This window comes from Macrotis lagotis, chromosome 1 (assembly GCF_037893015.1).
Source record: "Macrotis lagotis isolate mMagLag1 chromosome 1, bilby.v1.9.chrom.fasta, whole genome shotgun sequence".
Classification (NCBI taxonomy): Eukaryota; Metazoa; Chordata; class Mammalia; order Peramelemorphia; family Peramelidae; genus Macrotis; species Macrotis lagotis.
The window spans coordinates 873284579-873572526 of record NC_133658.1 but is presented as its reverse complement, the minus strand read 5'-3'; the positions used below and the strand labels follow the sequence as shown (position 1 = coordinate 873572526).

The 287948-nt window shown below is 40.8% G+C and overlaps 1 protein-coding gene, 1 long non-coding RNA gene and 1 pseudogene across 4 annotated transcripts; all 3 read right to left on the bottom strand.

The window, feature by feature from the left end:
• Positions 1–43113: 43113 nt before the first annotated feature.
• Positions 43114–44047, bottom strand: LOC141491208 (small ribosomal subunit protein uS2 pseudogene; annotated as a pseudogene).
• Positions 44048–73423: 29376 nt separating this feature from the next.
• Positions 73424–115859, bottom strand: LOC141491200 (uncharacterized). 3 transcript variants are annotated; one of them, XR_012469522.1, is made up of 3 exons: positions 115302–115859; positions 77675–78129; positions 73424–73594 (listed from the first exon to the last, which is right to left on the bottom strand). It is a non-coding gene; the product is annotated as an uncharacterized LOC141491200 (long non-coding RNA). The 3 variants fall into 3 exon arrangements; XR_012469523.1 differs by lacking the exon at positions 115302–115859 and adding an exon at positions 80304–80460; XR_012469524.1 differs by lacking the exon at positions 115302–115859 and adding an exon at positions 79176–79347.
• A 4260-nt stretch (positions 115860–120119) lies between these two features.
• On the bottom strand, positions 120120–280937 carry UBR4 (ubiquitin protein ligase E3 component n-recognin 4). The gene is made up of 106 exons (XM_074218273.1): positions 280651–280937; positions 273267–273364; positions 272112–272215; positions 271731–271860; positions 271481–271620; positions 271025–271127; positions 270722–270863; positions 270454–270578; positions 269053–269177; positions 268665–268724; positions 268384–268574; positions 262167–262266; positions 261912–262049; positions 261261–261378; positions 260152–260339; positions 257964–258123; positions 257766–257851; positions 253109–253278; positions 250927–251209; positions 247413–247545; positions 246411–246490; positions 245779–245907; positions 244736–244918; positions 244497–244619; positions 243986–244215; positions 241776–241900; positions 239158–239255; positions 237841–237998; positions 236608–236817; positions 235820–235921; positions 235445–235545; positions 234988–235186; positions 234397–234585; positions 233176–233239; positions 231702–231893; positions 231061–231131; positions 230824–230971; positions 228455–228685; positions 227811–227981; positions 225020–225202; positions 221678–221836; positions 220724–220876; positions 219886–220113; positions 219159–219316; positions 218111–218282; positions 217721–217922; positions 216749–216912; positions 215887–216103; positions 214304–214520; positions 212345–212408; positions 211852–211986; positions 211297–211471; positions 208574–208714; positions 208004–208125; positions 207090–207201; positions 206556–206686; positions 206276–206453; positions 205719–205823; positions 203782–203919; positions 202312–202486; positions 201411–201507; positions 199900–200007; positions 199415–199531; positions 198000–198209; positions 196814–196963; positions 194382–194609; positions 193160–193238; positions 192626–192889; positions 191354–191522; positions 188749–188893; positions 188055–188140; positions 187029–187116; positions 186355–186548; positions 184447–184686; positions 183741–183879; positions 177335–177460; positions 177072–177200; positions 174917–175260; positions 173437–173527; positions 172593–172677; positions 172316–172443; positions 169872–170001; positions 169232–169389; positions 164823–164932; positions 164388–164529; positions 163665–163746; positions 163286–163459; positions 162680–162801; positions 159851–160048; positions 159256–159336; positions 156811–156898; positions 155432–155559; positions 153450–153557; positions 152466–152585; positions 151444–151634; positions 150952–151125; positions 150326–150425; positions 147324–147542; positions 145711–145824; positions 144656–144798; positions 142957–143082; positions 141652–141846; positions 139425–139649; positions 133668–133758; positions 131951–132113; positions 120120–125223 (listed from the first exon to the last, which is right to left on the bottom strand). Exons 1-106 carry the CDS (start codon positions 280935–280937, stop codon positions 125159–125161), a joined length of 15678 nt encoding a protein of 5225 aa, XP_074074374.1. The 3' UTR covers positions 120120–125158.
• Positions 280938–287948: the final 7011 nt, after the last annotated feature.

The window sequence follows — 287948 nt, the reverse complement described above, 5'->3', positions numbered from 1 at the left end:
TTCGCGCGGCCCCGCCCCTCCGCAGCGGCCCCGCCCTCCGCAGAGCCCCGCCCCTCCGCGGCGGCCACGCCCCCTCTGCGGAGCCGGGCCCCGCCCCCGCGCGCAGGCCCCGCCCCGGCCTCCCGCTGCGGCCCCTCCGCGCCGCCGGGCCCCGCAGTCCAGGCCCCGCCCCCGCCGCGGCGCTCCGCAGAGCCGGCCCCGCCCCCGCCGGACCCTCTTAAAGGGGCCGCCCCGATCCGGGCCGTCCCGTGGCCCTTCCCCCCCCCCCGAGGCCGCGCCCCGCCGAGCCTCGCACGTGCGCCCGGGCTGGCTCTACCAGGGCGGGGGCCGCGCCCCCACCGCGCCTTCGGCCGTCCCCCCGGCTGCCTCGGGGCAGGGGGCTGGGCGGGGCCGGGAGACCCCCAGCGGATCCCTGAGCCCGGAGAGGCCCCAGAGGGCGGGACCGAGGGGCTGGCGAAGAGCTAGTGTGCAGATGGGGAAACTGAGGCCTCCGCCCGTCCGAGAGCCCCCCTGAGGCAGCTGGCTTCTGCCTCTTCTCGTGCCCCCCACCTCCCACAGGTGATGCTCCTCCTCTCCTGAGACCACCTGGCCCGGTTCTCCCAGCCCCCCTCCCTCCGGTGGCCACGCGCTCCCCAAGGCCCGGGGATTCCTCCTTCTCGCTTTCTAGTTGCTGTCCGCTCTTCGTCTTTGACCGTGACATTGGAAGTGATGCCCTGACAAGCACGTGAAGGGGGGGGCTGTGCAGTGTCACCCGCCTCACTTTCTCCTCCAGAACCATCGGGGTCCAGCGGCCAGGTATGAGTCAGGATGGCTGGAGATGACCCTGCATGGGAGGCAGTGAGGCCGCAGAGGCTAGCCCGAGGTGACCCAGCTAGAGTATCAAGAGTCCGAGGCTGCATTCAAACTCCTTTCCTCCTGCCTCCCAGGCCGGCGGTCTGCCCACTGCGCCATGGAGCCTAAACGGGCAGCTAGGTGGTGCAGTGGACAGAGCACTGATGAGAGTTGAAACCCAGCCTCAAACATTCCCCTGACTAGCTGTGATTTCAGAGCTACAAAAGGATGTAAAACTTAGAATGTAAGAAATGGCAGCGAGGTTAGAACACACAGTGCCCGAACCAGAGTGGACCTTAGAACATAGAAGGTCAGACCTGGAAAGACCCTTAGAACTTGGAATGTCAGATGGGCTTTGGAATACAAAGTGGCAGAGCTGGGAAGGACCCTAGAACATGGAATCCTGCAGCTAGCAGGGTGTGACCCCTTAGTTGAGATACCCTGAGAGTCCTACCCTCCCATCAGTTTTTTTCCTCCTCTTTTTTGGAAGTGGTCATTCCTGGCCTCTCTTACCTGACCTAACCTTAATGACTGAAAGGGTGTTGGTTACTCCAATCAAACTGTGACCTGGGAAAGACCTAACTAAAAAGTCAAGGTCTCAGGGTGGCTAGGTAGTGCAGTGGATAGAGCGCCAGCCCTGCAGTCAGGAGTACCTGAGTTCAAATTGGACCTCAGACACTTAATAATTACCTAGCTGTCTGGCCTTGGGCAAGTCACTTTAACCCCATTGCCTTACAAAAACCTAAAAAAAAAAAAAAAAAGTTAAGGTCTCCCACTGCATTCAGGGCCTTTGGACCCAGATAGCTCTGGAGGAAAAAGTGAGGCTGACAATTTTGCACAGAATTCCCTCACTTAAATCAAACTCAATTTCATCACCTCCCTGATGTCATGGTCTTCTTTGAAAATAAAGGACACAGGGGCAGCTAGGTGGCACAGTGGATAAGAGTACCAGCCCTGGAGTCAGGAATACCTGAGTTCAAATCCGGCCTCAGACACTTAATAATTACCCAGCTGTGTAGCCTTGGGCAAGCCACTTAGCCCTATTTGTCTTGAAGAAATCCTTAAGAAAAAGAAAAAGAAAAGAAAAAAGAAAAGAAAGGATACACAGCCATAGAGAGAACATTGTCTGCTCTAAGAGGATTTACACATACAAAAACTCAAAAGCCATTCTAAGGCCATCAAGACCATTTGATCATGGTTTCATCCAGATCGTATCCATCTAAAAGAATCATGTAAAGGGAATCAGGAGATTACAATCTGACCCTAACATTTCTACCCTAGCTTCCTAGCTTTGGTGCCCTTGGGCAAGCCTTCCCCTCTCTAAATCTTTGTCTCCTCATCTACAAAATGAGCATCAGACCAGTTACACCCGCGTCTAAAGCCACCCATCATTTGAACCAACTCACATAAGACTGGCTACCTTTCCCAGGAACCCGAGGCTTCAGAAACACTCCTTGTTCTTTACTCCCAGGTTCAACTCAATTCAACTCACTGTATTAATTAGGTGGAAGAAAGAGTAACTGAACAAGCCAGGCCAGAGGTAATGGGTGATATGTCAAGCACAGGGCTGGAGGTGAAAATCTGAGCAACCAGGCCGGGACAGATGCTTCATCCTTCCTTTGCCTTCTTACCTCCACCACCCCCCCCCCCCCAAAAAAAAAGAGTTTGGCAAGTGGATGGCTTCACTCCATTCAGTAAGGAACACATTGTTTGGCCTCGTGCTCTCAAGGAAGCCCCAAGCAAAAAGCCTGGGTGATTAACTTCAAGCCTGCTTGCTTAAACAATTATTCTGGGTGGATTCACCATTCCTTGACATAGGCGTATGTTCCCTGGAATCCTGGGCGGGGGAGTGGCCCATTCTCCCCACAAATTCAGTGGCAAGCTACTAAACAAGGGACTCAGTACCTCCAGATCTGAGTTCGTCTCCCACCTTGGATGGACACTGACTATAGATGTGTGACCCACCTTGTTCAGGTCATTTCATATACCTGTCTGAGGTTCAGTTTGCTCATCTATGGTGAAATGGCAGCTTATTGTCAGGGAGATGTTTCTAAAAATTAAATGTTTAAAAAAACAGGAGGGACCTGTGATTTCATGATTCCCTACCCTGGAAAAGCTCAACATTAGTCCATAGCTTAGTACATAATGAAATTGCCTAAGACACAAAGAGATTAAATGAATAGCCGGTGGCACTGGCAAATTTGAACCCAGATCTTCCTAATGCCCAATTCATCATCTATCCAACACTGCTGTCTTCCCAAATATATGGAGAAAGGGGCATACTAGTGATTTCATTAGGATAAGAAAGTCCCAGTAAGGATGTTTCTTCTCTAGATGCAGATTTCACTTTAGAGAGAAGCCTAAGTTGCCCAGGATCACGTCACCTGTATAAGAGAGGATCAGACCTCCATGATCTCTTCTATACCATTCAGAAAGGGTGGAGGATATTTAGGAAAGACTGATACCTCTAGTGGGAGGGTTGCTGATCCCTTTTCAGGGCTGCTAAATCCACTTTTGGTGTCCACCTTTCACCCAACCTGGGATTCCAAGAAGCCGTAGTATACACTGCAGACACACCCTAGTAAATCATTTTGGCAGACAAGTTACCTCTGTTTGAGAATAACTGAAGGGTCTCAAAACCCTTGGTGTGTTGGGGAAGGGGTCTTTCCCCTGGTGGAATGAGCAGATAGATGATAACACTTTGTTCCAAAGGTCATGAAGACAGATGAAACGGATGCTGGGGGAGAGAGTCTGCCCCAAACATAGTAAACCTTCCCCTGGTGGAAGGGGCAGATAGATAACACTTTGTTCCAAAGGTCATGAAGACGGCTGAAGCAGACTCTGGGGAGCACTTAGAGCTTGGTCAGACACTGAAGATGCCAAGGTCATGCCGGACATCCTGGGCCATCACCAGTCATATTGATTTTTGTCTTACCACTGGACTTTGATGACCCTGAAAAAGAGAGTGAGGCTAATGATTTTGTGTAACTGTCTCACTTAAATCCAATTCATATGCTAGTCAAGACATGAAAGCATGATGTCACTGATCTTCAAAAAACCAAGGATGAACAACAAAAACTCACTCACCGTGCATATAGATTCTTGATCAGTAAATGAATGAATATGTCAGGTTTTAGCAAAAAATACCTAAGTAGTATTACTATCTGGACTGCCTCTTCTGTAAAAGCCTTTAAGCCTCAAAACTGCCGCAATGGACTGGGACAGGATCCGACTAGTTGGTCCTAGGATTTTGTGAGTTTTTTAAGTGTAGAATTCCAGGAAATGAAGGAAAACTGAGCTAGGAATCCATGCTTTCTTTAAAATAAATGCCAACAGATTCCAGGTCCCAGGGAGAGCAGGAAGTCCAACTTGTCCATTTTGACAGATGAGAACAATGAGGCCTGGAAAAGGGTCATGACTTCTCCAGGGTCAAACAGCAGAGCCCCTAACAGCAAGCTGTCCTGGCAGAGCCAGATTTTGAAATGAGGTATCGTGACTCCAGGTCCCTTCCTCTTTCTACTGGCCTCTTTTCTCAGTCTGAGAGCCGAGTTGCCTCATTACCATAATCAGTGTTCATTAATTCCTATATGGAGAAGACCATCCCCTCCCTCTGGGAGTTTACAGCCAAAAAGAAACACAGGGGCACAGTCATGTTCTTTTTTCACTTCTTCATAGCAGAATAGAGAAACAAACTGGTGTGAGAGGATGGTCAAGACAAATTTGGGGGGGGGCACATTTCATCAATAGAGGACCTCTAAAGGAGGCATGAATGTGGTAGAAGATCAGGGAAATTATTAATGGGAGTAAAATGTTCAGAGAGGGGCCCACGCTCTAATAGAGCATTCCTTTCTCTCCTCCCTACCTATACCCCATATACTCTTCCCAAGTCACTGGCCCAACTCTCAGGGACAAAGCCAGGATTCTGAATCCTGTTTACAAATAGTTTAGCAGTGGACTTGTAAAAGCTCAGAGAAAAAACAAGCAAGGACTTCCCTGTTCCATCTCCCTCCCAGGAGCAGGAGTTCCAATAGTCTGGGAGAAGATAGTCTCCTGGGAGGTAACCCCACTAAGAACATGAGTCAAAGGGATTTCCTGTCTAGAGGATTGTCCCTTTCAGCACAGTGACAGGGAGGAATCTGCCTGAGGTGAACCCCATTTCTAATGATGGGGTATACCCTGAAATTGTTACTGACACAACTTTAAACTGACTAGGCCAGCAGAAGCACCTAGATCAAGTCGGGTGACTTTCTTGCTTTTTATCTTGTAAGTGGTGAGGTTTCAAACAGAAATTATAAAACATTAAAATTGGGAGAAACCTCATGATATGAGATGTTATAGCTGTGAGGGGCATTAGAACACAGTGTCTGAACTGGAAGGCCTAAGAAGCCAAGATATCAGAGCTGGGAAGGTCCTTAGAACAAGGATGTCAGAGCTCTGAGGGACCTTAGAACACAATGTCTGAACTGGGAGACCCTAAGAACACAGAATGTCATAGCTGGGAGGGCCTTAGAATATGGAATGACAAACTAGGAAGAACTTTACAACATAGATTGTCAGAAGCCCTAGAACATAACGTGTCAGAGCTGGGAGGGTTCTTAGAACACCACGTCTGAGCTGGGAGGACCCTTAGAATACAGGATGTAAGAACTGGAAAGGACCTTTGGAAAGAGAATGTCAGAGCTAAGAAGAAGCTTAGTACACCCAATATTAAGGGGAAGGACACTTGGAAACTAAAATGACAGTTGGGGAAGACTTGAAAACACATAGATAGGATCATAGAAGATAGAGTCTAAATCTGGCTGTTCTTAACACTAGAATGACCAGAACTTAAGAATACCTTGAAAGACTAAGCTGTCAATTTGATACAGTGCCTTTTTTCCCATCCCTAAAGCAGATAGAGGCAAAAGATGAAAATATTTATAACAAAATAAAAATGTTGCATCAGTTGACAGGCCTGTCCTGTGTACCTCTGCACAGCAGTATAAGGTGAGTTTGATTGGGTTTGCTTCAAAATTTTATATCAACTATTCCACATAAAAGACAAATTATAAATAATGTTACTCTAAAATTTACTTCCCTGGCATTCCTAGCATAATACTTACAATATTTGCAAAATAAACAAAACCTGCCTGTAACATGTATGCACTAACCTCAAAGCATGTCAGACCTTGAACTTGACAAACCTCTGCTCTTATGAAAAGGAATTTGTGGATACGTGAGTCTCTTGATGATCTTGCCAACTCAAACACTCAGTGTACCTTGATTCCTCCCAGTAAAGAATAATTCAGCACAGACCAGAATGGTCGGCATTAATACAACTCCTTTCTCAAGGCCTTTCCACCAAAGGAAAATAAACCAATGTTTACTGATATGCAGGTCAGTCAAGGCCCCTAGATCCTTCTTCCCTCAATCTATGATAATCATTGGACAGGCCCTTTTGGGAGTTTTGTCGTCAAGTATCAGGACTACATTTTATTTTTTGAATGTTATTTTATTTTTTTAATTTTTTGATTTTATTTTTTCCAATAACAAGAAAAGGTAGTTTTCAACATTCATTTTTTTGAAAGCTTTTGAGTTCTACATTTTTCTACCATCCTTTTCTTCCCTCCTCCCTCCCCATGACAGCAAGTAATCTGATATAGGTTATGCAATCGTGTTTAACATATTTCCATATTAGTCATGTTGTGAAAGAAGAATCTGGACTAATGGGGAAAAAACACAAGAAAGAAAGAAAAAAATATAAAACAAGTTTGAAAAAGTGAAAGTAGTATGCTTGTGTTTGTATTCAGACTCCATAGTTTTTTCCCTCTGGATGTGGATGGCATTTTCCATCACAAGTCTTTTGAATGGTCTTTGATCACTGAACTTCTGAAAGGAGCTAAGTCCATCAGAGTTGATCATCATATAGTGTTGCTGTTAATGTGTACAATGTTTTCCTGGTTTTGCTCACTCCACTCAGCATCAGTTCATGCAAGTCTTTCCAAGTTTTTCTGAAATTTGCCTGCTCATGATTTCTTTTCTTTTTTAATTTTTTGCAAGGTAATGGGCTTAAGTGATTTGCCCAAGGTCACACAGCTAGATAATTATGAAGTGTCTGAGGCCAGATTTGAACTCAGGTACTCCTGACTCCAGGGTCAGTGCTCTATTCACTGTACCACCTAGCTGCCCTCGTGATTTCTTATAGAACCACATTCATATACCACAGTTTGTTCAGTCATTCCCCAATTGTTGGACATCCCCTCAATTTCCAATTCTTTGCCACTAAAAAAGAGCCGCTATAAATATTTTTGTACATCTGGTCCTTTTTCCCTTTCTCTTTGGAAAAGAGACCTACCACTGTATTGATGGATCAAAGGGTATGCACAGTTTTATTGAGCCTAGTTTCAAATTGTTCTCCAGAACGATTGGATCAGGTCACAACTCTATTAACAATGCATTAGTAGGGGGACAAAATTTTAAAAGAGGGATTGGCAAATAGGAACTCACCCAAAAGAGAGCTCTGGGATATGAAAAATGTGCTTTCTTCAATCCCCTAAAAGGTTATCATGAGGAGATTTCATCTTGTTCTGTTCACCCCAGAGGATGCATAGATGGCCCCATTTGTTCCAAACTTTCTCTTCTCTCCACAGCTCTCTCAAACCACACCTTCAGCAGAGGACCTTCCCTCGGGAGAAAATGCAGATTAGTCACCGCAGAGTTCTCTCTTCCCTTATCGACATCCTCAAACCCATCATCTTTCCCAGTTTCTCCTCTTTCACTCCAATGTCTGTTGAGGGGGGTGGTTTTTCTCATCTCCAAGGAACCTTGATCCTATCCCTTTCCGTCTTCTTTAGCAGATTGCACCCATGATCATCTCTCTCTTCCTCTAATCTTCAATCTCTCCTTGTCACTGTTTCCTTCTCTGCTGTCTACAACTCTTACTCATCCTTTAAAAACACTTACTTGAACCAATCACCCCCTCAAACTATCATCCTCCAATTTTTCTTCCCCTTCACTGGCACACTTCTAGAAAAAGCTGTTTATACTCAGTGCTTCCGTTTTCTCGCTTCCCACTGGCTGTCTACCCATTCCAATCTGAATTCTCAACTCATCAAGCAACCAAAATTTTTCTCTCCAAAGTTACTGATAAGCTCTCTCTCTCTCTTTTTTGATTTTTTGCAAGGCAATGCGGTTAAGTGGCTTGCCCAAGACCACACAGCTAGGTAATTATTGTGTCTGAGGTCAGATTTAAACTCAGGTCCTCCTGACTCTAGGGCCAGTGCTCTATCCACTGCGCCACCTAGTCGCCCCTCTGATGATCTCTTAATTACCAAATCAGACAGTTTTTTTTAACCAGTCCTTATTCTGCTTGATCTTTCTGCAGCATTTGACCCTGTTGATCAATTATTCGTCCTGGATACTCTCTTCTCTCTAACTTTTTGTGATACTCTTTTCCCATGGTTGGGCAGCTAGGTAACAAAATGGACAGAGCATTAGGCTTCAAATCAGAAAGACTTGTCTTCATGAGTTCAAATCCAGCCTCAGTCACTAACTGTATGACCTTGGGCAAGTCATTTGACCTATTGATTTCAATTGCCTCATCTGTCAAATGAGCTGGAGAAGGAAATGACATTCTAGTATCTTTGTCAAGAAAACTCCCCAACATTATGAAGAGTTGAAATGACTGAACAATGGTATTAAAGATTAGAGCACTAGGCCTGAATTCAAATCTAACCTCAGACACTATCTGTGTGACCCTGGGCAATTTATTTCACCCTGTTTGCCTCAGTTCCTCTTTGGTTAAAGGAGCTGGAGAAGGAAATGGCAAACCACTCCAGTACTGCTGCCAAGAAAACCCCAAGTAGGATCAAGAGAGTTAGACATGATTGAAAAACAACTGAACAATGATTTCCTTCTAAGGACCATTCTTCTTAGTTTCCTTTGCTGAATCATCATGCAAATTCTGCTCCTCTGATTGTGGTGGTAACCCAGGATTCTGTCCTGTACCCTTTTCTCTTATTTCTCTACATTTTCTATCTCAGTGACCTTATCTTTGATGGGTTTAATTCTGATTTCTATGCAGATGACTTCCTGATAGAGCCTCCTGAACTCTAGTCCAGCATCATCAGTCGTCTACTGGACATTTCAGATTGGATGTTCTATAGACATTTTAAAATCAATATATCTAAAATTGTGTTACAATTCCTGTGCTTTACCTACCACATCACATAGTCACCTAGGCAATCTCTAAGGTCCTTTCCATTTCTAAATCCTATATACTCTGATTCCTAGGCAGGTGACACCCACAAGTCCAAGATTCTAGGTCAGACAAGAGAAAGGCAGAGTCCTCGGCATCAGGCTTGAACTCGCCTTTGTGGGAGTTCTGGTTTCCCTCTGGTGATGTGCACTGATTGTCAAAAGAAGGGAGAGATATCTCCTCCCTCCCATGTGAGGTAGGGAACTCCAAGCTATAGCTGGAACCACTTCCTCTTGGTCAATCTTGTGGTACTAATAGGAGAAGGATCAGAGGACTTGGTGAAGCCCAACTGGTTCAGTGTCATCATGCCTATATGTCAGTTAAGGATGAAATCATCTTGATTCACTTTTGGAATTGGGAAGTCTTCCTGGTTGCTAAGGGGACTCCATTGTGGATGGATGCTCGTCACCTGTGATCTGACTATTGGTCACCAGGACATTGGTGGGGAGGGATAAATTAGCACTTAGTGGACAGATTCTTCCAGTTCTGAGTACCGCATTTAAAAAAGAACTTTGATGAGCTACATTGGACCCACATTGGGCAGCTTGGCAATGGTGGGTAGTAAGTGAGCTTTGAGTCATAAAATCCTGAGCTCAAACCACTTCCTTAGACATTATTATCTGGGTGTTCTTGGATAAATCACTTAACTTCAGTTTCTTCATCTGTAAAATGAAGAGGTTGGAACTGATAGTTTATAAAATCCTCTTCCAGTTCTAATTTTATGCTCCTGTCAGTCAAAAAAAACTTTTATTAAGAGCTCACTATGTGCTAAACCATAGGGAAACAAAGAAAGGCAAAAGAAGTCCTGTCCTGGAGGAGCTTGCAATCCAATGGGTGGGGAGCGGGGAGAGAAAACATGCAAAAAAAATTTACATAGACAAGATATTAAAAGGATAAATTGGAGATGATTAGTAAAGAGAATAGGGATTGGGAAAAGCTTCCTGCAGAGCATGGGATGTAGCTGTTACTGTTGTTTATCCTTGGTACTTGAAGAGATGATGCCCTTATATGCAGTGAATTGGATATAAGTGAAGGGGGGTTGTGCAAAGTCATCAACCTCACATTCTCCTCCAGAGCCATCTGGATCCAGTGACAAGATAGAGTTCAGGCCTGGAGATGGCCCTAGATACAGTGCGAGACCTTGGTCTTTTTAAGCTAAAGTCTTTCCCAACCATTCAATGATTAAGAATGCTACCTGGGATTTGAAGAGGAAGAAGTCAAGATTCATCAGTAGTAGGGTCAGGAAGATCTGAATTTGAATCCAGCCTCAGGCATTAGAGTTGGTGGGTGACTGAGCCACTCATTCAACATCTTTCAGCAAGTTTGCTCAGCTGTGAGATGAGGATTTAATAGCACCTTTCTCACAGGCTTGTTGAGAGGATCAAACTCTCATTTGTAAAGTGCTCTGCAAAACTTGAAGTACTATAGAAATGTTAGGTGCTATTAATCCCTAGAGATGTTCTCATCCACAAAAAAGGGAACCAAGATGATGACAGGGAGAGGCCTGTTCCATAGAAGAAACCTTCTCTGAAGAGAGAAGATTTAGAAGGGCTGGAGTAGCTGCCTGAAAATAATGGAAGACATATTATGTGGGGAAGGAATAAAATTTGATCCTCTTGTCCCCAGAGGTGAAAGTAGGAACCTTGGGGAAAGAGAGGGAAAAATAGATTTACATTCACTGTAAAGAAAACCATCTTATTGATCATGATGGTTTCAAAGTGGCATGGGCTGCCATAGTAACCAATGACATTCCTTTCCCTATACATCTTCTAGCAAATGACCCTAAATGACCAAAAGAACAGATTCTTCTTCATGTATGATTTGCACTCTTAAGAGACTTTCAGTGCTGAGACATTTTTTGATTCTAGGAAGGGAATTAGGTTCAATAAGGTAGCTCTGGGGGAGGGGAGAAAATAGAAAGGAGTCTGATACTTAGCTTTCCTGGGATAAAGATCAGGGCCTAAGGTGGAGAATCAGAAGACCTGACTTTGAATTCCAGCTCTGCCATTAATTACTCACATGACTCTCCTGAACAAATCTTGCAATCCAATCTGGGTCTTAGTTTCCTAATCTGCAAAATGAGGAGCTTGGTCAGAATCTCTTAGATGTTCTCTTAACTCTCAAATCTTCTGATCCTATCATCCCATTCTATAACCTTGTTCTGACCATTTTTGCTTACAACCATCTCAATATATAAAGTCAGGCAACTAGTAATTTTTAAAGCTCCTACTATGGTCTAGGTGAGGATAAAAAAAGGCAAAAGACAACACCTCTCAAGGAGCTCATAATCTCATGAGAAGACTCTCATTCTGTTCAAAAGAGTTTATGAATTCCTGGGGGAAAGATGTCATAAGTTACAACATGAATATGAAAACTGTAGAATTTTGAAATTGGAACTTCGAAAGTCAGAGCTGAATAATTCAATACAACAACCACTTATTAAACACCTACTATATGCCAATATAATAGAGTAACTAGGACTAGAGCTCTGGACCTGGAATCAGGATGATGTTGCTGTTGATAGTTTTTGTCCTTCATTCTCAAAGAAGACCATGACATCAGGGAGGTGATGCCATGACACACAAGTGAGTCGGATTTAAGTGAGGGAGGGCTGTGCAAAGCTATCAGCCTCACTTTCTCCTCTAAATCCATCTGAATTTAGTGGCCAGATATGGATCAGCACAACTGGAGTTGGCCCTGGATGTGAGGCAATCAGGGTTAAGTGACTTGCCCAAGGTCACATAGCTAATAAGTATCAAGACTCCAGGGCTGGTGCTTTATCCACTTAGAAAGACCTGAGTTCAAATTCTTAGCTATAAAATGTTAGTAATAATAGGACTTATCTCCTGGGGCAGTTGTGAGGATCAAAGGAGATAATATTTGTAAGGTACTTACATAGTGTCTGGTACATAATAGGTGGCTAATAAATGCCTAGGTTAATTAGGTGACATAGTAGATAGAGCATCAAGCCTGGAGTCAGGAAGACCTGAGTTCAAATCTGGGCTCAGACATGATCTGTGTGACTCTGGACAAATCACTTCACACTGTTTGCTTCAATTTTCTCATCTATAAAATGAGTTGGAAAAGGAAATGTCAAACCACACCAGCATCTTTGCTAAGAAAACTCCCCATGAAGAGTTGGACATGACTAAAATGACTGAACAAAAATAATATTATATGCCAAGCTCTGGGTTGGGTGCTAGGTATAGAAAGATAAAAACAAAGCTGTCCTGCTTTCAGTAAGTTTCTGTTCTACAGATGGGAATCAATGTGTACCCAGATAAGTAAATATGAAAGTAATTTCAGAGTTGTTAGAAGGACAGCCCTAAAAATTAGGGGAAATCAAGAAAGGCATCTTGTAGAAGGTGGTATTTGTATAAGGTGAACTAGGAATTCCATGAGGCAGAGGAGGGAAAGGAGGGAGAAAATTCCAGGCATGGGGTAATAGATGGAATATGGTATATGTTGAATATAAACAGTTTTGGTTTGACTATAAAATGTACAAGGGGAATGATGTGAAGTCAGTCTGGAGCCAGAAGATGCAGAATTTTAAGGGTCAAATGTAGGAGTTGACATTTTAGCCTTCATTCACTAAAGAATCATTGAAGTTTTTGAACAGAGGAATAACTTCATCAGGTCTATACTTTAGGAATATCAATTTGACAGCATTTTAGAAGATGGAAAGAAAAGGGTAGAAACTGAAGTCTGGAAATCTAATTATGAAAATATTATAGTCCAGATGAGAGATGGTGAAACTTCAACTGGGACGGTGGCTGAATGAATCGAGAGAATAGGACAGATGCATGAGATGTCATGGAGATGGAATGAGGGAGAGTTGGCAACTGATTGAATGTGTGAAATAAGGGAAAGTGAAGAATAAGGTTGATTGAGCAAACCCAGGTAACTGAGGAATGATGATTCCCTTGAAAGAACTGAAAAATTATGTTTAAGGAGAAAGAGAGTAAACTCTATTTTGCTCATATTAACCTAGAGATTGCTGGTGATGGGGGACTAGAATTTAGAAAAGAATCAGAACTAAATATGTAGATTTGTGAGTCATCTGCCTAAAGAAAATTATTGAATTGGTAGAGCAAAAAGAGAATATTTGAAAGCCAAGAGTTGCCAGCCCTGGCCAGAACCTTAGCATATACACAAAGAGACATAGATGATTATCTACTACCAAAGGAGACTGAGATTGATCAGAAAGGAAGGTGGAGAACCAGCAGGATCACAAAAACTCAGAGAGGAGAAACCATCCAAGAGGAAGGGAGACCAACTGTGCACAAAGCAAAGAGCTCTAAAAGTCTGGGAACTGAAAAAAAAATGCTGGTAGTAAATTTAATTATCATGAGATAATTCTTAAGCCTGGGGAGAGGTGTTTCAGTATATAATAGCAGAATCTGTAGTCAGAGGCCAAGGAGTGGAATGTAAAGAAGTGGAAGCAATAAGAATAGATGGGAGTTTCTTGGGGTCTATCTGTGAAAGTGAGGCAAAACAAAGCATGATAGCTTGAGGAAATGGTTGCATTTGGGGGGAGTTTCACAGGTTCAATCAATCTGATAGATCATCCCACAAGTTTTTATAAATGTCTGCTCCATGCAATGCACTAGGAAATAAAGGGTAAAAAAATGAAAAAGACCCTGCTCTCAGAGAGTTTACAATTTATCCCAGAAGGGCAGCATATAGAGTTAGATAGAGAGAATGTCCCCTGGGAGCAAAAAGAGGACCAGATTGGCCATAATGCTTAGTCTTTATATCAACAAAAACTGTTCTATTTAACAGTAAGAACTTCATCTATAAGAACTGACTCCAGCACAACCCTGAGTATAAGCTATCCCTGTGTTTGGCTTCCCCAGAGTGATGGGGGGTAGGGGGATATAGAGAACTGGAAAGCCTGAAGATGCTATTGGATTGCTACAATCCCCTAAAGAAATTAATTGCTGTAAGGACAGTACTAAATAAATGTTCTTTCAATCGTTCATTCATTCAAATTCCTCAACTGAAAGGAAGGAGTTTAATGTAGAAAGGAAGACTATGAACCAGCCACTTGTTGAGGAAGAAGAAAAAAGGACTTGTCGGGTCAACAGATCACTACCACCTGGATTTGGATAGGGTGATCTATCTGGATGAAGTGAACCCCAAAGGAGTGATGGTGGGCAGAGGGAGAGGATGGGAATGGCCATGAGGAATGAGGAGTAAGTCTGATCTTTTTTCCTGGGTCTGGGTATTGGAGCCATGGGCAAAGATACACTGTCCTGAATAGGACTAAGGACATGAAATCTTCTGGGGGAAAGGGTCTCCAGGTCTTCATAAGTGGAATCATCATAATCACTACGATCATCCTCATCATCCTCAGAGCTAGCATTTATATACTGTTTTAAGGTTTGCAAAGTGCTTTATATTATCTCAAAATTGAAAGAGTATGAGAGGTAATTGGGTAACAATAAAAATAGTTGGTATAATCAATTATGTACTGGAGAGAGAGATCTGGGTTCAAATCTTGCCTCAGATGCCTAATAGCTATGTGACAGTGGGTAACTTCTCCAGACCTCAGGTTCCTTCTCTGAAAACTGAGACCCATGGACATGATTCTTTCCATCCCTAAATCTGGGATCTTGGAATCTGAGGCTCAATGGACACATGGAAAAGGAAGGATAGAACCCAAAATTACACGATCACAGGAAGGATAAGACTGAAGTAGATAGGGATGAAGGATCAGGGAGTGGTAGCAGGGGAAGGCAGCCCTCCTCTATGAATCACAGGGATTAAGAGAGGAGAAAAAGAGTTTGCAATACGTGCTGAGCTGTGTTGGTAAATGTTTAACAACTGTCTTAGGGGGAAAATGTACACCCTGCACACTTTTAAGATTAATCTGTATTAGTGACACTTTCTTAAGTCTAAGTGTTTGACAGAACAATACATCAAGCCCTGACTTGTGGTCTTTGCTGATTTTTTGAGGTTTATTTGCTATCATTAAAATTTTTTAAATCAGTCCATCCTTCTCAGAAATAAAGATGTGATTAAGGTCTTAGCTAGGATTTTTATTTGAATTTTATTCTCTGAGGCAGATTTGGGGCAAAAGTGGGGAGAGAAAAGACTGGGAACCTGAGGCCTCCTAACCAGAACCAGGTGGACAGGGGTCAATCTGGGTGACCTGACCACTATAATCTTAGTGTCTTAGCCTGTGTTGGTCAGGGGACAGTTGATTTTTCATTCTCCTTCCTCAATTAGTTTATCAAAATTACTATTTGATTATTCTCCACTAGGCTGGAGGGGGTATGGACCTAATTTTAGAATCTCTAGTCCTGGAGGCCTGGTGGCCTGGTGGTAGTAGTAGAGACCTTGGGGATATTCCATTGTAGAGATCTTGGAAATTGAGACCTAGAAAGTAAATGACTAAGGTAACACTGTTAGTTGGAAGCAAAAAAGCAAGGCTTGAAGCTAAGTCTTCTGACTCCTAGTCCAATGCTCATTCTACCACCCCAAGCTGCTAATAAATGAAGGTGAATCAGGAGCTAAAGTACATTTGGCCATATGTTTGAAATACATCTTGTCACAGTGATTAAACTATACTTATAACTTATCTATAACACACAAATATATATTCCAGTCTACTCATTAAGGCATTTGTAATGGATATATTGTGGGCATATATTATGTGTGAAAAATTTAAATGATATCAAATCACAGGATTTATTCTCCATCTAAGGAGTTAATGTTAAGTGAGGCAGAGGAACAAGTATAGGGTTTAAGGCAATCACAGAATCATATCTTTTAAGGTCATAAGGAATTCAAGAGATTATCTGGTCCGTGCCCTGTCTTCAGACATGTGACATTATTGTTGGTTTTTTAATCCCCGCTTTACAGATAATGCAACTGTGGTCTAGAGAGGTCAATTGTCTTGCTCAAAAATCGCAAAGTAGATTAAAGAATCGATGTTTCTGCATCAAAAGATCTTGACATTATAAGATTCTTTCCCTTTCCTGTTAACTAAGATTCTTAATTTTATCCCAGGGAATGCTGCATTCCCAGGGCTAGAAAAGATGAGGTGGAAAGTAGGAAGGGTCACCTCAGGAGGATTCTTTACCAGGATCAACCTGTCTTAGCCACCCACTCACCTCGTTGCCACGTTAATTATTATTTTAGTGGTGCTTCTAAAAGATGAGCAGAGACCTTCAGGCACAGGTGGCTCATAAACCTGGGTTCATCATTATTATTATCATTGGTATTTTATTAACAGTAATAATCTTCTGTTCCACCTTCTACTTGTTATTAAAGGATCTCAAAGCACTTAATAAACACTGACTCACTAACCATGACCTGGGCACTATTATTCTGTAGTTTAACAGATAAAGAAACAAAAGACAAAGAAGTGAACTGAGTTATGCAATACTGGTCGTCTCTACATGGTTATTCCTTCATTGCCTTCAATTCAGTATGTCTAAAAATGAATTTGTCATATTTCCCACTCCCCCACATACTTCCATCTGAAACTTCCCTATTTCTACTCAGGGCACCACCATCTTCCCAGTGATGGGGGATCAAAACTTCTGAGTCATGTTCAACTTTTCCCTCTTTCTTACCTCACTAGTTCCTAAGTCCTTTTGACATTCAAAAATCTCTCTCAAATAATGCCCACTACTCAACTGGACTATTGGAATGACCTCCTAGATGACCCTTCTCCTCCTAGTCTATTCCTTTTCCCTTCTAATCCACATCCTGACATGGGATCCAAGAGCATATCTCTACCTTGCAGAATACCTTTTGAGCTTACCTTGCCTCACAATAGGTCAGGATGAGGTGATGGTCTGACAACTACCAACATGAAATTCTTGTCAGAGAGACCCAACTACCAGTTTTTTACTGTCCCAGATGCCTGGACAGAGTTCCCTGATGCATCCTCTTGCTCTTCACTTTCTCTAGTATTGAGGTTGTGATCAGTCATAAAAGAGTCTTGGAGAGTTGGAAGCCTGACCGCTCTACCAAGAAAAATAAATTATGTTTCATCATCTGTTCTTCAGGACCAAGATTGGTCATGACAGTTTATTTAAATTCAGTAGATTTTTAGTGATGATGTCATTTACATATTGAAATGATTACTCTTTTGTTTCTATTTTTTAAAATAGAATTTCTTTTGTTTCTGTTTATTTTGCAGCAGTTCATACAAATTTTCACCTTTCTCTGAATCTTGATTGTTTTTATAGTTTCTTATAGTGTCATAAGATGTTCCTATTTTACAATTTATACAACTATTCCCCAAACAATGGGTACTCACTTTTCCTCCAGTTTTTTGTTACAATTAAAAAATGCTTTTATGACTATTTTGACTACTTCTGCATTCAGCCTCCTTTGGCTAATGTTCAGTAGAGACAACAATAGTTGAAAAAGTATGAATATTTTAATGACTTTTCTTGAAAATTTTAAACTATTTCTCATAATAGTTGGAGTAATTCAGTTCCCTTAATGATGTAGTAGTACAGTTAATCCTCAACCTTCATGGAGACAACATTCTTAGAAAATGGCACAGGAGGAGGCTAGGTGGCATAGTGGATAAAGCACCAGCCCTGGAGTCAGGAGTACCTGGGTTCAAATACAACCTCAGACACTTAATAATTACCTAGCCGTGTGGCCTCGGGCAAGCCACTTAACCCCATTGCCTTGCAAAAAACCTTAAAAAAAATGGCACAAAAGTAAAGAAGCTGAATGTTGATTAGACTACACCTATGAAAAATAAAGAATTATCTCCTACAACCATAAAAAATTATAATCTTTTGTTAGAGATTACTGAAAATATGCCTTTCTTCATATAATTCTTTGTAATAAAACATCAATTCTGATAATGTGTTCTTTTCCTAATATTAATCATGAAATAACTCAGAAAATGTAGTAGACACAATAAAGTTAGTAAACATGCAAAACATTTTTTCTCAGTAGTATTTCCCTAGGATCTGTGACCTTTTGTACTACATCTCAATTAAAAAAAACTTTGATTTCAGACAATATTCACTTTTCATAACATTTAAAACCTATAGTACCATACTACAAATAAAATTCTTAAAACTAAAACATTTTGGGGGCAGCTAGGTGGTGCAGTGGATAGAGCACCAGCCCTGGATTCAGGAGTACCTGAGTTCAAATGCAACCTCAGACACTTAATGATTACCTAGCTGTGTGGCCTTGGGCAAGTCACTTAACCCCATTTGCCTTGCCAAAAAAAAAAACTAAAACATTTTTTAAATTGAATCTTATTTTCTACTGTGTCAAATGGTGGCTTGAGGGTGTACTATACGCTATACTACCATAACTCTCTCTACCTTGGCTGCCTCCTGAAAACCAAGAAGGGGGTGGCTGAGGCAATAGTTACTGCTGTCAGAAGATGTTAAAACTGATGAGGTCTCAAGAGCACCTCTGACATTTTGTCCTTTGTGACTGGTGGATGGCGTTGGACATCGTGAAGGCCGCACTGTGCTTTGGAAGCTTTATTGCAACATGCAACTTGAGTTTTTAAGGCAAACAAAGAAAATAGACAGGGAATGCACAGGAATTCCTTACTCTGTAATGGCAGGCTGTAGAAGACCAGTGAAGCATCTAATAGGATAGTAGCTGTTTCACAAACTTGCATGCATCATGCCTTTCATTTTCTTCTCTACTGTGCACAGCTCAAATGGCTACAGTTGTCAATGCAAAAATGAAAATGAGGAGGGAAGTGGATAGAGCGCTGGCCCTGGAGTCAGGAAGACCTGAGTTCAAATCCAACCTTAATAATGACCTAGCTGTGTGATCTTAGGCAAGTCACTTAACCCCATTGCCTTGCAAAAACCAAAAATAAGAAAAAAGAAAAGAAAAAAAATGAAAATGTGGTTACTAATGAAATCAAAAGTTTGAAGGTTACTAATAAAATCAAAAGTTTGAAGTAGCAAAAGTTAAATGTGGGAATACTGGAGATCAAGTGTGTATCTGACTTTCAATTTGGACTATTGTTTACCATCTTCCTAATTAAATGGATAAAAAAATGAAACATCAGAATTGTTTTAATGAGCATTTTTCTTATAATTAATGATCTGTAATATTTTATAAGGTTGTTGACAGTTTGAATTTCTTCTTTTTAATGTCATAGACATTTCCCTTGCCTCTGCTCCTCCCCACATTGAGTCTTCTCTCCTAACAAAGAAAACTAGGTAAGCAAAACCAATCAACACTATGACCACATCCAATGCAACATTCCATAGAAAGAGTCTCCCACCTCTCCACTGAAAGGAGGGTGGTGCATTTCCTCATTTTTTTCTTCAAGAACAAATATTGGTCATTATAATCATAGAGCATTTGGGTTGTTTTATCATTGTTTTCATTTGTATTCTTGGAGTCATCATGAACATTGTTCTCCTGAATCTACTTCTTTTGCTATGAATCTGAAATTCTTATATTTGTCATTTTTTTTTTCTAGCCAGAATTCAATTTACTTGATGCAAGGAACTCAAGGTAAGGGACTTCCTCTACCATTTGAAGACCATCATCTTCTCTGCAACTCATAATGTTTACCTATCTGGATATTAAGAGATGAATGCCTAAAGTCATATAACTATTTTGTGGAAGAGGACAGTGAAAGGAGATATCTTCCACAACTGTGGCTAGGAGATTTATCCTTTTTTTTTCCTTTTTTCTTCTCATTTCCAGGTTCTTCTTTCTCCCTCTAACTCTTCCATTATATATTTAGCAGGCTAAAAATATAATACCCATTATGTGTGTGTATATATATATATATATATAGAGAGAGAGAGAGAGAGAGAGAGAGTAAAAAAATATATTTCTGTATTAGCCATGCCCCCCCCCCAAAAAAAGACAAAAAAAATAAAGGGAATAAAATTATGCTTCAATCTGTATTCAGAATTCATCAGTTCTCTCTCTGGAAGTGGATACTATTTTTTAACATGAGTCCAGAATTGTAATGGATCATTGCATTAATCGGAGTTCCTCAAATTATCAGAGTTGATCGTGTTTACAATAGTACTATTACTGTTAGAATATTCTCCTGATTCTGCTCACTTCTGAAACCATCCTCATCATCATTTCTTAAAGCATAATAGATACTTCCATTTTCCTATATCATAATTTGTTCAGCCATTCCCCAATCAAAGAGCATGGGGAAATAATTTATAATTAAAGAGGGATAGAAACTACCATAAAAGATAAAATAGTTAATTTCAATTTCATAAACTTTTGAAGGTTTGGCATAAATAAAATCATTTCATCTAGAAAAAAAAGCCATGAGTATTGAGTAAAATCAGAACTGGAACCCATATCTTCCTATCCTCAAAGCCACCTTTATATCCAGTAAGTTACACTGCAATGAATATTTTGGCATATATGGGATATTTCCTTCTGTCCTTATCTCTTTGTGGTATATACCAAGGAATGGGATCTTTGGAACTCAGGCACTTTTCTCACATATCTCCAGAATGATAGGAACAATGCTTCCCCCCAAAATGAATCTCACCAATATTAACTTCTTTTTTTTTTAGTGTGAAGTGAAATGCCAGAGTAGTTTCCATTGTTGTATCAGTTGTGATTAGTGATTTGGAGCAATATCTCATATGGTTTGTTAATGATGTAAAATTACTCTGCTGAGAACTTTCTTATATTCTTTGACCACTTTTCTATTGGTGAATGGTTTTTTGTCTTATACATTTGCATAAATTCCCTATTTACCTTGAAGATAGACTTTTATAAAAGATAATTAACATTAAAAGTTTTTTTTCCAATTTATAGTTTTTATTCATTTTCTAAAGACATTGATTTGGTTTGTACCAAAGCATTTTAATGTCATGAAATCAAAATTTTCTGTTTCATATTCAATGATGACCTCTTGCTATAAAAGTTATAAAAAGTGTTTCCTTCCCTTGTCCTCTAATTTTTTATGACTTAAAGATGTTTGTCCATTAAGATGATATGTAGTATAAGAAGCCTTCCTAAACTGATTTTCTGACAATGTATCTATAATTTTCCCCACAGTTCTTAACAGATAGCCCTTTCCCCGGCAGCTTTTGTTTTTGTTATTTTTAAACACTAAGCTACTGTGTTTTTGAGTGTTGTTTATCTTACTAGATCTAAGGTTATACTTTTTTCTAACTTTTGATCAGTATCAAATAGATTTACGAAGAAGAATAATGTTAAATGACTATCTGATCAAAATAAAAGATGGGTTGATCACAAGGGATAATTAGTAGACAGTACATATGCTTCATTGGTATCCTGACAACAAGGATGAAGACTAGAAACTGTTATTTCATTGCTATAAGAAATTCCTAGATGAAGAAACTCAGTCTATTAAGGCATATCAGTACCATCTCTGCAATCTGTGATCTTAGAGAATTGCCTTGAACCATGAGAGGTTAAGTGAATTGTCCAGGTTCACACATAACCAATTATCATTCTCCATTTTGATCCTCATTGGATCATGAAAAAAATAGGCCAGGCCCCCAGTATGTTAACTGATTTCCCTTTGGTAAACTTATGAGAGAACATGAACAAGAGACACAAAATGAGCACACTTGGGCGAGTTGAATTTTGAACTGCTGGAGGAAATAAATACTATGAAGAGCCACAGATCTATTTGAGTTGAGATCAGATTTGTAAAGCACTTAACCACAGTGCCTGGCAAAACGTAGGCACTTAATAAATGCTTATTTCTTCTTTTCTACCTCCCATCTCCATTTGAGTACCATATCCTGCCAATGAATACTACTTTATAATAGTCTGAGATCTGTGGAGATTATATTCCAATCATTCATCTATTCCCCTTGAGATTCCTCCAAATGTATTTTATTCCTCTAAATGAATTTACTATTATTAGGTCTAATTCTATAATTTCTCAGCAATTTCATTAGTAAAATACTAATATAAATTAATCTTAAATGAAATTATTAAGCATTTACCAAACTAATATATTGTTTATATTATGTTATATATTAATATGTAGGCTAATATGGATTGATTGTTATAATTTATTATTTACTAATAAGTTATTAAATTCATTAAAATTAATTCTGATAGCATTATTTTATTATATTATCTCAGTCATAAACAATGAATGTTTCTTCATTTATAATTCTTTATTTCTGGAAAGAGGGTTTTGGAGTTGTATTTATATGAGTCTTGAATCTATCTTGGTAGACTAACACAAAAATATTTTTTTCATCTTGTAAGTTATTTTACATGGAATTTCTCTTGGTTTTCTTGATACTATGTGGAAATGCTAATTATTTTAATGGATTTATTTCACTACTTTACTGAAGCTATTAAATATATATTAGCTTCTTCACTAATTCTCTAAGGTTTTCTGAGTAAGCATTCTATTTGGTCAAATAGGGAAAATTTTGTCTTTTCCTTCATGAGACTTGGTCCTTTTATTTCTGTCTATTGTCTTATTGCTACAGCTAGAATGTCTATAACTGTCAAATAACAATGAGGAAAAGACCATCCTTTCTTTCCTCCTTTACTTATTGAGGAAACTACCAGCATTCCTAAATATAATTATAACTCTTCATCTTAGATATAGCTTTCTGATCCTACTAAACAAGATCTCTACCATGCCTATGATAGAGTCACATAATTTTGCTTATTTGTTTATGTTATATTATAGTTTTTATGTTTTTTGTCCTTCATTCTCAAAGAAGACCATGATATCAGGGAATTAATATCATGACAAGTACATGAATTGGATTTGAGTGAGGGGGGAGTAGCTGTGCTAAGTCACCAGCTTCATTTTCTCCTCCAGAGTCGTCTGAGTCCAGTGGCCAAACATGAATCAGGATGACTGGATGCCAGGCAATTAGAGATAAGTGACTCTCCCAGGGTCACACAGCTTGTGTTAAGTGTCTAAGGTAGAATTCAAACTCCTGTCCTGCAGACCCCAAGGCCAGGGCTCTATCCACTGCACTCAGTAAACATTGTGACCATCCCTGTGCTAGAATTGGAAAGACCAAAATAAAACAAGAGATTTCAAGATTATGTTCTATCAGGAAAGATGACAAGTACGAATTTAAGTATATACAAAATAAATAAATTCTAAGTAAGGCATACTAGGAAATGAGTGTTATATTTTGTTGGAACTTTTTCTCATTTACTCCAATAACCATGTCTTTTTATTATCTGGTTGTGTTAATTGCTTTTCTTTTTTTCTTTTTGTCGATCATTTAAAGCAAGTAATTTAATGAATTAACAGTAATCATTTTAACCATTTTATACAATTTGCATAAACTAATTGTTACATATTAAGGCACAATAAACATATGCCATACAAGGTTTGGACAAGGGTCTGCCTGATCATGATGAAGATAATAAAAAAGACAGCTCTGGACATTTCATATCTTAACATCAAAAACTAACAGATACATAATTTAAAAATCATAGTTAGAGAGCTAGCTTTAGTCAATAGGGCAAACACTTGAGTAGTTATAATATAAAGTTTAAGTTTAGGGTATAGGAAAAATTGGAGGGGGTAGATGAAAAGTAGAAATGACTAGAAGTAAATGTTTAGGTAGATTTGTTGGCATTTTAGAAGAAATCACTACCCTACAATCAGGACAAAATGGAAAATTTATTTTTTGAAAGCCAGAAATTGTTTAATATAAATGCTAACTGCTTTTCTGTGTTTGTTTGCTTGCTTTTTGTTTTTGCAAGGCAATGGGTTAAGTGACTTGCCCAAGGTCACACAGCTAGGTAATTATTAAATGTCTGAGGTTGGATTTGAACTCAGGTACTCCTGACACCAGGGCTGGTTCTCTATCCATTACACCACCTAGCTGCTCCGCTAACTGCTTTTCTAATGTTAAAATACTCTTGTGTGCTCAGTTAATATCCAATTTAGTTAATAATTATTAAAGAATAATTATTCTTTACATATGTTATTTTATAAGATTTTATTTTAAGTGTTTTTATAAGTTTCCATTTATGAAAATGATTTATAATTCTCTTTTTCTGTTTTAGTCCTTCTTGGTTTAAAAAACAAGACCAAATTTGTCTCTTAAAAGGAATTTGGTAGAATACACTTCTTTCTCATTTTTTTAAACCATAAGTATTAATTATTTTTAAGGTGTTTGAAAAAATTCATTATAAATCCATCTTCAGATGGTTCCCTACCCCCACCCCAGCTTTTGAGCGCTCCTTTATAGGTTACTTGATTCTCTTCCTCAATCAGCATTGTTTAATTGTTCTAATTTGCTAATTTGGATATTTTATATTTTTATTGCTAGAATCCATTTATGCACTGTAGTTTCTGATAATTCCTTTTATTTACTCTATGTTCATTATGAATTCAATATGTTTTTCAGTCATTTGATTTCCTTCTATCTTTTTTGCCAAGTTACCTAAAGTTTTATTGTTTTTATTCATTCAGCTCTTAGTTTCATTGATCATTTTTGACATCTTTTGGTTTGCAATTTTCTATGCTCAAATTTTCAAGATTTCTTATTTTATGCTTGTTTTGAGGCAGCTATTTCTTGATTTTCTATTTTTTAATTGTATTTTCAGTTTATTGATTCTTTTTTCTGTGCTGTTAATATGTTTTTAGATAATACTTTTTTTTCTCTGAGCATTGCCTTAATTGCACCCCCAAGATGTTGCTTCCTTATCATTTTCTTTTGCAGAGTTGTTTCTTGTTTACATAGTTTATTCCTTGACTCACACATTATTCAAGATATAATGATATTGTCTTCATTTTGTTTTAGATCTTTTACTATGTTCCCTATGTTTATTGTCATTTATTTTATTATGGTCTTGAAATGTATTCAAAAGGATGGGCATAATCAATGTTGGAGATGTTATAGAAAAACAGGCATTAACAATGGGCATTGTTGGCTGGACTATGAACTGATACAACCATTCTGGAAAAGAATTTGAAGCTACACTAAGAATGTGTTTATAACCTTTGGTCCAGAGTTTCCACTGCTAGATATATATACCTCAAAGAGATCAATGACAAAAAGAAAGACTCCAAATATATCCAATGTGTTATATTTTTTATGGGTTTTGTCCTTCATTCTCGAAGAAGACCATGATATTAGGGAATTGATATTTTAACAAGCACATGAATTGGATTTGAGTGATGGGTGTTGCAAATGGGGTTCATACTTACAAGGAACTCATTTGCCAGCTTGGAGGAGTCCAGCACTGTTTGGCTAGAGGACAGAGGATTAGTGGGTGGAGGGGGAGGAAAGAACTTGGCACAGCTTTCATTTCCTATACCATTGACTCATGGGGCAGCCCCCTTAATCTGAGCCAAAATGCCTTCACTTCTGAAGGTCATAGGGTCATTTCTTTACACAGGATACTCCATCAGGGGAGCAGGAAAGTCATGTCAAAAGTGATGCTTGAGTTCAGACTTGAAGGAAGAGAGGTATCCCATGACGGAGGCACTCCAAGTCAAAGAAACAGTAGGTGCAAAGGCCTGGAGATAGGAGATGGAGATTAATTGCAATAGAGAAGCAGATTAAGGGGGAGTAGATTAAGGGGGCTGTCCCATAAATCAATGGTATAGGAAATGAAGGCTGTCCCAGGTTCTTTCCTCTCCCTCCACCCCACTAATCCTCTTTCCAAACAGTGCTAGCTAGACTCCTCCAGGCTGGTTAATGAGTTCCTTGTAGGCATGAACCAATAAGAAAAAAAAGATGGCCAGACCAGGCAAATGCATAAGTGGTGTTTCTTACAGCTGGGACCTGAGCCAAAGTCAACAGGAAGTCAGAAGAGAGCAGACCATTCCCAGAAAAACTGAACCATTTTCAAAAGCAAGGAGAGGGGGGATGGATTGGTCATGGTGAATACATTGGACTGAGACTTAGGAAAACAGGTTTCTCTCACAAGTTTCCTCCTGGCCCCATGAGTGCCCATTTCATTTGTCTGTTTTATTCTTTGACCCAGACCTCTGATTTCATTCATGTAGGACTCTCCTGTTGAGGAAACTCCTTCTCCCAATGATGATTGCCAATGCTTATTAACTTGTAGTTATAGGGAACTAGCTGACAAAGACCCTTAGATGGGACCTGACTTGGGTAGGGTCACAAAGGAAGTAGATGTCAGAGGTTTAATCGTGGGTCTTTTGAAGTCAGAGACCAGCTCTTTCTATTACGGTAAACCGAGTCAAATGAACTTGATGCTGTGGCCAGATCATTTGCCTGGTCATTAGGAGATTCACATTTAGACCCTAGACATGTAACCATAGGGAAGTAATCGTCCTTCATTCTTAGTTTCTCCTTTGCAAAATACTCCTTGTCTCACATGGAGCTCTCACCTTGTCCTCACATATTAGGAGGAAAGGGTGTTAGGGAATGGAGCCTGGACTTTGGATTTCAATGATCAGGGGAATTCTTAGATGAGGAAAATACTCTCTACCAATGCAGACTAGTATCTCCTCTGCACAGTACAGAGAACTGAACTGAGAAGGCAAGCAACTTGTCCAGGGTCACACTACCAGTAAGAGTAAGACTTTAACCCAGTTTTTTCTAGTTATGAGACTAGTTCTCTATTCACTCCACCACACTACCTCTCATGTAATGAGAAGTCATTGGAAACTTTAAATTGTTTTCAAAATATGGACTCTTAAGATGTGATTCCTTCGCTGGATTTGTTTGCTCAATTGTAACAAAGGGATTAATCATTCTTGTTTCTGTAAAACCTTTCAAGAATATACAGCTCTTAAAATAAAACAGCAGAACTGGAAGATGTATTAGAGGAGAGAATGCCAAAGCTGGGAGGGTCCTTAGAACCCAGAATGTCAGAACTGGGAGAAGCCTGAGAACATAGAATGTCAGAACTGGGAGGGCCCTTAGAACATATTATGTCAGAGCTGGGAGGGTCCTTAGAACACAGGATGTCAGAGCTGGGAGGGTCTTTGGAACAGAGAATTTCAAAGGTTAGAGATGCCTTAGAACAGACTCTTATAACTAGAAGAGTCTTTAGAACACACACTGTGTCACAGTCTACTTTGATTATGAAGAACAACAATCAATCAATCAGTCATCATGCTGCAAGAAAAGAGTCTTAGAAATTGTTTAGTATAGCCCAGATAACACAACCTGTTTCCTGCCCCGCCCCCAGTTAGGGAAGTGATTTGTCTCTGGTCACACAAAGAGTAACAAGGTTCCCAAGTACAGTGGTCTCAAGGAAAGAGTGCTGAGTTACAAAGAAAAACTGGGCTACGATTGTGACTTTCTCTTCCAGTGTCAAGTTTCTGTACCTGTCCAGTCCTCACTGTACTGTCTTGGGACATATCACTTCACTTCTCTTAGCCTCATTTTCTTCACTTGTAAATGAGGGATGAGGTTATTTATAGTTCTAAATCTACAGTACTATGTACCTCTGACTCCATCCTTCTTAGCATCCCACTAATCGCCATTTCTTAAATTTAAATTTTTTTATTATGAATTTAATAATTATTGACAAACATGGACATTTTCATATGTTCCATAGGAACAAAAGGGGGATCTGTATATGAAATTATGAACTTTTATTACTTATAGGTGACTTTTTAAAAAATTTGTATATGTAAGGGAAGTTATCAGGGCACCCCTTGATCCACTGACCTGAGGAACCTCTCATGGAACTATGAATATATCCAGTTCTGCATGAGCACTGATCTATTATCTGACAGAAGGCAGAAAGCAGAATAAGGCAACCGAGGACTCATTTCATTGAGGTAGGCAGAGACTCAACTGGAGGGAGAGACAGGAGGTAAGCTAGGCTAGCTGGGCCAACCCTCCTCTACCACCACCATCTTGAATCATTATCTCCCCTCAAATTTGAGTGGCAAAAGTCCAGGAGCAGCAGAACCCTCCAGACCAGCACCTTCAAACCTTCAGCAGGCATCTCAAAAGGGGATCATCCCTTACGAGGAAGGGAATTGCCTTCTGTACTACTAGCCAACCAATCATCACTGACAGGCAAGTAAATTCAAGAATCCTAAGGATAGCAACACCCTCCAAACCACCTTCCCTGCTTCTAGCCTGGCCCCAATAGTTTCATGTTAGTGTGGACATGTGACCTATCAACTACCATTTTGGATACTCCTGTCTTTTCAGCAGTCACAGCTACTCAAGACCAAGAAAAGAAAGTTGTCATCCTCAAAATCCTTGTTCCTGACAAAGGACTAAACCTTAGAAATAGATATGGTTTTATTAATGGAAATGATATTGAAAAGGATGTATTACCGTTTGGTACCCTCAGGATTGTGGGACTATTCCTTCTGACTTACTGATGAAACCAACTATATAAGTTGCCTCTCTCATTAGAATGGGATCTCTTTTTGGAGTAGGGTCTCTTTAATTTGTATCCTGAGCTCTTAGCATAACACTGGACCAGAAAAGTGATAAATAAACCTTTTTTTCATTCATTTGTTCTTGGCATAGGTCCATACCAGTTTCTAGCCTCCATCGGTATGATGGGAAACCAGAATTCCCCTTCCCTCCTTGCTAGAAGGCCAAGGGAAAGGATGAAGCAAGAGAGCAAGTTATTCCTCCCAAGTTCTTCTTATGGCCCACTGAGTGGGTAGCTGCTTCTGACTCTAGTGTCAATCATCTTCAATGATATCATCTCAGCAAGGCTCACATCCTTCAACAAGGGGACAGAGCCTGTGTTCCACTGAGAAGTAGCAGGACATGTCAGCTCTACTAGAAGTGCCCCAGTCCAAAAGAGCAAAGAGTTTCCTTGATCATCTATCATATATATTACATTTGACATAGTCGTTCTGAGCATTTCATTATCCCATTTAAACATTTGAATGATGTTCTTTTCTTTATCTTTCTTTTGCCTGTCACCATCCATTAACTTACTCCTCTCCCTTTCCAAATAGAAGCCCTCTCTCATTAAAAAAAATAAATAAATAAACAAAAACAACACCTTTTTAAGCCACTAGCCATGTCTGAAAATCCATATTTCACTATGTCTAGTCTAGTCCACATCTAGTCCACCATTTTCTCCACTCAGAGGAGACAGCATGCTTGGTTACCAATCTTTTCAAGTCATGATTGGTCAATGCATTCATCAGAGTCCTTTGTCTTAATTCACAGTTGGTTTCCTTGGCATTGTGGTAGCCATCATATAAATTGTTCTCTTGCAAGACAACATTCCTTGAACTCCAAACTTCTGACTTCTCTTTTACTACACCCACAGTACTAGGTGGCTCAGTGGATAGAATTCTGGAAGAAGAAAGGAAGACCTAAATTCAAATCTAACCTCAAAGACTTACTGACTGGGTAACCCTGGGCAAGATATTTAACCCTCCACTTGTCTTAATCCATTGGGGGGGGAAATGGAAAACATACCAATATCTTTGGTAAGAAAATCCTGTGGACAAAATAGCCCATGAAGTCATGAAAAGTCTAATGTAACCAAACAACAATACCCCCAGGTTATCATTTCTCATTGATTCTTAACTCTTCCCAATTCAACCTGTTCCTTTCCTAGTTTTCGCCATACCTGATTCTGGCTTTTTGTCTCTTCTATTATCCACACTAAATTATCTAGTAAACTCCTCCCAGCTCAGTTGGTTGGTTCTTGTCCTTTGTTATCAAACTCCAAAATGATATCACTACGTTTGAGACAAATGGCAGTGTGTCCTACCATGGCTAATCAGATGATCAATATGAGCTCAGAATGCTCTACCACAGATTGGGCACAGATAGTTCATATGAATACCCAGTGTGGATACCCTAAACTACAGATCTTGCATTTGCCTCAATTCTGCCTTCCTCATAGAGTGCAGCTCCCTCACTCCCATCGTGCAGGGCAATTCTGTGCCAGTGTCTCCCATGCTGTACAATCAATTCTAAAGGTCTCCAATAAGACCTTCAGGGTGTCTCGGCATCACTTCTTCTGTCTGAGTTCTCCGTAAAATAGTATGTTTGGCAAGCATGTGTCTGGTATTCTAACAACGTGTCCAGCCCATCGTAGTTGCACTCTCTCTGTTAATGTTGGAATGTTTGGCAGTTTAGCATGAGAAAGAACCTCAGTGTCTGGTATCTTCTCCTGTCAGGTGATCTTCAGAATCTTCTTAAGACAATTTAAATGGAAGGGATTCAGTTTCCTGATGTGGTGTTGGTAGACTGTCCAGGTTTCATAGGCATATAGATTGAGGTCAGCACAATAGCTCTGTAGTCTTTCAGTTTAGTAGTCAGTCTAATACTTCTTCTCTCCCACACTTTCTTTCAGCATTTCCCAAATAATGTGAGTGTCCTTGTCAATGTGTACCTCCTTGGGAAGAACACTGCCAAGTTAAGTGGACTTGTCCACAGTATTCAAAACTTCTCCATTTTCTGTAATCGACGATTCCACATAAGGATTGTTAGGTGCTGGCTATTGGAGCACCTGTATTTTCTTGGTATTGATTGTTAGACCAAAATGAACACAAGCAGCAGAGAATCCATCCATACTTTGCTGCATCTAAGCTTCAGAAGCTTTATTGGGTGCACAATTATCTGCAAATAGAAGGTCATGCACCAACACTCCCTCTACTTTGGTCTTGTCTTGTAGTCTTTTCAAGTTAAATGCTTTGCTATCAGTGTGATAGCTGACCTTGAAATCATGTTCATCCTCAGTGAAGGTATTTGATAACGGCTGAAAATATCATGCTAAAAAGTATGGGAGTAAGGATACATCCTTGTTTTACTCCATTGGTGACTGGGAAATCTTGATAGCATCATCCACTATTCAGAACCTGGGCACGTATGCTGTCATGAAATTTATGTACAATACTGATGAACTCCTCTGGGCAACTTTTAACATAATTTTCCATCAAAGGCCTTGGTCAGATCTACATATGTTGTTTAGAGATCTCTGTTCTGTTCCTGGTAATTTTCCTGGAGATGTTGGACAGCAAACACTGTATTGCTGTTCCTTGAACCTTTCTGAAGCCACAGTGGCTCTCAGGGAGGTGACCATCTTCCAGGTGAAGGATCATTCTATTGAGAAGGACTCTGGCAGCAATGACTAAAAGAGAAATACCCCTGTTGTCACCTTTATAGAGATGGATGATGGAAGCAATCTTGAATTCTTAGGGGATAACTTCTTCATGCTATATAACCTGGAAATTTTCAGTCAGCTTTTAGATGAGCAATGGACCCCTCACCTTATAGAGCTCAACTGGAATAGAATGAGCACCAAGTACTTTACCACTTGAAAGGAACCTAATGGCATTCAAAACCTCTTCTTCAGTTGGAATTTCAGCTAGGGACTGATTGATTTCAATTTGAGGTAAATGGTCAATGGTTTCTGCATGGTTAAGAACACTATGAAAGTGTTCAGCCCATCTCTCTAGGATCAAGCCCCTATCATTAATCAATGTGGATCCATCAGTAATGAGTAGTTGAGATGTACCATATGTCTTTGGTCTATAAGTAACCTTCAGGGCATCATTAAAGCATTTTGATTTGTTATGTCTGCAAAAACTTGAATTTCATCTGCCTTTTTACTGAACCAAGAGTCCTGTATCTTTCTAAGCTTTGCTTGAACTCAACTTTTGATGGAATTAAACAATGCCTTCTTAGAAATGGATGAACTATCCTGGTGGTAAACCCTGTGGAGTTCTCATTTTTCATTTAGCAGCTTCTGAATTTCCCCATCATTTTCATCAAACCAATCTTGATAATGCAGTGCTGTCCATCAGAGCTCTGAAAGCTGCCAATTCCTTTTTTTGCTCCACTGTTACCAACTGTGTGTTGGCTCAATTTTCCCTCCAAGTTAGCAACAAACTGTTCTCAGAGAGACACTCTAATCTCTTGACATTAATTCTTCTAGTATTTATTTTGCCTTGGGGCCACTGCTTTGATTGAATATGACTATTTAACTTAGAGAGGATGAGTCTGTGATCAGTCTAACATTCTGGACCACACATTACCTTTGTCACTCTCACATCCTGTCAGTATCTTCTCCTTACAATCATATATTCTAACAGATGCCTATGATTGCTATGAGAGTGTATTCAGGAAGTTTTATTATGTTTAGGTAAATGGAAGACAGTGTTTGTGATGAGAAGGTCATGAGATGCTGGAAACAGCAGCACCAATGGTCACCTTTTACTAAAGACTTGTGCATCTCAACTCAGCTATACCAGTTCTGGAAGCAAGGGAAGAAGATGACCTAGTGCAGCTGTTTATCCCTTCTAGTTTTATTTTTTCATGACCAGTTTGAGTTTGAAGAAAGAATAAGATCCCAGAGATCAAGGCTCTGGTCCCATCATGAAGAGAATTTCCCCATAAGGATAATGTAAAGATTGGATACCTCATTGTTAAAGGATTACAGAGATGGAGGTACCTTCCCAGAAAGGCATGTGACTCAATATCAGTTGAATAGGGGAAGAAAGGAAAAAATGCCCAATGCATAGGTCATTCAGGTGGATGTAGAAGGAAAACTTAAATATGATGCAATTGTTTGACAGGGAAAAAGGAAGGACAAGGTCCTTTATAGCAAGTACACTGACCTGGTTCCCAAAGAAGTTACAAATGCAGATAAGTCAGATTGGTAAAGACCTGAGGAGGAAGCTATTAAAGAGATTACAGGAAAAAACATGGGTGGTGCTGGTCTCAGAAAGTTGTTGCAGCTTTAAACTGCAGATAAATTAATTCTAGTTCCATACATCCAGCACCTACCATCTCTACGAGGAGTTGAGCTGAACAAAGAGTTATTTGTTTGGTAGAAATATAAAAAATACCCAGTGGAGTCACCAAAATTCAAAATTAACATAAAATTTGGCATCTGCCAAACCACCTCATTGTAGCCAACCGCTTCCAAGAAGCCCTCCCTGATAAAGTTAATTTGATCTTTGAAAACCTCCAGGTAGATCTAGTCTATCACTTATTATGGGAGTGAGAAGGAATGACTTGCACCTATGTTTGTTCAATCATTATTCAATGGTGAAAAGTTTCCAGATAACCACCCCACAGTCCAGAGCCAACCCCCACATTCCAAGACACAGCAACTTTGGCTAACAATACCCCCTCACTGTTGTAAACAACCGCTCCCAACCTGCAGGGCTCCAACTAAACACCCCCACAATCCTCATTGGCCTCTCCCCAAACTCCCAATTAATTAAAGACAGTGGTCTCCACTAGGACTCTCCCAAGAGCCTATCCCAAGTGTGGGAACTAATAAAGAATCTCAGGAGAGCATTTGCATGTGATTGACAAATGATAAGCATGAAACCTGCAAGTATCTATAAGGATTCTACCATCAATTTGCCTAATATTTTTCATTTAAGATTTTTATATATCTCTTCAAGTTGTCATTGTTGCTTTGGAACTATGCCCAATGGCATATAAAACTGTGCATATCCTTTGATCTAGCAAAATCTCTACTAGGTCTTTTTCCAAAAGAGATCATTAAAAAAGGAGAAAGAATTCACACGTACAAGAATATTTATAGCAGCTCTTTTTGTGGTGGCAAAGAATTCAAAATTGAGGGGATGCCCATCAATTGTGGTATCGCTGAACAAGTTGTGGTATATGAATGCAAAGGAACACATCATTTTTATAAGAAAAGATGAGTAGGCAGATTTCAGAAAAATCTGGAAAGACTTCCCACGAACTGATGTTTAGTGAAGTGAGCAGAACCAGGAGAATATTGCACACAGTAACAGCAACACTGTGTGATGATCAACTGTGTTAGACTTAGCTCTTCTCACAATACAGTGATCTAAGACAATTCTAAGACTTGTGATAGAAAATGTTATTCACATCCAAAGAAAGAATTATGGAATCTGAATACAGATCGAAGAATACTATTATCACTTTTTATTTATTTTTGTTATTTCTCTGTATTTTCTCTTTTCTTCTTTCATAATATGGCTAATATGGAAATGTTTAACCTGATTGTACATGTATAACCTATATCAGATTACCCACTGTCTTGGGGAGAGGGAATGGAAAAGTGGGAGAGAAAAATTTGGAAATCAAAATCTTAACAAAAATGAATTGTTGAACTCTATCTTTACATTTAATTGGAAAAAATAAAATACTATTAAGTACATAAAAAAGTTGAAAGTCATAGTGTAGGAATGAAAATTGCAAAGATGAAAATTTAATTTTGATTTAAAGTTAAAAAGAAATCTAAACTTTCCCATTATTGGGTCAATCACAACTGGAGAGAGGTGACTCAAAGAAGCTGAGCATAGGCTGGCTGAACACTTGAAGGTTATGTTGAGGAAGTTATACACATTTAAATATAGTTTGGAAGAGATGGCCTCTAGGGTCCCTTCCAAATCTGAGATAGTATAAATCTGTGAAATGAATGACGAAAGAGGAAAAAAACTTAAGTTATGGAATGTTAAAACTGGAAAGGAAGTTAGAACATGCACTAACAGACTTGGGGGGAAAAACAACTTTAGGATGAACAAGGTTAGAAATAAAAATAAATGTTCAAACTGAGAGGAACGTAGTTTTTTTTTTAGTTTTTGCAAGGCAATGGGGTTAAGTGGCTTGCCCAAGGCCACACAGCTAGGTAATTATTAAGTGTCTGAGATCAGATTTGAACTCAGGTCCTCCTGACTCCAGGGCCAGTGATCTATCCACTGTGTCACCTAGCCGCTCCTGAGAGGAACTTTCAATTCAATTTGAGCATCTTGGAACAAAAAAAAAAAATTAAAGCTGGGAAGGATTGTGGGACATAGAGTGATAAAACTAGAAAGAACCTTAAAAATTATCTAGTTCTAATTCCCTCCTTTTATAAAGAAGGAAACAGCCTGTGTAGTTGTTCTTTATTAACTCCTTGGTATTGTTGATATAGATCTTTTCTTTCAGAGGAATGGCTGAGTGTAAAAGAAGGAAATAAACAGATCAAAGGAGAGGGTGATGTGGTTTCCTTTAATTCTCTGATTATTATTTTCTACCAGGGAGCTCTCATGGTCTGCTCCTCCAGCTACTAGTGTCCCCCATACCATGTATTTATTTTGTATATGTGATTCGTGCCAATATATATGAATTCAGCTCCTTCTGGTTCCGAGTTCAGTATTCTATCCTCTGGACCATCTAGCTGCTTCAAGTGATGAGTTTGTCCTTCATTTTCAAAGAAGACTATGACATCAGAGAGGTGATACCATGACAAACACATATAAGTATATGTGTATATTTGTATGTACAAATATGTATATATAATATATGTCTATTAATATAAATACATATTTGTGTACATATTATCTCTCCTATTAGAATTAAGCTTATTAAAGACAGAAAATATTTCTCATCCCCAGTGTCTAGCACAGTCGTTGGCCCATAGAAAGTGGCTGTTTAAGAGGCAGCTAGGTGATCCACTAGATAGAGCAGTGGACCTGGAATCAGGGAGAACCGAGTTTGCTTAAATTCAGTCTCAAGACCTACTCAATACTTGCTTCAGTGGATAGAGTGCTAGGCTAGGCGTCAGAAAGACTCATCTTTCTGAGTTCATTTACTGTGTGACCCTGGGCAAGTCACTTAACCTTGTTTGCCTTGGAGGCAGCTAGGTGGTTCAGTGGTTACAGCACTGGGTCTGGGGTCAGGTAGTTGTGCAACTGCTTTTTAGTTATGTTTGACTCTTCATGATCCCATTTGGGGTTTTCTTGGCAAAGATACTAGAGAGGTTTGCCATTTTATTCTCCAGCTCATTTTTACAGATTAGGAAACTGAGGTAAACAGGGTAAAGTGACTTGCCCAGGGTCACACAGTTAGTAAATGTCTAAGGTCAGATCTGAACTCAGAAAGATGAGTCTTTCTGACTCCTAGCCTAGCACTTTATCCATTGCAGCAGGAAAACCTGAGTTCAAATGTGAGCCCAGACACTTAGTAATTGTGTGACCATTGGCAAGTCACTTAATCACTGTTTGTCTAATCCACTAGAGAAGGAAATAGCCAACTCCTCCAGTATCTTTGCCAAAAAAAAAAAGCCCATGGATAGTATGGTCCATGGATCATGAAGAATCAGACATGATTGAATAAAAATAAACATTTGCTAATTAGTTGATTGATTGACTACCTTAATTTCTTTAAGAATTCATCACCAAATGATTAGCTTGCTAACTATGAGCCATCTGTCCATAATAGAACTGAGCATTATAAAGTATAATCAATTTATTACATAAACTATGCTTGAAATAGCTAGGAAGCACAGTGAATAGACATTGTTCTTGGAGTCAGGAGGATGGGAGTTTGAATCCAGCCTCAGATACTTGATACTTATAGCTGTGTGATCTTGGGCAAGTCACTTAACCCTGATTGCCTCATATCCAGGGTCATCTCTAGTCATCCTGATTCATATCTGGCAACTTGACCCAGATGGCTCTGGAGGAGAAAATGAACTGATTACTTAGCACAGCTCCCCTCACTCAAATTCAGTTCATGTGTTTGTCATAGTATCACCTCTCTGGTGTCATAGTCTTCTTTGAAAATGAAGGACAAACTTATCACTTGAAGCAGCTAGATGGTCCAGAGGATAGAGTACTGAACTTGGAAACAGAAAGAGCTGAATTCAAATTTTGACTTAGCTTGTATGACTCAGGGCAAGTTATTTGACCTCTGCTTCTGTTTCTTCATCTTTAAAATGAAGAGAGTAATAGCTATTTCTCATGGTTATTGAAAGGATCAAATGATATAACTTCTAAAGAATTTTGCAAAGTGTTAATTATTATTATTATGGAATTTCTTGCAACATATAACTTTCCAGAACCTAAGCTTCATACCAGAGAATTACAATCTAACACATGGGAGGTACTGAATAAATGCTCATTGATTGAATAGCCTTAGAAATCCTGCACTACATCCATGCCATAATCAAAGTAGGACATTGGGGAGAATTTCAATCACTATTAGAAGAAAAGCTCCAGTGACTCCAGAAAGTTAGGAAGTCAACAAAAAAGAAATGAATACAATTCCATGAAATGCCAACATTTGACTCTGGGTAGGAGGTGAACTCCTTTGCAATGTTGTAATACTTGCTAAATGTTGCCCTTTTATACAAGGAACTCTGCTCAATACTAGAGAAACAAAAATAAAAATGACATGGACCTTGCCTTCAGGCAACTTACCTTCTACCAACTCGTTAGTCATTCAGACACAAATCAGACACAAACCTTCACCTAGTCTGAAGAAACCCATACTGTCTACAATCTCTGTAAACCCCAGTATTTAGCCTAGGTATCCAAAGGGATCTGGGAAAATCAAGGGATAGCATGATACTGTGGGTAGAGAATAGTAGCTCTCTGAGGAGGTCGGGGTTAGTAGAAACTCAGGTTAATAGTTCTAGCCTTGTTACCAGCTGTGTGATTTTAATCAAGAAATTGCCTTTCCTTGGACCTCTGTTAATTCCTTTATAAAAAGGAGAAAGTTTCATAAGATCAGGGGCTAGGAATATCAGCTGGTCTGGTGCTGCCAAGGCAATCGCAGGAGGGACTTGAAATTCAGTAAATCTAGGAGTTTTTTAGAAGCAAATTAATTAATGTTTGACCAAATATAGCAGACTAATTTTTAAGTTGATAATTTGTATAGGCCTTGAATGATGTTATAACTATCCAAATGAACTTTGACAAAGAAAAAGGTTCCCCACCCCTGCATTAAATGATCCTTTAAGTCACATTCATCTCTAAGATTCTAAGGGGCTCTTCCAATTCTGATAGCTTGCTTCTTTTTTGTTTTGGTTTGGTTTTTTGCAAGGCAAAGGGTTAAATGATTTGATCAAAGTCACACAGCTAGGTAATTATTAAGTATCTAAAGTTGGATTTGAATTCAGGTCCTCCTGACACCAGGGTCGGAGCTCTATCCACTTTACCACCTAGCTGAACTGAGATTGATTCTTAATTCTAACTGTCTCTATTGCTCCATGGTCCCTTTCAGCTCTAATAGTCTTTGCTCTAGGTTTCCCACTTTCTATATTCTATATTCTAAGGTGCCCCCACTGGACTTAATTCTCTGTGTTCTAAGGATCCTCTCAGCTCTGACATTCTGTGTTCTTAGGTCCTAAACTAGCTCTGACATTCTGTGTTCTCAATTCCATTATAGCTCTAACATTCCATCTTCTGAAGTACTTCCCAGATCTAACAGTATAGGAATCTAGGGTTTCCACTGATTATATCTATAGTTAGTCAATAGGGAAAGCTGGGATCAAGGGATGTCATTATCCCTAATCCTTATTCTGCTCCTAAATTTGAGGTTCAATTGGGGAATTAGATGAAAAGAAATTCAAAGAAAATGCCTGCAAGAATGACTTTTGAACTTAGTTTCTGAAACAGTAAGAATATAATAATTCCATACGGTGAATAGTTTTACAGTTGAGGAAACTGAGGCAGACAGAGGCTAAATGATTTGCCCAGAATCACTCAATTGGTAGTTTGTCTAATTTCCCACAAAAAGGAACTCAAGGCCTGGGGCTACTTTTCCTAAGGAAAGTGGACAGATTTTTCAAAGGAATACTACATAAGGTCTGCTCTCTTAGAGTCATATGTCTATCATAAGATTTGGTGGGATGGAACTCTAGGAGATCAGACCTTATAGAAAGAAAGGAAGAAAGAAAGAAAGAAAGAAACAAACAAACAAACAAACAAAGAAACAAAGAAAGAAAGAGAGAGAGAAAGAGGGAGAGAGAGAGAGAGAGAGAGAGAGAGAGAGAGAGAGAGAGAGAGAGAGAAAGGAAGGAAGGGAAAGAAAAAAGAATAAGTAGGAAGTAGCAGTAGTTAAGTGTGGCATATCAAGGTACAAGAAGAGGCAGTCCAATGTGGTAAAGTGAGAATGTGTGTGGCATAGAACATTCTCCCTAAACAGTACATCGGATTTCCCCCGTACACCCAAGCTCTCTGGGGAGAGTGGGCTCAAAATGAAAATTCTAAGGGTAAATTCTCAAATACGGTTACTCGAAGTATTATCTTCCTTTGTGGAGTCCTAATGACGTTTCCCTTAGGTACTGAGCCCCTCCAGTTAGTGCCTCTGCACATGTATCATTATTAGTCCTTCATCACCTCCCTGCTCTTGTGGTTACCGTTACCAGCTTGGATTCACTCTTTTTTCCAGTTCTGGTCACCCATCGAACCTTTGATAAGGCTGTAGGTTCTCCTGAACTCCCACAGTTTGGAGGAGGGTGACAGAAAGGAAAAAGAGATGAAGAAGAAAGAGAAAAGGAAAGAGAAAAACTCTTCCTCTATCCATTCCCTCTCAAGTTCTTTAAAGGAGTTTCTCAACCACCAAATTTGATCTGATACATCTGTTTCTTTGAAATTAGTAAAAAAATTTAAAGTTACTAAGCCAGTTGAATTAGTTGCTATTCAGTTTTAATTTGTTTCCCATCCTGGTGATCTTTTCTTGGTGGGTTATTGTTGCCTTTTGTTTTTACAACAAAGTATTTCCCCCTTAAGGTCTCCCTACCAAAGATCCTTTCCTCCCATGTACAAAGAAAAGTATTTCAGCTAGCTCTTCCTGCCCACTGACAAAAGCAACTGGTCTGATGGCCAATAAGACATTCCATTCTGCATCCTCTCTAGGGAGAGGAAGGGAGGAGGGTTTCATCATCTATCCGTACTTACAATTAATCAGCATTCTACTGCGTTTTATTGTGTGGTCCTTTATATCATTCAGTCACTATGTATCATGTTCTCTTGGTTCTGCTTATTTTAATCTGCATCAATTCATACAATGAACTGCTTCTCTGTTCATATTTAGACAAAGCCAAAGCAGATCTCGGAATTAGTCATCTCCATCATTTCAAATGGTGTAATAATTTCCATTACATTTATATAACACAATTCTTTGAGCCATTCCCTAGTTGAAGGACATCACTTTGTTTCCAATTTTTTGTTCTTTCAGTCTCAAAAACAATAAAATGATGGTATAAATATTTTGGAATGTATGGGACCTTTCTTTCTTTCTATTTTTGAACTCCTTGGGGCCTGTGCCCAGTGCTCCTAGGTCAAAGGATATGAACATTTGAATGACTCTACTCACATAATTCTAAATTGTTTCCCGAAATGACTGAACCAATTTGTGCTTGTGTGTCTCTCTTCCTAGAATCCTCCAGGATTGGCTAGTCCTATCATTTATCATCTTTGCATTTTTAGGGTCAGTTGCTTTGTTTTGTTTTCCTCTTATTATTGGTAATTCAGATCAGTATATCATATAGTTTTAAAGTGCTTGCAATTCTTTTAAAACCATACATACCCATCTGTGCATTTATTTCTTTGGATATGCAACTCTTGGATATTCAAGAGGCAGTAAGACCTGGGTTCATATCCCACTTTTACCACAAGCTGTAGACAAGTCAGTATCTCTCAGTGCCCCTAGACAACAAAGAATCTAAACCTTGAGCAGGTAACAAATGGAATTGACAAAAGAAGCTTCCTTGCCAGAACTTTCTTAAGCCAATAAAATTGGATTCTAGACCAAAGCAAGAATTTGACTCTTTTTTTAAATTAAAGAATTTACTCATTTTGAGTTTTACAATTTTTTCCCCCAATCTTATTTCCCTCCCCCCACCCCCACAGAAAGCAATTTGTCAGTCTTTACATTGTTTCCATTGTATACATTGATCCAAATGAGAGTAGTGAGAGAGAAATCATATCCTTAAAGAAGAAACATAGATTATAAGAGATAATAAGATCAGAAAATAAGATATCAGTTTTTTGAATTTGACTCTTTTTAAAAATAAAATTTTATTTTTTCAATTACATGTAAAGTCATCTTTTAAGACTAATTTTAAAAAATTGAGCTCCAAATGTTCTTCCTTCCTTCTTCTCGCCCATCCCTAAGATGGTAAGCAATTTGATATAAGAATCTGACTCTTAACAGAAATATTTGATGTCAAGATTTTTTTCCTACTGAAGTATTTTCTCCTTATTCTAGCTGCATCAGTTTTATTCAAGTTAAAGCTTTTTAATTTTATTGAAGCAAAACCATCTATTTTATTTTTTGATTGATATTTTATTTTATTTTTTCAAATGCATGTTATGAATGCTTTTCAATTTCCATTCGCTTACATATTTCTAAGTTACACATATTTCTAGCACCCTCTCAGCAGCAGTCTGGTAAAAGTTGTACATATATATTTGTGTTTAACATGTTTGTTTACTAGTTATTTTGTGTATAAAGAATTTGAACTAAGAGAAAGAAAGAAAATCATGGGATAGGAAGGAAAAACATAAGAGAAGTTTTTTTTAAAAAGTGAACTTTTCTGTGTTATTTTTTGTTTGTTTTTTCCCCCAGACGTGTATGGAATTGTCTGTAGCCAGTATCCCAGGGTTGTCCTAGCTCTGAATTGCTTAGAGGAGCTGCATCCAACATAGTTGATCAACTCACAATGTGGTTGTGAATGTATACAATGTTCTTTTGATTCTGCTCCTTTCACTCAGCAGCAGTTCATGTAATTCTTTCCAGGTTTCTCTAAAGTTCAACCACTCACGGTTCTTATGGAACAGTAGTACTCCATAACATTCATATACTTTAACTTGTTCAGCCATTCCCCAGCTGACAAGCATTCTCTCAGTTTCCAATTGAGCTGCTAGAAATATTTTTGAACATGTGAGACTTTTCCCAGTTTTTTGTGATTTCTTTTGGATATAGGCTTAATATTAGTATTGGTGAGTCAAAGAGTGTGATCAGTTTTATTGCTCTTTGGGCATGGTTCCATATTGCTCTCCAGAATGGTGGAAATTCCTTCAACAAACTATCTATTTTATAATAATAAATTGCGATAGGGTCGAAAAACCATGATTCCATAAGTATAGAGGGAAATCCACTGTTCTGCAATTTTATAGTATAGAGAGTAACCTAGAACACAATGAGAAATGACTTAAACAAGGTCATACAGGAAAAGGATTTTAATACAAATTTTCCTGCCTTCCAAGCAAGCTTTCTAACCACCCCACTAACTCTTCCTTCCAGGTTTTTAATGCATCATTCAATAAAACAAATAAGGGGAAAAGCAACAAGGGGATAAAAGAATCCAGTAGCCCCTTGAACAATTGTTATTTTTAATATTAAAAATACTCAAATAGAATACAAAAAATCTATGAAGCAAGATGCCATACACAGTAAGAGAAAGAACTAAGAAACAGAAGTATACCTACCATGGTTTTACATATATGTGTGTGTATCTTTATCTAATGGCAGTCTCCTCTAGAGTGTAGAGGGAGGGAGAAAAAAGAAAACTTCATAGCAGAGAATAAAAGAAAACTTAGAAGGAAACACAGAAAAACAGGGTAGCTTTGAAAATGATGTGTAACATTAACTATGATGGATGCAGCTCCTCTCAACAATTCAGAGATCTAGACATCCATGGAGACCTCTTATGGACAAAATCAGTCACATTCAGAGAAAAAAACAAAACTAAACAAAAAACCAAACCTCTAATGTTTTTCCTTTCTCCTTAGCCCTAATTCTTCATACACAAAATGGCTAATATTTAAACATGTTAAACACAAATGCACATATACAACTTTTGCCAGACTGTTCATCACTAGGGGAGGGGGAGGGGAGGAAAAGAGGGTGGCAGAAAAATGTGTAACATGAGTATGCAAGTGGATGCATGTTGAAAAACTTTCATAACATGTAATTAGAAAATGAAAATAAAATAAAAAACATGAAAAAAAGAAAAGATGTGTAACAGAGGGGTAGGATAGAATGGAGAGAAATACAGAATTAATAATCTTAACTATGAATATGAATGGAATGAGCTCTAATAAAAACTATAAATCCTACAATGTGTTGTTTACAAGAAACATATCTGAAGCAGAGAGATACACACACAGGGTAAAGGTAAAAGACTGGAACAAGCAATATTATGCTTCAGCTGAAGTAAAAAAAAAAAGCAGGGATAGTAATCCTGATACAAGACAAAAGTAAAAATAGATCTAATTAAAAGAGATAAGGAAGAAGACAGACATTAGTTAAGGCTAATCAATAGGTGTATTTGTGAATTTTTGTGAAATATTTCTATTTTGTCCATCAATTTGGGAGTGGCTGAACAAACTGATATATGAATGTTATGGAGTACTATTATTCTTTTTTTTTAAGAAACCAATGTTTATTTTCCATCCCCCGCATTTTTCCAACACTATTAGAGCATCTGGGTAAAACTTAGGACCACTCTGTGGTAGTTCCTACCCATTCAGTGGCCTGAGCAGTAGGAGCTGCAGAGCAGTCCTCAGTAGCCGGCTGAGCACTCCAATCTTCAGTAGGGAACTGCTGAATGGGCACAGATGGCACCTGGACGCCCTCAGACCAATCAGCCACCTCTGGCTGAGCAGCAGTGAATTCTGGGTCAGGTGCAGTCCATTCACCCTGAAATTCCTCCTTTGTCACTCACTGTCTTCTCAGCTGCGGCCTGCTCTTCCTTTTCAATCTCCTCTGGATCTCTGTAGAAGTAAAGATCAGGCATGACCTCCCATGGGTGCTCACAGGAGATTGTACCACGCATCCGCAGGACTTCTCGGGCCAGCATCTACCACATCAGACCCACTGAGTGAGCTCCCTTGTTGTTACATGGAATGGCAATGTCCACATAGCGAAGTGGGGAGTCTGTGTTGCACAGTGCAATGGTTGGAAGGTTAACATATGATGCTTCAGTCAAAGGCTGATGATCTGCACGAGGATCAGTGACCACCAAGAGGGGAGGCTCCCTGAAAGCTGCCTGGATCTGGTTAGTGAAGGTGCCCGGGGTGAAGTATCCAGCAACAGGTGTGGCACCAGTGGCAGCAGCAAATTTCAGAACAGCTCTCTGGCCAGTGTTCCTGGATGAGATGACACTAACATCAGCTGGATTTTCAATGGCAACAATGGCACGAGCTGCCAGCAGAAGCTTTTCCCAAGTTCTCTTCAAATTAATGATATAGATGCCGTCACTCTTCCTTTTGTAGATATACTGTTCCATCTGGAAGTCCAAATTGGTGCCACCCAAATGGGTGCCCGCAGCGAGGAATTTGAGGACATCCTCCTCCTTCATCTGCAAGACATCCAGGGCTCTGGACATTGTGAAAGTTACTACAGAAACCGTGAACAGCGCCGTATGGACCCCTCTTCTGGGCAGCACGGAAAGCGAGTACTATTATTCTATAAGAAATCATGAGCTGCCTACCTTCAGAAAAGCCTAAAAAGACTTGCATGAACTGATGCTGAGTGAAGTGAGCAGAACCAAGAGAACCTTGTACACATTTACAACATTGTGAGATGATACAATGGAAACAACTTCTCTCAGCAGTTCAGCAATCAAGGACAATCCTGAGACATCTATTAAGGAAAATGCCGTCCACATCTAAAGAAGGAACTATGGATTCTGAATATAGAACAAAGCATATATGTTCACTTTTAAAATTTTTTCTTATGTTTTTTCTTTCTTTTTCATGGTTTTTTCTCCTTAGTTCTAATTCTTCTTTCACAACATGACTAATATGGAAATATGTTAAAACAATTGTTCATGTTTGTTGCCATGGAGAAGGGGGAGGGAAGGGGCAGTAGAAAAATGTGGAAATCAAAAGCTTGCAAAACAATGAATGTTGAAAAACTATCTTTATAAGTAATTGGAAAATAAATAGTATATTCAAAAAGGAAAGAAAATGATGTGTAGTATTTATTACATAATTTTTTTAAAAAGAATTAAATGATGTGAAATGGAAATCCAAGGTTTTATATGAATGCTAATTTTACATTGTGCTATGTATATAGAAATGTTCTTTCTTTTTTTGTCTTTTTATATTTCAATTCAAAGTGGATTTTTTTAAAAATTCAGAAGCCTCCTTAAACAGCAAACACAATCTCCTTTCCAGATAGAGAATAAAGGCAGCCAAGAGCCACACAGTTTTTGAATATGAACTCATTTGCAGAACACTCAAGAGAAGTATTGTGAAAGAATATGATCAGTGATGCCTTTTAAAACAGAAAAAGACAGTGAATGTAAAAACATGTCTATAGAAAGTTTGGCATGAGACCTAAATAAGCCTTATCATTACAAAAGCACCCATACTTGCAAATGATGAGAAAACAGGTAGATGTAAAATGGAACAAATTTGTTAAGTTTTCCATAACCATCTATTGGAATTATTTGCAATGGAAGAACTCCCACATTTGGGCTATAATACCTCAGTCCCCATGCGATCTGTTAAGAAGTAGGAAGGTAAAGTTATGCAAGAGCATAATGAGAAAATCTATGCTGGGATCTCAAAAGCAGGAAAGAACAATTGACAAGCTATCTCAAGAAGGGGGGAAATACCAAAAGAGAGTGTATGGTAGGGGGGAGGTAGAGGGGGGAATCACTGATGCTATTAAATATCCACCAAATAAAAGGAATCTGAGAGAATACCAGTAATTACCAAACTGCTTTCTCATCTTTATAAAACATTTTAAGGAGATGGTGCTGCATGATTAATACAATATCTGAACTTGGGAAGACCTGACTACAAAACTTATCTCTGACACCATCAGCTGTGAGACTGGCTAATTCACTTCACTGTTTTGTGCCTCTATTTCCTCATCTGTAAAATGAGATGGTTGGACTCAGTGCTTCTCTAATGTTCCTGCCATTTCTAAATCTATGAACCCATGATGTCCAAGTAAGGCATTTGACGTTCTTATCTGCCCCTAGCAACTCTTTAAGACTTTTCTACTAATTAGTTCACAAGCAGATTGCAACTCAGAAGAGAGAATTCTCATTCTAGGAGTCCCTCACAATGATAAATTCTCAGGTCCCTTGTGTGACCATATGCAAAATCTTTATAAAATTGATCTTCATGGAGGGTATCCTTCATATTGATTTTAAAATGAAATAGGCAGTCTTTTTCAAATAGTTCTCTGGAATAGAGCATATGGACTTAACATCCTAACTGTGCATGTGCTCTTCCCACCTGACTGTAAGCACCATGAGGGCAGGAACTAGGTTTTATTTAAGCATTGTGGATTAGACTAATAATAACCTTAAGACCTATTAATTATTTCCCTTGTAACAGAATTATGGAGTGGGTAGGACTATTTTTTAAAATAATTTTTTATTGATAAATGATTGAAAAATCACTTGTTAATTGTTTAGGTAGCTAAGTAGTATAGTGGAGAAAGGGCAGGGCCTGGAGACAGAAGATCTAAGATAAGTTCAAACCCTACCTTAGACACTAGTCATGTGCCCTTGAGCAAGTTACTTAACTAATTTGTGCCTCAGTTTCCTCTCTAGAAAAGGGGGATAATAATATCACCTTCCTCCTAGATTAAATGTTGCCCTTCATTCTTGAAAAGGACAAAAATGCCATCACTATGTTAGAGGGAAGTTACAGTGTGTTTGATTGTGGTTGATCAGACCAATATGAGCTCAGAATGCTCTACCACAGGTTGGGCACAAAGAGGCCATGAGAACATTTGAAGTAGATTCTCTAAATTCTCACATCTCAAATTTCTTTTGAGCTACTATTAATTCTGCTTTGCTCATAGGGAAAAACGCCCTCTCTGATGAGGGCATGCCATGCTGGGCAGTCCTGGGCCAGGGTCTTCCATGTCACATAACTTTCTCCTGAAACTGGTCTAAGAAACAAATGAATGAGCATTTGCAAAACACTATAGAAAAGGGGGCAGCTAGGTGGTGGCTAGGTGGCGTAGTGGAAGTCAGGCGTACCTGGATTCAAATCCAGTATCAGACACTTAATAATGACCTAGCTGTGTGGCCTTGGGCAAGCCACTTAACCCCATTTGCCTTGCAAAAACCTAAAAAAAAAAAAACACTATAGAAATGCTAGTTCTTACTATTAGTAAGGGTCAAACAAGATGTCAAGCTCTTGGGATACAAATGCAGGCAAAGCTATTCCTGTTCTCATAAAACTTACATTCTAATAAGTAATAATTATACATAGAGGAATGGAGGTCAGAGAAAAGTGTATTGACTGGGGAAATCAGAGATAATGGAGATGGGAATTATGGGACAATTGAGGATTATGTCCTTGATTGTCTTGTAGAGTTGATTTGATTTATTCTGAGAATCTTCACAATTAAAATTGAGTGAAAACTTGATTCTAGGTAGGGGAAAGAGGCAGGAAAGTAAGCATATCAATAGTGGGGAAGTGGTCGCCTCCTCCATCTATATAGTCTTTGCATTTCCTGCTTTCTACTTTTCTCCTTCTTGTGGAGCTTCATCCCTTATAATGGGGGATAGGAACTGAACCCATACTTTTGGGTTTGTGGATTCAGGTGAATAATCTAAGTTATTCAAAAATAATTGGGGCAGGAAAAAGACTGCTGGGCCAGCTTCCTATCCAGGAGATCAACAGAGAAAGAAGAGAAAGAGGAGGAGGATGAAGAAGAGGAAGAAATTGCCTCTAGTAAGCAAGCTGAACCTTCTTTTGCAGCTTTTTAGTCTTAGAGAATGTCCTAAATCAATGAGCAAGCTCAAATAGAACAAATCCCAGAGGGTTGCAATTGACTTAGAAAGCCTCTAGTTAACATTATTTACTGTATTATATTTTTATTATTTTTAAAATAATTTTATTTATTTTAAAAATTTTTTCCCAATTATATTTCAACTACTTCTGTTTCCACTCAGGAGTTGCTGACTGCCTACAGCTGTGACTGAGTTTGCTACTTCTGATTCGACTGAACCCAGAAAGGGTGAGTAACTAACTCCTCTAGGTTCACAAAGTTAGGATGCTTCAGAAGTGAGATCTAGCACTAATTCAAATTCCTTAAATAACAGACCATGCCTTCTTGACTACAAGAATGACTCCCGGGGCGGCTAGGTGGTACAGTGGATAGAGCACCAGCCCTGGAGTCAGGAGTACCTGAGTTCAAATCCGGCCTCAGACACTTAATAATTACCTAGCCGTGTGGCCTTGGGCAAGCCACTTAACCCCATTTGCCTTGCAAAAACCTAAAAAAAATGACTCCCTATCCATTAAGCAACACAACTTGTCATTTCCCCTTCTTTCTTATTTTATATACAATAAACATTAAATATTTATTGCATTGAACTGAATCCAAACACAGATCCTTTTCCTACTGACTTCCATGGGTCCCTGCAATGTCCTCTCTATGATGCATGCACAAGGTCCTAAGGTTTGATGGGGAGGACTTTGAAGCTTGGAGAAAAAGTAGATGCAGGGCTAGATACAGCCTTGGCTTTTGACAGATAGAACTGGGAAATCCTTTCATTATTATTGGGCCTCACATCACTGGCTCTATTAAATATTATCTCATTCTTCTCTTATCAGTACATCTCTGGACCATCCAAGACTAAGCCTACTCCTTGTCCCTATCATCAACTTCCCTTTCTTCCTCTTCCTTCTTCCTTTTGTCCTCCTGTTTTTCCTCCTCCTCTTCATCCTCCTCCTCTTCTTCTTCATACTCCTTTTTCTCTTTTTTTCCCCTGTTGATCTCCTGGCCCAGCAATCTCTTTCCTGCCCCCCAGTTATTGTGAACAACCCAGATTTTTCACCTGAAGTCAATGCAAACCTATAACAGGGCCAACCCCATGGAAACTCTAACAACAAGCTACCCAAACAAAGGCCAAACCCTTCCAGGAAATTCTGCGGGGAGGGGGAAGGAAAGAAGGGAGCCTCCTTCACTCTGGTGACTTAGGAATCTGGAAATTCCGGTGAGGCTGTTGGGGTGCAGGTGTAGGGTGCCGAGCTTGCTTCCATATAAAGAAATCCCAAGCTCTAATGTGTTTTCATATTGTAATCAATTCCCTGACATCACCATCATAGTAGTTCATTTCTATAAGGCTTTGATGGCTTACAATAGCCTCATGACATATGTGGTGGGTATATGATCATTCTTATCTTATATGGGGAAACTGAGGCTCAGAGAAATAATGAAATCCTAGCTATAGCACTAGAAGGGACATCAGAGAATATCTTGTCCTCCATCATTATTATTATATAATAGTGCTAGTTTATGACTTTATTGTTTTAATCAGTAAAAATTTAAACATAATAATTGTAATGAATATTATAAATAATAACAAATATAATTAAATAAATATTTAATAAAGTAATCATTGCATTTTTAATTAGACTATCAACCCATTAATACATATTGATGAATTATTAATATACAATATATTAATAAAATCAATAAATATTGCTGTTCTAAATTAAATCATGCTATATGACAAATTATTAATAAAATTAATAAGGGTTAATTAATTTAATCAAATAAGAGTAATAACAGCTAGCATTTTGTATAACCCTTAAGATTTACAAAGCATTTTACAAACATTATCTCATTTGATCCTTGTAATAACCTTCCACATTTCTCAGAAAGGAAACTGAAGCACAGAGTGGTTAAGAGACTTGTTTCAAGGTCATGTAGCTGCTAAGCGTGTAGTCAAATTTGAACTCAAACTTGAGTCTTCCTGACTTCCAAACCCAACACTATGCACTATGGTACCATCTAGCTGCAGTGGAGTTGAGGATGACACTGAGATTGGGAGGTAGGGTTTTATGAATACTGGTATCCTTGATGGTAAGAGTGTTGGGGGGATGAAATAATATGAGGTGTCAATTGGTCATCCTGTTTGAAAGGCACAAAAAAAGTTATTTGATGATTCAAGACAAAAGGTCAGGAAAGAGGTTACAAGTGGATATATAGACCTAGGAATCATTTGAATAGAAAGGATAACTGAACTTTGGGGGGCCAGTGAGGTCACCAAGCAAGCTAGATGAAGAAGAGAAGGCCCAGGTAGATCCTTGGGGACAGGGACAGTTAATAAACCTGAGCTGGAAGGGACCTCAGAAGCCAGTCCCCTTGTTTTATAGATGAGGAATCTGAGGTTCATAAAAGTTAAATGACAAGGTCACAGCAGAAGCAAGTGGCTAAGGTGGGATTTGAACCAAGAAAATGTTAGAGCTGGGAGGGAACATAGAACACAGAAAGTTCATACTGGAAAGAACCTTGAAACAGCATACATAAAACCTTAGTTCTGGAAGGCCCTTAGGGACCATCTAATTCAGTTGCCTCATTTTATAGAAGTGAAAAAATCAAGTCCTAAAGAGAGGAAGGACTAAGACCCTACAACAATCTAAGTTTCCTCACTCATTTTAATTTTGGACACATAAAAATTATTCACATGGAGACACTTCTCATGATTAAATAGCATGAGAAGTAACTTCCAGCTAAGCCTCAGATATCCCCACTGAACTCAGAGCCATATAGATATAGATATAGAACTATCCCAAGATCATGTCAAGACCATGTCAAGGGAAGCCCATGTAAGTGACCAGATATCAGAGAGATGGTGGACGTCCCACCCATTAAGCATTGTAGAAGGGAGCAGGCAGCTACATGAGTCCTTATTCCCCTGCCCTCTTCCTGCTGACAGCAATCTGCCACCTGGTAGGCTGACGCCTAGGTCTAGGTCCATCAGGAGTGGTGCCGGATGCTGAACAATGGGCCAAAAGGATGGACAGGACATCTCCCTAAAAGAGCTGTGAGGACTGGCCCCCATGGCCAGACAAGCCTGTCTCTGACTACATTGAATACAAAGGCCCTCTCATGCCAGAAGACAATCCAGCCCATTCACACTGTTCACTGTTTTCTTCTGACATTCCCAGAGCCACTGTTTTCTTTGCAGCTTCTGTGAGTGAATCATTCAGAATTAATGACCCTGGGAACAATTAATTAGGAGCAGGTTCAACTCCCTCTTGCACCAGCAGACAAAATGAATTTGTGCCACCAAGACTGAAGGAAGCTGGTGGCACAGAATTTACAGGATCATGGGATTTTAGAGATGAGAGAGACCTTAGATAGAACAGAGAATGTCAGAGCTGGAAGGGTCCTTAGAATACAGAATATCAGAGTAGGAAGAACCTTAGAACATAGAATGTCATAATTGGGAGAACCCTTAGATCATAGAAGGTCTGAGCTAGGAGGAACCTTAGAACATGGAATTCAGAGTAAGGAAGGGCTTTAGAAGAGAGACTGTCTGAGGACTTAGAGATTATTTGGTCCAATACCTCATTTTATTATTGAGGAAAAGAAGCCTCAGAGAGGGGGGAAATATGAAACCAGAGGTCACATGGGTCACATGGAATAGAAGAAGTCAAACCCCAGGCATTCAGATTTTCAGTTCAATACTCTTTTGATTATACGATGTTGATTTCTGTGTCAACAGCCTCCATTTGCTTTGAATCATTCTGAAGGGCTCTGGGGACAGAAAAATGATTCACTACCCAAATAATAATAGCAATAATAATTGTAGTGATAACAGTACTAATTTTACAATGCTTTTTGGTTACAAAGTCCTTTCACAAAAATGTTCTCACTTGGTCCTGGGGGGGGGGACCCAGGATTATTATCCCCAATTAAAAAAAAGGAAATGGTTCATGGAGATCATTTGACTCACTTGATCAAGGTGGTTTCACTAATGCCAAAGCCAGGACTTGCCTTCCAACTTTTCAGACTTCAAATTCAGCGTTCATTCCACTAAACCTATGCTTCTTCTGAATCTATCATCTATGTGTGGAATAGAAGTAGGGAGAAATTGCTTCCGGGTGCCCCATAAGTCCATTGGTTCACCAGCCTCTGGTTTAACCTCTTCTCTTCTGTATCAATAAGGAAGGGGAAGCCAGGACCCTGGAAATTTTAGGGACTCTGGAAATTTAACTCAAGCGGATTGTTCTAATGAGAATTCGCCTGGAAGTAGTCATTTTAACTCTGCTCTGGGCAATGCCAAATCAAACTTTTTTTAATCACATGAAGAACTGGACAGAACAAGTCCCAGGATCTATTTGGCAAGCCAGAGCTGTCCATGGTTCATTTACTTGTGCCATTAACCCAATAAGGAAGAAACTTGAACAAAAGGCACCAGAGCAAAAGTCCCGTATCTGTGGGTGATTCACAAAGGGAAAAGAACCAAGGATGCTTAAGCTTAACTCCATTCTCCCTCATTGCCTCCCTTGGGTCACTTGAGGAGATCCTTAGGAGAAAATTGATCTTTATAAAAAACACATAATGCTTTTCTTATTACTGGTTTATTATAGTTCCTTTCCACCCTATATTCTATGTTCTAAAGTTCTTTCTGGTTATGACACTGTGTTCCAAAGGCCTTCCCAGGTCTGACATTCTGTGTTCTAAGGACCCTTCAACTCTGACATTCTGTGTTCTAAGCACCCTCCTGACTCTGGCATTCTGTGTTCTAAGAGCCTTCCCAACTCTGACATCCTGTGTTCTAAAGGTTTTCAAACTGTAAAGTCTTTCCCAGCTCTTATATTTCATGTCTGAAGTGCCATTTCTGACATTCAATTATCAAAGGTCCTCTCCAGTTTCAATATACTCACAGAAATTCTAGAAGGGCTCATTGTTCTCTCCTCCTCTTCTCATTCACTCAGACATTTTCTCCACTAACTCCTACTTCTCTTCCATCTCTGATGAAGAGTTGGCCCTTTTTTGTCAATGTCTACCTCATTACATGTACCCTTGATTCCATCACTTTCTATCTTCTCCAGCAGATTTTCTCCTATATCATCCACACCTTTTATAACCTCCAATGTCTCCTTATTGGCTCTCTTTTTGCTGCCAACAAACATGCAAATGTCTCCCCATCCAATGTCTCTTGAACTTGCTTTGACTAATCCTGTTAGCTATCGATTCCCCCCATTTTCTGCTAAATTTCTAAAGAAAGCCATTTACCATAGGTATTTCCATTTCCTCTCCTTAAACTTCCATTAAACTCTTCACAATCTGACTTCCAACCTCATGATTCAATTGAAACCACTGTCTCCAAAGTTGCCAATGTTTTCTTACTTGCCCAGTTTAATGACCTCCTCTCAGTTCTCATCCTTCTTCACCTCTCTGTGGTCTCTGACACTATGGATCACATTTGTTCCTAGGTATTCTCTCTTCTCTAGGTTTTTATAACACTGTTCTATCCTGCTTCTCTTTGATCCTCTCCAGATCTCTCTAACCACAAGTCTCTTTCAGATTGTCCTGAGCCTTCTTTTCTTCTCCCTCTATACTGAATTCAATGAATGTCTCCATAAGGATGGTTTCTATAAATATATACATATATATATATATATATATATATATATATATATATATACAGAGAGAGAAACAGAGAAAGTATAAATATGTTCTCATATTACCAATGTCCTTTTTGATATGTCCAATTGGATGCCCAAAGACATCTCAAACTGAAGTCATTCATTATCTTCTGGTTCCCTTTCCCAAATCTTTCCATTTCCCAGCTTCTCTATTGCTGTCCAAGGCACCACTATCCTTTGGGTCTCCCAAAGTCACAACCTCATTCTGTCATCCTCCAATCTTCACTTTTACTTGTACCCTGCAGTCAGTGTTACTCTCTTCACAATATCTTTCCAAGCCTCTGCTGCTCTCCATTCACACTTGGTTCAAGCTCTCATCATCTCACATCTACTAAATAGCCTTCTGATTGGTTTCCTTGCCTCAAGTCTCTTTCTGTTCAATTTCCATCCTCCATGAAGCTGCCAAAGGTATTTTTCTTAAAGTATGGATTTGGTCTTGTCACTTCCACTGCTCAATCAACAGAAGTGGCTCTCTTTTATGTTTAAAGCCTTTCACAACCCAGTCCTTTCTTACCTTTCTAATGTTTCACTTAGGTCCTCACTATATATTCATTCTACAATTTAATCATTCTGGCCCACTTGCTTTTCCTGGAATGCAATATCCCATCTTCAAACTCCTGTCTTTGGCAATGGTCATCCCCTTTCACCTAGAATACCCTTCCTCTTCACATCTGCCTCTTAGTTTTCTTGACATCATTCAAGATTCAGCTCAAATCCCACCTTCTGCAGGAGGCCTCCTGGTTTCCCTCCAAGATTACTTTCCAATTATTTTTGTCCATTTCTTTTATGTATTCAGAGATTTGCTTATTGGCCTGTCTCCTGTTCCCCTCCCCCCAAGATAGCTCCAGGAAGGCAGGGAGAATGTTTACCTTTCTTTGTATCATCAGAAATGAGAACAGTACCCAACATATGGCAAATACTTAATAAATTCTGCACTTTAAATGCCCTTCCTTCTTCTGACATTCCAAGTTCTAAGCTGAACCCCTTCCTCCCACTCCCCTCACTCCCCACCAACACACCCATACTCATACTAACTCTAATATTCTCCACTCTAAGATCCCTTTCAGTTTTAATGTCTAAAGACATTGGAAGCAAGAGAGATCCTATGGTAAAATGGGAATTCAACTAGCATACATTACACAAATACTGCCTACAAGAACATTTTGCTCAGGGTTGGAGGAAACATGAAGTTTAAGATATAGACTCTATTTTCCTAAGATATAGTCTAACAGGGGTAAATATAGAGAACATTCAGAAGAAGCTAGATTCCAATCCTATCTTGACACTTACTACCTGTGTGATAGGAAACAAATGATTTAATGTTCCTGAATCTCAATTTCCTCTTCTATAAAATGAAGGTGTTTATTTATGGCCTCTGTGGCAGCTGAGGCCCTTTCCAGCTCTATAATTCTATGAAGAACAAAAGACAGTTTTAGTTCTTCCTGTTGAATTAGACATCATTCCAAGATCTATTTTTATTAGGATATGAAAAAAGTGTGGGAATAAGACAGGTGAAAATTTGTCCCTGGTCAGACACTACCAACGCTAGGTTTCCTCCCAGCTAAAAGGGTAAATCAATAACCTGAAGCTATAGCTAAATATGCCAATAAGTTAGTAGGATCAGTGAGCAACCTGGTAGGCAGAAGAGAGGGGAGCACCTGTGCGGGTGGGGAGTCCAAAGTTCAGGTCAGTTGTGGGTCAAGAATGATAAGCTTCTTTGGAAGTTCAAGTCTTTCTTCAGAGTTATGCCAGGGCAGAGAAGGGAAAGCAAAATAGAAAACTGTTTATATTTTTATTCTTTTATCACCAGGAGGAGTCTTATCTACCATGATGACATCTCTGATATCTACTTCTATCTTTAACTAATTCTGGTTGCATGCCATAAGATTAAAGTCTAGTATTCCCAGCCAAAAAAAAAATGTTGTAATGGAATTATCTGAGTTTTTGTTTACTGGAAAATAAACAAATGGCATAAACTTGAGCAAACTACCTCTCTGGACTTCACCATATTGGATTCAATAAGAATTTATTAATAAAATGATATTTTATTTTTTTTAGAAAATGATAGAGTTTTTAGAATTTTCATCTGATCTCCACATCACTCTGAAGTTAATGGAATGATTCACCTAGGTATAGTTATACCTATTTAATATGGCTGGTTTGCTTTGCCTGCTTAAATTGACATTGGTATATGAAAATTATATGATTTTTTGAGTTTAGGGTTTTTTAAATGGATTCATTGTCTTAATACTAAAACCATAAAATATGTATGTATATATGAAAGGTTTATAAATGAATATATAAAACCACTATATGCAGAAGTATTCTTTATTGCCAAAAAAATTAATTTATTAACTACTTCCTTTATTCATTGCATTGGGCTAGAAACTAAGAAGATGAAGAAAAAAAATGATCAACAGACTGCTCTCCAGCAATTTATATTCTCCTGGGACTCATAAGCTCAAAATTTGTAACAGATGGACTAGAATTGAATGGGATAAGGATATCCCTGTCTCACTTTGGTGTAGGGGCTGCGGTTGTGCTATTTGTCCATTGATTTATGCCATTTTCGCTGCTTTATCACTGGATACTAGTTCTCAATTGTATAAATGATGTCTCCAGTTAATCTTGGTGACATAATCATTGTTGTTTTGCTGTTGTTCTTGTTGTTATTGGAGACAATTCATTGTTGGCCCCAAAAAAAGATTATTGGGGCTCGGAGCCAGAAAACTTGGGTTCTAGTTTGGTGACATACTAGGTGTTTAGCCATGGGCAAATTACTTTCGCTCTAATCTTTGGTTTCCTCATCCATAGAATGGATGAAATCATACGTGTCCTACTTAACTCTGCAAAACATAAAACATTATATGTGCTATCAGGGTATGCTGGTAGTAAATGTTTAACAATCAGCTCTCCAGGGGGAAATATGTGGAAGATGCATATTTAATTTAATCTTCATAATTGTCATTTTCTCCATCACTTTCTCAAGTGTACTCAATCAATGAAACAATAAATCAAGCATGAATTTTTAGTATTTACTGGTTTTCAAGGTTGTGCCATAGTGCATAGAATTCTGGGTTTGGAATCAGAAAGATTCATCTTCCCGAGTTCAAATCCAGCCCCAGAGACTTATGAGCAATATGATCCTAGTCAAGTAACTTTAGCCTGTTTGCCTCAGTTTTCTCATCTGTAAAATGAGCTGAGGAAAGAAATGGCAAACCATTTCAGTATCTTTGCCAAGAAATTCTCAAATGGGTTCAGGAAGAGGCAGACATGACTCTCAAAACTAAAAAAATGACTGAACAACAACAAAATTATAAATGCTTACAATGGAAATTTAATAATCAGTTTATTAACTGGTTAGAGCTATCTTTGTTCATCATCATCACAATAGCAACAATAACAAATTTAATAAATAATATAGAGTAATAGGTAAACAGTAGTTAAGTAAATAGCTGTGCAACCTCGGCCAAGTAACTCTGGACCTCAGTTTCTCTATCTGACAAAATTGCAGTTACTACATATGTTGCATATGTAATAGTGCTTTTTAAGGTTTATTAAGCACTTTGTACCTTAATCTGAAATAACGATCTAAATCTTGTATCTTAATCTTAAAATTAATCTAATAGAAATACAAAAATAATCAGTTGATTCTTTTTTAATTTAAATTAATCATTTGATTATTAAGAGAGGCATGGTGGGGTAGCTAGGTGGTGCATTGGCCCTGGAGTCAGGAGGACCTGAGTTCCAATCTGACCTCAGACACTTAATAAATACTTAGCTGTGTGACCCTGGGCAAGTCACTTAACCCATTGCCTCAGTAAACTAAAATTAAAAAAAGAGAGAGAGAAGCATGGCTCTTCAGGAATAAGAAAGTGTTAGGCCCGCTGTCCTTTGTCTTGGTCTGATCCCATATGCAGTACTACATTCAATTTTTAGTGGCAAAGTTTAGGAAGGACATTGATAAGATGGGTAGAATTCAATGGAGGAATTCAGGATGTCAATGTCTGTAATATGGAGGTTGGTTGAGGAAACCAAAAATGTTTCACCTAAATAAGAGAAAACTCAGCAGGGACATAAGGGATATCTTGAATTATCACATAGAAGAGAATTTAGTCTTGGGTTGCTGAATCTTAGAGATTAGAGCTTCTGGGAACAATGGGACAGTGCCAAAGAAGTAAATGTAGACACTGCATAACTCCTAACCAAGAGAAATATCTACAAACAGAAAAGGCTAATGGGGGGGGGGGGCAGTGGTTTGCCCTTCACTGGAAGTCTTCATGATGATGGCCATATGATAGAATGAATTTCTACTCTATTAAGGGTAGACTAGTAGAATGTGCACCATCTTTTCCTCTGCTGATCAAAGACCCACCATCCTTCAAGGCTCAACCCCAGTTTTCACTTTGTGAAAGCCTTCTCTGATCACTCTAACCCACAATGAGTTTGTATTCAGGCATACACTAGAGCCAGTTCCCACCCAGCCCAATTGTTCAGTGTTCAATGAGAGCATTTATGCCTCAGAAATTGGCAAACTTCCCAAATGGGGACTTGATTTGTTGTTCTGTGAATTGTCTAGATTAAAGAATGTGGTGAAGAAAATGCTAATAATGCAAACTGAAGTTAAAAGTATACTATGGATACTTTTTTTTTAAGGAGATCCATTTTTTAAAAGGTAATCAGGGTTCAGTGACTTGGCCAGAGTCACCCAGTTAGGTCTTCCTGACTTCAGGATGGTACTCTATCCACTAGAGTCCATGGTTAAATACTTGCCAGCACACCCTTCCTCTGGATTCCCATAGTGCTGTTAGAACCACACAGATTAGCACTGACATATTCTGATTGCTCTTTGGGCCATAGTCCCCATACCGCTTGCTGAAATAACGAATTCTGTTAAGACAAGGGCTATATTTTCTATTTCTCCCAGCAGTACTCAATGTCTGTTGATTAATTTATTGGTTAGAGGCAGCTAGAAAGGGTAGTGAATAGAATTCTGGATCTGGATTCTGGAAGACCTGAGTTCAAATCCTACCTCAGACATTTACTACCTCAGATAACTACAGTTACATAACTTCTATATGTCTTAATTTCCTTATCTGTAATATGGGGATCCGGATACTACCTCGCTCCCAAAGTCATTGTGAGGATCAAATGATACAAACCTTAAGGCACAACATAAATGCTTTTGTTCAATTTTGTTTGAATCTTCATGAGCCTGTATGTGGTTTTCTTGGCAAAGTTACTGGAGGGATTTGCCATATCCTTCTCCAAGGAGTTAAGGCAAAGGGAGAAGTGATTTCCCCAGGGTCCTACAGCTAGTGAGTGTAGGAGGCTGAATTTGAATTCAGTTCTTCCTGACTCCAGAGCTCTAGCCACTGAGCCACCTAGACAGCCTCCATAGAAATGTTAGCTACCATTGATTAATTGTTGAATCACATTGTTTTGGAGAGCACCTCTATTCCAAACACTTCTAACAAGTTAATTCATGTTCCTCTTTCCTAGTTATGACCTCAATGTAGAAATCACAGAATGAAGAATGTCAAGAATTGGATGGGACCTTAGAACAAAGAATATCAGAGATGGAAGGCAATTCAGAGCAGAGAAAGTTAGAGCTGAGAGGGACCCTAAAATTAGCTTGCTAATTTGAAATCACACCCAAAGGGCAATAAAACTTTGAATTCTCTTTGTCCCAATAATACTACTCTTGGATCTATATCCCAGAGATTGCAATAAAGAATAAAAAACATACATGTGCAAAAATATTTATAGCAGCTCTTTTTGCAGTGGCAAAGAATTGGAAATTAAAGGAATTTTCATCAATTGGGGAATGACTGAACAAATTGTGGCACATAAATTGATGGAATACTATTATTCTAGAATAAATAATAAGGGATGGGACTTCAGAAAAGCCTGGAAAGACTTGTATGAACTGATACTAAGTGAGCAGAACCAGAAGAACAATGTACACTATCAGCAACATGAGGTGATGATCGATTATGATGGACTTGCTCATTTCAGTAGTACAAATGTAAACCAAAGTTTATAATCTTTAATTTTTATAAGTTATCTTTTGTATTGTTTTTATCTCTCTAATATTTTATTTCCATTTTGATTTGCTTCTTCTTTCACAATATGAACCTATATTTAGTATGATTGTGCACATATAATCGATGTTAGATTGCTAATCTAATCAGCAGAGGGGAGGGAAGGGAGGGAGGGAGAAAAATGTGAAACTCAAAATCTTACCAAAAAATGATAGTTGAACACTATTTTTGCATGTAGTTGGAAAAATAAATAAAAATAGAATATAGCATTACTAGAACATAGAATGTCAGAGAAGAAAAAGCCTCTTAAAGACCATGTAATCAGACGTTCTTCCCCTCCCATTTTACAGATGAAGAAACCAAGTTTCAGAGAAAGGAAGAGACCTGGTCAAGATAATGTAGCAAAACTCATATCCCTGAGAAGAGAATACTTCATAATCAGAGAAACGAAGGCGCAGACAGAGTACCCCCCCACTCCCCGCGTGCCAGATCGTATAGTAGAGAAAATAGGGTGGGAGTAACTGGTAGTGGGGATGACTTGTTTAATTCCCAGAAGTCAAGTGAGGAGCTTTGAGAAAAGGTGGGACAGAAGCTTTAGGAAATGAATGGTGAGTTCCCCAGTGGCCCTGATATATCCTTATAAAGTGAAAAGATTTCCCATGAGTCAGCTAGACTTGATCCCCTGCTCTTTCATTTGGGTGCGTTTTTTTCTCCCTCATCTGTTCTTACAGAGCCTTTCACTGCTCCTAGGATGAAGTCATACTAGTCAGCATGCTGCTCTGTGGTAACTTTCCTCTGAATTGTCGGTTCACAAATATGCCACCCTTGGACACAACTGGCAGGTTTCTGAAAAGGAGAGGCCATCGGGCTGCAAGTCAGGAGACCTGGCTCCTAATCCCTGCCCCATCACTGAGTCAGAATTGGTGAAATTGCTGATCTGGGCTGCAGTTTCTCCATATTTGAAATGGGGCCTGTCCTATAAACCTCACAGTTTGCTCTGAGAACCCAATAAAAATCTCAGCGTAAAAGTGCTTTGTAGGAAAAAAAAAAAAAAAGAAAATACTACACAAGGGCAAGACATTTGAGGGTTGGGTTGGGGTAGGGTGGGGTTTTTTGATCTGTACCTGGGATTTGATCACATTTGATATAGCCCTGGTATAGGTTGGGGAAGTTAAAAGAGGGATAGGAATAAGGTTGCCTCTCTATCCCCACCCTCGCTTCTCAAAGGGAGAAAGATAGCTTTGAAACTTCAATTTTAAATTTATCATATACACTTAAAAATCAAAGCAAATTCCCTGTAATATAAAGTCACAGTTTCATACATAAGAAATTCCTTTTATTCTACAAGGCTTACAGAAATGTTCATTTTGGTTTTTTTTATTAAAGGAAAATATGAGTAAAATATAACAATTATCTCTGCATTAAAAATTAAAATTTCCTTTACTCGTGCACTTGCCTATAATTTAGTGTTAGAAAATGTCTTGAAACCCTAAAGGTTATGTGACTTATCCAGGATCACACAGTCAGCACATGTAAATGGGAGGGCAATGAACCTTAGCATTCCTGACTTTAAGGTCAACTCACCCATTGCTCCACTTTGCCTTGCCAAGTAGCAGTAATATTAAAAAGAATGGGAGGAAGACTTTGTCGACCTTTTTTCTATTCATAAGGTCCAAGATTCAAAGCTAAATCCTCTATAACTAGCCTCTCATTTTATTTTTATTTTTCATTATTAATAAACACCAATATGAACAAAGATCCCAAAAAAGATTGTATGTGAAATTTTGATTCTATTTTATTTATATATGTTTATATCTATGTCTATCTTTTACCTTCCTATCCCCTTTATTTATCTTCTTATCTCTATCTCCCTCCCAGCTTCTATCTACCTTCTTCATCCATCTATCTTCTCTCTCTAACTTATAATATAAATATAAAATCAAATAATAAAATTGAATATATAAGTTCTTTTTAAATCCTTTTTTATTTTTTAAAAAATTTTATTTTGCCTAATTAAATGTTTTTTTCACTTTACAGTATTTTTCTAATTATATGCAACAATAATTTTCATCATTCATTTCTGTAAGATTTTGATTTCCAAATCTTTCTCCCTCCTTGCTTTTCTTCTCCCATCTCTAAGACAGCAAATAACCTGATATAGGTTATACATGTAGAATTCATGTTAAACATATTTCCATATTAGTCATGCTGTGAAAGAAGACTCAAAACAAAAAGGGAAACAAATTTTAAAAAGTGAAATTTTGTATGATTTGATCTGCATTCAGACTTCATAATTCTTTCTTGGAATATGGATGGTACTTGCCATCACAAGTCTTTGGTAATTGTCTTTGATCACCATATTACTGAGAAAAGATAAGTCTATCACAGTTGATAATCATACAATGTTGCTGTTAAGGTATATAATGTTCTGGTTCTATTCACTTCCTCAGCATCAATTTGTGTAAGTCTCTCCAGGTTTTTCTGAAATCTGCCCGTTCATCATTTCTTATAAAACAATTTTCTTATAAAACAATAGTATTTCTATTATATCCCCTAATTACATAGTAAAACAATTTTTTACCATTTGTTTTGCTTTTTGAGATCTAAATTCTATCCTTCCCTTTCCCCCTCACCTTTCTCATGTGTAGTAAGGCAATACAAGAATTCTAAAGTTTTCCTATTTATCTAGGAATTATTTATCTCTGCATTCTCCTATTATTTTGACAAAAGTAATATTTCTCTCCCTGACCCCTTCAGAGTAGCCAGCCAGCTGCTCGGTCCCTTTATTGAGTGCTGTCATAAAGTTAAGCTCAAAGAAAACGAGAATATTTCTGTATTTCCATTCCACTCAACAACTCAATTCAACATTTACTAAGTATCTAAAATCAATTAATCATGAAAAATTTATTTTTATGTTTTTTTGCTATTTTTTAAATTAGTGGACATTTAAAAATTTTCTGTTCTTCATTTTCTCTCACATCCCCCCCTTCCATTGACCAAATATTTTTAAATGAAAAAAATCCATAACTGCATCTTCCAGCAAAACAAATTCCCACATTAGCCAAGTCTGGACATCTCTTTCTTCATTTTAAATTTATCACTTCTCTGTCGGGGTGAACAACATGATTCATCTTCATTCTTTTAGACTGGTGATTTTTCATTGTGTTGGTAAGAGTCCTAAAGTCTTTCAAAGTTGTTTTTCACTGTAATGTAGTTATCATTGCATAAATTGTTCTCCTAGGACTGCTAGCTCCTCTCTGTATCATATAGAGTTCTTTCCAGTTTCCTTTGAAACTATTCCCCTTGTCCTATTTCATGGCACAATAGTATTTTATTACATTTATTTAACATAATCTGGTTACTCATTCTCTAATAGAAAGTTACCCCCTTAATTTCCCATTGTGGCTACTGCAAAAAGAGCTATAAATTTTTGTACATATAAATCTTTCCTTTCTTTGATTTCTTCAGGGTTTAGGTCTAATAATAGAATAGCTGGGTCAAAAGTTATGCACGGTTTGGTCAATTTATGGGCATCCTTCCCAATTGCTTTTCAGAACGACCGGAAGCATCTCTACCCTAGGGTATCAGTTTTTCCACAGTCCCTCAACATTTATCTTTTTCCTCTTTTCAGTCCCAACAGCATTCATTAGACACCTACTATATGCTAGTCACCTTACTTACAAAGTCAAAAATGATTAAGTCCTGTCCTTAAGGAGCTTTTATTCTATTCAAAAAGAATGTGTGCAGATCAGAATACAAGCCTCTGGTATAGATACCAGAGTTTAGCTGGAACAAATTAGACAACAAAAGAGATCATTCATATACATATATATTAATTCTATAAAGACTTTAGAGAGATATAGAAAAATATTTAAGGGAGACTCTGGGCTGACCTTCAGAGATGTCATTTGATTTGAACTTGAAGGTCAAACAAAGGAGAGGGAATATATCTCAGATTTAAGGAATAAATTTTCTTTTAGAAAACAAAGGCTTTCAAAATTCTCCCATGGACTTTATTTATTTATTAATTTGGTTTCTGCAAGGTGATGAGGTTAAGTGATTTGCCCAAGGTCACACAGCTAGGCAATTATTAAGCATTTGAATTCAGATTTGAACTCAGGTCCTCCTGACTCCAGGGCCAGAGTGCCCTGTGCCACCTCACTGCCCCTTGTCACCTAGCTGCTCTACCATGGAATTTAATGATTTGTTAACCTCCTTTACTACTGTAGCAGCAGTATACACATACCAGTTGTACATCCACACATTATATAATGTCTATATTATATATAATATAATACATAATATATATGCAATGAATGTCTATATCAGAAATCAATAAATTTTACAGATGGGAGAAACTTTAGGACATAGAATCCCAGCCTCAGAATCTAAAAGTTTAAAGCTAGGAGGAAATTTAAAAGATAAAATGTCAGGCTTGGAAGGGATTTTGGAAAATAGAGCTTAGAACTAAAAGGGGACCTTAGAACACAATTGGGAAGGCCTTTAAAACACTGAATGTTAGTGTTAGAAAAGACCTTGAAGCATAGAACGACTGAGTTGGGAGAGGCACTTCCAAAAGTCAAGGCAGACCCAATATCCTCTCCTCTACACTTTCTCTTTACTCAATTTACTCAAAACCTTATATGTATTGTCAGATTAAAGACCATAGGAAATAATAAATGACTTCAACAGCTATAAAAACCACTTTGGGACTATTAGGGATTTTTTTGGTGATGATTTATTATACTTAATACTAAACATCCATAAAAACAAGTAATCTCACTTTATGTGTGTTTACATTTGAGTTAATGACTGTTAGAGCATTTTATCTCCCAGACTCAGGGAGAGAGTTGATAGAAGCTGTCTGGCCCCATGTTTGTAATGGTCTGGGCAGCAGTTGGTATCAATTAACTGTGTGACGACCATAAGCAAGTCACTCAAACTCTGGACCTCAGTTTTCACACTTATTAAATGGGGATACTGATCAGCTCATCAGCCAAAACAAGCCAGGGGCCAACTATACTAAGTGCTAGGGATAATAACTGCAAAAACTGAAGTCAATCTCTATCTCCAGGAACAATGATAAACATCATAGAATTTCCCTTCCTGATCTTCCTTCTGATTCTGAACTCTACCATCTTGCCTCAGCTATCTCTATCTCCAGAACTTCCTTCAGGGCATGGGACCTCTTCAACCTGGAATAAACATTTTTTTCCCTGAAGTCTTCTCATTCTGAAACAGCCTTCCACCATGTCAGCCCCCTTCTTCCACTGGTGAGTTCCTGAGTGGGAGCTTTGGTGAGGAGTTCAGGGTCATAGCCTTGCCCCTTCTGAATTTGCTTCTGACTTTCTGGGCTTCAACACCAAACCCCTCAGCCTTCCCACTTCTCCACATAAACGCGTGTCACCTTCCTTTACTTGTTGTCTTCCCCCTACTAGAATGTAAGCATTTTGAGTGAAGCAAGTAGAACCAAAGGAATATTGTACGCACTTACAATAATTTTGGGTGATGACCAACTATGGTGTCCTTGATCATTTCAGTAGATAATAATCAAAGACAATTCCAAAAGACTTGTGATGGGGAAAAAAAAATTTATATCCAGACTATGAAGTTTAAATGCAGACCAAAGCTTACTATCTTCAATTTTAAAAAGTTATCTTGGGTATTATGTTTTTTCCCAATTTTGATTTGATTCTTTTTTGATAACATGTTTGATATAGATCTATACTTAGCATGGTTGTACATATAGAGGCTATGTTAGATTGTCTTTTATTGGGGGGGAAGTGAAACTCAAAACTTCTTTAAAAAATTATTGTTGCTAATTACCATTGCATGTAGTTGGAAAAATAAATAAATGAAATATTAAAAAAAAGAATGCAAGTATCTGGATGGCAGGACCCAACATTTATCACCATATCTGGCACACAGTAAGAGCTTAATAAATTATTGTTGCCTAAGTGTCTAGATACTTCCCAGGACTAGAAAGTTATAAGGCTCAAATGAGATTAATATATAAGAAATATTTTGTAAAAGTCAGCATACATATAAATATCAACTATTATGACCTAAGGACCATACTGCAATGTCTAGAGAATCAGGTCTGGAGTCAGGAAGACCTGTGTTCAAATCCAGTCTCAGACACTTATGAACTGGGAGATAATGGGCAAAGTTATTTAACCCTGTTGACTCAGTTTCCTTATCTGTGAAATGAGCTGGAGAAGGAAATGGCAAATGGCAAATCATTCTGGAATCTTTACCAAGAAAACTCCCAAATAAGGTCATGAAGAGTCATGAACATGACTGACACATTTGGACCACACAACAAAAAAGGATCATTCAAAATAAAAAGAAGAAGCATTCCAGCTAAGTTGCAGCATCATAAAATCACTGAATTTCAGAATAAAAGGGACCTTAGCAGCCATCAATTCAGCTCATGCTCCAAAGGAATCCCCAATATAATATATTCAACAAGGGGTCTTTCAACCTCTATGTTGTGATGAATGATTGATATTGATTAGAATAAAATAGGGTCTGGGGCAGCTAGGTGGAGCAGTGAATAGAGCACTGGCCCTGGAGTCAGGAGGACCTGGAGTTCAAATCCTGCCTCAGACACTTAATAATTACCTAGCTGTGTGGCCTTGGACAAGCCACTTAACCCCATTGCCTTGCAAAAACCTAAAAAATAAAAAAATAAAAATAATAAATAAATATTTGTTCACTATTTTTTGAACAAAAGTTTATTGATTAATTGATTGACCCAAATATCCCCCAAATGGCTTTAAACTAAGGACTTAAGACCCCAATTACAGTGTTATTTCTACTACTTCCCTCCTACTAATACATATTTTTATCTTAGTACAACTTTTTCTGCGATTCCCCACTGCAGCTCAGATTATGGAGAAGCTAAATCACCCAACTGGGTCATTGTAATCCATTAATAAATAAAGACATGTCCCCTTGGAAATGTTTCAATCTACTGCCAATGTCATAACCAAGGACTCAAGTGAGTGGCAGGAAGGACCAGATAATACAATGGGACCCAGATAAGAACAATTCATATTTCTTTTTTTAATATTTAATTTTTATTTTATTTTTTTCTCAATTACAAATAAACAAAAACAATATAACTGTTACTGTATACAACATTCTCTTGGTTCTGCTCATTTCAATTTGTTTCAATTCATATAAGTCTTTCGAGATTTTTCTGAAAGCTTTCTGCTCCTCATTTCTTATAGCACAATAGTATTCTCACAATCATATATCATAAATTATTTAACCATTCCCCAATTGATGGACATCTTTTCCATTTCCAATTTTTTGCTGCCATGAAAAAAATCAAAAACTTCCATAAATAGTTTTTATAAATATAAGTTCTTTTTTTAATCTCTTTGAAATATAGACCTAGTGGTATTATTCTTGGGTCACAGGGTAGGCACATAATACCAAATTGCCCTCCAGAATGATTGGACAAGTTCACAGTTCCACCAATAATGCAATGGTGTCCCAGTTTTCTCATATCCCCTCCAACTTTTGTCATTTTCCTTTTCCTAGCAAACTAACCAATCTGATAGATTAAGAGGTGGTCCCTAAGAGATGTTTTCATTTGTATTTCTCTACTCAATAGGGACTTAAAGCATTTCCCCACAAAACTACAAATAACCTTGATTTCTTTTTCTGTAAACTACATATTTTCTGATTTTTCAATTGGGGAATGACTTGTATTTTTATAAATTTGATTCGATTTTCTATATATTTAAGAAATTCTATATATTTGAGAATGAGGCTTTCAATAGTAGTTCACATTTCTTAAGATTTACTAAACACTCTCTTCCAATAATCCCATGAAGTAATATAAAATCAGATGAAATAATTCATGTCAAATGTTTTTCAAATCTTAAATCACTGTAAAAATACTAGCAATCATTTCAGAGGCAGCATACTTCAGGGATAAAGAGCTGCCTTGAAGTTGGAAAGACCCAAATCCAAATTCTGATTCCACCATTAATGACAGTGTTGTGCCCACAGGTACACTGCAAGGCTAAGCAGGTACAGACCGCTAGTCAATGACATCAGTTCCACACCATTCTCTACACTTAGGAAATCATGGGTACACACAACAAGAAGTTATTTCAAGGATTATTAATCTCATTTTACAGTTGAAGAAACAAGTCATCTTATCAACTTGCCCATGGTTACCTAGAGAGTAATCATCAGAGCTGGAATTTGATCCTGAATCCAGTTCTCTGTTTTCTGTCTCCATGACCGGGTTAATGAAAATATTTGGGGGGGGGGGGGGGTCTTTCCCTTGCTAACAATTTGTCCTCAAGCAAGAAGATCAAAGGGATCTTCTGGTCATTCATTCGCTAAGTAAACCGTTGTTAATTGCCTATATATGTATATACCAGTCACTGTGCTAAGCACAGTGTCAAAAGGGTCAAAAATTAGTCCCTGCCCTCAAGGAACTTTCAATTTACAGTAAACTCATCATTGCCACCTCATCAACAAACCTCCATGAATACCTACCATGTGTCTTGCTCCACTCTGCTTTGTTGGCAAAGAAAAAAAAGCAGAGACTGCCGTGGTCTCTGCCAAAGACTTCTCTGAGAGAATTGGGAAGAAATCAGAAAGTATTGTCAAAGACACAACCATTGCAGATCCTGTAACATGAATTCATTTGCATGAATTCCTTTGGGTTCTCTGCCCTATACCTCAGGCAGTTCATCAACACAGCCCAATCCATAAAAATTCCCAAGAGTACATAGAGGGTGCCAAAAGAACATAACATGGACACACAAGGCCATACACAGGGATACAAATGGCCCCAGGGTGGGGGAGTGATTCATACTCTCCTCACAGTTAATGTAGCAACTACTACCTTCCTCCCCTCTCAGTTCAGCTGCCCATGTTTTCTTGGCTATGTTCATGGGAAATAGGGTACAACATAGGGACCTATTTCCTGAGCCTTGGATTGTCATCACAAAATACAAGGCAACTAGAATCCTCCAATTATTTTTTTAATGGTACATGAAGTCATATTAGAATTAGAAGGCAGGATGACTTGATGTTGGGCCACCATAACATTATAGGTTCAAGGGTTATCTAATCCCCCTCTTCACCTTTCCCTATCTACCTAAGAACAAAATTCATTCTAGGACATAACTAACATTACCTGCTAAAAGGGAGATTGGGACCCAACCATCTCACACACCAACATGGTAGAATGATGTAGAGACCAACCAACCAACTAGGTGGACCAAATCCAAAGGTGACCTCCCCCAGGACCATCACTGAGATTGCTTTTCACTGAAGAATTACTGCACTGGAGGCCCTGCACCCCTTCTCTGGTGATTGTAGTTGCCCTCCCTCCTCCAATACAGCCCAGGTTTTTAACTTTCCTTTCCTAGAGTAACTGAATAAAGATTCACTGTTTTATGCGGCAGAGGACTTGTTGGTTCTTATGTGGCTTCACTTCTACATCTAAAACAACTGGGAAAGACTAGGAGAGGCATATTTTGATATCCTTTAGCATTCATATGCCAAAAGATAGGGCCTGATTTGTTAGTAAAGAGAATTCCTGTGCTAGGAAATTTCTTTCACTGCAGTTTGGCACCTTCTCTGTCATTTACATAGTCTTAGAGGATGACTTAGGACTCCAGTTGCCTAGGGCCCAAACTGTGCTCAAAACCAACCCCTGGAAGATAATTATGGAAAAAACAAGCTCCTAGGGAGCTGAATCAGTAACCTTACTCTGTTTGGTTTAGCCAAGTAGACCAGACATATCAACGTAATGTTGGTTGATCTACAATGTTTTAACATTGACGAAGGTGAGCTTGGATCTGTAGTTTCAAAGCTGGGAGAGATATGGTCAGTTGGCAGGGAGAAAAGCAGGAAATCTTTCTCAAACGTGTGAAACCATGGAGCCCAGAAATAGGGTGTATGTCATTGGCATGTCAGGATGAGAAACTGGGGTTCTGAGTCTGACATTCTTTGTTCTGAGATCCCTCCCAGATCTGGCATTCTATTCTCCAAGATCCCTCACAACTCTGACATTTTCTGTTCTGAGAGCCCTCCCAGTTCTGACATTCTTAGTTCCAAGGTCTTTTTCGATTCTTCTATTAGATCCTTCTTTCATCAAATAAACTTGTTTGGACTCAGATGGTAAAGTCATTCCCTTCTGCCCCTGCAACTGAGCTAAGTCACCCAGCCCAAACCTTAGCCATTTCTTGGCCATGGTTTCCTTGACAATAACATGAGGAATGATCAACATAAATATGACTAAGAATTGAAAAATTGCATTGAAAGTTAGATGTAGTGACTAAGAAAAAGGAAGGAGGTGTCCCTCTGTCCCTCCCCAGCCCGGCATGCTTATATGTTTCTCAATTGTCTCTGCAAATGTTTGGTAAAGCTGAAGGAACATAGGTGTGGATGAACAGAAGGTGTTTCCAGAAAGCTGGCTGAGGACAGCATTGCAGCAATCTCCTCACTGCTCCCAGTGACTCCTATAATCACTTCCACACTAGTTGATTCTCTAGTGCCAGATTAGTTTTTATGTATGTCTGTGCCTGACTGTAGTTATTACCTTGCTCAAAGATCTTCTCTGGCTCCCTATCACCTACCAAATAAGGTAGATATTATTTTGGCTCACATTCAAGGCCCTTCACAACCTGGAGCCATACTACTCTTTTGAAATTTTTTTTTTTAATTTAAGTCATCTCAGGGATGGCTAGGTGGTGCAGTAGATAGAGCACTGGCCCTGGAGTCAGGAGTACCTGAGTTCAAGTCTGACCTCAGACACTCAATAATTACCTAGCTGTGTGGCCTTGGGCAAGCCACTTACTCCACTGCCTTGCAAAAATAAATGAATGAATGAATGAATTGATGAATGAATAAATGAATGAATAAACAAACAAAAAACAAGCAAATGAATGAATAAATGAATGAATGAATAAATAAATATATAAAATAAAAAATAAAATTTAAGTCATCTCATATTAACCCTCTCTATATCCCTAAGGTTCTATCCAAAATGGAGGGCTTTGCCACCAGGATGGGCTATGCACTCATGCCCATCTAGTAATCTTTTTCTGGAAGACTCCTGCCTCCTCTTCCCCTGTTGAATTCTTATTGGTTTTTTAAAGCCCAACTCTAATAGCATCTGCTCCAGGAAATTACCTTTTCCCTAGATCCTCTGACTAGCTGACCTTTGCCCTCAAACATCATCTTACACTTTCTTTTTGTGTTTCTATAATGACCAGACCATGTCATATGAATCCTCAATCTCTATGTTTGTGTTTGATGCTGTCACCAGATTGGGAACACCATAAGGGTAGGGATCATGTCTTAGTTTAATTTTGTCTAGCACAGGTTTAATTGAATAAATAAATTCTACAGATAAGGAAACTGATAGAACCTGCCCAGGGTCCCACAGGGAGCCAGTGGCTCCTGTGAGCCTCCCAAAGCACTGCATTATACCGTCTCTATAACACCCAACACTACTGGCCCAGCCCTGAAAGTGCCCCAAAAGGAAATCAAATTGGGACCAACCCTGGCACTCTGCCGGGGACCACCTGTCCCTGGGGGCCTAGCCCAGCCACTAGAGTGGAGCCAACCTGCTGGTGGGAACATGGCAGGCTGGGCAAGAACTCGCTTGCCTGAGAACAGAGCCAAGAGGGTGAGCTCATCCCTGATTCAGCCTCCCAAGCATGTAGGGTGGAGCACAAGGGGGTGGGGTCTCTGTCCAGGGAGAGGTGGGGCCTAAGACAGTTTTAACAGGTAAGGTGCGTGCTGAAGACCCAAAAGCCAGGTGTGTGAGTCAGTTGGAGAGGTGACGCCTTTCCCTTAAAAGGGGAACAGCTTAGCTCTTTCCATGGTCCCCTGCCCATCACATCATCCTTATTAAAAAAAAAAAGAGCAAATCTAAGAGTTGGCACAATTTTTTAACTGAGGTAATTCTCCATGATCTTTTAGCAATAAAAGATGACAGCAACTACAAACAGAATCAAAATGAACAAGAGGTCCAGGTGTGTGAGGGCAGGACAGAAATGGGGCCTCTGAGATGGAGAACCATGCAAGGGTGGTTTTCCCAATCAATTAATTCCTAAAGACTCCTCAATGTGTTCTATTTCTGCCCTATTCCCCTAAACAATTTGGGTCTCATAGGTCTCCATGGAACCCCAGCTTTCCTACCAGGATGATAGTAATAAAATCTTTCTTGAAGAAGGGGACTTACCAGCTATTGATACCTATCCAGAGAAACTTTGATTTATCAGAGCTGGAGAGGACCTTTAGATCAAAGAACATCAAAGCTAAGAGGGTCCTTAGAACACAGAATGTCAGAGTTGGGAGGGACCTTAGGACATAGACCATCAAAACTGGGAGGGCCCTTAGAATATAGAATGTCAGAGCTGGAAAAGCCCTTAGGACATAGACTGGAAGGGCCCTTAGGACTAAGAATGTCAGATTCGAAAGGGATCTTAGAACAAGAAACTTTTACAATCGGAAGGGACCTTTTAACAGAGAATCTCAGAAGAACCTCTAGAAAACAGACTGTCAGAGCTCAAAATATTTATTCATTTCATTCACATTGTTTCATTGCATTCAGTGTGTCTGGCACATGGTAAGTATTTAATTAATAATAATTGAATGACTGTAGTATTACTGGCACCTAACATAGGGGTCTAACAATTAACTGTAGACACAATAAATTGTTGTTGGATTGAACTGAATTGAATGGAGGTTGGTTCCTTCCTTTAAAGGCAATTTCCCCTCAGTACAACTTTGCTGCCCTTGCCCTCACCCGTTTTCAAACTCCTTTGCTCATCCTTGAGACAGAACAAAGAGCCTCTATTCCTACCCCAGAGCAGAGAGCACAGGATTTGGAGTCAGAAGATTTGAGTTGGAATCCTGGCTCTCTTATGCTTGAATAAATTCCTTGTACCCCATGGCTATGCCTTTCCTTCTTTGTAAAATAAAAGGTGTATTGGAAATAGGCTTGGCCTTTCCCTTCTCTCCTGGACCCCTTGGGTTCTATCTAGGTCTCTCTAACAAACTGAACATGGGTGGGGGGGCAGTTACGTGGCACCATGGATACAGCAATGGACCTGGAGTCAGGAGGACCTGAGTTCAAATCCAGTCTCAGACACTTAATACTAACTTAGCTGTGTGACCTTGGGCAAGTCACTTAACACTATTGCCTTGCTAAACAAAGCAAAACAAAGCAAAAAACATAATACACTGAGCAACAATGCACCGGATGGCCTCTAAGGTCAACTGTAATTTCTATGATCCTCCCATCAGTAGCCAGATCTCCCCCGCACCCCCACCTCACCCCACCACACCTCTACCACCAGAAATTTTTTCCCAACAAAGAAACCTCCTTGAGGTCAAAGAGTGCTTCCAAGACTCAATGGACTCAAGGAATCGGAATGAGCCAGTGTGCTACAGGTCAGAGAAATGGGGCAGGTCGACAATAATGAGGACCCAGGGTATTCAAACATCTGGCACTGGGCAGTAGGCCCAGGTATGGATCGGTCATAACTTAGTGATATGAAAGACTCCTAGCTGTCACACACACCTGAGCAACAGAATTGGGATCCAAACTTCAAAAGCCTTCTCAGGTTGGATAGTTGATCCTCTAAGGAGCAACTTGACATCAGTCCAATGGCGAAAGCATGCAAGAGCTCATAAAAACATCAGTGAAGTGGAAAAGAGTAATGGTTCTAAAGTCAGAGGATATGACTATGACGACTTCCCTTGATCTTAGTTTCCTTATCTATAAAATAGGCTGAAATGGATGATCTAGTTCTAGAGATTATTCTAGAGCTATGATCCTACCATTTATATAAATAGATACAGAGCAAAGAAAATAGATAAGAATGAACTCAGTGACCACAGAAATGTAAAGAAAAACAATATTTAAAGAATAACAATTCTGAGTCAGGGGTTCTTAAACTTTTGGTGACCTGGAACTCTTTGGCAGAAGCTCACTGAAACTATGGACCCTTTATTGAAAAAATGTTTTAAAATATATATAAGATAAAATACATAGGATTTCCAAGAAAGCCAATGAGAAGTTGTCCCAGAGGTCTCAATTCAGTTTTAGTCGCTCTTAATTAAATGAGTAGTTTAAAACCACACTAAGACTTTTGGGACAGTCTGCCATTGGCTTCCTTGATAATCCCATGTATTTTATGATATGCATTTAGCTGATAGAACTTAAAACAGTTTGAAAACATTTTGAAGCCCCCTATATAAAAACCAAAATATTAAAATTGTTATTAAAATAATAAGTTCATGCTTTTCCAGTTAAGCATTCCTGCTTCAGGTTTTATTAAAAGGCAATCTTGACCCCAGATACTTGATGATAAATCAGATTTCCCTCCTCTTAGTGAAGAGGTGGCAGGCTATAGGGGGAGAATACTCATTTTACTGCTAGTCCCAGTGGATGTGACCGTTTGTTCGGCTCAGCCACTTCTGTTCCAATCATGGATCCTATGGAGATAACATTGGGAAGTCAGAGTTACATTAGAAAATGCAAAAAACATTAATAATTTATTTAAAAGACAAATAACCCAGGACGTGCAGCATATCTAAAAAAGTAACAGAGTACAGTAAATGAACTTGGGTTTCCCTGATCTCTTTTCTGGTTTTCCTCCAATGTCCCATTCTGTTCTGCATCTCTCTAATACACTGATCTTGTAATTTTATGCATTATAGGTCTCTGTATTCTTATCCACTGCTCCACTAAACTATAAGCTTCATGAGGATAAGGATAGTCTTAGTGAAACTATGTATTGCCTAGAGGCAACTCATGATCAACAAAACACTGCTTCTAGAGGCCAGAAAACCTGAGTTCAAAGCTGGTCTTGGATACCTATTAGCTGTGTGACCCTGGGCAAGTCATTTCAGCTCTGCCTCAGTTCCCATGTGTAAAATAGGGATAATAGCAACACCTGCCTTCCAGAGTTGCTGTGAAGATCAAATGAGAGAATATTTATATGCATACATAGTGCCTGCTGCGGAGTAGGTGTCTAATAAATGCTTGGGTGAGCTAGATGACACAGTGGATAGAATGCCAGCCTGACTGAAGTCTTCTTGAATTCAAATCTGGCTTCAGGCACTTATTAGGTGTGTGACATTGGACAAGGAACTTAATCCTGTTTGCCTCAGTTTCCTCATCTGAAAAAATGAGGAGAAGGAAATGGCAAACCAGTCCAATATCTCTGCCAAGAAAACCCCGAATGAGGTCATGAAAAGTTGGATAACACTGAAACAACACAACAACAACAATAAATAATTATTTCCTTTCCCCACACCCAGAAATGTGGTACTCTCCAGCAGGACCTTAGTATATGTTTTCTATTGTTGACTTGTCCCTGGGTGGCACTGAGCAAATCGCTTGGCCTCTGAGCTCAGGCTTTCTCAAATGTGGAACAGGGATAATAATATGCTTTCTACTTCTCAATGGGGTTTTGAGGCTGAAATGAGATAATGTACATTTATATGGGCTTTGTAAATTATAAAGCTAGCTTAAATGGGAGGTAATTATAAAAAACAAGCTCTCACAAAAGAGATGAATAAGATTCCATCATTATCAACCGCAGTGTGAAGCACCTAGGGGTACAGGTGACCCTGAGTTTCTGAAGGTAATGCCAGAGTGTACCAACTCCAGTATGACCCTAACAAGCCTGCAAAGAGGCCCACTTAGGGTCTCAGCTGCCATCACAGAGGGCTGAGCCACTCCCTGATGAATTCCTGGACTGTGGCAGAGCCCCCCAAGATAAAGAATAGACAAGAGAGGATCTTGTGTTTAAGGGGGTGAAGCTGGGTGAGATTAGGGAGAGTGGAAGAGATTCCAAAAGAGGAGTTCTAGGAAGTCCTGCTGACTAACAACTCTTTCTTTACAACTTTGTCCAGGGTCAGCCTTGGAAAAATAATAAAAATAGGGGGCGGCTAGGTGGTGCAGTAGTTAGAGCACCAGTCCTGGAGTCAGGAGTCCCTGAGTTCAAATCTGACCTCAGACACTTAATAATTACCTAGCTGTGTGGCCTTGGCCAAGCCACTAAACCCCATTGCCTTGCAAAAACCTAAAAAAAATAATAAAAATATTAAGAATAGCAGACATTTAATTGGATTATCAAGCAAATTGCTTCACATTTGAACAACCTTGTGAGGCAGATATTATGGGTATTATTGGCTCAGTTTACTGATGAGGAAACTGAGGCACAAAGTGGTTGACTTACTAATGTTCACACAACAAAGAAATATCAGAGGCATTTGAACCTAGGGCTTCCCAATTCCCAAATCACTGTGGTGGTGGTCAGCCTCATCTCACCCTACTCCTACATGTTTTTGTCTCAGATGAAAATACTTCTAGTGAGACTTTGGTTCTTTTGATTAGAGAGAAAAAAAAGAAAAGTTCAAATAACAGAGACTACTGGTTATGAAATCTGCAGAAAATGTGTAAGTCTTAATGTTAGCTGTGAGGCAGTCAGGTACACTAGACAGAGTTCTAGAGTCAGGAGGCCTGGTTCAAATATCAGATATCCTGAGTGATCATGATTACTTCAGTGAGAAGTAGATCAGATTTGGAGTTGTAGGAGCAAAGAGTGCACTGCAGTTCTGACATTCACTTTTTGATCCTGGGCAAATCACTTTAATCCCTTATCAGTAAAATGAGGGGAAGGGTTACACTGGCTGACCTCCAAGTCCTCTTGCATCTGAAAATCTATAAGCTTAAATGATTTAATGATAAGGGGTCTCAGTCTCCTCATCTATAAAATGGGATTAATGATACTTCCATTTGTCTTCTGTGATTGTTTGATAACAACTAGTTACCATGTACCCACCATCAATTGACAGTATGTCTTAAGCACCCATTCACTGCCAGGGTCGGACACTTTTTACACCTGTTAGTAAGATGTTAGCATCTCACACAGCCCAGACTTTTAACTGAGATGGTACCAAGCCTTTATATTGGCTTATTTGAATTTTCTTTCTTTTCTCTAACCAAAAAGACCCACATCTCACTGGAAGTATTTGCACCTGGGATAAAACCATGTGGGAGTAAGGGTGGGATGGGGTGGGACTGGCTACCACCATAAAGCTCCCAATTCTGTATCCCCTGACCTGGGAGCTGTAATGAGATACCTGGTATCTGGTCACATTTTTACAAGATGGGCAGAAGAGCCACTATCGGAACTCTATATCTAAATATCTTCTTGTCTTCCTGCCTGTTTTGCCACTGGACTCAGATGATTTTGACCGGCAGCTCTGCCTCACTCAAAGTCAATTCACAAGCAAGTCAAGACATCATGCTTGTGATGTCATTGATCCTCTTTGGAACGTCGAAAAACAACTTCCCACCTAGCTGCCAATGATTGCAGACACTCCTTCTATGTTCTTGACCTCCCAGTAGGGGCAGCCCTGTCAGTGGCTCACATCACTGATGTAGGAGGCTGTTGTGGGGGGCAGGAAGAGGGTATCTTCTCTAATACCTTTCTTGGTTTGATTGGTCGCTTGGTTGGTTCTTGTCCTTCGTTATCGAAAAAGACCAAAATGACATTACTAAGTTTGAGACAAACTGAAGTACGTCCTACTGTGACTGATCAGAATATCGTTTTCTATGTTTACTTGATGCCTGAAATCCCTCTAATAGGGGAATGGCCCCAAAGAGAATAGAGTGAGCCAGGAAGGATTAGTTCCCTTTAAGCAATATCTGGATGTTTCTTCAGATTCCCAGCACCTTGGAACTATCAGGGGACCTGAGAAGCCTTCCATTTGAATAAGGATCTCTTCTATCTCTCATCAAGTAAAGTGATTTAGAAAGCAGAGAACCTATCACTTTTTGGGGGGGAGGTGTCAGGGTTAAGTGACTTGCCCAGGGTCACAGAACTAGTAAGTGTCTGAGGTTGGATTTGAACTCAGGTTCTCCTAACGGTACTAGTTGCCCTACAGAGAACCCATAACATCTAGATACACCCATTTTAGTTTCAGACAGTTCTAATGTTTGGGAAATCTTTCCTAATGTCAAGTCTCAATCGATGGTCTTCTCTGCAACTTCTCACCCCCATCTCACCATGGCCCCTAGTTCTGGGCCAAGCTGAACAGATCCGATTACTCTTCTCCCTGACAAGATTGCCAGCATTTGAACACATCTATTGTGCCCCCCTATGCCCTGAATCTTCTCCAGACTACTACTATTACTACTGCTAATGATGATGATGACAATAACTAACATTTATACAATGTCTATTGTGTCTACATACTATGCTAAACATGTTATTTCATTTGATCTCTACAATTACCCTGGTAGGCAGTTACTGTTATTATCCCCATTTTACAGATGCAAAAACTGAAGCATTCAGAGGTTGTGACTTGCCCAGTCATACAACTAGTAATTGTCTTCCACCATCCTCATATGGCAAAGCCTTGAGACCTTTCAGTATCCTCATCATCTTCTTCTGGCTAATCTCCAAGTTGTCAGTGCCCCCTCCTAAACTATGGCACCCAGAGCTGAAGAAAATGCTTTAGCTCTGTTCCTCAATGGGCAAAAGAAAGTAAAATGATTACCTCCTTATTTTAGGATACTTGGCTTCTAATAATGCAGATTGAACCAGCTTTCTTGACTGTTGACTTCCAGTTGAGTTGGCCATCCATTCAAGCCCCAAGAAGAGATGGCTGATAACCAAGTGCCTCTTGAGAGTGGGTATTTCAAGGAGAGAGAGCAAGATCCCACTGGGTGCCCACTCAGGAAAGGGCATCCAAAAACAGAGAAGGCAAAGTTCATTTGTCTTGTGATCATACCCAAGCCTGGCTTTTGAGTCCAAAGTCTCTGAGTGGGCATCAGTGCCCAAGGGCAACCTGGGAGCAGCTGGGGAAGGGAGAGCTTATCTGACCCCCACACAGACTTGTCTTCCAAATTCACCCACTCTCCTTTCTGTCTGCCAGATTTTTACTTTTTTGTTTAGTATGGATGTGAGTCAGAGACAGGCCAGAGTCTTTCCTTATGGTTCATCATTCAGCACCTGAGGATTAAGATAGTTGATAGAAAATTTGTAAGGGGGGGGAGAGGAAAAAGGAGTGCTTGGGGCCAATTTGCCAGGCTCAGTCATGCATGGGGTGGGGGTGGGCTTGTTTCTGCAAATGGTATGTAGCTGTGGAACATCTGCTGGGTGGTTGGCCTCACCACTACACAAAGGCTCCCAATTTTTTGGAAGCATTTAGTCTAATTCAACTCAACCCTCAATTAAAGATAACTAAATTTTCTATATCAGATTATTTGCTGTTTTGGAGAAGGGAGAGGGAAAAAAGGGAGGGAGAAAAAAATGGAACTCAAAAATCTTATAAAAATAAATTTTACAAACTATCTTTATATTTAATTGGATTAAACAGAAAATACTGTTACCTGAAAAAAAAATAGCTTTTTGATAGATTTTGTTTTTATGTCACCTAGATTCACCCTAATGTCTCTTCCCCTGATCCATTCCAAAAAGCAATCCTCCATGACAAAGAATTTGAGAAGAAAATATTTTTTTATAAAAAAAAGGAAGAAAAAGGGCAGCTAAGTGGAACTGCCCTGGAATCAAGAGAGCCTAAGTTCAAATCCAACCTCAGATACTTGATACTTACTAGCTGTGTGACTTTGGGTAAGTCATCAACCCCTTAGCCAGTAGAGTCAGGAAAAAGTAATAGAAAGAACAATAGATTTGAAATGGAAGAATATGGATTTTTTCCCTTTCTTTTCCTGTCATTAATAGAGTGCTTTAATGTTTGCTAAGCATTTTAGAAAAAGAAAGAAAACAAATCAGAAAACTGATTTGAAAAAACAATCTAAGTTGCCATTATCTATGTTATAATTTTCCTTATATTTTATAAATTTTGAGGAGGGGAGTAATTATAGTCAGTATTTATTTACATTGTGCTTGAAAGTTTGCAAAGTACTTTAGACAAATTATTATCACTTTATTCTCATTGATAACCCCAGGAGGAAAGTGCTAATAAAGATTGTCTAGTTTACTTCGAAATTGCTTCAGTCTCTAGCAGAGTGATACTGTATAGGGCTTGTCTGTACCGTGACCGTGATCTCCATCTCCCAAGTTTGAACATTGTTACATCATCCTAGAATAGACTTCCTTTTCATCTTCACCTTGTCTTCCTCAAAGGCTCAGCAAAGGTGCCACCTCCCTCATGAAGTCTCCCCTGATCCCCGTGGGTGCTCTCTCTCTCTCTCTCCATTTTTCTTATTTATTCCTATTTGAGAACATGTCATGTCATTTCAGTAGAATGTAAGCTCCTTGACAACAAGAATTGTTTCAGTATTTTTTTATCTGCATTGACAATACCCTAAATAAGTTCTCCATCTTTTAAAAGCTGAAATAGGAAGACAACCAAAAAGAGGAACTCATCCAGAAGAAAATAACCTGGAGGGTGGGAAAGGACTGTAAATTAGCAAATAAGGATCAGTTGGAAGAACTGGGATGTTTAACCTGGAGTAGAGAAGGCTTGGGAGGAGTCAGCCAACTAATCAATCAAGGATTATGATGCATATATTATTACTAAGCCATGCCTCTCTTCATTCCTAACTTATCATCTTCCTTAGCCTTCCATTAGATTCCATTCCTTCAATATGAGTATTCTTTTTTCCACTTCCCCATACAGTTCTGGAACTATTAACTACGATCAAATCAGTTCCACGTTGTACCTGGATAGGATGCATCAATCTACATCCCTGTGGCCCCATTACCACCCCTCTAACTTTCTCAAGATCAAAGTGTCCTTCTCTGACCATAATTTCCCTTTGACTGTTTCCCCTAGAATGTAAACTCTTTATTGGCAGAGAGTGATTTTGTTTTTAGTATTTATATCTCTGACACTTAGCGTGCTAGGTCCTGGACTTAGTAAGTAACTAATAAATGTTTTTTTCAATCACTCATTTATATGCCAAGACCTTTGCTAGATTCAAAAGATATTAAGCTAAAAATACAATAGTCCCTGCCCTCCAGGAGAGGCATGGATCTCCTAGACTGACAAGGTTCAAATAGGCTAGTCAGTTCCCAGGCTAGCCCACTATCATTCAATCAATATGGGCTAGGCACTGGGTTCCGCCACTAAGGAAACAAATACCTAAGTGAAATAGTCCCTGCCCTCATTGAGGACAAGATAGTGAAAGGGCTCTTGTAAGAGAGAGGGTGTAGCCTACCTTTACTGGGTCCCAGACAATGAGAGGACAGATGGTGGGGGGGAAGAGCAGAGGCAGATTTGGGCTTCTGAGGAGAGATCATTTCTCAACTCAGTCATTCCAAAATGAAATGGGTTTCATTTAGCTGTCATCATCACTGGAGGTGGATGACTTGAAGTTGAACCTGTCATGGACATTGTAAAGGGGATTTATTCAGGGTTCTTAATTAATCTGGATGATCTCTAAGGTCTCTATCCTCCCCCACTCTCAATTTCTGTCTCTTTCTTTCTCCCCTTCCCTTTCCTAATCCTTCTCTCTGTCTCCATCTCTATCTCTTTTTCTCTTTCTCTTTCTCTCTCTGCCACCCTCTATTTCTCTGTATCTTTTTTTGCTGTCTCTTTGTCTATTGCTCTTTTTCCCTTTCTTTTTCCCTCTCTTTCTGTTTCTTTCTGAAACTCTCTGTCTGCTTCTCTCTGGTTCTCTTGTCTCTGTCTCTCTGACTCTGTCTCTCTGTTTCTCTCTCTCTCTCTCTCTCTCTCTCTCTCTCTCTCTCTCTCTCTCTCTCTCTCTCTCTCTCTCTCTCCCCCAAACTCTCTTTCTCTTTCTCTGTATTTTTCTTAGTTTTTCTCCATTGCTATTTCTTTCTCTCTCCCTTTCTTTTTCTCTTTCTTGCTCTGTCTCTCTTTCTCTCTCCCCTTCTTTATCTCTATCTCTCTGTATATATCTCTCTGTATGTGTCTCTATTTTTCTCACCATCTCTCTTTTTCTATTACTCTTTCTTTCTCTTTGCCTCTCTTTCTCTCATGTCTCTATTTCTCTCTGTCTCTCTGTCTCTTTCTACTACCTCTTTTTCTATCTCTATTTTTCTGTCTCTCCTGTCTCTCTTTCTGTCTCTGTTTCTCTCTGTCTCTCTTTCCTCTTTCTCTATCTCCTTCTCTCAGTCTGTGTGTATGTTGCGGCTATATATGTGTAACTGTAATAGATTTAATAGTGGAATTGGGGAATAGATAGAAGGGGGGAGACATTTTAATTCTTATCTCATTTTAATTAGTACTTCAGAATCCCACACAGAGGTGACTGACCCATCCTCCAACCCACAAGATCAGACCTGAACACAAAGAAAAGGAAAAAAGTAATAGAAAGAACAATAAATTTAAAATGGAAGAATATGGATTTTTTCCCTTTTCTTTTCCTAGCATTAACAGAGTGCTTTAATGTTTGCTAAGCATTTTAGAAATATTGCCTCATTCTACTCCTTTCAACAATGCGGAAACTGAGACTCAAGGAGGTTAAATGACTTAGCCAAGGTTGCATAGTTGGACAGAATCTGAGGCTGAATTTGAATCCGAGTTTTCCTCACTTCATATCCAGCACTCTATTCATTTGCTAACTTACTATCTATAAGACCTTGATCAAGTCACTTCCTTTCTCTGGACTTACTTTCATCATGTGTGAAATGAAATGCTTAGATTACATGGTGTTTAAAGTCCCTTTCAGCTCCAACTCCTTTGACACTATGATTCAAAGCCTAGAACAGCTTCCCTGCAGTTGAGAGAGGATTTGGGAGAAGTTGAGAAATTTGGTCAACCTGACCCTTAATACTCTGCCCAGGGACACTTGGCTTAGTACCAACTCAGGAGACAATGTTCCCAGCTGTATTTGTCCCTCTTGGGTCTCTGGCTTCTCACCAGTAGCTTGATGGGTGATGCTGGTTTTACTTTGTGGCCTAGGATAAGAGCAGCCAACTGTGAGAGCTTCTGGGAATAGATGATTGGGAGTCTTGGTAGCTGGAGTTTATAGATATTGGGATGCCAGTAATCCAGGATCATATACTTAAGAACTGAAAGGAAACTTGGAGGTTATTCTAGCCTCTTTGCATTACAAAGGGATAAACTGAGGCCCAGGGAAATGAAATAACTTTTCCATAGTCATACAGTCAATGAATAATGGGAATGTAAGCAGGCAGCAAGAATTTATTGAGCTTTTACTGTGGTGCTAAGCCCTGGTGAGACAAACACAAAGAAAAGCATGTCAGTCCTTTCCCCTAAGGTGCTTTCAATCAAATGGAGAAAGACAACCTTAAAAGGGGTTGGGGGAAGAAATCTCTCTTGAGGCATGATGGCAAAGGCCATAGAGTCAGAAGCACAATCAGGAAGGGAATGAAGCATGGTTATCCTAGACCAATGATAAAAATAGAGACCCTGGAAGATCAAAATGGAAGGCTAATGGGAGAAGAGAACCCATATGAGAGAGATCAGAGGGCATCTAGCATGATGTCGTGTTAGTGTCAGAAGCACAGTAAGGAGGAGAAAAGAGTCAGGATTTGAACTTGGGACATCTGAGTTCAGAGACCTAGAGGCAACATGCCTACCAGATTTGATGCTCCTCTCCCCTGCTTCTCAGCTGTATGTGTAGTAGAAGTGTGTAGTAAATAGTATGTAGTAGAAAAACCATTGAGTTGGTTCAAAGTCCAATGAAGTCACTTGCTAATTGCATGACCTTGGGTAAGTCATATTCTCAGATCTTAGTTTCCTCACCTGTAAAATTAGGGGATTCTCCAGATGATCTGTTAGATTCCTTCCTATAAGAATCAGCTCCTGTGAGATCATAGAATTTTAGAGTTGGAAGAAATTATCTAGTCTAATCCTAACCCAAAGAGAATCTCCACTATATCATACCAAATAAGAGATCATTCAGTCTCTGCTTGAAGACCATCAAAGAAGGGGAGAAGATCACCTCCTGAGGAAGCCTGTTTGAGTCCACAATAGCTCTTAGTATTAGAAAGTCTCTCTGAATGTCAACCCTAAATTAGTCCTTATATAACCTTTCACTGCTCCTGGTTCTGCCCTTTGAACTCAAGGGAACCAAACCAATTTTCTCTTTCATCTGTCTGCCTCTCAAATAGTTAAAGATAATTTTCATATTTCTCTGACATTTTCTCTTCTCCAGGCTCAACCAATCCTTACATGGCATGGTTCTTGATCTTTCCAGTTGCCCATCTCTGGATATATTCCAGTTTATCATTGTCCTTTCTAATATGTGGCACCCAGGACTGAATACAATATACAGTTGTGTCTTGACCAGGGTAGAGCCCAGAATACAGCCAAGTGACACAATGGAAAGAGCACTGGACTTCAAGTCAAGAAGGCCTGAGTTCAAATCCCACTTCAGTTACTTCCTAGCTGTGTAACCCTGGGAAAGTCACCTAACCTTGTTTGCCTTTAGAACCTCATCTGTAAAATGAGCTGGAGGAGGAAATGGCAAACAACTCCAGCATCTTTGCTATGGAAACTCCCAATGGGGTCACCAAGAGTCAGACATGACTGAAACCATTAAACAATTGTTGTTGTAGAATAACAATCTACCTTATCAAGATCTTTTTGGATACTGATTCTGACAACCAGTATGTTGGTTGCACCTCCCCATGTTGTGTCATCTACAGATTTGATAAAGCATGCCATTTATGCCCTTATCCAAGGCACTGATGAAATTGTTAAATAGCACAGGGCCAAGTCTAGGTCCTGGAGGTACACCAATGGGGACCTCATACCAACTTGACATGAAACCATTACCATATATTCCTTAAGTCTGGTTATCAATTAGTTACAAATCTATCTAATCATATCATCTAGCCCACATCTCACCGTCTTTTCTCGAATAATGACTAGAATCTAGGTAAACTATGTCCATAGCATTGCCTTAACCAACAAGTTTTATAAACCTGGCTCTTGGTGATCACTGCTTCCTTTTTTAAATGTTCACTAAGCATTCTTTTAAAAGTACATCTAGAACCTTTCCAAAAATCAACGTCAAGCTCACTGATTTGAGGACTCTTATTATCTTTCTCTCTGGGTCCCTTTCCCAGCTTGTACTTGAATTCCCAGGTTCAGTCCCCAAAGGGCAGTTGTCACTCTCATGTTCTAGGATACCTCTGGGTCTGCACTCTTAGAACTCGAGCTAATGAGACTCCTCGAGTTTGCTTCTGCTTAATCCAGTAGACACAACTAATCTATAGCAAAGGTATTTACTAAGAAGGTGTTCTAAGAAAAGCAATTACAAAACATTCCCGTGAATCTGCGGCACACTCTCCCACAAGTTGGATCAGGCCCAGAGACAATACAATGATGATGAGCTTCACATGTCAGAAATACACGTGACTAAGACAACTCATTCCTCCAGATCTATAGGATTTCAATATTCCTTTCTCATAACAGTTCCTCTCATAGCTCAATTCTTGGTTGCCAGTTCTCTCTTGAATTTACAACTGAGTCATTTCTCTGTTGCCAGATGGAGTCACACTCCTTGAAGCTGTTATCTCTCTTCAAAAGATTGCCTCATTGGACCAGAAGGACAGGGTGTGTCTCTGCTCCTTCCTGGATACATCTAAACTGTTTTTCAAATATTCTAAAATTAATTCTTGAATTGCTAACTGAAGGCCGAAATATTGGGACATTTGCCCTTCCCCATCATGAAGTATTTCTCCTGCTCTCCACAATTTCAAAAATCACTGAAAGCTGATCATCAATCGTATCTTCTGCTTCTTTCCATACATGAGATTCATCAGGGCCAAGGGATACAAATTCATCAAGGACAGCTGGACTCTTATTAGGTCATTATCCTTGACCAAGAAAAAACAGAGAGAGAGAGAAAGAGAGAGAGAAGAGTAGTTAATGGAACATCATTATCCCATCCACATCTACATCAGGGTCTTATCATTCTGTTGCTCCTGCACTTGCCCTCAGTAGAACTTTAAAAGTCCTTTTGTTGACTCTTGCTTTCCTCACCAGCCTCAGTTCATTCTCAGCATCATCCTCTGCTATCTGTCCTTGCTTCCATCTTCTTTCCATATAGTAGTTGTTCACAGAGGTCTCCTGGGGGCCAGGAGACCTCTTTGAACAAGTACTATTTTTTCCTTCTCATTAAAAGTTTTTCTCTTTCAACAGGTCAGCAGGCCCAGCTCATGGTTTTCCAATGATTTCCAGAAGCAGTTCCCCATCTTTCAGAGCTAAAGCTAGGAGCTATTATAAGGGGGGAGTCTGTGTATCAGACTTAATTGTTTTTATCTTTCTCTTTTGCCAACAAAAAAATGCAGCATTAAGTCAGCATAATAATCAAACATACTTTCTGTAGACTGTATAAATTATAAGCCTTATAGACATTACACTTTTCCCAATGTTTCTAGATGTCATTGTGTGAAATAAAATATAAGCTTATTTAAAAAGTGGAAAAAAGAATTTTATTTTCTCTTTGTATCTTCAGGTCTGGATTTAAGGTGCAGCTCTACCACTAACTTGTATAAACTTAGGAAAATAATTTTATAAACTTAGGAAAGTAATTTTCCTTCGTTCAACCTCAGAGTTCTACTTTATAAAATGAATGGGACAGAATAGATGATTTTAAGGTCCCTTAAAGAGGGAACATTCTGTTGTTCTAAGGTCCTTTCCAGAGCTGATGTTTAGTGTTCTAAGTTCCTTCCTAGTTCTATGGGTCTGTCTATGTTCTAAAGGTCCTCCCAGATCTGACATTCTGTGTTCTAAGGGCCCTCCTAGCTCTGACATTCTAGATTTTAAGAGCTCTCCCACTTCTGATATTCTAGGTTCTAAGTTCCTTCCCAGATTTGATGTGTCCTAAGGGTCCTCCTAGTTCTTATATTTTCTGTTCTAAGAGCTCCTCCGTCTCTGAAATTCCATGTTATAGTTTTCTCAGTATTTCTCAGTTGATTGAGTTTCTGACTCCATGACAATGGGTGAGATGCACCATGCATCAAAGTCCTTGCCACTACTATAAAAACAAGCCAAAGCCTTTTATGAAGAACATCTTCAACAGGAGACTGAGCATATTATTCCAGTATCCCAGAGATCATAGATGTAGAGCTGGCACATGCCTCAGTGGTCATTCTAGGGGAGGTGGGTGGATTAGGTAGAGATTTGAACCCAGGTATTTGAATATCTTCCTAAACTATGTTTCCTCATTACTAGACCATAGCTCTTAGAGAAAAGAGGCTGTCTTATCTAAATTCTCTATGTCCCCAAACCCTGGGCACATTGTTTTGTATACAGTAGGAACTCAACCTATGCAGAATGAATTGAACTGAAAATGAAGTGTTTTCAATTACAGGCTTCCCCAGCAAGCAACCACACACTTAAGAAAGAGGACAAGCAGGATGGTCCAATGTCTGGGAAGCGCTCTGTAAACTATAGAGCTTTAGACATGAGTAGGACTGTTATTATACCCTCTGAAATGTTATTATTATGAAATGATGACCTTTGCCCAAACCTAGGCCCCATATAAGCCCCATAAGTTGGCAGCTAAGCACATTAGTCTTCCCCTAAGGAAAGTACAAAGCCAGCAAGAATCAAAAGGATGGAGGAAGCCTTCATTACCAGGTGAGCCAGGATGCTGTAATGATTAGCTCAGACATTGTTCTCAGAAAAGTCGCTAATTGTTCTGGTAGAACCCCAGGCCACATACCTAGAGAATGAGCCTTGCCCTTCTCCCCAAACATTCCTGCTCCCACATATCAGCCAGTCCCTGGCTCTTCCCACCTTTAAGATGAAGCCTGAGTCCTGTTTGCTCCTTGAGAGGAGGGATTGGTCCATTCTTTGTCTTCGAAACTGCAGCCCCTAGCAGAACTTCTGGCACAAGGCAGGAGTTTAATAAACACTTGTTGATTGATAGGAACGAGTAGAAACCCCAAACTAGGCCAGCCCACTATGGGCACAGTAATCTGGGCTGGAGCAACTGTCGTGGAAAAAAAGACCTGGGTAGGTAAGAACCTTCCCTCCTTAAATCCTCCTTCCAAGTCAGGGCTTCTTAAGCTTTTTTGGTGTCATGGGCCCCGATGGGGCCAGTCTGGTGAAACCTATGAACCTGTTCTCCGAATAACATTTTTAAATGCATGAAGTAAACAGGATTTCCAAAGAAACCTACAACACTGAAATAAAGATTCAATTTTTTTTTCCCATCCAAGTTTACAGACCCCTTGAAATCTACCCAAAGGGCTTCTTTGTTTATTCTTTTTTTATGTATTTGTTTTTTGCAAGGCAAAGGAGTTGAGTGACTTACCCAAGGTTACACAGCTAGTTAATTATTAAGTGTCTGAGGTCGAATCTGACCTCAGGTCCTCCTGAGCTCAGAGCAGGTGCTCTATCCACTGCACCACCTAGCTGCTTCAAATTTCACCTTCCTTCCTTCCTTCCTTCCTTCCTTCCTTCCTTCCTTCCTTCCTTCCTTCCTTCCTTCCTTCCTTCCTTCTTTCCTTCCTTCCTTTTTCTCTCTTTCTTTCTTTCTTTCTTTCTTTCTTTCTTTCTTTCTTTCTTTCTTTCTTTCTTGGTTTTTGCAAGGCAATGGGGTTAAGTGACTTGCCCAAAGTCACACAGCTAGGTAATTATTGTGTCTGAGGCAGGATTTGGATTCAGGCTCTCCTGGCTCCAGGACAGCTACTCTATCCACTGGGCCACCTAGCTGACCTAAAGAGCTTCTTTATGGACCAGTCAGGTCATCTAGATCCTTTTACAGATGAGAGGACTGAGGAAAATGAATTATTCTTGAAACACCTGCTCCATCAATTTACTGTGGATCATAAACCTTAGTGGGTCATAGACATGCTATGGAAAATTAGAGTCAGAGAAAAGGGATTGGAAAACTCCAGGACAAATGGAACTGAGGAAGGGAAGAAATGGGAGAAATCATTATATTTACTCCCATCTGAGATGATGTAGAGAAGGGAGGGAGAATTCCAAAAAATCTGAATTTCAATTGGAAGAGCCATTGCATGGTCCAAATGGTAACTAGATAAGATTCTTCTCTACAATCCACCTACAAGGTGTCAGCTAGTTCCTTCCTGAAAGTCTCCAGTGAGGAGGATCCCCTTTTGCCCTTCATTTCAATTTGAGAAAGGTAGTAAACTGTGCATGCCTTGGAATAAGGAAGAGGTGGATTGGAATCCTGACTCTGACATTTACTACCTGAATGACCCTGGCCAAGTCACTTCCCTATGCCTCAGTTTCCTCACCTATAAAATGAAGAGAGTTAGATTATATGGACTTCTAGGATCTCATGAAGTTTTAGAACTGGATTATAGGGTCTAAATTAAGACTAAGGGGGGGCAGCTAGGTGGCGCAGTGGATAAAGCACCGGCCTTGGAGTCAGGAGTACCTGGGTTCAAATCCGGTCTCAGACACTTAATAATGACCTAGCTGTATGGCCTTGGGCAAGCCACTTAACCCCATTGCCTTGCAAAAAAAAAAAAAAAAAACCTAAAAAAATAAATAAATTAAGACTAAGGGGATTAGGAAAGGTTTCTTCTCCCACTAACTAAACCAACCCTGAAGGACAGTGATAGTGAAATCTTCGTGATACAGTGGGTGAGAGAGGAGGCCCTATCCCTGCCTCTTAAGTAGTCAGTCATCTAGATCATAGCAGCAACACAGCCTTCCTACAAGGCTGGGCCATCCCTTATCCTTCTAAGCTATGACCAGTGAAAAGTGAGAACTAATGTTTTTGCTTTCCATTCTTTCCCCCCAGACAACCTCTCTTTCTCTCCCCCCCCCCCACATGTGTGTATGTGTATATATTTATAAATATAATTAAATTGAGAATGAGAATCATGGAGTTTAGAGCTAGATGACCCCTTTGAATGGCAAAATTGGAAAAGGTCTTCAGAGTTGAGATCTTGGAGAACAATCAGTCCATACTCTCATGTAGATGAAGAAAATGAGGTCCTTAAAAGGGAAGTGATTTGTCCAAGGCCACACTGGAGCCAGAAGTTGAACTGAGTGCCCTTCCCAGGACTCTAAGCTATCTTCAGATGAGTAGGTCATCTCTAATTCTCTGCTGGGGTGCTCCAAGGACTCTATCCCCAGTTAAATCCCTCAGTCTGAAGTCTTCAACACCCAAGCTCTGCCAAGTCAGGGTGGCTCTTTCTCAACTTCACACTTGTTTCAGAGCAGAGGCATCTCTAGGTGGAGAAGTGTGACCCGCCCTGACTGACAGCCCTGGGCCAGTCGGGCATCTTCATTACCATCACCAAGTGGGAGGTCACAGTCACCAGCTCCTTTGTGGGAGCTTTCAGGAAGCTAGGGTTACTTTAGGGCAATAGAGAGGACAGTCACTGAAGAGGCGGAGATGAAGACGAGCTGAGTTAGGGGTGGAGACTTGTCTCTCGGTTTGGGGATGAAGAAAACTAGAGCCACCCTCTTCAAGGAAAATCATAGGCTCAGAAGGTAGCATGGGAAACAATCCCCTCTAAGAAAGCTGGAAATATTGAAAATAGAGTGGAAAGAGTATTGGGCTTGGAATCTGAGAACCTAGATTGAAATTCTTCTAGTAGAATGACCCTGTAAAAGGGAGAAATACTTTAACTCCTCCATATCTCAGCTTTTTAATTGTAAAACATGGATAATGAGATCATAGATTTAGAAGTGGAGGGACTTTAAAGGTTATCTAGTCACAGTACTACAGAATCCTAAATAGAAGGGACCTCAAAGGGGTGGGGTTTTTTGCCCATTTTACAGATAAGAAAATTGAGGCCTGAATGAGAAAGGATATCTTTGAAATAATCTGACTCAAAAGCTTGCTGTAATTAGTATTTTATAAATTTTAACAGGCCATTGACATTTGTCCCTTCTAGCTAGCATATTCTAACTTCTAAGACCTCTTCCAGCTAAGACATTCTATGTTTTAAGGTCCCATCCAGCTCTAACTTTCTGTGTTCTAACTCTGACATTCTTATGTTCTAAACTCTTTCATTTCTGATACTTTATGTTGTTCTAAGAACCCTTCCACTTCTGCCATTTCAGCATTCCATACTTTCTAGCTTGGACATTCTATATCCTAAACTCACATCTAGCTTCATCCTTCTCTGTTCTAAGGGACCTTCCATCTCTGACATTATACATTTTAAGATTCTCCCTCAGGGTAGCTAGGTGGCACAGTGGATAGATCATGGGCCCCAGAGTCAGACCTGAGTTCAAATCCAACCTCAAATGCTTAATAACCACCCAGCTATGTGACTTTGGGCAACTCAATTCCATTGCCTTGCAAAAAACAAGCAAAAAAAGAGACTTGCTGGCAATGACTCCATAATTCTATGACATCTCATGCAGAGCTAGTGCTAGCCTAATCTTCTTCATTTTCTCCTTAATCCCAGAACTCTGGATCCCTCTACAAAACAAGATGACGATAATCATACTCTTCCCTTTACCTTGTCTCTGACTCTGGAAAAAAATACATAGGCTGCTCTGTGCCAGAGCCTCTCTAGAACTGGGGACCAGAACGGTACCTTTACCATTCTATTCTAACGGAAAGAGATGGAAGCACCTAGGAATGGAAACTTTTGCTCCTATTCAAAGTCCCTCCCAGATCTAAAGGTCTTCAACTTTCGGTCTTCCTGGGGGAGATCAACCAAGCCTGGGATTTCAGCCTTTTCTATTAGGGAAACCTTCAGAATGGAGACCTGTCTGGAGCTCTTCAGATCTTCTGTCAGAAGGCTGGGTCCTGACCAAGGTCCTGACCCTGGGCTACTGGTGCCAATCCTATTTTGACAATGGGTCCTTCAACTTCTGGAAAGCTCAACCAAGAAAGAATGAAGTCAGCGGGGTGGGGAGAGTGGGCTCAAGGGTGCCCTTCTGACCCTGGGTAAAAAAAAACTTGGGGAAAAGATGTGTCAGAGGCTTATGTAACTTTCTTCACCTGGGCCTCTTCCCTTACCAGTCTCTGGAGGAAATGAAGACTCTGCAACACTATAAGTCAGCAGTGTGGTATGGTGGAAATCAGAGGACTTGAGTCCAAAATTCTGGCTTGGCCATGACTGCCTAGGAGATATTGAGCAAGTCATTTCCCCTCTCTGGGCCTTAATTTCCATATCTACAAAAGGAGGTTATTATACTAGATGAGGCCTCTTCTGGCTCTAAGACCCCTGACAAGACTTCCCAGGTAGGAAGGCCAAACAGGCCAAACAGGCTGATTCAGCCCCATGGAGAGGGCCTGAGAGACACTTGGAATATTATGTCATATTCCCAACTGCCCTTGTGGTCCTTAGGTGTTCATGTTACCCTGTCTTTCCTGGAAGTTCTCTGAACCACAGCAAAGGAGAAGGGGGGGGGGGAAGGGAGAAAATGAGGAGGGGGCAGAAGAAAAGGAAGGGAAAGAAGAAGAGGAGAGGAAGGGAGGAGGAGAGGAAGAGGGAGAGGAGGAGGAGGAGGAGGAGTAAGCAGTGGCGAGTTGGAGCTGGAGGTGATATGAAATCATCTACTGAGCCTGTGCCAGGAGGAGGCTGAGGAGGAGAAGCAAAAAGTTTTACAAGGCTGAGTAACAGGGAAACAGAGCACACAGAGATGTCAGAGGAGACAGCTGGAGCTGTCACTGGGATGGTCTGTTCCCAACCCAGGGAAAGTATAGCTGCAGGATGGAGGAGGAGGAGGAGGGACCTAAAGTGAGGAGTAATGCTCAGCTTATAGATTCACCTGCGGGGGGGTCAGAGTGAGAGAGGGCTGGATGGGGTCCTTTGTACCCACTATCTTCCATCAACAAATTTATAAGGAAGAATCTGGTAAGAGGGAATGGATTTGGAGTCTGAATTGAAATCCTAATTCTGCTACTTACTACCTACCTATGTGACCTTGGACAAAAGTCACTTCACTTTTCTGGGTCTTATTTTCTTCATCTGTGAAAATGAAGTGTTTAGATCAGGTGACCTCTAAAACCTACTGCATTTCAAGATCTCTGAGTTTGTGATATTATATTTTCTCTTGAGTACCTTCTTAGCCAAATTTTCAGGGTCCTCAGTATCCTTTTGACCAAACAAACCAGAACCTACAGGAATGAGCTTAGGAGCCACTGTTTAAGGGTTCTGAATCACTTTGTTAATAATAGTAATAACTCTGTATACAGAATGAGGTCAAACCCAAGCTCTGCCACTTAATATTTTTGTGACCTTGGCTAAATTATTTCCCCTTGGTTTCCTAATCTGAAAAACAGAGATTGGGAGTAGGATGGAGTATATTGCTATGAAATTATAATGACCAAACTTGTCCCCAAAGAAGAGGCTTGAGAAGGTATCTACCTGCCTTCTTTGCAGAGGTGGAAGACCGTGGGTGCGGAAAACTGATGTAGTGGGGTAGCATGGCTAGGCCTCTTCCAATTCAAAATTGATGTTTCTGGGATTCATAGAATCCTTCATATGGAACAAATTCTTTGGGGTGGGGCATAGGAAGAAGAGAGATGGTAGTGTTGGTATAGAGGAGAGTCCAAGGACCAAAAGAGGAGTAAGAGAAGAAAGTCAAGACAAAGAGAAAGACAAAGAAAGAGTCAGAGTAGGGGGTCATAGGGGGGAGGACAGAAAGAGGGAGAGACAGAGAGCCATAAATGGAGAGACAGAGACAGAGAGAATAAGAGAGAGGAGTAGATAGAGATGGAGGGAAGGAGAGAAGAGAGGAGAGGAGAGGAGAGGAGAGGAGAGGAGAGGAGAGGAGAGGAGAGGAGAGGAGAGGAGAGGAGAGGAGAGGAGAGGAGAGGAGAGAAGAGGGGAGAAGAGGAAAGAAGAGAGGGAGAAGAGGAAAGAAAAGGAGAGGAAAGGGGGAGGGGGGAATAAAAGGGGGGAGAGAGAAAGACAGAGAGAGAGGTCTATCCCTTAGTAGTCCACATAGGATCTGGTATTGGGACCCTGGAGGTGGCAGTAGCTGGAGGTAGTTGTGTGCAGATGGGTGAAGTAATTCAAGACAAGATGAAATGGTGACGGTCATCATGGGGAGGAAGCAAATGTATCACACTCATCCCCTGTACCAGCCTTGGGACAAAGACCTGGTAGCCCTAGGTTAGTCGCCCCTCTATCACTAGGGAGAAACACTAAGAGGGTCTATGTTGTACAAAGATGATCAAAAATAGCATAGACTAGTAGAAAGAAGTAAAAGATTCAAATTCTGATTCAATTACTGTCTGTGTGATCAGAGGGTTTCAGTGTCCTCTGCAAAATGACGTAGAGCAGCTGTGTCAAATTCAAATAGAGACCACTGAACTGTACATAAGCATCCCTGCAGATGCGTAATGACTTAGAAAACTGCACACTAACATTATCTGTGTCTTTGCTGTAGTTTTACTTATTTTGCTAAGTATTTCCCAATTACATTTTAATATTGTTTTAGAGAATTGTTAAGCATTGTTTGACACTTCTGAAATAGATGAATTGAAATAGCCATAGGTCTCTGTCCTTTTTTTTTTTTTGCCCAAGGTCACACAGCTAGGTAATTATTAAGTGTCTGAGGTTAGACTTGAATTCAGGTTGTCCTGACAGTGTTCTATCCACTGTGCCACCAAGCTGTCCCTCTCTCTTAGTTCTAACATTCTGTGTTCTAAGGGCCCTCCTCTAACAATCTGTTCCAGGAGTCTGTGTTTCAAAAACCTCTCCAGGAAGCGGTACAACTGGTTTTGGAGTCTGAAATGCCCAACTTCCCTCACTTAAAACATTCTCTGATCTCTAAGGCTGCTTATAGCTCCAAATCCTAAATAAATGATGTTAGGAATCTGAAGAGGGAGGCAATATCATTCCTTAATCTCTTAGTACTAAAGACTTAGTCCATGGGGTAAATGTCCCTTAGTTCGTTAGAAGGGGTTGGTCTCTTGGGGCCATGAGGGGCAGACTGATTAGTGAACAAGCCTATAGCATTTCTTGGAGAGGGTGGGAGGGAGCAATAGTGGCCTGACTCCCTGGTCATTCTGATCCATATACTTGGGAATAAGCCCAGCCTGTCACATGGGGCTGGGAAGAAAGGGCATCAGGAAATTTCCTCAAATATAAAGAGAAGAGGAGCCAGGAGAGATAGTCAGGCAGGAGCCATCTAGGTCTACAGGAGCTAGAGCAGAAAATGATCCCAGGGATAGTTTAGTCTGATCTGCTCATATGGCAGAGATCCAGACATGGGAAATTATTAGTCCAAGGTCACATAGCTAATAAGTGACAGAAACAGAAGTGATGCCCAGGTCTTTGGAATGCAAAGCCAGAGTCCAGTGTTCTCTTTAAATATCAAAGATAATACTGGCATTAAATAAAGACCATTCCATGATCCCATCTCTGAAAACTGATTGGGATTAAGGAGTCCTGGGTTCCCAGTTCAGCCCTCCCCAGATGCAATTTTTTGCAAATCTGTCCCATTCCAGAAAACTCTCCCTGGAGGTTCTCATGACTAGACCTAGCATCTCTCTGAGGGGCTGGAAGAGTCCCCTCTTACTCCAAAAATCTCCTATATGGGCAAAGAAAAGATCTTAGCCACTTTTCATAATGACCAAGAACTTGAAATAAAACAGATATTCATGATAGGAGAATGGCTAACGAGGCTTTATAAAGTGCATTAAATGAATGGGATAATATTGAGCCATAAACAACAATTGATAGGGGCAGCTAGGTGGATAGAGCACCAGCCCTCAAGGAGGACTTGAGTTCAAATGCGACCTCAGACACTTAATAATTACCTAGCTGTGTGGTCTAAGGCAAGTCACTTAACCCCATTGACCTGCAAATAAAATAAAATAAAAACAATGGAAATGAAGAAGTCAGAAGAGCCTATGTCATACAATGATAATAATAACTAATAATGTTTTGTCCTATATTTTCAAAGACAATCATGACATCAGGGAAGTGATGAATTGAATTTGAGTGGGGGGGGCACTGTATTAGGTCACCAGCCTCACTTTTTCCTCCAGAGTCATCTGGCTCCAGTAGCCAGATATGAATTGGGATTCCTGGAGATGGCCCAGATGTGAGACAATCAGGGCTAAGTGACTTACCCAAAGTCACACAGCTAATTATTAAGTATCTGAGGCCAGATTTGAACTTCCATCCTCCTGACTCCAAGGCTAGTGTTCTATCCATGCAGCACCTACCTGCCCTATATAAGCCTAAAGTATTAGCCAATAAGATCAATGCCTTCATTTTTACAGATAAGTAAACTGAAGCACAAAGAGGTTATAGTGACTTTCCATATTGCTAATAAGTGCCTGAGGGGGATTTGAACACAGGTTTTCCCAATTCTAGATCTAGTACTCTATCTACTCTACTATCCTATCTCTCAGATGGAGGTACTGATGCCAAATAAGCAGGACTACCATGATATAAATAGAAAGTATAACAATAATATCGTAGTGAAAACTCACAAAATTAGAATGACCAGGTCTGGCCCCAAAGAAGAGATAAGAGAAGGCACTTCCCTCCACCCTTGGTTCTTGGAAGAGGTGGGGGACTGTGGGTGTGGAGCAGCACATGTTACAGCAGGCTTTTTTGATTATTTAGATAGTACTGTTGAACAGCAAAACTCTATTTTGTGCTTTGTTGTAAGGGATGACTGTCTAGGAGGAAACTAGGAGATAAATGTGCTATTGTTCAGTCATTTTTCAGTTGTGTCCAACTCCTGGTTGACCCCATTTGGGGTTTTTTTGGCAAAGATATTGGAGTGGTTTGCCATTTCCTTCTCCAGCTTATTTTACAGATGGGGAAACTGAGGCAAACAGGGTTAAGTCATTTTTCTAGGATAATCTAGCTAGTAAGGGTCTAGGGCCAGATTTGATTGCAGGTCATCCTGATATGTTTTCTATTACTTCACCTAACAGTAAGTAATGTAAAAACAAAATGCATCAATTAAAACAATCAAATGAAAATAATATTTGTAAAGTGCATAGCACAGTGCTGCCACAAAGGAAGAGCTATGGAAATAGTGAGTAATACCATGTTAGCTATTAACTACATTTTTTTAAAGAAAGATCCCACCAGGACACTCAGTAGGCAGCAGCCCATGTAAGGTATTGCAACAATAGTCAAAATGTTAGAACAAGTGAAGGGCTCCAGGGGAAATAACCACAATGGGAAACTGAGCAAAAAGAGCTCCACACTGTTGTGGGCCAGGCAGGTAGGACACCTGATTGCCAGGGCTTTCTGCCTTTCTCCTTCTTCCTTCTCCTCCTCCATTACTGCAGGGTGATCAGATGGAGGGAGTTCTGGTCACTCATTTGGGGGTCAGTCATGGGGTGGGGGGGAACAGTTGGTGGGGGGAGTCATTCTTTTTTTTAAATTTATTTTTTATTCTCATTTTGTACAAATGTTTTTTTTTGCATTAATAAAATATTCTTGTTTACAAGTAAACAAAATACCCCTCCCCCATGAATATAGATAGACTTGTTTGAGCGAAAAAAGTAAAGGGGAGAGAAAAAAATTAAAATAAAAAAATAATAATAGTAATAATTGTAGGTATGGCCAGGTGGCGCAATGGATGAAGCACCAGCCCTGGAGCCATGAGCACCCGAGTCCATATCCAGCCTCGTAAACCCAACAATCACCCAGCTGTGTGACATGCAAGCCACCCGATCCCCACTGCCCTGCAAAAACCAAAAAAAAGAAAGAAAAAAAGACCCAAAATGAAATAGTAATAATAGTAGGGGTGGCTGGGTGGCAGACAGAGCATTGGCCCTTGAGCCAGGAGCACCTGGGTCCAAATCCGGCCCCAGACATCCAAAGATCACCCGGCTATGTGGCCCCAGGCAGGCCATCCAGCCCTACTTGCCCTGCACCCTCCCCCAAATAATCATAACAAAAAATGTGCTTGAGTCTTTGTTCCAACACCAACAACTCTGTCATGGGTGGATCTCATTCTTTATGATAAGTCCATCACAAAAGTTATTTCAATATTTTTCCACCTTTGCCATTGCTTATTGCAACTCCCTCCTTTCTTATTTCTCCACTACCATGTACTCTATTTTCTCTCTCCTTTCACTATGACTCTGCTGTAGGGTCGCTGAGTGGCACAGCAGACAGATCCCTGGTCCTGGGGCCAAGAAGCCCTGAGCCCCCATACCAACCCTTAGGCCCAGAATCCACCTGGCCCCGTGGTCCTGGGCAGGCCTTCCAATCCCAGCCCCTTGCAAGAAGTAAGAAAGAAAATGTGTTATATCTGGCCACTCTCCCCCCATGGTCCATCCTCTCCTCCTTTATTCACATCCCCACCCCTTCCCCCTGCTCCCCCCTCCTTCTTACTCCAGATGTCTATACCCCATTGAGTATATTTACTGTTCTCTCCTAGCCATCTCTGATGAGAGCAAAGGTTCCCTCATTCCCCCTTGCCTCCCCCCTTCCATATCATTGCAATAGCTCATTGTAATAAAAAAAAATTCTTATGTGAAATATCTTGGACTGGAAATTCCCCCTCTCCTTTTTCTTTCTCCCATTCCATTTCCTGTTTTTTCTATTGACTCCATTTTTACACCATATTTTATCTTCAAATTCAGCTTTCTCCTGTGCTTCAACTATAAAAGCTCTCTCTACCTGCTCTATTAACTGAGAAGGTTCATATGAGTATTATCAATGTCATTTTTCTATGCAGGAATGCATGCAGTTCATCCTCATTAAGTCCTCATATTTCCCCCCTCTCCTCCAATCATGCTTCACCTGAGTCCTGTATCTGAAGATCAAACCTTCTGTTCAGCTCTGGCCATTCCAAAAGGAACCTTTCAAATTCCCCTGGTTCATTGAAAGTCCATCTTTTTCCCTGGAAGAGGACATTCAGCCTTGCTGGGTAGTTCATTCTTGGCTGCATTCTAAGCTCTCTTGCCTTCCGGTATATTGTATTCCAAGCCCTACAAACTTCCAGTGTAGCTGCTGCTAAGTCCTGTGTGATCCTGACTGCAGCTTCATGATATTTGAACTGTGCTCTTCTGGCTGCTTGTAATATTTTCTCTTTGACTTGCGAGTTCTGGATCTTGGCTATAATATTCCTAGGGGTTGGTTTTTTGGGATCTCGTTCTCTGGGGGATCGATGGATTCTCTCCATTTCTATTTGCCCTCTGCTTCTAGAATATCAGGGCAATTTTCCTGTAGTAATTTTTTGAAAATGATGTCAAGGCTCTTTTCCTGATCATGACTTTCAGGTATTCCAATAATTTTTAAATTATCTTTCCTAAGTCTGTTTTCCATATCAGTTGTTTTTTCAATGAGATATTTCATATTTTCTTCTAATTTTTCATTTTTTTGGTTTTGAAGTATTGGTTCCTGATTTCTGTTAAATTCATCAATCTCCCTGAATTCTATTCTTTGTCTGAAGGATTTGTTCTCCTCAGAGAGTTTTCTGATCTCTTTTTCCATCTGGCCAATTTTGCTTTTTAAAGCATTCTCCTCCTCAATAACTTTTTGAACTGTTTTATCCATTTGACCTAAGCTGGTTTTTAGCATGCTATTTTCTTCAGCATTTTTTTGGAGTTCCTTGACTAAGCTGCTGACTTCATTTTCATGTTTTTCCTCCATCTCTCTCCTTTCTTTTGCCAGTTTTTCTTCCAACTCCCTCATTTGATTTTCAAAGTCTTTTTTGAGCTCTATCATAGCCTGAGCCTAATTTCTGTTTTTCTTGGAGTCTTTAGATGCAGGAGCTTGTGCTTCCTCATCTTCAGACTGAGTATTTTGGTCCTTCTTGGGCTCATTTGCAAAATATTTCTCAATAGTCTTCTTTGTGTTTCTCTGCTTGCTCATTTTCCCAGCCTGGGCCTGGTTTGGGGTGTTTCTTGAGCTTTTGGGACACTCCCACAAGGGTCTCAGTGTGTGCAGCTCTGTCCTCCCTCCTGGTCTGTGAATGACCATAAGCGCCCCCTCTGCCAAGGGGCCGAGGTGGGGGGGGGACTGCTGTTCTATGGGGGACCTGGACTGTGATCAGGATCTGAATGTGGTCAGAGCCCCAGAGTCCTGTTTCAGGGGCAGAGGACAGAGCTAGGCAGTCTCTCTTCACTCCCCTCCCTCAGCTCAATGGGCTCATCCCCTGGGGGCTCCTGCTTACTGGCTCCACCTGCTTCTGTTTCCTGGATCAGGGCTGGGGAAAGACATGCTGTTTGCTGTGTGCCCTGAGGGCTGGGCTCCACTTGCTCTCTCTGGCAGAGGTCCCCCGCTGTTCCCCCACTTTGTGCCCGGTGCTCCTTGGGGTACAGCTCAGGAGACTCCCCCGCTGCTGTGAGCTGAGATTCCCAGCACCCTGGGGCTGCCTCCGGGAGGCTGAGGTTCTTTGGCTCTGGCCACCCCTCTGGCAGGCTGCCTCTCTGATCCCGAGGAGCAGAGCCTTTCTGCTCTTTCCCAGTTACCTTGAGTAGGAGAACTGCCTCACTGGGTCCCTTTGTGGGTTCTGTCTCTCGAAAGTTTAGTTAGAGTCCTTAGCTGATGAATTTTATCAGAGAGCTCCTAAGACTCGATCCCTTCTTGTCGCCATCTTGGCTCCGCCCCCGGGGGGAGTCATTCTTGAAGAAGTTCATTATTGAAGGTGACATGTAGAATCAAAGAGAAATAGAACCCATGGAGGAGCTTGTCTCATCAGCTATCAGACTTACTGTAAGCTCCTTGAGGGCAGGGGAGTGTCTTAATCTAAACTTGGTGATCTACACCCAGGAGGTGCCTAATTAATATCTGTTGTGTCATCTGATTGGAAGAACTCCTGCTTATAGCAGGAAGACTAAGAAAGTAGAATGAATTTAATTACTGCATCTTACAGATGAGGAAGCTGAGTGCCAGAGAGGGACTCATGCTTACAGTCAGTGAGAGTCCTGGCTCTCCTCTTCCAGCTCCTTCTCTCTTGCATATTTAGTTATTCAAGTTTCACAACACTTTTCTTGGACTTGAGGACACTGGTGACATGAGAGGTTCTTGTTGAGTACAATAGTTGGGTGAGGGTGCCAGAGCTCAGAGGAACGAAGGAATCTGTTTGGAGTCACATAGGTCATAGGAGGTGACTGCTGTGGAATCTGAACCCATATCCTCTGAATTGGAGTCCAGTATTCTTTCCACTGCACCAGGAAACTGAGGCAAAAAAATAGGGACTACTTTTCCCAGAATCATCCAGATAGTATTAGGGTCAGGACTTCTGACTTAAAAGTATGTGCTCTCTTCATTGTGGAGGCCGGGTATCAAGAGGTAACACAGATAGACTGAAAAGAGTCTGAGGTGGTCCAGAGCTCTGGCCTTCAGGTGACCTGGGTTTAAGCCACCAACAAGGATCAGCCCTGGCATTTTTTAAAGGAAGGGGGGATCAGAGAAAATAAGGATTAGACTGAGTGTGTGTGTGTGTGTGTGTGTGTGTGTGTGTGTGTGTGTGTGTGTTAGGGGAGGGAGAATGTAGCAAATCACATGACAAAGAGATTATGATTCCTTAGATGGAGCCAAGAGAGGTAGTAACATGGATGAATGAATGAATGAATGAATGAATGAAAGAAAGCATTTATTTAGTGCTTACTTTGTGTCAGATGTACTAAGTGCTGGGAATACCAAACCAAGGCTAGTCCCTGACCTCAAGGAGCTTACATTCTATGGGGAGGCAACACAACACATAAAAGGGAATGTTGACCTAGGAAGGGTATTTCTAGGAATGGTGAGGGGAACCATCAAACAGTAGGTTGGCACAGCCTTTTCCAGTCACCATGGTAAAATTATTTGGATTGTAGTTCCCAAACTGGAAGGAATTGGAGGTGGGGAGGGTGTATAATAGAGGGTGTGACAGAAAAAACAGCTGATGAGGTGACCTGAGTAAACAATGGGAGACAGCTGAACTGACAGAATGGGCCATTCACCAGTCTTCAGGTCCTTGAAGTGGCATCAGTCACTTTAGAACTATTGTGAGGAAGCATTTCATTTTCCCAAGGAGTAATTCATTTTCCACCCCAGGTTCATCTTTGTGATTGTGTGAATGGGAAGCAGTATCTCTAGGCCTTGACTTATCCAGAAATAATAGCAGTTTTCTTCCATCTGCCCTTCCAGGGGAGCATAGAGAGCTGGCAGAGGACAGTAGAAATGGACTTGGAAGCCAGAGGACCTGGGTTCAAATTCCACAACTTACAGTATGGCTGTGGGCAAGTCATTTCCTCTCTCTAGGTCTCAGTTTCCCCATATATAAAAGAAGAGGGTTGGAGCTCATGGTTTAGCTGTAGAACCTATGATGTTCCCAACTGATCCATTAGAGTGGTTTCTGATATTAAGGGACAAAAGGAAGAAGACAGACACATTTCCTAGGGACCCACATCTTCATCTGAAATCTTAACTCAGAGAAGAATGAGGTTGAACTCTATTCCTATTTTAGGTGGGACCCACTAATATGGCTCCTACTGAAGCTACCTCACATGCCACCATCCTAGACACAGCCTTCCTGGGGGCCCCCACCTCCACTGCTTCTCACATTCCTGGAACAGCTCATAGCATTCTTTGTCCCTCTGGGGCTCTTCCAGGTATTTATTACCCCCTTTGTTGTGGCTTGAGGGAATTTCTTCCTTTGCACCTTCCAAAGCTGGTGATACTATTACAGCAGACCTCCTGTTGGATCTGCCTCTTCTGTTTATTCCAAAATGCTTGTGTTGTGCATTGTGCTGTCTGTTTTTGTTTGTTTTTTGCTACTTGGTCTATTTTGTTTCATCTTCCTTGTAGTATTTCTGACAAATCTGCTTTGGGGATAGGTAGAGTGGCAATTCTATTGCTGTTATTAACTGAGGAAACTGGAGAGCTTGGATGAGAGAAGCTCTGGATTTGGAGTCAGAGGTGAGGAATTGAAATCCAATTCTGCTGATAAACTACCTGTGTGATCTTGGGTAGAGCCCTTTCCATCTCTGGGACTCAGTTTCTTCATTTGTAAAATAATCACCTTGAAGATCTCTCCCAGCTCTGACATTCTGTGTTCTAAGGGGCCCTCACTGCTCTGACAACCTCTTTTCTAAGGACCCACCCTACATGAACATTCTGTGTTCTAAGGGCCCCCCCCTCCAGCTCTGACATTCTATGTTCTAAGGATCCTTCCAGTTTGGACATTCTGTATTCTAAAGGTTCTCTCATCTTGGACATTCTATGTTCTAAGGGCCCTCCCAGCTTGGACATTCCATGTTCTATAATCTCTTTTAAACTTTATTCTATGATCCTAGATAGGATCCATTGTGAACTCCCACTCTTACTTCTTCCCCAAAGATCCTTGAATACAGTTTCTCAGTTTATTATATAACTATATTGTCTCCTTACTAGACTATGTGTTTCCAAAGAGCAGGTACTAAGTTTTAGTCATTCGTCTCCCTAGAGTAGGAACGGAGACAGAGATAGAGAAATAAGGAGAGAAAGGAAAAGAGAGATAAAGTTAGAGAGAGAAAAGGAGAGGAAGAGAAGAGGGAGATCTTGAAGGAAAAAGGGGAGGAAGAGAAAGAACAAAAAGAAAGACATATTTACCACCAAGGAGCTTCCATTCTAATGAGGGGAAACAACACATACAAGAAAGTTAAACACAGGAGATGGGTCATGGAATCTGATGACAAGTGGAAAAGGTGACCTGCAGAATCATGGGCTGCTATAGGTTTGAATGATGGCTGCCATAGAGGCTTCCTCAAATGGACTAGCTACCAATGTGCCACAAGGATGGAGACATGGTTCTCCTTGCCCCAATTCTCAGGTTCCCTGGGGCTCCCATCTGCCTTCCATACCTTATGCTTTCCACCCTGGACTGATTTCTCATGATTGCACTATCCAGCTACTGCAAGTTTAAGGCTTACAAAAGGCCAGTGGCTCAGCAATGGTTCATAAATGGCCTTTGGCTATGACCACAGCTTGGGGTCACTTTCCTAGAAGGTGGAGTCCCAGTCTCCAACTCAGGGCTCCAGTGTTCTATTCTCAACAATTTCAAGTTAAGCAACTTTAATTACTCTCTTCTCTATCAGAAAAAAATGGGGCAACTTCTCTTCTGGATCCAATGTCCACAGAATTTTGTGTTTATCATGTCTGTTAGTTCTACCTGGACTAGGAATCTGGTCACCAGAATCCCACTGTTTACCAAAGTTCTTTCTCTGCCCAGTCTCCCTCATTTCCCTAGACTCCTACTCCTGGCTCCTCCACCCTTCCCAAGCTATCTTTCTCTTGAAGGTTCCTTTGGCCTCTACCTGTCTCTGTCTTCTCCCACACCTCACCACAGCTGTGGTTGCATTGTCAGATCCTCCCTACCTTCACTGCATGACCTCTCACCCACCAAACCTGCCCAAGTCCTTTCAAAGGAGGCCAGATGACAGGAAGTTTCCTCCTGGCTACTCCAAACCCTTTACTTTGAGTGAGGAGGTGCTGTGCTAAATCACCAGCCTCACTTTTTCCTCTGGAGTGATCAGATAAGAAGCAGGATGACTAGAGATGCCCCTGGATGTGAGGCAATCAGGATCAAATGACTTGCCTTTTACTTTAAAGATTGTGAAGGGTTGGGGTGTTGGGGCTCTCTTCTAGGAGAATAGGAAGCAAGAGGGACCTAAGCTCCTGGACTTGTATAGACTCAACTGGTTGGAAAGACTTGCTACACTATTTTGAATCATGAAATTTTAGCCATTCATGGAGTCTTAGAACAGAGAATGTCAGAGTTGGAAGAAACATTAGAAACTGAATATCAGAGCTGAAAAGCATCTTAGAACAGAGAATGTCAGAGGCAGGAGGGACCTTAGAACAGAGAATGCCAGAGTTGTGAGGGGTCTTGGAAAAGAAAATGTCATAGCTGGGACACTAGAACACCAAATGTCACCAGAACACTAAATGTCAGAGTTGAGAGATCATAGAATGGTTAGATCTGAAAAGTAGCCTAGAATACAAAACATGGGGGGCAAAGGGGACCTTAGAATAGAAGCAGAAGCCTGTATTTTGAGGCAGAAGACCAGGGCTCCCCAATTCTTTCATTTATTGAGTTTTTGACTCAGAACAGATTCCTTCACCTCACTGAGTCTCATCTATAAAATCCAAGGATTGGACCAGATGACCCCTGATCTCCCCTTGCTCTTAATCTTTGATAGAAAAATGATTTCATAGCCCCAACTCTTTTTTTTTACAGATAAAGAATGTGGATTCCAGGGAGAAGAAATGACTTGGATAAAGCAATGAATTAATGTTGGAAATGGGCTTTCAATTCTAGAGTCAGCCCTTGCCCCCACCTGCCCTTTCTTTTTCTTTGAGATACCTCCATGTTATTCTGGAGGCTAGGGTTCAGAGCAGAATAGAGAAGTCACTGAAGACAACCTGGGGAGGGGATATAGCAGAGTGTCTAGCCACATGCCCACCAGTTACCTCATCTTCCCCATTAGAGGCTAAAAGGGGTGACTCTAACCTCAGATTACAGTCACTCTGGACAACCCAGAATCTCTGGTTTCACAAGTACAATCCACTTATCCTTCCTTGATGGTTCTTCTTGTACCACACCTTCTCAGGGCAAGAGAAGACTTATGGTCAGTGGGAGAGATGAGTGCCATTCTTCCTACATTTCTTGTCTGTTCTCTGCTGTTGGAGAGAAAGCCTAGGTTGTATTCTAGGGAAATTCTAAGGACCTGGCTTTCCTCATAGGGAGTCTCACCTAACATGTCTGAAACTTCTCTATTTGAGGAGAGGAGCAGCATGACTTGGAGCTAGGCTATGCAGATACTTCCTGAATTACCAGGGAGAATTCTTCCACTGATGCCTGCTTTTGATCCTGACTGTGGTCACCTAAGGACAACATGACCCTTGAAGGTTCTTCTTATGCCCTACTCCTAAAAGGCTTTCAGCCATTCAACAAACCTTTATTAGTTTTGAACAACTTAGGGGCAGTTAGGTGATACAGTTAATAGAGCATCAGTCCTAAAGTCAGGAGAACCTCAGATATTTAACATTTACTAGCTGTGTGACCTTGAGCAAGTCATTTGATCCTTATTGTCTGGCATCCAAGGTCATCTCCAGTCATCTTGCTTCATATCTGAGCACTCTGGAAGAGAAAGTGAGGCTGGTAACTTGGCACAGAACCTCTTCATTCAAATCCAATTCACTGGTTTATCATGGTATTACTTCCCTGATGTCATGGCCTTCTTTGAGAACAAAGGACAGCATTACCATCACCATCATCATCATCTAGACAACCCAGGGTCTCTGGTTCCATCATCATTATCATCATCATCATCATCATCATCATCATCAACTTTGAATCAATGGAATGACCAGTTCCAGTTTCAGAGGACCTATAATGAAGCCTGTTCCCCCACCTCCTGACTGAGATGATGATCTCAATGAGCAAAATGAGGCATACATTTTTGAATATGGTCAGCTCAGGAATTTGTTTAGATTGATTGTGTATATTTGCTACCAATATTTTCAGTTTTATTTTTTTATTTGTTAATGGGGTGGGGAGAGTTGGGAGAAAGAGAAAATAGATTTTGTTATTTGAAGAAAATCACATTAAAAAACCATCCAGTATAAATTAGGTTTATGAATTATTCCAGTTCCTAAAGAATACAAAAAAAAGGCAAAACCCAACTCTGTCCTCAAGGATGGTTCATTCTAGTGAGAGATAACATGAATATAACTAGGTTCTGAAAAGATATATACAGAATAAGAAGGAAGAAAGGGGAAGGAACAACTGGGAGGTTGGGGTAGTGGTGGGAAAAAGCCTCCTGCAGAAGGTAGAAGTTGAATTGAATCTTGAAGAAAATCAGTGAAATTAAAAGACAGAAATGAGAGAAAGCATTCTGGGCTGGGAGACAGATATCGACAAAAGAGAGAGACAGAAGAAAGAGAGTCATATGTAAGGAACTGCAAGTAGTCTCATGTGACTAGTTCATAGATTGAGGAAGAAGAGCAGTAATGCAGGGTGTGAAGAAAAGTTTTCAAAGCCAGAGGACTTTATATTTGATCTGGAGGTGAGATTTGAAAACCATTGAATGAGAGGTGGGGGGGAGGGGAGGGTATAATAGACGTACATTTTAGGAAAAACAATTTGGCAGCTTCTTGGAGAATAGATTCTAGTGAGGCAGGGAGGCCTGTCCAAAGGCTATTGCAAAACAAAAAAAAAAGTTATTGCAGGGGCAGCTAGGTGGTGCAGTGGATAAAGCACTGGCCCTAGAGTCAGGAGAATCAGAGTTCGAATCCAGCCTCGGGCATTTAATAATTGCCTGGCTTTGTGACCTTGGGCAACTCACTTAACCCCATTGCCACATATATGTATATATGTGTGTGTGTGTGTGTGTGCATGTATTTAAAAAACTATTGCAATAATCTAGGGAAAGATGATAAGAGCCTGAATTAGGGTGGTAGTTGTTTGTGTGTGAATAGAGAGAATCAAGTGTAGACACAAGATATTATGAAACTACAAATGATAAAATCTGGCCACAAATAAGATATGTGCAGTAAATGAAAGTGAGGAATCAAGGATGATGCCAAGATGGCAATCCCAAGTGACTCAATGGTCATGCCCTCAATAGCATTAGGGGAAATTTAGAAGAAGAGAATATTTAGGGAGAATGAGAATGAGTTCTGATTTGGACATGATGAGTTTGAAATGTCTCCAGAACATCTGATTAGAGATATTTGAAAAGCAGGTGTTGATATGGGACTTTTGGAAAGAGATTAGGGTTAGTTATTTAGTCCTGAGGAGTATCTGAGTAGAAAGAAGAGTTCAATTCATGGAGCTGATGAGATCATCAAGGCCAAGATTATAAGAGGGAAAAGAGAAGAGGACCCAGAATAGAGCCTTGGGGGATACCCATTGTTAGTAGGCATGACATAGATGAACACCCAACAAAGGATTCTAAGAAGGAGTGATCAGATAGGAAGGAGGAGGATCATGAAAGAGCAGAAACATGAAGACCTAGAGATGAGGCTACCAAAAGGAAGACTGAGAAAAGGCCATTTGATTTGGCATTTAAGAGATCCTTGGTGACCTTAGGAAGAGCAATTTCCACGGAATGATGAGTTCTCCAGCCAGGTTGTTGTTGGATTTAGAAGCTGGACTATGAAGAGAGGAGTGGGAGGCATCTAGTGTTGACAGCTTCCTCAGAAGGAAGAGGAAATTATCAAACAACAGCTAATAAGTTGGTAAAATCAAGCCAGGGTTTTTTGTTCTGTTTTGTTTTAATGATAGAGGAGACAAAGGCTTGTTTGTAGGCAATATGGAAAAAGTCAATACACAGGGAGATTAGAGAATGGAAAAAGAGTGGAATGATAATGGGAACAATCTACTGAAAAAATTAGGAGGGGGTTATATGGAGGGTATGTATAGAGACAAAGGAGAATTACTACTACTGATTCCTTCAGTGTGCTGGGACCAAAATAACCCATCAACAAGAGAATTATTAGCATTATAGGGCCAGAGAAGAAGCAATGGATGGGCTTGGTCTCAGAAGTGGGATCAAATGTTGGCTCAAATACTTAACTAATTGTGGATAATTAACTTTTCCTTAGAGAACCTTAGGGTAGCTAGGTGGTAGAGAGGATAGAGCACTGCCCTTGGAGTCAGGAGGACAGGAGTTCCAATCCAGCCTCAGACACTTGATCCTTACCAGTTGTGTGACCTTGGGCAAGTCTGACTGACTCACATCCAGGGCCATCTCCAGTCATCCTGATTCATATCTGGTCACTGGATCCAGATGGCTCTGGAGGAGAAAGTGAGGTTGGTGACTTAGGCAGCCCCCCTCACTCAAATCCAATTCACTTGCTTGTCATGGCATCATCACCCTGATGTCATGGCCTTCTTCAAGAAGGGAGGACAAACATCATCAGTGAGTCTTATCAGAATTTGAACCCAAGTCCAGTCCTCTTACCACTGCTTCAGGATACCTCACAGGATTATTAGGATAGAAGCCTCTAAAGAACTGTATAGTGTGAGCAACATGGGAAATCATTTGTAAGAGCCACACGACTCTGGTCTGAGTAATGCTTCCATGAGTTAACAACGTCAGACAGGCTGAACCCCTCTGCCTTTGCTGCAGAGGGAAAGAAGATTTGAAGACTGAGATGAAAGAAACAAGCCCAAGTCCAATGGCCACTTCTGGAACTGGGGGCATAAACATAGAGTGCCATTGTCTTGTTACCCAGGATGTAACCCTCTCCTCATGAATGAGTGTGGATTCCTGCCAGACCAATGCTGCCCCATCCCTGGGACTCAGAACTTGGAGAGGGCCCCTAGGGACTGGCCAATGGTCCTTCTCCAGGCCCATGGCCTGGGGCCTGGGCCCCAGCACGTGTTCCTCATGGAACAAAAGCTATCTCCTAATTGTGCTGTTTGTGCTGGCACTTGCCCCGTTGTTTTTGTAATTTTTCATTAGCGCCTGAAGCTTTTTCCCAGGTCCTTTCATCTCATTTATTTTAGGGCTGTAACTGTTGCAAAGAACCCTGAGCAGGGAGTCTTTTTCTAAGATGGCACACCCATAGGTGATGCTAGGCCAGGGCTGTCACGTCTTCATGGGGTCCATTCAAACTTCAGCCAAAGAAGAGATGCTCTTTTTTCTAAAAACCAAGGTGCATAGACCAACAGAGCTAGAGGTGAGAACGGGGAAGGGGAAAGATCTAGGAACCAAAAGTGTCAGAGTTAGAAGGGCCCTTAGAACACAGAATGTCAGATTGCTCTTAGAAAACAGAATGTCAGACCTGGAAGGGCTCTTAGAATTCAGAATGTCAGTCCTTAGAACAGAGTATGTCAGAATTAAAGGGAATCTTAGATACCACCTAGTCTGATAATCTCTTTTACAGAGGAGGAACTAAGACTCAGGAAAGTTAATTATTTCCTCAGGATCTTAAAGAGAAAAAGTAGCTAACATTTAAATAGGACTTAATGGTTTGCAAAGTATTTTTACATATATTCTCTCATTTTATCCTCACATCAACCTTGGAAGGTAGATACTATCATTATCACAAATTGAAGATGAAGAAACAGGGGTTGCATCTTGTCCAGGACCAAATAGCTTACAAGGGTCCAGGGAAGAAATTAAACTCAAGTGTTCCTGACTTGAGATCTAGCACTTATTCATTAAACCTCCTCACTGCCTCTAAACCAATCCAAAGATGGGAACAGGTAAGAATCAGACCCAGGGGTTGAGGGGATGAAGATGTTTCTTTCCACCCAAGGGTATAATAGGACTCAGAAAAGCAGAGAGGCTATTAAAGAGAGGAAGGAAGGGAAGAAGAAAGCCAGAAAGGTTTTTAAAGTGAGGGAGATGCCATTTATGAGGCACCTACTGCAAGCCAGACCCAAGCAGCATTAGATTTAAAATTCCAGATGTTCCAAGGACTAGTGTAGCAATAGAGTATTTTGAGGGAGTTCAGGTTCTCCCCAAATTCCATCATCTGGCCATAGGCTTCCTCAGGACAGAAGTGGAAAATCTTCATTTGATGACACAGAACTTCACAGTTAGATGGGGGTCAAAGCTATCAGTGACAAGAAAAATTTGAAGAAAACTACAACTTGTTTTCTGTGACATTCTGTGTTCTAAGGAACTTCCCAATTCCAACATTTTAAATTCTAAGAGCCCTTCCAGTTCTGGCATTCTAAGTTCTAAGGTCCCTCCCAGATCTGACATTCTATGTTCTATGGTCCCTTCTTAATTTATTACTCTGACTTCTAAGTGAGGAAAGAGTTAGTGTTGACTATTTGGAGATGTTAGGTTTGTAGCTCAGTCAGGACAGTGATGCTAATTTGGGGTTTCTGGCAGGATGGGATAATCACAACAATAACAATACTTTCAAGGAACTGGGAAATCGGCAGTATGGGTGACATCCATCTACTGAGATACGTATGGCAAACCCTCCATGCTTTTCATAGACAATTCCATGAGTTGCCTTGATGATTAATCTTTTAGTTAGACTGGAACATAAAAGACTCAACAAACATTTATAAAGCAACTACTATGCTTCAAATACAGTGCTAAATGGTTTGAAAATATTTCATTTAATTCTCACAACTCTTCTGAAAAGGTGATGTTACAAATCTCATTTTAATTGTTGAGGAAAATAAGGAAACTTCCAAAGGTTGTGACTTACCTAGGGTCACACAGCTAGTACCTGGAGGTGGATTTTAACCCAGGTTTGCCTGACTCCAGGGCTAGTGCTCCATCCACTGTGTCACTGTCTGCCTCAATCTATTGATGGATTGAATGATTTAAGCAAAATTAATGACTACTTATCCAATTTCTTTCAAAGGGAATTTCTCTTCAAATAGAGGTTTGGACTAACTTCTTGAATCCCTTCTAACTCTAGATTCTAGGTTTCATAACACTTTAAAGATTTCCTTTGTTCCCCAAAATCCTACAAGGTCAGTACTGCAAGTACCATGTCATCCTTCTAAGAGCCAAAATTGAGAGATGGGAAGGTGTTGGTTTAGGAGTTCAAAGCTGGGTGGGGGCTTGAGCACATGTCCTCCATCCTCCTAGTTGGGGGCTGCATGAAGATCAATCATCCCTACCCTGAGGGCTGCTTCCGAGAGGATGTGTGCACATTTTCTACTGCCAAGTTTGCTCTAAGCTCTCCAAGAGGCAGACACCCAGATGAGATCAGGCCAAAAGACGTGTTGGTGCTTTGCCCTCCATTTCTGCAACACCTGCTCCTGTGAGCTCATCTCTGCCCTGGGCAGTCCTATGTACTACACTGAGCTCTGGCACAACGGGCACTGGCAGTTTGAGGCTCCTCTGAGAAGAGAGCTCAGCTTGCCAGAAGCCGAAGGGGTGGACCATAGATGTCCAAAAACACAACTATTCTCCTAGCAAAGAGATCATACCTGGGAAATGGAAGGGAATCTAGATCTGAAACTGGGTGTGGAATAGAGATTTTAAGATGAAAAGTCTAGGCAGAGACTCTTCCACTGATCAATAAGCTATAACAAATACAAAGGAGTACCCAGCCTGGAGGAAGAAGGGAGGGTGGGGAGCATGAGAAAAGTTAGTCTATTGAAAAGAGAAAAGACTCCCGCCCCTCCCCCAATCCTCAAATAGACAGAATAGCTTATTCCTCATTCTGGACTAGAACAACACAGTTGAGGGGGTTCTGAGAACAACCCAGGATGTCAGAGCTGGGAGGGCCCCTTAGAACCCAGGATGTCAGAGCTAGGAGGGCCCTTAGAACATATGATGGCAGAAATGAGAAGGGTCTTAGAACACAGAATGTCAGAACCCAGAGGGCCCTTAGAACACAGGTTATCAGCTGGGAGGATCCTTAGAACACAGCATGTCAGAACCAGAGGGTCCTTAGAACATGGGATGTCAGAGCTGGGAGGACCCTTAGAATCTAGGATATCGATAGCGGAGCCAAGATGGCGACAAGAACGGATCGTGTCTTAGACGCTCTCATAAAATTTATAAGCTAAGGACTCTAAATTTTCCAGAGACAGAACCCACAGAGGGACCCAATGAGGCAGTTCTCCTACTCAAGGTAACCTGGAAAAGAGCTGAAAGGCTCTGCTCCCTGGGGTTAGAGGGGTGGCCTGCCAGAGGGGCAGCCCACCAGAGCGAAAGAACTTCAGCCTCCCGGAGGCAGCCCCAGGCGCTGGGAGCCACGGCTCACAGCAGTGGGGGAGTTTCCTGAGCTACACTCTGGGGAGCATCAGGCACAAATTGGGGGAACAGAGGGGGACCTCTGCCAGAGTGAGCACATGAAGCCCAGCCCTCAGGGCACACAGAGAGCAGCGTGGCCACCACAGCCCAGATCCAGGAAACAGAAGCAGGTAAGCAGGAGCCCCCAGGGCATGAAACCATTGAACCTAGGGAGGGTAGTGAAGAGAGAAACTGCTAAGCTCTGTCCTCGGTCCCTGGAACAGGACTCTGACCACATTCAGATCCTGATCCCAGTCTAGGCCCCCCATAGAACAGCAGGCCCCCCCCACCTCAGCCCCGTGGCAGAGGTGGGGCACATATGGTCATTCACAGACCAGGAGGGAGAACAGAGCCTCACACACTGAGATCCTTGTGGGAGTGTCCCAAAAGTTCAGGAGGAACCCCAAAACCAGGCTCAGGCTGGGAAAATGAGCAAGCAGAGAAACAAGAGGAAGACCAATGAGAAATATTTTGCAAATGAACCCAAGAAGGATCAAAATACTCAGTCTGAAGATGAGGAAGCACAAGCTCCTGCATCTAAAGACTCCAAGAAAAACAGAAATTGGGCTCAGGCTATGACAGAGCTCAAAAAAGACTTTGAAAATCAAATGAGGGGGTTGGAAGAAAAACTGGGAAAAGAAAGGAGAGAGATGCAGGAAAAACATGAAAATGAAGTCAGCAGCTTAGTCAAGGAACTCCAAAAAAATACTGAAGAAAATAGCATGCTAAAAACCAGCTTAGGTCAAATGTATAAAACAGTTCAAAAAGTTATTGAGGAGAAGAATTCTTTAAAAAGCAAAATTGGCCAGATGGAAAAAAAAAATAAGAAAACTCTGAGGAGAACAAATCCTTCAGACAAAGAATAGAACTCAGGGAGATTGATGAATTTACAAGAAACCAAGACTCAATATTTCAAAACCAAAAAAAATGAAAAATTAGAAGAAAATGTGAAACATCTCATTGAAAAAACAACTGATATGGAAAACAGACTTAGGAAAGATAATTTAAAAATTATTGGAATACCTGAAAGTCATGATCAGGAAAAGAGCCTTGCCATCATTTTCAAAGAATTACTACAGGAAAATTGCCCTGATATGCTAGAAGCAGAGGGCAAAATAGAAATGGAGAGAATCCACCGATCTCCCCGAGAAAGAGATCCCAAAAAACCAACCCCTAGGAATATTATAGCCAAATTCCAGAACTCCCAAGTCAAAGAGAAAATATTACAAGCAGCCAGAAGGACACAGTTCAAATATCATGGAGCTGCAGTCAGGATCACACAGGACTTAGCAGCAGCTACATTGGAAGTTTGTAGGGCTTGGAATACAATATACTGGAAGGCAAGAGAGCTTAGAATGCAGCCAAGAATGAACTACCCAGCAAGGCTGAATGTCCTCTTCCAGGGAAAAAGATGGACTTTCAATGAACCAGGGGAATTTCAAATGTTCCTTTTGGAATGGCCAGAGCTGAACAGAGGGTTTGATCTTCAGATACAGGACTCAGGTGAAGCATGGAGATTGGGGGAGAGGGGGGAAATATGAGGGACTTAATGAGGATGAACTGCATGCATTCCTGCAAAGAAAAATGACACTGATAATACTCATATGAACCTTTTCAGTTAATAGAGCAGGTAGAGAGAGCTTTTATAGTTGAAGCACAGGAGAAAAAGTTGAATTTGAAGATAAAATATGGTATAAAAATGGAGGCAATAGAAAAAAGGGAAATGTAATGGGAGAAAGAAAAAGGAGAGGGGGAATAGGCCAAGATATTTCATATAATAAGATTTTTCTTTATTACAATGAGCTATTGCAATGATATGGAAGAGGGGAAGGCAAGGGGGAATGAGAGAATCTTCGCTCTCATCGGAAGTGACTAGGAGAGGAAACAGCATATATACTCAATGGGGTATAGACATCTGGAGTAAGAAGGGGGGGACAGGGGGAAGGGGGGGATGTGAGTGATGGAGGAGTGGATGGACTATGGGGGGGGGGGAGAGTGGTCAGATATAACACATTTTCTTTTTTACTTCTTGCAAGGGGCTGGGATTGGATGGCCTGTCCGGGACCATAGAGCCAAGTGGATTCTGGGCCTAAGGGGTGGTATGGGGGCTCAGGGCCTCTTGGCCCCAGGACCAGGGATCTTGTCTGCTTCGCCACTCAGCTACCCTACAGCAGAGTCAGAGTGAAAGGAGAGAGAAAATATAGTACATGGTAGTGGAGAAATAAGAAAGGAGGGAGTTGCGATCAGCGATGGCAAAGGTGGAAAAATATGGAAGTAGCTTTTGTGATGGAGTTATCATAAAGAATGAGATCCACCCATGACAGAGTTGTTGGTGTTGGAACAAAGACTCAGGCACATTTTTTATTATTATTATTTTTTGGGGGGTGCAGGGCAAATGGGGCTGGGTGGCCTGCCTGGGGCTGCATAGCAGGGTGATCATTGGGTGTCTGAGGCCAGATTTGGACCTGGGTGCTCCTGGCTCAAGGGCCAATGCTCCATCTGCCACCCAGCCACCCCTACTATTATTATTATTTTATTTTATTTTGGGTCTTTTTTTCTTTTTTTGGTTTTTGCAAGGCAGTGGGGTTCAGGTGGCTTGCATGTCACACTGGGTGATTGTTGGGTGTACGGGGCCAGATATGGGCTTGGGTGCTCCTGGCTCCAGGGCTGGTGCTCCATCCATTGCGCGACCTGACCATACCTACAATTATTACTGTTATTTTTTTTATTTTAATTTTTTTCTCTCCCCTTTACTTTATTGCTCAAGTGAGCCTATATTTTTTTGGGGGAGGGGGTATTTCATTTCCTCTTAAACAAGAATATTTTATTAATGTATAAAAAACATTATTTGTACAAAATAAGAATAAATATTAAATAAAGATTGAAAAAAAAAAGAATCCAGGATATCAGAGCTGGGAGGGCCCTTAGAACACAGAAAGTCAGAACTGGGAGGACCCTTAGAACATATAATGGCAGAAGTGAGAAGGGTCTCAGAACATAGAATGTCAGAATTAGGAGGGCCCTTAGAACCCAGGATGTCAAAGCTGGGAGGGCCCTTAGAACATATGATGTCAGATGAGAAGAGTCTTAAAACACAAAATGTCGGAACTAGGAAAGAATCTAGAATGCATAATGTCAGAACTGAGAAGGGTCTTAGAACACAGAATTTCAGAACTGGGAGGAACTTTAGAAAGAAAATGTCATGGTGCTCCATCCACTGTGCCACCTGGCCATACCTACAATTATTACTATTATTTTTTTAATTTTAATTTTTTTCTCTCCCCTTTATCGCTCAAACGAGTCTATTTTTTGGGGGGAGGGGGTATTTTGTTTACTCTTAAACAAGAATATTTTATTAATGTATAAAAATACTAGTACAAAATGAGAATATTAAATTTAAAAAATTTAAAAAATTAAAAAAGAAAATGTCAGAGTTGAGGAATGGGAGGAATCACCCTTTCCACAAATGAATATAATATCATGCCTTTTGTCTCTTTCCTTTCTCTATCAGACACAAGGTCTCTTTTTCATTATTTTTCTCCTTGCACTTCCAAAGCCTTGACTAAATTATCTGATTTACTCTGTATTTTCTAACCCAGGTAGCATCCTCACCCCTTTTCCTACTCTTATCGCTTGTCCCATCTCCCTTCATCCAGCCAAGCCTGGCTCTGCCAGCCGCCTTTCTCAACATCTTACCTGACTTCCTTCCTTCCCTCAGGGCTCTGGGGTGCCAGACTGGGCCAGGTCTCTTCCAATCCACTTTTCCACCTGTCTCTGCTCTGAGTGACTGTCCGACACTCCCAGCTTTCCCTGTTTTGCTTCAATGTTTGGTGTCTGTCACCTCTCTCCCAGGCCTGCCAAGCATTTCTATTCCCATCTACAATTCAAATTTGTTATATTCTGCCAGTAAAACAGCACCCCGGGTTCCAGGAGATTGAAGAGAAGGTACCAATTTTCAGCAGTAGTAGATTCCATGAAGCCCCTGCATGGTAGGAAGTGCTTGGGTCCTGGAATCAACAAACTTCAGTTTCCAGTCTCAGTGATATAACCAGTTCACTCTGAGACCCCAGGAAAGTCATTTCATCCTCTTAGGCCCCAGGTCCGGCTTTTTTTCCTTTGTGAAATATGGGGGTGGCAGAAGGGGGGAGCTGAACTCAGTGATCCTTATGGTCCCTTTGAGCTTTCAAATTTCATTTCAAAAGTCCTGTCCAACTATGACCTTCTCTGTTCTAAGGATCCTCCCAGTTCTGACATTCTGTGTTCTAAGGGTCCTCCCAGCGCTGACATTCTATGTTCTAAGAGACCTCCCAGCTCTGACATCCTGGGTTCTAAGGACCCTCCTAGCTCTGACACCGTATGTTCTAAGATCCTTCCAATTCTTACATTCCATGTTCTAAGGTTCTTTAACAGCTCTGAATCTTCTTTGTGTTAAGGAATTTTCCAAATGTGATATTCTTTATGCTAAAAGTCCTTCCAGTTTTAAAATTATATGCTAATTTCTTAAATTTCCCCCAGTCTTTGTAACATTTAAAACCCTATATATTAGGTTTGATATTACTTTACTCCACTCCATGGCTTTTCTAGAGTATTTTGTCCATATTACCACCACCCCCATTTTATGGAGATCCAGTGAACAGGAGACATGCCAACATGTAGAACCTAGATCCTATTGTTGGTCTCCTCCCATGATTCCACCATAACTCATAGACCCTGGCCTGGCTAAGAGGCACTGTGTACTCCTCCTTGTGGCCAGCCCTATCTATCATTCACAGACCTAAGATGTTGAATAGACCAGCCTATGTGGGCTACGTTAGGCAGTATTCCTGGACCCAATCAGACAAGAAGATAAAACCCAACATCTTACCCTAAGCCCCAGTGAACCTGAGGAACCTCAGGGGCTGCTCAACAATTCTCTGCTTCCGAAGCCCTGTGGGCTATCCTATCTCCCTAAATAACCAGGAAACAGTAGTAACCCAAGGAGGTGGGAAAGATCCCCTGGTTGAGGGAGGGTGAAAAGTACCTCCTCCTCCAGGTAGGAGCTCACATCGGCTCCTACTCTCTTGCTGAGCTCAATCATATGGGCTTAAAAGCTGCTACAGAGGTATCAAGTGTGGCACATGCCAATATATCTGGCTGGAGAGCTAATTCTCTTTTATTGAGACTGTCTTAGAGGAAAGAAGGTTTGCAAACTGGACCTGGTGTAACAAGGGATAGCTCAGAGTCCATCTCCATTCTGACAGAGTGGCCTTGGATTCTCATCATCTGAAGTCAATCCCAGTTCTAATATCCTATCCCCAAGCTCCACCATAAGCATGGGACCAAGGGTTCACACAGCCCTGAGCCTCCATTTCCTCTTAACCTTCCTCAGACTACTAGAAAGTCACCTTGTAATTTCTCCAGTATTTTAGGGAAGGGAGGTGGCTTCAGGCAATGGAAAGGACCCCAGAGTTGAACTCTTGTCCAACTGTTTTTACATTCCCTACCTCATCTCCATCCTATGAGGAGCACAGGGGATAGAGTGTTGATTAGAACTCAGGAAAACCTGAGTTCAAATCCAGCCTTAGATACTATGTGTGTGACCTGATTGCCTCACATGAGCCCCCACTCCAATCATCCTGATTTATATCTGATCTCTGGACCCAGATGATTGTGACTTAGCACAGCACCCCTCACTCAAATTCAATTCACTTGCATGTCATGGCATCACCTCTCTGATGTCATGGTCTTCAGAAAGAAGGACAAACATCATCATCATTGGGAGCAACCATTTTAATAACAAGCTCTATCACTTATGCCCTGAATGATCTTTAATAAGATGTCTTGCCTTTCTGAACCCCAGTTTGCCCACCTGTAAAGTGGAAATAAAAAGGGTTACTAAGGAAAAAGTTTTATATAATATAAATAAATAATAAAAACAAGTTTAAGACTTACATTCAGGATGGATCTTAAAGGCCTTTGGTTCTAACCTCTAACTAAAAAAAAAAAATCTTTTGCTTTTCCCCCCCAGAACACAACATTTAAAAAATCAATTTATATTGCTACTTTTTGGGTTTACATCTCAATTATTTCCTCTCCCTTCCCCCTCCAGAAACTAACTCTTTTTAACAAAACAAAAAGGGGAAAAACACAACTCAGCAAAAACTAACCAAAACACAGGTAAATAACTAATAACAATAGCTAAGAGTTAAATAGAGCACTTACCCTGGCACTGAGCTAAGAGTTTTTCCATTATCATCTCATTTAATTCTTACAATTATCCGGGGAGGTAGGCATTATTATCAACATTTTACAGATGAAAAAATCTTGAGGCAGAGAAAGGTCAAGGGCATTTGTCCAGAATCATATAACTAAGAAGTGTTTGAGGAAGGACTTGAATTCAGACCTTTTCAATTCCAAATCCGACATTCTATCCATACCCACAATCTCTTGCCTGTGCAAAGAAGGTTGGGAATTGCTTTCTAAAATCTCTTCTGAGGTCAAATGTAGTCTATAATTTTACCAGACTCCAGTTTTGATTGTTTTACAATGATTCCCTTTCCCCCTGGATTTACATATCAGGAAATTGAGGAAGAGAAATGACTTGACCAAGGTCACACAGGTATTAATCGACAGAGCTGAGATTTGAACTCAGGACTTCCAACTCCCCATCCATAGTTATTAACCTATCTTTTAACAAATGATGCTACAAGGAAGCCAAAGTTAAAAAAAAAAAAAAGCCTAACAGATACCTCTCAGTTCATGCTGTAAGCTATAGTTTGCACTCTCCAGGGGGCTTTGAGGACCCTGGCAGTCAGACTTGGAAGGTACCTGAGCAATGATACAGTAGGAGCACAGGTTTGTAGATTAAGAGCTAGAAGGAACCTCAGAGGTCATCTACCCTGGCCCCTTCTTTTTTCTAGATTAGGAATCTGAAGCTTTAAAAGGTGAGGGGACCTGTCCAGAGACATACAAGGAGCAAAGAACAGAAACAATATTTGATTTGAACCTTTGATTTCAAATTAGGTTCCTTCCCTCTCTACCTCCCCACCCCCCCATCACACATCAACATTAGACAAAGTGTGGTTCACAAGGGTTCCTCCTGCTCCCCAGTCTGTGGGAAGGCCCATAACATCTATGCCATTCACAACCTGTCTCAAACTTGCTGGGCTACCAAGTCAGCAGTTTGGCTGGTGACCTGAACAGAACCTGATGGAGAACATCAGGCTCCTTGTGCTTGGCCTTGGGCCAGGATGTCTGCAACGCCTCTCTTGGTCCCCACCTTGAGCATGTGACCTTGAGCGTCAGGGACTCCAGGTGTGTCGGCCAAAAAAGCCTCTCTGTTAAATTGCACAGGTAACAAGCCCACGACAGGCTACTGTGGGGTGTTGACCCTGGCAGATTTGTCCAGTTTCAGGCAACCCAACCACATGAAACACTTCCAGAGCACGCCTTAGTCTCCCAAGGCCTTGTGTAACTGCTATAACTGCTACTGAACCTGAGAGCCCTGAATCTAGCATCTAAAGACCTGGCCTGGAATCCTAGGCTCTAGCTACGTGATTGCTGGTAAATCAGTGAATCTTTTTGAGTCAAGCAGCCTTCTCTATCAAATGAGGGCACTGGACCAAGGGCTCTTCTGGTCAACCACCACTTGTTAAGCACCTACTACAATACATGCCAGGCACTGGACTAGCTCTGGAGAAACAAAAAAAGGGCAAAAACCAGTCCCGGCTCTCAGGGAGTTCATAGTCCAAAGCCAACAGCTAGATACGGACAGGTCAACTGTAATAGTGAACCCAGGAAGGAACTGAGATGAAGGGGAATAAAGAAATGTCTCCTGGAGAGAGATTTGAGCTGGGACTTCTAGCTCAAATCCCATGATGGTGTACCCTTAGTTCACAAAATCCAAAAGACAAAAGAGTAGGTAGTTAGACCCCAAGGGTGAGCACCAAAGGTCCCAGCTAAAGGCGGCTATAGGACCCACAAGCTGGAAGGCACCTTACAGGCTATATCATCCAAATTCTTTTTAAAGATGCTGCCTAAAGCCAGGAGATCTGGGCTCCAATCATGCCTCTCTTATGTCGAACTATTTGACCATGAGCTTACTTCCCCTTTCTGGGTCTGTTTTCTCATCTTTACAATGAGGGAATTGGCCTAGGATTACTCCATAATTGGAATTTGATTGGAGGGAGGGGTCCTCCTTCCTTATGGTTGTCTAGAATTTAGAGCCAGAAGGGACCTCAAAATCAGATGGTTCCTAAGTCTGACCCCCCTCCTTTTCTAGAGAGGAGCCCAAAAGGGCTGGAAGGACAGATCCTAAATAGACTGACCATGAGAGAAAGAAATCCAGTCAATCCTGAGAAATGTTTGGAGCAAGATTACAGTGGGGATTCTCCTCTCTGCACCCCCACCCCCACCCTCCCCAAACCACACACACACACACACACACACACACACACACACACACACACACACACACCTACCGTGTGGTCATACCCACACCTGGAATCTCCAAACAAGCTACCTTTGTTTTCTTCTCTGTTCTCATGAGAACTTGCAAGCATCCATGTGGGTCAGTGGCTGCTCCCTCAGGGTGGTGATGTTTTCTCCCATGAAATAACATGAAGAGCTGGCTGAGGAAGGTCCCTAGAGGTACCCAGAGGTTTGGGGGAGACAGGTCCTTGCCCGGGGATAATTCCTTTAACTGTGAAATGGGGATAATAGCTCCTATCTCTCCCAGAATTGTGAAAACCAAATGAAAGAGTATTTGTAAAGCTTTCAGCATATTGACTGTCACATACTAGGTTTCTGAGTATTTTAAGTGAAAGAATTAGACAAAAAGTTCTTTCTACTTCTGATGGTCTATAGTGCTTTGCAGTTTTAACCTTTATTGCAAGGGTTTCTCTCAGCTATAACACCCCCCCACACACACAGTCTCATCTGGTTCTGGTAGCTGAAGGCCTTTCCCGAGTGACATTCTAGGTTCTATAAGAGCTCTTCGTCTCTGAGGGTCTAAATTCAAGAGCCTTTCAAAAGCTAACATTGGTCAGCAATAAGCCTTTATTAATAGACTGTGTCAGCCACTAAGTTCTGATGCTACAAGGAAACACAGAAAACAAAATAAGCTCCCTGTCCACAAGGAGCTCACATTGTAATAAGAAAAAAAATGGGGGAAAAAATGGTCATAACAAGACATAGGCAGAATGAAGGAAGATAATCTTAGAAGGAAGGCACGCACTAGCTAGACTTTCAAGAAAGCTGGAGGTGAAAAGTATAGAAAGGTGAGGGAGAGCATTCCAAGGATGGGGATTGGGGATCAAGAGATGTCACGTGAGGAACATCACACAAGGCAGTTAATCAGATCACAAATCATGTGGAGGCTGAGTTGAGAAGGGCTTTAAATGCCAAAAGGAGAAGTTAATATTTAACCTTGGGACTCTTGTCATCTGGACCGAAGAGCTTACCTTTATCCAGAGAAAATAACCCAGTCTGGTAGTGAAGGAATAGAGGACAACACTGACCCCAGTTCATTCCCCCATCCTTGTTACCCTTTTTCCTTTTATGAAACAACTTTGGGGTTTTACCTGTTTCTGAGTTCCAAGGGAATTTTGAGAGGGGCAGAGTTTTCTGGGAAGAGTGAAGGAGGAAGGGATTTTATCGGCTCTTGGGTCTGTTAGGCCTTCTCAAACAGGGGAGCCCTTTAGATGGGTCCTCAATGGGTGAATAGGGAGTCACGTTGGAAAACTCTTCAATGTCTCCTCACCATCTTTGCCGAGTCCCGTTAGAAATGTCAAAATCATGATTCTAGCCCCCTCATAGTAGCTCTCATGTCTGAATCTGCCAATTTTACTGTAGTGTGCGTAGGATTTCACTACCACCCGAGACTATTGCCATAGCCTTGAGACTTCTTTGCCTTCATTTTCTCTCTGCCAACCATATTTTGTATATCTGTTCCCTTCTGTGATTTTAGTTGTGGGTTCTTGGGCAGGTTAAGTGTCTCTGCTTATCCACTGCCAGGCTTCAGTTTCCTTTCCTACAAAAGGTTGGACTAGATAGCCTGAGTTTCCTTCCAGCTCTAGGATCCTATGCCACAACAAAAACTTCCAATGGCACTTTTTGTCTACTCAATCGATTTCAAGTTTTTTCAGCTTTTAAGGTTCTGAGGTCCCCCTCCCCTTTAAGTTTTATTGATGTTTCTTTTTGTTGCCCTTAAAAATCATTTCCCACCAACTCCCTCCTTGCAACAGTATCCAAAATTATATATTCACCATCTAAAGCAGCTTCACTAGACTGTAAGCTTGGTCACTGTGCTGACCAAAATTCTGAAGTCTTTCAATGCTGCTTTTCTTTACACCATTGGAATAGTCACACAAATTGTTCTGATTCTGCACACTTTACTTTCTTCCTCAAGCTTTTGACTTTTTCCTATCCATTCATGGAACAATAAATATGCCATCACATTCACATGCCACAGTACTGAGCTGCTCCTCAACTGAGAGGCACCTGCTTTTTGTTTTCAGTTCTACTACGAAAAATGCTGTTATAAAATTTTTTGTATTCATGGCATCTTTTTTCTACCTTTGACCTCCTTGGGGTACCTGACTTGTAGTGGAATTCCTGGGTCAGAGTTTAGTACTTTAGGACAAAGGTGTAAGATTCAGTTGTGAATTGTTTTCCAGAACTGTTGGGACTAACTCATGGTTCCACCAAGAGTATATGAGCATGTCTTAACTCTTCACAGCCTCTTCCAACATTTGCTACTTTTATCATTTGCTTATCTCTGTCAGTCTGATGTGTGAGGAGAAACCAGTTATTTTCATTTGCATTTCTCTTATTAATGATTTAGAAAAATTGCTGATAAAATTGCCTAATCATTTCCTCTGTCCACTTACCTGTTGGTGAATGACTCTTGGTCTTAATCAGTTGTATTAATTGCCTATATATCTTGGTTATTAGACCTTTAAAATTTCCCCCAAATACTCTTTTCTTCCAGTAAGAACTGCCCTGATTTTGTGCATGCAAAAATAGTTTTTCAGTTTTATGCAATTGAAATTGTTTTCGCTTCTGTGATCACTCCTGCCCCCGAATTCTCTCCTTCGGAATTTCTAACTGACCTTCCCCCCTCCTTTTTTACTTTTATCTTAGTATTCCCCTCCTTGAACTTGATTTTCTAACCAAATTTGCTTGTCTTAAACATGCCTGACATTCTCTGACCTCTGCCTTCCTTTCCTGCTCCCTATGTCATTCCCACTGTCATTCTTCCCTCTGTACATCTACATATCTATCCTCTAGTGTCCAGTTGAAATGGCATCTCCCCTGTGTGAAGTATTCCCTATTACCTTTCCTTTTTGATATGAGATCCAGATCACTCTCATGTACTTATTGTGTAATACCAGGAAATATCATGATCTTCTAAAACCTTTTTTAAGATAAGCAATTTAGAATTGAAACTTAAGAGATCAGTCATCTGGTTGTTTCATATTTCCTCATTACACTGCAAGCTTTAAAAAGGAGTATGGAACAGCTATAAATCTTGCATCTCCCCCCCTCCCCAACAGACAATCAGACTCCCAGTTCCATGTCTCTCCCACATTCAATGGCTTGGGAGAGGGAAAAAGGAGGCTATGGATATTGCTATTAGTGTTCTAACCAACATCCTCCTGGACTATGGACCTTCTCATGATGTCATTGTTATAGGAACAGGAAGGCTTTGGTGAAATGATTTTAGATTTTCAGAAGCTGGGGAAATAGGGAAGGGCGACCTTAGTGATTTCCCCAAAAGAATGTGAGAGGAAAAAAAGTACTGTTTCTCCTGTGGGACTTCTTTCCTCTCAGGACAGGGGTAACTGCAATCAATTATGATATTCCCTCAAAAATTAGTTAATGTTCCCCTCTTCCCTACACCTATCGTATATCCTTCAAAAGGATGAAAGTTCCCTAAGGCAAGAACTATTTCTGCTTTTGTATCTGCAACGTCAAGTACACATAATATGTGCTTATTAAATGTGTGCTGTTTGCAGAACCAAACTACAAAAGGCAAAGTGAGTCACATATAGCCTTCCTGCTAAAAAATATTCAATCATTTCATTGGTAGGAATAGCATCACAGACAAACTCCCTATCAACATTCCTGCCTCTAGTTTGGGGCTATTAAGACATGTACAACTGGTCACCATATTCAAGGAGAGATCCAGCTGATGTCACATATCTTGGTCTTTGGGAATTAAAATTAAGAATTTTTCATAATTCTGTACAAAGGCCATCTTTTTTCCCTTAGATTATATTGCCTTGGTAAAGGAGAAAATCAGCTATGGTAGACAAAAGCAGGAGCTAAATCAATAAATTACACTAGGGGGAAGAAGGAGGGAAGAATTTTCCATGGAAGAAATAATAATTCAGAGAACCAAGGAGATCATTTGGGTCTAGGAAGATTCCATGAGAAAGGACCTTGATCCCTATTCCCCCAGTAGCCAGTGGAAGATTATATAGGCTCTAGTTAGAGCCAGGCAGGTCAGATTGCACCCCTGAACCTCTCATTTGCAGTAACTCTCTCTGTATGGAAGCATAATTAGCTCCTCCCCCTCCCTTGCAGGAACAAGGTTTTTGCATTATACCCAGTTCTTAGCATCTAGCCTCTCTATAAATGCTAATAAGCTGACTATCTCCAATCTGAGAGCAGCTCTAGACAAAAATCCAGGATGCCAGTAAACCTGCATGGTTCGGCAAACAGCAAACAGGCTAAGCAGCCTTGAGAATTTGGCCATAGGGTTCAAATGCATGTGGTTCACTGAGGTCAGCACAAAACCTTAGACTGTAGGATCAAGCCAAAGTCCCAGATACTTCCCCCACAGTTTGTCAGTGGTTTCTCAGTCACCAAGCTGCCTCACCTAGTCATCTTCCAGATAAGAACTCAGTAGCCAGACATTCTATTTTTAAGCCCTCTTTTGTTTTCCCTAAAAGAAAGAATCAAGCCTTGTGTGTTCTTGAGATCCAGATTGTCAAAGTTGAGATACTAAGAGAAAAGGGTGGGCTTTGACTTCAGGAAGAGAGGAATGCTGCTCCAACTGGTGGGCTCCAGACCAGCCAGGACACGCTGACATTCTCCTAGCCTGCTCCACCAAGGGGCTCCAAGAAAAAGGATCCTGATGCCTCCACTGGTCTCTGCTGAACTTCTCAAATTGCTGGGTTTGCTCAAGAAAAAGTTTGCCACCAGCGAGAGTGACAGGCGTAAGCACCAACCAAATGTCCTTTTCAATGGGTATTTATTCATTCACTTATTTCTCAAGATGTGCACACTCAAGTATTAAGTTTGGCCAGGACAACTCATGGCCCCTTAGTATGTACAGGGTCCTCCAATTGCTTGGGGTACGTACGTATAACTTCATAGCTAATGCACCACACACAAGATAAAACAGGAAAGTCTAAACCCCCCAAGCCACTCCCACACAAACCGTGGGGGAGGGGGACGCTAACGGTAGCACCCCTCAGAAAGAAACCAAAGCACGAGGAGAGGAGAAACACAGGGGCGGAAGGCAGGCTGGGATCCGTCTTGGCCAGTCACTCTCCCAGGCTGGGTGGTCAGGGGATAGAGTTCAAAAGATCCTTCAGGAAGTTGTCAGCTAAACTGATTTCTGAGAGAAGTCCTGAAAAACAGCATAGGAACATTTGTTAGGATCAGAGGAGGCCAGCAGCTGGGGGTGGGGGGTGCCAACAGGGGGAGTAGGAAGCTGTTCTGTGGATTATGAGGCCCTTCCCCCGCCCTCCCTGCCCCCCCAATCTGTCTGCCCTCCCTTCCCTCAGGACCCAGTCTTGACTGCAAGGAAAACCTTGAGTGTGGGCACAGAACCAGAGGCTCTGGGCTGAAAACATCACTCAGACTGGAGGGGACGGAGGGAGGACCAGCCCAATCTTGGTCTACACAGGAAGAAGCTAAACCCAAAGAGAGTAAGCAACTTGCTCAAAGTCACCCAGTCAAGAAGTTGACAAACCAGGATTCAAAGTCACCTGATTCCAGCACTTTGGGACAACACTGCTATCAGAGCTGATGGTCAGCCACAAATTCCACTCAAAGCCCTTCTGTGAAGGCAACCCCAAGGCCCAGGAGGCCACCCCTATCATCTGACTCTCCTTAATGAAGGAGTGGGGCCTCGCCCCCCATGCTGATCAAAGCCCTGGTGCTCTGGTCCCCTATCTCCAGTGTTCTTTCACTCCCCTCCCCTCCCCTGGACAAAGTGGCCTGTTCCCAAGATCTGGAATGAACCTGTATGTAGGCTGCCCCTGCCTTTCAGCTTCAATGTTTGCCAACATCCTCATCACCCATTCCCATTGATACAATCCTAGACAGTATTCAAAGCCCAGCTAAAGAAGTTTTCCTTAATGTCCCCTGGGAGAAGTCATTTGAATTGTAGCTCTTTTGTGAGAGTGACAATTTTCTGTCTTGCTTTGTAATTATCTGCCTTGCTCTCATGCCAGGCCCTAAGCTGTGACAGGCCCCGTAAGAGCAATGACCATCTTTTCTGCCCATCATAGATATTCAATAAATATTTATTAGAAGATGGTCAACATTGGAACTATAACCAACTCTCATTGATAAATAAGTGGTAGAAATCGGCTCTATTTGAATTTGAAGAAAATATTTAAACTTACAATTGAAAATAGGTATGAGGGGCAGCTAGGTGGCATAGTACATAAAAGCACCGGCCTTGGAGTCAGGAGTACCTGGGTTCAAATCCAGTCTCAGACACTTAATAATTACCTAGCTGTGTGGCCTTGGGCAAGCCACTTAACCCCATTTGCCTTGCAAAAACTTAAAAAAAAAAACTTTTAAAAAAAAAGAAAAGAAAATAGGTATGTCAGTGTGTTCTGGAAATTCAAAACAACTCAGGAAGAATATTGAAGTTATAGCAGAGAGTCCTGACTTAGGAGAAGTCTAAGTGCCATTCAGCCACCCCAATTAGCCCTCTCCGGGCCAACCTGAACTGATCCTTCCTCTGGAAGCCCTAAACTGAAGCCAGTTTTGTCTCCATTTCACTTTCTGTGAAGGGTAGGAAAGGAAGCTGAGAGTCTAAAAGCGTGAAGGCCCATCTGCCTTCCCTCCCTCCTCTGCTCAGAGCTCCCCCTGGCTTGCAAATTTCTTTGCAACTGATGGTGAGATGTTAATGGTGGAGAGGCCCAAGGAGATGGAGAAATCAGAGAGCAAATTTCTGGATTGAATAATTTTTAAAGTTATTATTATTTCTGCAAAATTAGCTTGGTAATATGTTCTTCACTATGGTACAAGTACTGTAAAACATCCATCTTTTTATTTAGATTAGGTGGTTTACAGGCTAGGGCTGCATCTTGAGTTCTACTACTCTTTGGAACACATTACTCCATGTTCCCCTGCATTTTCTGGTGAGTATAGAATAGTGTTGAGTAATTAGAATTTCCTTTCCTTTGATCCCCTACAAAATTTGTAACAGAATCATTAACTTTAAGGGTTTTTTTTTTTTAGGTTTTTGCAAGGCAAATGGGGTTAAGTGGCTTGCCCAAGGCCACACAGCTAGGTAATTATTAAGTGTCTTCGACTGGATTTGAACCCAGGTACTCCTGACTCCAGGGCCAGTACTTTATTCACTGCGCCACCTAGCTGCCCCTACAGACTTATTTCTTTTAGGTTTTTGCAAGGCAAATGGGGTTAAGTGGCTTGCCCAAGGGCACACAGCTAGGTAATTATTAAGTGTCTGAGATGGGATTTGAACTCAGGTACTTCTGACTCCAAGGCCCGTGCTTTATCCACTATGCCACCTAGCCACCCCCCAGAATCATTAAACTTTAACAACCACATGTCCTTGGAGTTTGTTATCTTGGGTTTTCTGCAGACTGACTATGGATCCTTCAATTAGTACTTTGTTTTCTGTGTTAAGTTCCAAGCAGTTTCCTTGCATTATTTCTCTTGTAATAAGGTGTTCAGGTTTTTTGATCTGCTGTGCTCTGCTGGAAAACCTATAATCCTTAAGTATCTCTATGCAGTCTCTGATATGGAGGGCATACTTTAATGTTATTGTTTTATGCTTCTCTTCCAGATTATCCTTTCATTTCATTCTGGAGGAGAGTGTGAAGCTGATGACTCTGCCCAACCCTGCCTCACTTAAATCCTATTCACTTACAAGTCAAGACATCATCCTCCTGATGTCATTGGTCCTCTCTGAAAACAATAACAATACTTCCCATGTATTTGCATTCCCAGTTCTCTTTTGTTTCCTTGGGGAGACTAGCCACTGAAAGTGAAGTTTTTCAATTTTGCTAATTATTTTTGCTGTGCAGGGCCAAATTTCTTCTCTCTCAATTCTTATTCCCTTTCAAATCATTCAGAAACAGTATACTGTGGTACCATGCTCTCTCCAGAATCCATAGGATCCTCTATCTCATCCGGCATTGAATCAATTTCCTTTGTTCTGTGGTATTCATTCAGAGATGCCTGAACTCTTGTGCTAAATTTGGAAAACATTATTTCCATCTGCTGTTAATATTTTTCCTGTTGGTTTATCTGCTTATGTTCAAGGTCCTTGAATTTTCATCCTCCTGACTATCTTTAGCAATTTCATTTATTTTACCCTATTGCTCCCTTTCACACTCCCTCTTCCCTGATGATGGTTTCCCTGGAGACTGAATCTCAAAGTTCCAATCTCCTCCCATGCCAGACAATTCACAGTTCACCAGGTCTCTGTCCCAACTCACTTCTGGGGAGAGGGGGCAGAACTGGTCCTGTTTGGATGCTGGACTTTTCCTTCAGGTTTAGTGGAGAGCTGTACAGTGTGCACCCCCCCCCACCTTGCATTCCTCATTCTCTGGTCCATTGGGCACCAACTGCTGCTTGGTTTCTACCACCTGAGAGCAGATTTCTGCAGTATGGATTATGAAGCTCAGAGACATTTTAGAGTTAAACCTTATTCATAAGCCCATGTGGGTGGCTTGGGTAGTTTTGCTGCTGGAAGCTTGGCAAAAGGTGGGAGAGCAAGGAGTGAGTACTTGTTAGGGGTTATCCTAGTTTGGAATCCTGGGTTTCCTAGACTGGAGAGACAACTCAAAACTATTACCTTTGGCCATAATTTCTATTTTGGAGATGTTTGAGAGGTTTGAGAGGCTGTGATGACCAGAACACATGTCTAGAGCACCATTTTGTCAGGTGAGCTTCATACAAACACTATCATCCACGTTTTCTATTTTAGACCACTGAGGCTCAACAAGATGATGATTGGACAGGACTGCTCAGTTCTGAAATACTGAAACAGCAGGAAGATGTTTCTGAGGCTCCCTTAGTGCTAGGAGAAAGCATAGGCACCCCTCGATGGATCGAAGAAGATGCTTCATTCCAGCTTGATCTCTTAAAGTCCTAGGTCATTTCTGCTTTCTCTTGGTCACTTAGTGTAGTGTTAAGAGTGTGCACACTAGTTCTCCTGTGTTCTTAATTAGGAAAGCTAGTGTGTTGTGAACAGTACCAGTACAGTGAGCAGAGGCAGTCTAGGAGTCAGGAGATTTGATCTAGTCTAAGGCCTGGTCTGAGGATGCCTCCTGTGAAATCAGCTACCAAATATTATCTGCTCTGATTTTCTTGTGTTTTGATCTTTACACTGTCAACAAATGGAACAGAGTCAGAAGATTTGGCCTGAAGTCTTGGTTCTATCAAATATTAACTGGGTTAACTGGGGAAAGAAGTCATTTGTTCTCTGTGGGCTTATGCTTCCTCCTCTATAAAATGGGAATAATACTTAGAATAACAGACTTTTATAAGATTGGAAGAAATGAATTAAAGTACCATAAAAAACCTTCATTAAAATATGTGTAATCTGTGTGATCATGAACTTATATGATGCTGAGAAAACCACTCAAAATCTCTGGGCCTCAGCTTCCTCAACTGGTATGAGGAATTAAGAGAGGATGCTGGCTATAGTCTCGTCCAGCTCTAACTTAGTGGGTCACACTGCACAGTAGCAAAACCATTGGATTTTGAGATAGAGGCCTTGTGTGGAAACTCTAGTTTGCTAAATGCTGCCTGGGTGACAGGCAAGTTGCTAAAGGTTTCTCTGGATCTATAAGGATCTATAAAGGAAGGGGTCAAATTAGAAGGCCTTTTTCTATTTCTTTCCAGCTCTAACTCTGTGATCAATTGTAACAGCAACTTCCTAAATCGGGAAGAGTGCTTAAAATAATCCCATAAGGGAATGCAAGGATTATCATTCCTATTTGTAAAAAAGACAATGAAACCCACAGAGGAGACATAACTTGCCACATAGTCAGGGCTATTCAAAGACCTATGCATTTGGATTGCAGACTCTCACTAGAAAGTACTAGTCACTTTCTTAGCATCATTTTTTTCTATGCTCTATAAATCCTACAAAAGCCTCTATACAAAAACAATGATGCTTGCTCTGAATTAATTAAGAGTGACTTTAGGCAAGTATTCTCATTGGGTCTCAAATTTCCCCATCTATTAAAAAAAGGAAAAAAAATGACCCCAATGATGTCCAGAGACTCTTCTAGCTTTACCATTCTCTCTAAAAATCCTGACTCAGGTGATCCATTTGTAGGATCCCATTATCAACCATGAAGGATGAACAGAAGCAGCAGCATCACTGATTTATGGTAAAGTTTATTCTCCATTTTGCATTCTCTTGCCTAGCAGAATGCTAAAAACCTAGTTTAGTAGCTCCTGAGAAGGCTGTGGGTCTCGTAGTAGGAGCATCTGGTTTCCAGAATGAGTTTTATCACTATCTCTTTCTAAGCCCCAGTTTCTTCAGCTGTGGAATGGGAATAATCCTGCTCTTTCTCTACTTGCATCAGAAGGGAGTTGTCAAGATGGAAGATCATCTGTAGAAGAGTGCTTTGTAACCTCAAAAGGACTATCCAAATAGGAGTGACTGTTCTCCTAGGGTTCAGCAGCTCAGTAAAGAGATAGAGTTCATCACCTTCCCCCATTAAGTGGAGATTCGTCACAAAACAGCAGAGACAGAGGAGCTCCTGCTCCAGGGAGAGTAAATAAAGCAGGAAGATGGGATTGCTTAGCCCCAGAAAGCAGCTTCCATTCATATGCTAATTTTCCAATTCATTACAAAAGCAGGACTGGGCCCAGAAAGGGGGTGGCATCTCCACAAATCTTCCAGAGTCAGCCAGGGAAAGCTGGGGACAACAGGAACCCAGAGACTCCTTCCTATGTCTCCTTAAACAAGTGTCTTTGAATATATGACTCCCACTTCTGGCCTGGTAATTTGAAAGCTTAGGTGATGACCTTTAAAAGGGAATTCAAATTAAGCATTCTGAAACAGATTATAATTGTTCTCCCTAAACCTGATCATCCTTCTAATCTTACTATTTCTGACTATGACACTGCATCTTTCACTTTTCCCTCCTCCTCACCTTTCATTCATTTGTAAACACACACACACACACACACACACACACACACAAACACACACACAGACAGCTATTAATACTACTGTGATAATATCAATGAATGATGTTCATTTCCCTTCTTTCTATTCTCATGGTCATCACTCATTACTATCCACCTGAATTAATGTAACAGCTTCCTAATAGATCTTCCTATCTCCTCCAACTTTTAAACCTTCAAAGTCTACCAGATTCATATTCCTTATTTAGGAAGACCTGGGTTCAAATCCTGCTTCTTAGCAATGATTTCCCATGTGATCCTGGGCAATTTAATTAATCTGTATCTCAGACAACTTCCAAGGACACATCTACTATGTGACTGGATAAATCATAAACTCAAAATATTTATAGATTCCTCAGTGAAAAACTGATCACGTTACTTTTTTCTCTGTTCCAAAATATTGAATGGTCCCTTACTACTCCTGAATACATTTTTAAACTTTTTGGTCTTGATGCTCAAGGACCTCTACACTTTGGGGTCCTTTTATCTCTCCAGCTTCAACACATTAATCTTCTGCTGGAGCCTTTGACTATTCTTCATCCCTTTAATGTGGCTTAGCCCCTGAAGTTCATTCTCCCCCCCAGCATCCTGGTATGTTCTCCCTTTCCCTCTCAACCTAATGAATTTCTACCCATCCATGCAGGTCCCTCCTTCTATGCCATCTCCTCCAGGAAGTACCTCCCATCCCCTGTAAGACTCCCTCCTGGACCTTACCAGCACTTCGTTCTGGATCTCTTGAATGCACTTACGATATAATATTGGTGTGTCCCAGAGTCTATAACTTATCCAAGTTCCATGAGGGTAGGTGCCCTGATCACCAGTATACAGGAAAGATCTTGAGAAACAGCAGTACTGGTCATGGTACTACTGGTCATGTACTACCTTAGTTTGTTGAGGGACTTACAAATGAATGAATAAAAGGAAAACAGAGTGACACTGACCAGCCACATCCACGAACTCTGAGAATGTTTCCACAGGCATGAACTCCTCCTGGAACATTTTCAGGGCCTTGTCTGCAGCTTCATAGATGGGCATGTCATTGTGACGGATAAACTCAGCTAGAGAGCAGGACCAGCCTCCCTCTGTATTACTGGTAGGCACCTTCTGCAAGAACAAACAGGAGACAGGGTCAGGGACAAGCATTACTCCTCAAGGTCAATTTGATTTTTCCTTAAGAGGATCCAATTATTTCAGTCTCTTGGAAAAATACACCACCTGCTATAAACATCAAAGTTATAGCTGGAGGACATTTTTTTGCTTCCAAGAACAACAAAACCCCAATTCATTCTGTTCCTAATAACCCGTTATTAGGCGCTGTCTCACCTTAACCAGTATTCTTCACCTAGCTGAGGTGAGGGGGTAAGAAGGGAGGTGGGACTGGCAGGCAGGTCACGACAAGTGACCGAATCCCTCCTTCTCTAGCATATTTCATATATGACTTCCAAATGAATTGCTTCATTCAATCTAGGAAAACAAAGTGCTTGAAAAGCAGAGGTGGGTCATGGTCTTAGCTGACCTAATCTCACAGATCTCACATGGTGGAGACCCTAGGGGCTCCAGTTGTATCTCTTGAGCTGTATAACATTCAGACTCTCAGGGCCACTGTTATGACAGCCTAGCTTACACTGATCATCTATTTCCCCAGCTATTTATAATGAGGAAGCACTAAGTATGAGTTAATATTCATCTAATTTAAACACTAAAAGGGACTTTAGAAGTCTTTTTATGGATAGTAAACTGAGGATGAGACAAGAGAAAAATCAGCTGTCTATAACATGCCCTCCTCATCCCATGTGCTTTGAGGGAGCTTATGCTCTAAAAAGTTTAATGTCATTAATCCTATATTTCTGATCAAAAACTGGTTTCTCAACTTCTAATTAAAGTTTATAAATCTGAATGATTTCTTAGTGTGTAAAAATGTAAATCTGCCATGTCAAGGCCTGCTCTTCTCCATCTCAAGATTGACTTGGTCTGTGTCAATACTACCTGGTCAGCTTTGCAATAGCATCAATAAAGTCCTTTACCTGGGTTAAGAAATCGCAAGTTAAAAAAGTCTTAGAAGAGGAAATAATAATCCTGTTTATTTATAAATATACCTTCTTCAGTCTAAGTGGGATTCTCATCGGTAGGAATGTGAAGCAAATATAACCCACGAGAGGATCATAATGTATAACTATGTCATATATATGAAATCTCATTGGTTGCCTAATTCAGTTTTATGGCTCTTTGTTTCTTCTGAATAAAAATTCCCCCCAAACTTTGTATAAAGGTTGATATTTTAAATAAATGATGCCATTCCACCCATGGGTTTCTAGGTAAGATCTTAGAAAATAAAACTTCATGAATAAACTAACCTTTTGTCATTTCATTTTTAGCCTAAAATAATTAAGGTTAACAGCTCTGTCTAGAAATACAAAACCTCCAAGTATAAAAAAAGCCTTAAGAATTCCTCACTTGCATCACAAAATACTAGGCTATCCCAAAACATGAAAGCATGAGCAATGTGAAAGTAACAAAGAAATGATAAGACAGGATTCTTCCCCTGTTTAAATCACCTTGGGTTGCTGGGAATAGAATGTGAATAGAAGTTGCCTGGCTCGCTGAAGGCTGCCCACCATGTGCTTAGACCAGAGTGGAAATGCAAGCAGTTTTCCTTACCTTAAACATGTTGTAAATGAGATCAACTAGGGCCCAAAAGAGAAGTGCAGAGCGATAAACTGAGTAGTCCTTCACCGACTTATCAGTCAGTCTAGGAGGAGACAGAAAAGTAAGTTGTCAGCAACCCCAGAAATGCCCCAGAACAGGCTGCTCATAGGCCCAAGGTGGCTAGTCTCAGACTTTTAGAGGGAAAATGTTAGCTGAATTAGCTAACTTTCCCAAAGTCAGGGTGAATGGAGTGTGACTTGAACACAAATGGCCTACCAGATCAGAAAAAGAGGAGGGTCATCCGAGCCTAGTGATGTGCACTGGTACCCAACAAAATGGAACAAATCTTACAAGAAGGTCTTGAGCACAACAGGGTGACATATTGGTTTAAAGACACAACCATTGTATTGAAGTAGAAAACTGCCAAAGATGAACTCCAGGGCCAGTATATCATACTTAACAAATTGAAATTTCTGATTGTGGTCAAATACTGGGCAATATTTTGGTTCACATGTTTCTAAGAGTATGTTTTCTTACATGAAACAATTTAAAATGAAAGCAGGAGTCATCATTGGTTAGGTATGGAGTTTGTAAATAGTAATTAAATAGTAATTTTTCTCAATGACTTTATCAAAAACTAATACTTTTATATAAAAAGAAGTAAATTGGGTTTGGGAAAAGGACTGCATCTGTATTATTATTTTTAGGGGACTGATTTGTGATTTCACTAACATCCTCAAGCTCCTTTTGTGAAAACTGCCTCCACTGATAAACATCAGCACCTGGATTTTTTTAATCTCTTAAGAAATTTACCTGAAGGCAATATGTTAAAGTACTTGCCCAAAGTCAGAAAATTAATATCAGTAGCAACAGAGCTTCAAGTCAGGTCTTTCTGGATTCCAAGATCAGCCCTCTCTCCATATGATGCCACAATGGCTCTCCTCTTATCACTGTTTTTATTTCTCATTTAAACTTCTTTATTATTACAATTACATGCAAAAATAGTTTTCAACATTTGTCTTTTTTGTAAGATTTTGAGTTCCACATTTTTCTCCCTCCCTCCTTTAGGCAGAGAACAATCTGATATATAGTTTATGTATAATGTATACATGTATAACTACATATATATATATATATATATATATATATATATATATAACTATCCATCTATCTATCTATTTATGAAAATACCTATATACCTATGTATAGGTATAACTACCTACCATTGTATTGTGCTAAAAATGTGGATTTTCCCCCCAGCTTTAATTTTTCTCTGATATACTCTTACACACAAATCACTTAACAATTTCCCTACCTAAAAAAGTACTACATGAAAGAGTTAAAAATCTGTATTTTTGAGTGACTGTTGGCTTCAATTAAAAATTACTGGAAACTATACACATGGATTTCTGATTTGACCAGTAATTAAACATAATAATATAAAACCTAATATATCTTCTCTAAGAGCACATTTTTTTATGAGGTATACAAAAAGCTTATCGTGGTATATGGAAACAGTTCCACCCTAGTTTTAGAGAAGTGCTTCCATTGCCTAACTGTAAGCAGATATGGTCAAGGTTAAGGGTCTGCTTAGGAATCATTCCCAAACAATCTAGAAGGAAGCTCATGTCAGTTCTACCAGTCACTTATCAATGTGACATTGGGTTAATGATCCCCCCCCTAGACCTTGATTTCCTTGTCTGCAAAAGGAGGTGACTGGATTAGAGCATAATAAATTTAGAGTTAGAAGGGAATTCAATCTTAGTGCAATCCTCTCATTTTACAGATGAAGAAACTGTGATCCAAGTAAACTAAAATGATTAACATTATTTCATCCCTTCCCAGTTTTGGCCCATTCCCCCTCCCCTACTTTTCTGAAGGGCAAAGAGAGTGGGGATGGCAGGGTTAGGGAGAAAGGGAATTTTTAACAAAGAGCCAAATAAATAAAATTCAACCAAATAAAAAACAGAAGGGAAAATCTGCATTGACAAATAGCAAGGTAGGGTCCACTGGCACCACCCTAACACCTTTTAAATCCTGGGATAATCCTGGTACTCTTTGTGACACCCCTTGGTCTCCAACTAGCTTCATCCTCAGCTAATCTAAATGATTCAATTCAGTCTCTTCCTTGGACAAAAAAGACTCAGTTCCTGAAAACCCCTGTAACCTTCTCTATTCTAGAATGAACTCTTGTTCTAGAAAGCCAAGATCACTGTGGAATTGTTACGGTGAAGAATCTCACCAGGTCAGAACCCAAAGTTCTTGATCTGTAGACAAAAGCGTCTGGGTAGGGCTCCAATGGAAGATTTGAAGACAATATTGACACCTGAACCAATCCAAATCTCAGAGGGACAGCATCAAGGGCATGCCTTCATGCTATGGAAGGGAATTGAATTGTCTTAAGGGTCTTCTTGGATCCTTCTGTAGCCTATAATTCTCAATTTTTTTGATTTCTAAAGATGACATTTAATTTAAAAAAAATGCAAGTTTATGGTTTAATTTTTTTAAGTTTTTCTCATTTTTTAAAAATAAAAATGGTTTTCTTCCCATTTAGTATTTTATTTTTCCCCAGTTACATATAAAAACAATTTTTAACATTTGTTTTTAAAGCTTCCTCAATTAATTTCTAAATAAGGTAAGAACAGAAAAGATGAAGCCCATTTAGCTGCAGGGGGATGGTGAGCTCCTTGCTTCTTCTAATGCCACCAATTCCCCACTGAGCTTTCATAACCTTCCTTTCTCCCAGTGGGAAGCCTTTCCTGCTGTTTTCTAAGGCAAAACTCATGGAGAAGCAGGTGCCCTGTATGATAATGATAATCTACTTTGGCAACTCCCTGGATGTTTCACTTGCTCTGATGTGTGGCTAGCCACAGATATCTGCAAAGTCTTTGAAATTTTAGCAATGAGAATACTTGTATTTGTACAGTGAGGGGAAGAGAAAGGAATCAGTTTTTCTCTAGCAGCTCTTATGTGTCAGGTGGGCACTGGCCAAAGCAGGTAAGGAGAAGGAAAGAGGCAGAAATACCAGAATAGGCCAGGCCACATCACTAAGAAGTTTTGGTTGATTTCTGAATCTCCCTTGCACACATGTTAACAGTCAATAACAGACATCTAATACAACTATAGCTCTCTCCATTTATTGTGCAGGGACCTATGACAATGGCACCTACAAAAATGATGGGTCTCCCCACCTCAGCCCTCCTCTAGCATAGTTCCTTCCTTGCAGGGGTTTCTGTTACCCATACAGACCCAATCTTTGCCAGGAATAATTCTGCCCATTTCTCCCAGACCATGTACAGCCTTGTGTAGTTCTCCTTGGCTGTCTTGCTTTAGTAAGCAAAAATCTTGGGTGGCTCTACCCAACTTAATTATTTAAAGCCAATTAGTAAAGGTGACTAAATTGCTACAGAGAGATGGCAACTCAGAGTGTGGCTAATGCAGGATTTCCTAATTGGGCTGCAACCAAATCATCTTTTCTCTAACTAGTTTGGATGGTAATGGACTCTAACTCCTTAATTGAATTCAAACAGGCCCTTGTGGACTAAGATCACATGCTTGCTTTCCAGAGCCAGAACCAAATAAACAATCACCGCATTTTCCATTAATGCAAGTAGAGTTTTATCAGTAGCTCAGTTATCTTTAACTTAACTTTATTCCAGGTTTCAGGAAGCAAACTATTAATAATTTGGGTCTTAGCCTCTTGGGAACCAGTGAAAAAATGGGAGAGATTCAATGTCCTAAGATCACAGAATTTTAGATCTGGAAGAAAGCATAGGGTGTTATAGCTTATTTATTTGGAGTTCATTCTTCCCAAACAGTGTTTCTGGGGAACTTTTCATTAGGTCCAAATCATGGAAGCTTGGCAGCAATTGGCCTATTTCTGCCTGAAATATTCCTTGAGGTTACCAGAAAGAGCCTTGGAATGGGTGTTTCAAGAACTGAATTTCAGCCAAGGCTCTGCCACTCCTTCCCTGTGTGATCTGGACTAAAGTACTTCACCAATCTGATCTCAGTTTCTTAATCTGTAAATTGAGATTAGTCCAGATGGTCTCTAAAGTCAAGCTATTTTTAAGAACAAAGGCAAGGGGATGAGGTAGAACATAGAGTGAACTCTGGTTTTTTGACAGGGACAGGACAGTCTCAGGAGAAAAGGGTGACAGAATTTGGACATCTTACAAGCTTACTCTGGTTCAATTATCACCTTCATTCAGATGATTCCAGGAGCTATCAATCTAATCACTCTCCCAAGTTACAAATTCATGCCCCCAACTCCCTCCAAGGCTTGTAAGCAAGCCCCTCAAACTTAAGTTTTTTCATAATAGAGCTCATTATCATTCTGCTAAGAACACCACTCTTCCCAGTCACCCAGGTTTGCATCCTGACTCACTTCTCATGTTGCTAAATCTTACTCTCTACTTTCATGACTCTCCAATATATCCCTTTATCCCCACTCACACAGCTGCCATCTAGTTCAGGCCCTACATCACTTCTCAATAACCTCCTCATTGGTGTCTCTGCCTCAAGTCTCTCCCCACTGCAAATTCCTCCTATACTCAATGCCAAAGTAATTTTTCTTAAGAGAAAGTCTAACCATATATATCTCTCCTCCCACTTCCCTTTTACTCCCTCATATTACCTCCAAGATCACAGATAAAGTACTCTTCGGCATTTGAAGCTCTCTGTTCCTGGTTCCTTCCCACATCTGCCTACACTGAACTCTGCTCCACACACTCTAGGTTCTGTCATACTGTTCCTTTCACAAAACACTCCATATCTCGTTTCTCTCTCTATGTCTCTGCATGAATTTTGGGTTCCTTCTGCCTGAAAAGCTCTCCCTCCCAACATCTGACTCTTTGGACTCCCTGGTTTAAGACTCAGTTTAAGAGCTACCTTCTCTAGGAGGCCTTTATGGTTCCCCCTAGCTATTAGGACTTTTCTATCTACTCTATATAAGTACTGATTTACACATGTTACCTTCTCTCTCCCAATATTAAAATATAAGACCATGAGGAACTTTTTTTTTCTATTTTGCTGTGCATTTTTTTCATTTTTGCAAGGCAGTGGGGTTAAGTGACTTGCCCAAGGTCACACAGCTGGGTAATTAGTAAGTATCTGAGTTCACATTTGAACTCAGGTCCTCCTGACTCCAGGGCTGCTGCTCTATCCAGTGCACTACCTAGCTGCCCCTTGCTGTGTGTTTTTTAATCCCCACAACTTAGCACTGTGCTTAGATATGTAATAGGCACCTAAAAAATCGCCTTATATATCAAAATGATTCTACCCCAGGATGCTTAATTTACTGCTCTATTTCAAATAAGAAAAGAAAGTTTCAAGGTCCTTCGATTCCAAATTCTGCCTGTTTTATGTGTCAAGTTGAATGAATTCTACTAAAACTTTCATCAGGACTCCTTGCCCTTCCCCACACATGTCTATCTTGTGATACCTACTTGGTTGGCTTGAATTTCAGAACTTTCACATAGTAAGTGACTTTTCAAACACTTATAAACAACAACACAGGAAGAAATAAACTGAGACTGTCAGTGGTAAAAGCCAACTGTCATGAATAGATGTTAGCTTCCCTGTGAATGAATTTGGCTGACAGGACAAGAAAGGGTTAACATCAGCTACTGAGTCAAATAAACATTCCTTCACTTAGTACATACATGTTGCTAAGCAACTCTTAAATACAGGGAGACTACACTAGTGAAGTCCACAGGGCAGTCACTTTCTAAAGGAACAAAGGAGAGAGGTGAGGCTGAGAAGACTGACCTGCTGGCTCCCCCTGGCGACACCGCTCGGGCCTGGGAGATCACCAAGAGCCTCCGTAGAATCTCCACTCGGATGGCTCTCCATCTCTCTGGGGGCAAGATGTGCAGGGCCAGAACAGTGTAGTAGTGGGGCCCATCCACCTCAAAGGCACTCTCTACCCACTTTTCCTTGGGCTGTTCTAAAAAGCTCTGCAAGTTTTTCTCTTCTCGGGAAGTTGCCCTGGTTCTGTAAGAAAGAACAACCCCCCCCAAAATGTGTGAACCCAGGGTTGCCCAAAGTCTCCTTCTTCTTACCCTTGCCCTTCTCTTTGAAGTTTGCCCAGATCAGCTGACACTGCCCCCACCCTGCCCACCCATCCTCCAGGCCTTTACATGACCTACACCCAAAGCTTAGTCTACATTTGTATCTTTAGAGTGAAGTGTTTTCTTTTCTCTTTATGACAAGTCAAGGCCTTGGCTCTGCTCTGCCCCACACTGCTCCTACCTGCCTACTCTGCCCTTCTACATCAGGTGTGCACCTTGGAATCAGGTGTGCAGAAAGATGGCAGGCAGCCGGGAACTGAGCCTGAGACAGTGATCTGGGGGAAACTGGAGGAGGGAATGCAAGAGAAACACTGTTTCCTTCCCCTACTTTTCAAACAATGGCCAAGGATATAATTATAGAATGTGGGAGTTGGAAGGGCCCTGAGAACAATATGTTGTTAGAATGTCAGAGCTGAACAAAACTCTTAACACAGATGTATTGGTGCCGAAGAGGGTCTCAGAACCAAGAATTCTAGAGATCTTGAAGTTGAAATGCCACATTTTTCACAAGGAGAAATGCCTGTGGGGCACCAGGCTGGTTTAACTATACAGCTTAGTGTGGAGTCAAGAGCTTTTGCTTCCCTGGAAAAGAGGATGAATCCTAGCCCTCATCCACCTCACTGATAATCCACCATCCAGGGATGGTTTTACACTGATTTATCCAGACCCTAAGTGTGCCCTACTGCTATCAAGGAACAAGTTTGAGAAATATCTGGATAGAGTTGCATTCTGGTACAATGAAAGGGTTTTTCCTCAGTGACAAAAGGCATAGTATGTGTGGCAGATAAGAGAGCAGAATTCATTGCTGACACACATGACCTAATCATGTGACCCTGAGCCAGGTACTTCCTCTCTCAGTGGTCTGGGCCAGAGGCGGCAAACAAAAGTGCAGCAGGAGCCAGGACCAGATTAAACTGTAACTGGGAAACATTTAAATAAATAAATAAAAAAACAACAGAGTAAACTAATGGTAATTGGTGGTTCTTCATGTCAATATGTGGTCATCAATGTCCATCTCTATTTGACTAGTCTACTTTAAGCCTCAGGGCAGAGAAGTGCTGCTCCCCAGGAGTTCAGGCACACATCTGGGCTCCAAGGGGATCAAACCCAGTCATCTGGACCCCAACTGAGCCCTTCTCCTTAAATCCACAGTTGGGTGAGTGGCTGAGGCTCTTAAATTGAATCCTTCTTAAGCCTCAGTGTTTCTCCTTACAAAATGGAAGCCATGAGGAGAGAAATGATGTAAAGATTTTTGCCAAACCAAAGGCAGAACAGAAGTATCAAATGGGCCCTGGTTGAGTCCTCAAGTGCAGTCTGAAGAAATGGGAGTTCACCATTGCCCTGATGCCCATATTGACATAGCAGACTAATTATTTTAGCAAATAATGCATTTGAATAGGGCCCTGCTTGAGTGTTTTTTATTTCTAAATGAAGAATGGGTGACAAGACTAGAATTTTCTCTTACAAGAAAATGGGAGAGAGAACTACAGTGTGAGGCAGAACTGGAAAGACTGTCCTCTTACTTAAACTGAACTTTGGGGCCTGGTCAAGTCTTTGGACACACTGACTCCTGGAAGAAGTGGGCTGGGACAGGCAGGGAGGTATTCCTTCTCTCTGTCCTCCTAAGGGCTTCTTATAGCATTTTGAGATCTGCTCTAGTCTCCAGGTCTAAATTAACTTAACTGTTTTCCTGGTTGCTTGCCCATTCAGATGACATTTTCAGGTGATATAGAGCCCTGTTCTGCCTCTAGTAGCAACTTATACACTCTCTCTCTCTCTCTCTCTCTCTCTCTCTCTCGGATGTCAGTCCCCATCTTTCCCTAGTGTGGGTAGTCTCTCTCAGAGGTGAATGGCCTCCTGTACTTTAGCAACAAGCCTGGGAACAGAGAAGGAGAGGAGCAGGGTGGGCAAGAAGGAATACTGACGTGTTGAGGACATAAAGCACGGTGTGAATGATGTACGGGATGAGGTGGATGTTGCTCTCTCTGCCGCCACCTCCTGTGTCTACACTGAATGACTGTTCCATGGCAAAACGGAGGAAGAGTAACTTGATGTCATGGACATTAAGTTGATAAGTGGGTTCTCGTTGTCCTGTGCACTCCTGGAGGTATGTGTTATGTCTGGGGAAAGAAGGAGGAAAGATAAGGATAAAAAATGGAAACATGAAAACATGAACTTTAAAATGCTACCACCCTTACTCTGCAGACCCAACTCCAACAGAGGACTCCTTTCCTGCCACCTCCGACAGGCCAGGTCGGGTCACTTTAGGCTACAGGACACAAAAGAGATTCATACGGATCCAATCAACAACAGATTTGCAGGTAAAAGGGGAGTGAGAAAATGTACAAAGTGTATGATAGATAGATAAAGCTATGCCAGAAAAAGCCATTTTCTCATCTCGAAGTACATAACCTAGAAAATGAGGGTTCTGGATCAGATAACAGCCAAGGTCCCTTCCAGCTCCATATCCTACTATCCCATAAAAGGAAATGGGTCAAACTCCTCTTTCTGCCCTTCTACCCCAAGAGAAATCCAGAATCCTTTTATCATCCTCCTTATTTCTATCCCAACAATTGTTACTAGTCTGTTAGGACAGGAATTCCACTTTATCCCTTTGTCTTCTGAAATAAAGCAGGAGATCCATTTCAGAGACTCCCACCTGGCTCCTTGGGGCAACAAAGGCTAAAGACTTAAAAGAGATGAAATAATAAAAATCACAGTAATAATTAATGTTTATATAATACTCTAAAGATTGCAAAGTGCTTTATGAACAATATTCTACAACCCCATATCGTTCAAGCTATTCATCTTCACTTTACCTGTGACATTGGTAACACTGGACAACTGAGCTCTGGACTTTCTCTGAGCATGAGCATCTGTCCCTCAAGGGTATGGGCACAGGCAGGCAAAGGAATGATAAATACCATATACAATAAGAACTAAGCCTACTCCCTTACACAGGCTCGATTCACTGAATTTGTTGGGCCATATATCAAGTAACAATACTGCTGATCCCAAAGTCACCTCCTTAAAGGAGCCCAAGACACCAAAAAAATGACCAGATGTGATTTCATCACCTTTGGCAAAGCAGGCAGAAGAATCTGGTTTGCTTCTGATCCAAGTGATAGGTAATGCCTAAATTGTCAGCTTTCATCATCCAGGCTCCTAGCTGATACCCTCCTTTACTATCTAGGAAACCCAGATCAGGTAACAAAGAGCTCAACACTCACCTTGCCAAGCAAGTAGCAAAAGCTGACTCTGGGACATGGGGTCCCCAGACCGGGAGGAGGCCGTTACACTTGGTATTGGCATTCTGAAGGGCAGCACTCTCCCATTCCTCTCGCCCCCGGGCCAATCTGTGGAGATAAGGGAGGACCAGAGAATTCTGGGTCTGGGTCAAAAACAGGACTCCACCTAGATCTCAAGCTGAGCAGCCCCCAGGGAGGTGGCCACGGATGGCACTCCATACAGATCCATTTTCCAGCCACATCCAAGGGCACAAGCCCTGACTCTGCCATACCAGCTCCCCAGTCAGTATCACTGGTCCAGACTGACAGCAGCCACCTTAGAACCACTGATCTAAATTGCAGCACATGTGGGAGGTGGAGGCAGAGGCAGAAGACCCAGTTGTGAGAGTTCTGACTCCCCACTTTTAGCAAGCTTGGTTTCTGTAAAGACAGTTCATTTCTCTGAGATTTATATTTTTCCTCAGTAAAATGATCCTTGTACCATCTACTTCTTGAAGGTTGTGAAGAAAATATTTTGTAGAGCATAAAACACTATATGAGCTGTTATGCCAACTTAAAAAGGACTTCTTGCTCAGCACTAGGCAGTGGACTCCCAACAAGAAGAGTGCCCCTGCTGACTCAGGAGGCAACAACAGATTGGGCAGGAGCCAGAGAATCTTACAAACTTTCTCACTACCTCTCTTCCCAGAACCATCTAGAACTTCCTAGAACCCTCAGTTTCCTTCAAAGCTTAGGTCAAGGAAGCCTTTCTCTACTGTCCCCTATCCCCAGCTGTTACTGCTGCCATATTCCACCTAGAGAAGGGACCCCCTCCACATTAGTGTTTGAGTTCCTGATCTTGTTAACCTTAGGTGACATGAAGAGAGGTGGTGCTCAGTGCTATGCCTGGCTCAGGGCGCAGGAAAAGGAATTCTAGGGAAGTATATGATGGACTCGTATGTGATGGACTTATGGGAACCCAAGATCAATGAATCCCAAGCCCTTTAAATAAGTGACTTACATTTTGGTTCAGTATAAGGAAAAAATTTCCTAATAACTTCAGTTGCCTAAATTCGACATCTTGGGAAGTAGCAGATTCCCTTCACTAAAAGAATTTAAGCAGAGGGTATTGTAGAGGGGTTTCCTTCTCAGGTATGGGTTAGATTAAATATAGAAGAGTTTAATTCATAGTCCAGAAAGCTGGGTTCCAATTCTAGCTCTGACATTTACTAAATGTCTTTGAGCTTCTGTTTTCTCCTCCGTAAAATTAAGATAATACAGGTTTGATATGAAGGAAATGCTTTGTAGACCTTCAAAGAGCTAAAGAAATGTCAATGATGTTGAAGAGAGGCAACGCAACACAATGGAATACAGGTGTGGAAAGAGAACTCACTGATCTAGGAAGTCAAAAGTCCATCACATCCAAGTTTACTTCCCTAGGCTTCCTTTGCCTTATCTATTAAAAAGGTGATAAAATATTCAATGCCCAAGTTTAATGTGATGAAAGCCCTTTCTTGGTAAAGCTTTCAGTAATACAGAAATGTATTTGAGTTGTTCTTATGTCTACAGGACCTCCCAAACCCTGCCCCACTGCTTCTGGAGGTATTCCATGGGTCTGACCTTTTGCCCCACCCTCCAACACCCAGGCCATTTCCAAAAGACAGGCAATGTAGAAGGCTAAGGAAGCCTGCCACAAGCCTACCTGACAGCAGCCAAGTGACAGTCGTAATGGACGATATTGAAGTGGGACACGGTGCTATAGCCCTGCTGCTTCCGGGGCTTATTCTCCAGCTCTTCCAGTGCCACCCGCTTAGTGAAGGTGTAAATGCCCAATACTTTTGCAGGCTGTGAAAAAAAAAGTAATTCAGTAGGGGGACTGAAGTCTTAACATTTATCCCAAGTCAGGGTTGCAAAGGGTGGCTAGGAGCAGGAGCCAGCATGTGAGGCTCTCCTGGTGGAAGAAGGGGAACTGGACACTGGTCTCTCCAGAGCACAGACTTACACAGGCTCGATTCACTGAATTTGTTGGGCCATATATCAAGTAACAATACTGCTGATCCCAAAGTCACCTCCTTAAAGGAGCCCAAGAACTGAAAGATACCGCAGGATGTCTATACTCAGGGAGAAGTTTTCATTCCATCTGTTTGAAAACTAATCAAAAGTGATGCCTTGGAATCATAAACCTGAATTAACAAGGTAAGTTTTCATTCCATCTGTTTGAAAACTAATCAAAAGTGATGCCTTGGAATGATCTGACCTCCAAAGGCCATGGGGACAATTCTGAAAGAGACTGCAATATGATGGGGCCAAGAAGTACTGCAGCCTTCATCTCAGGGCACTTAATTGAACTAGTAGAAAATCCAAGGCAGATAGGCACAGGCCACTTTTTAAGCCTTTCAGTCATGTGACTCTTCACTCTACTAGAGGCAAAGTAAAGACTAGTATTAAGTGCATTAAAAAAAATAATGAAAGGAGAGATGCTGATTATCTTCCTAGGTTACCCATCAATGGTAACATCAGTTTCTTCATGTCCTTAACTAGGGGGACCAAATCTACATGTCCTGAGACTGTGATAAGTATGAGGCAAAATAACTCCCCAGAAGGGGGATGTTCACTTCCAGCAGCTGGCAGCTCCAAGCTGATGCCAAGGCCATTTCCCCAGATAAACTGAAAACTGGTACATCTTGCTGAATATACCCAAGCTGCTCTCCATCCAGCCCTTCATATTCCTAGTTTCTTGGATTTTCCTGGCCATACCTGGAACTTGTAGCCCTCCCTGCAGATGCAGCAAGTGAGGCCTGGCTCTTCAATTAATTCCTCCATCTGCTTCAGCAGGGCCGTCTTAGTCACAACTTGACCCTTCTCATTTGTCTGCAGAAGGAATTTCAGTCAGGATTGAGAAAGTCAAAGGGAGTTTCCACCCAGCCTGAGAAAGCAGAGGAATTGGAGATGACCTCTGGCCACTCTCACTTGCTGATGGCTTTACCCACAATCTCCAGTGAGAGTAAATGAATATGGGGCAAAGAGCCCCTGAGTGTGAAGCCTAGCTCTACCACTTAGAATCTGTGTGACCTGAGACAAGTAACCTCACACTTCTCCTGGGTCTCAGCTTTCTCCTTTGTTACAAAAAAGATAATATCTGCACTACCTCCCACAGGGGTTGTTAGAGGAGTTCAAATGAGCTAATGTTTGTAAAACCCTTTGTCAATCTTAAAGAGTTAGACAAAGTTAAGAATAAAAATTAGAAATAGGACCTGGGATTTCACTAGATTGGAGAAATACAAAGTGAGAAAACCTTCTCAGCACAGGTTGGCACCTACTCCACAACATCCCCATCCTATAGAGTTGCCTGAATCACTCCTTTAGAGAGCAGGGAAGTGACTTGCCCAGGGTCACACTGCCAGCACATGTCTGAGATAGGACATATGACAGATAAATATAAGAGCAATGAGAGTAAGGGGACCATAGTTAAAATCTTAAATCTCCTCTGCTGTCCTACCCTTTCAGATATGCAAGTAAAACACTAGTGTTAGCCAAAAAAAAAATCACTTCTCTTCCTCATGCCAGAAGATGTTACTTGCCTCACTGTCCAAACATGAAGAATGGAGTAAGTGTCTAGTAGGGTCCCTGGCCTCAGAATCACCTCTGCCAGGCACCAGAAATTTGCTCAGTTTATGTCAAAGGGTGACAGCTTGCCTGGCCCATTAGCAACATGAACAAGAAAAGAAGGGGCCAGTGGAAAAAGATCTGGATTTGAAGTCCAGAGACCTTAAGTTATTTTAAAGAAAACCCTATAAAGTTCCCTAACAATGCTCTAAGAGGCAGTGGGGCAAAGAGCACCAATCTCAGGTCCCAAGTTCCATAACTTTGGGCATGTCCCTCAGTTTCCTCATCTACAAGAGAGACAGCAACACACCATCCACTTTCCAGGCTGCAATTCTCCATCACTCACTGAGGTTTTGTGATGGGGCAGTAGTGCCAGGCATAGGAGACAGAACTCAGAGAGCCTTGAGTTCATCTTCCAGTTCCCATACAAATTTGTCCATAGCATTTCTGAGCTTCAGATTCCTCATCTATAAAATTGGAGTAAAACTTGTCCCAACTATCTCACAGTTGTTGTATAAATATGATGACGATAACAACAGACCCTTTTTTCAAAACACTCTACATATTTTTCCTGATTTTCCTGAGGTACAAGTCTGTTTTTCACATATGGACACCAAGGTCATCTGGCTCATGACCACACAACCAGTAAGTATCCGAGGCAAGCCTTGAGCCCAAAGCTACTTGCATAACGACGTGTTTCTTAAACATAAATTGCTGGGTGGTGTTGAGGGGGACGAAGGCAGGGGATGGCTTGGCGGCATTACCGTCATGCCCAGGGTCCCCAAGGCCTTCTGTCTCATGGCCATGGCCATACGCTTCTTCTCTGCCCGCGTCTCCTTTCGGGCTGCGTCGATCTTCTTGTTCACCTCAGGGTGTTCTCGAAGTGCCTCCAACAAGTTCTCTGCCAGGGTCCCAATTCCCTCATCGCTGGATACCTGCTCCAATTTGTGCAGGTTTGTAATAGAGTCTGTACCAATTAGCACCTACAGCAAGGTCAGAGTGAGACATAACTCTGGTTATAATCAGAAGACACCTTTTTCTACAAACTCCAAAAGACATGAGCATCAAAGGAATGGTTCTGAGTTTACAGTTAACATATCCAGTACTGCTACTCTGAATTCTTTCTGAAAGTAGGTAAAAAAAAAAAATGAAACTGAATTCCTCTCTTGGTTCTGCCTCCTGCTACCTCTGGAATCTTGGAAAGCTCACTTTCCTTAATGGGTCTCAGGTGCCTCCTTCAGAAAATGAGGGGACTGGATTAGATATCTCTAAGGTCCCAGTATGGTTCTTATGCTCAATATCAGACCCTTCAATTCTCCTCTTAGAAGGACATAGAAAAATATCAGGAAAGGGAAGTATCCACAAAAGATTAGCAAGCAAGAAAACAGGACCAACTGAGGAAAAATAAAAGGCTTCAGGATGACATATGCTGAAGAAAGGCTGATCTCATTAGTCATGTGAAAAAAAATTTGTCCGATCAATAATGGAGAAATGTAAATTAAAATAACTCTGAGATTCTACTATACATCCATCAAATTGGTGAAAATGAAAAAAAGAAAAATGCCAAAAGTTGTAGGGGGTGTCAGAAAACTGGCAGATTACTGTACTCATGATAGAGAGGTGAAGGTAGAACGATTTTGGAAAATAATTAGAAAAATACCTCCAAATTACTATACTATGCCACCCTCTGACCCAGAGATACCATTACTAGTCTTATACTCCAAATAGAACAAAGAAAGAGGAAAAGGATCTATGTGTACAAACATATTTATAACAGTTCTTTTTGTAGTGGCAAAAAACTAGAAACTAAGTGGGTGTCTATAAACTGGGGAATGACTGAACAAACTATGTATTTGAATGGAATAGAATAGCATATTATTGCATCATAAGAAACGACAAACTGATGAATGAAGCGAGCAAAACCAGGAGAACAATTTATACAATAATAACATTATGAAGACAAATTCTGAAAGACTTAGAAACTTTGATCCAAAGAAATGATGATGAAAAATGCTACTTTCTTATCAGAAAGGTGATGGACTAAACATGCAGAATAAGACTTATGTATTTGAACATGGTCAGTGAGGAAATTTATTATGTGTTAATGGAACATATTTGTTATAAGGGATTTTCCCCTCACACCTTTCTCAATTTATGGGGGGGTGGGAGAAAATCTTTTTAAAAAGAAGAGAAAGCTGAATTAGATTAAAAAATTGAATATATATAAAAAATCATTTCCGATTTGGGAATAAAATACTTTTGGTTTTAAAATATATTGATGGAACTATCAGTGCTGGTTCTGCGAGATTAAAAAGATAAAGAATATGTGTAGAGAGGAAGCTGGAAGAAATTTTTGGAACACAGTAAGGCTATACCATATCTACTATCATAACAAAATGTGTTCCTGTAATAGGGATTTTTAATACTTTTTTTTTTTTTTAGGTTTCTGCAAGGCAAATGGGGTTAAGTGGCTTGCCTAAGGCCACACAGCTAGGTAATTATTAAGTGTTTGAGACCAGATTTGAATCCAGGTACTCCTGACTCCAGGGCCAGTGCTTTATCCACCTTCTTAATACTTTTCAAGGAAAACTATTTTAGCAATAACCTTTTATCATGAAAGTCCTATTTAAAGCATTAATTAATCAGAAAGCATTTTTTTGGCATTAAGGGCTGAGATGAGGCTGGTAAATATGGATGAAAAGGCTTAGGTACAGCAGCACATTCTAGTAGCTTGTGCTTTAGACTAGGAATCAGGAGACTTCACTTCTAACCTCTGCTAAGCCCCCCATGTTTTTCCTTGGTAAGTTGCTTAAGTCTCTATCTCGATTTCTCCATTTACGAAACAGGATTTTTAAACAGCACAAAAATGCATAAGGATAAAATGGTTTTTATGAAAACACTTGGAAACTCTTTGAAGGTTGAGATGCTAGATAAATCAAAGTTAATGCTCTAATTCTCTTCACTGAAGGTGAACAAAAGGAAATGGGCTTTACCTCCAGCAACAGCAATCTGGGTTACAGAGAACGAAGAATTCTGCCTCTGTAAGCAAGTCACTAAGCTGCTTACCAGGATGGGTTACCAAGACAGGGTGTGGATCTGTTTTCACCAAAGAACCCTGTTCTACAGACCCAGACCTAGTTTAGGTACAGACCTATCTGGAGGCAGAGGGATGGACCAATTAGTTCTGAAATCAGCCATCTGCTGAAGCCAGTCATAATTTGTGCTGAGCTATGAACAGCTGGCAAACAGAAGTAGCAAAGGGATCAGGGTGTCAAGTAAAAACACAAAGGCAAGAAGTTCATGCTTATCAAAGCCTTCAAGCTGAGCAGGAGCACAAAAAGCTGACCCGGATCAAGAACACTGGCCACCAGTCGGTTTCCATGCTCTGATCCCATGGAAAGAAGCAATGGGCACTCGGTAGTCTTGGCAGTTCCACTGGAGAGACCAATCTACAGCTACTTCTCTCACTTCTAAGATTATCAAGGTCTGTTTGAAGAACTCAAAACACTTTGTAAATGATATCTCAGGATTCCTTAGAAACAGAGAGAAGATCAAGCTCAACTCTGCATTCCATTTCTGACCAGAAAAATCCTACATTCCTTCTCCCAGTAGTGACACACAAATAACCAAATCACAGCAAGTTATAACTTGAAACCTGAGGAAAGTAAAAGACTTACTCCAAGCCACTCAAAGATTCAGCTGCAAAGCTGAGAAGGCAGGCTTCTTTCCTTTCTGGTACAAGGGGCAGAGAGCAAGGGTTCCTCACCTGGGTGGAAGGGTGCTGAATAGCTAGCCCACGAAGAAGTCTTAAGATGAAGGGGAGGGCAGGGCGAGATAAAAACTTCTTCCAAATGTCAGCATCCAAACTGCAAGACAAAAGGAGGTCCTCAATAGCAGTTATGAAAAACTAATGAAAGCCCTAGATTTAGAAGCAATGTGCCCTCCCTGAACTGGGCTCTGCCACAAGAATCACAAGGAACAGGACAGGAGCCTTTCCTGTCAGGCTAAGGAGGCCATGGCTAAACTGCCATGAGGCAACAAAGGTAAAATGCTCTGTAAAACTTAAAGCACACCATCACCTATCATTACTGCTGCTGCTATTATTTCCTCTTCCTACAATAACTCTAGCAGTTTTATCTCAAATGGAACCTTTTGCAGAAGTCAGAGGGCCCAAGCCTGAGCTCACAGACCTTTACTTTTAAGATGAGCATGGAATTCTTTGCAGAGGTAGGGGACAATGCTGTGTTGCTTTTTTATTTCTTAATCTTTGTTATGAGGAACGGCTCACAGGATGTGGGACAGGAATGGTACATCAAAAAGGAAAGCAATGAACAAACAAAAGACACCAAGAGATGAGGAGAGAAGGCTGTGAGCTTTCAGGGTGATCCTTACTTCTTGGCACTAGGGATATGTTTCTTCATATAGTCTAGGGCATTCTGCGTAATTCCCTTTTGGAGAATCAGGTCTTTTAGCTGGTGCCCATTGCTGTTGTTTTTGATGCCAGCAGCTATTTTGCAGAAACAGTCCAGGAAGACTTTATCATCACCAGTGTGATCCTCATCATACCTAGGAGGGAAGAGAAAAAGTAGCAGGAATTAAAGATTTGCTAAGGGTCTGAAGTCTCAGATGCTACAGCTGGAAGAGCCTTTGGGGATCACCTAAGCCAACCACTTCATTGCCCCCAAAAGGAAACGTGGGACTAAACAGAAGACGCTTGCAGAGGGGGTCCCCTTGGAGTCAGTTTTAAGAGTCAGGTCTTCTGACTCAGGGTGGAAGAGCTCAGAAGGGAAGCCCCAGCTAGACAGTGTTCATCTCCCTCCCTGGACAGTAAGTTCAGGGATCTTGGGCAGAAGCTTCTTCCACTATACAGCTGGAGCAGCATACTTGTCAAAGTTGCAGTACGGCTTGAATCGGTCCACCAGGATTTGCATTTTCTCCATTTCTCCAAAGGACAAATACGGGATAATTCGCAATAAGCCCTGAAGGACACTGGGATTAGAGCGCACAAAAGTGCTATTGATCTGGTCCAGCAACATCACCAGCTGGTCCTTGTCCCCTGTCAGGAGAAGGTTGCCCTGAAATAATAACAAGAAGAGGTGGAAAAGAAATGCCCTGTCAGTAGTGCAGGAAATATATTTTAACCCACTCTTCTCAGGCAAATAGACCTTACCCACTCCCACTAGAGCTCAACCAACACCCCCCAGAAGTAGTAACCCTTAAGACCCTATTTTCAGTAAAAATATCCTGCTGAAGGCTCACAGATTAAAGGAATTTTATACTCCATAAGGGTTGGAAGTGTCTTTAAAGTCCTCAAGTCTTATCTATACCTGAAGAAATCATTCAAGGACATCCCCAGCCTTTACTTAAGACTTCTTGAACAAAGAAGTATGCTCCACACCAGGACAGCAATGTTCATAAAAGAATAGTGGGATCAACCTGATGCAGCACTTCCAAATTCTCCAATATTTTCAAGGGTCTGGAGGTAGCATTCTAACCTGAGCTAGGGGAAATGTGAAATCCTAAAGGAGTCCCTCTGGGGACAGAGTCACAGACAGTGATGACAAAACTTTCAGGAAAATAAAGGGGAAAGCTAGTGGAATTAAAGAAAGTGACAATATTAGTAGTCTGGGCTTTCAGGGATTCAGAGCTGAGCTGAACCAGCTCAACTCTATACAGTAAGGCAGTGGTATCAAGTTCATAGATTCCTGTGAGGAGCATCATCAGGACTTAGAAAATCACAAATTACTATTGTCTATGCTGTAATATATTTTGTGGTTTTTGTTAAACATTTCTCAATGACATTTTAATCTGGTTCAGACTAGGAGACTGAGTTTGGAGTAGACTGTGCCTGAACCCTGCTATGTCATGACTAAGGGAGACTCTGAAAAGGTTCAAACAGCCCATACCTTGTCCTCACTCAGAGGCTCCGCATTTGACTCATCTAGAATGATCTCCATGATACTGAGCACCTGCTCTGCCACAGCTGCCCCTCCACTGTCCTTGCTTTCCTGCTCAGCCACCAGGGCCTGAGGAAGGAAAATTACATTGTTTAGGGGAGAAAACCAGAGGCCCTTTAGCCTGCTATGCTGCCCCTCAACAAGCCCAGAATGTCAAAACAGAAGGGATCACTGAGGTCCTCAAATATAACTGATACCAAACTAAAACTTCCCTTCCTATGCTCCTTGACAAACAGTTCATCTCTGCCTAAATCAGCCCTCTTATGAAGGCAAGCCCAGACCCTCCCTGGAGCATCCCATTCCACATTGGTTAGGCCAACTTTCATCAGACACTGAGCCTCAAGCTACCTCTTAGCAATTTAGTTCTGCCCTTTGGGACTAACTGAAACAAATTTAACCCTTCTTCCTTAAATTATCTGAAAGCAGCCACATCTCTCTCCCTTCCTCAGGTAAACTTGCAAGAGCTCAAATGCACAGGATAGGGGAGGGGGGAGAAATCAAGTAGAATTGGGGAGGCAAGGTGGATTCCCAGACCCATCCTTAAACATTAGAAAAGAAAGCAAAACCATATCCTGGTGATTGTTTTTAGAAGTTAAAGCAGCTACAAAAGTTAGGTGACAAAAGTCAGCTATCTTTTCATCTTGTCTTTATGTAAATGCAGGAGGAGGATTATGGAGCACTTGTGCCAAAGGAGGAAGAAATCCTGTTTCTTCAATCTGAAGAGAACACAGGAGTTGCAAGAAGAATCACATTCACTCCAGAAGGCTGCTTCTGAGATAGAGTGAATGATCTTTGTCATAAAGTCAACCTAACAAATTGAAATTGTCTCTTGCCAATCTCCCTAGAGAGCTGAAGAGTTGGCAGAGGGAATTCCAAGGTCTCTCTCCTCTGCCCCAGACTTTATGGACTTAATTCTCAGGAGAGTCTTTTTACCAAGTTTAGAGTCCCCAGCATGACATTTAAAGTGTTCATCTCAAGCTTGACCAGTTGCTGCCGATTCACTTTCACCTTCACACAGTAACTGAACAGTTTAAGCAGTACCTGCCAAGAAAAACCAGGTGAATTCTTTAACATCCAAAAATGGAGAGGACCTTGAAAGTGGTGGGTAGCTGTTCGATATAAACTCCATTAAATATGTGGAGTCAATTTAAAAAAACACACTCAATATAAAAGTGACAATTTTAAGAAAATTAATCTATAGATTTAGTGATGTGTTAATCACACCATACATGCAGATACTTAAAGCTAGAAGAATTAACAAAATTCATTTAGAGGAAAAAATGTGTAGAATAAGGAAATGCTAAAAAAGTAGGAATGAAAAAGGGAAATCTCAAACTATTATAAAGTAGTAATCATTAGTTTAATTTTTGCTAAAAATAGAAAGGTTAGGTCAATGCTAAAGTTCAGACAAACAGAAATAACAGAACTCAATAATCCAGTGTTCAATAAATTAAAAACAAATTAGCTAGAAAAAAATTCCCTACTTGACAAGAAATGATGGGAAACTAGAAAGCAGTCCAATCAAAACAAGGTTTAGACCAATATCTTACACCAGATCATAATAAATTAAAATACACAATATGAATATTAAAGATCATAACATTTAAAAAAATTAGGAGAAAAGCAGATCATGCATTTTTTTCATAGCTTTGGCTAAGGGGTGAAATTCTTAACTAAATAAACAGAGGTGGTTAAAAAAAATAAAATGTAAAATAACAATACAAATGAGCAAAATTAATGCAACTAAGATATGAAGAAAACAATGAATGGGGAATATTTTTCCAACACATCTTGAAATCCAAGATATACAGGCAATGCAAAGAAATATTTATGGCCAAAAACCATTCCTAATTCAGTTAAAATATAGCAAAAAATAATTTTCAAAACACTTTCAAACTATTAACCACCACATGAAAGAACATGTCAAATCATTAACAAAAGAAATGCAAAACAAACCTCTATAAGGTTTAGCTTCACACTGGGCAAATTGAGAAATGTGGATAATGGAAAAATAATTTATTTTAATAAATGATAAGAGAAAAAAAGTAGATTCAATCACATCCAAAGCCGCATCAAAGTGGCTACACACCATTAGTTTCTCCCTCTTATTGAGGTATTCTTTAAATGGTGAGTGTATTGTTGGGGGTATGGAGTGGGTAGGTAAAATAAGGAAGAGCTATAGTAGGATGACTGGGAAACCAAATCAGGTTCTATCTCTGCTAAAGGGCTATCACCTTCATGGATGAGAGACATCTCCTCCATTCCAGCACAAGGGAACCTAACCATCAATGAACAGAACTTTAAGGTGTGACTGCTTTGAAAAGTGCCTTTATCAATTTCAACAAGTATGTGGAAATGATGATATAACTCATGAACTGTGTGATGTTCCTTAAATAACAGAGGGAGAAGCAAAGGGATCCAAAGAATCCTTGGCAATCACTATGTGACCTAGGACAGTTCTGTTATGTTATTGGTGGAGGGTTCAAATGATGGAGAAAATGTTTGTGAGGCCCTTGTAAATTCTCAAAATCTAATAAAACAAATGCTAATGGAATAGTTAGATAAATGCTTTAACTATAGTTCCAGAGTAGAAAAATTTTAAAAATGTTATTTTATAACAGTCCCCCAAAATCAACATAAATACAATTATCAGTTGGAGAAAAAAAAGTAAATGGTTTCTCCCCAACTGTGAAGAATCATTATGTTAGTTACTGAATAATATGTGATTTTCCTTATGCCTACAGGAATGAGTGAAACAAGGTGGAAAATGTTTTGAGAAACTGCTTGGGTCCAAAGTCTTCTTCCTGAGTTCGCCTTAGTTGAGAGGGATTAGTGATATGATGCTGCCCTCTGGAGCTAAGCTGAATTACTGTCTCATGTCACTTTTCAGAGTCAGTTCTTATTTACACACTCACCGTCAGAAGATGTCGGCCCTGTTTGAAATCCCTAATCCCAGCCAGTCTGTTGAGCATGCAATCCAAGCCCCCACATTGGGCCATCACACCAGCCATCTTATAGACTTCTTCCTCATCTTCTTCTTCATCTAAAGAGAAGTGAGTAAGGGTAGTAATGATGAGAAGGAAAGAAGATCTTCACTAGACTTCCCCCACTGCAGAAAAAAAAAGGAAAACTCAGCCTGGCATAGGTGGCTGACCATTGTCTGGGTATAATCTGATTTTCAAGGATTCTATTTCAAACTACTCTCCATCATGCTCCCAATCAATTTGGACTACTAGCTGTTTCTGATTTCCCATTACTCTGCTCCTGATGTATTCTCTCCTTGTTAATGAAGGCTGAAATTCTCATCCTTTCCAGGTTTTTTCAAGGTCTTCCACAAAGCCTTTTCTAACTCCTCCAACTAAAAGTGAGTCCTCTCTAACCCTCTTCAAATCTCCTGGCAGCTAAGTGGAATAGAAGATAGAGCACTGGGTCTGGAGTCAAGAAGACCTGAGTTCAAATCATGCCTCAGAAACTTACTGCCTGTGGGACCTTGGGCAAATCACATTTTAACCTGTTTCCTCAGTTTTCTCACCTGTACCTTGAAGGATAGTGGTGAAACTCTAACAAGATTATAAAATACAAAGCACAGTACAGGCACCTAGTAGGCAATTAATAAATATGTTTCCTTCCTTCCTGGTACATGTTAATGCTACCTGCCTGCATGGTATATTCCTCTTCCCTCTCCTCAATTAGACTGATGACTCCTTGAGGGCAAGGTCAATGCCATTTTTTTATCTTTATATTACGAATGCCTGGCACAAGGCCTTGTACATAAGAAACTTTACTAAATGCACGTTGAAGTGATGAGAAAATGGGCATTTTCAGTCAGTCAACAAGCATGAATGAGCACCTGGTGAGGACAAGGCCTGTTGATAAATGTTGGGGATACAAGGAAGGACAAGAGTTCCTGCACTCCGGGAGCTCCAGGTATATTGGGAGGGGGGCCAGGGGAAAGAACCACAAGCCAACAGCTATGCACAAACAAGAGACTGACAATGAACTGAAAAGAACAAATGAGGAAGAAAAAAAGTATTAAGGAAAAACCAAAAAGGCTTTTTGTCTCCATTGGTAAGCAACCTTGGAAAAGAGCTCAGTTCATGGAAAGATTTATCAAAACCTCTATCTCACCACCTCTCTAATCATGCTGGGGCAGAATGAGATTCAAACTCCAATGCAGGTTTCTGAGTTATAGACAAATTGACCCCTCCATATTCTTAGAAAAATTCTCTCAGGCCCATGTGGAGAACCTGCTCCTTGGTTGCAATTGGAACAGCATCACCTGAGATAACAATACCTGTAGTGGAGTCCAGGGACTCAATGAATTCCTCAGTGGCATCACCCAACAAGCCCCGCATGCGGTAGATGATCCTCATAGGTTCTCCCTGAGGAGAGAAAGTAGAAAACTATATTCATTTCATTCAGGTTCATTTAGAAAACCTCTCTCATTCTGTATGATGAGGCCCAGTAGGCTTTAAGCTCTCTACTCCAAAGGCAGGATGGACAATCATGTCTGCCTTGAGAAAAGCCCTTCCATTTTGATGTGCCATTGAGTTGAGAGTCAAATACAGAATGCCACAATCCTCATCACCCAGATGCAAGAGTCTGAATCACCACAAAATGCAAATCCCTTTAACATAGTACTGCCCCTGGGCATTATATATGTAGAGAGATATAAGTATATCCCATATGGTATTGCTCCAAAGTATGTCATTTTACATCATTAATATATTATGATCGAACCCAACACCATTAGAGAGACCAGATTCCCCAATTTACATATCAGATGGTTAGTGATGAACCAAGCTACTGCCTAAATCTAAATGATATCAATTCCTTTGTGCATGCATAAATATTAGTTTCATAGAAAAGTCCATTTAAACAATAAGTGGCCTAATGTATAAACATTGGATTTGAAACCAAAATGACGTAAGATTAAATTCCATTTCTGATCCATATTAGTGTGACCTTAGGCAAGTCACTTAACCTCTCTAAGTCTCAGTTTCCTCATCTGTAAAGTGGAGAAAATAATACCTGTAATACTTAATAGAAGTGTAGGGAGGCTCAAATGAGAATACAAACATACATGTTTATGTGTGTATATATATACATACACACATACATATATGAACATAGAATATGCTTGTAAGTGTGAAGATATATATGTATATAGCTACAAACTTTAAGGTTCCATGTAAATGGCAATCATCATTATTATTATTATTATTATTACTGTCCTCTCACACACGTATGTGTGTGTGTGTGTGTGTGTGTGTAGCAAAATGGAGTTTTTCAGTTTCCCCTCTTACAATGAAATACCATATCAATGATAAACCTTAAAGAGCAGCTGTTTCAAGTAAGAAGTAATCTAGAACTTCCCTTAAAATCCAACTTACTCACACATTCATTTCTTCCAGGGAGAGGGCAGACCCCTGAAGCAAAAGTAAGAACTACCCAAGGAACCATGTAAGAGCAAAGGCTAATTAAAAGAAAGAGCTTTTTAATTAAAGACAAGCCTTCATTAAGTAATCACAGACAGGAAAAAAAACGATAAGTCCATTCATAGCCTAAGGAGAGAACAGAGGCTCTAACCGCAGTCTCACAACAGGCAATAATTTAACTCTTTAGCCTGTCCGAGCTCAAGCCCCTCTCCTCCCAGGGCTTGCAATGAGTATCAGACTCAAATTTTCAGGAAGGGAATAGGGAATAGGGAACTGAGAAGAGATATGCTGTTAGAAAGCCCCATGAAGTCATTTGTGGACTAAGGGTTTAACAATGGCTCAAATACTCAAGCCCAAAGGAAGGTCTCAGAGATGCTGCTCAAAGACTTGTTATAGTTCAGCTAATGAATACTACAGGAAACCTAGAAAAAATGGTATATCAGCACCAAAAGCCAAGGACACACGGGGAACAAGAGTAAATCTGAAGTAGTGGTTATGGGCCTGCAGAATGGCAAGAGGACTCTGGTAATGTCCCACAAATCTAGTGTTTCCCATCTCAGCCAGGCAGGCAAAACTGAGTGCAAAACCCATGGTTGTGCTTGTGGGAAGGTGGACCAGGAACAGGGGGTAGAGCTAAAGATGCTACCAAGAGGGGAAGAGAGAAACATGGCAGAGAAGATGAGATCAAAGAAAATGAGGGGAAAAGAAAAGGAATAGAGAGGAGGGGACAGACTAAGAAGGAAAGAGGAAGACAAAGACAGCAAGGAGAACTTCTACTGTTGAATGCAAAAGAGTGAAATTAAAGGAACCCAAAGAAAACCAAGGAATTGCTCCCCTTCCCTCACATCAGTGCAGAAAGTGCCTATTTGAGGTCTTGTAAAATGGGAGTGCCATTATCTGACACAGCATAGTGTTTCAAAAATTACAGATCAGTCACTGTCCCAGAAAATGCTGTGGATTAACTTCTGCAAAATGGTTTCAATCTGAAGCAGAGGAACGCAAAAAAGTGTAAATGGTCAAAGGGCTCACTCTGCAGACAGCACAGGCCAGTCTCCCAAATCCTCACGGCTGCCACGCTCAAGGAAGCTTGTGACTCACGTCTTCAGTAAAGTCCTCTAATCTCCTGAAGCTCTTATATCTCTACTAGTCTGCAGCTAATTTTCTCAAAAGTAGGACAAGATGACTGGTTTCTATCCCATCAAGACCAAGCTGGAGAATTGTAGCTCTGTAAGTGCTGATTCAAGCTCCTTTTATTACAAGTTCCCAGCACCACAATACTGAGTAAGAAAGCAGGAACATACCTCATTTGTGGGGCACCAGACCTTCTTATAAACCTCTGCCACAGGAAGATCCAAGCTGATAATTTTATTGTTCACCAGAAGCTGAAAGGAAAAGTAAATGGCCTGTTATTCCTAATGATTTCAAAGTAAGTCAGAAACAGCTAAGACTCATCACACCATAGAGATGAAACCCTGAATAAATAAGCAAACAGGTTCTCTGCTAAAGGACAATGTTTTCACATTTCTGACCCTAAATTAACTTAGAGAGAAGGTCTCTTTCCACATCAGTTCTTCCACCAGCTTTCTTCTTTAAGTAATGTGATTAGTTAGGCCAAAAAGATGATCTTACCCCAGAGGCATCAAATACATAATTAGGTACACCTCCATGGAGACTAGAGAGAATACCCTAAGTAATGTTTCTCAACCACTAGTCTGCAACATTCTTCTATTTGTATATAAACCTTTCCTTACTTTTTAAAAGCTATAAACTGCCTCTCTCCTGGTTCAATTTGCTGCAAAAAAATGATCCCCAGGGCAGGTTTGAGACAGTTTACCACTTGACACCAACATAAAGCATTTTAAGTGAGTAGCCCTGCCACAACTTCCATGTCTTTACCTCCATTCCACTATCATCTTCAAGCAGGGCCACCAGATCACAGTCTTGGCAGATCTTGTTCTTAATGTCTCTCATGAGAGGCCCGATGCCTGGCTCATTGCTGCTGTAAGGGTTGCCGGGCATGCGACCCTGTAAGAAATCTTCCTGTTGGGGATCCTTCTCCAGAGTCACAAAGAACTCCGTTACTTCATTTTCTTCCTAAGGAACAAAGACAAGGATAGAATCAGAAGACTAGAAGTCATCACACCTAAGTGTTCTAGCAAGCCACAGTGGTATCACATCTAAGTGTTCTAGCAAGCCATATTGGTATCTGCCCTGTCTGGTCTGACCCAGGGAGCACCCTTAGTGAACTGATGACCAAGACTACAACAAAAAGCTTGAAGAAATAGGCACTTAGAGGTGAGATAAAAGAACTGTCATGCATATTTGAAAGGCAATGATGACCAAGATTTAAGCAATGCAGATCTACTCCTCAGATAGGTTAAGAGCCAGAAGGTAACAACAACTCGAATGGGCCTGTAACAGAAAAGGAGAGCACAGTTCCCAAAAAAAACCCCCACATTCTTTCTTCATGCACCGGTTCAATAACCTCCAAGTCTAGAAGTCCACTAGATTTCAGAAGGACTTCTCTATATGAAATATTAAAATCTCCCCCTGTGCCTAACAAAACACTTAACCCTCAATGGCCCTTCTACTAATGCTTAAAAAAAATAAAACTTTAAAACTGCCTCCTCTCTCCCTGGTTCCATCTGCTGCACAAAATGACTTACAGATGAGGTCTGAGACATTTTACTACTTGACATAAGAGTTTAGATTGAGAAATACTAATATAAAGCATTTAAAATGCAAAAATTTCCTTGAGTAGCCCTGCTAGGACTCCCATGCCTTTACTTCAATTCCACTATCATCTTCCAGCAGCACCACCAGATCACAATTCAGATAATCTTGTTTTTAATGTTCCTCATGAGAGGCCCAATGTCTTCATTAATTCTTGACCATCAGAGAAGATCTTTGGAAAACAATGAGGTCAAAATTCCTTTGCCTTTCCTGAAGCCTATAAACATTCCTCTGTCTTCCCATTCCCATCTTTACCTCCATCCTTCATGCTACCACCCTGTTTTAAGTCAATTACTCTCTTCTTCTTGTCACAACTGTACTCTTACATATTTCTAGACATGTTGCTTTGATTTCTTCACTTCCCAATCATTTCTGGCTTCCAAGACCACTTAACAAAAACAGCTTTCTCCAAGTTTGCTAATGGTGTCTTTACTGCTAAACCCAAAAGCCTTTTCTCAATCTTCATCCTTCTTGACTCTCTACAGCATCTGACACTTTGGATACTATCCTTCACTTTTCTGCTGTGCTTCATCCTGTCTCATCTTCTAAGTGTGTGTGTACTCCAGGGCTCTAATTTGGACTGGGCACTCTTCTCTTAATTCTCTATACTCTCTTTCTTCATGATTTCATTAGATTACATTGGTCCAATTACCAGCTCCTCTCATTCAAGAATCCATCTCCAGATATATACTAAAGACCTCCCCCTGAATGCCCCAAATGCTTATATCTCAAATAGAAGTCCTAAACAGAACTCATTAGCCTCTTTCCCTAAACCTACTGCCCAGTTAATTACCCTATTTCAGTTATGGTTACCACCATTTTCATAACTTCAGTCCACATCGTAGCTATTATTCTCCCCTTTTCATTCTCACTAATCCCTACTAAATAAAATTAGTTGTCAAGTTCTGGCAATTCTATATAACATCTTTCATGTATGTGCCCTCCTCTCCACTAACACCATAAACACCTTAATTCAGGAATTCATCACCTCTCACCTAAAATAATACAATAGCTTCCTAATTATTCTTGCTGTAATCCAATCTCTCCACTTTTTAATCCTCTCCATAGCTGCCAAATTGATGTTCCTAAAGTCTAGGTCTGATCATGCCATTCCTCTGCTCAAGCAGCTTCAGGGCTCCCCATTGCCTGTAGGATCAAACACAAGCATTTACAACACTTCCCAATCTGGCTTTGGTCTACCTTTGGAGGGTGTAAGTATGTAGGACTTCCCCCCCAGCCCTCCAACTTTCCATACCTTAGCTTCTCAGCTGCCCATCATAAGACCCCCACCCTTCTGCCATTGTACAGGTTCTATTCCATTCCTGGAGTTTCTCTCTCTGGTGGAGACCCTGCTTTCCTTCAGGCTCCATTCATATGCTGCCTCCTTCTAGAGTGAGTCCTCAGTTGTTAGTAATCCATAGATGATTTCAGACTTACTTCCCTAGGTCTACGCACTTCCTCCCAATAGAATGTTTTCTGAGAAGAACAGGCAGTTTTGTTCTGCTTTTGTATCCTTAAAACCTGGCACAGGGTGTGGTGTTCAGAAAATGGGTATTGAACTAATGTACCCCAGGTTGGAGAAAATGTAAACACAAAAGTGAAGAAGAAAAAAGAGAAATATGAAGACTCCCTTATACAGACCTTACCCAGGTCAATACTGTTTTCAGAACCTATTGGATAGAGCAATACTAGCAGATAAGGATCTTGAAGGATTGAATAATACCTGAAATTAATACCAGGAATTTTTTGAGGGGAAGGAAGGGAAGTAATAATGCATGGAGTTTCACATTATGGCAAATTTGTTCATTTTAAAATAAATAGAAGAATGGATTTATTGTTGTTTTATGTTACAGAATCCTAAATAAGAACTAAATGTAGATTATTGGGCAGCCATAAGATGGACCACTCCCTCCAATTCCAACCTTTCTTCTCTTGCTGCCAAAGTACCCTACCCCTACTCAAGGGGCCTCCAATGAATACTAGCTCACTTACAGGATAGATGATACTGCAGAGCCTCTCAAAGATGAAAACAGGAGTCCGATAGTCATCCAGATTGTAACGTTTGGCTGTTTCAATGCACACTGCCATGAAGGCTTTTGTTTCTGATTCTGTGCCTGCCAGAATCAAAAGGACCAGTCAGTTTGAAAGGAGCTTCCCTCAAATCGACCTGCAACATCCCAAGCCACCAAATCAAAAGTAATTGACCTGAAAAGTGGCCTAACTTGTTACTCACAGCATAGGCCAAAAGGTTAATAGATCACACTTTACAGTCCCACAGTCACATGAGGATAATATTGTGGGTACCATAAAAATTATAAGCTTCAAATAGAAGAATTCAACTAAAGAGGTCTCAAACCAGCTCATCCAACACAAGAGCTCCAACCTAAGTGATTGTGAGAAAAATCTAATTCTGGGCTTGAAAGTTTGCTGGTACATTTTCCACAAAAGAATTTCTCTCTTTTAACTGAAGAGACAATTTGCTTGATCCTGCCAGGGTGATGATGACCTAACCCATGAGATCTGATCCAATACTTGGTTTTTCTGTTATTTAATGACCCTCTAATAACATGTATGATGGCTGCCTTGGGGCAGCTCTACCTGTGGTCATGTCCTCTAGCATCTCCAACAGCATATCCTGGGTCTCATCAATCAGCTTGGTCCTCTGCACGACCAGTTTACGCAAGCACAAGTAGCCATTTAACACAGTGCCCACCAGACGACTTTTGAAGTGCCTCTTAATGGACTCTACTTCCACAAAGGAGGAAAGGAGACCTACAGGGACAGAGTAGAGTTGTTATAAACCCAGCAGATAAACAAACCCAACAATTCAGTCATATCAAAGATAAACTCAAGACCTTAAACCTCTTCTTGTTGCAGAGGGAAAGGTATGGGTTAGGAAGCCACCACTAGAAATCATAATTTCTACTTCAGTAGCAAAGGCTCACCCAGGACAACAGTAGGAAGTTAGTTATTATACCTGTAAGGCTCTTGAGAGCATAGCCCTGCTGTAAGTCAGTGCTCAGGGTAGCCTCCTCCAGGGCCAACAATCGGGCAATTTCCTAGAAAGGACAATATGAATGGTCGGTGTAAATTCTAACAAATGTTACCACCATCCCTCTTTCCTGAGATGGATATCTCTTCATCTCACTACCCTTCAAGGTTCCTTCTAGAACCTATGGTCAATGGACCTCTGAAGCCAATGTGGCTGGTTCAACAGTGATGGAGGGCCCTGAGGATAATGCCTTGAACAAATCACAAATTCCAGCTCAAGATAGTGAGCAGAAACAGATCGGTAACAAAGGCCTGGGTGATGAGTCCTTTAGTGAGGGAGAGCCTGAAGCTTCCGTCACATTCACATCATAATGGTGCAGAGGTCTCAAAAGAGCTGCCTCAAGGAGACAGTAAATCCAGAACCTCTCCCACCTACCCTTTCCCCAGGAGACCCACAAAGCCAGAATGGTCAGAGGAGGCTCAGGTGTCTTCATGCAGAAGATCATTGACTACCTTTGTCCTCTAAAAGAAATGTCATCTCCTAAGCCTTGTGTAATACCTAGAGAATCAGTGTCACAAGCTCAATGGATCTGGAAGAGATCTTAATATCATTTTGTCTAACTCCTTGAATTTCACAGAGGAATATGAGTCCCAGAGAAGCAAAGTAATTCATCTTAAAGTGCAAAGAATTAAAGGAGAAGTGAAATACCTTGGTGATGAGGTTGCCAACATAGGGCAAGACACCCCGAGCAGCCAGGTAGACCTTCCAGTGTGCTGGTTTGATTAGCTTTTGGTAGAGGGCCAAGTACTCAGCTGCACACTCTCCAGCAATACTCAACTCATCCAGGTAACTGGTACAGAGACAAAAAGAAAGTGGGCAACTGAAATCAGCCCAAACACATAGGAAGAGATGAGAATAAGTAGTCACCCAAAGGCCACAAAACATTTGCATGGACATTCTAAAGGCCTGCTGGGTTCAGCAGGGCCAGGATTTAGGTAGAAGAAACACAAGGTTTTGCACCTCATCCCCTCTCAGTCTAAACAGACCTCTCAGGAATTCCTTGGGAACCCTGATGCCCTCCAAGGCAAAGAAGATAAAGTCAGAAAAGCGTGAGTTCTCAGTGCCCCCAGATCTCCATGGTACCTGGTGAGGAGATCAAGGACCTGCTGTTTACGGCTGGGGATGGTTGCCAGAGCCTCCACGATGGTGCAGGCTGCCTGTCGGGCTGCTTGGGTTGCTGGAGTGAACAGCACCTGAAAAATCATAAGGAAGGCAGGACCTCAGTGACTGGATGTGATTGTTTCTTTCTCCCCTTTCCCAGGCTCAGGCTGTTCCATTGTCAACTCATCCCAAGGAGAAATCCTTTGAGATTACCTGGGGAAGGATAAATCTAAAATTCAACTAAGAATCTCAATTTTCAAAATGAAGAGAGTTTGAGTGAGCAAATGAACTGGAAGCAACTAGCTACATGTGCTTCTTCCCCAGTAGAATCAAGTGGCCTTTTCGTAAAAAACTAAGATCTTTGTTTACTTGTAAGATACCTGGATTTTAATACAGATTATTTTAAAGGCTTTTTCCTTAGAAAGCTCTTCTGAGCACTTTTGATTTAGAAGAAACAATTAGCTTTCTGATGAAATCTCCTCGTAGTATGGGCCACTGGATTTGATAAATTGTAAACTTCTTTGTAATACATGGAGGGTAGGAATTGGGGAAGAAAAGATAGAAGAAAGGAATGCAGAGGATTAGAGAGAAAGGAGCCAGAGGGTGAGGAGTGTGAGGGTAAAGGGAGGACAAAGGGACAGAGAAGAGAGGCAGAAGAGCAGAGAGGTAGAGAAGTGGAAGAAGAAAGGCACAAGGAAATGGAGAAGGACAGAAGGATGGAGGAGGGAAAGGAGAAGAGAAGGAAGGAGTATGTTTTGGGTTCTGCAATTTACCTGCGTGAGTAGGAGAGATAAAAGACAGCAGAGAACTAAAACTACCAAGGTAGGTAAGTGGGCAAGAGAGGGGGAGGAGGAAGGCAGTTTCACAGAAGGCCCCCCCCCAAAAAAAAACTCCAAAAGACAACAAATTAAGACTCTAGCCAAAATTTAGAGGGGCAGAAGTCACAGAAAGACTGAGTGATACATTTTCCCAGTCCAAGATAACTTAGATTTTCCCAGTCCAAGATAACTTAGAAGTTCCACAGGAAAGGTATGTTTCACCAGGACCAGGGGTTGGAAAAAAAGCCATGACCACAGCTCATCCCAGCCCAGCCCAGGGATCACTGGAAACAGCTTGAAGGGGCTGTGAGAGAACTCTGCTACACCAAAATGAGTGTGGAGAGAGGAGCAAAAGCTGCAGAATCTGTAGTGAGAATTGGGAGAAACCAGCCTGCACCTCCAGAGCAGTCAGGGGAGACTGCAGAAATTTCTCTGCTCTCCCTGGGGCAGGACTCTGCCGTTTGCCCACTCAGATCCAGGTTGCAGTTTAGCATTCCATACTAAGATAGCAGAGACCCTCCTCACAGCTCCAAGCAAGAGGGGAGTGCCTGTAGCCATCTATATATCAAAGTACAGGCAAGAGAGCATAAGACTTTGGAGGAATAAAGGTCCCAGTGGTGTGTCCCAAAAAACTCCCTAAAGTGGGTGTCCCAATAATACTCAAAGGCTCAGGAAGCACCCCAAAACCAGGCACAGGCTGGAGAAATGAGTAAACAGAGAAAAAAGAGGAACACCATTGAGAAATTCTTTGTCTATGATCCCAAGAATCCTCCTCAATTTGAAGATGAGGAAGTACAAGCTCCTGCATCTAAAGACTCCATGAAAAACGGAAGTTGGGATCAGGCTATGACAGAGCTCAGAAAAGATTTTGAAAACTAAGTAAGGGAGATAGAAGAAAAAAATTGGAGAAAAAAATGAAAGGGATGCAGGAAAAACAGGAAAAAGAGGTCAGCAGTTTATTCACGGAGATGCAAAAAAATGCTGAAGAAAGTAACATATTAAACCAGCATAGGTCAAATGGATAAAACAGTTCAAAAAGTTATTGAGAAGAACGCTTTAAAAAGCAGACTTCTCCAGATGGAAAAGGAGATAACAAAACTCTGAGTCAAACAAATCCTCAGATGTAGAATGGAGCTAAAGGAAGCTGATGACTTTATGAGAAATCAGGACACAATACTTCAACACCAAAAGAATGAAAAATAAGAAGAAAAATTGAAAAAACAACTGATCTGGGAAACATTCAGGAAAGATAAGTTAAAAATTATTGGGATACCTGAAAGCCATGATCAGGAAAAGAGCCTTGACCTCATTTTTAAAGAATTCCTACAGGAAAACTGCCCTGATATCCTAGAAGCAGAGGGAAAAATAGAAATTGAGAGAATCCACTGATCTCCCCCAGAAAGAGATCCAAAAAAACAACCCCCAGGAATATTATAACCAAGTTTCAGAACTACCAAGTCAAAGACATATTAGAAGCAGCTAGAAGGACACAATTCAAATATTGTGGAACTGCAGTCAAGATCACACAGGACTTAACAGCAACTACATTAAGGATTTATAGGGCTTGGAATATAATATTCCAGAAGGCAAAAGATCTTGGAATGCAACCGAGAATCAACTACCCTGCAAAACTGAACATACTCTTCCAGGAGAAAAGATGGATTTTCAATGAACCGGGGGAATTTCAATTGTTCCTGTTGAAACAACCAGAGCTGAACAGAAAGTTTGACCTTCAAAATAAAGGACTCAGGTGAAGCATAGAGAGTGGAGCAGAAGGGTAAAATATGAGGGACTTAATGATGATGAACTGCATGTATTCCTGCATAGAAAAATGATGCTGATGATACTCATATAAAACTTCTTATTTGATGGAGCAGGTAGAAGGAGCTTTTATAGATGAAGCACAGAAAAGAGTTGAATTTGAAGATATAATATATTGTAAGGATGGAGTCAATAGCTAAAAGGGAAATGCACTGGGAGTAAGGGAAAGGAGAGATGGAATAGGCTAAGATATTTCATATAAAAGATATATATTATTTTTTACAATGAGCTTTTGCAATGATATGGGAGGGGGGAAGGCGAAGAGGAATGACGGAACCTTCACTCTCATTTTAAATGGTTCAGAGAGGAAACAGCATACACACTCAATAGGGTATAGACATCTAGAGTAAAAAGGAGAGGGGGGGGATATGGGTGATAGAAAATAAGGTAGATCACAGGAGAGAATAGTCAGATATAACATGTTTTTGGGGGGCAGCTAGGTGGCGCAGTGGATAGAGCACTGGTCTTGGAGTCAGGAGTACCTGGGTTCAAAACCAACCTCAGACACTTAATAATTACCCAGCTGTGTGGCCTTGGGCAAGCCACTTAACCCCATTGCCTTGCAAAATCTAAAAAAAAAAAAAAAAAGATATAACACATTTTCTTTTTTACTTCTTGCAAGGAGCTGGGATTGGGCGACCTGTCCAGAACTAGGGAGTGGGTGGTTGCTGGGTCTCAAGGGTGATATGTGGGCTCAGGGCCTCTTGGCCCCAGGGTCGGTGATCAGTTTGCTGCACAGCTCAGGTACCCTATAGCATATTTTAGAGTAAAAGGAGAGAGAAAATATAATATATGGTAGTGGGGAGGAAGAGATGGAGGGAATTACAATCAGCAACAGCAACAGTGAAAAAATATGGAAGCAATTTTTATGATGGACTTATCATTAAGATCCACCTGAGACAGAGCTGATGGTATCAGAACACAGAATGAAAACACATTTTTTTCACTTTCCTTTATTTCTCATGAGGGTCTCTATTTTTTTTGGGGGGGGGGGTATTATGTTTACTCTCAAACAAGAATATTTTAGTAACGTATAAAAAAAAATCACTTGTACAAAAATATTCACAGCAGCTCTGTTTGTGGTGGCAAAGAATTGGAAATTAATGTAAATGTCCTTCCATTGGGGAGTGGCTTAACAAAATGTGGTATATGTATGTATGTGATGGAATACTATTGTTCTATTAGAAGCCAGGAGGAATGGGAATTCAGGGAAGCCCAGAAAGATTTGCATGGACTGATGCTGAGCGAAATGAGCAGAACCAGAAGAACATTGTGCACCCTAGCAGCAACATGAGGGTGATGAACAACCCTGATGAATTTGTTCATTCCATTAGTGCAACCATCAGGCACAATATTTTATTTTTCTTCCTTAAGGATATGATTTCTCTCTCATCACATTCAACTTAGATCAATGTATACCATGGAAACAATGTAAAGACTAACAGACTGCCTTCTGTGAAGGATTGGGGGAGGGAAACAAGATTAGAGGAAAAATTGTAAAAAATTAAAAATTAAAAAAAAAAAAGAGGGAGGAAAGAGAGATTCTGCTTGGCCCAGACTGACCACCATCTAGTTAAAAAAGCAAGAGTGAGTCCCACTAGATCTTGATCTGAAAGGTACAGGCAGGCAAAGATACAGGAGAAAGAGTAAAAGTCACAGGAAGAGGAAGGAGTAGGGGACACCTCCAAAAACTCAGAGTGGCTCGACCCGTTTGGGTGTCCATACCAGGACTCTGGATAAGTGCTTCCTCACCTGCCGAAGCCAGTTGTTGTGACCCAACTTGAGGTCTAAGGGGGAGGTTCTCTTCCCCCGACGGCTCATGTACTGTTTCCACCTCCAAACGTACTTCTCTGTTAAGTAGAGCTGTCGAAGCTCTGCCTTAGTGGAGGATTTCCCATTGGAATCCATACCTGGAATGAGGAAGGAAGAAAAACAAGGCAGTTTGATAAAAGGGACAGCTTTATAGTTTTCCTGACTAGACTATGAACTCATTGAAAGCAGGGCATGGCTTTACCTTTCTTTGTACCCCTAGCATTTAGTACTGAATTCAGTAACAATGCCATGATTGGCAAAATCTTTTCTTTTAAAATTGTAAAAAATATATTTTTATGATGAATTTATCAACAAATATCAATATTCCAATCTACAAGGAGAATGAAAAAGAAACTGGATAAGAAATGGTGACCTTCTGTTACATAGTTTGTTTTTCAAAATCATATATTAAATTTAACATGAGAAATAAAATCACCCTATTTGCAATCCTTTCCTTCTTTCTGTGTCTGTTTTATAAATACTTTCCTTTTTTTATTCTAATTCAATTCTTTTCTTCAATTTCCCAGCTTTTTTTTTTTTGTCCTTTTCTCTCCCAAGTTTTGTAAAGGGAAAGGCGCACCTCTAGTGGGAAGGCATTTCTTCCAGGCTTCATAGGATGCTTTTGGGTCTCGCTTGAGCCACAGCTGAGCCTGTGCATGGATCTCATTGCAGTAGGGTTTAACCGTGGTAAGTGCTTCAACAGGAACATCCTAGGGGAGAGGGAGATGAGATGAGAGCTTTCCAACATTCCCAGACACCAAAACGAGAAGGGCCAGAGCAACCCTTCCTGATAAGTGTACTTAGCAGCAGCACCTCCAGAATTAATTTAGAGTTCCCTGACTCACCCTGTGTGGTGTAAGATGCTGTTTACTTACAAGAACAGCTCTACTTGATTCTTGAAAAGAAACCATGGAAATAAATACTCAACCACACCTGCAATATTTTCCAGTCTTGATCATAAACTTTCCCTTTGAGTTTATCTCCTTTAGATTTTCCTTTCGAGTCTTAGAGTTCACCCTCTCCTACTTTTGTAATTCTGAATAAAAATTTCCTCACAGCACACATCAACTGGATATTGAGTTCAATTCATGGAGTGACTGTATTCTTCGAGCATTGTCTCAAGTTTTGAAGTTTAGAAATGCTACCTACAAAGGCCTAAAGTGACTGCCCTTTGTTCTGACCCAACGACCTCTCCTGTTTATTTCCAAAACCTGACTTTGCCTGGAAGAGAGCATTCAAGCCTTCAGGTGATTTAAGAAAATTATTCTAGAGAATTAGAACCCTCCCAAGTCTTCAAGTCAATGAGTAAGTTGTCATCAAATATTTATTTGATGCCCACTCAGTAGTGGGCATTGTGCTAAGGATACAACAAAGTTGAGACCAGTTCCCAACAAACTCCCAGGAGAATGGTGAGACTACAACTCTGCTTTATATGAACTACAACAGATGATCACTGCTCAAATTCCAAGAATGCTTTAAGACCTGTGAAGTCCTTTATCAAGATTCTTTCAGCATAATCTTAGAAGATATGGCAGTATGGCCCCCATTTGGCAAGATATCAAGGCAGGCAGAGGAGTCTCCCTGAGTTCAGGCCCAGCACTCTGTGAGTTTTGCAGGGGAGGCACTTGCATTAATGGAATTTTGGCTGAGGTCAAAATGAGGAAGGAAACAATTTTAAGTGGCCTCGGGAGTGGACAAGAGGTCAGTATCAGTTATGTGATGCTATGGAGAGAGCCCTGCCCTGGACTCAAGAAGACCTAAGTTCAAATCCTGCCTCAGACACTTACCAGCTGTATTTCCCTGGGCAAGTCACTGCACCTGCCTGCCTCAGTTTCCTCACTTGAAAAAGGGTGTTAATACAATGCCAGGGTGTTGTGAGAATCCAAGGAGTCAGTGTTTGTGAGGCCCTTAGCACAGTGCCTGACAGACACTGTAAATACTTGTTCCTTCCTTTTCTCCCCATCAAAGAGCAGGTGAAGGGAAGAAAAGCATGAGAGGAGACCCAATGATGAAGGACTGAAAAAGCCTAAGAGGAAATGAGAGGACACTGCTGGAGTTTAATGAGTAGGGGGTGTCCTCATCAGACCTGATGGTCTATAGTGGGAAGAGATGATGGCCGGCAGGCCTGATGGCAAGCTGGGGGGGGGGGGGGGGGGGTATTGCTGCCCAAGGATGAGGGTGGGGTCAGAGAAGAGGCCTTGGTCATGGTATAGAGATGGTGGAAGGGCAAGGAGTTCTAGGTGGTAAGCATGAGGGAAGACAGGAGAGGACTGTCCTCTACAGTACTGGGGTGGTTTAAGGGAAAGAGGAGTCCCAGTTTGGACATGTTGAGTTTAAAAGTGTCCCTCTTCCTTACATCTGAGAGGCAGCTAGAAACCAGAGAACTGGTCAAGTGTACTTCTGACCTTGAAAGTACCTTCTAACACTGAGATTCTCTGATATAAAAACCCATCCTGCCAGTCCTGTGATGTTCTAAATTTTTCCCTCTCAGTTCTCTGAACCCTTCCACTTTAATTTGCTAAAGTCTACCATGTCTGCATCTGCCCTCAAAATCCTCAGCATTATCCCACTACCCTCCTCGATGGGTTCCAACCCCAGAGGTCCCCGTCTCTTCAATTTAAACATGTTCAACCAAAAAAAATGAAAACACAAGTCAAATGTGTAAGGTACTTCCCACAGATCCTCCACTATTCTGTGCCCTGCCAATCTGAGGTGTTTCAACAGCTTTATAAAGCAGGTGGCTTCTGAAATTTCTAAGGAATTTCAAAAAACTTCCACCCACCAGACAAGCTCTGTGCCTCAAAAGACCCCAGAGGGCAAAGGGAAAAATAAAAACTACCTAAAGTCAAGTCTAGGGTAGAAGGCATATGAAACCCCGTAAGTTAAGGGTTTCCCCTTTCTAGATGGGAAATACAGCAAGTCAGTGAGTAAAGACAAGTCTGTTTTGGCTACTACAAGGAATAGTAGCTACAGGCGTCTAGCACCTCTGAATGACCTTGCATACACTGAGAGTCCACAAAATACCTTGTTTTTCTTGCTGGTCGGAGCAGGCGGCTTGATCAGCTTCTGCAGGATTCGGAGGCACATGAGGGTGATGTTCTCCACGACGACCGGAGTTTTGATGTTTACAGCCATGAGGAAAAGACTGAGAGCTGCATAGGGGAGGTAGTGGTAATGAGTTACTTTCACTGCCCAGGAAGTGCTGCAAGTCCTAACAACCTTGGCTTCTCCAAAGACTCAGCCCTGCAAACCCCTTCCCTCCTTAAGTTTTTGTTTCCAATTCTCAACTTCCTGGACTCACCACAGCGTAAGCGAAGTTCCCAGCAGCTATCCTCCTTTGAGATAGAGTCAGTCAGTAAGAGCATTTCATATTGAAGGCTGCTTGCCTGCAAGATCAAGGGGAAGAGAGAGGTCTCCAAATAGGCCAGAAGCCTGTCTGTGACCTTTCACCTCTGATGGGTATTACTGAAAAGAGCTATGGCCACAAGCAACTCAACCCTTAATTCTCCCCAACTCCCAACTTCTGTGGCTAGGTTGGAGTGGTTTATTCTAGACAAGAATCTGAGGTATAACAGTGATGACACACTAAAAGGTGCTTTCCTCAGGGTAGCTAAGTGGCACAGTGGATAGAGAACCAGCCCTGGACTCAGAAGGACCTGAGTTCAGATCTGGCTTCAGTCACTTAATAATTACCTAGCTGTGTGGCCTTGGGCAAGTCACTTAACCCCATTGCCTTGCTCCCCAAAAAAGTGCTTTCCCCACCAGCATCCTAACAGAGAAGGTTAAGTAGCTCACCCATGATCACACAATGGGTAAAATGTCATGACTGGAATTTTAATTTAATTATCCTGATTCCAAGATCCATGTTCTTTCTTTACCCCATGCTTCTAAAAGCAACATAAGAGAGGTGGAGCAAACACCTGCACGCTGATCAAGTGTGCTGATGTGCCACTGACCAGCACTCTGGTGTTGGCCTTAGCAAGGGAATGGGAAGAGTTGGGAACTAACTATAACAAGAGGGTTCCTTTCCTCCATAAATATCACAAAGAAACTGAATGGAGAGAAACAGAAGAGGAGGGCTTCAGGGCATTCAAGATATCACCTGTGGGGGATAGAGAAGACAGGAGAGAGGATGGTTGCCTCACCAGATCAGGGTTGGCCCAATGGCCTTTCAGAGCTGCTGACACCTTGCCAATGATCAAGTCATTCATTTGCTGAGTTGCTTCTGGATTATCCCTAAGAAAAACAAAAACCACAGTTATTAGACTCACTATTGGCTATGATGCCCCCGATTGAGGGCAGCCCAAGGGGTTTAATTTCCCTAACTAAAGAGGTTTCAATCACCTGCCTGAGGAAGAGTCCCTAGAAGCCTCCCAGAACTTCAGTGATTGAAGCAACAATAGGGTAATTAAAGGAATTGCTCAGGCATACCCTTCCTGCTCCATCACCAAAATGGTTGCATGTTTTCAGAGCACATACACATACACATACACATCACCACATCCACATTGCCTTGCCTCTCTGTGTCTTTTATGAGCACATCTGTAAAGTGCTTTTTCAGTTCAACCACTTTTTCCTCTTCAAATCTCTTCTCAGGACTCATCTTGATAACAATCCCATTTGATAAGCATGATTAACTACATACTAGGTGTTGGCCATCCTTCAATTTCAAGAGGACCAATGACATCATGGGTGATGTCTTGGATTTAAGTAAGGCGGCAATTCACAAAGTTATCAGACTCACTCACTCTTCCTAAGTCATGGAAGCACAGTGACAGGACAAAACTCAAGATGACTGACCATAGCCCAGGAAAAGGGAATGAATGACCTTGGCATATTTGATATCAGACCAAGCTACAAGATCTCCTCAAATCTCCTTCAGATGCCTTCATAGCAACCGGAACAAATTGTTCTCATCTGCTGATTACCCTTCACTTGCTTAGGCAGACAACCCCCAGCCCCCAGCCCCCACCCCCCAACTCACTAACAGGTTTGAGGTCAATCTCATTTAGCTGATCTACTGAGACAGTTTTACCAGGTGTGGCCACTGATCATGTTATAACTTCCTAGAGCCACAGGTGATAGATGAGCAGATCAGGTGGACACTAAGGGTGGATGGGCAGCCTGAAAAGAGCTCAGCAGCCCTCACAACAGAGGGGCTGAATCCTCCTGAACACCCAGTCATCCCACCTACTAAGGTACATGGCACTCAACTAGACAGGCTATCTAAGTCTACCAACTGCTCAAAGGTGGCAAATCTAGAAGACTGATAAGCTCCCCAAGGTCACTTAATCCTTCTTTCCTAAGCATTTCATTCATTTGTCAATCTCCATTATAAATCTATTATCCAAATTCAAATGCCATTTTCTACAGAGAGCCTTTCCTGGCTGCCAGTGATCTCCCACCCCTGACCTGACCTCAAAGAGCACTTTGTTTCATATCTTTCATCCCACAATAGTCTACTTAATAGCTCTTTTCTCCTACTGCTCTGAGAGCCCCATAACCACAGGGACCACATACAATCCACACCTTAATCCCAGAGCAGAGCCCAACGCAGCACTCTGGCATAGCTAGCCTAATTGTCTCTAAAGCAGAGAGAGAGAGAAAGAATGACTGCAGTCACACCTGGTAAGGAGACACATGAGCTGGCGAACTTCCTCCCGCATAGAGGCCGCCCCCCGCCGCAAATTGTAATCAAAGAGCTCCCGGATGAGGCCCTGCGAGACAAGGATGTGGCGCAAGGCTGGGTTCGTGGCCAGGGCCCGGAGGAGTGTGATACAGTGTTCGGTGACCGCAGAGGCACATCCGTAGCACTTGGTGGAAGAGGTGTGGCCACAGCCGAGGACAGAAAGGGCTCGGTACTGGCTAGCAGTGAATGTTGGCTGCACTGTTGTCCGCGATGACTTGGTAGCTGCCTCCCTCTGCTGCAGATCATACTCTAAGAGCTCCTTCCGTGAAGCAAAGACTTTCTAGAGTCGAGAAGACAGGGAAGAAAGGAGTCAGCTATTATAATACCCAAGAGAAGGAAATAAATTTTGAGCTGAAAATTCACCTCAAAATCTTTTTCTAGCCAGGCCTCCTATCTCAGGGATTTCAATCCTTGTCTCTAGGAACTCAGAGCACTTTTAAGATGCTTAAAAAAACTTGGCAACTAATATTTTTGTAACAATTCAGAAAACCCTCTTGTTTTGGGGGGGAGGGGAGACAAGGGAGGAATCACTCTTAGTGTGTGACAGGCTATCTCTATTCTAGGCTATCTCTGTTCTAGGCATAACCCCTGCCCACCTTGGCAACCACTTCTGGAGGAGGGGAGCACACAAACGACTAGATCACTTTTCAAAAAATTTTTCCATCCCTTTCCAGTGTCTCCCCAATATAATGCTGTTTATTAGAACCCCTCACTGGTGCAGGGATGGTCTCTTACTTCTTACTTCTACCTCCTTAGGAAAGAGAAACTTCCTAGAAAGCAGGTTAGCTGTCCTAAGCTGTCTCAAGGCATAGTCAGGGGGTGGGGGGTGGGTGGTAAATGGCAGCAGTTTGAAAAAAATTTGTTTTGGGGAAGGGAGGAGGGTTGTGTGCAGAGTCTAACATTTCAAGCGACAATCTGTCTGCTCCAGGCACACCCCTCCTGTGTGGCACTGCTTTTCTTTTCTGGAATTTCTTATTCCCGGAGCCTTTCATGCTAGTTGCTTCCTAGTTGGCCTCACTAACTGGCGCCTTGTTGCCTGTGGCATCAGAGGTGGAAAACCAATAAGACATGCTTGGCTGAAAGCTCCTCCCCTCCCTGAAAAACATCTGGCCCTTGTCCACACGGGGGAGCAGCCAAGTTCTGTGGGATGGAACCCAGAGATGATCACACTGAATTGGGGAAAAGAGGAGAGTCAGCACGATGCAAGACACAAACAGGATAGGTCAAAGGTAGTACTTGAATTCAGATAGTTCTGGATCTCAAGTCATCTCTTTATCCCCTAGTCTATGCTATTTCTCTGATAATTTGGCTAATTTAAAATGCAGAATTAAAATGTCTTCTAAATTATCAGTCCTGCCGCCATAGACTGATTTTACAAATAAAAAAGCTAAGGTGCCAAAACGAAAGCAGAAATGACAAACTTGGCACGAGCCCATCCTAGATGGTTTGTGGACTGGTAATCTCATCCAGTGCTCATCCATGTGAATGTCTACACAGTGAGACTTAAAAGACTGGGCAAATTCTATTCTGATGCATGAACTGGTGAGCTGCTCCATTCAGATTAGAAAGTGGGCACTGATATGCCAAAAGCTCTAGAAGGATGCCAAGCTCTGTGCTCAAGCATCTGATCTCTGTGGACTCCCCCCTCTGCGCCCCATTATATTTGATCTTTAAGGATTACCAATCAGAATTGGAAAGTACCTTGGATATATCTTGTTCTACTTTCTCATTTTTAAGAACTAAGGCCCAGGGAGAAGAGACTTGTTCATGATGCCATCTGGAGACAGACCAGGACTGAGGTCCCCTGAAACTCTCCAGTCAGGATTCAAACCTCAGTCCTCTAACTCCACAGATAGTATCCTGACCCAGGCTATCTACCTTCTTCCATGTACTCACACCACTCCCTAACAGAGACTCTCCCCACCCCATGCTTACCCAAGGTCACCGCAGAGAACAAATTCAAAGGAGCTAATCTTTCCAACTGATCTGGTTTAGGCAATACCAGGGTTTGGGTTCATGAATAAAGGATGCTGGGATGCTTCAACATCACCAGGGATACCAGCAAGTCCCCCTCCCCCCAAGTTTTCATACCTGTATGATTTTGGAGAGTTCATCAAAAGAATTCTTACAGTCTCCACAATACTCTTGGGCCAACTGTAGGATGTAGCGATTTACACTGGCTGATGTGGAGCTGATGCCCCCAGCACTACTTGAATCATCCTAGAAGTCAGAAAGGCAAGTTACTCAGCAGCATTCTCCCCCAAGGGCATGTACACATCTGGGAGCTCTTAGCAAAGGAGCCAACCCTCTCTGCTTCCTTCCCTAGAACACCCCTAAACTTAATTGGATATTACCTGAGGCTTTTCAGGAGCTGCCTCATTGACTTTGCAAAGTAGATTTTCCAGCTGTGGTCTGTGTCCCATTAGCTGGTGATATACTCGGTCAGCTTTATCCAGGAGAGTGTTGATGTTGGTCACAGCCTAGGGATGAGAGAAAGCAAGAGAGCCTGGGTTAGAGCTAATCTAACTTTCCCATACAAAAGCACTGGATGTCATCAAACCCATTAATGGTCATCCGGTTTTTGCATAAGGCTCTCCAGGACTAGTGGAACCATACTACCTCCTAAATCAGCCCATTCTTGAAAAGCACTACTAGGGAGGAAGCTTTTTGTGCATCAAGTTTAATTTTGCAACTTCCACCTAAAGCTCCTAAACTTTGTCCCCTAGGTACAGGCAGAAAAAAAATCTAATCCTTATTCCATAGGACAGTTTTTCCAGCACAACTTGTAGAAAGCATTCATTTCCCCTCTCAGGCTTCTTTTCTACAGACTAAATATCCCTATTTCTTCAACTACATCACATAAGGCTATAATTAGAGGCACTCTGCCAATCTGGATACTCTCTGGCTTACTGACAGTAAGAGTTACTTAAAATCTGACCAGGCAGAGTATATATAATGGGAGCACCCTCTCCCATGGCCTGCAAATTATCTCTTTGAATGAAACCTGCAAGTAGATTTGCTTTCAGGGCTGTGGCAGTTAGAAAAGGTTTTTAGGCCATTAACCCACTCAACCCAATCTTATCTCTATTAAATTCCAATGTTATTTAAGTTGGTTCTGGGTATGCCAAAACTTAGAATCCTGAATTCTTACTTAGTCCTAGAGTATGTTAGCTCTACCTCCCAGCTCCCTGTCATCTGCAAATCTGATAAGTACACTTAACTCCATTTGCCTTGCAAAAAAAACCTAAAAAAAAATCTGGTAAGTATGCCATCTAAGCCTTCCCCCAGGGCCAATGATAAAGATGGTCCAGGGCCCAGCACAGACTAGGGGCCTCCAGGGAAATCCTCCACACAAGACTACCTCAAACCATGAAGGTTGGTCATCTAATCAGTTCTGAATGCACCAATGGTACTGTTCCTCCATCTTTCCATTAAAATAATACAAACAAGCTTTGCTTCACTAAGGTCCAGATAAGCAATATGCATAGCATTTATTAGTCTATGGATCCTGCCAATCAATCAACAAACACTAAAGTGCCTACAGTGTGCCACTGTTCTGTAGCTGGGGCTATAGAAAGAGGCAAAAGAAAGTCCCTAATATCTAATGGGGGGATACAACAAGCAAATAACAATGTACAAATAAGAAAAGGACAAAAAGGACATAAGGAGGATACTAGAATATAGATAATGGGATTTAAATGGGCACTTAGAATTTCTGACCTTTTCTCTTTTCTTCCTCAATATTAAGTGGGAGTTTTTGGTATCTTTGGAACTGCATTCTTAAGTACTTCTCATCCATCTTGAACTGACTACCCCTATAAATTGTAGGCCATAAACATAGATATGCCTATCCTTAACACTTAACCCTCTGAAATTTGCTCATAATCCAAGATACAAGTCAGACTATACTAAGAATTTCTTCTCTAATCCAAAGTGGTGATTTTCTCCCAATGCTCCTATTATCACAAGGGAACATTTAGTTCTTTGCTGAGAATTAGATCCAAGATGGAATTTCCATTGTTAGTTTCTCTGTCTTTAAGGTCCTCAGGGCTTTGTCTTCTGACTCACTTTCTCTGCGAGTAACCTAAGCACCACCTGTCATAAACTGAATCGTTTATATGTGGTTTTCTCTTCCTGAAAGCAAGAGACTGTATACCCAGCACTGTATTCCCAATCAATGTTTTTCTATTCCAATCAATAAAGGAAGTAAGAAATAATTAGCCATTCTATTTTTGAAAGGGAGAGTACCAATAGCTCCAACTGAAGTTACTAATGCATCCTGGTTCTGAGTCGGGTTTATAGTCTGTTGTTGGTAGATTTTTTAAACTCATCTATTTCTCTTCTGTCCATCTGGCACATAGTCTCCTCCAAAGACAATATTGCTTTTGTAGCCCTTCACTCAAATATTCTTTACCAGGCTTCCTCCCTCTGAGTCTTGCATCTTTCATATGAGTATGCTATTGTCATATGCAATGCTACTCTTACCACTCTTTATACTGACCCTTGGTGTTTTCAAACAAGGAATAGATCTCTTTAGAATGCTTCATGTCAGTCACAGATCTCCTCAAACTAAATGTTGGTGATATTTCTGAGGTCATATTTTCCTCTTTGCATTAGCATATCTAATTCCTACTACCTGGATTTTTTGCATTTTTATACAGACATGAGGTCATGGGTTTAATTACTGGTTCCTTTCAAAGATTACCCCCCCACCATGAGCTTCTATTAAATGCTAGTTATCCTTCCCACACCACAGTTATTCTCTAAGTTGGTAGATAAACTTAGACATTATTTTCCTGCCTCTTCCTTTTCAGCTTAGAGTCCTTTTGATTAGACTTACAACACTCTAGGCAAAGTCTTACCAATACTGATCAAGTGCACTTTATACTTGGCCAAGAGTCTGTCATTCAATAACTTGTGATCCAGAAATCATACATCAGTAAAACCCATTCTCCAATACCATATTCTTTTTTTTTTTAAGTTTTTGCAAGGCAGTGGGGTTAACTGACTTGCCCAAGGTCACACAGCTAAGAAAGTATTTTAAGTGTGAGAATTTTGAACTCAGATTCCCCTGACTCTGGGGTCAGTGCTCTATCTACTGCACCACCTAGCTGCCCCCAATACCATATTCTTTTTTTTTTAAGGCTTTTGCAAGGTAAATGGGGTTAAGTGGCTTGCCCAAGGCCACACAGCTAGGTAATTATTAAGTGTCTGAGGCCTAATTTGAACTCAGATACTCCTGACTCTAGGGTTGGTGCTTTATCTACTGCACCACCTAGCCACCCCTCAATACTATATTCTTAACTATATCTTTACTTCCTTGAAATATCATCTCCAAATAATTCTAGTAAGTTTCTCTATCCTCAGAAGTCTTATTTTGATTTATTTTTGGCCTTAGGTTCAGATAATTTGTGAAATCAAATCATTCTTTCTTTATAATCACAACCAAGTTTGAAGACCAAGAGTTCCACATTTCCCACAAAGTAGAATGGTGTCCCTGCTGGAAATGCCTGACTAAAATATGGTTTTTACATTTTCAATTTTTGTTATCTCATATATGAGATGTACCTTTTGGTTACTGAAAGCCACCCAACAAGGAGTGAAGCCAAGATGGCAGCATGAAGGCAGCATTTCCTGGGAACTCCTCCCCCCCAACTCCAAAAACCAACAAATGATAACTCCAGCCAAAATTTAGAGGGGCAGAACCCACAGAAAGACTGAGTGATATATTTTCCCAGTCCAAGATAACTTAGAAGTTCCATGGGAAAGGTGTGTTTCATCAGGACCAGGGGTTGGAAAAAAAGCTGCGGCCACAGGGCAGCCCAGCCCAGAGATCACTGGTAACAGCTTCAAGGGGCGGGGAGAAAACTCTGCTACACCAGAATGAGTGTGGAGTGAGGGAGCAGCAGCCACAGAATCTGCAGCGAGATTCTGGAGAAAGCAGCCTGCACCTCCAGAGACAGTTAAGGGGTCAGGGAAGACTGCAGAGATTTCTCTGCTCTCCCTCCTGGTAGGACTCTGCTATTTGCCTACACTCAGATCCAGTTTGCAGTTTGGGCTTTCATACTAAGATAGCAGGATCTTCGTTATAGCTCTATGACAGAGAGAAGTAAGGGTGTCATCTATATATCAAAGCACAGGCAAGAGAACAGGAAGGAATAAAGATCCCAGTGGGGTATCCCCCCCCAAAAAACCCCAAAGCCTTGGAAGTACTGTCTTGGGCTGAGGAAATGAGTAAACAACAGAAAAAGAATCTGACCATAGAGAATTACTTTAGTCCCATGGAAGATCAAAACACATACTCAAATGATGACAAAATCGAAGTTTCTGTATCCAAAACCTCCAAGAGAAATAGAAAATGGGCTCAGACTATGGATGAGATCAAAAAAGACTTTGAAAAGCAATTAAGGGAGATGGAGGAAAAACTGGGAGGAGAAATGAGAGTGATGCAGAAAAATCATGAAAACCAAATCAAAAGCTTGGAGAAAGATATACAAAAAAAACTGAAGAAAAATAATATGTTAAAAAAACTAGTTTAGGGGTGGCTAGGTGGCACAGTGGATAGAGCACCAGCACTAGAGTCAGGAGTACCTGAGTTCAAATCTGGCTTCAGACACTTAATAATTACCTAGTTTTGTGGCCTTGGGCAAGCCACTTAACCCCATTTGCCTTGCAAAAAAAAAAAACCCTAAAAAAAATTTTTTAAAAACAAACTAGTTTAGGCCTAAAGGAAAAAGCAAAACAAAAGGCAAATGAGGAGAAGAATGCCTTAAAAAGCAGAATTGGCCAGCTGGAAAAGGAGATAAAAAAGTTCTCTGAAGAAAATAACTCCAAAAATAACTGCAGAATGGAACTAAAGGAAGCTGATGACTTTGCAAGAAATCAGGAAGAAATAAAACTCTTCCAAAAAAGCCAAAAATTAGAAGAAAATATGAAATATCTCATTGGAAAAACAACCAACCTCAAAAACAGATCCAGAAGAAATTATTTAAAAATTATTGGGCTATCTGAAAGTCATGATCAGGAGAAGAGCCTAGACTTCATTTTTCAAGAAATAATACAGCAAAATTGCCCTGAGATCCTAGAAGCAGAGGGTAAAAGAGTAATCAAGAGAATTCACAGGTCACCTCCTGAAAGAGATCCCAAAAGAAAAACTTCAGGAATATTATAGCCAAATTCCAAAACTCCCAAATCAAAGAGAAAATTCTGAAAGCTGCCAGAAATAAACAATTCTACTACCGAGGCTCCATAGTCAGGATCACACAGGTTCTGGCAGCTCCTATATTAAGGGCTTGTAGGGATGGGAATATGATATTCCAGAAGGCAAAAGATCTAGATTTACAACTGAGAATCAACTACCCAGAAAAACTGAACATTGTCTTTCAGGGGAAAAGATGAACTTTCAATGAAACAGGGGACTTTCAAACTTTTCTATTATCTTTTTTTTTTAGGTTTTTTTTTTTTAAAGCAAATGGAGTTAAGTGGCTTGCCCAAGGCCACACAGCTAGGTAATTATTAAGTGTCTGAGGCCGAATTTGAACTCAGATACTCCTGACTCCAGGGTCAGTGTTCTATCCAATGTGCCACCTAGCCATCCCCAAACTTCCCTATTGAAACAACCAGAGCTGAACAGAAATTTTGATCTCCAAGTATAAGACTCTGGTGAACCATAGAGGGAGTAGAAGAGAAGGACTAACTATGAGGAACCTAATGATATTGAACTGTTTGTATTCCTGCATGGGAAGAAGATACTGATAACTCATATGAACTTTCTCATTTATAAGACTGTTAGAAGTAACATATATATAGACAGGACATAGGAAGGAGTGGGAATATAATGGTATAAAATAGTAAAAAGATGGAGTCAATGGGTGATAAAGGAAAGTACTGGGAGGAAAGAAAAGGAGATGAAGAAGAAGCTAAGAAATTTCACAAAAGAGTCAAGAAAAAGCTTTTTCAATAGAGTGATAAGAGAGAAGGCAAGGGGGAATGAGTGAGCCTTCATTCTCATCAGAAATGGCTCAGAGAGGAAATACCATACACACTTAAAAGGATGAGGAAAACTATCTTACCCTAGAGAAAAATAAGAAGGGATGGGATAAGGGAAAATGGGGGGGGGGGGGGGGAAATGGGTGATGGACAGGACCAGGATGAAAGGAGAAAGAGAACAGAATAAATGAGAGTGGGGAGAAATAGAGTAGAGAGAACAGCTAGTAATAGCAACTGTGGAAAAAATATTGAAGCAACTTCTCTGGTAGACTTATGATAAGGAAAGCAATTCACCCCAGAGACAGAGCCATTGGAATCTGAACACAGAATGAAGTACATTTTTTTTCTCTCTCTCTATTCTTGAGATTTTTCATCTTCTTGGGCGGGGAGGGAGGTTATGTTTACTCTTATAACACATTCAATTTACATTAATGTATAGCATGGAAACAATGCAAAGACTATCAGACAGCCTTCTGTTGGGGGGTGGGAATTGTAAAATTCAAAACCTTACAAAAAATGATAGGTACATATTACTATTGAATATGATTGGAAAACAAGTAAAATGTTAAAAAAAAAAAAAGAAAGCCACTCAACAAAATCCTAATTGAACTAAATGGATCATTATTCTGATCCAATTCACTTCATAAAATTTAAAATCTTGATAGTCTTCTCCTCTCTCCATCTCACAAAGTTAATTATCCTTTACTCCAATAGTTATACCTAAAGTAAGATGAGATGGCACAACTACTCTCAGTCTGCGCCTATCCTCACCTTTTTTCGGTCTTCTTCATTCTCAATGGGATCCACAGCACAGCAGGGCTTGGCATAAAGCATGAAGTCAAAGCGAGCATATTTACAGAAACCACAGGCATTGCACAGGAAGGGATCCTTCTCATCATAGTTGATGGACCTAGAAAGCCAAAGTAGCCAATCAAAGGGACAGCAGAGGTTTGAGAGGCTCTCACATCTCACAGTCAGGGATCATGTCAGATTTATTTTCTGAAAATTAGATATCATGTATAATACTGAGTTATTATCAGATATTAGAAGGTGAAGATAACCCCAGCAACATGGAAGATCCTTGTTATATCCTTGATTTTGACTGTGATGGAGTACACTAGAGGTAGCATAGAGCCCTCACTTGCTGCCCAAATAGGATTAAAATGTAAATGGGAAATATTTAACAAAATGTACCACAAACCTTAGATAATGTTAATATGAGGTTTTCTGAGTCAATATGCAGCCTTTAGAAATATTTTTGTGTGGGTTGGTGGCCTCATTTCTATTTGAGTTTGACACCACTAAGATACATCACTTCAGTCTTCTACTGGGCCCAATCTGAGTCCTCATAATTCCACCAACAACTTGAAAAATCACTGGGTATGCCCAGACTCTATTGTCTTATGGAAAACACACACCCCACCCCACCCCCATTCTCATTCTCTCTCTCTCTCTCTGACCTCTCTCTTTTTCTCACCTGCACTTATGACACTGGTAGACATTCTCCCCACAGTTGCCACAGACTCCTGGGTTGGCAGGAACAGAGGCACTGCATCGAGGGCACTGCAGGGTCTCTGTGGAAGCCTGGTAGTTTTCATAGAAATCTGCAAACTCAATCATCAGATTAGAGGCCACAATAGGCAGCGGCAGGTCAATCTTCACCTCTGTCTGCCCTGGAGTCAACTGTACCTTCTTGGCTTTGTGCCAACGAGCTGGCCTAGGGAACAGAAGCTCCTGGTTAATAGTCTACAACACAAGAGTCTAAGACCTCTCATCTCTAGTGTCATCAAGAGACAAAAGTAAAAATTCACAAGCACCTAGGTAATTATTCCAAGGTAAGTAGTTAGAGGAATAGTAGACAATTGATTCATTCATTTTATTACCTGCTATACTTTAGAGAAAATAGTGAGATAGCCAAGGAGTGTGTGTAACCCCTTGCAAACAAAGTAACAAACTTTGTACTTATTTAAAAGGTTGATTTCCAAGAAAACCAATTTAATAATGTCACTGGCACTCACAAATAATAAAGAAATGCAGCACCTCAAAGTAAGTGATGCTGAAGCTGAAAGCCTCAAGAGATAGATCTAATACAAAGGATGGAACCAGATGACCCTCTGAAGTTCCATGACACTAAGATGGTAACTACTCCCCTAACTGATTCTATTTCTTTCAGCAGCCATTAGGACACTCAGTTTGGAGGACCATAACTAAACTTCTTTAGGGAAGTTAAGAAACAGTGCCCTTGAATCTAAACCAAGTGTCAAGAATAATAGCAAAAATAAACACAATTTAAAAAAAAACTAAATTCAGCATCCCTACAAGCCCCACCCTATTGCCCAAAGAATAGTTAATTATACCATCTATCTTGAGGAATAGCTTCAAAACACCATGAATTTCTGCCCCAGGTCAGAGTAATGATTTTTATTTTTGTTCACATACTTCATGGAATCTTTCAGCATGGCTTCTGGGAATGTCCATTTGAGGCAAGGTGGCCCACCCTCTCCTCTCCTTCTACCCACCATTCTCCCAGCTCCAAATGCAGGTGGCAGCACTTCCCTTTATAATAAGTCAATGTTCTCTACTTGAGTAGGCTTAGGTAGGAAATGAGGAACTTTGTAACTACATACCAAAACTCCCCCAAACCAACCTGGGTTCTGTATGAGGCTTTTCTAGTTAGCTTCCCTCCCAGACCACATTCACTGTTAACAATGTGCTAACTTCCTGGGCTCTGGGCCTGAGCACCAGAATAAGGTCTAATTCTATGAAATCCAGAACCACTGCCTCTCCTCATAGTTCTTTCATCTTTGCTCTTCCTCACACTGTACTGTCCTGAATCTAAACTCAAACAGATGTAGGAATGCCCAAGACTGTGTTACATGACATGAGAAAGAATAGGAAAAATTTAGGTAGAAACTGAAGAGATTTATAATGGATAAATTCTGAAAGATCTACTGCTGGTATACAAAGGAACTACATATTGAAATGAAGGCACAATATTCCACAAAGTCAACAAAGTGGTTGCTCCTTTTGACATTCTTTTCTACAAATCATTCACCTTTCAAGTCAGGTTTTCATATTTACAATTAAAAGATAAAAAGTCAAGAGGAAATGATGAGAGGAATCTATAGCTACACCTTCCAAGGGACAGGAATTTGTAGAAGGCTGGCCCTTGGGAAATCACAATGGGAGGCCTGCCTCTTTCAAGATCTAAGTATATTCTCCATGTCCCTCTAGTTCTCTAGCTCTCATTCCCTGGCCAAAACTGTCAGAAAGTTCAAACAAAACATAGGGTGCAGATCCCTGAAATAAAAAGCCAGCACCTTTAAATTGGGCCTCCCAGGATTACCATATCCTCCAGCCCCTTCCCAAACCTGAAAATTCATACTTATTTTTCAGCTCCACGATGGCTTGTACTGTTCGATTGTTGTAATATAGATTAATGGTTCGCACCATCTTCGTCCGCTTCAGATCACCAATCTTCACTGTCACTTTGCTGATAGTATGGCTGCCAATGAGCTTCACTACCTGCTGAGTAGTGGTGTATCGAGTATCCACTTTGATGGAGGAGAGCTTGATATACTAAAAACAGAAAATGTGAGGCAATTAGAAGGATAATGGGTCACCCAGTCTCCTTCTAAGGTCATTCCCAAATAGTCCATGAATATATTCTATTTGAGATTGAAAATTCAATAAATGTATTGTGGGGTAGTAAAACAAACACTAGACTAGAAGATGGAAGACCTGGGTTCTAATCTAGGCTTTCACTGGCTGTGTAGACTTGGGCAAATCATTTCACATTTATATCTCAGTTTCCTTATTTGCAAATGGAGATATTTGCATCATCTACCCCATAAAGCATTATAGGGAAATGTTTTATGAACCAAAAGTGATGTGGAAATATGTTATGACCAAAAATCATCTCAAGTCTCTGTACTATAGTCTGGGGTGTCTACTCCTTGCATTTTCTTATCAGAAATGGGAACAAGTAAGGTACTCTTCAGCTTTCCCCAGAACACCACAAACACTGTAGTGTCCTCCATGGCAGTATTGAACACTTACACAGAATGGCACTTCTGGGTTGTTACACACCAAGCAGGGATCACTCTCTAGGTAATAACCATCAAACTCCACCAAACCAGATAGAGTGCTAGGAAAGAAACCAGGCCAGACGTGAGGAAAATTCTTCATTTCTAGGATTGCTAAGCTTCTCACAGGAATCAATAAAAATATCTTGAATCAATAGGACTGCTCACAGTCCTATATTACTGAGAGCATGAAAAATAAGAAATTCCTTCTCCCAGGATTTGAGTATCAGAGGAAGGAACTTCCACACTAATTTAGAAGACAGTGCCTTTCAATAATGAAGCACTATTGCAGGATGCATCTCCTGGGATGCAAACCCAACTGCTTTCATTTTTTTTATTTTCTAGGCACAATGAACTCATGCTATTTTAGACAGAACTGTCTAATTGCAATAATTGTCATTAATTTCAAAACTCTTTTTTTCTTCATGGTGATCCAAGATTGTTCCTAAATTCTGATGTTCTTTTTTAGTTTTATCAGATTTCTCATGAGATCTGGTGGTAAATCAAATCCACCCTTCCTTGAAGAATATGGTTAGTTTCAAAATTTCAGTAGTTAACTCTGCATCTCACTTTCCTAGGGAATCTTCCAGATTTAATAAGGAAAATGATGGAGGCCTATTCAAAGCCCAAATGAAGACCATGACTCACCTTTCCTCATTGTTATTAATGTAAAAATATACACATCTCATTTACTTCTGTGTTATCTGAAGTCTAGGAGCAGATAGGTGGTGCAGTGGTTGGAGCACCAGCCCTGGATTTAGGAAGACCTGAGTTCAAATCCAGACACTTAATGATTACCTAGTTGTTCGACCTTGGATAAGTCACTTAACCCCATTGCCTTGCAAAAACCACAAATAAAAAAGATTAAGGACTCTAATCTGTTGTCTAAGTTCTGCTTACCAACTATTTCACAATCTAGTATGTGCTAGAAACTCAAGTACACCTTCAGATACACTGGTCCTTTAGTTTTCCCAAGAGGTAGGAGACAAGGCAAACTTACTTGTAGATGTTGGAGTTGGGATGATTGGTAAGAATATGGTTTTGGGTTCGGAGAATTTCTACAGCCTTCTGCGAATATTCTTTCAACTGAAACACAAGTTAAGAAATGATTCTAATATATAAACCAAAGTCTAAATGGAAGAAAACTAGCAGTTCTAAGGTATTTCAAGTCTAGTGCCAGGGGAGCTAAGAGAAGTAGGGTTAATTCCTAGTTATTTCACTTGTTACAATTCCTTATGGTCTTAATGACAAGTTTAGCTTAATAATTTTTTAAGTATTCTAGTCTCTGCTTTGGGAAGTATCCTGGTTCCTGCCCAGAAAAGCTAGGCAACAACAATAATGTAACTATCAACCAGTGGGATAACTTTTGAAAACAAGTTAGAAATTGGCTCCATTTGCTCTATGCCAAGTAACCTTAATGAAACTTATCTGTCACTCCTATTTCATACACCTATGCTTAAAAGTCTAAGATTGAGACCATTTTCATGTACAGCTTCGATGTTAAAAAAATGCTGGGAGTATTTACTACTAAATATAAAAGTGATTAAATACATTAAAGTGATCTTCAATGTGGACTTCCTCTCTAGGACTTGGAGATAATGCCCTTAGCAAAAGAGCAAACTAACTCCTCACCCCGAGTAGAAAAGCAATGAGGCAGTGTTTTGTCTTCCTGAGGTGTAAGGTCATAATGTTACCTTTTTTTCAGTTTGTGGGGTTTTCAATGAGAAATATCCAAGCAGGTCTACAAACTGGGCAGCCTTGCGGCCATAGGCTGGTAGTTCTGGCCAGATGGACCACATCAGGTCCAAGAGGAGCTCCTGCTGTGATTTGTTGGAGTTTCTGTGGGCAAATGACATATTACTGATTAAAGGAAGTTTGAGACTTTACCTACCTAGGTCTCAAAAACAACAAATTCTACTAACTTTACTAAGTACCTACTATTCACAAGCCACAATGCTAGGTAGAGGGGATACACACACACACACACACACACACACAGACAAATAGAGACTCAATATAGATTCTACACTCAAGGTGTGTATCTTTTCCAAGAGGGGATACAACACACACAAGAATCAGACAAAGTATCACAGTATCATGGAGTAAAAGAGACACAGATAAAGCAGCATGGGAGAATGTGAATTGAGCTGATTATGGAAGGCTTCACAGAACAAAGGATCTGGGTCCAGAAGGAACATAACTTAGTGGAACGTCAGAAGGAACGAGGTTCAAATCATACACCTTTGGACACTTATGCAAGTCCCTGGGCAAGTCATATAACCTCTCGTAGTGTTTCTTTAGCTATAAAATTAGAAAAATAACAGCACCAACCTCAGAATTAAGGTGTTCAAATGAGATGATGCATCTAACATATTTAACAAATGTTCCATTGCAATCTACATGTCAGCTAGATGAGCAACTGTAGTAAAATGTAAAATGATTTGAATAAGCAGAGAAAAGGAGAGAAAAGGTTCCCGGTATGGAGAACCAGCCTGTCTGGAGGCCAGAGAAAATAAGATACAAGAAGTAACCCAGCTTGGCTACAGAAAAGGCATAACTATTCAGCTCCTGCTTTTCTGATGTTTTCTTTCCTAAGGAGGAGGATTTTTAGCCTAGGAAAGATAGAATGAAAATGGTTAATAAGAAATTAAGACCCACGGAGAAAAAACATATGCCCCTCCATGATTCCCCAGCCATCACACATCAGATCTAAATGAACTACATCTCAGAATTTAAAGAACTTTCAGGTGTGACCACTGATCTTTGAGACAGTGTGCAGAAGAATCACACAGCTAAAGGACAAATGTTTTGATTCTAAAAAAAAAAAAGGAGGAGCGGCTAGGTGGTACAGTGGATAGAACACCGGCCCTAGAGTCAGGAGTACCTGAATTCAAATCCAGCCTCAGACACTTAATAATTACCTAGCTGTGTGGCCTTGGGCAAGCTACTTAACCCCATTTGCCTTCCAAAAAAAAAAAATTAAAAGGGGGGGAAGACTTGAAATGAATAAGGAATAAGACTTGGATTCCTGGTAAGATTTTTAAACACAGCATAACTAAGTTTAATTTACTAGTACTAAGAGAGTGAACACTGAGATAGAATAGACTAACCTTACTTTTTTTACTTTATGAGTTTATTACTAAACTAGGAAATCGGGGGATACTGGAGACTAAGTATACCTGGATTTCAGTTAAACATTTTACTAAGCTTTTCATGATAGCCTAGGAGGAAAATGAAAATATATGGACTTTATGATAGCAATTACATGTTAATTAATGACAAGTGATTAATGGAACATATTCTTTCTTTGAAAGGACGTCTCCAGCAGAGTGCAACTGGGCAAGGTCCTTGTCCCTATTTTATTCTGCATTTTTTGTCAAAGATAACAGATGACATACCTGGCAAATGTTTACACATCCAAAAAAGGAAGAGATTAGTCAATATATTGTAATCTCAAAAAATTGGTAGGGACCCCATTTAATAATATGAATGCAATGAAATAGCAAATAAATCCAAGGCCCATGCTTGAGAGTTCAGAAAAACCAATAGAAGTAATGGAAAGAAGTGGGCAGATGTGGAAAAACCTGGCGGGGGGGGGGGGGGGGGGAAGGGAAGGGGTGATTTAGTCTGATTCAGCAAATGATGAGGCAACCAAAAAAGCCAATGTGATTTTAAGTTGAAAATTAGAGGTACAGAATTCAGAATGAAGGGAGATAAAAATGTTCTTGTGTTCTGCCCTGGCCAGACTGCATTTGGAATACCATGTTCTATTCTGAAAACATTTTAAGAAGGACATTAACAAAATGATATCCAGAAGAGGACAACAAAGATGGTGCATGACAGCCATTCATAAATATACACTCTTGTCCAATTCCTTCATTTTACTGATAAGGAAACTAAGGCTAGACAGAAGTGATTTACCCAAGTTCTTATGGGCAGAAATAAATGGCAGGTTTGGCATCTGAACTGAAGTCTTCCAACTTATTCTACCACATCCAATTAGAATTATTTTCCTTGGCTTCAGACAAGAGAACTCAACCAGGATACACAAGGCAGATTAGGGCCCCATAAAGAAATGACCTTCCTAACAATCAGTGCTGCCCCAAGCCTGTATGAGAAGTCTTCAAACAGAGGCTCAGTGACTGCTAGTTGGCACTGTACTCTCAAAAAGACTCTTGATCAAGTGAAGGGATGGATAAGAACTACAGATCTTTCCAGTTCTGAGATGTTGTGCTCCTCCTAAGAGTCCAGCTAAACAGGCCCAAGCTTGGAACAGCTGAGTCCTGTCCTGGTCCCCACCTGTATATGTGTAATGCCAGGCAGTGGGCTTGCCAGCGCACAGAAGAGGAATTAGATTCTAGCAGGAAGCAGCGAAGAAACTGTATCAAGGTCTCTTTGTCAGCAAATTTGTTCAGTTGATTCACCAAGGCTGTGCACAGCTGATCTTCTTGACTGCCTGAGCAATCCCCTGCAATGTTAAGTCAAAAACAACAAAGAGTTATGAGCCTTCATGCAAGTGACATAGAAATTTTGTTCCTGCCCTGCTAAGTCTACCCAAGCAGCTACACTTCAAAAACTTGCCTGAAAAAAGAGCTCAAGTTGTTTGCTAGAGAACAGTGCTAGGAAGATTGCTAAATCAGTATGCAAAGAAGCAGGTCTGACCTCCCTGATCTATGATAACATTGTACATACCAAGGGAAACAGTTTATCTCCTTTCAGAGTTTAGGTTCCAACCACACTAGGGCTGACGGATGTGAAAAGACAGACAGTGAAGAAGTACATAAAAAGGAGCATGGGCCTAGGGCTAAAAGAAGAAAATCTGATGAATTAGGGAATGGCAGTCCAGGTATGCAAAGGGACCAACTCCAAGTTAACCCAGCAGTAAGTAGCAGAGCTAAGATTGGAACTCAGGGCTCTCTTGACACCAGATCTGAAACTCTCCACTACAACATGCTAAACATGCTGATCCTGTAGACAGCAGTGGCCAAGCACACAGCAGTCACACAGTGCAGCCTAAAGGAGATGGGTGTCCTGAGGATTTATGTCTGAAAAGACTGGAGCCACATGTCTCTGGGTCCTGGTTAGCAGCAGCCCTACTGAGGCATAAAGCCCTGGAACCATGGAGGTGGAAAGGGCCACCAAGATCAGCAAGCACAAAAGGCACACAAGCCAAGTAAGCTACCCAAGGTCACACAGTGAGTTAGTAAAGGCTAAGAATCCAGGCCTTGGAACTGAGGGCTCTTTCCAATTATACCAAACTGCTTAGAAAGCAACATCTTCAACACCCTCACCCTTATCACTGGTCTCGAGCCTCCACACGTCACTGGAAGGCAGCTCAAAATCATGCTTTGAGTCTTGCTGATGGGGAGAAGAAGAGCCTAGGAAGTGACACAATTTAGTATGTGACCTTTGAATTTGAGACATAATGATAGACTAAGGAACTAGCCCCAATGCCAAAAAGGACTGAAGTATTGAGGGTTCTACAAACCAAAATTCAAAGTTCAAAGAGTAGGCAGTAGTCAAGACCCTGAAGTCAAACAAGTGAATAAAACTTGGGGGGATGGCTCTTACCCTCCTTCTCTTTCTCCTTTTCTTCCTTCTTGCTCTTTTTGGTGGATGACTTGCTCTGGGTTGTTGTTTGCCCAGAACCAGAGGCCACAGGTGCAGAGGAGGAGGAGGAGGAGGAAGAGCCGGAGGTGGCGCTGGAGGCTCCCGATGAAGATGCCACAGTGAGTACTTTGCTGCCACACAAAGCACAGGAGAGCAGCTGCAACAGCACTGGGGACACTCCCTCATCCACTAGGAAACTAACTTGGAGGAGGAAATACAGGACCGCTGCAAAAAAGAGGTGAGAAGAGAAGAGATAAACAAAATTAAATCTACATCAGATCTACCCAGTCTGAAACTGACTTTTTCATTAGCCAAGATCGACTTCAATGCCTAACTTAACCATTTCCAAGTTTCCTTTACAATATGCTGCTGCAAGGAATTCATTTTCACCAAAAAAAAAAACAAAAACAAAACTACTTGGTGATAAGGACTAAAATTTTCTCTAGTTTTTGGAGATGATGATGATAGTTGGTCAGGAGAAGTGGGCCTACTTACAGTCATCTTTAATACAGAATTTCTGCCAGTTGATGGTGCGCTGGGTGGCAATTTCTGCACAGGCTTTGAGGTGCTCCATCTGAAAGAAGAACAATCCCTAGAGATGAATGACTCAAGTTGAGCAGCTCAGAATATGAGCAGGTCACTGCCCCAAGTGAAAAGATGCCAATCCCATGTTCTAGCACTAATGGGTATCATGCCTTGGACAGGGAATAATGCCTAAAGTGACTAATTGTTTGAGCTGACCTTTGTGGGATATGGTTCTTCTTATCCTCCAGACTATAGTTTTCAGGGAACTGTCCCTTCCTCAATAAGTAAGCAGTCAGGCTAGGTCTCCTCTTGAGGTAAGGGGAGAGGGAGAAAAACTCTAAAACAAGATGTCAATGTTTGCTTGTCTGATAGCTAAGGATAGCAGCCAAGGAACACCAAGAATCCTCTGGGAATGATTAGTAACAGAGGCTTTCTATCCAGCGATTCACATGAGAAAAACAATTCCATTTTCCTTTGGTCATTAACTTATGTGTATGCATTTACTTCATCTTGCTCTTAAAGAAATGGAGGCCCCCAGATCCCATAGATGACAGTTAACCAAACTACAAACATAATTATCCAACTCCTTCCAGACTGTGAAGCTATTGGCTTACACTGTAGTCTGGTAGGATGTTGGTTTTGCCTTCAGGAGAAAACAATTCTAATCATGATTCTGATGCCTCCTGAGGATGTGGTCACGGGTAGGTTCCTCTATCCCTTGAGTTTTCTAATCTCTGAGAGGAAGAAATTATTGGGTATTCCTTCCCTTGAGACTCTGCAAGCCTTCAAGTACTCTGAAGATGTACCTTGTGCTATTGCTGTTGTTTGGGTGGGTGTTATTCATGCAGTGCAGGGGTGGAGAACCATTTTTCTCTACCAAGGGTCATTTGGAAATTTATAACATCATTCATCAGCAATATCTGACCAACATTTAATTAATTTACCCCTAAAAATCTTCTAGATCCATTGGATTTTGCGTCCCGCCTGCAGTTTTTATAGCAACACCAATTGGCTTGCTTGTTTGTGCCCCTGATAAGAGTGGAATCTGAAGATTAACCCCAACCTTAGCCAACCCTAGTCAAATGATGCTCCCAATACTTAAACATGTCTCTCCAATCCAGGCCTGATCCCTGTAAGGTTGTATCCCATTGCACCCCCAATTCCCACCCTCATGGGAGCTACCCTTTTGTACCAGGCTGATGAGTGTGTCATACTGCAGGGCTGAGCCCGAGCTGGCTGTGACCACACTAGCCCGAAGGAAGATGCCTTGCTCCTCAAGCAGTTTTTTGATTCCGCGAACATGGGAATCCAGGGTATGCAAGTCCCGAAGCTGACGGTACTTCTCCTTTGAGCCACAGATGAACAGCAAAAGTTTGCGGACTTGGCGACGTACGAATGGTGTTTGCTGAATCATTAGATACTTGAAAAAGCAATAAATAAATAAATACCAACATTTTGGGGTTGAGTTCACAGAACCTCCCCAGAAATTGCATTCGCTTGGACACTAACTTTTTGTAGGTTCTCATTCACACAGACCCAGCCTATTAATAAACCTTCCCACTTCCGTGCACTTCCCCTCCAGTCCACTGTGAACATTACCCTCTTCAAAAATCTTCATCTCTTGCCTAATACTACTTTAGCACCGATCAAACTTTTTTATTGAGCACATGAGGTCCTCCAAACCTTAAATCCTGCCCTATCTTTCTAGTCTTTTCTCAATTTATTCTTCTTTATATACTCTCTAAGCTATGACTTCAGTCTAAATGTATTATGTTCTGATCAAGAATATACATCACCCAGGGAAGCTAGGTGGCACAATGACTAGAGGCACCGACCTGGAGTCAGGAGGACCTTAGTTCAAATCTGGTCTCAAACATGTAATAATTACCTAGCTGTGTGACCTTTGGCAAGTCACTTATAACCCCAATGCCTTGCAAAAAAACAAAACCAAATAAACAAAAAGAATATGCATCATTCACATGCTTCCATACTTTTTTGGTCACTTATTCCCCACATCTAAATTGCCTATTAAACTCCTAAAGACAGGCTGGTGTAGTGACTAGAGAGCTAATTCACAAGACCTGAGTTCAAGTACTGCCTGACTTCAGCTATGTGACCAATGGAAAGTCACTTGACCTCTCATTACTACAGGCCACTCTTCTTCTCTAGAGAAGGTGCCAACCTGCATAGCTAGATGGTGTTTCCTCACATACAAATTCCTTCTATCAATAAAAATCAGTGTTTCTATCGACATTACACTCAACTCGTGCATAACCTTTAAAATCAAATTACCTGTCTATCTATCCTATCTGTCTACCCTGGTGAAGAGGTGATTCTAACTTAAGATAAATTCTTGATTGTTGCCATTAGCAAAGAAACACAATATAATTCAAAATTACATCTGATTCTTTCTTTTGGTTTTAGAATATGTTGCTTATTTGCATTTGAATTTGGGGCTCTGGTGTTCTGGGAATTCAATTCCTATATAATAATCTAAATTTGATCCTAGGGAGACCTGATAAAGTAGAAGCTTTGTATAGCTCTCCAATCTGATCCCAATTCCTCTCCCAGGAAGTCTTCTCCATCCATCTCCTCCATTCCTTAAGGTAGTCATTTTTTCCCTCATCTCTCTCTCAGCTCCAAAATACTAATTGTTGTCATTGTTCTCTATTCAAGTGTGTCTAGCTTAATTAACTTTTAATGAATGATCATCTGACACTGTGTATTGTAGTTGTCATTATTCATATCATTCCCTATCAAGAAATAAACTTCATGGCAGAGATTATGACTAATCTAAACGTAAGGGTCAAGCCCACAACAGGTAAATTCTTCTCAGCTCACTACAAGTCAGGAAGTCCTAGAAATTTTTAAGAACCCTGCTCTACTCTTTATTAAGCTTACCTCAACAGTGGAGGACAGATACAGAATGAAAAGAAGGAAATCAAGTGAATGAAAAAGCAATCACAGTATCCTTCCTGCTCCAAAATGAGTTTAGGGATTTAGAAGCTAGGGACAGCCCCTGTACAATCAAAAGGAAGTCAGAAGGGAAATACTAGGATCTCTTCTCTAGCAAATGGAAGCCAAAAAGGCTGAGAAGTCATTGCTTTTAAACAAAACATGGTCACTACAGGCTAGCTAGGTAGCAATTCTCCTTTCCTCATGTTAATATGCGACTATCCCAGTAAAATATGGAGAAAATTGATGTGTAAGAGCTAAGAATTAAAGAGTTTGACTTCTGCTGGGTAACTTGGAATACAGTTCTCAACACCTAATAGGCCAGAAACTCGAAGAATCCTTTATCCTGAATAGGGAGTGGCAGCTTCCACCACATTCCTGAATCAAACATTCACAAGTCACCTTCTCCAGGAACCACTTCTTGATACTCTTAGATAAGTCCTCAAATTTCTCTTGGAGCTTGATCTGACTTTCCTTTACCCCTATTATATTGCAGCACACTTATTTATGTTTATGTCTGTCCTGTTGCTCATTAACCTATAAGCTCCCTGTGTATTAGAACTTTGTAAATGTTCCTAATGATACCTTACACATAACAGAAGGACTTAGGACTTGTTGAATTAACAAGTTTTTATTGTAAGTGGACAATCTTTCCAAACCATCACTTACCTCTGATAGGAAGTAAAACCATGAATGATCAAATACAGGAGGTGGTATACGAGAATTAGTGTCAGCAATCTTTTTGATTTGATAGGGCAGCCGTAGCACCATCTCTGTCAGAAGCTGGGTGTAGGCTTCAAACACATCTGCTGCATGACCCTGGACAGACAGCATTTGTGAGAGAATGAATGAAAAATGTCTTTCAGAGTCTAGAGCATGTGCTCTGAAAAGAAAACTCTGCCTGGTCAGCTCACTACATCCAGAAGAAGGAAGCAACTCCCTTTGACTCAAAGAGCTGTAACATTTCATGATATATCTTATGACACAAGGGATGGAGTGAAAGGAACATGGAAGCTAGGTACCAGAGGACATAAGAGTTGAACCTGGAGTTCAAAGTCCCAAGGTCAAATACAGCCTCAGTATGACCCTGGGCAAATTGCTTCATCTGTTTGCCTGTTTCCTCATCTGTAAAATGGGGGTGATAATAGCACGTACTTCTCAAGGTTGTTGGGAGGATCAAATGAGCTAATATTGGTAAAGTTTTATAAATCTTAAAGTGTGCCATAAATACCAGCTAATTATTGTTATTCTCTGCTCAAGTACACAGTTTGAGCCTCACAGGTTGTCCAGGGCTGTTTAGAAGCAATCTGGGGATATTACATTGCATCACTTAAATCTCAATTAAAAGATTATTAACAGGAGACCAGAGCAAGCAGTAGAAGTCAATGCTATTCTTAACTAATCAGCATTCCAAGGCTCTGCACAGTATGTTCAAATGTGTGTCTCTCTACATTCCATGTAGCTGAAAGTCCAGGAATCACAACAGAGATGCTGACTTTGTGCCCATAAAGGGCTTTAGCCCCTAAAGAGTTTTAAGTGACCTTACAAAGAGCATTGGTTTTTAAAGTCAAAAGACCTGCATTTAAATTGTGGCCCTGAAGAAACCACCTGTGTGACCTTTTCTCTAACCTTCTCTCCTCATCTGTAAAATGAGAGAATACCCAAAAATTTTTTAGAGGTACTTGTCAATAAGAATATTATTTCTCTGCCCACCAAAGTATACAAGTAGGTGAGGACACACAGGCTTATGGTGGAGGAAGGATATGCCCCAGAAATGCAAGTTAGGCAGGCTGGCTCCCTCCTACAGCCCCTGACCCCAGATGAGAACAGATTTGGGGGCGGGGATTATCTTTACCTTCACATATTGCCGAAGGAAGAAAGGACTCATGTCAGGGGGGGAGGAGGTAGTATGGGGTTTCAGCAGTTGGCTGGTGGCCACTGGCTCCTCATCATTCTGCTGGCTCTTCCAGTAGTCCAACAAAGACTTGAGCACATGTAGGCAGTAGTCCACTGCTCCAGAGCTCAGCAGCGCTGCTGCCGTGGCACTGGAGATGAGGGAGGATGACTGAAGGGAAAGCAAAGAAGAGTTACATATACCCTGGGAGACTACCTGTAAAGCAAGGAGGGCATAGCTGTCAAAACCAGGACCAGCATCTGTGGAGCTATAAATCCAAAGGGAGCAAGGGCAATGGCAATGGTAAAAAGGGCAATTTCCAGAGAAGAATAAACAGAACACTTTTGACTAAGAACCCTCTTTTTTTTGAAGTATCTAGTGTTTCTCACACACATGTGACACGGGTTAGGGGATGTGGACTACACAGGTCAGTGCTCTTTCCCCACTAAGGTAGAAGTGTTCCTCTTCTTCCCAGGGCACGAGGGGAGCTTTCAAGAGTGGAATCGGGGCAGCTAGGTGGTGCAGTGGATAAAGCACCAGCCCTGGAGTCAGGAGTACCTGGGTTCAAATCCAGTCTTAGACATTTAATAATTACCTAGCTGTGTGGCCTTGGGCAAGCCACTTAACCCCATTTGCCTTGCAAAAAAAAAAAAAAACTTAAAAAAAAAAGAGTGGAAACATTGTGCCCTTGTCTAGGCACTGCTGAACAGCCCCAATTTTCCCAGGGAGTCCTGCAAATTAGACCAGTTTCTGGAAAAGGCTAAGACGAGAAGCTCAAATGAAATGACAAGAGGGAAAGAAAAAGCTACTGTAAATAAAACCATTAGGAGAGTCTTGCAAATCCCAACAAACCCCACAGCTCATAAGCTCATTAAAATTGGATGCAGTTCAGCCTCAATTTCTAACCTCTCAGCTTTGTGTTAATCTCTTTTCCACCACCACCACACACACACACACACACACACACACACACACACACACACACACACACACACACACACACACACACACACACACACACAAGAGACACTTTGTCTCTGCTCCATGATGAACTTATAAGAGCAAACAGCAAAAGAATCTGCTTAACTATAACTGGACTGAACAAGAGTTCTCTGCTTCCCCCCCCCCAAATGGGCCTGCCAATTCCCTTTTCAATGAAAAACTGCTGGGAGAAATTAGGGGTCTGGAAGGGCTCCTCAAGAAAAATGTAGCCTTCACCTGTCTTCATAGTGGTAAGGGCCAAATGGACCACCATCCAGAAGTGGGTGCTTCTGAAATGGTTTCCTGGTGACCAATCCAGGTAATAACAAATGTCTCCTTTTTCCTAGGGCATACCCCATCTGATCTGTGCTCAAGAAGTCACAGGTCAAACTTACCTCACAGATGGATGACTTGGACCCTGACTTGGTCCTGGACATGAAGACACTCAGCAACCTCATCACCACTAGATGGACCTCATTTAGGGCACAGCGTTCATTTTTCTTTGAAACATCCTTCAAAGAGAATATCATCAGTTGAAAAGGGAAGCCCTGAAACCCACCCATAAATTCCTGAAGTGAGACTGTGCTAAGAAAATCACAACTAAAGGGTCTCTGTGTTGATGACTCAGGGAGATTATGTCGCTTGTGTTATAGGGAAACACAGCATCCAGACACAGAAATTAAGAGTTCCAGAGAGCTAAAATGCCTCATGAAATGAAGGAGTTAATGAGGAGATTTTGAGAGCAACTGCTCTGACATTAGAAATGGTAGAATGAAGTAGGATCTCTGTCAATCCTTCAATCCCCAGACAGAGGTCTGAGGAACAGAAAAGAGAGATTCAAGTTACTCTCCAGATTCTATAGTTGACTCTCAGGATTCACCTTTTTGTCCATGCCCAATTCTGCAATAAGCTGAGACAGCAAGTTGTCTAGAGCACCCTTATCCTTCTCGTCTTCCCCATCCAGGTCTGTTGTAAGCATCAGAATGACCTAGAAAGCAGCAGAGAGGCAAAGAGAAAAACTGATTCAGAGAATAACGGCTCTGAATACAGGGTATTGTCAAAGGGCAAGGTTTGACCTAATTTCCTCTCTTGACAAGAAACAAATTTCAGTTATCCACAAAGTACCCCTGTAAGATGGGTTGGGATGGGGGAGTGGGGATTATTACCACCATTTGATATAGATGGGTAAGTTGAGGGGCTGAGACTTCAGCACTGAGAAAGGACACCAAGGGAATAATCTCCCAACAGGAACAGAGCACAATTAGAACTATCAGGCAATAATGGAAAGAATGCTGGACTTGGAATCAGGTTTGAATCCCACCCCTGACACTTACTAGCTGTGTTACCATGGGCAAGTCACTTAACACCTCTGAGCCTCAGTTTCCTCATCTGTAAAATGGGGATAATAATACCCATAGTACCTACTTCACAGTGTTGTCATGAGGATAAAAAGAGATCTTGTCTATAAAGCACTTTGTAAACCTTAACACACTATAAATGTTAACTCTTTATCATCATCATCATCATCATCATCATCATCATCATCATTAGTATTATGGTATGGAGGGAAGACCACTAAACAATAGCTAATGTGCCCAGGACTTGTGCTTAGTGCTAGGGATACAAAGACAAAAAAAAAAAAAAAACCCGAATTCCTGTCCTCCAGCAATCCACTGGGAGAGCAATATGACTGTAAATACATAAGTGTAAATAATAAGTAATTTGAGGAAGGGTGGCATCAAGAGTAGGGGCAGGGGAAATGAGTGACCAGAAAGGGAGGTAGCCTCAGTGCCATCAGACTCAAACAGATGGATCGATGAGGCTACACATCAAGCCTGACCCTGCAATGTGGGACGTGACACTTGAGCTTAGCCTTGGAGAAAGATCAAGGTTCTAAGAGGTGGAGGGAAAGAGGAGGGAGGCACTGCTAGGCAGGAGAGGAAACAAGAAAGCTACTTCTGAGGAACAGCAGAGTGCAGAACATGCAGAGGGGAGGAATGTGCAAGATGGAAAAACTCTATAGAGAGCCATTGGGGTTTATGAGGTAGATGGATAACTTGATCAGAACTGTCCTTTAGGCAGAAGACTACTACAGCTGAGGAGAAAGGGGGTGGAGATGAACCAGGGTGCTGGCCTGAAGAGCCTGATCTTGGCTAACTACTCACATAACACTAAATCATGGATTTTGCTTTTCTTATAAATGAGGGAACTGATCTAGATAATCTCTACAATCCCCTCCAGTTCTAATCTTCTATAATCCTGACACTGAGTAAGACCTTTATTGTATTCTCCCAGATCCAGGGGTCATTCAGCAAGGGGAGAAAGGAAGGGTACACAATCATGGCCTACCCACACACAATGTAATCAGCTCCAGTATGACCTGACAGGTACCTGCATATACGGGATGGCACGGACACCACCTACACTGCGCAGCTGGGGCAAGGTCTGCAGCAGCCTCTCCAACAACATCAGGCGGACCATGTGCAGTCTTATTTAAAAAAAAAATCAGACATGGGATACTCATCATAATTTAGAAAACAAAGGACTCTCCTTCTGAATTAATGATGAATCAATGACCATTGATTAGAAAATATCCTTTTGTTGCTAACAATAGATGAGGATTCCATTCAGAATAGCCAAATGAAGACTCAAAAAGCCCATAGGCTTTCTCAAGTTAAAAAGATCATTATCACAGTTAACCACAGTAATAGGACAAAGCAAAGCAAGTCAGATACCTAGTCATTTCAACAAGGTAGATTAAGGATTCAGTGCTTCCTACCAATTTATGGATAATGATAAGGCAGGAAAAAACTTGAGTGAACTAAGTCAGATTTTTTTGACATCTACAATGGGATTAATCAAAATGAAAGAGACTAAAGACAACCCCACCATGCTCTCCATCTGGGATAGGTTAGGAACAAACTAAGCTGGAGGCAGGGAAATAAATTAGAATACCTTTTGAAATCTCTTCTAGGGGCAGCTAGGTGGTGCAGTGAATAGAGCACCAGCCCTGAAGTCAGGAGGACCTGAGTTCAAATCCAACCTCAGACACTTAATAATTACCTAGCTGTGTGGACTTGGACAAGTCACTTAATCCTATTGCCTTGCAACCCCCCCCCAAAAAAAAAACAAAAAGAAAGAAATCTCTTCTAGCTCTAAGATTTTAATCAGTTTTCTAAGCTTATCGTATTTATAGAGTACCAAAGTAAAATCAACCCCTTCTCTCTTAGGTCCCAATCCTCACCTGCCTAGGTAAGAAGCATTTTTCAGATTGTACCTTCTAAGTCCTGACCTGTTACTGGTGTTGACATCTCCTTCAGCTTCCCCTTCTCCCTCTCCCTCTGAGCCATCTCCTTCCTGTTGGCCTGTAGCGGTGCTGATGGCTCCAGTACTGGAGCTGACACTGCCTGGCCCAGCAGGGTGTCCCTCTGCTGTGGTGTCACCATAAGCACTGCTCCTTCCTGACACTGAAGAAAAAGGAATCAGAAAACACAATCAGCCCAAAATATAACCACCTTTTTCCCTTCTCCACCCTCACCCCTGAGGGGCCAGACAAGATTATGGATAGTCTGTTGTCTTCAAATAATTTTTCTCTATGTGAAACCAAATAGCTTCCAGAGAACTGGTACTCATGAGCCCAACTTCATCAGGCTTCTACTGAGCTGAAGTAAATGGGGCACCAAGTCATGCTCCTCTTGGACAGGACAATCTGCTAGGGTTTCCTTCTGAGGTGGTACAATGACCAGGCATTCCTGGTCAAAATCTGTCACCTAATCCCAGAGGAAATTTATACAGGTGGGAGATCCTACAAGTAAACTAGAGCTAACCTCAAATATTTCAAACAGGATTTTTAAAAAAAATTTCTATTCAATGTAATTCAATCAGCTTAAGTGTCTAGCAAGTTTCGTGATAAACACAACAGTCTGATGAAGAGGTTAGAGTGGGCAGAAAATAAAAGTTACACCCAAATATATGTACTAGAAGGTAATCTAAGATTAAAGGAGAGCCCTAGAGAAAATGTTTTAAGAGAATTTTTGGAAGGAAGACTCATTTTCAGTTGAAGTCAGACACCTCTACTCCTACTACCATCCCTCCTCCTCAGTCTTTCAATGAACTGCCTTAAGTGTGAGAATGCAAGCTGACTTTAATAAGCTTGGGAAGGAAATCATGCACCAAAAAAGGTACACTAAATCATATACCAAAATTCAAAAGCAAAAAATAAAGACTTTTAGATTACACACTTGGGATTATTGAACCCTAGCAGTTCCCCTCCACTAATCCTGATAACCAAAGAAGAGTTATGTATCTTTCTTAATATTTATCCCTTTGGCTCAAGATACCAGTCTAAGTTTAAATCTTTAAGTTCAACCTTGGCCCCAAAGAAGGGACCTGAGAAGTTACTTCCTCTGGCTTCTGCACAGAGAGAGGGACCTTGGAACACTGCAAAGAAATCAACTTTTTTTCAATACATCAGATTTGTTGAACTTTTTTCCTCCTCTTTTAAAATCTTTATCATAAGCAATGGGGTTAGGGGATGAGGAGAGAGATATGGTGGGGAAAATATAGATAATATAAAAGTACATAAATCAAAATTTATTAAGGGAAAAAAGCCTATAGCCTCAAATTCAATTTAACAAGGAGTATAAAACACTTGAGTTCAAGTCATGTCCACTTGCTGAAATCTAGACCTAGCATCCAGGTAGTAACTTCTCCCTTGTCTCTACCCTCTCCACAGGAAGGTCAGGCTCTCATCAGACATTACCACTGTGTTCTCCAGCCACTGAGTCCACGGCGCTCCCTCCACTCTCAGAGCCCACACTACCACCATGATCGGCAGGAGAAGTCCGAAGGGTGGAGCCATCAGTTGCGGCTGTGCTGCCTTCGTCATCTGATGCTGGAGCTAAGAGAGTAACAAGAGCTGTTACAGGTAAAAACATTGCTGTGGTGTGACAGCATCAAACCACAGGGTGCGAGGGACACAGTGGAGTTTACATCCTGTTGTCCAAGAGATAGCTTTGCTGGTTAATATCCAAAAGGAACGAACATCATACACAGCTCAGTGCTACTTAGACAGAAGTGAAAACCCAGCTCAGTGGCTATTTCCTTTGCCACTGCATTCTGCTACAAATTGAGTTTAACATTCATCAGATTTTTCCCAAATAAAATACATCATGGTTATTCATGTCTTAGTATTCATCATACCCAGGGACTGGTCATGATCATCTAAAGCAGGGGACTCTAAATTATACTGGGCCATTTGTCTGTTTTTGATCTCTCATGGATATCTTCTTTATGAAAAGCCCATAATATTTACTCAACCATATACTATGAGCTTTCACATACCAGCCCAATTCATTCTCATTCATTCTCATTCATTCTCTCTCTCTCTCTCTCTCTCTCTCTCTCTCTCTCTCTCTCTCTCTCATCATATTGCATGGGAAGACAATGGAAAGTTTCAGACTTTTGAATTAGCCTCATCAGATGCTAATGAAGCAAGGAAATTCCCCAGAGACAGCCACAGCATCCAGGATCAGGGCTGAACTGAGACAGAAGAAAATGCTGGATGCATCACACCAAGAAAGATCAGCCAGGAAAGCACCCCCCCACCCCCACCTCCGAGCACAGTTAAGGAAGCCACAGTGCACCAAGACAACATCCATCTCAAAGCTCTAAAACTCTGGGGACAGGTATCCAGCAAATCTCAAGAGAAGCTACAGGATATGGTGGTGATTGTGGGGTAGGAGGGGAAACAAAGGCTTGGGTTGGTTTCTTCTTTGCTCATCTTCCCAAGGTTAGATTTCCAAAGGAAAAAGACAGAAAACAGGGAGCCATAGTATTAAAAAACATACTGGAGTCAAGCCTTTGACTAAGAAAAGGTGTCTGAGGAAGGATTTGAACTCAGGTACTCCTAACTCCAGGGCTGGTGCTCTATCCACTGTGCCACCAAGCCGCCCCACACCAGTAAGTCCACTCTTCAGGCTCTCTCCTATAAACCATTGTTCCTCTCATTGACCTCAATTGGGGGCTAATTCTTTGCCCATTTTAAATCCTTCACAAGGACACAAGTGAGGGAAATTAAAAAAATGATGAAATTCACACTGGTCAAAGATTTCTTTCTACCAGGCCTGGTAGAAGTTTTGTCGCAAAAAAGGTTGAATTTTAGACTACAATGAGGTTAGGGATTATCTGTAAACTTCCAAGTCCATGTTATCCCTCAGTCTTTGAGACCAAAGGTAACTGAGAGATGGTCAGACTGATTCAAAAAAAAAAAAATCACACGAATTTCACCTGAAGGATACTCTCACTTCTTGCCACTTGAGTTTTACCTAAAAGTAGTGAGGAAAAGATGAAAGATGGAGTCTGTATTTCCTGACCCAAATGCCACAAAGCCCTTCAGTGGAAACCATAAGTCTCCATAGAACCTGGACTTCCGCCAGCCACTGGGCCTTCTCTAGGCCTTCCCTCATGGCACCAGGTGGAGTTGGACTGCAGCAGGGAAGGGACAGAGAAGACAGATATGCGCTGCTGCCAAGCAGTATCTATCAAGGCACCTCTGACACCCATGGCCTCCAGCCAAAACTGAAGCCGCGAGTCTGAGGAGGCCTGTCAAAGCAGCTGCCCATCACACTTGAGCAGCGCAGGCAGGGAGGCCTCAGGGTTCAGGGGCCCTGAGCCTCACTCCTTGCTGCGGACAGTTACCTGATGCTGTGGTGTCAGAAAGGGTTCCTGCGTCCAGGGAGGAAGAGCTGGGTGCCTGGCCGGACAGTCCCAGGCTCTGCAGGCCCAGGGCACTGCTGCTGCTGCCTGGGGAACAAGTGGAGAGTGAGCATCACACCCCCTCCAACCCCTTAACCATATGCTGCTCAGGCCACCTGCTGTTCCTGAGAGCCTCTAACACCAGCGCGTGGCTCGTTCCTGGCCAGCAGGAGGTCTTTAAACAGCCACTGCTGTCCACCCACCAGGCTTGGGTGATGGGTAGTGGTGGGAAGCATCCATCTGTTCAAATAAGGACACAGGCCACAGAAACCAAACTGATTCAGGAAGAAATAACCAGAGAGATAGGCCTGAGAAAAACTTAAGATGAAATTCAATGAAGGCGACCCCTCTGTCACTCTCCACCTGTGTCTCCGAGCAGCGGTTACCCAGATCAACCTTATCTCCCAAATCTGGGCATAGGCTAATAAGTCAAAGGAAAATCATTCACTAACAAAGGCCATTCCTGCAGGGCCACAGCAATTGTCAGGAAAGCCTTCTACCTTGCTGGTCCTGTTGCAGGCTCAAGGCAATAGCCAGCTCCACCATAGTCTCATCATCTGCATCAGGCGGGATGTCCAGCATGGGAGGGAAACCCTCTGCACCAGCCAGGAGAGCCTCCAGGGGAGAAGGGTTGCCATTGTTCACGTTCTCGGCTGTCTCCAGCACCATGGACTCAGACTACAGGGAGAAAACCTGCTAAGTGCCCCTGCTGAACACCTCAGAAAAGTGAAAGGGCTGCTTCACAGCCCTGTGCTCCCTCCCCAACAGGCTAAGACTCACCACCATCTCAAAGTCTCCATGGTCCACCTCATTCTGCTCTTGGCTCTCTTGGCGGATGTGTCCACTCTCTGGGATCCCTGAGGACTGCATCTTCTCATCAGCATCATCATCATCATCATCATCCTTGTCTCCTGGGTAATAGAAACCTAGGTCACCTCAGGGCTCCTGGCTTCTCCCTTCCTCTGGCTATAGCAGATTATACCATGGACTACTAATGCCCTCTGGAAGTGGCAAGTAAGCACTCAGCACTTTAAAGCTTTAAAACACCTAGCCAATTTTGCCTGAGAAGATGAAGATGGCAAGCATTTTCCACCTAATCCTAGGTGACCTTGGGCAAGACAGGATAAAGAATACCATTAAGCTCAAGTTTTTCTCTCAGTCTTCTGTCAGAGGACCAGGAGTGGAGTAATAACAAGTGCACCAGAAGAAGCAGCTAAATTTAAAATCCAGAGAGCAGAGTGAGCATACAGGCACTCGGGTGACTTATGCCCTTGAGAACATATGAGCACCACCATCAGTCAGGCCCTGCATTACCCATGGGCGTATTGCTCCGAGGAGAGGAGGGCAGCGTCACATGTCTCCGCTTGTTCCTGGGCCTTAGCACTCGGATCAGAGCCTGTTTGCAGGAGAAGCTCACAGCAGGATCCTGAAATAGAAATGGAAAATCTCACACTTGAGTTTCAGGTGCTCATCAGATCAATCAATCCTGACTGATCCTGAAACTCAGTTGCATCAGGTCAGTCTTTCATCCCTGACTCCTGATCTACTAAGTTAGATCTAAATCCTCTGCAGTAATAGATGTGCTATCTATTTAAAATACCAGACTTAGTCAATTTGTAGAAAGTCAAGGTATTTCTTGTGTTTGTTTTTAATAAAATATAAAAAAAAATAGTGACAATATGCTACAATATTGTAATTCTTGCTAATCTAACCCTTAACTCTAGTATTCTCTTAAGGAGGGTACATCTGGAAAAAAAACCCACAAGCTTTACACAAATACATTCAGTTGCTATTCAACATGTTGACTCCCATTCTCTCCATTTCAAAGACCATACATTCAAGAGCCAGAAAAAGCTCAGAGCAATCAAGGTCAATTCATTCATTTTTAGAAGAAGTTGTGACTCAGAGAAATTAAAAGACTTGACCAAGGTAAAAGACTTAATAAGAACTAATAAAAATAAGCCAATAAGAGCTGGAATTTATTCAAATCAAGGCCCTCAGACTCCAAATCCAATGTTTTTCCCTTCATTCCATATTGGTTCATTAGTTATCTTCACTAGAATTTAGTGGGTATAAAAATAGGGGGATAGGAAAACAAATTCTGGCAGCAAAAGGATTCCCCCAATTTTCCCAATCTAAGAGATTTTTAAAAGATTCTCTACTCAGATACTCAGGATCCTGCCCTGTGAGGTTACTACAGGACAATTGAAAAGTCTATTGATACATACGGGGCACAGGAGCATTTGCATATAGATCTTGGAGGCTGTGTTGATACAGTCTAGCTCACAAGTACAGTAGCCATGGATGATGTCCACCAATGCATTGACAGTAGCTTCAACATGGGTCAAACCTAAAAAGAGGAAAAATAATTAGAAACCTAAGACCGCTTAAGCTTGGAAGGAAACCCTAGCCCCTTGGAATGACTGAATTCCCCTATCTTAGCTGGAAGGTTTAGACTTAGAGAATAGCCAGATGAATAAGTATTGAAGAAAATGAGATTGTGGGTCATCATCACAGCATGTATTTTATAGATTCACAACTGTACATTCCTAAAGACAAGTAAGTGGAGAGGTGCTATTTTGTCTGGATACATCAGCAGTTTCCACCTATCCCTGATCATTCCCTCCCCCTCCCCAACCACGAGCTCTTTTTCTCCCTTTATGTCCCAAACCCTTAGCTCAAAGCCTGTTACATACTTTGTTAAGTGCTGAGTAAACTCTGCATTTGACTGTTAATTGAATTTACTAAAAAAAAACAAAAAATAGACAAAGCAACAGGCCATTAACTTAATAAAATACCTGGTAAACAGGCAGGTGCCAAAAACGCATTCTTGGGTTTAGACGCATGCAGTTTCCAGAAATGATTGATAAGCTGGGTAATGAAAGTACAGCCATCCCCTTCTGTATGTTTCTGGGGTTCTTTCCCCTCATCCACTCCTTCTGAGCAACAGAAAGAAAATTATTAATGGTGGTAAGCTAGGGATGCAATACAACTTTTATTAAGGTTAACTCAGATCAGGGATGATTGCCTATGTAGATAGTTTCAAGGGAACTCAATCAAAAGGAGGGCTATCTCAGAGTCTAATGGGAACATATAAGGGGGAAAAAAACCAAGACTGGGGAAGGCAGATTCCAGAACAATCTTTATCACTCACATTAAGGAAATAGGAGAAAAGGTAGCTAGGTGGTGCAGCAGATAGAGCACTGGCCCTGGAGTGGGGAGTACCTGAGTTCAAATCCAGCCTCAGATACTTAATAATTACCTAGCTGCATGGCCTTGGGTAAGCCACTTTAACCCCATTTGCCTTGCAAAAATAAAAAGTAAGAAAGAGGAGAAGTCTGGGGTCTTTCCATCTTACCATCACTGTCTAAATTTTTCTAGAACAATCCCAGGGTTACAAATTGTGATGAAAAGATTATGGATAAAGGAATAATCTGAATAAGGAGTGATTTAAAGAAATCAACAAATTTGAAGGTAACTCAAGAGCACTGGCATGAGAAATCTAGAGGATAAGAGTTAGAGAGGTAGAACCAAAATTGGATAATGGTCACTGAATTTATGATATGTGTTTTTTGTTCTTGAAAAGGACCATGACATCAGGGAGATGATGCCATGACAAGCACATGAACTGGAATTGAGTGAGGAGAGTACTGTGCTAAATCACTGTCTCCTCCAGAGTCATCTGACTTCAGTGACCAGATATGAATCAGAATGCCTAGAGATGGCCCTGGATGTGAAGATAATCAGAGTTAAGCAACTTGCCTAAAGTCACACAGCTATTAAATGTTCTGTGTCTTGATGTCAGATTTGAACTCAGTCCTCCTGACTCCAGGACTGGTGCTCTATCCATTGTGCCACCTAGCTGCCTTTACTGAACAACATAAAAACAAATATTACCTTTGGGCCCAACCATAACCAGAAGCCAAATATGCCTTCAAATTAGTTGTACACCAAACTGGATTATAGAGGGCAAGGGAAGTTAGGTCTCACAAAACATCATTCTGTCCAGAAATTATTTCTGTTACTACTGATGCCAAACACAGGGGATAATCAGAAGGGACTTTGTGGAATAGGCACATCATAAGAGTGGCAAAATCTACAAGACTAAAAATGCTAGAAAGTGAATAGCTCATTCTTTACAAAGTGTTTGATAATGACCTAGAATCAGCCTAAGACCAGTGGGAACACTGAAAGGATGAATGGGTAAAGAGGAAGTCACTGATTCAGGGATTTGAAAGTGATAATCAATGAAGGATTATCCCCTTTTCTGGAATTCTGAGTGCTTTACTGAGTTAAGATTCTAGCTCTTTCGACTCCAGAGAAAGATGAGTAAGTCTCAAGTAGTCTACAGTGGAGAAGATAGAACATGTATATATACAAAAAATAAAAAAAGCAAAGGAATGAAACAAGTATAGAGTGCTCTAAGAGTTAAATGGAATGAAAAAGTCATTCTAGTTGAGCAAGATAATAACTAACATTTAAATAGAACTTATGAAGTTGCTAGTTTATTTTATAAATATTATCTCCTAACAACCCTGGAAGGTGGGGGCTATTATCTTTATTTTACAGATAAAGAAACTGAGGATAAAAGCATAAGTTAAATGACTTGTCCAAGGCCAAATCAAAGCTAACATGTCTTGAGGTCATCTAAATTCAGATCTCTTCTCCAGGACCAGTGTCCTACCCACTGGTCCACCTTGCTGCCTTAAGATATTTCTCAAGAGCAGGGAATATAACAGACTACCTTCTAGAGCACTATGCTCAGTTCTGCAAATCCTATTTTAAGGGAGATACTAGTCATCTGGAAAGCAACCATAGACTGAGATGGTGAGGGGATTCTAGATATACAGATCAAATGAAGTCACTGGGGGTGTTTAGCCCAGATATGATGACTGTTTTTTGGAATAAGGACTAAACGTGAAAATTTTCAAAGAGGTAAACTGAGGTTTGACATGCAACAAAAATTCCCAACTATGGTTATCTTCCTATGAGAAGATTAAGGTGCTAACAAGTAGAGACAGAGAGAAGATGGTGGTAGTGGGAAAGGGAAGATTACATTCCAGGTCACTGAAGAAGGGAGAAAGGGTAGGTAGGCTGAGGCCAAGGAATGCCAAGTAGCATAACTTATTAAGTTTGTAAAATAAAGGAAGAAGGATGAAATAAAGCTACAAAGGTAGGCCATTTAGCCCTGAATGCTAAATTAATGAGTTTGTCCTTAATCTGATCCACCACAAGTAGCCACTGAAGGCTTTAAGACAGGAGTGATATAATCAATAGAGTACAATAAGACAACTACTTTCCCAACAGAACACATGACTGATATTGAATCAAGAAGACCAACCAGGTGTGGGTGTATAGCTGAGGCAAGATACTTGCAAGATCCTTTCGTTCAGGAATAAGGAGAGACAAAAGTCTTTTGAATCACTCTCCCATTTCTCCTGTCCTCCTAGCTTCATTGTTTTTACCGAAAGATCAGGACATGTAGTTTAAGAAGGGTGTGGCCAGCCAAGGTTCCATTCACCTGTTTCCACTGAGGGCATCTTGGACTCGGTGAAATGGACCAAATTGTTGGGGCGCATGATGGCAATAGAGCGAGCAGTGATCACGAGACGCTGAAACACCTCTGGATCCAGCTCCTTCCCATCTCTGCTGGAGGAGTTGAGGCACTGCACAGCTTTACTCAACAAGGCCTGGTCCTGTTAAAACAGTAGGCTCACACAGAACTAGCCAAAAGCAAGGGCTGGAACCTGAGGGAGGATCTGGGAGGTTGCAGCAGCAAAGCCACCCTCCCTCCCTCCCTAAAGGGGCAGGGAGCAGGCAAATCATTGCAGGGAGCAAATGTGAGTAGGGGTTACAAGTGAGAAGACCCTGAGGATGACAGCCTCTCCAATAGAGACTCATCTCAGCAACTCAGGTGTAACCTGAAGCAGAGAATTTATCTTCCCCTCTGGGTCATGTTGGGTTCCACTTCCCAAATTCTACCCCTATCAGAGGTTCAGCCATCTCAAAGAGAGAATCAGCAAAAGTTTTAGGGACACTTGGGCTCCTAGACCTTGGGAGCCTCTAGAGTGATTACCTTGTGGTTGTGATAGGCCGAGCGGCTGGTGTGAAGGCTAGCAAGGAGGCTCTTCGTCTGCTGCTGGACACTGGATGGTGCTGGCATGGATAGCAACATTGTAGCCAGCTCCTGAGCTGCAGCCTTGCTCTTTTCCTGGTCCCCAAGAGGAGGATGTAGAGAGGGCAGAGTGATTAGCATCAATGCAGACTCAAAAAGCTTGCTCCTGTTCTCCCTCCCTCCTCCCACCACTTCAGGAGGCCTATCTCTGGCAGGGCCTCAAGCCATAAATGTGTCCATGCCTTGTGGAGGTCTCAAATGACTGGTCTAGACCTGGCTCCCAAAGTGCTCCTTGCCAGAGGCTGGGTGTTTCCACCCAGGGCTGCTTCTCCCGAGACCAACTCCCAGAGCCAGTGCCAAACAGAGGCCGAGCTCTTCAAACACAAGACCAGAGAGCTCTGAGGAGCCATAGGTCTTGTCAGAAAGCTCCCAGGGCTTTGAAGAAGTCACTTGCCTTCTCACTGACAGGGCCCACAGCAAAGCAGCTTTCGAGGGCTTCTAAAGAACTCCCCACTAGCCTGGAGAGAAGAGAAAAAAGCAGCTTGAGTCAAACAGTCTGCCTCTTCCTCATGCTTTGGCCTCGGCAGACTACAGCTGTGGGGAGCTCGGGCACAGCTAGTGAATGCCAAGGACAGAATCAGAGCGTGCTAAGACCGGCCACAGGCGCCATGCATTTCGTTTCCTTGTGTCACAGGCCAGAGGGAAACCTGGCTCCCCCTCACACAGCAACCTGGGGCACTCTACTCATAATCCGAAGCTTCAAAACAGGACTTCATTCTCAAAGAGGATCAAACTGTTTTCTCTGCCGCCTGTGGCAAGGATCATGGAAATGGCTGAACCCGGATACAGCAGAGCCCAAAACACAGGGGTACAGAGATCAAGGAATGACAGGGAACCCCCAAGGGAAGAGTATTCAAGTGAGTCAAAGTTACACTATGGATACATTCAGGAAAGACCATACAAGCATTTCCTGGGAACCCTGAGCAGAGAAGCTATTTACAGCAAAGGAGAGGAGAAATCCCCAGTGCTGGCTGACACACCTCAGGTGCCAATCAGATGCTGGGAAACTGAGCATAAGACGCTCAAGGAAGGGGTAGATAAGCACTGCTGTTCCCAAAGCTCAAGATCCTGCAAAGAAACATCCTGCCAACATTCTCTTGAATCTTCACAAGTGTTTTATAATGGGAAAAAAAAACAGTATCTTGGCATAAGAAGCTCTGGAATACAAAGAGAGAAGTGTAGAGAGGGGTAGGAGGAGAGAAAAGGGCAAAAGAGGAAGAGAAATGGAGCATAGAACTAGAAAGGTAGGAGGAAAGGACTAAAGAAACAACTGTGTTCAAGTTGGCACTCTAACAGCTTCTTTGGTGATCAAGCAGATAACACTTTTCTTCCCTTGGCCATAAACACATGATACAAAAAAGTCAGAGAGGAAAAGGGTAGGCAAGAGCAAGCTACAAATGCATCTGCAAAGCAGGCAACAATGACACCAAATAGGCGCCTGAATCCCTCAGGCCAACCCATCTTTCCAGGGGGAGAAGCCTGCAGCCATGCAAGAAGCAAAAAACAAAGAAGCAGAAGGGCCCCTGGCAACAGAAGCAGGGTCAAGGCCAAGCCACATCACTGCTAATGGTGCTCTCAGACACACATTCACTCGTGCAGAGAAAAGGAGGGCATACTAACCGATCCAGCTTGGTTAGGGACTCAGTTTCAGAACTTGGGGGGGGAAGCAAAGAAAAAAAGGAAAGAAAATATGTGAAGCTCAGAGAAAAGTGGAAACCATAAATCAATTTGGGGAAGGGGAGGGCAAGGAGAAGGTACTTTCAAGCCAGGCTCTTCTTGGCTTTTACAAGATAAAAGTCAACATCTCACATTGTATGACACCCCACCAAGCCTCCTTGCACAAAGCCAAGCACAAGGCATGTTTTGGGAGACTCCTGATCTGATCTCTAGGATTCAGAGGACAGCCTTGAACCAGCAAGGCTGCTCCCACCAAAAGGACTATTGCAGAAAGGGACCAGAGGATGCTAAGACCAGAGGCCGGGAAAACCTGCCAGCAACAACTGAAAGACTAGCTCCCCAAATGGCAAGCTGGCCCGAGACTTAACTTTCTGTTCTAGGCAGCTGATCCAAATGGGTAAAGGAAGAGAGGAGTCAGGAAATCTCAGAGGGCAACTGAGTTCAAGGGCATCATCAGGAGAAAGGAAAGGAACCTTTGGGGTAGATTTTGGCTCCAGGGGGTATCTTCAATTCTCCCAGGAAGGCACTGGACATTGGTGAGATAGGTGAAACTGAAGGGCAGAGACTGAATTCTGGACAGATGTTTGAGAGCACACTCTGAAGTTATAAAGGAGCATGGAATGGGCAGGGAAGACCCAGTTATATCAAGGAGTTCAATCCTTCTAAGCTTTGGTACCTCTCCAGGACAGTCCCGCTGGAGGTGGTGGGGGCTGCTGTGTCACTCTCTCCAGTGCCATTTCCCTGGTTCACATTGGGGGGGCAGATATTACTGACAGAGGCAGAAGGGAAATCCTCTGGGGGTTCATCAGGCCAGCCAAACTGCTCCTTGGTCTTGCCATAAATCTTGACAGCATCTATCATAGTGACTCCTGCTGGATCCACTGAAGCCCCAACTGCAAACCAAAGAGAGAATTTAAGAGGCATGCTCCCCAGAGGACTGCAAACACTGGATCAGTCTATGAAGAGATGCAAATCAAAGCATTGTTAGGTTTATTCATATGCTCCTGTTACTCTTCATGCCAGCTTCTGCTCCTAAAACCTCAGAGGCTCTCCACTCCTCCAAACAGTCTTCATTTCAGTAGCAAAGAACAACTCAAATCCCCTCCTTGGTCCTGTGATCTGAAACAGATCTGGCAAGACTCGGTCACACTGTGAGGTCACCCCCCCACACCACAGGGCCCCTGGGGTCAACCATCTCCAAGAGTCTTCTCCTAGTTTAAACAGGATGCTGACCATTAGCTAATAGCCATAGCTCCATCTCCTCACAGTGGCAGGACAGCCAGACAAGTAAAAGAGGAGGGCAGAGTGGTACCATCTTAACTGCATGAGACCTAGGTCTGAAAGTGGTGAGGGACCTGGGTCCCAAGACTAAGTGACTCTGCCCAAAACAAATTCTCCCTGCTCTAGCCACCTTCTGTTCCTTCATCTATACTTCTCCAGTGCACCCTTTTCTCTCTGTTATTTAGCTGCTACCCTATTCCAAAGAAGATAGCGAGTTCCCAGGGAGGGGAGAGGAGAGGAAGGGAAGGGCTATTCCCCTATTCCCCTTCACTTTGATATGGTGCCTCTTCTGTGCCTGGCACCACGCTCATTAGCAGAAGAAAGTGCTATTATTATTTGCATTTTACAAGTGAGGAAACTAAGACAAAGAAGCAAATTGCCTAGGATCACACAGTACAGTTTGGATTTGAATTCAGCACTCTGTTCATTCCACCACCAGGACAGTAGTCCCAGATAGAGTCAACAATATAGGTTATGACCTCTAAAGAGTCCCAAGATACACCAAGCAATTGCTCAAGCCACAGTACACTTCTTTGTTCTCCAAAAGGGAATACCCTAAATTTTGCGTATAAAAGACACTCAAGGGGGCGGCTAGGTGGCACAGTGGATAAAGCAGCGGCCCTGGAGTCAGGAGTACCTGGGTTCAAATCTGGTCTCAGTCACTTAATAATTACCTAGCTGTGTGGCCTTGGGCAAGCCACTTAACCCCATTTGTCTTGAAAAAAAAAAAAAACCTAAAAAAAAAAAGACACTCACTAAATGTGATTTTTCCCCTTTCTCTTCCTTGGCCCTAGGGGGAGAATGGCCCTAAATGCTGCTGTTCCAATGCCTAAGACTAGTCAAATGCATCTCCTGAGGCTTGCTCCAAGGTACTGTACTCTCTCTTTTTATCCCCAAAGTGATCACATGCTAGAGGCTGGTGAGGCAGCTTTTACACCACTCTTCAAAGGTCAGTGGAAATGAGCGCTTGCCACTCACTGAAGATGCTCAGCTTCTTGTCAGCCTGTAAGGCTTCTTCTCGGGTAAATGGAAAGTCAAACCAGCGGGACCGTGTCAGGTTGAGCTGCATGGTGCGGCCAAAGATCTCGATGTATGATGGGGCGCGTTCAATGGCCTGGGTTCCAATCTGTAGGCGCATGCCTGTCATCACCATAGTGCTGTTGTTGTTATTTACTTCAATGGTGAAGCCTCCAGGCTGTTGTGGAAAAAAAAAAAAAAAAGATAGCACAGCTTAGGAAGTAAGAACTTTAAAAGATATGGCACAAAAGAGAAAAGAAGATAAGAACATGTATTCCACAAGATGAGAAAGCACAGAATGACTACAATCTTCACCCCAAGGGTTGATAATTGTCTAACAATAGCTCAGTCAATGACTGAATGGACCATTTAACCTGATCATGCCATTCTCTAGCATCCTTATCTGTAAAGTGGGGAATAAAATTAATTCCCTGCCTCTAAGGCATATAGGATGAAGGAGATACAGGATCAGCTGATATGCTATATGCTCCTTAAGCCCAATCAAAATTACTCAGTGCTCTCCCAATACTACGCACAACCATCTTGGCAATGTTAGAAACAGACCTATGGAATGGGCATTCAGCTGCATATATGATTCATGGAGATTACAGGTGAGTAGTAACAATATACCTACTTCTGCTTCATAAGCTTATCCAAAGATTTAAAAAACAGCCCACTTTTAAGGTCACCCATTTATATTAAAGGATAATCACAGCTGATGACTGCATTTTTGCTCTTGAAATGTAATCTATTTTTCTATTTTTTTCTAACAAAAGAAAGCTATGGTACCTCAAAGAAAGAGTCTAGCTCAGGCAGTGCTCACCTTGGTGTTGGCCACATACATGCCTGTGGAGTTAAGGCGGTGTTTTATCTGCTGTGCATTGTAGACCTGTAAGAGATCATTGCCACCAAACTCCACATCTGTCAGCTGCTGGTTATGTTCGAAGAAGTCGATGGGGAAGGTGACCTGGCTAGAAGTTCGAGTAGCTGTGCGTGGGAAGCAAAGACGTCAGGAAACTCCAATATCTGATACCTACACTGAGTCTGTTCATGTCTAAAAGACTCCTGGCTGCAGTCACACTCAGAAACCTCTGCTTTCTCTGTATCCAACTTGCCCTTAAACTCTGAATTCAAGCAGAGAAGAAACAACTGATTCCATCTCTCTAGGTCTCAAAGAAGTGAAGGGACTTATTTCAAGTCGCAGGTGAGTGTCGGGTATAAGACACAAAGCAAAGTGTGACTACCAAGTCCCATGTTCTTGCTACTATTCCAAGATGTATAAGAGAAGACTTCATTGTTGTTCTCTTCCCTGACAACAATCATCTCCAAGATTGTTCCTCTCTTGATAAGGGAAGAACTCTGTAAGCTACTTAAAATATTGTCTTTTTCTGATTGTGAGTTACTCCAAACTATCCAATAAATATTAAAGATAAGCCTAGGAGTAGTCTTTGAGGAACGCTCTGCTCCAAAGTAAACACTCCTGCCTTGGTGTCACTAAAGAACAATGCATCACTTCAGAGACATGACTACGTTCTTGGTTGTTAGTTAAAAACTGAACAAAAAAACAACCTGCTTTGATACATCCTTCTGTCCATATAAGCCAGTTCTCTGAATACAAGGAAACCCAGGCTTCTCTAGAATAAAAACCTGAAGAGCCTCCCCCAAACCCAATTCTGAGCTAAATTAAACATCTATTTTCCACTGCTAGCAGCTAACAGGTAGCTATTATATCCACATGCACCTCAAATGGTTAAAGGGGTGGTGGGGGTAGGGGAAGGAAGAGAGCGGGCCTTACTAATAGCGGCTGCCTTGCGTTTTCGGACAGGTTTCATGATGCTGATGACACTGCTGGGCTGCAGGGAAGGTTGGAGCCAGTAGGATGTGTTCTCCACATTGGCCATGTAAATGCGAAGGCTGCCATCCTCACATAACAGAATCATGGTTGTCCTCTGCTGCTCATTGCAGGCTGTGTGCCGGATAGCAACCATGTCCTGAATCTGGAAAGGGATTAAGGAGGACCATTGTCAGTCACCACAGCAATTAAAAAGGGTTTTGAAATTAAAAAAACATGGCATGGAAGCAGCTCCTTATTCCACAAAGAAAAGGGGTCTTCTTCAAGTCATCTACAATATGGCTGGGGAGCAGAAAAGGTTCATGGTCAAAGACAGGAAGAACTGGAACCAACCTTTGCTTTAGCTGGCAAGGTCTTGATCTCCTGGATGAGAAAGGTATCTGGTTTCACCATGATCACCAGTGGCACACCTGTAGTTTGCTGGACACAACACACCAAACCAGGGTGGTTCATCACCTCAGACCACTGGCAAAGAGCCGGGGAAGTTTTGCTGCCACCATTAGTACTGCAACAAATAAAGATGGGTCACATCATCAAATATTAAGTAGGATGAAAAAAGACAGTAGGTGTATGAAAAGGAGGAAAAAGACACATGCTTATTCAACCAGATCAGCTAAAACAGATCTAGTCATTCATCTTTGAAAGTCCTGATACAGCATCTAGGTTATCTTTAAGATTCAGTTCTTTTCTGGACTAAATACACCTTTTCCTTTAGCTCCAAAAATAACCCCTGGAGACTAGGGCACACATTCATATCAGAATTTCAGGCCTACTGTTACCACTGCTTAGTAACCTAATTCAAGGAGCCTGAATGGAAACATGTAATCCTCTGCATCCAGAACTCTGGCAGCCAAGTAAGACTGTGAAGTTCCTGCATGTTCCATGCCCATTGTCTTGTCTAATGCTCCAAGGTTATAAATAGCAAGGTATGTTTCCTGGCATGGTCATGGACATTGGAGAGCACTCTTCACTTTATCTGAAAAATAAGTGATCAACAGAAGCACAAACAAGAGTACCTATTAAAAAAAAAAACAACTTTTCCTAGAGCTCCAAACTTTTATTTCTGCCTTTTATTTAAAAATCTGATGACTAGGGTGGTGCAGTATATAGAGCACTGGCCCTGGAGTCAAGAGTACCTGAGTTCAAATCCGGCCTCAGACACTTAACAATTACCTAACTGTATCACCTTGGGCAAACCACTTAACCCCATTGCCTTTTAAAAATTAAAAAAAAAAAAATCTGATGACTATTTTCTCACATAATCCTATTATCAAGAGACTGGACATTGGTCTCCCAATGAAGTGGTACCAAAAAACTTCTGCTTGTAGCTAATAGCGGAAAAGGAATGCTCCTGCCCATGGGCTATAAAGCTGGCTCCTACCTCTTAATGTTGATAGGGAAGAGCCGCAGCACTTCCAGAGTAGACCTGCTGATGGTGGCAGCAAAGGATCTCCCTTGACAGTAGCTGAAGAAAAGCATCTGCAGCACGTGGGAGTAGTACACAGATACACCTCCTCCTGCCACCTGGCTATTGCTGTCCTGCCGGGACACAGACCCAACATTTGTATTGAGCAAAGCAGCAGCAGAGCTGAAACAGGCAGTTAAGCCTTTGTGGCTCCTGCTTGGCAGCAGCTCTGTCAGACTCTTGGACCCTGAAGGGCACCTCCTGGACAGCTCCACAGGCTGTTGAAGAGGGGGACATCTCCTGGGGAATCTTATAACCCAAACCCTGAGAATTGAGGATGGTGGAGCATTAAAGTCAATCAGTTTCATTCTTCCAGACAGGAATATGTATTTAAGATCATGGAAAACAAGATGACAGATGAGAAAAAGAAAAACATTCTCTTTCCCTCTCATGGATAAACTGCTGGAAAGGCTGCATAGCAGAGGGGAAAGTATTTTTCAGAGTCAGAGGCCCTGAGGCCAAATACTGGATCTGTTCATTACTCTCTGGGTAATACAGGATACATCAATTTACCACTCGACCTCAGATTCCTCAGTTATAAAATGGGGATGTTAGATTAAAGGATCTCTTAAGGGTCTCTTCCATTTCTAAATCCTATGATCCTAAATAATTGAGGGCAGAGAAAAGAGAAAGTCACTCCAACCTTCAGGTCTTCATGATTGACTTCCAGCACATTTGTGACATAGAAAGGCCCATGCTGGGCACTGCTAGCCTCCTCCATGAGCTGAGTGTAGATGTAGCCAGCTGAGGACATTATAACAATAATGTTCTTGCCCTCTTCATTGAAGAGAAAAGCAACATCTCTGATCTTTGAACTTGGCAAGAGGAAATAGAAGGTTGGGCTCAAGGCATCGACAGAGAGGTCGTATATCTGAAGGGTAGAAAAGAAAAGACAAGAAGTCAATTCTTTGTCCTCTCTGGCAGAATCTTAATGGCTAAAACAACCAAGGCTGCCAGACTGAAGTGAGGACTAATAGATGAAGGATAGAATGAGTTTTAACTTGAATTTCTCATACTTGGAAAAGGCAAAAGTCACCAAAATCTGGACCTAAGGCAACACACTTTCAAGAACTAAAAATTGAGACAAAAGAAAGTCTAATTTACCATCACAAAAATATTAATTTGGGAAGGGAAGACCCTCAAAGTTTCTGACCAGAACAGAAAGCAATTGCTTTTTATTCTCATTATACGTCATCAAAACCTTGTAAGTCATTAAGGCTTGTCTTCTTGATTTATATCTTGTCACTGGACTTCAATGACTCTGGAGCTGAAAGTGAGGCTGAGGACTTTTAAGCAGCTCAGTCTCACTTAAAAACAATTTACATACAAATCAAAGCATCACCTTCATGTCTTTGGTTCTCTTGGAGAATAAACAACAAGGTAAGTCACCCCCTTGAGAAGCTTTCTGAAGTACACTATTGGCTAGAAGAGGCTCCTAATCACCACAGGGTCATTGTACCAACACCAAGAGGAGACAGTACCTTGACAAAGTCTGCAGTAACGATAGCAAGCTCTGTCTGTGAGCCAGGTAACCACACAGCTTTGATGATAAAGTTTCCTGTTGCCAACTGAGGATGTAGCACCAAGTGGTCAGAAACAGAGCCTGAGCTACTAAAGGTCAGCACGTGGCAATCCTGGAACCCAGCATGGGGACAAAGAAGACAAAGCATAGCCTGAATTATTCTTGCTCAAGTCCCAGAAATCCCCCTTTCTTTTTTGGCCTCTCAATTCACTTCTGTGCCAGGAAATGGAGACTTAAATGTCTTTGCCTAGTCCTGTATTCTTCTCCCATTCTCAATACTTCCTACCAGGACCTTCTAGACCCATTCTCAGCCTAATGATATCCTCATTCCTCTGCCCCTCTGGGACCTAAATAGCCATTCTCCTTGTATCTTGCATACCACTTTATTTGAGCATTTATGTGCTTCTCATGATCCCTCTTGAATAATAATCATTAGATTTAAATAGTAGAAATGTAAAAATGATTACTTTTCTCTCTCTAGGTACTCTATATAGTAGGCACTCAAAAATTAAGTTCACCAAATCTGTTGAAATGAACCCTTCAAAGACAATCACTTACAGTGTCATTTCATTTTTAAACTGAGTTTTCAAATTCCTTGCAAGAAGTAGTCAGATAAAGGACTTTAGAGAAATACAATCCTCTAACTAATTTTAACTCAAAATAAAAACATATCAATAGTAACAAAATAAGAGGAATGAAGGAGTCAGAGGCATTTATTGTATTCTCTTCAATTCAACATATTTATTAAGCACCTACATAAGGGCATTATGATCACCATTGAGAAAAGAAAAGAAAGGGCCACCATCCCTCATTCAGCTCATAATCTAATAAGGGAAAAAGCCTGACAATTTAGGAAAAACAAGAAACTGACTACAAAATGCTATGGTCCTCAAAACTGATTCTATAGTCTTACCTTCAGTCCACACACAGCAAGATAGTCCTCCTTACAAGGATTTCCAGTGAGACTTAATACAGTGAAAGGGACTGGTGCTGATGCCAGGCGGGTGAGGGTCAGCTTCCTTTTACTGGAATCTGCTTGTTTGAGGAGCGCAGAGAGCTGCAAAACAGTAATCTGCAAAGGAACATGGCCAACATATATTCTCAGTTCTGATACCATCAGAGGACACAGAGCCAAGGGCCCTCAGAGAAGTGCATGATTCCCTCTCTCTTGTGAAGAGGATCAGTGAGGCAAGAAATATTGGGGAGTCAAGATGGCAGTATACAGTAACTTCCCCACCCCCACCCCCACACTCAGCTAAATTCCTTCAAACAGTTAGAAAATGAACCAGACTATAGCCAAGAAAAAGTCCCAGTGAGTTATTATTCCGACACAGGATAGTATAGGGAGACAGAGAGAAATAAGGACAAGTTGTGCCAGGAGCACAAGAGGGAAAGACTGTACATGGAAGAAGGATGTCATAGACCCCTACTGGGGCACCTCCAGACTTATACCAAAGCAACTCAATGGGGAAGAGGTTCTAACTGGCCATTATGTTGCCTACTACTCAATTCTGGGTCAGAGATTCAGATTTGGCTGAAAAGGTTAAAAGAGCCCAAGGGAGAAAATTGCAAAGCTCAGACCTCACCCTTCAATAAGAACTTACCAAGAACTAGACTATTCAGGTACCAATGAAAGTTGGCAGATCCTATTCTAAGCTATCCCTGAGATCTTGGAATAAAATACTCAAAGCAGTAACAGAACAACTCCAGACCTTCTCTCCAGAAGTACATAAAGCCCAGTCCTAACATCAAGTCTGAAGTGAAGAAGTAACATGGAAGAATGTGCAAACAAAAAAGAATCCCACCATAAGAACCTAATTTGGTGACAGAAATACTCAAGACAAAAACCCAGAAGATGACTCCAAACATCTACAAGCAAAGCCTCAAGGAAAAGCACAGCATGGGCACAAATTCAAATAGAATTCCTTTAAGAGATGAAACAATTATTTTTAGAAGATTAAAAATGCCTCCAAAAGTGAGAACTATGGGGGTGGCTAGGTGGTGCGGTGGACAGAGCACCGGCCCTGGAGTCAGGAGTACCTGAGTTCAAATCTGGCCTCAGACACCTAGCTGTGTGGCCTTGGGCAAGCCACTTAACCCCACTGTCTTGCAAAAATCTAAAAATAAAAAAGGAAATGAGAACTATGGAATACAGATTTGGGAAGGAAATGAACAGTATAACACAAGAGAAACAAATCTTTGCCAAGCAAGAAACTCTGAAAATTAAATGAGCCAAATAAAAGTCAATGACTCCATAAGACAATATGAAATATTAAAACAAAGTCAAAAGAATGGGAAAAAAAGAAAATATGAAATATTATATCACAGAAATAACTGGCCTGGAAAAAGATCATGGGGGAAAAATGAAAAATCATACAAATACTTAAAAATCATGAACAAAAATAAAGCCTAGACAACATCATATTTCAAGAAATCTTAAAACCTCTTAGTCAGAGGGCAAAGGAAAAATACAAGAATCTACTACTGAAAGAAACTTCAAAATAAAAATTTTCAGGAACATTAAAGCCAAAATACAGAACTTTTAAGTCAAAGAAAAAATAATGCAATCAAAAAAATTCAAGTACATAGGAGCCCCAGTTAAGAACACCCATGATTTAGCAATACCCACTATAAAAAAGTTGAGTACTAACAAAACTAAATTTCAGAAGAAAAAGGTTTACAACAAAGAATAACTTTACTGAACAATTAGAATATTAGTCTTCTAACTATTCCTGATGAAAAGAACAGAGCTGTGTTGAAACTCTGACACTCAAATATAGGCACAGAGAGAAACAAATAAAGGTGCCAAACTATTAATTTCCTTCCCAATTCTTTATTCCATAGTTCTCATTTCTTTTTCAATTTTTTCTTCTAATTCTCTCATTTCAGTGTCTAAAGCATTTTTAATCTTCTAAAAATTCTTATTTCATCTCTTTAAGGAATTCTAGTTGGATAGCCCATGCTATATTTTTCTTTGAGGCTTTGCATGTAGATGTTTGGAGTCATCCTCTTCTGGGTTTCTGTCTTGAGTATTCCTCTATCAACCCAACAAGAATGAACTGCTTATATTCAAATATGGGGAGTAATGTTTATCATCACCAGGGGTCACAGAGGAAGTCTAATTAGATAAAAGACCTGGGAGTGGTTCGATTAAGTCTTTTTTTTTTTTTAGGTTTTTGCAAGACAAATGGGGTTAAATGGCTTAGCTAGGTAATTATTAAGTGTCTGAGACTGGATTTGAACCCAGGTACTCCTGACTCCAAGGCCAGTACTTTATCCACTACGCCACCTAGCCGCCCCTCTATTAAGTCTTAATGATCTTAACAGAAGAATGCAAAAAATAAGGAAAGGGACTTCACTGAGGAGAAGAGAAATAAACTATGAACAAAGGGAAGGTTGGATGAGGAAAATTCTCACCTTATCAAAGTATACAATTAAACAGTTAAAAAAAACCAGGCTGAAAAGGGTGGGGTGGAGAAGCAGAGTTGGACACAAAAATACAATTTATTCAACAAGGAAAGAAGAAGGGAAGAGAGAAAAGGAAGAGAGGGAATTAGAAAGAGAGTAGATTAAGGGGATATGAGTCCTAAACAAAACAAACTCCATCAAAGCATGTATGCAAATATTTAAAGCAGCTCTTCTTGTGGTGGCAAAGAATGAGAATCTTAAGGGATGTTCATTAACTGAGGAATAATCAAATAAGTTACTGTTAATGTTTTTCTTATTGTTTTTTTTGTCCTTCATTCTCAAAGGAGACCATGACATGGGAGGTGATCCCATGACAAGCACATAAACTGGATTTGAGTGAGGTGGAGCTGAGTCATCATAACTTGAAAAGAATTCAGAATTTTGCACAATGAATTATTATCAAATATGATTCCAAAGGGCTGATGATGAAGCATGCTACCCATGATCTAACAGAAAGGCAAAAGAGCTATCTCTTTGTGGTTGTGTTGTGGTGTGCTGCCCTGTGCTGTGCTGTGGTGGGTGTGGTGTGGTATGCTCTGGTTGGGAGAGAGAGAGAGAGAGAGAGAGAGAGAGAGAGAGAGAAATAAAGATTGCCAAAGGAGCAATTAGTTTTGTTTGATTATACTTATTTGTTGTTACAAAAAAGTTCTATCTTTTGTTTGCTTTTGCTCTCAATAGGTAACATTGAGAAATGGGGAAATAGATTTGGGGCAGGAGGTGATGTTTGTTGACAAAATATAAATTAAAAAAAAAACTAGAAAGTAAATAAAGGAATTAAAAGATTCACCTTGCCCTTTTCATGGCTGACAGCTAAATGCTGGCGTCGCCCATGGGGTGAAGACAGCACACACATTGCCACACGTCTCAGCACATGCGCACTAATGAGCTGGCGAATGGTCTGGCCCTGGTCTCCACTGTAGTTCATCCGGACGTTTTCAAAGGCACCTTCCTGAGAACCTAAGGTAGGGACCTATACACAGGGGAGAAACACAAATATCCAGTGATAATAAAATCAAGTGATAATGTCCCAATATTAGGCCTACCTTTGTTAAAAACAAGTGTAATGTATAACCTGTATCTGACTGTTTACTGTCTCTCAGGAAGGAGGTAGTTGAGGGAAGGAAAGAGAAAATTTGGAGCTCAAAAATTTTTACAAATGAATGCTAAAAATTGTCTAAATGTAATTGAGGAAAAATAAAATATTATTTTAAAAAATGTATTCAATGACAAAGCACTTCTCACACAAATAAAGTCAGATCTAAACAAGTGGGAAAATGTCACATGCTCATGGTTAGGACAAGTTAATATAATAAAAATGACAATTCTACCCAAATTAAATTATTTATTCAGTGCCATACCAATCAAACTACCAAATAATTATTTTCCTGAGTTAGGAAAAATAGTAACAAAATTCATCTGAATCAACAAAAAGTCAAGAATATCAAGGGAACTGATGAAAAAAAATGTAAAGGAAGGTGGCCTAGCTCTACTAGATATGACAACTATACTATAGGGGTGGCTATGTGGCCTAGTGGATAAAGCACTGTCCTTGGAGTCAGGAGTACCTGGGTTCAAATCCGGTCTCAGACACTTAATAATTACCTAGCTGTGTGGCCTTGGGCAAGCCACTTAACCCCATTTGCCTTGCAAAAAAACCTAAAAAAAAAAAACAAAAAAAAACTATACTATAAAATGGCAGTCATCAAAATTGCCTGGTACTAAGAAACACAGAAATGGATCAGTGGATTAGGATGAGTTCAAAAGAAACAGTAGTAAATGACTGAGTACACTACTGTTTGACAAACCCAAAGACAGTAGCTTCTGGGATAAAAACTCCCTATTTGACAAAAATTGTTGGAAAAACTAGAAAATAATATGGCAAAAACCCAAGTCTCACACCCTAGGTCAAAATGGGTACAGGACTTAGACATAAAGTGTGACACCCCAGATCAATTAACAGACCAAGAAATACTCTAATCTTCAGATCTATGGAAAGGGGAGAAATTTATGACCAAGCAAGAAAGTTTATTATAAATTGCAAAAATGGATGATTTTGACTATGCAAAATTTAAAAGTTTTTGCACTAATAAAACCAATGCTGCCAAAATTTTAAGGAAAACAGAAAGCTGGGAAAAAATTTTCACAGCTAGGGGTTCTGACAAAGTTCTCATTTTTAAAATATACAGAGAATTGCAGCAAATTCATAAGGTTATAAGTCATTCCCCAACTGATAAATGGTCAAAGAATATGAACAGTTTTCAAATGAAGAAATTAAAGTTATATATAATCGTATGAAAAAATGCTCCAAATCATTACTGATTAGAGAAATGCAAATTGAAACAACTATGAGATAACACCTCACAATTATCAGAGTGGCTAAGATGACAAAAAATGATCAATGTTGGAGAGGTTATGGGAGATTGGGTCATTAAAGCATTATTGGTAGAGTTGTGGAAAGACCCAATCATTCTGGAGAGCAATATAAGGGCAGCTAGGTGGCACAATGGATAGAGCACTAGTCCTGAAGTCAGGAGGACCTGAGTTCAAATCTGACCTCAGACACTTAATAATTGCTTAGCTGGGTGACCTTGGGCAAGTCACTTAACCTCATTGCCTTAAATTAAAAAAATTTTTAAAGAAAAAAAGAGAGCAATATGGAACTATTCCCAAAGAGCAATAAAACTGTTCATACCCTTTGATCCAGCAATTCCAATACTAGGCCTATATCCAGAAGAAATTGTAAAATAATGGGAAAAGACCCACATGCTCCAAAATACTCATAGTAGTTCTTTTTGTAGTGACAAAGAATTGGAAACTAAGGAGATGCCCATCAATTGGGGAATGGTTGAATAAGTTATGGTATATGAATGCTTAGGAATACCATTGTTCTATAAGAAATTATAAATGGTCACACTCTAGAGAAGCATGGAATGAATTATAGGAACTGATGCTGAACCAAGAGAACATTGTACACATTAACAATGTTGTGAGTTGATCAACCTTGATGGATGTACCTCCTCTCAGACAGTTAGAACGATCCTAGGAGACTGACTATGAACAATGCTATCCCCAACCCCAAGAAAAACAAAACAAACAAAAAACCCTTTAGAATCTGAATGAACACTACATTAACTTTTTAAAAATTTCTTTCCTATCTCATGGCTTTCTTTCTTTTCCCTTAATCCTAATTCCTCATACCAAAATTGATTAATCTGTAAACATGTTAAACACAAATGTGTCTGTACAATATTCACCTGATAGTTTGCCATTAAAGGTAGGGGGATGGGAAGGAAGGGTGGAAGGAAATTATGAAACTTAAAAATATGCATAGGCATGTGAATGAATGTTGAAATTTTCATAATATGTAATTGAAAAAATAAAAAATATTGATTACAAAAGTATACTTGGGCACAATTTATATGGTTTTTGTATACCATAGAAGAACTATTTAGGGCTATTCACATATTCTAAGAAGGTAGAAACTACCTCCTATATGTGTTTATTGTGTGGAGCATTGGGCACAGTCTGGTTGCCAATAATTGGCTATTCCCCATTTCCATGACTTTGCTGGCACTCACCATCAGTTGGTCTGTCATCTCCACCATCTTGTCCAAGGTGTGTAACTCATTGAGTGCCTGCTGGGCCCGGCTGCTGCTGCCCATGGCTGAAGCCTGCTGGAAGTTGATCTGAATGGCCTCCATGAGGAAGCCAAGCATGTCTAACACCAAGGGAGCGAAGGAGAAGTTCGCCTGGCAAAAAAAAAAACAAATGAAGATATGAAGGTGCACAAAGATAATACAACACAACTGCAACATCCTCAAGAAGAGGTGCCATTACAATACGTTTCTCTTCATTCCTAGTCCAACATGCTTGCTGTTGAACCAACCTACCGAAGCTTTGTTTGATTCCCAACATCACCTCTCCTTTCAAGGAATCACCACCAAACTTATTGTGCCACTGTTCCAGTGTCTCCCCACCCCCAGCCTCCACCCCACCCAACCCTTCCCCCTCACTTTATACTTTCAGGCATGTTGAGGTGATAACTGACAAGGGTTAATTGCAGCTATTTCCATCTCACATAAGGAGAAATTAAGGTGAAAATTCTGTGACTCCAGGTGATCGAGTGCACCTATAAACAACCAGAGTGCAGAGATCTTTCTTCTCCTGACCTCCCTCAGACTCTCATCCCTGATCCTGAGTAAAAGTCATCTGAAAAGCCCACCTGGGTCTGAAGTTCCTCCCGGCAACCTTCCACACTCCGGCACAAACTGCTCTTCTTAGGCTTCTCTTCATCAGCAACTTTGCCATCACTGATAGTGACCTTGGCCTTGTCTGCTGGAGACGTGCTGCTGGAATGACGTACCACATTCTCAGAAACTCGGGGTTCACTCTGAAATGCCGATTCCTTCATGGTGGAGCTCATGCCACTGCTGGGTGTCCTCTTCACCAAAGCCTGAAGAAAATCAATAAAAACTCAGAGAGCACTGTCTCTAAACAATAAGCCCTCAAGTCAGTATCACCTGAGACCCTGAGATGACTAATGATGTGAATGAGTCAAAGAAGCTTACACCTAGAACTCATGCCTGAATGGACTCCAAAAGTGACCCAAAGACCTCCAGATTTAGGCAGTAGAGAAGGAAGAAAACAAACAGCCTCTTAAGTCAGTTCAGTGTACTTTTGGAGATCTCTAAGTGTGAAGATCTTCCTTATATCAAGTTTCAAATTATCTCTCTCAATTTCCCTTTGAGGTCAAGCAGAATAAATTAATGCTCTTCCACATGCTAGCACTTTAGATACATGAAGAAAACTAAATGTCCCAGATAAGTCTTCTGTGCTTCTGCCCAGCTCCTTCAAATGATCCTCAAATGGTACAATTGAGGCCCTTCCCCTTTTTTTCTTTTCCTTTTGTTTTTTAAGGGTTTTGCAAGGCAAATGGGGTTAAGTGGCTTGCCCAAGGCCACACAGCTAGGTAATTATGAAGTGTCTGAGACCGGATTTGAACCCAGGTACTCCTGACTCCAGGGCCGGTGCTTTATCCACTGTGCCACCTAGCCGTCCTTAAAATAGGAGTCACAGATTTTTATAGCTCTTAGAACTTAGATGAACCAATTGGTGTCCTTGCCAAGTTTTTTTTTTGGTTTTTTTTTTAGGTTTTTGCAAGGCAAATAGGGTTAAGTGGCTTGCCCAAGGCCACACACAGCTAGGTAATTATTAAGTGTCTGAGACCGGATTTGAACCCAGGTACTCCTGACTCCAGGGCCAGTGCTTTATCCACTATGCCACCTAGCCGCCCCAAGCCCTTCCCCTTCTTAATTGCACTCTTTTGGATCCTTGAATGGCACAACTGAGGCCCTTTTCCTTCTTAATTGCACTCTTTTAGGTACTCTCCAGATAATAAATGGACACAATATTCCAGGTGTAATGTGAGCAGGACCCAATGGAAGCTCCTGCACCCTGGACATGATGCCATCTCTGACAACATGTGAAAGCTATATTAGTTTTTTCTTGGCTCTCATGGACTAAGGATTCATACTGACCTTGCCATTCACTAAAAGCCCCTATCTTTTTAAGAACAACTGTTACTAGCTATGCCTCCCCTGTTGTATTACTTGAGAGGTAAATTTTGCAACACATTCTTTATCTAGTCCGTTGAGATCTTCTGGAAGTTGATTCTCTTGTCCAATGTGTATCCTAGCTTTATATCATCTATTAATTTTAGTCCTGATGATCTAAATCCTGTCCACTCAATTATTTACTTAAGAATATCCTAATTGGGGCGACTAGGTGGCACATGGATAAAGCACCGGCCCTGGAGTCAGGAGTACCTGGGTTCAAATCCGGTCTCAGACACTTAACTCAGACACCTAGGTGTGTGGCCTTGGGCAAGCCATTTAACCCCATTTGCCTTGCAAAAAAAAAAAAACTAAAAAAAAAGAATATCCTAATTCCAGGGGCGGCTAGGAGGCGCAGTGGATAGAGCACCAGCCCAGGAATACCTAGGTTCAAATCTGGTCTCAGATACTTAATAATTACCTAGCTCTGTGGCCTTGGGCAAGCCACTTAACCCCGTTTGCCTTGCAAAAAACAAAAAACAAAAAACCTAAAAAACAAACAAAAGAATATCCTAATTCCAAGGATAATACCACATGAACCCCAATCTTCAATATTTTCCTATCCTCCTAAGTCAGAATGAGCCTAAACAACTAGATCTGGAAGTTAACCTAAGAAAAATGACAACAGATGATGTGTCCTGCCTATGGCCCACAGCAGCAGCATAAACTGGATTTCTAGATTCATCATATGTTAATGCCAAAGAAGATCTTGAGTTCAGATGTGATCTCAAAAGTCATCCTAAATCCCTACTTTTGCAGAAGATACTGAGAATCTAAGAGGGAGAAGTAACTTTCAGAGTCACATAACAAGTTAAGGGGACAAAGATAACTCAAGAATCCATAATACTCCCACGCCAATTCAGATCTGCCTATAACACTGCACTGAATGTCAACAAGAAGACAACTGGACATTTCTCTCCCAGGCTGTGTCTAATGATGAAATTACTTAAGAGCACAATGAGCATTCCAGCTCCCTTACCAAGCAACTGCCATCTTCCTTGGCTCCACAATCACAGAAGAATGACCCGTATTTGGCATAGGAAATCTCGTGATCCTTGTGGCAGACCTTAGCACACACTGTGCACACGCCAACCCCATCCACCATCTTGCAGGTGTGACAGTGGTACCTTTGGAGATCAAAAATCCCCAAATGAGTGACAAATCCCAGCAAGCAAGTTAAAAAACACCCTCAAGTCATGAGAAAGTGTATACTTACCAATGCTGATTCATGAATTCTTTCTGTGTGATAGTGAATGTGCATAGCTTGTTGCAAAGAGAATCTTCATCCTCCAAAGTAAAGAAAGTCATTAGACACACACACACACACACACACACACACACATACACAGCACATTTGCATGCCCTCCCCAGTTCCCCACTCCTCCATCCATGTGAAAATCTTTTGGTCAGCTTGTAAATGGACAAAGGAAACCCAAAGCAACAAGAGTTGACAGGCTGAAAACAAAACTTCCAGCAAGTATCAGTAGATGCCTCATTTGTTTTGTGATCAAGATAAAAACTGAACTTTTTTCCCTTTACAATGGTTTCATACCATCTCTACCCAAAGTTTTACTAAAGTTCATTTGGTACATAAAAGAGTATTTTTCAACTGAACAATACTTCCTTCCAGAAAGCTGGGTCCATAACTCACTCTTCTAGCTGCTGAAAAATCAAATCTTGGAGTGTGAGTCCAGTTTTGGGAAACAATTTTACTTGAGGCCTCAGCAACTGCTGAGCCTGGAGATGACAATATTTTCTAAGCCTGGGTCCTGTCAGTATGGATTAAAAAATCTAAACAGAAGCTATAGTTTCAACAACTGACCAAACATAAGGCTAACTGCCTTGGAGGGAACTTACTGAGTCCTCAGCCTGAGAGTCTTCTTCTTCTACAGCCAGTTCCTCTACCCAGTCTGAGTCAACTTCGATGGCCCGCTCCTCTCCATCCACTGACAGATGACTAGTACCCTGACCACTGCCCTGGCTCAGGGCATTGGTGACATCAGCCAAGTAAGATACGATATGACAGGTACATTCCAGAATAGTCACATGCTATAAAAGAAGACCAGAAATTCCTCAGAAATTATACTTCTCAAGAATTTCTTATTATGTGAAATCAAATACTGTGCATTTTTCCCAATGAAAAAAGCTTTTTACCTTTACATTTACACAATCCTTTCATCTAAAAATCAGTTTGTACACCTTTGTACAATAAAGATGGGAGCTGCTTTCTACTGAGTTCTTTTTTGAATAATTTTGCCTCTTTTTCCTTTTGTTTGGGGAACTTTTGTTCCCCAACTCTTCTCTTTGGACTTCTGGAATTTTCAATAAGCCCTTTCTCCTCCACTGATGGTAGTAACCATGTAACAATAATTACTACAAATAATAGCTACCATTTATGTAATGCTCTATAGTTTGCAAAACTCTATACAGAATATCTGAATTTGATCCTCACAAGAACCCTGTGAAGTAGGGGCTAGTATTATCCCCATTTTACAGATGAGGAAACTGAGGATGAGAGATGAAGTGACTTGCCCAGGGTCACATAGTAAACTAACTAAACTGGGCAGGATGTGCATTGATTCCAGGTGTTGTGCTCTGACACTGCAGCACCCAGTGGCTGCAATTAAGCATAAGAATGGTTCAGACCATTATATTATATCAGAAGAAAAAGGGAAAAGCCTAACCTCTAACTTCAAAGACCCAAGTTACTTTATTCTAACCTCTGTGATGTTTCCACACTAAGAGGACAAAGATGGGCAAAAAGAGACGCGGCCCCTAGGAAGGGTACCAAGACAAGTCTGGGGCTACCATGAACTCTCAGGGTTCTTCCATCCACATGGGATGCAGCAATTAGAACAAGTCAAGTCCTTGTTCTGAACAAGGCAAGTCAACCTACCCCCAAGGGGCTTGAGGGAGAGACATCTGAAGTCCAGAAAGGCCTTGAACACAGAATGGACCCTGGGGTGTTTGATGGAAAGAGGAAGGACAGTTTTCAGGAAACATGAGGATCTGGTTGGATTTTTTTTAACAGCAGACACATGGAATTTTAGGAAGGGCTCTACTGAAAGCCTGTTTTTCAGAGTATTTGCTGCCTCCTATCACTTTCTCACACCTTGAAAAAGCCTAAAGGCACGCAGCTGACAATTACACACTTCTAAGACTTTGAGATCCAGTCCTTACTCCCCACAGAATAAGGAGACCAGGGCTGAGAAGCAGGGACTTCCTGGCAATATGAAGACAAGACTCAATCCACACCCTCCCAGGGTGAACAGTTACTCCCCAATTGTTTTGTCACCCTCCCAGTCTAATAGTTGCTCCCCAATTTTCTTACCTTCCCATGCATTACATTAGCATTCATTTTTTCAACTACATTCTTCTGAGACAAGTATTTCTTACTGTTGAGGAAAGGAAATACAGAAACACTGAGGTGTCCAGGGAGAGGAAACATCTTCCTGACTCCACCAGGTCCTCAATTCCCAGCCCAGTTGGTAAATGTAAAATACAAATTAATCCTTATCAGAAAAAGACTGAATAGAATGGACTAACAGAGTGAACAACAGGTTGAGGGTTAAACCACATGGGTGTTTATCATTAACCCTTCCCAACAATTTGTCCCATACCTCAGTCTTCTCATCAGCAAAATCATGGTAATATATAGTCTAAGAAAGCTGTGAGGATTCTGTCCCAAACTGAAAACTATTTTAATGTAACAAATCAATGACACTGGAACATAAGGAAAATGCCACAGCATGTCAAACTTTCTTCTACATTATTCTATTCCATATTCTATACCCTCATACCTATGCACTTTTCCTCTTTAACCACTCTGTAGCAAACCTAGTAGAAACTCCTTTTACTACTAATCTGGACAACTGTAACCTCCTCCCCCCACCAGAAATCCACCCACACTCCATACAATACAATCAATATTCCCCTTAACTACTGTCAGACTAATCTTCCTAAACAACAGACTGTGTCATGTTGCTCAATAGATCAAGTACCTTCAGTATTTTACCTACGTTTGCCTATGTAACAAAAATAAAATTCCTTTACCCAACATTCTAAGCCCTAAATGACCCAATTTTGCCACCCCCAACTATATCCTTAGCTCTCCTTGTCTCCATGATTTACTTACAATCTTCCTTGTATTTGGAATATCTTCCTTCTCATCCTTGAATGTTTAACCCTTACATGCCTTTTAAAGCCCAATTCAAACTTTCTCAGTTAAGTGTTCTCTGATCATTGCCAATGGGCAATAATCCACCACTCCCCCAACCATCCCTCTCTGAGAACTTTGCTCTGAAACTCTCTAATAAAATTTAATGTTGCCTCTTATGACTGTGTCTTAACCTCTGCCAGGTTGGAAACTTCAGGTGTAGAAGAAGCCCAGTCCACCCAGACTCTTGTCTCTCCCAGCACAAGAGTCACTTGGGTGAGAGTTTGCCCAAGCTGACTGAGTTCCAAAGAGGGGAAGTAGCCAGCAAGGCTTTGCCTTCTCCAGGGCCCAGCTCCAGGCCTCATTGCTCACTGACTCCATCTCCTTTTCACTTACCATCTGCTCAACCAATCCACAGCAGCACCATGAAGCTGGAGGTGGCCAGCACCTTGGCCCGCACTGGCTAGCGTTGCCATTACGACCATGAGCTCAGGAAAGCCAGCACCATCCCCATTGGCCAGCATTTCTGTCGCCATAGGGATCAGGGTGCTCAGCAGCACAGTGCAAACACCTTCTCCAACTTGGCTATTGGGGAGAGAAAGCAGTGAAGCAATGAGACACCATTGGGAATTGGGCCCTGAGCTAGCTAAGGCAAAGGACACATAGGAGGTAAACAGAGCCCACACCAAGGGGACGATTCAGTCTGCCCATCAATCACCCTCAGCTTAAAAAGGTCATGTTCCTTAACCCTGATTCGACAAAATCACACAGCCTTGTTAGGTCAGCCTCTCTTCCAGAAGCTGCATCTTGGACAAAACCGAGGAGCTGGGATGGAACTTGTGTTTGGGGAGAGAAGACAAGGGGAGGGAATGAGAGAATAATTCAAATGATGGGACTGACAGTATGGGGGAGAGGATAGGCTCAGTGCCATCCACATCCTTGTGGAATTTTAGAGACACTGAAGCACATCAAGTCAAGATGCTCTACCTGTTTTCCCGAACAATGTATGTAGTCAGTAACTGCAACAGCTGCCGGTTCTCCTGCACCACCTCCAACTGATCAGACTCCTTGGGGGGTGATGTGGTCATACGGGTAAGCCAAGCCTGGAGCCTTATAGGCTCCACACAAGCCAGCTGGGCAAGGGAGCCACAGAGATGGAGCAGGCTAGGGTTAGGGCTCTTCTCAGCTGAGGACAGAGCAAAGGGCTACAGTCAACACAATGAGGGTCACAAAAGAGTAAAAAGAAAGACAGACAGGAGAAAATGTGGGGGAGGGAAAGAGGAGGCTATTTTAATCAAGTGTTCTGTCTCTCTCCAAAAGTTTCCTGGAGATTCTCCCCACTTGTTCACATTTTCATGCTACTGTGACACACTGGCAGAAGGTGGTCCAGCATTAGCCAGACATCAAAGTTCCCATAAGGAGATTATTAAAAGCTGTCACTCACTCAGCTGGAAGAGTTTGGTGAAGAATTTCAGAACTCGGTTACAGAATTTAGCAGAAAGGTTCTCATTAGCTGTGGCCATCATGATCTGGACAAGTTCTCCGCTAGGAGACAAAAAGGAGAAAAAAATGGAAGAATCACATTAAGTCCCACAAAAGGCATCTATTTCCATTTCCTCACTATCACTTCACTTTCCAGTGGAACCATTCATCTTTGGGACATGACTGGTCCAGACTGTGATGTCCTCCCCTCCCTCTTTCCCAGTCACCTTAGAGAATAGGAAAGAAAAGTAGCTTTACTCTCCAGGTAGACATGCCCCTGATGAGATCTTCCAGAAGGCAATACTCCAAGAAGGATACCAAAAGGTGTTGGTCTCACCTCTCTGAAAAAAACTCCTCCATAGCCTTGCGAGCCTGGCTACTTTCCAATTGCTTCTCCAGATGCTGGAGACACTCTTCCAAGATGGACTCATCTAATCCACTGATGGAAGATCAAAAAAGATAAAATGACTATAAGTAGTCAGAGGCATTCTTATGGCATTCTGAGCATTCCTAATACCCACACAGGAATGAAGTTTGAAAATGTCAAAGAAAGGGAGAGCAATGGTCAAGTGTCTACAGAGACACTAAAGTTATAAACCGTAAGAGTTCTTTGCTTTAGTTTTCCTATCCTCCCTCTAAATTAATGAATGGAATCACTAAATTTCAGATGTTTTTTAAAATGTGGTTCAGTGATACCAGCAACAGAAGATATGAGATCTAATCCTGACTCTGTCATGAATATTTGGGTGACAGGAGATAAGTTATATTTGCCTAGTTAATAATTTTTTCTTCAACAGTAAAAAAGCAGAATGTCCAAGAAAGAATAGAAGATGTTGGTCATCGAGATGATGGGTACCAGACCCAGATAGTCAGTTCTCTAATCAAACATTTATAAGACTTGTCAGAGGTGGACAAAAACAACACATCAGACGGTAAAGGTGTAAAATACATACAAAAACGCATCACAAATCCTGGAAGGATTCAAATGTTGATTGGCTAAAGATAGAGCCAAGGTCCAAGAACCAGTAAAACAGTTGTTAGATCTATTTGCAAAAACTTCAAGACCTTGCCCAAGGTTAATTGCAAAGTAGTTGGTAGACACTAACAATGCTAAATCTGACTCACCTATTAGGGTCTGCATGATTGGCCAAAATATTGTAACATCCAGTGATCAGCTTCTCATAAACTCGAGCCAAAAACTCATCTGACTCCGCTGGGCCCAAGATCCTTTCTAGGGAGTTGCTGCTCATCTCTGCCACACTCTCAGTGCTTGTCTCCAAAAGAAGGGGCAGCAGTGTACGGATCACCTGAGGAGGGTTTAACTCATCGGACCAACTTCAGGAAAGAAAAAGGAATCAGGTCAGTTGCTGTGGGGTTCTGAGAGCTTTCTAGGAACAGAATAACTTGAGCATTTCTAAATGGAACCACTTACTAATCTTTCCTGCAAAGACCAATATTTTGTAGGACACATGTAAATCAGGGGAAAATAAATCTTAAAAGTTAATGAAATAATTGATCTGCCTCCAAAAATACAGGCTTTGAGACAAAAATATAACCTCAGTTGCGCCAGCCCTGGAGTCAGAAGTACCTGGGTTCAAATCTGGTCTCAGACACTTAATAATTACCTAGCTGTGTGGTCTTGGGCAAGCCACTTAACACCATTGGCTAGCAAAAAAAAAAAAAACTAAAAAAAAATATATAACCTCAGCACTTTGGTTGACATTTCTTTTCCTGGTGTAAAAGCATCAACTCACTACACAGTGGAAATCCTGAGCCCTCCTGGTATTTAGCTCCTTAGCTTTTTACCACAATGTCAACATTCCCTACATATATCTGATGCTAATTTTGAAATAGAGCACCTCCTTTCCAGAAGGTTACAAGTAGGGAGAGAGGTGGGGGCTGCTATATACTCATATCCTAAGAGTTCATATTGATGTAGCCTTCACTGTCTACAAATAATCTTCCTCAAAATTCATCCTTGAGGTAGGCAGTACAAGTATCATTTCCCCAATTCTACAAAGGAGAAAAGCAAGGTGCAGGACTGTGAAATTATTTGTCCAAGGCATTCAAAGTGGTTCAAGACCTGAATCTTGAAACCTAGCTCATCTCTTTAAGCCTTTCATCTTTGCTCGTTTCTGTATAATTTAAAACAAGAAATATGATTCCAAGTGAAAAGATTTCATTTCAAGGGTCAAATGTAGTACAGATTTCTTCTAGACAAGAACACAAGAAAGATCTATTAATACCAATACTCAAATCCCTCATTCACTATTATCTTTTCTCTAGAAATACACTTTTCTCAGTTAAAAAACTAGGGTAAAAGCACAATAGATTGAATTTAATTTACCAAATACTCACACAATAAGATCCCCAGTCAATCTGACCAGAGAAAGGAGTGTGTGCTTCAAGGATGCGGCCAAAGGAAGACTCTGGCTGCAGAGGGTCCCCAGGTGGGCAGCCTGCACAGCACTAATGTAACTCTCTGCCGGAATTGTGTCATTGGCAAAAGCATTACGCTATAAGGAAGCAGAACACAAATATATTGTTTAAAGTATAAAGACCACAAAGTCTACACATGATTTAATTTTCTCAGATGGAAGATGACAACAGAAGAAGCTAGTAGGGCTTAATGATTAAATTTTAGTGATGTGAGAATGAAGGAATAGCTATACTCTGAAAATAAGATACTTAAAACATGTTAAATAACCAATGTCTAGGTGACTAAACCCTGACCTTTCCACCTCAGTAGAAAGTGCACAAAAATCAAAGAAGAACATATTCCTGTGTTTTGAAAAATATTCTGCCAAGGGAGTTTTCAAAGCAGGACCAGATGATAGAGTTGTCTCAATATGTAGTGGGCAGCCCTGGATTAGGATGACCTGCGGTCTTCAAATAGACTGGATGACCACTTGTGGGGGAAAAAATCACTGAGAGTAATCTTATTCAGGATTCAATCCTGTTATCAACTACACAGTCATGGAATGGAAATTATTGCCTTAGGATGATAGTTATATGTAAAGTATCTGAATGATCAGTCTTTCTGAAAGAATTAAATCTTTTTTAAATGATTAGAGGAGCTCCAGGATCTTGAAATATGTCAAGATTATCATGAGTATAATTATCCTTAGAATCAAGAAATCATGGGACATGATAGTTAAAAATGAACCTAAAATATTACCTTGCCCAATTTGCAAAATTAAGAATGCAAGCAGAGAGCTAAGTGACTTGCTCAGGATCAAACAACTAGTGACAAAAAGCAGGTCAAAAATTCCTGGTCAGAAAAATAAGAATTCTTGGTCAGTAAAAGAACAGGCTGTCTTCAGGATGTGGACATAATTTATAAACTGCTAGTCAAGAAAATACTAACAGATTTTACCATTCTTTTTTTGTCTCATAGGATTTAGAAAACTTCAGAAAGGGTCAGAAACTGCTCTGTAATGTCACAAAAAGGATCCTAATTCCTGACTCATCTTCCATCTGTGCTACAGCACATGTGAGCTTTCAGAAGCTACTTGTGCACTATAATGCATGGATTCTACATCACATATGACCACTGTGTGTAAAGAAAGATCTTCTTGGAATCAGTCCAGTGATCAAAGTAAGGGAAAAAAGCATAGACATCACAAAGAGCATTCATATAATTGCTATTCCAAGAAGCACCACCAACTTGCTTACCCAGGATCCAATATTGGGAAACTCATTTGTGTGAATATTGTTCCATGATTCACATAGGGCCTGCACAGATGATGGTAAGTTCTGAACAAGTGTAGAACCTACAGGTAAGAGAAATGAACAGAAACTATCAGAAGAAAGAAGGGAACATCAATAAGCCTGATATTTTAAAATGTAAGTCCAAATGCAGAGAAAAAGAGCTTGTCAATGGTATTACCATAGCATCTAGAAGAAAAGAATTAGGACAAAACAAAGAAGTGAAACTCTCTTCCTGTCTGACTGAAACAAATGCCTCTACCACCAAGCTGACAAATAAAGAAGAGGCAATTTGGAATAATGGCTAGCAAGTGAATTTCAGAATCAGGAAGAGCTAGGTTTGACTTCCCTCTGAAAGCTACTGACTATGGGACCCTTGAAAACTCTACAGAATTCTAAAATAAGTTGTTTTAAAGAAGAAAAAAAAGGCCTGTTTTCCTTTGGCAGAGGGAGTTTCTTCACTGAGAATCCCTCATATCCAAACCACAGGTATGTACCAAAGAGTAATGAAGTTAATGATGCTAGTATTAATCTAGCAGCTTCTAAGTGTCAAGCCCTTTTACAAAAATATCTATAGTACCTCTTTTCATAGTGGCAAAGAACTGGAAATTGAGGGGATGTACATCAATTGGGGAATGGCTAAATAAATTGTAGTCTATGTATATGATGAAACACTATTGTTCTATAAGAAATCATAAGGATCGAGATTTCAGAAAAGCCTAGAAAGACTTGCACGAATTAATGGTGAATGAAACGAGCAGAACCAAAAGAACATTATACACATTAACAACAACAGAGGGTCACGATCAACCTTGATGGATTTGTTCAATTCAGCAGCACAATAATCAAAGCCAATTATAAAAGACTTGTGATGGAAAATACCATCCACATCCAGAGAACTGCAGAGTTCCAATGAAGACCAAAGTTTATTATCTTCAATTTTTAAAAGCTGTCTTATTATCTCTTTTTTTCTCTCATATTTTCTTTCTTCCATTTGGATTTGATTCTTCTCTCACAACATGTTCAATATTGATCTATATTTAGTATGGCTATAAATATAGAGCTTATATCAGATTGCTTTTTATCATGGGGAGAGGGGAGGGAAGGGAGAGAAAAAAATTGTAAAAACTCAAAACCTTGTAAAAAAAATGATTGGTAAAAACTATCATTGTATATAATTTGAAAAACTAATAAAATATTTAGAAAAAATACAAATATTCTCTCACTTAGTTCTCCAGGTATGTGCTATTAACCTTGTCTTACAAATGAGGAAACTGAGGTAGCCCAAGAGTTTATTGAGTGACTTTACCTCTAAATGGAACAAAGTCTGTAGTGGGAAGAGACCTGAGGCAGGCTGAATCTCCAGCAGGCAGGAGGAGGGAAGAAGGGCTTTCACCCTCAGTAAACTCTCATCTAGGGGTTCCATGCCACCTCCAAGTTGAAATCTAACATTTCCTGCTTATGTTCAAAGTATTTCATAACTCTCTGCACCTTTACAGATTCTGACTATTATTCCACAAACAAACCCCTCCATTACTAAACTCTGGGTCTTTTCCCTGGTAGTCTCTCATGCCCAGGATGTCCTTTCCTCAACTCTACCTCCTGGCTTCCTTCAAGTGTCAACAAGAATCCTAGCTTGGACAGGAAGTCTATCCCAAGACATCATAGTGCTAGTGCCTCCCTCTGGTGATTAATTCCTGTTTATCCCATATAGTAAGTAATTGTTTACATGTTGCCTCCCCATTAGTCAATGAGCTCCTTGAAGGCAAAGGACCATCTTACACCTTTCTTTGTACCCAATAGCACAGGGGTCTAGCACATAGTAGGCACATAATAAATATATATATATATATATATATATATATATATATATATAAATTGACTGATTTTAACAACTATAATTTAAGAAATAATAATTTCATAATCCACCCTGAGAATCTGGAGAAAAATTACTTCTGAGGGAAATCAAAGAAGACATCATAAAGACAGAATTATCTGGTCTGGTTTAAAAAAACCAGACATATCAAATGACACAAAAATTTGCTCCATCCTTCTAGGTTTTCTTCAATTCTGGTGCTTCTATTGAGAAAGGAAGAGAAAACTATCAATAAGTAGAGCTGGAAAAGACTATATGCATCCTGGAGAAACAAGGACTAAGCAGAGAAAGCATGTCTCACTTGGACTTTGAAAGAGGAATATGCCAATAGGTGGACACTTGGGCAAGGAAAGAGGATAGGACACAAGACCTGGATTAATTGGATTAGAATACAAAAGAAAATTAAGGGGTATAGCATAAACCACATTAAAATGAAAGGGCAGGCTCTGAATGTCTTCTGAGTTCATCACAATTCAGAAGTTCTATGTTACTAAGCAGCCACTGAAGTGCCCCTGAGCATGTCTAAGCAGGAGATTCAAATAACATAGTTGACATTATGAAATGTAATGCTGACAGCAGTACAAAGGTCAGACCAGATGAGGAGAAATGAGAAACAAAGAAAACCATCAAACAGAGAAGAGAAAGGCCTAAAGAGATGTGGGCACCAAGAATGGGAAGGTTCCTCATTCAGCAGGCAGTTGCCCCTTACCCAAGGTGTTGGACTTGCACCGGCTTGAGCCTATCGCCAAGACAGCAGAATAACCTCCCAGTTTATCTTCAGAAGGTTTATTCTCAGGGGATCCCTCTTCAGAGAGGCTTTGCAACAAATAAGACCTGCGGGAAGAATATGGGAAAATAGAATTAAAGACAAAAAATATAATGACCAGCAGACTATTCTCAACTTAGCCAAGGAAGTCTTTAAAATATTGGGGAGTCACTAAATTTCCATGTATCTCAGTTTCACTGTCTCACACAGGCATAGGATAAGGGATAAGACAAGAGACTTTTACTCCAAAATTCTGATAACAATTTTGATGCTATTGAAATGAAATTAAACTAGTGAAGTGAAGATAACAATGTTATCTGTCCTGTTTACACTATGGACTCAGATACTACTAACAATGGAGAAAGATCCAACAATCTGGAGGACCAGAAATCCATAGACCATATTTTATCTGCTGTTCCATTAACAATACTGAGATAAGTATTACATAAAGCCTCATCAACTCTGTAAACATTTAAAATTTTAAATATTATTTTCATCTGTTCAATAGCTCATCATTTCTACTATAGGATACCCACTACTATTTTTTTTTTTTACTACTAATGGTTCTTTCAGCATAGAAAATCTGCAAAGGGAACTAAATTCTAACTTTCAAAAAATCTCGAACATCTTTGAAAGTTTTCTTTCTAGATTGCTTGGTAGTCTTTTTCTTCAAGGCTCAGCTCATATGAAACCCCTTCCATCAAAATTTCCCAGAAGAAAATGGCATCTATCTCTCTTCCTCCAATTTCTTATTTTAGATACTTGTTCTTGATCAGGTATCCTCACCTGTGCCTCAGACCCATGGAGGGCCACGAAGTCATGACCAAGGGGATATACATGTGCACCAAGCACTCACATCTAGTCATTATGCATTTTCTCTATCAACAGATACTAACAGTACTATTACTATTATGTGGGCATAATAGAATGAATTTTTCTTTTGGACAGAAAAAAAGGATCTTCATTGATTTCTTTGGACACTTAATGTAAGAATTTGATGTAAGATTTTGTTGCTTTTCAATGAGAGAGATTAAGAAGGAGAAATGGATTTTGTCCACTGGGGAAAAAAAAATTTCTTTTTAAAAAGGAGATTCTTATATTAAAAAATAATTGAGAACCACTGGTCCTCTCTAATGTCCTTATTCTTCCCATTCTGCCTTGTAACACATCTAGAATGTGCGAACATGCCTCCCCCAGCCCACTCCCCTCGATTTGATTCTAAATTCCCTGAAGATTGGGATTGAAGCCAATCTTTTTACCTTTGAATACCCATCCCCTATCACTTGCCTTGCATATTATAAAGTTTAAAAAATGGTTGCTGAAAATGGTCAATATCTAGAAAGTGAGGAAGTCATAAACTCTCACAATTAGCAAACGAAGTTACCACATTTGGAAGAACTGCTATGATGTCCCTGTACTCCCAACCCGCTTTTTTTTTTTAGGTTTTTGCAAGACAAATGGGGTTAAGTCGCTTGCCCAAGGCCACACAGCTAGGTAATTATTAAGTGTCTGAGACCGGATTTGAACCCAGGTACTCCTGACTCCAAGGCCGGTGCTTTATCCACTACGCCACCTAGCCACCCCTCCCAACCCACTTCTAACTAAGTTAAGAGAAACATCTAAGAGCAGGTGTATTCAACCCCTGGTCCATAGGCCACATGCAGCCCTCAAAGCCCATTTATGAGATATCATGACATTTTATTATTATACTCATGAACAATATGGGTGACATTGTAGTCATAAATAAATATTAAATTCTATATGCAGCCTTTGACAAGTTTTTGTTGGGCAGTGATACCCAGAAGAACTAAAAGGTTGGACATCCAGGATCTGGAGCCTAAATAGAAACAGAACCTTTCCCTCAAATTTAAGAATATTCCTCATATATTACTTTAAAAAAAAGCATGATTAGCCTCCTTAGGTAGAACAAGAAAGAAATATTGCACTAAAAGAAAAGAAAATTCCCCCAAAGTGATAAAGAAACCCTCCCAAAATGAATCTTGAGTCATCAGGGCTGTAAAGAGTTCATAGTTGTACTGTTCACAGCATTAAAACAATAAAATTCAAGAAAATGAACCTGTACCTTCTAGAAGAGCCTGGAATTCCCTAGGGAAAATGTTCTTACCCCCATTTCTTTAAGCAATATACTACACCTAGTGAATGATGCGTAGGTATCAATAAGCTGTAATGTAGCAGGCAGAAGATTCTTAGTTATCTCCGATGACTTATGAGGGTCAGTCTCAGCCGCCAATTTGGAAAAATGCTCATCCAGAGAAACCTGGACCTTGGAAATGGCTGCATCAAGGGTATAGATGGATTGCAGACTAGGAATCTCATGTAACTGCAAGATGGTAGTACAGTCGATGCCACAGAATGATGAGATCTTAAAAATAACAGACTTCATTAGTAAGGAGGCCTAAGAAGATCCCAGTGGCTACATCAGCATCATTCTAGACCAGGGACCTTTTTTCTGCCAAGGGCCATTTGGTTATTTATAATATTATTCTTAGGCTATATTTGGTCAAACATTTAGTTAATTCAACCCTAAAAAGCTGCTAGATTTATTGAATTTTGAGCTCTGCCTGCAGTTGCATTGGCAATGCCACAACAATTTGGTCCTTAGGCTAAAGATTTCCCACCTCTGCTTTATGAAAACTAGCCTACCTGTCGAGCAAAGTACTCCTCTGCTATTTCCACATCATATTTCACACAACTGCACTTGGTAGAGGCCAGTTCTATGAGAGAACTAGCATGGTCAGCTTTCATGCCCTGCTGGACAAGATGATCCTGTTTAGGGGACAAGAAAAAAATTTTATTTAAAAAAAGCACTTGCGTTCATAATCTAGGTCAGGACCATAGCCATCCTCCTCCTCAACACTATACTATGGATGACAGTACTGTACCTTGATCCAGCTGACATAAGAGCCAATCCGAAGGCGGGAAGACCAGCGCAAAGTATGCAGGATGTCACACTCACTCATCTCAGGGGTGTTCATGGCCAACTGATTCATATATTTCTTTGATGGTGGCAAAATTCCCAGGATCCTCCAGAGTATCAAAAAGTAATATTGGAGAGCACATGCCTCCTGAAGGAGGCAAGAGTAAGGAGTCAGAGAGGAGGCTCTTGGTCTAAATCACTTCCAATATCTATTTAAAAGGACTATCCTATATGAGAATCCAAACTGTCACTGCATCAAATCCCTGGGTCCAACTGAATTTTACTTGCCCTCAGCTATGACTTTCCTCTTGGAAGGCCACATACTGGACTTAAAAAATCACACATTAACATCACATATGTCCTACTAGATTTTCATTTATTTAGCTAAGTATTTTATACTTGTATTTTTTCTGGTTCAGACCAAACCAGGAGTATTGTGGGCTGTGTTTGACACCTCTGCTATAGGGCAAAGCCTCTTATACAATACACCCAATAAAAAGCACATGCAGATCTCCTGCTCCATTCTGCCCATAATATAATGAAGCTAATACTTCTGTATAAAGAGAGCCTTAGGCCCAAACATTTGGAAAAGTAAGTGTCAGGTTGGAGCCTCTCAGTGCCTGGCAGCCTCCCAGGAAGAACAACCCTCTTTCACTAACATGGCACTGACAGGGAAGTTCAGCAACCCTCTACAAGGCCAATGAGCACTGAACCACCAAGGCTCTAGAGCCACCTCCACAACGGAGCCCAGACTGCTGTTTACTCCCAAATGCTCATTTCACTAAACCATTAATTAAATCAAATCCATGTAATCTTAACATAAAATAATTCTGACACTAATTATGACACAGAATTAAGAAATAGACTTAACATACCAACTGATATTCAACTAACTAGTGAAAACTAGATCCAACAGGAAGGGTTCTGGTTTTAACACGGAGCTCTAGTAATACCACTTTGTCCCACCCTCCCACAGAACAGAGCAATCCAATGCTCTCACACTCTTACCAGGGCTGTTACATTCTTGCTCTCCTTTCTCCTGGTGGTGTCAAACTGAGATCCGGCTGCTAGCAAAGATGTCAGTGCACTGTACAGCTCATCATATTTCACTGCTCTGGAGAATAGGACCTCACAGATCTAACACCAGAACACAAGGACAAGATGATTTCCTCACCTCCGCTAACATGTCCCCCTCAGTCCTAACAAAATGTCCCACCCCACCCACTAAAAGCTTTCATTGGCTGTAGCTCCTGAGTTCCACTCAAAAGCAATGCCCAGGGGCGGGATAGAGCACCAGCCCTGGAGTCAAGAGTACTTGAGTTCAAATCCGTCCTCAGACATTTAATAATTACCTAGCTGTGTGGCCTTGGGCAAGCCACTTAACCCCATTGCCTTGCAAAAACTTAAAAAAAAAAGCAATGCCCATTAATATGAACAATCTCCACAGCACTCAAGTGTCTCCTTCTATAGTCACTAGACAGAACCTGTCTCCTAGCTGAAAGTAGTCTCATAAAACATGGTCACTATTCCATATTCAAAACCTTCAGTCATTCTCTTTCCGACTAATAACTCTGTCAGGGGGAGGGTGCAAGGGTCCCCTTTCAAAGGATGTAAAATAAGAGCTTTAGAGTTCCTGATACCATATTATCAAGGCGATTTAAGTCATCTTCTGAAGCTTCTGGTGACAGGACACAATAAAATCTGGGCTGTGGAACAGCATCTGGAAGATAGTATGTGTTCAACATGTAATTAGAGAAGAAGAGGTGCATTCTCTTCTGATTCCAAGGTGCAATATAGAAAATCAGACAGCAATGCCGCCTCATGATATTAAACAGAACCACCACCTCACAGGCCTAAAAATGTCCAACATAAAATGCCACTTCCCACCCCTCAAGGTAAGAAGATGTAATCTGAGTAAACAAATTAAAGACTCTGGAAATGCGAAATTGGAGCTCATGTTTCTGTGAATTCTCTCACCTCTCTGAAAACCCCAGGACACCACTTGGCAACAGCAAGAACACAATGATACAGCATTTTGTTTTGTAATGTTTTAGAGCTATGTTTATGGATCCAGTCCCACAAAAGACAGAAAGCTCCAAGGACAGGAATGGTGTCTTCTTTCAACTGTGTATTTTCGTGTACTCTTTCTATAATAAATGTTAGCTAAATTCTCACTTAGGAATATCAAAAAGACTAGTGGACAAATGGGAACTTCACAATTCTGAGTCAAGACTCAGAAAGAAATTCTGAACCATATCCTAAAAGAAAAAAAGGAAATAAAATTCTAACAGTCAGGCTATCCTCATGTTTACACTGGGGTCAAGGAAGAACCCTGACCCTTAAGGCGTAGGAAGGCAACCTGGGACTCTGCACAGACCATTCACTCCCCTTAGGAGGGAGTGTGGACTTGGAAAATCTGGAAATCTTGTCAAATGCGCTCAATCCAATCTCTTAAGAGATATGTTGGTCCTCCTAGGTGTAAAACAATTACCCAGATCACCAAATCATCTTTTAGTTACTTTGATTCCACCTTCTCACTTAATAAATGCTTTTTTGTTTCTTTCCTTCCTTCCTTCTCTATTTTGGTCAGTGAGGTGTGCTGAAGAAGCCAGAGGGCCTTTACAAAGTTCTTCTCTTCTGACCTGATGAACAATGCTTGGTCCAGTTTTCTTCCACTTCTTTGAAGCCATGATACAAGGGCACAGTGGCCCTGCGGCCACTTTCCTGAGATCCAGTTACCCAGCCAAAAGGAGGACTAAGGAGGTTATATTGCACCTGTACAAGATACATGAAGATTCAGTTTAAGGGGAAATACATTATCACCAATTCTGTTGTAATCCTCCTAAGAAGTTGATAGCTTGAAAAATGTCAAAAATAAAAACAACCCCAGAAGCCCAATGAAAAAGATGAGAATGAGAGATTAACATTACAACCAGGCTTTCCACACTGCTTTAAAATTAGCAAAGTAGGGGCAAGGAAAAGATAATTAGCAAAGCACTTTAAGATCATATCTGAGAAACAAACAAAAAAAAAAACCTGTCAATATATAGAACAGATACCATTATCTCTGCACAGGAGGAAAGAGAGGCAGAGAGAAACTAAAGAACTTACTGAGGTCCTATAACTGGGGTGCCACACACCTCCAAACACAGCAATATCAGCCCTATCACCTGCTGTTTCTCTTTTCAATGATAGTAGATGCCCCTATAGGAAAGTCAGAGCCAAATCTAGTAGCAGGAGTTCACTGACTCAAAACAATGCCCTCAAAAGGAGATATAAGGGGGAAGCTAGGTGGCGCAGTGGATAGAGCACATGCCCTGGAGTCAGGAGTACCTGGGTTCAAATACGGCCTCAGACGCTTAATAATTACCTAGCCGTGTGGCCTTGGGCAAGCCGCTTAACCTCATTTGCCTTGCAAAAAAAAAAAAAGGAGATATAGGAATTGATAACTTCCATCATCCTGCAGAGGTTTCATGAACTTGCAGCACGAATGAGTAGATGAGAAACAAAAAACAATTCTCCTTAAATTCAGGTCAGTATAATGATGTACTGAGCTGAGAGTCTGAAAGAACTGGGCTCCAAATCTTGCCCCTGGAGATTTTTGCTGTGCGAACCCTACCAGATCACTTAACTTCTTCAGCTCAGTTCCCTCAGCTGTATAGCATCAACAATAACTAATAGCTGCAGTACTGCCTCCAGAAGTCATCATGAGGCTCCAATGAGATCATAAAAATCAAGTGTTTGGCAAACTCTAAAGTATTATTTTAGTGTAAGCTTCATTTTTTTTTTTACTAATATTTGACTCAACAATGGTGACAGAATATTTTTTCTGGACATTATTATTAGTATTACCATTAATATAATGCTTTCTAACAATTCAATTTTTTTTTAGGTTTTTTTCAAGGCAATGGGGTTAAGCGGCTTGCCCAAGGCCACACGGCTAGGTAATTATTAAGCGTCTGATGGCGGATTTGAACCCAGGTACTCCTGACTCCAGGGCCGGTGCTCTATTCACTGTGCCACCTAGCCGCCCCACTAACAGTTCAATTTAACAAGCATTTATTAAACACCTATGTTTAAAGTATAGCAAGAACTATAAAGAAAAAATAAAAAACAACTTCAGGTCCTTCAATTATTCCACATGGGGGCGGCTAGGTGTTTAATAAATGCTTGTTAAATTGAACTGTTAGTGGGGCGGCTAGGTGGCACAGTGAATAGAGCACCGGCCCTGGAGTCAGGAGTACCTGGGTTCAAATCTGGTCTCAGACACTTAATAATTACCTAGCCGTGTGGTCTTGGGCAAAGCCGCTTAACCCCATTTGCCTTACAAAAACCTAAAAAAAAAAAAAAAAAGAGTCCTAACAATCAGGTCATCAGTTTTCTCACTCCAAGAGAAGACCCTGGACTGAGCCTGGAATGAAGTTAATAATTCTAAAGGACAAAATAATGCAGAGGAAGGAAGGGGTACCTGAAGAAAAAGTGCAGAAAGGAAATGGAATGTCAAGTTTAGGAAGCAGCAGGTAGGTCAGTATGGCTGATCAAAATAGGTGTCGAAGGGAGAATATAAAATAAATCTGGAAAGACCCTATGATTCCTGAGCAGACATGTTTTTTCCCCTTTTGTTGTTCTGATTCTTCTTTCACAACAAGAGATTTGATAATTATACACACACACACACACACACACACACACACACACCTTATCAGTTCTATACACTAACGATCAATTTGGTAGCTCTGTTGAGGTCAGCTTAGAATAGAATAAAATAGGACTAGAACAAAATAGGAAAATACAGGGAGGCCAATTAGAAGGACTATTACAATAGTACAGGCCAAGTGGTGATAAGGACCCAGACAACAGTGAAAGCTATATGAAGAGAAGAAGACAGATGTGAAATATGTTGTAGAGAAAGAACTGTAAAATGGGCAAAGATAATAGCAAAGTTGCCAATCTGCAAGGAAAAAAGATGAGTTTCATTTTAGACAAGTTGACTTCAAGAAGGTGATGGGATTGGATTAAAATGCCCAGCCTGTGGTATGGGACTTGAGTTCTAAAAAGACAAGGGATAGATAACTATATATAGGAATCCTACATATGATAAATGGACCCATGAGAGCTAAACAAGGATAGAGCAACAGCAAAGAGGCTCAGGACAGAAACTGGAGGAATTCAAACTGGGAGTAGAGGGAAAGGTAATGCACGAATGATGAACCAGCAATGGAAAATGAACAGGAGCAGTAAGGCAGGAATGAGGAAAGTCATGAGAAAGGAAAGTCATGAAAAATAAACAAGGAGGGAATACCCATGGTGCCAAATGCTGAGGAGAGGTCAAGAAAGATGACAAGAGAAGATCCTCAAGTTTAGCAACTGAAAGATCCCAGATAACTTCAGAAAGAGCAATCTCATTTTCTGAAGAGGGTGAGAGACACTGCAGAGGCTTAAAAAGGGAGTGAAAGGGAAGGAACCAGAGGTTATAACCACAGGTAACTTTTCCAGAGTTTGTAAAAGAAAAAAAAAGAGAACACAGACTCACTGTCCAAGTGGATGGGATGCCAAATGGAGGTTAAGGATAGAGAACAGCTATAGATCTGTTAAAAAATGGGAGAAATGGGATGATGGAAGGTGCAAGCTTCCAAAGGACAAAAGGAATGGAATGTAGAGCTCAGGGAACTATCCTGGACAAAGTGAAAGCTCATATTTTCATCAGAGATAAAAACAAAGAGAAATCAGGGGATGATGTGGATAAATTTAGAGATAAAGAAGGGAGAGAGAGACTTCATTATGGATGGACTCATTCTTCTTTGTAAAATATGAAGCAAAGTTCTTGGCTAAGAAGGAAAGGGAGAAAGGTAGAGAATGAGGCTCACTGAGAGAACAGGTTTTAACACTTGCAAAGTGAGGGTGTGTGTGTGTGTGTGTAAAATATTTATAAAACATCATTTGTTTCTCTTATCTTTCCATGGATGAGGAAAGTGAGGTTCAATAAGGTTAAACAGCTTGCTAGTAAGAATCAGATGAAGGATTTAAACCTAGGTCTCTCCTGATTCTGAACACCATACCATCCTGCCTTTCTTGATAAACAGGGAGATTTATTTAGGTTAATCAGAACCTAAAGGAAAAAACAAAGTAAGATGGAATAAGCATTTAGGGTCATACCTGTTCAAAAAGGTATGTGGGGGCTTTGGAGTACTGATGAAGCAGATAGTCCAAGACCAGGAGAAGGCGTGCTAGGAGCAGTGGCACTGACCGCAGCTGAGAATCCAAGCCAGCTGTCAGCTCCAGGATGGTCTGGATGCAAAGGGCCAATATGGAGCGACGGCCTTTCTCTGAGAAGTTATGGAAAAGAAGGAGGAGCAATTGCAAATGCTCCACATTCAAGTCTTCTGTATCACTGGGAAGCACCCCTTGCAAAGCATTCTGTTTCAATGTGGCCACAAACCTGCCAGAAAAAAAGAAAGGGATTCATTCTGGTAAGGTCTACAAATATCTCTGGGGCTGATCATAAACCCACATAAACCCATAAGCAATTAAAGTTCTTAAATCCAAAAATCAAGTTAGAGATCTTAGGAGGAGAGGGGAGAGGGACATGAATGGACAGGAAACAGAAACTAAATCCTTCCCTGAAAATACAAATGTCAGAGTTAGCAAGCAAAGCCAATTCCCAGAGTCCTTGTATGAGACAGCTACTTCAGTCTCATCAGTAAAAATGAAAGAGGGACTATACTATAAAAAATAGCAGCCCAAAAGCATAAAGACAACCAGACTATGCAAGCAGGATGGAATCCATTGCTTCTTCCTGTAGTGAGTCTATCACTTGGTTCTAGTCTTTCCAGCAATGATTATAATACTGCATATTAAAATCAAATATTATAAAAAAGTTCTGAATAACTTAGTATCCTGTGTATGCACCCAGTAAAGATGGAAAATTTACCCTTGAGCAAACTTGGGAAAAGAGCTTTAGTGCAAAAAGCAATGAATGTGGCCAGCATTCTATTCACTCCCTTTGGCTATTAGGAAAGAGATTTGTGTTTTAATAAGGGCTTTTCCTCTTCATTTTTGCCTGATCCTGCTGGGATCAGTCACATGGGTTTATGATTTCATAAATCCAGCATTATAGCTATTTGATCCTAGAGAGGAGAATAAAAAGGCAAAGCCTTTTAGGAACACAAACAGCTTTGAAGATTCATAAACATATAAACATAAAATGGCAAAAACCAGATCCATCTAAAGAGGATTTAATAGGTGACCAATTAATCTGAGTTTTCCCCCAAGTGCAAAGAAAACCTTTAAAATTTGGCCAAAAGATTGTAAATTCTTTAAATGGGTTTCAAGCAGAATGTTTAGGAATTATAACTTGAAAACAGGGTTGCTTTTCTGCTTCCATCTTTTTCTGATTTTTTAAAAATGAGTTGGTTTAAAAATTACTTCTAGTAGAATCACATTTACCCTAGAATTTATGACCTAAATTCCTAATGTTTTAAAGAAAGATTCCTTCAGGGACCTTACTACTCTTATCTTGTAAACATCCCATTTTCCCAAATCTCATACTTCTCTCATTGTCTTCCATGATTATAGCTCTAACGTTCAAGTCTTGAAGGTGATGGAAATCATGGTCATGTTACACAAAAATGTATGGTCACAAAGAACTAGAAACAAAGTGGGTGTCTATCACTTAGGAAATGTTTAAATAAATGGTGGTATAGGAATGTAATGAAAGAATACAAAGGATAAAATTATTTCCAGAAAATTTGAGAGATCCTGTACAAACTGCTGGTAAAATAAAAAGAATCAAAAGAACATTCTATACAATGCTCACAAAGATGTAAAGGAAAACAATGAAAGACTTTAGAAGCTTGATCAGTCTAGTGATTTAAGTACAGTTACTAGTGATGCATCTCTCCTCCTGGTAGACAGGTGATAAACTAAAAATATAAACCAAAACACCCACTGTCAGAAATGGCCAATGAGTCCATCACTTGTTTTTCTTTTTTTTTTAGGTTTTTTTCTTTGCAAAGCAAATGGGGTTAAGTGGCTTGCCCAAGGCCACACAGCTAGGTAATTATTAAGTGTCTGAGGCTGGATTTGAACTCAGGTACTCCTGACTCCAAGGCTGGTGCTCTATCCACTGTGCCACCTAGTCGCCCCAGTCATTTGTTTTCCTGTACCACTTGGTGATGAGGAAAAAAAAAATTCCTCTTAGAGAATTGGAGAGAATCACTAAGAAGTGACAATAATGTTTTGCAAAAAGAAAAATACTTCACTTTTTAAAAAAGTCATAGTCAATTGAGTCAAAAGTTAATAATTTTCCAACAGGAAATTTCTCTCCAACTCTTCTTACCTCTCCCAAACTTTAAGGCATTCAGGAACATCAGGGTCTCCTTGAGCACTGGCTCTGTGCTGCCAGATGAGCAGAAGGCGTGAGAGCACAGATAAGCTCTGAGGGTGGATGTACAAAGGCCACGGGCCATCAGAAAAGGGAGCAATTCCCAGTTGTTGCAACAGAGTATTCTGTTATGAAGGAGAGACAAGAAACTATTAGGAAGGCGATAAATGTGGGTCCCACTTATACTTCATTGATGCGAGGGGTCAAACCAATGAATCAGGACTAGAATAGAAGAATGGGAAATATAGAATCATACTCAGAATACTAACCACAGAAGGCAGCTTAGAGAGCATCATCAATCCCCTCATTTTACAGATTACATAACAATTTCCAAAAGAGGAAATAATTACTCGAAGGTCAAAGAGGTGATAAGTAGCAAAAAAAAGACCAGAAGACAAGTGTTCTGATTCACAACTTTGTATGCCCAGCTGCCTCCATGACACACTGCTTCAATAGAGAGTCAGTGTGCTTTTCAAATGAGCTCAAGGACTATCACAATAAAAGCATAATATAGTCAAAAATCTGAGGACTTCTAGTAAGAGGATTTCTAAAGAGAGTGCATGAAGAGCTGATGTTTCTAGGGAGAAAGATGCTAATTGCTCGTCAGAAAGTTAAATAATCTTTAACTTTATAATTGCCACCAAAAAAATGACAGAAAGAAACAAATACACTAAGAATTCTGCTACAGAAATATAAAATGGAGAAAATTAGGAATCAATGTCAATGAAAGCTCTGTCAAAAGTTCTGGGCAATAGTTTTCTTGTCTTTAATTCTAGCAAGATGTTCTCCAGTTCAGTTATATAAACTGTAATGTATTGCCTCAACCATGTGGTAATTGGGATGCCTGTGGCATGACAGACACAAACCTCAGTTACTAGTTCAGGATATAGAATGATAATCTAGGACAGGAATCTACCAATTATGTTTGTGTGAAATAAGCCTTCAAAGACATTCCAAACAACCGTTGTATAAATAAATACTATTCTAAAGTACTGATGAAAAAGTCAATATTCAATATTTATTCTTTATCTATTATGTGAGAGAACTATACTTATGTCTTAAGGGAAATGCAAGAATGAGATGAGATCCCTGGGATCCAGATAGTCTGAGGAAAGATGAGGAAAGGAAAGTTTAATTCAGCAGGGAATATTCCCCTATTATCTTCTAATCATTTTTGCATATTAAGAACTTCACTTACCACTGAAAACTCTTATGAACTCCTTTGAATGAAATGATTAATCATTTTTCAGTGGGTTCCTAAGCCCTGCCTACAGTTCTGCAGTTGGTTCTAGTTTCCTGGTAGCTCAAGGAAAGTCTCTTTCAGTCCTGAGTCATGTCCTAACAAAACGAGGTAAGGAGGCAGCAGTTACAGCAAAAGCCTTGGTGGCTGAAACGAACCATGCTATACATCACCAAAAAGACACTAGTTTTAGCTCTTCTGTGCTTAAGCTACTTTAGGTCACCTCATAAGGCAAGTGAAGGCTCTCCAAAGATGATCCAATGTATAAAGGGATGATGATGAATCACCAAAGGGAGGTGAGCTCTTTTTTTTCTGTTATCATTACCTCACATCTATAACACACTAGAAGATGATGAAACCCAAAACTCCCCAACACCCTGGGAACTTTCAAGTAATAAAGTTTAGCAGTCCCATTTTACAGAGGATGAAACTAAGGCTCAGAGAAGTCATATGATTTGTCTATGGCTGTAAAGTGACATGGAGAATTACCACTCAAGGTCAGGTCCTCATTGCTTCTTGTCTAGACTTTAGCCAGAGTTTCCTCATTGATTTCCCTACCTCAAGTCTCACCTTTTCCAATCCATCTTTGATATAGACAACAAAAGATTTTTTTCAAAGCATAGTTTTGACTGCCATAGCATGGAAAAAAGGAGGGAGGTAGGAAGGGAGGTCCAGAAGAAGGAAGGGAGGAAGAGAGCAAGGAACTTCAATGATTTGTCTCTAGGAGCCCTGTGTTAGTGTCTTCAGTCCTCCAGCCCCACCTTCCATTTCTTGCCTCATTACATCACTCCCCTTCCTACACTCTCCGGGCTAACCAAATTGACCTGCTTGCTGTTCCTCCTGATGTCTTACCTTTGCAATAGTTATTCCCCCTGCCTAGAACACCCTTCCTCCTCAGCTTGGACTCCAGGAATTCCTAGTTTCCTTCAAATTCCTTCCTTCAAGTGACACTTTCTACCTAAAGTCTTTCCTGGAACTCCTGCCAATATTCCCTTGCATTCAATTGATCTTTTCTACCTAATTACATGTGTACATGCTATCTTCCGTCATTGAAAACCAAACTTTGAGGAGGCAGAACAGTCTCACTTTTGTCTTTGCATTTCCCCCCACCAACTCAGCCAGTTCCTGGTTTGTAGCAGGCCATAAAAGAAGCTTCTTTAAAGACTAAAAGTCTAAGGACTAGGACAGAATTCTGGTTTCCTTGCTCTCAGGCTAACACTCTTCCCATTAGACAGGGTTCAGACTCTAATTTCTTCTCCACCTAGAGGACACTGTCAGATGGTCTTAAGTAATGAGCCTTCAATAATCACACAATAGAATTTGAGACAGGAACAGATATTTAATGCTAACTTTCATCATCTTGAGACCCTTTTTACTCTAGTAATAACACACAACTTTAGTCTTTATCAACAACTCTAATCCATTTTTCAATTTAAAGGGATAGATGCCCATAAAGTCATTTACCACTGAAAACCCTTATGTACTCCTTTGAATGAAATGATTGATCTTTTTCAGTGGGTTCCTAAGCCTTGCCTACAGTTCTGCAGCTGGTTCTAGTTTCCTGGTAGCTCAGGGAAAGTCTCTTTCAGTCCTGAGGCATGTTGTAACAAAAAAAGGTAAGGAGGCAGCAATTAGAGCAAAAGCTCATTTGCCATAAAGTCATTATTCATAAAAAGTCAAGTTCTTTGAATATACAAAATATACCTACTTTTACTTCATGACCTGAGTACTATGGACTCTGGTTCTACTAGAGGATAATACATTTTCATTGATGATAATGATGTTTGTCCTCTCCTCAAAGAAGACCATGATATCAGGGAGGTGATGCCATGATAACCACATAAGTTGAAGTGGGGGGGGGGGGGGGGGGGGAGCTGTGCTAAGTCACCAGCCTCGCTTTCTTCTTGGGAGCCAGCTAGACCAGCTAGGAATCAGGGTGACTGGAGATGGCCCTGAATGTGAGGCATCAAGATCAAGGTTAAGTGACTTGCCCAAGGTCACATAGGTAGTTAAGTGTCTGAGGTCAACTTTGAGGTCCTGACTCCAAGGCCAGTGTTCTATCTACTGCACCATCAAGATATTTGGACAAGCATAAACTTGAAAATATCTAGGTCATGAAATTAAGAGCACCCTGAATGAATACAAATTTGGGCAAGAAGCTGAAAACTTTAGCAAAACTCCCTGTCTTTACCAAGTCCAAAAAAGTACTGACTGTGGATTGGTAAAAATTGAATTGCAGGGTAAGGTAGCCTCACAACTGCCCAATCTTTCTAAACCAGAATATATTCCTGTTTAGATTAAAATAAACTTTTCAAATAATAACAGGGATAGGATGGGGATTGTTTAATATTATGAGGTTTTCAACAGGGACTAGACTTGTGATTTCATTGGTCTGAGGAGCATTCAGATGAAAAAAGTATACTCAAGCAATGCACATTGTAATTTAAACTCTTTCCTACAATTTATAAGGAAATTTTTGGGGTACTAAAAATTAAATAGCATTCCCTGGGTCTTAGGGCCAATATGTGTTAGAGGCAAGTCATGAATCGAAAGCTCTCACTTTTTCACTCTTTTCTACTACCTGTCATTCTCCTATTCCTGTTTTTGCGGCTTTTTCCCCAACTTTGAGAATGTGACTATATTATAATTAGTCTGACAACAAGAATTTCAGAGAGGTGCCTTTACTGAAAAAGATCCAATCCTGACAAATATGAGAAACTGTTCTTAGTACAGAAAATATCAACAATCAAAAGGTCATGCTGGAAATACATCATACAAACATCTTATAAAAACTACAGAGGATCTACTGTTTATGTTTCTCCTCACTTACATGTTTGTGTCAAAGTCAATAAAAGAATGAATCCCAGTTCTAAAGTTTTCATTTTATTCAACTCAGGAGTCCCCCCAGGGGCTGAACACAGTGTACAGGGCCTGAATACAGTAGGCACTTGATAAATACAGGTAGAGAGGAAAGGGAATTCAGGGCTGACCCACTCAGAAACTGGGCTGAGTTACTTCCTTTGAACTCTCAAGAGCCAAATTTTCTTCTGTTCTGGAAATATTTGTAATAGGTGAACTTCCTCACAGGGCTGTTGTGAAGAAAGAACTGGCAAAGTAGCAATGTGGAATGGAAATGGGAGGTATTGTCACTGGTATTTGTCTCTAAGTTCCTTGAGTGTCTTGAGAACATAACTTAGCTTTCCTCTTCTCCCTTCTGAACAGTTCAACACAAGGACGAGATATTAAACCTTATTCCTAAGGAACTAAGGACTGGTTCTAAGTCTAGAGGAACTAAGAGCTGGTTCTAAGTCTAACCACTGCCTTTGATTCTTATCTCTCTCCTGGCCTGTGCTAGAGCAAAGGCACACTCACCTGCAGGGTAGGAGACTGAAGATCTGACGTGACAAGAGAGTGATTAAAGTGATAAAGTGCAGCAGCAAATTCTTCATCTGATGAACCTTGAAGGCAAGGAAAAGACCCAGTATTTTCAACCAACTGTCCCTGACAGACTCCCAAGCCACCAGCAACATTGATTATCTAAAGTCTTAGGAAGGAGTCCTTTCTACTCACCCTTGAGTCCATCCTTATCTACATCCTTGATGATGCTAGCTAAAGTAGCCATGTGCTGCTCAGTCAGAGACACACTCAGGTAATTTCGGATGAAGTTATTTCGAGAGTTCAGCATGGAGGAGGTGAGGAAGTTCAAAATGTTAGAAGCCAGACCTAAAAACTGAAAGGGCAAAAAAAAAAATCTCCTGAGTTTTTTTGGTAATAAAGCACATGGGAAGCCTCACATAAGACAAACAGCACATTAGCAACCAAGGACACCAATACACACAATTATATCCTATAATTAAACATACCAGGGAAGGGTCTGATTCTGTTTGCAAACATCAGGATCTAGTCTGTGGCTATGAAGATCTCTTACAAATAATTCTAATGCATGTGGGCTTGGGGCCTCTTGGCTCCAGGGCCGGGGATCTGTCTGCTGTGCCACTCAGCTACCCTACAGCACATTTAAGAAGAGGGATAGAGTGAAAGGAGAGAGAAAATATAGTATATGGTAGTGAGGAAGTACAAATGGAGGGAGTTGCAATCAGCAATGGCAACAGTGGAAAAATATGGAAGTAGCTTTTGTGATGGACTTATCATAAAGAATGTGATCCACCTGTGACAGAGCTGGAGGTGTTGGAATACAGACTGAAGCACATTTTTATTATTATTATTTGGGGAGGGGGGGTTTGCAGGGCAAATGGGGCTGGGTGACTTGCCTGGGGTCATACACCTGGTTGATTGTTGAGTGTCTGATGCCAGATTTGGACCCGGGCGCTCCTGACTTCTGGGCTGGTGCGCTGTCTGCTGCGCCACCTAGCCACCCCTACTCATTATTATTATTACTATTATTATTATTATTATTTGGGGTCTTTTGGGGGGATTTCAGGGCAATGGGGTTGGGGTAGCTTGCTCGGGGTCACACAGCTGGGTGATTGTTGGGTGTCTGGGGCCGGATTTGGGCTTGGATGCTCCTGGCTCCAGGGCCAGTGCTCTGTCCACTGCGCCACCTGGCTCACCTATTTTATTATTTATTATTATTATTATTTTACCATCATCATCATCATTATTAAATTTTTTTCTCTTTACTTTATTGCTCATGCAGGTCTATATTTTTTTGGGGGGAGGGGGTATTATGTTTACTCTTAAACAAGAATATTTTAGTAATGTATAAAAAAAAATCATTTGTACAAAATAAGAATAGATAAGTTTTAAAAAAACCAAATAACTCTACAGGGATGACCATGGTGGGAATATAGGAGCATGGGCTCAGAGCTAGAAGGAACCTTAGAGATCACCTACCCCAACCCCCTCATTTATAAACAAGGATCCTGATGCCCAATGAAGATAAAGTCACTTGCCAGAATCACACAACTAGTAAATGACAATGTCAGTTTTGCCCAGAAATCTTTAAAGATAAAGGTACAAGGACATCAGATGATCATCAACATCACCACAGCTTTTTACTCTTGTCCATCTTCCTTCAGCAGTCAATGAGATTTTCCTGAACTACAAGTCCAAACATGTCACCCACCTCCATCTTAAGAAATTCTAGTGACTCCCTATCATTTCCCGGATGAATTTTGAATTCCTCTATTGGGCACTGAAAGTCCTTCATAGTCTGACCCCTCCCACCTCTCCCATTGATATTGACCTCTTGGCTATTTCCCAGATAACACTCTCCTCCTCCCTCCTGCCTGTCTCCCAAACCTGGAATGTTCCTCCTCCTCCTCCTCCTCCTCCTCCTCCTCCTCATCATCATCATCTCTGCTTCCTGGCTTCCTTCAAGTTTCAACTAAAGTCCCACCTTCTCCAGAAGCCTTTTCCAATCCTTCTTAATTCCAGTGCTTTTTCTCTAATTATTATTTCTGTTCATTCTATTGCTTTTACACAGGTTTTTCAAGTTGTCTATTTTCCATTAGTCTATGAGCTCCTTGAGAGCAAGGGTTTGTATTTTGCCTTGCTTTTTCTGCCTAGCACTTAGTACAGGGCCTGAACACAGTAGGCACTTGATAAATACTTCCAATTCCCTTCTTCCTGTGACAGAACAATGACGTCATTTAGGAAGCCACCATGCCTATTTTGTCTCAGTCACTTTTCTATCATCAACCCAAACAAATCAATTTACAGTAATCTTATCCTAAAATCAGTCCCTATGACCTTTTCAAGTGTCTGACCCAAAAGTGAGCTTGAAATCCATTCATACCAGCTCAGGGTCCTTGCGACTGGCCAGGATGTTGCCCTTCTCACCAGCAGCTGGTTTATTTGGGCTCTTGACTCGAGGTGAACTCTCCAGAGGTGGAGGGGGGGGAGGGGGGGGAGGTGCCACTTTCTCCTTGCTCGGAGAGATGGTTTCCTCAAACCACTGTCCGAGGATGGGCTCGCTGTCATCATCTGCATGAGAACAGGAAGGATGTTCAATTTGATTCAACAAGAACTTATTAAGCACTGACTATCCAAGGCCCCCTGCTAGTTGTTAGGGTACTTTGTACAAGCTGCTAAATCAAGAGGGCCCCCAGAGAGGATGGATCACTGACTCTTCAAAGGGACATCAATCATATCATAGTCAAAGCACGACTCCCCTCTGTAACAATACAACATCCCAAAAAGATGGCTTTCAGCCTCCGCTTGGGAAGCTTAAGTGACTGGGAGGGGGGAGGGGGGCTCACTACCTCCAAGACAAGGAAGGAAACAATGCTTGCCTTTCATATTTAGGCACCAGGCCAAACATCTGTGTTTATGCCTCATATCATTAACCATCAAACCCAAGATGGTAAGAATTAGAACCCTCTCTGTACTGGGAATAGTACCCAGCACACCTGACAAATTAAGAAGAAGAATCCAATAGACCTCTTCCTCACCTCCCTCCAGACTCAGGAAGAGTTTTACTCACTATGAGAGAGAGACTCCAGCTTGGGCCTCTGCGAGGTAGGTTCTGCCATTCTGGTAACCCTGGCTAGAAAAGCCAAACCAGGGAATATACACACTGCCTTTGGGCTCTTTAAAGAAGCCTGAGATTAGAGGTCGTGACATGGGTCAGCATAAAGAAATGAGGGGAAATGGTACTTCATTTTTAGTTCTGAGGCAGACAGAGAGGAATGAGTTCACCCCAGGTTTGGCTGAAAATGCCTCTACTAATTAACTCTTCAAATTCCTCTTCAATTAAAATGTTCTAAGGGGGGGATACATCTAAATATCTATGCTGGATAAGAGAACAAAATGACACAAATAGGAAACAAATGGAACCTGCTGGGGAAAGTCTTATTGGAGTCAGCTCCTCTTCTCTGTAAGAGACAGGAAGGCTAGGGCCTCTACCTTGGCTACTGTCCTCCTCTGTGCTGCTAAAATCATCCTCATAGTATGTGTTGGAGTCAGTAGAGGCACTGGCATCACTACTCATGGAACCCTTCCTCTGACGCTGCAAGACACATGCCTGGAGAAGCAGAAAAGAAAATGAGTTCACGGGCAACAAAACAATCCAACAGTTAAGAAATCCCCACTTACCTGACCAGAAGCTCGAAAAGAATTTTTAGTTTTCCTTTTAATCCTCCTGTATTCTATTTGCAAATGCTTACATTAAATTCTTCTCACAGCTATATTAAAGGGAAAGACATCATTCGTGTCTATGGAAGGATTTCCAACTCACAGGATGGCAAACAAATTAAGAAAAGGATTTGTGATCCCTATACTATCAATGTGTCACCATTCTCACGCAGGGTTGAGTCACCACAGATATCATGAAGGAGAATTTATCAGTGGTGTTTAAAAATGGATTTTGATAAGCTAAACCTACTAGATTCTCTTTGCTTACCAGAACAGTCTACAGCTACTAGTCTAGTTTAAGAGACACTATATTTGAAAATTCTCCTTTACTTCACTAGTTTAAGTTCTTGTTCAAAGGCAGCTTTGAAAGCCAAAGGGCTATTGTCCTTGAAAATACAAATTCCCAATAATGATCTTGCCTACCTTTCTGTATGAGGTAGAGAGCAAGGTCAGCAGCAGATTTGTGAGTGGGACAGAGTCAATCAATCGCTGAATTCTCTGTATTGATGTACTCTGGGCCATGATGCTCAGGGTTGCAGGGGGACCATCTGCCTCCCAACCCTAGAGGTGACAACAAATGAGAATCAGCAACATGGATCACAGCATGAAACTAGACAGATTAAAAAAAGCATACCTAGAAAATGTTTCTCCTTTCCCTTGGGTTCACCACCTCCTTACCTTATAGAGAGCCTCTACTTGCAGGTCTTGAAAAAGAGATGTTAATAATTTGATTGAATGATTTGCCAACACTACAGAGAGGACCCCAAATCCTTGATGCCTGCAGGAAGAAACCATCATAACACTTTAAGAATGATTAAGAATTAGTGATCACCAGAAAAATGAAGCTTCTCCAAGGTCTAAAAATCTTTCTAAAATACTTTTAATCCAGCAGTAATGAAGATTAAGTTAGAAAAATTATGATATTTTAAATCGGTGAAAGCCAGAGATGCCATCTTCTGAGGTGTATTGTAAAGTACTGAGCTGAAAGCAATTATTCCTACTAATCAATATTATAGTATTTGCCTAGTCACTGATAAATCAGCAAGCATTTGTGCCTGATAGAAGAAAGATACTGTGTTAAGTACTGGCATACAAAGAAAAATAAGAGCTTAAAGACAGAGACAGCATGCAAGCAATTATAAACAAATGAGCTACATAAAGGATAAATTTGAAACAGATCAACAGACACTGGAATTAAGGGGGATTGGGAAAGGATTCTTGCAGAACAGGAGTGTAGAAATCTTTTTTTCAGCCAAGGTCCATTTGGATATTTATAACATCATTCACAGGTGATACAAAGTCAACTTTAAAATTAGCCTGTTATATTTGGTCAAATAATTAGTGAATTCACCCCTAAAAAGCTCCTAGAGTTACTGAATTTTGAGTCCCACCTGGCGCTGCCTCAGCAGTGGCCATAAAGCCCACAGGTCAGACGTTCCCAGCAACTATTGCATAAAATTTGATTTTAGGTAAGAAACCAAAGAAACTAGGAGATGGAAAGAAGATTATAGGCATAGGGTCAACAAATGAAAATGGAGAGAATAAGGAGATGGAGCGTCTTGCAGGAAAAAACAGCAAGGAAGATACTATCACTGGATTAAGGCAAGCAAAGGGGAAAAAGAAGGATTAAAGGATTAAAAGAACAGGAAATGTTATCAAGGGCTTTAAATGTCAGAAGACTTTATTTTTGATCCTAGAAAGTCAATAAGATGCTAAACTTAATGAGAATTTAAATGTCAACAATTAAAACCTGTTTAGAGATTCATTTATTATTGGAAGAAATAAAACTTTACTATAAAAATCATTCAAATCTAGTTAGTAGGAAAAAATTAATTTAGATGCACATATCACATATACTACAATAAATTTCTACTGGATCAAGGATATAAATAACTTTTTTAAATCACAAAAAATTGGAAGAAAACAATTAAATAGTTATCTTAACTGTGGAGAAGAAACAGCTACCTATCAAACATATGGAAAAAATTATTAGAGAAAAGTTAATTACTTTAAAGTTTTAAATTTACATAAGCAAAAAACCATTAATCAAAATAAACTAACAAATTGATAGGGAAGAATGTGTTTAGTAAATATCTCTGGCATGAGTTCAACATACAGAACCTATATAGATTTGGTACAAAATTTTTTTTTGGCTTTTGCAAGGCAATGGAGTTAAAGTGACTTGTCCAAGCACACAGCTAGGTAATTTATAAACATTTGATGTCACTGAGAACTCAGTGATGAACTCAGGTCCTCCTTACCCCAGGGCCAGTTCTGTATAGACTGTGCCACTGAGCTGCCCCCAATAATACTCCATTTTAAATAGTCAAAGGACATAAACAGTTTGTAAGAAGACAATGAAGCTATAAATGACCATATGAAAAGGTTACAAAAAAAATTTACAGCAAAAAATTGAATTGTATTGGCAAAGAATTGAAAAGTGAGGGGTTGCTCACATTAACATAATAACAATAACATGGAATATGGAGGAGATGGAGTACTTATTTTTGCAATAAGAAATGATGAAAGGGATGGTTTCAGAGAAGATTTGGATGAACTGACGCAGAGTGAAGTAAATAGAAACAAGAAAACAGTAACAGCAATATTGTAAAGATAATCAACTTTTAAAGACTGTAACTCTGATCAATTCCAATGACCAACCACAATTTGAAAGAGTTCATGGAGAAACCAGGCTATCAGGGCGGCTAGGTGGCACATGGGGCAGCTAGTATCTAGTGGATAGAGCATCGGCCCTGGAGTCAGGAGTACCTGAGTTCAAATCTGGCCTCAGAAACTTAATAATTACCTAGCTGTGTGGCCTTGAGCAAGCCACTTAACCCCATTTGCCTTGCAAAAAAAAAAAAAAAGAAAGAAAGATGTTATCAGGGGCAGGTAGGTGGCTCAGTGGAAAAAGCACCCTCCCTGGAATTAGAAGGACCTGAGTTCAAATTTGACCTGAAACATCTAAAAACTGCCTAGCTGTGTGACCTTGGCAAGTCACTTAACCCCATTTTCTCCAATAAATAAAATTAAAAAAAAAAACATGCTATCCAGCTCCAAACAGAGCACTGATGAACTCAAAGTGCAAGCTGAAGTATATTTTCCTTTCTTCCTTTTTTTTGGACATGACTAAGGAATTTTCATAATTATTTTTATTTGTAACAAGTTCTATATTTCTTGTTTTCTCAATGAATGGAGGAAGGAGAAAAAAGAGGGAGAAAATTAGATACTGAAGATAAAATAAAACTAAATTTTAAAAGTTCATAAACACAGAAACACAAATGATAGTAATTTCGAGGTACCATTCTGCAATTATAAAATTGGCAAAAGCTATTAAAGATGACAAAATTCAATGCTTATGAAACTGTAAAATGGAGAACAATTTGGTAATGCAAGTAAAAGCAAACTAAAAGTCAAATATGCTTTAACCCAGAAACACAATTCCCACCCATCCCCAAGACTCATGTGTTAAGGTAAAAAAGTAAAAAAAAAAATCTGTAAAATAAATCTGTGATGATGAAAAACTAGAAACAATTTTATAAATCCAAAAGTTGGGAGATAGCTGAGCACGTTATGAGTCAACAAATTAATTAGATGTTATTAAACATAGGCTGGAGGAGATTATTATTAGATCACTAAAAATATTAACTATTAGGAATATAAGAAAATATGGGAAAACATGAAATAATACAAAAGTAGAAAAAGAATATACTTTTATAATTGCATAAAAAATGAATACTTATGTACACATGAAAAAAAGAGATCAGAAAAAACATAGTAGTAAGTTAGTCCTGCTAGTGGTTTGTTCAAATATAAATAGTTACAAGAGCTATTTCTCTATAGACATATTTTAAAGGGATAGGTAAAAATCACTTTCTAAAGAATAAATACAAGCTATTGAGAAAAATGTTCAAAATCACTAATAATCAAGAAAATAATTATAACCATCAAGATAGGAAAAATACAGAAGATGTGAAAATTCCTTACTGACTAGTCTATAAGAAGATGGGAACAATTAATTTACCACTGGTAAAAATGAAAACTAGTTCCATCATTCTAGAAAAAAAAAAAATTTGAAATTTATTCCTATCTTTTGATCCAGAGATCCCCTCTTCTAGTTACAACAAATTATCGCCTCTTGGAAGATGATGATGATGATGATGATGATGATGATGATGATGATGATGATGATGGGTATAGCTAGCCTATGCAGCACTCCTGTGGACACCTCAAACTTTTCTTTCTCTGTATCCCCAGCACTCTGACAGTTCCAGGCACATAACAAGTACTTAATAAATGCCTGCTGAGGATTCATTTGGCATATGAGTTAGAGTACACAGTTCCTTAAGGTCTCTTTGAACTCTGATATTTTATAATTCTGTAATCCTAAAGAGGTTACTGTCAAAAAGAAAGAACCCATGTGTATAAAAGCATTATTTATAACAAAAAAACTCAAAATACAATTAACACCCAACAACTGGAAAGTAGTTGGAAAAAACTCTGGTTTACTACCATAATAAACTATGACTGCACTGTGAGGAATGACAAATATGAACTGGAGGAAATCTTGAAGTATCCTATGAAATGATATGAACAAAAAGTTTTAGAACACAACATTCATAGGGGCAGTAGGTGGCACAGTGGATAGAGCACAGCCCTGGAGTCAGGAGGACCTGAGTTCAAATTTGACCTCAGACACTTAATAACTGCCTAGCCGTGTGACCTTGGGCAAGTCATTTAATCCCACTGCCTTAAATAAAATTAAAAAAAATTCACAATGTCTAGAACAACATAAACAGAGTCACTATGGAAAGAGAAAACATAATTCTGGTTATATACAATGGTTATTTTTTTTTTAGGATTTTGCAAGGCAAATGCGGTTAAGTGGCTTGCCCAAGGCCACACGGCTAGGCAATTATTAAGTGTCTGAGCCCGGATTTGAACTCAGGTCCTCCTGACTCCAGGGCCGGTGCTCTATACACTGTGCCACCTAGCCGCCCCTACAAGGTTTAATTTTAATGTCAAATTACCAAAGGCAAATACACACTCCTTTCTATTAAGAATTGATAAACAAGCCATTTTGTTGGGGAATGTACTTGGTGAGGGCATTTGTTTTGGTGTTGGTTAGAAAATTGGGTTGAAACTGTAAAGTATCAGTAAGTTTATTTTTTGAATGTAGCATTAGTTTATTTTATATATATAAATTTTATTTAAAAATTAGATATTAACTAATTTTACATTATCAAATTAATTTTAAAGTGACTAAATTGACTTATTTTTAATAAACTAAAATTATATTCACATGAGAGCTTTTCTTTTTTGTATACTGAGGTTAAATTTACAATAAATCTTTTTTAAATTCATTTTTAAAATCATTTCTATAAATTTATTAATCTCAAAATAAAGAGGGAAAAACTAATAAATTCTACTGTTCAAACCCACTTTGTTGAAACTCTTCCTCCTTCTTAAGACAAATCTTTTAAGCACTTTACCTTACTCTTCTCAATACCTAGAAAGAAGACTACAATCATCCCTTGAATTCAATATTCTATTTAGTTATGAAAAGGTGTAAGCAAGGATCTACTTCAAGGACATCAAAGACACAAAGTTCTCATATTCACCAGAAGATTCATACTAGTATTTTATGTAGTAGCAAAGAATCTGCAACAGAGCAGATGCCCACTGATTGGAGAAAGGCTAAACAAAAATGAATAATGCAATATTATTATGCCATAAGAAACAACAAATATGAAGAAAAACTCACAATGATCACAATAATATAAATGCAAGTAACAAGAAACTAAACTAAATGTCCAAGTTTGGTTCAAGAAAAGAGGAGAAAATGCACGCTTCCCTCCCTTTTATGCAGAAGTGGAGGATTATGGATGTAGAATACTGAATTTACTGTCAGGTGTGGTATGTTGGTCAGTTCTACAAAGCTATTCAATTTTTTAAAAATTGAATATTTTAATAGACTAGTGGGCAAAAATTCAGAAAAGGTCTTATAAAATGCTTCTAATTGCCATTTTTGAAAGAGAAAAAAAAAACAGAGAGGAAATGGGGGAAAGTAGAGCAGCACTTTTTAACAACAAAAGTCGAATCTCAAAATTTACCTCTTCCCTTGCCTTTAGTAGTACTTATTATACAGATTTTACTCAAATATTGAAAGTTGCTGTCATCAATTTTCCTTTAGGAAGTGCTGTAAATTTATTGAATAAGGCTTATAAACAGGAAAAAATTTTCTTAAACAAGGAATATTTATTTATCAGTCTATGTATTAAGCTCAAACTAAAGAGGCAAGGAAAAAATGAAAAAGAAAAGATCACAAAGTCTCTAAAGCAGAAAAGATCTAAGAGTTCATATGGTTTAACCTGTTCTCTCTACAATATCCCTGAAAAGTAGCCCATAATTTGCTTAAAAGCCTCCAGATATGAAGAAATCATTACTTCTGTTTAACAATATCACATTCTGGGAGCAGCTAGGTAGCACAGTGAGTCCAGAGGACCTGAGTTCAAATCTGGCCTCAGACAGTTAATGATTACCTAGCTGTGTGATCTTGGGCAAGTCACTTAACCCCACCGCCTTGTAAAAAAATACCAATATCACATTCTACTTTTGGAGAGATTTTGTTGTTAGAGAATCATTCCTTATATGAAATCAAAATTTTGATCTTAGCATCTTTCCCTCCCTGCTTCTAGTTCTCTTCCCTGAGACCAAGTGTCATCACACCTTTCATATGACAATCCTTAAAAGAATAACATTCACATCCAGCTCCCTCTATGCAATATTGTGTCCTCCAGAAAAAGTTCTGTAAATATACTGAGATCCTCATTGGTATTCTTTACTGATATAAAAGGAAATGGGAAAAACAAACCAAAAGCTAGCAGTTACATACCCTTTCCCAGGTCCCAGTTTGGGAGAGCCCACACCTTCCTTAGCACGAGCAATGATGTCTCGTACTCTGAGAGCAGCCAGTGGATCTTTCTCTTTTCCCTTATCAGCTAAGGCAGTTGGGCTGAGATTCAAGATGAGGAAGAGGCTGTTCAGCAAACACCAGGCACCCAACAGCTGAAAGTTCTGGTAATGCTGGAGTGAAAGGCAAAAATGAAAATCTTAAGAAGTCCAAACCTGAAAAAGTAGCAAGGGATAAACTTAGCTAAGAGATATGCTTCCTACCTCACCACCAGCTCGTCGGGATTGGCTGATGGCCTGCCCAATCATCTCATAGATTTCAAGCTGTCAGAAAACATAAATTGTGAGTTAGCATAAACCATTCTGTAATAAAATTACTAATCCTGCCCACAGTCCATCTATAAAGACAACTTATCTCCTCTAAGGTGATAACTCAATTAGAGAAAGACAACTTTTACCAGGGTCTACCACCACGGCTAAGTTGTATTTGTAACTTCATAATTAAAGGAAGAAGGTAAAGCTCTTTAGAAAGAGTCACTAGTCACTGTTCACTAAAGAGTCCACTTTTCTCAGTGTACAACTTCTAAGACTTCTAAGACAAACTTCTGTCTCATTCCCCATCATCTCCAGGATCTAAGCACTCTTGGCTTACACATTTCTGGACAATCGTAGCAGCATCATTTTCATAATCTTCTTCTTTGGAGCTTGTGGAGCCTGTCCGCACCTGCTGGGTGCTGCCCACATGAAGAATGGCCATACAGGTGGCCACACTCACACCTACAACAAGAGAAACAGAGATTCCATGACTCCCTGCTTAAGGAACCTCAGGTACTATATCATTAGGGTTCAAGAAATATAATGGAAAACACAAGGACAGACAATCCCAACAACAAAAAACTGGAGATTCCACAACAAATGCTAGAAATTCATAAAAGCTCTCAGGATATAAGTAGGGCAACAACAATACTGAAACCCACTCACTTAAACCAAATCTAAATTGTTCCAATTTCAGAGACAAACCACAGTTCCAATTTTGGATACTTCAATTCAACATGGTAATCACAAAAGTCTCTGACCAACTTGATAGACCTCAAGAAAATTCATCAATAGTTAAAAATTCCAATCTAAAAGATCACTCTGACACCTTCTTTCTTGTCCATTCCACCTTAGCAACATTCAGTTTCAGGTTCTTCATCTCTCTCTAGCTCCAATACATTCTAGACACAAAACTGATAAAATTAATAATCCTAAAATACAATTCAGATCATGTCATTCTGTTCCTTCAAACCATCAATGACTTAGGAAGTGGCCTAGAGAATAAAGCCTAAGTCTAAAATCTTCAGTGATCTGATCCCTGCTCACTCTATGCTTGGTGCCCCTACTCTCAGACACTGAAACCAAATGGCCATATGAATCCCTCATGTTGGGCTTGATTCTCAGTTTCTTTTTAGCCCAGAACCCTGAGTTGGAAGTTGGAGATGAAAATATTTCAACAAGTGGAATTTTATGTTTGTTTTCTGTTTGTTTCTGTTTCTTTGAGTTTGGGGAAAGGGATACAGACACAAAGACAGAATTAACGAAGACAAGACAAAAATTCAAAACAAGAACAGGTTGGTGAGCAGTACAATTGTCCTAGTACACAAAGTATGACATGGGATTATATGAAATAAGGTTAGAAAATGTTTTTCCTGCCACGTAACCCCATTTGCCTTGCAAAAAAAAAAAAAAAAAGATGTTTTTCCTAATTAAAAGCTAAGCAGAAAACCTACTAGAAAATCAAAGCCCCAGACACTTGGGGACATAGGGGTGAGGGAGGAACAAAGATGTCATGGATGTAACAGAGAACACTTAAAATAATAAGCATCCTTGTATAGAAGACACTTTGTCAAGCACCTACTGATTTCCCCTGAGGCTAAACAGAGACTAAGTTGTGGGAAATTGCCTGAACAGAAGATATCAAAGGTCTTTGTGGAGAAAGAAATCAAGCAACAAGAAATCAGGAAGCTTCTCAGGGCTAAAAAGAAACTGAGAGTCCAGCCCAACAATTACTCACCTGCATATAGGCAGCTGAGGCTGAGCACAGTCACATCTTGTAATCGAGCAGGATTAAGGGGTTCCAAAACAGGGAGTGAAAGGGTATCCAATGCCATGGTTACATCAATGACTAATGAATGAAAACTGTAAAACAAGAGGGAAGAAAGGGAGAGTCAAGCTAGCCCTTGTAACAGTTTCCCTTCTACAAACCTCAGGACACAGTAACAAGCAGCTATAAAGGGTTCAATATAGCTCTCTTTTTAAACATAACCTTTGCAACCTCTTACCCATTACGGACAGCAGTGGCATCTGCCACTGTTGCAGGCATAATGAAGAAGGAATTAGCCAACACGGCATCTTGGAACCGATTGATGTAGCGTAGGAAATATGGCAGGTTGAGACACACACGGAGCAGCTTCTCTGAGCCACCTGCACCAATGACAAGACAGAGCTACAAACAAGACTCTCTGATTTTATCCTATCTGATAGAGAGACGTTAGAGATAAGGGTGAGCTTCTAGACAATTACTGGCCCACAGCCTGGAATGGACCTATGTGTTCTAAGATATGAAACTAGTTGTTTGATCTTACCAAGCTCCTGTAGACTAGCCACATTCTGAGCTATGAACACATTCTTGGTCTTGATGGCAGAGGCTTGGTCTGTTGAAGACTGGTCATCATTTTCTCCTTCCACCTAAGTGAAAATACAAAATGACTAAGACCTCTTATAGCAACTAGTTGCCACAATTTCATTGCTTACTGTCCTAGAAAGTGAGAACCAAACCACAACCCAGAAGCCTGGAAAAAAATAGCAGAATAATAGATTCAGCGATGAAAGAAAACTAGTCAGCAGTTCTCCCACTTCTAATACTTCACTACTCCTAGGTTAACTCCAAAAATGCTATTCTCCAACTCTGTGGCAATATAAAGGTTATTCATCCGCTACAAATAGCAATAAACATAGAATGTATCCAAATATGTTATATATTGCTTTTTACTTACTAGACTTAACATATAATAGGGACAAGGCTAAATAATGAATCTCACCTGAATCACTGGCGTGAGGGATGGTGTTGCTACTGCTCTAGGATTGAAGACCGTTGTTAACTGGTTCAGAAAGTTCATTTGTACCTCCTTTTGCCTCAGCTCTGGACTGACGGGTGAAGCCAGCTCCTTCTGATCTTCCACTGCATTAGTTCAAAGGGAGGAAATGGGACAAAAATGATAGATGCAAAGTAGCAAAAAATCTGGAAATGCCAGTGATAAAATGGGTAAATTCTCTAGGGCAAACTCTTACCATCTGAGAGTGTCTTCACTGTCTGTGGGAGCTTGGCAGATTTCATCATTGCAGTGAAAGTAATGATTTCAGTTCGATCCAGCCGGCTACAGCCAGTACACAGGCCTTTGATAAGGAGAATCAAGTGTTTCTGGAGAGTAATAAAATTTACAATGTGATTTAAGTAGATATGGTACAAAGCATTCTCCTTGGCAAAGGGTTATGGGTCTAAAATTGAGTTCATATTAATTAGTGGAAGCTGGACAATAACACAAAGCCTTTCCCACTAGCTTTTCCTTTTCCCATTTCTCTGATTCTACACAACAATCTCATGCCAAATAAGAACAAGTAAGCCTTCATCCCTAGAGAGGTGGCATGCCGCCCCACCCCCCCAACTCTCACCTGGGATACAGCACAGGCCTCATCTGGATTCTCTAGGCGCAGGAGAGAGAACTCAATCAGGACTTTGCAGGCAGCTGCCACTGACTGAAGCTGATTCCGGGGAACTGAAAAAGCAACCAATTACTATGTACAGGGAACTACAGGTCTCCTTTACAAATTGAGCAACCAATGACAAGTTTTTGTAGAGCCTCTACTTTGTGCCTGACACTCTCACATCAATCAACCTACACCTACAGTCAAAGTCTATAGATAACCTGAAGTCAAAAACCCACCATCATTTCTTTAGCACTGAGAACCACATCTGTTGATACACGTAGGTTCTCTTCAATTTGTTCAGTAGAAAGGAAGATACTCCTTTACCTATAATTTATTTTCCCAGGGGTTCTTGCTTTTTTTTCAAAGTTTTATCCATAAAAACAAAGGAGCAGATGCCACCAAGCAATGATGATTGGAAATGATTCCTGCCATCAACAATTCCAGCCTCTTACCTGTAAGGATGCTGAAAGTTTAGGAAGTTACTTACTGTCAAACTGAATAAGCTGCTAACTAAACAAGTCAATAAAGAATCCAGGGACTCATTTAATTAATTCTGGGGCTTTTCCAGGTAACAACATAAGAACTGTGAAATTGGGAGTGATAATTTATTGAAATATAACAATCAGATAAAATACAAATTTTATAATCAATTGAGTAAAAAGGAAAGAAAATGGAGGCTGGAAGAAGTTATTTCATATTGCAGGATACATAAAGAAGTCAATATACTTTCAAACCACTATCACAGGATGGGATACTGGTTTAGTATACTGGCTGTTAGCCCCAAAGCTATGGAGAAATGTACTCCCCTTCATAGCCAGATGTGAGAAATCTAATAGAAAGGACTTTGGCTAGAGAGAGAAACTTAATTAAGGAGCTGGTGGCTCAAGCCTCAGGGCATTTTTCTACTTCTGCTTGAGCAGCCTGGGTTAAAGCGAACTTGTTGAGAGCACTACATACACATCATAGTTTGCTGTTGTCTCAGCTCCTGGGAAGATGGTTTGGGAGTATTGAAGCAAAAACACTTCATTAACCAACTCATGCTGTCAAACCTAAGGGGAGAAACAACAATTCTTCTATTCACAGGCCAAGAACTGGGAGTGACAGCAGCTGGATACTTACTGAGGCTGCAGACCGTTGTGATATAGTGTGTGGAAAGTGCGACAAAGGAGGAGTAGAAGGGCTCATACTGCTTGTCGTGGTGCAGGATTTCTAATTCACTGCAAAGACAAGATGGCTAGTTGGCAACCAAATATCTTGGTTGCATCAATAGCACACAGTAAGCATTCATCTCAGTAACAGCTTCAACTGAAATATCTCCTTGGGTGCCCCATCCTTCTCCACTATTGCAAATGGAAGACCAACATAGCAATTCTGGTAATCCAGGCAAAACCACCCAACCACTTTCATAACCCTTTAGCTTGTTATTTTGGAAAACTACAAGAGATTGATCAAGGCTTAGTTCCGTTCCTTCTCTGACAATCAAAAACTAACATTGACTCAGTGACCACAATGTATAAGGGTCTATGTCAGGCCGAGTTAGGATGTGATGCCTCCTTTCTGGCTTCATTTCATTGTGTTTTTTTTTTCAGGTTTGTTTTTTTTTTGCAAGGCAATGGAATTAAGTGGCTTGCCCAAGGCCACACAGCTAGGCAATTATAAAGTATCTGAGGCCAGATTTGAACTCAGGGATTCCTGACTCCAGGGCCAGTGCTCTATCCACTGTGCCACCTAACTGCCCCATTCTGGTTTCATTTCAAACAAAGAAAACAAAAGAATAAAACCATCCAAAATTCTGAGGCAGGAGTTTCAAGTGGGATCTCACTTCATAAACCAAGTATAGTAGAGCTCAGATGGCACTGGTTTAAGAAGCCAGAAAATTTGGATTTCAGTCTAATCACAGCTAAGTCACTTTATATAACAGTTTCCTCATCTTTAAAATGAAATGGTTAAATTCTTCATCTCTAAGGTCGCTTCCAATCTCTAAATATTCTATTTCAGAAAACAAGCTCCTAGATTTTAGAGTTTTGAAAGTTTAGAGCTCTTCATCTCAAAGGGTTCTTAACCTGGACTATGGAAACTTGGGACTTTGTTAAGAATGTATTTTAATAAATATATTTCAACACAATTAGTTTCCTTTGTAATTCCAAGTACTTTAAGAAACTAAAATATGATTCTGAGGTGTCTGTACGCTTTACCAGACTGCCAAAAGATCCATGAGACAAAAAAAAAAAAAAATAACAAACTACTGCATTCATTCCCTTTGTTTTCTCCAAGCGGAACACACAGCTGTTCTTTTCCTTCTCTTCTAATTTAGGGTTTTCTTATTCACCATTCTAAGATTTTCACAGCCCAGAATAACTTAATGTTCTAGTTCCAACTCTGTCCCTTACTAATTATATTTTAATTGTGAGATTATAGTACTAAGACATTAAAGAGAGGAGAGGGAAAATGAGGAAAGAAGTGAGGAGAGGAGAGAGGAGATGAGAACAAACACCCAAAAAAGCATTCTTCAGTATTTATGAATCTCTGAGCTTGAGTTTCATCATTAGATGGGAATAATTAATTAATTCCTGCCCTGGCTACTTTAAAGGCCAAATGAGATGAAAAAGCATTACACACACATAAAGCATTGTTATTGCTTTATAAAGTTATTTCCATTTCTCCTTTGTAATTTGAAGGAACAGAGTAGCAACACTATCAAAACTAAGAAATTTCATAGAGTGGAGTGCTCACCCTCAGAAGGAAAGAAAAGGTTACTCCAACAGGCTGAAAAAAGTTTTGGACTCATTTAGCCCAGATCAATGTCGCCACATTGTTATTTAATGCTTATTTCATGTAAGACTGTGTCAGGTGTGGATTAAGGCACGATCCAGATATTGACCCTTCTTGCCAGTAACAAAATATGACAGCAAAAAACAAAACAAACAACAAAAAAACAAAACACAAAAGCAGCAGCAGCCTTGTCACTCACCATTTTGAAAGGAATCTAAGATATATAAGAAATGAAACTTTAAAAGGGTTCTAAAGGAGGAAGTATGTTAGTTAAGTTCACAGAAGGTCACTCCAAGTACATGAGAGGTATTGAAGAGTGCAGAGAAATAGAGTAGAACAGACCAAGTAGGGGAAAAAAACTGGGAAAGAAGAAAGGCAGAAAACAAAAATGAAAAAGTGGACAGAAGGCAGATAAAGGCTGAGTCCTGATGGTGTAAGAAAGTTTTCTCTAATTCACCAAGTAACACTCCTGGTTGTTCAGACCTCTGAACACCCATTTCTCCCAACCTGCCAAAACAGTATCATCCAAGTCTAAAACCCAAATGAACCTATTAAATGCAACCATCTTCATGAAAAGATCCAATGCCTTTATATTTGAAAATGCTACATAGAGCGAGTAACAAGAACAGCAGCCAACCAAATGATGGAATATGATCATAAAGATTAGGGCTAGGAAAGTAAACTGCTTTCTCCTTTTTTTTTTTTTGGTAGGGAGGTACAAGGTAGAGAGGAATTTACTTCCATTCTCATCTCTCGAGAAATTTAATGCCCTCTATTTTCTGTTCTTTGCCACAGATGATATTTTCTTTCTACATGATTTCTCTTTTTAAAGTATAGCTATTTAATAAAAATAAATTTAAAAAAAGAAAAAATAAAGTATAGCTATTCAACCCCTTTTCTATTAGTCAATAAATGCAAAAAGATATCAAAAGTCCTTTCCCATCTCTTTCTTGCTATAAAGACATGGCATTCCATATTTTTCCTTGCCTAGAGTGGAAACATTTTGAAATGTTGACTAAGAAAATGAAAGCCCTTTCAGATAAGTTGCTTACCTTGGAATGAAAAGGGAAAGTCAACACTACTCAGACTTACCTAAAGTCAAAAAGACTGGAATGGGATTTAGGTCATCAATCTGCACAATTAAATAGTCTCTCCCAATGGTGAGGATCTGTTACTATTTGCTAACCACGACATTATGACACAAAGCAATTAACTTAGTAGAATAGTAGCCTTCCTCATTGCTTCTCTTTTTCCAGAGACAAAGGTTGAATAAACAGAAATAGCCGATATTTATAGAAAGAACTTTAGGGTTTATAAAGCAACTCTACAGATATTACAACCAAGAGGTTCAGTGACAATGAAGAGAACATTGATTCAAGAAAATACTGGTAAATTCCATATATAGATATGGATGATGTAGATACAGATATACATATATATACATATAAAGATGAAAGAGTTCTTCTCCAAAGAAAACTATGCTTGGAGGGTGAGTTTGCAGCAGACTTCAAAAAGAAGCCAGTCCTCATCAATTAAGTTACTTAATTTCATATAAAGAATTATTATTGCTGGCTTGAACCAATTCGGGTTACAATATTTGTTCCTTAGCTTGAAAAGGTAATGGTGTTTAAATGGCTTGCAATCTTAAGGATATGTATAATATATGTTATGCAAGTCTCAGAAAATTTGAAGGAATAAGTCCATCAAAAATTGGAACCAGATATCTAACTATTTTTACACTCTGACACTTTTCAGCAGGGAGTACCAATTTATATATGCTAATTAATTCTTCATTTCAGCAAGTGTCTAATTACAAATTCTCAATAAGCAGGGTCTGGACCTTGTAATAGTCCATCCACCTCTCCATAAGAACAGAAGGCAACTACTATCTAAAAGAGAACAAAGAGTGGATCACAATGCCTGGAAATCTCCTATTTCATAAGTCATCACCCCTGAGAGTCATAAGGAACTGACTTGATGGAGTTTCAGAATGCCAGAGGAGATGAAAACTAATAGAAGAGAGCTAAAAAAGAAGTAGAAAGAAAACAGAAGCAGGAACACAGGACACTGGAGAAAAGGAAGAAAAACATAATAGACTGGAACTTAAGGACTCACAGAAGAAGGAATGGCAAAATAAAAGAGGGAAAGTAAAAATAATCTGGACATAAAAAAATAGGAAACTGAATAATCCACATATCAAATAAAAGATTTAGTCCATTTTACATGTAGTAATAAATAGAACATTGGTCTGGAAGTCAGGAGACTTGACTCCCAAATTGATCCCAGATTTTAAATTGGAGAAGTCCTTAGGAATCATCTAGTCCAACCCTTTCATTTTTCAGGTGAAGGTATTAAAGATGAAGGTCACCTTAATACATGTAAGAGCCAGAATTTTAACCAGCTCCTCTGATTCCAGTAATGAAATTCTAAGGAAAACACACTAGCACACACATATTCAAATGTAAGCTTGCTCAATGATTCACTGCGATTCAGCTTTTTCAATAAGGGTCTATTGGTAAATACCTATCAGTAAAGAACTGCTTTTAAAACAGTAAGAGCTGTTCTTACTGTTCTGTGAGCACAGTCAAACCTGAATTACATGAACTATCAGAAGATGAAACAGGAAGAGACCAAATCCTTGTGCCTACTACCAGAACTTCTTTCTTGTTGCTCAGGTGCTTCATTTGTGTCTGACTCTTCATGGCCCCATTAGGGGTTTTCTTGGCAATGATACTGGAATGGTTTGCCATCTCCTTCTCCAGTTCATTTAGGGCATAAGAAAACTGAGGTAAACAGAGTTAAGTGACTTGTCCAAGGTAACACAGTAGTCTGAGTTCAGATGTAAAGTTATGGATTTATAAGTCTTCCTGACTCCAGGACCAATAAGTACTCTTTTTCTCTGGACTACCTAACTGCCCAAATTGCCTGAATTAAATTAGACCATTTAATTTTTTCAAGTAACAAGTCTAGTGCTGGGTTTTGAACAGTATATAAAGAAATAACTGCTATTCTGTTTTTATAAAATAATATACTATCTAAGCTCATGTAGAATAGAGACCCTTAAGACATCTGGTCCAACTTCCACAATTTACAGAAAAGGAAACTGAGGCCAAGAAAGTTAAAGTGATTTAAGTATTGGTTAAAAACCTGAAAGCAAATTTATAGAGGAGGAAAGAGCCTTGGACTGGGACTGTGGAGGCCAAGATTACAAATCGTGATTATGTTTCACAGCTTTGTGCTCATGGGGAAATCACTGAACTATTACTGTGAACCTCGAATTTTCTCATCAAGGAAGGGGATTAGACAGGATGAAGGCACATTAAAGTAACTTCTAAATGTAAAATTTAATGGTTTTAATATCAAATGTTACTGACTGCAACTCAATTCAAGCAACACACTGGAATAAAAGCCAGGGAAAATAAAAATACTACTTATCTAAAAGTTTTCCAAAAGGAGAGAATATAATTTGAAGATAAGATCTTTGCTATGTCTTCATCTTTAGGATATTTTTTGGTTTGATTACAGTATAGGAAAAATTATCGGCAAGGCTTACTTATGAAGCAGGATTTGATATATCACAAATATCAACCAGATGTAAAACAAATTGTCAGGCTAGCCTTGCTGAAGTAACAATTACTTCTTTCTAACTTTTTTTTGTAAAATTTTCACATTCTTCTACTTTGTAAATGAAAAGAGCACCATAAAGTTTTGGTTGGAAAAAATGGAATTAAGGTCTTTTCTATAAAGATTAACTCAAAGGATAATTTCTTTCAGTGATTTATGAAAGTCTCTGATCTGGAAGCAAGATGAGAAGCCAAGAACTCTGGCATAATATCTCTTTGCAAATGAACAGCTCCCACAACCTGATGGTGATGGTGTCTCCATGATGAGAAAAACTGATATAAACATAAGACTTAGAGAAAGTTAAAGAGTTAGAAAGAAAACTTTAGAGATCAACTAGTCTAACATCCTTATTTTACAGATAAGAGGAGTACAATGGACACTAGGGCAGTCCGGGAGTCAGAAGGCCCAGCTTAAAATGTTGGTTTTCCGGGCAGATAGGTGGTGAAGTGGATAGAGCACCAGCCCTGGAATCAAGAGGATCTGAGTTCAAATTTGACCTCAGACACTTAATAATTACCCAGCTGTGTGGCCTTGGGTAAGTCACTTAACCCCATTGCCTTGCAAAAACCAAAATAATAATAATAATAATATACAAAATGTTGGTTTTGACTCTTCTCACCCTTTGGAAAGTTACCTAAATGCACTAGCTATCAAAGGAATAGACATTACAGAGTAGATCTACAAACAGGACTCCTGAGCTGCCTGACTATTCTTAACTTCCTACACCCTACAGCTACTGGGAAATTCTTCTATCTCTGATATTCCTCCATCATCTGCTCTCCTCTCTCCAAGAATCCTCTGGCACATGCTAACAAAGTTATCTGTAAAATGATCTGAAGACATTATATTTTTTACACACACAAAAGAACTCATCCCCATGGGGAAAAAAATGTCAACTTCTTGGTTGAAGAACACAAGTGCTTCCTGATACCTTGCTTTGGATAACTTTAATCTAATACTGTGACATGGAAAGCTAAAGACTATGGAAGGGAAGAGAGAATGATTGGTTTTGTGCTGTGGTTTAGACTCCATCAAAGCACATGTCATCATAATTATATTTCCACCAGGAGACTGTTAGCTACTAAATTATCTGGTTGACTTTTGATTTAAACCCCAGGTTCCTCAAACCCCTATTCTTGGGTGAGGGGAAGGGTTGTCCCAGGAATGCAGTCTGTTACAGATGAGAAAAATGGGGCCTGAAGGCAAAACAACTTGTCCAGTATCACAAAGGTCATAAACAGAGCTGGGTCCTCAGATTCCAAATTCAGTCTTCTTTTGCACTACCCATCCTATTCATAGTCAAACTCTAAATGTTGCTCCATCTTATGAACGTTTGCTCCCTTCTCATTTGAGGTTCAGAATAATGTAGTCACTTATTTCTCATTCCAATCCTTACTAGCTAAGGGGATGCTAAACAAATCACTGAAGCCCATGGGCTTCAGCTTCCCCTATCTGTTAAATAAGGGTACTAATATTTACTCTACTCCTCTCACGAGGACACTACTCTGTAAACCTTAAGGTAATGAATAAATGTGGGCTGCCCAAGGTCACACTACTACTATTAAGTCTCTGAGGAAGAGACTTGCCATCATACCGGGTCCTCTGACCTCCTCCCAAGGTACAGTCTAGGATCTCCGGACCAGAGACTTAGAAGTCGGGAAGGATCTGGGGGGCTATCGAGCGCTACCTGCTCATTTTAAGGACGAGAAAGCTTAGTTCTAGAGAGGTCAAACGGCCGGCCCAAGGTCACACAAACAGTTTTGAATCCAGATCCCCTGACTCCAAAGCTGGTGTCCTGCCCACTGTCCGCCCAGGGTCCTCCCCCAAGGCCTCCCCCATCAAGTTTCAGGGGACCATAAGGAGCAGGTGAGGGGTGGGGTGTGAGGAGGGCGCCTCTCTCCCGCGATGTCAAAGGCGCCACCACGGCCCGGGGACGCCCGGGCTCGGGCGGGAAGTGACTCGGCCAAGGGCACACGCTGAGGCGGCGGGGGGCACCGCGGCACGGGCTCCGGCAGGGCGGGCCCGGCCCGGGCGGGGCGGGGGTCGGAGGGCGGCGGCCGGAATGATGCAGCAGAATCTCCCCCTCCCCCGCCCGGCCCGGTTCTACCTCTCGATGACTGAGGCCACCAGCTGCGGCAGCTCCTTCATCTCGAAGGCGGAGTAGGAGGCGGAGAGCAGCGGCCGCACCGCCACCTCCCAGCCCGGGGCCGCGGCCGGGGCCGGGGCCGGGGCCGGGGCCGGGGCCGGGGTCGGGGCCGGGGCCGGGGTCGGGGCCGGGGCCGGGGCCTGCGCCGGGGCGGCGGAAGCCACCCCCACCGCCGCCATGGCCGCCGTCCCCGCCGCCGCCACCACCGCCGCCGCCACCACAGCGTCTTCCCCGCCGCTCGTCGCCATCTTCCCTCTCACAACTGCGCCTCCTCCGGGGGCTTGCCACCGGCCCAGCGCCGCCTCCCGGGAGGGGGAGGAAGTGACGCGAGTCTCCGCGTCAGCCGGCGCGACGCGACCCGACGCGGGCGGGGAGCCGAGGGCGCCGCGGGCGGGGCGGGGCGGGGCGGGGCGGGGCGGGGCGGGCCCCTGCCCGGACTTCCGCGATTGGCGAGCGGCTCGGGAGGCGGCCGCGCCTGCGCACGACGCGCCGAACGGCGCTCTGGGACGGAGGCTGTTTACCATTGGAGGGAAGTCCGTCCCGCCCACTGCGCCTGCGCGCCCCCCCCCCCCCCCCCCGCGGGTCTGGGGAGCCGGACGGCCACAAGGCCGGGGCCTTGAGGAGCTGCGGGGGCCGGAGGGGACCCCCGGGGCCGAGCCCCCTTTAACCGGAGAGATAACGGGCTTAGAGCAGGTAAGGGACCCGCCGCGGCCCCCGGCTACACGAGCGCTTCTTCCCGCTCCCCGCAGTCGGCGGGAGGCGGCGCCGCCTCGAGGGTCCGCGGCGCCCGGGACACGCACGCGGGGCCGCACCCCCGGCCGTCCGCACAGCCCCTGGCGACGCGCCGGGCCGGGCCGGGCCTGCTGGGGCACGGAGAACCGAGACAGCCCCCTGGCAGGGGGCGCAGACAGCGGGCAGCGGCCGAGGTAGGGGCCGCGCCGGCTGGGCCTGCACGGCCGGGGGCGCAGGCCGCCGCACAGCTGGACCAGTTCAGTGCAGAAGACAAGTATTTTTTAAATGCTGAGAGCTGAGCTACAAAAAAAAATTACCCCTCAGGAAATTCATCTTTTATTAAGAGGAATCAACATGAACTCAAATAAAATACGTATCCGGAGTGTCTTCTTGGGAGAGGACGCAAGCAAATAAGGCAATCAAGATAAGTCTTATAAGGGAGGGTACTTGTGCTGAGCTTCAAGTCATTCCATCAGTAAGCATTTATTTAAAAGCCTTGAGTAAGCTCTAGCAGTATAAAAGGCAAGCAGTAGCATGCCGGGGATTCCCAAAGAGAAAAGTAAAGGGAGAGAATAGCTTGTCCAAGAACTCATTGGGGGAGGGAGGAGAAAAGGGAATAGCATATAAGGGAAATCTCACCCAAGCCAGTTTGGCTGGAATGAAGAGTTTGAGAAGAATAAATATAGAGCGGCTAGGTGGTGCAGTGGATAGAGCACCAGCCCTGGAGTCCGGAGGACCTGAGTTCAAATGCGGCCCCAGACACTTAATAATTACCTAGCTGTGTGGCCTTGGGCAAGCCACTTAACCCCATTGCCTTGGGGGGGGGGGGGGGGCAGGGAGAAATAATGAACCTGAATTGGGATGATGTCGGTATTTGCAGAGAGAAGAGGAAACATACAAAATATATCTTGAAGGCAGAGTTTACAGTAGAGGGGAAAGTGCAGATGACTCTAAAATTGTATACCTGAGTAACTAGAAGGATGGTTACCTTCAACAAAAAGTTACGGAACATTAAAAAGTTTCTGTACTAAGAAAACCAATGCAGCTAAAATTAGGTGAAAAGTGGGAAATTGGGGGAGGAAAAAATCTTTGCAGCAGCTTTTTTTGATAAAGCTTTCAATTCTAAACTATATATATGGAATCAACTCAAATTTATAAGAGTAAGCTTTCCCAACTGATAAATTGTCAAAGGTCAAATAGTCAAAAATTGCCAATGTGAATAGTCAGTTTTCAGAAAAAGAAGTCTAAGCTTATTGATAGCCTTGTGAAAAAAATTGTTTAAACTACTAATGAGAGAAATGGGTGAATTATAACCAGTTGCTACAAGGAATAAAAAAGTATGGAAATTGGCTTTCGTTTGAAAGGTGAAAGCAACACAAGAGAATCTGATTTCTGTTAGCTACTGGACCTCTTGATTATGGACCACCAAAATCAAAACAGATCACTTCACCTCTACTGGAAGCCAGAAAACTATATAGAACCTGTCGAGAAAGAGAACTATTTGGAAAAGTAAAGATTCAGGGAATGAGAGGTCCTGGCAACCCCAATAACAAGGTACAGTCAGCAAAGCAGATTTTTCTGCTAAGACTTAATCTGAATAGGCCATCATGCTGGATGTGATTAAGAATCAGGGCAAGGGGGGCAGCTAGGCGGTACAGTGAATAGAGCACCGGCCCTGGAGTCAGGAGGCCCTGAGTTCAAATGTGGTCTCAGACACTTAATAATTGGGCAAGTCACTTAACCTCACTGCCTTGCAAAAAAAAATCAGGGCAAATCACAGAGCATCTGCTACTACAAACCTAGAAAGTGCTGAATTGTACTTTCAGAAGTCACAATGCCACTTCCAAGAAACCTGAATGAGGACACAAGTCACCAAAGATCCTTACAACAGTAACCCTTAAGTCATTATCATTTGATTATGAGCTCCTTCCCCTGGGCTCAGGATTTCTTGCAAGAATAATGGTGAAAATGAAAATGTGGCATACCCTAGTGTATTAGCATTTAGCAAGGGACTGTTATATTATTTTACTCATGTGATAAAAGACATATGAGGGAAATAACTTGACAACCATTGAAAGGGCAAGGGCTTGGCAGACTCATAGTCAGTGACCATCTATCCACATTTGGGATATGTCCTAATAAGCCTGAAGTTTCCTAACAAAATTCTGGACTTCAGGGGGGTTACCATGTCCTTGGTATAGTCAAACCCAACCTTCTCTAGAGTGTCAGCATTGATTGAACTCAATTCCATTTTATTCAGAGTATTAAGGGGTGCCTTCAAGCACCAAACAGTATTAATCCCTGAACATCTTGACCATCCATACAGTTTGTACACAAAAAACTGAAAGAATCAGTTAACAGTTCAACTGGAGGACAGGTATGTTCTTATGTGGGATCGGCCTGAGGAGTATCTATCTCAAGAATTTATTTCACAACTAATCTTTCTGTGAGTCACTTCAGGGAAATTTCTAACAGAAGAAACTTAACTATCATAGGAAGATAGATATAGAGCTCCATGAATCCTCAAAGTCTTTTTCTATAACACATACTCATGTTATAGATGAAGAAACTGAGGCCCAGAGGAATTAAGTGATTTAGCTAGGGTCACACAGGTAGTAAAGATCAGAGTTGGAATTTGGACCCAGATCATCTACTTCCAGAGTTCTAAAAATGGAGGGTGAACTTCTTAATGACCTTAAAGAGACATATTACTTCCAAGTAAGTAATACAAATATTTTTTAAATATTTGTAGTCATTTAATAATTTTATGACACTCACAGGTATACAGAACATGAGAATGAATTCTGAATAAAAACAATAGAATATACAGTTTACCTTTGTCTTAAAATAACATCCATTTGAAATATCAGTTTAACTGCCTCTTCTGACCTCTTGTGTACTTATTTTTCATGATTTGTCATCAACAATATTAAATGTCAATATAATAAATTAAACTTGCTTTTGAGATTTTTTTTTTAAAACACTGTGTTTCATTTCTAGTGTGGAACAACATCAGTCCAGTGGCCTATGTTTGACTATTGCTAAACTTGATACTGTCTGCAATCACATGAAAGTAGAGAAGGGTTTGAGATTCTGGTCAGATAAGATGTCAACAACTTATGTAAACCTTGTTTCTTAAACCTTTGCTTCAGTTTTACTCTGATCAGTGCCAGCAAGGGTAGATAACTAATGAAAGTCTAGGAGACATGATAAAAGCTGAGATACAAGAGAGTAAGACTCACAGGATTCAAATTTATTCCCCATAAGAAAGCTAGTGTTGAGAAAGAGACAAAAGTTGGAACACTGTAACTGATAGGCATGAATGAATAAATAAAAAACATTTATTAAATGCTTCGTTTATTTGAAACCCTGTGCTAAGCAGTGGAAATAGAAAAAGGGATGGTGACTCTGCTCACCCTCCTACTGAGAGAGAGAGCTCAGGGTAGAAGGTTCAGCCTCATCAGCTTTGACCTCATGCACTACTCAGCAGTCACAGTCCTGCAAGGGAACTGAGACTAACAGATGGAGTGACTACCCAGGTCCACACAACTACTAAGCCTCTAAGACTACACTTGACCTCAGGTCTTTCTGACTCCAGATCTGGTTCTACTTACCTGCCTTACTGTAACTGGCATGGACCTGGCAATCAGTAGGTGCTTACTTAACATTTATATCAACTGACATAGAGGCTGATTTTAATTTAATCAAACAAATTTTTTTTAACATTCCACTCAAAGGATTTGAGTATCACTTTATTACACTGAACTTCCACATCACTTACCATTAGGCAAGACCCAGGTTCAAAAGACTGAGGATATAATTCAGCTAGAAGGTCACAGTTTAGCACAACCTTAATCCAACCTTAAAATTAGTCACTGATATGCTATAATTATATTCACAAATTCAGTTAGTTTTGAAGCACCAGAAGATAGTTTGTTGCTTTAGGAAGGAGTTAAGGAATAGGGAGAAAATAGAGACTTGGCAATAAGCTAAGTAATTGTTTGCTTTTAGAACCCAAGAGGAAGTAAAGGTTTCTTGTTCTGCATGTCCCTTCCATTTTGTCTTTTCTGGTGTCTGGATTGCCATGAAGTTCATTCAGAAGCACTAGAGGTAATTCTGGAAATGGGAAGTTGAATAACTCAAAACATTCTTCTATAGCTCTGAAGGTATTTCATGACTTTGGACATAGGGGTCAAGAGAATACTAAAGCTAATAGGAAACTTAAAGATATTGGCTTTAAAAAAAAGCTATGACCACTTAAAAGAACTCTGACAAAAATGAAATGGGGCTCAGATTAATGGTCAAGAATTTTAAGAAGGGGGCAGCTAGGTGGTGTAGTGGATAAAGCACCAGCCTTGGAGTCAGGAGTACCTGGGTTCAAATCTTGTCTCAGACACTTAATAATTACCTAGCTGTGTGGCCTTGGGCAAGCCACTTAACCCCATTTGCCTTGCAAAAACCTAAAGAAAAAAAATTTTAAGAAGATAGCAAGTTTTTCTGAGACTTGTTGTGACCCAATCCATGAATCCTTAATGTTCACAAAACAGAGTAGCTGACAAATCAGTGGAATTCCCCTTCATAATAATAATATGAGAGTTTGGGCAACTTGCCTAGTAAGAGAATAACCCCTGAAAACTCAGGGGCCCATACAATGACTGTCACCACAATTACTCGTTTGCCAGAGGTGAGCTATTCGAATTTCCTTGTGATCAGTAGGGATAGAGGATTAGCAAAAGAAATAATTTACCAATTGTAGAGATTTGAGCCAGATAATTCAAAGGGTGATATTTTAAATAAAAATGACCCTGCTGTAATCCACCAGTCATGCCCTGGACGGAGGTGAATCATTACATGTTTATTCTTCTCTATTTTAATTATTTTTCTGTCATAATTTTTTACATTGCTGTAGCCTACTACTTATCCATGGTGGGGTTTTTTCTTTTGCTATTTCACACTTATTTGCTTACGTACTAGATATCCATGTACAATCACTGTAATTTAGACATCTAATCAAGGAAGCAATCTGTCAAGTGAGACTTTTTTGTACTTCAAGTAATTTTAATGTGGATGGATGGTATAAAAATGTAGGCTATAGAAAAATATTATATAAATGTAGGATTATTACCAACCATGAGATCATTTTAAATGATTTGGCTGATAATGGCATGACTTAGCTTTGAGTTCTGATTGAAACTAATCATGACCTGCAAATCATTTTTATTTATTACTGTTAAGGATACCACCAGTCTTCCAGTTACCCATACTCACAACCTGAATTACATTCTCAAGTCCTCACACTCTTACCCATTGCTAAACCCTGCCAGTTCTCAATATCTGTCACATACACCCTTTTCTCTCCTCTCAAGAGGAGGTCTCATCATTTCTCACCTGGACTGTTACCATGGTTTTCTGATTGATCTCCCTGTCATCCAGCCTCTACTTGACTACCAAAGTGATCTTCCTAAAATATTGGTCAGACCAGATATACCATACACACACACACACACACACACACACACACACACACACACACTCTCTCAATAAACTCCATTGGTTCCCTTTTATCTCCAGGATCAATTCTCTATTTAGCTTTTAAAGCCTTTCCTACCCTTGTGCCTTCCCACCTTTCCACTCTTACTATACCTTTCCCTCCTCCACAACCACTACAGTTCAGTGACACAAGCCTTGCTGTTCCTTGCACTCAGTGGCAGATCATACATTTTCATTGGCTGTTCCTTTTGCCTGGAATGTTCTTCCTCTTCATCTCCAATTCCTGACTCCAAGTTTCAACTAGAATGTCACCTACTGTAAGAAACAAGACCTTAACAAGAATTCAAAAGCGCCATTAGTGAAGCAAAAAGAATTCTTTATTGAAATGTCCTTAAGAACAGGTGTCCCCAATGGGCATATGTTGCACATGAAATCATGGCCTTTTATCTCCTGTCTAGGAACACAAGTCTTACCCATGTCCCCAATTGTCTGGGTATTGCCAAGGTCAAAGGTCTATCTGAAGTACCCATTCTCTTTCCATGTGGGTTCAAATTCCTTATTAAACTTCCCCTTCCTCACAATTTGGTAGCCAGGCCCTTGAAAGGTATGACACAGATGTGGGAATCCCTTGTGTTCCTGTTGCCAGTCTATCCACTTCCTCTCTATAGAGAGATTCCCCTTGTTCCCTGTAAGATGTAAATTAGCTTGATTTCTCTTATTCTACCACTTTAGCTCTTTTCCTCATCTTCCTATTTCTCTATAAGTTAAAATTACTTACCTCACTTTCCCATAACCAATGTAGAAATGAAAACTAATCACTTATCACACCTACAGTACTCTTTTTCCCAATCCCCTTCAATGCTAGCACCTCTCTCAGACAGAGATTATCTCCAGTTTGATCCTGTATATATTTTCTCTGTATGTGGTTTGTATGTTTTCCCCATTAAGCTGTGAACAGCTTCAGGCCACAGGCTAGTTGGGACTTTCTGTCCCCAGTTTTTAGCATTTGGTGCCTGCCACAATAAATACTTGTTCAT

Coding starts and splice junctions, on each gene's coding strand:
- UBR4 (XM_074218273.1), bottom strand. CDS start 280,937: ATGGCGACGAGCGGCGGGGAAGACGCTGTGGTGGCGGCGGCGGTGGTG. Junction 216,104..216,748: donor TGTATGTGGCCAACACCAAG/GTGAGCACTGCC, acceptor TTTCCACAACAG/CCTGGAGGCTTCACCATTGA. Junction 145,825..147,323: donor TGGGGACCCTGGGCATGACG/GTAATGCCGCCA, acceptor TTCCTTCTGCAG/ACAAATGAGAAGGGTCAAGT.